Source organism: Chamaea fasciata, unplaced genomic scaffold (genome assembly GCF_029207755.1).
Source record: "Chamaea fasciata isolate MVZ Bird 193981 ecotype frontalis unplaced genomic scaffold, bChaFas1.0.hap1 SCAF_12, whole genome shotgun sequence".
Lineage (NCBI taxonomy): Eukaryota > Metazoa > Chordata > Aves > Passeriformes > Sylviidae > Chamaea > Chamaea fasciata.
In genome coordinates this window covers 12433028-12721385 of record NW_027094097.1, presented here as the reverse complement: position 1 = coordinate 12721385, position 288358 = coordinate 12433028, and the positions used below count along the sequence as shown (strand labels likewise).

Below are 288358 nucleotides of genomic sequence, written 5' to 3'. Positions count from 1 at the left end.
TGTCGGGATGTTTGGGTTTGTTCTGCACTGCTGGCTGAGCATCCACCTCCCACACCAGTGGACAGCCAGCCACTTCCTCACAGCCATCACAAGCAGTTTCCATCACAAAATTTCCATCACAAACCCAAGAAAATAAGGGCATCAAATCCTTGCCTTCAGCAGGACAGCAAAGTCAGCTCTTGGCTTTGGTGAGACTGTGTGGCCCTGTGTGACCCTGCTGGGCCTGCAAACACCTCTGGCTCACACAGTGGAGGTGGGGAGGGACCTCACTGCAGCACAGAAGCTGGAGATGTGAAATGCATTTGTCAACACCACGGCAGTAAGAAAAGGCTGCCACAAGGTCAAGGGAGAAGTGTCCAAAATAAGGATAAACAAGCTGGCAGGGAGCAGCAAAAGGAGGTCACAGTCATGCAGGATGCAGCCCCTGGCTCTCTGGGAATGGCACCACTTCAATGAGCTTTTTTATGTCCTTAAAAAGCTTGACTGAATGAGTTTCTCTTTCCGACCAACTGCCAGGTAATAACAATTTGTTTGCTATCAACCATCTGACACAGAGTCAGCCCTGTGTGAGAATACCAGGGCTTTTCCTTCTGTCAGACCCCGAGCTAAAAAAGAGCCAGTGTGCCTCTCTCCAATTTGGCGATGAAAATGCTGGTGAGGTATTCACAGAAGCCCTGGCCTGAGAGCAGTTTGGCTCTGAGGACCTTCAGCAGTGTTTCAGGCCACCTGATTTCCTGCAGCCAGGACAAGATGGCTGGCTGGCAGTCAAACAGGGGGAAAAGGAAGAGAGGATTGAAGCAACTTGTGGGTGGTGATAAGTCTCATCTGAGCAAGCAGGACAAGGTGACCTTCCTCTTAGTAGCCTGAATCATGTTCTGACAATGTTTGGGGGTTGATTTTTTTTTTTTAAAGGGATGATCCTTTACCATGTTGAAATACTTTTCCACTGAACTTTTAAAAACCATTCCTGGTGACCTGGCTCACAGCTCCATGAATCTTCAGATGTTCAATCAATCAATCAATCACGGACTTCTGTTTTTTTGTAAAATAGCTATTGATGTTGTACGTTATTAGTTTCTTGGCACCTTATACTAGAATTTCATCAAAGCAAAATGCTGATGCAATTAGCAAAGGATATCAATTTATGCAGCAATCCACATTATCCCTTAAAGCTTCATTAGCCTCAGAAGCTCAGGCACTGGAGGGAAAATTTGGGGAAGTGCTCTGTTACCTTCTGCAGCTCAGCCCATCTGCACTGCTGCAGTGCTCCCACATTAGGCTGCCCTGTGCAGCTGGGAAAAGGAGATCTGGCAGCACCCAGCTCCTCAGCACAGGGACTTCCACTGCCTCCATCTCCCCTGCTCAGCCTGAGCACCCACTCACCCTCTTGGCATGAGTCAAAGCCATTGTGTGGGGCTAAACGTGTTTCGACAGCCAGAATCAAAGCAGCCTGGGGGCATTATTTGCAAGGATAAAGAAAAACTACAGTTCAGCTTTCCTGTCCCAGAGACAGTCTGGAGCTCCTGCTGATGGGTGATGCTCTCCTTCTGTGCCAGTGTGCCTTGACCAACTCGTGCTTCTCCTCTTGTTCCCAACCAACACTCCTGAGGTCAACAAGGCATAATTGCCCCATTATTTCACAGAAAAGACACCCCCGTCAGCAGGAAGCAGTTGCTGATGGGATGGAGACCTCACTTAGCAGCCCTTTTGCTGGGAAGGTAATTTGATCTTTAAAACTCTGAACACAACCACTTCTTTATATCTGTTTCACTGCACTTACCAGTAAATATTTGATCTCTGGGGTTTTGGTGGAGTTTTTTCTCTCTTTCAGCTGAATAACTTTTTATTATGTTGATCCACGTTGTTGTCCGTGTCTCTGCAATTCTGAATACGAGCCTTGCCCTTGACTGCACAGCACAATGAAAGCCTCCAGGTCACAGCTTTCAAAACACTTGATATTGTTTTTTTCTTTCTTTCTGGAAAGAATAAATAATATTAACCTCTCTTTTAGTGTAGAGGAAAGCATAAAAAGGAAGAGGCTTTCAGAGGCATGTCAAAAAGACTGGTATTGGGCTGGAAGGATTTTAAACCCATTGACTTATTTGCACAGCTTGACACAAAAATTAACTCATCTCCCAATTTGCTGAATAATTGAAGTGCATCATCAGATTTCCAGTCACATCGAGGAGACAGATTTACTGGAGCAGCCAGGTGAAACAATATTTTCCTTTTGCCTGCACATCCCAGCTGGAGCTGGCTTGTACAAAAGACAGGTACTGCCACAGTGCTTTACCTGGAAGTGAAGGCTCACAGGGAGATAACACAGACTCAGGCTGGTCCTAGACAAGCAAAAAGTAAATGGTCTGCACGTTCCTACATACAGATATTTGATTTAACCCACTGTAAAACAGAAATTGTTCTGATACAAATTCTACCTCTTATTATTCTTAATTATTTTCTTTAATTCTTAATTATTTTCTTTAACATCCTAGTTTTCAACTTTCTCGCAAGCTTGCGAGACAAAAGAGGTTTAAAAATTAAAACACAATTAATTATGCTATTTTACTTGTCTACAGTGACATACATTATTGTCTTCTTAAACTTTTTTAGCAGCTTGGAAAACAGCAGGAATTAGCGGAGGATTTTCTAAGTGAACTGGCCCATTTAAATTGACTGCATTATCCAGCTTCCTTCTGGCTCCACGCTTGAAAATGGCAAATCTGACTGCTAAAAACCAGCATTACTGCTGTGCTGGAGGTGAGGACAGCCTGCTGCCAGGGGCACTACATGGGATTTGGGGAGAGACACCCAACTCCATCTTCCATGACAGGTGTGTTGAGTGAGCTCAGGGATGTCAGGTACAGACAAGGTTTTAGAGGCAGCCACAGGATTCAGGGGCATTTGCTGTGCTGAAGTGCTGAATTGCAGGCTCCCAAGTCACATTAATATCAAACTTCTGGATGTACAGACCTTTTAAATAATTGGATCTTAAATTTAATTAGAGGACCACTTCAGAAGATCAGGTGCAAAGAGCCCAGTGTGTCCCAAGGCAAACAGGGCACGTCAGGAAGCCTCAGTGTCTGTGGCAGCTCCTGGGAAGTCCCAGAAAGGAAACAAATCCCACACCTGATGCCCTGCAAAGGAAACACTGGAGCTGATATTCACTTTTCTGAATCTCACATCCAGGATAGAAGACATAGCTTGGCTCTGCCAGCACTTCTGGGAGCATTCCTGTGTCTGTTTTTCTAAGCAGGTGTTTCAGGAGTGTCTATTGACGCCCCAAATCTACACCCCTGATCCAGCTGAGGATCTCTGCATCAGACAAAGCAAAGATGACTTCGCTCTGAAACCCAAGACATTTCCTCACACCAGTGGCTAAGCCAGAATTACTCTGACAGGATTATCTCAGTTGCTCCCTTTAGTTTTCCCCTCACACCCAGCCCATCCCATCCATGGCAGGATCATGCACAGCTGGACACAGCGAGGCTGAGCCTCTCCTGCTGCCCTGGGCAGTAAGTCCAGCAGGAGCCCAGAGGATTCCTTAGCACACAGATGGCAAACACTCCTCTCTGACCACCCCATGGCCATTGTCACCCACATCCACCACTGCTGACCAACCACAGCCTGACCTCACTGAGGCCAAGGAGAATTTCTGCAGGACAGAGAGGACATCAAGTGCTGCAAGGGTGCAACCATGCTCCTGGTTCCACCCTTTCTGCTTATTCAGCTGCATCTTCATGACAGATGGCAGATTGTGACACAACTACAGCATCTCCTGTTCCTGCACAACAACTTTCCCTCTTGCCTTCATAAACTCCATCATTGCACAAGCCCGTGGTGGCAGCTGCTGTGAAAGCATGGAATGGTAAGAGGCTGTCATTCATATTTCTCTGAGCCTCTGCAGAATAGATAAAATTGTACTTCTGGATAAGATTTAAAGGGAAAAAAAACTCATCTAATTAAGAAGCATGGCCAGGCAGTCACATAGATTAAGAAGAAGAAAAAGAAGTTTCAAGGTGAAAAATTGAATCTGCCTAGATGGACCCAAGCGAGGAGTGTAAGGGCTCTGGAAGGAGAGGTGAACTTTAACTAATGCTGTCCCTGGGAACCTCTACCAGACACAGCCTGAGGGGCATCATGGGCACAAAGAAAGAAACAGAGCCCACTGAGAGGAAAGGATGGGTGAGAAGGAGAGAGTTCTCCCCAGTTTAGTTTTAGTGCAATAAGCTGAGACAGTTTTTCTCATGTTGTCGTGTTCTGTTTTGGTTTTGTTTAATTCCTACCTGTGTTACTTATTCAGACATTACAAAAAAAGACAGAAGTCCTGGTAAGGGGCTGACGGGCTTCGAAACTTTTGTGCTTTCCAATTCAACATAGATGACCACAAGAAAAGACTGCTGGTGTTGGGACTTGGCTTCCTCCCTTTAAAATGCTTTTTGCTGAGGATAAACAAGTTGGGAGCCCTGGCAAGACCCTGGACAGCCAACTGCATCTGCATCAACCTTCAGTGCTTCCCATGCCTGGGAAGATTTCACAATTTCTTCCTAATTATGCATGAAATATGATTTCATTTGTAAATTCAAGCCCTGTATACCTTTTTCCCCCTTGGCTTTTGCTGTTTACAAGGATCTAGATTTTAATGAGAACATCCTGTGAATCTCACTCTGCATATCCCTGGCAGAAACCATTTACTCAGGATGGGAATATCAGATTCCTCAGCTCAGTGCATTTACCTAAAGAAGGGGACACTGTGTGTCTGCAAGGAGGTTAAATGGTTGGCACTTCTCTTTCCTTAACCTGGGAAGAAAATTTGCAGTTAGTTGCTGTTCAAAGTAATTAAGGCTCTAGGCTGAGACGGTGTGTACTGTGCTCTTTATTGCAAACCACCTCCTTAGCGCATTCAGATTGGCTCCCACTGCATTTATCACTGGCTTTACGTTCATGGAGTGCACAAACATAATTTTTTAAGCAAGAAAATGCAGCCCAGACTTGTTCAATGCAAACATTGAGAATTACCTGCTGCAGGTCCATCACTCTAACAAGAGCAACTGGCCACGTGTTCAGTCCAAAAATATATGTGAAGGCAACGATGCTTTTATAAAAGCGGCAAAAACTTTCTACAAAATACATGATCTCAAAGCTGCCAGATCCAGAGTCCTTCCTCTGTTTTCTCGAGCTGTAAGGTTACTGCACCAGTAAGAACCAGTCTGGACTGGGTGCAGTGCAGTATTGCCAAGAGAAGCCTTTGGGTTGTGCTCAGCAGACCTGACACCTCGGGAAGGCAGCGTTCGCTTTGGTGGGAGATGTCCTGCAGCCAACTCCAAATTTCCTGTGCCTGGCACTCAGGATGCCTCATTACCTGCTCCTGATGGCACCTCACAACACACCATTGCCTCCTTCCTTATCACTTTCACCTCTGCCCTTCAGAGATGGGCGCTGTTCCACCTGTCCCTCCTGGCAGCACACATCCAAGTGACACATCCTCAAAACACCCGTCCCAGCAGATGCTGCTCAGCCATGGAAATCCCGGCTTTCCTTCAAATGCTCCAGGTGGCACCTCCACTCCACTCCAGCCTGATTTTCCTCTTCCTCTACCACAGAAAAGCAGCTAAATCATCTGCTTGTCTCCCTGTTAAATCTTACAACCGTTACATTACTGGAGTTAAGGAGACCACAGCTCAACAGCAGAGGCGGTGTGTTTGTTGGGTAAAACTGGCATGACTTTAAGGGAATCTTAAGATTATTTTTTCAGCATGTTGCATCATACCTCACAGCCCAGAGCATCTCCGTGAGTGAGAGGATTTTTTGCTCAAATTCAGGTGTAAATATGCTGTAAATATTTAGCAATGCATAGTAAATTGTCTCGTTAATATGCTGGCAGAGAGACACAGCCTCTGATTGCTGTCTGAGCAGTTTTTGGAGTGGTTGCAGCCGAGCAGGCAGCAGCATGTTCTGCTGTCTGGATTTTAGGGAAAGGGGAATTACCAATGAATGCCACCCCCAGGTTCCTGTGAGCACTGGCACAGAGGTGCCAACAACACTCCTTCAAATATTGCACACAAGAGATGGGCTGTGCCCCAGCAACGCCTACTTTTACTGCTGGTCCCAAGTCACACTGAAGCTGCTGAATAAATCAGACCAAGGGGAAGGAGGAGCTTCAGCTGGTTGAGGTTGGAAGTGAGTAGAAAGCTGCTCATGGGGAAGATGAGTGAGAAAAAAAATCAGTGAAATTGGATTGTCAAAGTCACCCTTGACAGAGGCAGAGAACAACCAGCTTAATGGCAAAGAGGGGTCAGAGAAACTCCTTCTTCCCAGAAGAGACCAGTGATATTTGGCACAGAGAAATTCTGTGATGCTGAAACAGCTTGTGAGACAACCCGTGGGGAATCCCAGCTCATTAGTGTAAAAATTAAGACATTTCAATGCTTCGGTACTGAAAAACTAATTCCTGCACCAGGAATTTGTTAGATGTAGAAGCCCAAGCCACAACAGGGCTTCAAAAGGTTAAGGAAACCAAGTCTGAAGAGTTTCCAGGTCTCTGTGGAAGCATTTGCTTTATGTCCAGGGCCTCCTGCAACAGTAATGTGCGTGGGATGCTGCCCTGGCCATCCTGGAGGCATTACTGGTGCTCTGGCAGCATTCCTGCCCAGCTGTATGTGTGCCAGGAACAAACTAATGGATGTAAAACAACTGCCCATTCCCCAAAGGAAAGCCAGCACTTGTCTCCACTCCCAGCAGTAAATACACTCAGATGGAGGCAGCTGTGATGTGCAAATGCTGTCGTGCTTGTGCAAACAACTCTGGAAAGAGAAGGGCCTGTGAAGGTGTTTCACACACCCAGGTAGGATCCTGCCAGGCCCCTCAGTGCTGCCCCGGGCAGGGATACAGCCAGGATCAACCTCACAGTGCCTGTCCCTCCATGTTCTCCAGAGCAATCCTTCCTCCATAAGATGTACAGCTGCAGGCTGAACAGCACAGGAACAAGGATTCTTCAAGACCAGCCCAAATCAAGACCAAGCAGCAGCTTTGGAAACCATTTTCTGTGGTGGCAAAAGTGATCTCAGTAACATGAGACCACCAGACCTTAAGAGATGGACAACCACAGGCAAACCCTTTCCTACCAGCCCTGATTCCCCCCTCCTCACCCAGGCATACAACTGCCAGAACTGAGTGTCCTCCAGGCTGAGCAAGCACCGTGGAGTAACAGGAGAAAACCAAAAGCAGGGCCTACACTCAGTGGATACCAGGAGGTTGTGCAAACTCCATGGGGAAGATTAACCCTCTCAGAGGAACTGGACTCTTCTAAGCCAATTCCCTCAAAAGGGTTGGGACGGACTATTTTCTGCAGGCACTGGATATTTTTGGAGTAAGGCATGCAAATGGTTTCAAGAGCTGCCTCTCAGGTCACACAGTCAGGAAACCCTAAGCTTTTCCTTATTTGTATCTTCAGTCATCAATCCCATAAAAGACAGACAGTGGGGTGCAAGCATCACATCCTCCAGTTCAAAGTCTCACACAGCATTAGGGTGAAAGCCCATAATTCCTTCCTTCTCTGTAATGCTTAAAAATGCTTTCAAGAGGCTTTAAGCCAACTAACAACACAAACAAAACCAAAAAAATCCGCTTCACTCAGCCCCTGCACCACAGCACCAGCAAGGACACAGCCTCTCCCAGGCCAGGAGTGCCTGTATCTCATTTGCACAAAACCACCTTGACAGATCTCAGCTTTAAGCTCTAACTGGTACATGGCACATCCATCACGTTGCCCTCATTCCAGCTGAGGCACCCTTTCCTCCCTGGTGCCCAAATTCAGCTGACTGCAGTGGAGCTGGGCTGTTGTGCAGCTCCCTTTGAACACCACCATCCATTACACTGCATGTGGATCTGTCACCACGTCCCATTTGCTTCTCCACACCATATGTTAAACCCAGAGGTGGAGCAGAATCATTTATCTTCTTGTTTTTAACATCAGTCCTCTTTTAATATTGCAGTTAGCCTTTTCCTACCCCTAAGGACACCTGCAAAATGCAGAGGGAGTGATGGCATGGCCCAAAGTCGTGGGTGTGGGTCACTGCTGGTGAGTGGATCCTGTTTTGGGGATGTTTTTTGGGGGGGTTTTAGTTGGTTAGTTGGGGTTTCTTAACCTTTGAGAGTAGTGCTTCCTGCTCTAAGGCAACACATTTGCAACCATAGTGGCAACTTTCGGGAAAAAAAGGGATATAAAACACACTGTAGTACTGCATGAACATGAAACAGCCAGCTCCCAACATGAACTCCTAACACATTTCTACATGATAAAACATTTTCAAAAATGCTAAGTTTTTAAGGCCTACCACTCCCTTAATTCATCTATGCCAAGCACACAACATGATTACACTGCTGTCTATACATTAGAACACTTAATTCAGACTGTTTGCTCTGCTTTCCCCAGTTCATCCTTTTAATTCAATTAGTCCTTTTGGATTTTGCTCTTCAGGCAGTGAATGGAGCAGGTTGTCCAGAGAAGTTGTGGAGGCTGTTCCTGGATGGGGCTCTGAGTAACCTGGTTAAGTGGAAGCTGTCCCTGCTCATGGCAGGGGGTGCAATGAATGAGCTTTAAAGGTCCTTTCTGACCCAAACCATTTTGTGACTCTATGAATGGAATTTTTTCTGAAAAAACTAAAGGCAAAAAGATCCTTCCTGAGATACACAGAAGTCATAACACTGATCCCTAACCCTTTGTCCAAAAAGATAGGATTTGCCCACACAGCAGGGGAATAAATCACCCTCAGGCCATTCTCTGACACATCATCTTCATCCTGAAGGTTTTGTTGGCTGTGTCATGCATGCACCAGAGTGGATTGGTGTTGGGCTGCTGACAGTGCAAGCCCACAGACAGACAGCAGTGCCTTCCCTCACAGATTCCTGGGATGTAAATTACTATGGCTAAAGGCCAAACATTTCTCTTTTTCCATTATGAAAGCAAGTGCACTGTGATATCCTTTATCCCTAAGAAAGAGAGCAAAGAAGTCAGCACTGCCAGGCTTGTGTGGGCTGAGTGTGGGAGTGCAGTGCTTCACCAACTTCTCCCCTTTCACAGGGAGGTGGAAATACAAGACTTGTGTCTCCCATTACCACACGAAGCAGGTTGAGCTTGGAGCATCCACCCCTGTCCTCACCACAACACCCCATGTCCTCTTTCTTCCTGGGATGGGATGCTACAAGACCAAGAAATGTCAGACTTCAAAGTAAGTAAATTTAACACAGGTCACGGCCTGTTAAATGACACTTTAAAAAGTCAGGTGTGGAAGGAGGTGGTGGAACACAGTGGGTAGGTCAGCCTGACCCAGAGTGTGACAATCTGCCCAAACCCATTTCCTGAGAATCATCCTTCTTGCTTCTTTCCTTCCCTTTATACCAGTCACTATCATTTTGTTTTCTTTATATCTTTCATCCTCACCCCTTGATCTCTGCTCCATATTCTGGCTCTTATTTTGAAATGTCCTTTGATACCACGAGGAAAAGGTCCCAAATCACGGAAACCTGGCCAGAATGTACAACTCATAGAGGAAAAACAGTCTAATAACAGGTCATTTCTGAAAGGCTCTGTGCAAAGAGCAACACACTGTGCACCTCCAGACCTGATTTAGCAGATTGGTAGCAGAGGCCATGCTGGCTCCACAAGGATCTGAGAGCCATCCTTTGACCCCTGAGCTGTCCCCCCTTTTCTCACTCATGGCAGATGCTGAGATCCAAATTCTTAGCTCCCAGGATTAGTTTCCAGCTTGCTCAGTGCTCTTTCCAGAGCTACAGGCAACAACATGAACAGGGATATAAACCTGGATCATTTAACCTACATATTCCAAGCATGAAACCTGTGGAGACTGTTTATTTCACTGTAATTACTTTCATACAGGTTGTTAAAGTCAGATTCATTAGCTTAGGTTACAATGACCTATACAACATGCTGAAAACCCATTTATCCTATTAAAGGGATTTAAAACTCGCCTCCTTTCATGAGATGTCAGTGATTCTTGATTTATGGTTTGGTCACGCTTTAAAAGTAAAAAAGCAATTACCTCTCTTGCTATGGTAAAAGCCCCACTGCCTCAAGGTTGCCAGAATTCATCTATAATTGAAGAGCAACAGCTCTGATGTTCAGCCTGACTGACAAAAGCACTGGCCATAGAAATCCTGCCTCAATGGTGGCTGCATTCAGGGAGCCCTGCACCAGCTGACAAATTCTGTCAGCAACGATTGCACCCCAGGACACATTTGTGCAGGGCAATGTATTGCAGTGGCAATACTTTCCGTTTATGTATCCTTGGACTTTTGGGAGGAAAAAATAAAAAAAAATTAAAATTCTCCACCCAATTTTCTCACAAGTGCCAAGATTTTTTTTTGTTTGAATCCTTTTCCTTTGAAGCCTGCATGAATTGGATTCTAAATTAATTTCTCTGAGCGTTCCTAGAAATGTGATGACTCTCTGATGCACAGTGCCCTCGGGGGTTGCATCATTTCAGGAATACAGTTGACTTTCAAAACACAGACATAAACAGGGTAAAACAGATAACACTGTGACCCAGAAAAGATTCCCAGAATCAGCCTCTTTAGGAGAAATGTCAAAATTCACACATTTGTCCCAAACATGCTGCAAATACGAGTGGTGCCCAGATGGGCGCTGATGGCTTCATGTGGACTCTCATGTGGACTCTTGGCTTCAAGCAAATTAAATGTAACCCATTTTGGTTCTGCCCTGCAACGCTTTGCCCAGGTGAGTAAATTTACAGCAAAACCAGAGTGTTTTGACATCACCGAGACCTGAAAGTTCCCTGGAAGCATCCTCTTGAAACAAAGAATACATGCAGAAATTCTAAAAACCTTTCATATACAACTATATAGAAAAAAAAACCTCTCACAACATGCTAGAGGAACATGGAAATAATTCCCTCTTTTCCAAAGACAGCAGGGACTCAAACTGGCAAAATCTGAAATACTTTAGTTTAGAAATAATTACATTACTGTCCATGCTCATTAAATTAGACAAAGTGACTATTACCTTTCTCCCCATTGCTGTTTTTGGCCCCTCCTAGTGAAAAATGGGTCTGACCAACCTCCTATAGAGCTCGAAAGCAGTTTTAGGATGAACCCTTGTCCCTGCATGAGTCCATAACACTCAGTGACCTGGAGCTCCCCATTCTCCTACATCACCTTTTCTATCCAACCCAAACCCCCCGGTCAGAGCTCTCATTTGAGAACACTTTATACCCTCACAGCCCTTTTCCTTACCTCCAGCCACATGGTCAGTCCCACGCATTAACCCTCCACAAAATGCAGGGTTGATCCTTTGGCAAGTGGCCACCAAAACTTCCCCACCAGAGCCAGTCAGTGACACGACCACAAAAATGCACAATATTTTCCCCATCTTCCCCAACATACAATGATGCGGGCAGGATTGTCATCAGGGGCCCCATAAAGAGGGGAAATGGAGCCAGAATAAAAAAAAAAAAAAGTAAAAAAACCAGATTGCTTTGTAACTCACCTTCTGTCTCCCCAAAGGTGCAAATCTTCAAATCAGTTCCTCACATGAAGGGAGAGCGTGTGGCAGCCAGAGAAATGAATGCAGAGCAAGAGAGTGGGACCCCCAGGACCCCAACCAGGGAATTCCTTTGTAAAAAGCATCCGACAGCATTTACTTCTTGGTCACAAACTTCATTCCAGAGGCTGGATCAGAGGGATGCGTATAAAACCTGCTCTTTAATCATGATTTCCAGAGTTTATAACCCCTTTTTACTCTATGCACATGTTTATGATACATACATACCTGATTACTGTGGGGCATTAAGTGATCTCCTAGACTATTATTCATCATCCTTTTTTAGGGCCACAGCCAATTTCTTCAGTTTCACAGATGCTTTTCTTCACACCATGTGCATTTTTTAAAAAAAATCTTATCTTTGAAAATAAGCCCAAATCACGATAATTAGTTTGGGGTTTCTAATATGAGAGTTTCCACTGCTAGAACTCAACATCCTCTCTCCCCACTCCCCAAGTATCAGATCAGCCTTTATGGCAAGTAAAGGACCACAATACCCAGACATTTGTCCTCGAGAGGATGAGCCAGTGTCAGCACTAACATCCTGTGGGCTTGTTGGCCACAAACACCTACAATTTATCCTGCAGTTCTGCCATTCTCACAGGTGGGATTATTTGCAATGCAAAGCCATTAACAAAACAAATTTCCTCCTAATACTACAGCCCATTAAGCGACACATAATTCAATAATTCTGTTACAACAGAATTATCTTTAAAACACAAAATAAGATCCCTGTAGGAACAAAACAATAACAATCTTTGATATCACAATTATTAGAGACCCGCTAAAATATCTTTGTAGTTAGGTGAAGAAACATAAAATGACTATTTGGAACAGAAATTTCCTGGGAAATAAAAGTTTAAAAAAATAAAATTAAGTCAAAACTTCCAAGTAAATGCCGAATTTAATATGTCTGCAATGTGCAAGATAATATACCTATTAGGAAAGTCAAACGGAGGAAAAAAATATTACACTTTATAACCACAGCCAAATAACAAAGCAACAATTAAAGATTGTTACGGAGATTGCTAGGCAAAGCAGCTGACTGACTGCAAAGACAAATTTCGGTTGGATATCGTGCCTGAGGGCAAAATTCCAGCCTACAGAATTTACACCCAAATTGGGCGTGAAGGGAAAAACAGCCACCTCCATCCACGATGGAGCTGGAGATAGGCTCCCTGACAGCAAGCTCCCTCACCCTGAGGGCAGCCAGAACTCACAGGCTGCCACCCAGCACACACCCCCAACTCCACACTCACTTTTCCTTCCAGCTCACCAGCTGCCTTTGAGCCAAATCAAAGGGATCACATCCTGCCCAAAACAGGGCATCAACAGCAACTCTTCCCTCTGCCCTGGAAAAGCTCCCCAGCCCCTTTCCCCTCAGTGCTCTCCTGCTGTGGGAACAAGGGAGGGGATGTAGCACTGATCCCCAAAAAGCACAAAGGGTGAGACAAGACAAAGAGTCACAGCCATCTGGTTACTAAATATCATCAGTTTTTATTACATATTTTTGCTGACACATAAAAAAATTTTGGGGATATAGATAAAGGAAGAAATTGGAAGAGATAGAGAGAGAGAGAGAAATAATCTCAGATTTCCTGAGTTCAAAACATTGAGTACACTTCCTCCAATGAAAGTAAAATTCTGCAAATAGGGCACTGAAATAAACCCACCAGGTGATAAACCTCAGTAGCAAAAGCAGCAATTGTGACAAAGTGTAAGGACAGGAGGGTTCCCCCACTATGGCCCAGATTCCAAAGGTGGCCTGAGCCCTCCGAGCACCCTCTGTGCATTTACAGCAGCCTTGCACTGATGTAACAAACACAGGGCAGTGATGGGATAAATACCATAGCTGCAAATTAAACAGGGATTTTGTCCAGTTGGGTGCAAGAGCGTATCACACAAGTAGGATTATGCCAGAAGAGTTAGAAGTTGCTCAGAAAGGAAAGGAAAAAAGTGTGTCTGCATTTAAAGCTCCGAATGTGATCACTTTTAGTTTTTCATCACTGGAGAAGAAATGCATCTTGTCAAAGACAGGACACATGGCCAAACCATGGGACTCAGGGGGGTGGGGATTTTGAAGTCTTTCAGAATATCACAGCCTTTCAAAACCCAAAGATGTTACAGACAATGGAAAAAGGGAATAAGGTAGGAAAAATACAGGTGAGTTGCCCAACTGCTTGCCATTGGCAAGGGGTTTATGGTATGGGGCACCAGGGAGGGCACCTGGTGCTCCTGGAATGAAATTAGGAAAGGGGAGTGACCCCAATCCATCATGAGTTGGACGCTGGACTCCAGCAAAGCCACATGAAGAGTGACTGATCTCAGACAAGTGAGCACAAACTCCCCCCAGAGCAGAGGGAGACACAAGGAGGTATCAGGAGAAGTGGGCAAAACCATGAATTCTTTCCAAACCCAGACCTGAGAAAGAAATTGTACAAAAAGCAGAAGTGGCATCAGAGTTTACTAACAATTGGATAAGCACAGGCGCATACAGGCAATGAACAGAATGACCCAGACAGATCAAATCAGCAGCTGATACACCCACTATGATTATTTTTATTACTGCAGGAAGGAAATTGTTTATCTCTTCATAAAGATCGTGATCTGTTTGCACTCATTCCTTCCCCCCCCCCCCCCCCCCCCCACTAATTTATGTTGCTTATTCTAGCAAAGAGAACACTTTACAAACTTCACGCCTATACATTACAAAACCTGGGGGGAAAGGACAGTAATTTCTCAGGTTCAAGAGCAACAGAATGAAAACACCCAGATATATTAGGCTGAAGCTGTAGAGAAAGACTTGCATTACACAGTTCTAAGTCTCTTTAACAATAGGAATATATTTAACTTCTTACAAGATTTAAGGTTGGTGGTCTCTAAGGGGTTTTGCTTTGCTTTAAAAAAACACGTTCTGCATCTCTCTGTGTGCTGGTGATGCCTCTAGAAGCAGACAGGAACTATACAATTTCATGAGGTACTTTACACAGAAAGCAGGATACAAAGACAACAGGGAAACACTGAAATTCCTCAAAAAAAAAAATGCCCCATCTGGGAATAGCCTTCTATTTATGTTTATCCATTGCTTTTCCCAAACACTACTCTTAACACAAAGATTTCCCTCTTTGCAAGGCAGTGCCAATGCAACTTAACAAAGCACAATAAAGCAGCAGTGTCTGTACAGAGTTCTTCCCAGCTGCCTCACCCAGTGAGAGGAACACCTCAGAGATTCTTGCCTTCATCTCCTGATGTTCTCAGCTCCCCTGGCACGGAGCCAGCCCTCAGCATCTTGCTGATGAAGAAGTCGTAGAACCAGAGGGGGAAGCAGCAGAAGATGCAGAGGGGGACGTAGGCCCCCTTGCCAGGGGTGTAAAGGCCCTGGGGTCTCCTGGCCAGCAGAGCATGCAGGACAGCTCCCAGCACAGGGGACAGGTCAGGGGCACAGTGGGAGGGCAGGTGGAGGAGGTAATTCCTCAGCCCCAGGAGATATTCCTCCCCATAGGCCTGCCTGGTGTCTGCAGGGAGGTTCTCCATCAGCTCCTTCTCCTGTTTGTCCCACTGCTCAGCCGTGCCTTCGATACCTGCAGTGGCAACATCACAGGACAGCAAGTGGGTTTGGGGTTGGATTTAAACAGAAATAAATCTGTAATTAATAGTCACAGTTGATCTAAAGTGGGTCAGCAAAGAACAAACACCACAGCTGGTCAGCAGCCAGTGCTTTTAGCTGGAAGAGGAGGGAAAGCACGAGTACTTTGTGCTACACAAAAAGCACAAAGTTCATGCCCCATTTGGCTCCCTTGCTCTACCTAAAAATGCTCTCTCACAGCCAAACCAGCATTTTTTCTTTCCCCCTGGTTCCCACTTTGCCATTCTGTCCCAATTCATTTTGTGGATGTTTCCAATCAGTATTTTTTACAAACAACTGAGGACAGATGAAAAAGCAGGATGATCAGGATTCACTTGGGTTGGCCAAGTGCTAAGCTGCCCTTTCACAAGAGACATTAGTGTTTCAATAACTAGTTTCCTGAAGGATTAGCCTTCTATTAAGACAGATTTAGCATCGTAATTTAATCCATTTGTCCACCTACCTGCATAATGTAGGAATGAAAGCAGGGGCATCTCCGATGGAATTATTGCCTAACTACCAAAAATTAAGCATTGCAAATAAAGAAAAATCTTTAAATAAATATTTAAATCTCAAATCCCAGGACTCAATTTTACCCATAAACCTGAGAACAGCTAAGCAGAGCCCTGAAGGTGATGCCTCAGGCAGTTTCCACTGACCATGCAAAGCTGTCAGAGCATCACAGGGCCCCTTCCCAAGAGGGGAAGCACTCAGGGAAGCAGCATTTTATGAAAAAGACCAATTTGATTTACATTGACATAGAAGAATGCCCTGGGCAGGCATGGGGTGCAGTGAGGGCATGTGCAGCAAGAGATGAGCCTGGAACCTGGACAGGCTCTGCAAAAAGTGCTCAGTTGAAGGAGGAGGAGAATTTGGAAGAGAAAGCAGCAGGAGCACACGGGGGAAGGAGTGGAGAGGAAAGATCAGAGAATATTGACAGCAAGCAAGCAGGGTGACAGTTATTGCTGCAGATACTGCCATGCAAGACAGAGCAGCTCAAAAAAGAGAGCTCTGATATTGAGGAAGGGAGGGGTGACAGGGGACCTGGAGCTCCCAGGCAGGACAAGTGAGCCACAACACTGACATTGGCCACACAGTGCTGCTCTGTCAGCCCCAGCAAAGCTGGAGCAAAGGGAAGGCACCAACTGCCTGAATGCTGCCCCCGTCTCAGAGCAAAGACAGCTCTGCCCAGGAGAGGCAGGCAGCGTGCAGAGCTGGAGGGAACACCTCTCACAAAAGACACTGAACTTCATTTCCATAACCCACATAAAGAATGGTGGGGGGAAAAGCCCAACCCGAGAGTCACTCAGGGCTCTCTTTGAGACTGCTGAACTACGGGGAAAGAGGAGAGGCACAAAGAACAAGCCGAAATGTCAAACACCAACCTGTTCTGAAGCCTGATGGATGAATTGCCATGACTTTAATGCCCCATTTGGAAAGCTCTTGCCTCATTACTCCAGAAAACATGGACAGAGCTGCTTTGGATGCCCCGTATGCAGCGTACCTCGGGAGTGGAATGCCTCCTGCAGGAGCAATAGAAACCTGATAAACCTCGACAGTGGCTCATCCCAGCCTTTATTTTCATGATTTAGAAGGGAGATTATAGCACAACCAAAATTATGCCTCTCTCACTGATGTTAAAGACAGGTCAATGAGGGAATAATTTCTTGCTAGAGGTTAAAAAAGAGTGAAAACTGTAAATTAGCAGTGGCTTACGGCAGTAACACCTGGTAAGACACCTTGTAGAGCAGAAAAAAATAAACTGGACTGCATTTAAGGGTAAAAATTGCTGAAAGTTATGACTGTTGATTTGAGAAACACAATGTTTTAGTTCATATAAATAGTGAAGCAGTAGTTTTATACTCCTGTTCTTGTCACTGTAACACAAATTTCAAGTCCCTACAATAAACCACAAGTTAGAACAGGGTAAGTAATCTCAATTCTAGCCTTATAAAGCCAACTTTCTTTCCCATTCTTTCCAGAAAGGCATACAAGAGTGGGGAAAACCTCTGGAGACAAACCAAAGCTGGAATCCCACCCCATGAGTGACTGGAGTCCCTGAGACCCAGCATGGAAGCAGACCTCTGCCTGCAGTTATATCCCATCTTTTTCAATCCCAGAAACATTTGTTCAGATGGGAAAGGTAAGAGAACACATTTACAAAAACAAGCTTCCAGAAAGCAGTATCCTCCAAATGCAGAGATTTCCTCTGTCCCAAAAACTGGCAGACTGTCACTTCTTCAGGGCTAGAAAAATACAAACATGCTTTGATTTGAGCATCTTCCTCTTCAGCCCTCCCACTCTCTCCACAAGGCTGGTGTTATGATCACACAGGTTTAAGATCCACCACAGGCAGTGCTGGGAGCAGGGAAGAGAATGGACAATCCTTTCCTTGAGGCGCATCCCTCCTTCTCCTGCCTGCATGGGCAGCTGGGCACATCCTGCCTGTTTCTACGTGCTACACATTCATCTCCACGTGCCTGAGTATTTTAAAGGAAAATACCTCAGGTATAAGGGGGTTTTCAGGTAAGCCACTGGTGCTACTGGGTGTTGTACTGGGATGACCAAGGTATCACAGGAGCTGTTTACACAGAGCCATTCCCTTGAAGAAGTCAGGCCAATTATATGTTAACTATTCTTCTGTATGCATCTGAATAAGCTGGACTGGTTTGAGCCTATTGAATCACACACTTTTCCCTCTGAGGTCAGGCTAACCTGAGCCCAGTAAAATAAGCCCTACACAGACATGAATAGATTGAGCACAATGAGACCTCACTAACTTCTCCACTAATGTTTTACCAAAGGACCCCCAGACCCTGCATCAAGAGGAAACTTCACCCAAACCAGCCTGTGTGCAACAACATCTCTGCAGACAGCTGGAGTTTAAGCAGGGTCATTATCGGCTCCTGTAAAGGCAAACTACTCAGCACAGGGATAAATGCATTTATCCCTTCAAGGCAGTTCAGGGATTCTCACCAGGAATTAAAACATCTGCCCCAAAACACCCACAGTGACAGCGTCACTTGGGCGCACAGAGGAAACAGGGGTCTGGCCTTAGAGCAGCAGCAGAAAGGTTCTGATAATTCAGCCCTGATTTCTCAGAGGGTCAGCAATAAACCATGAACACAGCCATGCAAACACAGAGCATATCTGGGATTATAAAGAGAAAACAGCGCCAGAGCCAGGCTGCAGCCACATCCTCAGCCTAAGGGGAACACCAGGTAACACCTTCACAAGTCACCCCAGCAATGCAGCAGGGTTCAGGGGACTCCAGCTGTGCAGAAGGGCAAAGAAAAATGTGGGGAGCACATGACCCAGCAAATTCCTAAGAGATCTTACTCCAAAATACTTTCCAGCAGCATGACCTCCTGCTTCTAGCAGGTCTCATTTTCAAAGGAGTATTCTTGCTCCTCAGCTGTTCGCTACCAGATACTGCATTACTGTGTTATATTAGTTCCTACATCTTAGCACCTCAGCTGTCCTCCTAGAATAGAAGGTCATGTTATAAAGACATGCATATATATGTATATTAATCAAAATTTATGGGGAAAGAAATGGAAATGAAATGTTAATTTTTAAAAAGGTTTTAGATTTTTTTTCATGGAAAAATACCACTTTGCTAAAAAGTTAGGCCTAAGTATTTCTAAGACATCCAAACTATTTTCAAAGAAATATAGACACACAGCTCCCAAGTTATCAGCAGATCTGACAAACTGAGGTGGTCACAGACTTCTGCTTGAACATGTTCTAGAAATACCTGTGATGTACCACCCACCTTTATGGAAGCTCTCAAGGTTATCATTCCTGGCATCTAGAACACCAAATCTGAATTCTACTGGGTTTTTTCTCACAGCATATTTTTAGCCACATTAAACTCTTCTTTAAAGGCTGTTTTGTGTGAGTAGTGTCCCAAACTAAAGGAAAACCTGGGTTTATTACCTTAACATTTATTCTCTGGGTGTACTGACAACCCAGACTAACCTACACCTTCCTTGGCCTTTGCTCCAGGACTTTATTTGGTGCTTTTTAGCTCAGCTCACCTGCCATGCTGGACATGTTCACCAGCCTCCCCTGAGATTTCCGCAGCAACGGCAAGAAGGTCTTGGACACCTCCACAGCCCCGAAGAAATTCACCTCCATGCAGTGCCTGTAGGTGCTCATGGGGAGCAGCTCCCCATCAGCAGGGAAGCCCAGGATTCCTGCGTTGTTCACAACACCCCAGAGCCCTGGGAAGAGGAAAAAGCACAAGGCTGGAACACACCAGGGAAACAACTCCGTAAGGATTACACACGAGCTGGATGGTGACTCCAGACCAAAACAGAGACGATGAGCTGCAGATGCACATTCCCCACTCCTTGACCAGTCACTACCATCTTCCCATACCCCAGGAAACAGGACATGGATGGAAATACCCTGACTGCCCAAGACTTTACTCTGGAAATGTCCTACACACCTAAGCCGTGCTGCAGCCAACAGTGAGGAGATGCACCAGCTAAGCTGCTACATCAGGACTTCCATGGTAAAGGGGGGGGGAGAAAAAAAGCTGTACCTGCATTTTGCACCTTCTCTGAGACCATCAGGTAGGCCTCCTGGACCTGAGTGGTGCTGGTGATATCCAGCTGCAGGACAGAGAGTCTCTGGGAGCACGAGCGCCGCAGCTCCTCAGCTCCAGGGCCATCCTTGTTCAAAACCCCAGCAAACACAACAAAACCCAGGCTGTCCAGGTACTTAGCCAGTGCATGTCCAATCCCAGTGTCGCTTCCTGAAAGCATCAGAAAAACATGGAAAGTAGGTCTGTCCTACAGCATCATTAAAAAAAATAAAATAAAAATATATTCACTGGAAAGCCACACAAATATAAGCAAGAATACAATGACAAAGTCCTTGAAATACACATCAGTTGAAAGAAAGGTTCAGATCTGAAGTTTGAGGAGCTGGACCTTTAAATGTTCCTCAAAGATTGACAGGGCCTGTTCTCCTGACTCAGAGCTAGTGGAATCAGCTCACCCTCTACCACTGACAGATGCTCTGACTTTCCACATAGGGAAGAAATAAAGCCCTACTTTGGTTTTATACAAATGTTCAGACTGGAACCTAACAACAAAAGTATCTAAGAGAAAAAAAAAGGAACAGCAAAATAAAACCACACGACTGTTTTAATTTGAAATCTCCAAAGGGCAGAGCAATTATAGGGCTTTCAAATTCAAATTTTTGGATTCTATTTCTTCATTCTAAGAAGTAACATTATTTAACTCACACATCCACCACACAGATCCCTCAGATAAGCACTTTTTATTACAGACTGTAACCAAGCCAAAACTAAGCAACGCTTGTTTTACCTGCAAAGCAGTCCAATGCTTTCAGAACCTAAGAAAGCTTCCAAATGACATTTTTGTGCTAAGTCAGCTACTGAATTCATGGAAATTTGCATCAGAATTTCTCTTATCCTCTCTATCCTCTTCCAAACTTGTTCCCAAACTTTGTCTATATAAAGCAATGACCTTGCAGCTGCAGGAAGCACTGTTAGAGCAAACAATGGTCTTTGGGAATCACAATTGTGTGGCCCTTCCCATCAGGTACCGATGAGGATATTTAACAAATTATTTGAATCACGAGTCTCTCCCTGTGACAGAGTATTTTGCTGCTACTACAGAATAAAAGACAGAATGGTTTGGGGTTGGAAAGGACCTGGAAGATCATCCCATTCCAACTCCCTGCCATGGGCAGGGACACCTTCCACTATCCCAGGTTGCTCCAACCCTGTTCAACCTGGCCTTGGACACTGCCAGGGATTCAGGGGCATCCACAGCTGCTCTGGGCACCTGTGCCAGGGTCTCCCCACCCTCACAGGGGAGAATTCCTTCCCAATATCTGATCCAAACCTGCTGGCTTTTAGTTTGAAGCCATTCCCCCTTGTCCTGTCACTACATGCCCTTGTCAGAAGTCCTTCTCCAGCTCTCTTGGAGCCCCTTTATGCACTGGAAGGGGCTCTAAGGTCTCTTCCCGGGGCCATCCCAGCTCTCTACACCTGTATGAACAGGAGAGGTGCTCCAAGTCCTCTGATCATTTCTGTTACCTTCTCTGGACTCACTCCAGCAGGTCCATGTCAGAATCCCCCCCTCCCCTGCTGCCCACACAGTTTTGGAAGGAGACCAGGACACAGCTGGACATCTGGTCACATCCAGCTTCTCATCAACCAACACCTCCAGGTACTACAAGTTAATTTTAAGTGTTTTCTCTCCATTTTCTAAATTCTGGTTTCCATTCTTCCCACCTACAGTGAAACTTGCTCCATAAGAAAAGAAACACCACCCACGTCCCCAAAGCCTCCCAGTGAAGCGACACAGGTAGTGACAGGGAAGTTTATAGGGGCTGTGCTTCAGGAGCTTTGCAGAGGACTAGATGAGGAGAAAAATTAGGAGTTTAATAAATTAATACAGGTTTTAAACTATAATCAGCCTGTTCCACAATACTGCACCAGATCCTCCACTGTAACTACAGCAGAGAAAGCTCCTGGATGCTGCTGTGCACTGGGATCCAGGATCTCCTGCAATAACAATTCACTACATCAACGTTCAGTTTCCAAATTCCAGAAATCTGAATGTGAGACAAAGGACTGGAGCTCCTGAGAGATATTTTACTATTTTCTTGTTTGTGAAAGAGCTGCAATAATCCCTGCTTAACCCTACTATAAACTTCTGAGGGTTAGTCTGTGACTTTGGCAATCCAAGAAAGGTATCACAGTTATTCACAGGTCGGCTCCTACATTTAAAATGTATAATCAATAGAATTTGACTGCCAAAGAGACTCATAATCATGTTAGATCCTCTTTTCTGGATTCTGTCTTTTAACTGGGTCTTTAGTCCTGAAAGGTGAAAAATATTAATTCCAGGTGGCTTGAAGAAAACATGTACTAAATGTCTGCATCAATCAGTGCATCTTGAAAAAGTAGAAAAGGATTATTTATGCTCTATTTAATTCCTAGGAAGAAAAAAAAAAAAAAACAGCTTTTTGGCATTTTTGAAGTCTGCAATTTGCTGAAGCTGCACCAGAGCACTACAAATATCACATTAAGCTTCTCCAGTCCTGACCTGACAGAACAAACCTGCATTCTTTGAATTCTCTAAAGAGACATGAAGAAGCCTGCAAATATCCCAGACACAACAGATTTCTAAGTTTGGGGGTGGGCTCACTTTTCCTTCTTTTTCTTTTAGTGAAAAGTCCTACTTTTAGATCAAATCCTTCCTCTTTCATCATTCCCAGCAAGTACACAGCCACAGCTACATACTACCTGTAAGTTTTAAAACGCAGCTTTAACTTGAAAATGGGCAGAATACAATGCAACCTGAGCTTGGGATGGGCACAGTAATTCCAAGAAAGCAATAAAAATTGTTTTTATCATTGCCCGATGCTGGGTTTGTCCCTGGCTTTTTTATTCCGAAACAAATATGATTTGAGTTTCAAACCTGTTATTGAAGTCCAGAGAACCTTTACTGTTCCAATTCCTAGAATTCAAAGAGTCTCCATAGAGGAAAAAAAAAAAAAAAAAAGATAATTCCCTCCCAATCACACACTTGTTTCTATGCCAAAAATAATTTGTGGGTTATGAGAAGACTTACTTTAAGGAAAGCAGTCACTACTGACTGTGACTGACCCATTACTGAGAATTTACAATTAACTCATGCAGGACATGCACCAAATCACTCCCCCAGGAATGGAAAGAACAAATGAACTGGAGAAATTCATCTCACTGCACACAGACTAACCAGGGACAGAATTTTACAATATCTGTTACTTTGGACCTTGGTAGTAATTTAGTTTTTAGGGAAGGTGGCTATTGCATTTACCACTAAAGTGTTTGCATGCCAGGAGCTTCTGTTTAAGGATATTGGAGCTCTTGCTCCCAGCAGGAGGATCCAACAGCAGAGTTCCAGCAATGGCTTTGAGCCTGCTCACATGCCCACAGTTATCCATGTGAAAAACCGTTTTGACCACTGGGCACAGCTTTTCCCTTTATCCTGGTACTATAGTGAACTGCTGGCTTAAATAAATAATGCAGAGCGGCTCTGGTATAAGGAACATCCAAAGAGGACCAGAAAAACATGTGACAGAACCCAGGGGCAGCAGCAGAGCTCACTCCAGCCTCTGGCCAAAGGCTCACAAGGAATCCGTGGCAGCTGCTCAGGACACAGCCACATTCCTCAGCCCTGCAGGGCTGAAAGGCAGAGGGAAAAAGAAAAAAAAATAATTAAAAGCACTACTTTCCATGAAGTGCCCACCTGAGGTCTTCTCTAAACTAGAGAAAACAACACCAAAATCTACTTAGAAGCACCTTGCACCTGCAAATGCACAGGGACACACATCCTGTAGTTGGTGTGGGGAAGAATACCACACCCAGAGCAATTTAACCAAAATACACGTTGAGTACAACTTCTGTTTCAGCTGATGGAGGGTTTGATGGATTAGCACAGGATTCCAATAAAGACAAAGAAGAGACTCCTCATATTTCTCAGCTGTCAGAGACGTCCAAACTTGCATTTCTTCAGGACAGCTGGAGCACAGGTACAAGGAAAGCACATTCCCTTACTGGGCCATACTCAAACGTTCCCAACTCCCTTATATTGTTCTAAATCAGACCCCAGAGCAGATAAGCTCCTACAGAGTGCTTTTTCCTGAAGATTTGCACTCTTTCAAAGAGCAAGGAGATGCCCAAGTGTAAGTACATCCCCTGAGTGTGCAGGGGTGGGAAAGGATTGCTCCAAATCCCCCCACCAATATCCATCTTCATCTGACACACCTGCAGGGAGAAACCCAGCTGGCAGATAAACTGCAAGGGGAGAACTTGCTGCTGTTCTTGTCCTCTCTCAACTTTTTACACTTAATCTCTGTTTTAAAGCTTGCTAGGCAGATCTAAATTATTTCCAGGTGTCCCTATAAAACAAAATGAAATTCTGCTAGAAATTGCTGTATAAACCAAAGCAACTTAATTCAGCATTCCAGAGGGAGAAAAAGCACTGAAAATAAACCCCAGCAAATTAAGAGTGCAAGAAGCAGTAGGCAGGCAGTCCAGTTTAAAGATTTGATTAACACAAATAAGCAACATCTATATAAACAACACCTAAAGTTTTCGAGGAAACAGGAGAAAAGCCATAAAACTACAAAAACGCCATCCCTGCAAAACAAAAGTGAGTTCTGAGTAGATCAGAGTGGTAACAGAGACTGAATTAATTAGCTCTGAACTTTCCCTGCTAGTGACGGGAAATACTCTCCCCTAAATGATTTCACAGAGGGTTTCAAAGAGATGGCACCAAACCAGTGTCTTGAAATATGTGCAGAATAGACACAGTGTGCACTGTGTACACACACACCCCCAAAAGACAACTGTACACCCATAACCAGCACAATTAGTTCAAGTAAACAGAAGTAATGTATGAAGGTAGTGTACTCAGGGCTCCCGGGAATTATTGTTTCTCCGAAAAAATTAGACCATCATAAGCATTCTTCTGCTCCTTGCACCAGTTAATTTCACAAGTATGTCTAAAAAGCTGCCTTGTAAAGATTAAATGAGACACTAAAAAATAATTGCACCTATTAAGATGCTTTTCTACTTAATTTCAGAGCACTTATTTACCTGGGAAAAAAAAAATTTTAAAAATCTCTGTTGAAGCAAATAAAACGAGCAGAAAAAGAAAAGATAAAAGGAACTCTCACAAGCATGACAAGAAGTTTTCCAGCCCACCCGTGAGCAGAGGCAGGCTTTGTCTGTCAGCCCCTTACCTGTGATGAGCACGGCTCTGTCCCCCACGGGCAGCAGGTCCCTGTCCCCCGGGCAGAGGGAGCAGAAAAGGCACACGGCCACAAAGACCCCCAGCCCCCCGCCAGCCCCCAGCGTGCCCACACACAGCCAGGCGGCCGGCAGGCTCCAGAGCAGCACCTCTGCCCTGCCCAGCGGGCTCCTCCGGGCCCTGCAGAGCACGGTGACCCCGAAAAGGGTGGTGACACCCGCGCAGAGCCAGCCAAGGGGACCGCCGGCCGCAGCATCCATCGGCAGCGGGGGGAAGCAGCCGGAGCTCACAGCCCAGCGCCGGCCGGGTGCAGGCAGGTATTGCTAAACGCAGTCAGGGTTATATAGGAGCAGGGGGTGGGGCAGCGAGAGGGGACTCTGTTGAAGGGTTTGACATAATCTCACTCACCCCTGGCATCAGCAAGGAGCAGGAGTCTTCCTTCCCTTTACCTTTCCTTCCTTCTGCCTGACAGCTCCACCTTCTGAACAGAGTGCTGGCTGGATAGTGATTGACAGCGCTGGGAATGGACATGATGCAGCAAGCACTGGCTCCAGGAAAAGATTCACTGCTGTATTTTTTTTTTTCTTTTTTTAATCTTTAAAGTACACTTTCCTAGACAGTGAGAAAAGAGTTTCCTTTGTGAGAAATAGTTGGGCTTTCCTGCTTAAAAAACTTAGTAGTACACTTAGTAGTGTAGTTTCAGTGGAAGTGGTTTTTGATGGGCAGTGACAAAAACGAGTCAGGCCAGGGTTGTTTAATCTCTGGAACACAAACTGTCCTGGGCTTTATCACATGTGGATAACCCTCCTCTTTCAACAAAAAGCCCCAAATTGCCTTCTCTGCTTTAGTGCCCACCTTTGCCTATTTACCTACTCCACCTTCAGCAAAGACCTACAGTAAATTGACATTCGGGGGGTGCTGGGAGGCTGGAACAGGTGGTTGCTGGTTTGCCATGAGGGGCACTTTGTCAGGTGAACACAGGTAGCACACCTGAGCTCCAGTCTCCAGCTAAACTCCAGTGATGACATTCACCCTGGTTTTGACAGGAATCACTGGCTTGATAGCCACAGCAAGTTGTGCGTGGGGGGCGGATGAAAGTAATCAATTAAATATATTACAGAGATTTAATACCTACTGTGCTGTGTTCTGGAAGTTATTTAAGCAATTAAAAGAAAATAATTAAAAGCCAGCCAGCTAAAGGGATTGAGATACAAATTAGCCATGCATATTTAACCCTGTTTAAAAATCCCTGATGACTGATTTGAGAGACAAGCCTACATTACCACAGACCCAGCTAACATGATGCAGCTGGTTTTCCAACCAGCTGATCTATCCGATTTCAGACACCAAAAATTGAAGCACGTGGGGCAAACCTGACATGAAACAGAGCACATTCCCATTCCGTTATGCCTTTGGGGTTTTAAGGGATTATAGATCTGTTGAATGTACACTTTTCCAGCCAGTGAAAATGTTTACATACCTCTGCAGGTAGTTTACACCAGAGATGAAGTCACTTTCTTAAAGGAACATCACCCTCAAGGTCTGCTCATCATTCATGACTCTTGTGAACACTCATCCACCCACCCTCCAACCAGTGAACAAAAAGAAAAATATTTTCATTTCTCTTTGCCACTTGCTAATTCTGCCTTTGTTAGCATGCTGCTCTTGAGGTCAGCTATACCTTCCTGTCCATTAAGGTGTCTTCTTAAATATTCTTCTGGGGAATTTTGCTCTCCCCATCACTGTTCTTTGTAATGCGATTCAGATGATGACAAATGTGCTGGCATTTAGAGCATGAGCTCCCACACTTGAGAGATGGAGTTTCCCCACAGTGGGATGAAGGGCAGAAGGGATCACCCCCAGCCTGGTGTTTGCCCTGGCTCCCCTCAGCTTGTGGGGATGAGGCAGAGGTGGGCCAGGGGCCACGCTGGGGTGGCCACCATGCCTGGTCTCAGGCTCCATTAGATTCCCCCTCTGCTCCAGTCTCCCCTACCACATCCCCCAGTGAAATGTAAGATGTGCACATGCACAGCCCCTCCCTCAGACACAGCTGGCAGGGTGGGGGATGTTTGGAAAGCTGGGGGTGCCACATGCATTCCTTGCACACCCACCCACTGTGGTGCACGGACACAACACCTGTCTGCACCCACGCCCCTGCAGAACAGCTGAGGGGACTGGCTCTGCCTGAATCAATGCTCAGTTTATCATTTCAGTATCAAATACAGCCACTGAAGGCTTCTTTTAATGGGAAGTTGGCCATGTGTTCAACCTGGTGGGTGAAAAAAATTCCATTGAAATGCGTAGATCATACACACCAGTAAGGAAGTTATGATCTAAAACTGGCTGGAAAATGCTAGCGTGGAGTACCCACTTCACAAAGCCTCTGCACCTTCTCTGACACCAGCAATGACAGATTGCTGCTTGAGGACTTTTCAGCACACTTTTGCCACAAAATAAGTTTTATCATCCTGTGCCAACCACTCATCTTGAAAAAAGCCTACTTTTTTCTTTACCCCTTTGAGATGTCTCCAGCTCTAAAAGCTGCACAGTAACCCAGGATTGCCATTGAGTTTGCATTATTTCCTATTTCTCTATGCCATGCTTACTCATGCTGTGAATATACACCCTTATCTCACCTCCTTAGAATTTCCTGGAAAAAAGAAGGCTCTTCCAAATTGTCAGGATTTTGCATCACCGTGACATCCGTGTTACAAGAATGGATTGAAGTTAATTGATTTGGGGCTAAGCTCACCCTACCCTGGCCAGGAGAGTTCCTTCTTCCAAGAGAAGAGGGATGGCTTTTCAGAGCCACCTCACAATAACTCAGTGCCCTGTCCCTTTATACCATGGCAAGCTCCAGAGCCTGTACTCAAATCTGGACCCTGATTCCAGAGTCAATCCATGCCAGTGGAAACAGCAGCAGAGGAATGATCCTGAGCATCCTCCTGACAGCTGTGCCATCGCTGGCCCTCACTGAGCACTTGGATCTCTGTGCCTGCTCCTGATGCTTCTTCTGGGGACTTTGCAGATCTCACATGTGCCCTGCCATCTAAATCTCTCCAGGATACGTGGTGACTCTGGAAAGTCAATTATTCAATGGCAAAAGAAGATGGCTTTCCTGGAAAACAATCACTCCATGGAAATCAGCAACATGAACAGTCAGTCTCTAAAAAATTCAGCCTGTCTTCCTTCAAATCCTATAGTCACAGCACCTTCCACCTGCTGTAATATCCCTGCAGAACACTGTCCCCAGCACAAGGCAAAAACACCCCTCCAGTGTGCAGGACCTTTGTCACAGACATCAAATTGTGGACTCCACACTCCCATTCTGGAGGCTAAATCAAAAATCATTCACTATTCACTTACTTCCTCCCCATTTCTTGAAGCTTTTGTCCTGTCATACTGTGCTGGCTCTATGTTTTTCAGCATGATGGATGCAGCCTGTGCCTTTCATTGCTATTCTTAACACCAAAAAAGGGGCAGAAGAAAGGTCCAGGTTCCCCTGTTCCTTTGAAATGTGGTGAAGCTGAGCCTGGTCACAACTTCTTTGAAATACACCACCAAGCTCCTCCTTGGCTCTGCCTTGGCAATGAGCTCTCTTCTGCTTTTGCTTTTCATGGCTCCCCATTGAGTTCAGTGATTTTTCTGATGTCAGTAATTCCTTTAAGCCTCTGTGACTTTCCATCATAGTAGAAGCTTCCAGTTCAACCACGAGGTTTTCAGGCATGTCTCTGTTACCTCATCCTGCATTGTTTTTTTCAATTCTTTGGCCGCTTTTCCCATGGGCTTTCTTTACACTTTCCAATAATTTACTAGCCAGTATTTTTTTCCTTTCAGCATTTTTCCTCCAGCCAGAAGTACCACGTGTCATATCCAATAGCTGCTGTCCCAACTGGATACAAGTGATACTCTTCTGTCCCAAGTGGAACATCAATTACACTGTCTAGAAGCATGAAGCACTTTTTCTACACATCCAATCTCTGTTTCAGCTTTCTCTGCTAGTCACAGATTTATTTTCATTTGAGGTTATAATTTCCCACAGAGCTCTTCAATTTACTATTTTGTTGTTTTGCCTGCTGATTCAGGCCCTTTCAGCTGTGGTTCCTGAGAGCTCCTGCTCCCTGTACTTCTTGTTCTTTTGTGGCTTGGGTCAGGGCTCTGCGTTTCAGGTTCTGTAGGGAGGTTCTGACACACATAATGTCTGAATACAGACATTCACTTACTTTTCCGGGAAAATAATTTCACCACAAAACAGGTTGGAATCTGTTTTAACAAATGAATCATTAAGCAAAACAGAAACAATATTCTAGTGGGTAAGTACATATAGGAGCAGGGAAAAAAAAGACATTACTTATTTTTTATTGCTGCAGTTTCTGAGAGAACATAAACACCTTCATACATTTGGATTTTGGTGGACTTACAGGAACACTTGTCAGGCTGTCAGTCCTGGATGCAGAAACTGTTGAATGTTCATAAACCAAATTCACTTGGGCAAACAGACCTTCCTCTTATAAATTCTGTAGAGCTCCTGTACAAAGGTTGAGATAATCCTCTTCTTTCAGCCTGTTCTCTCTTCATGCTCAACTTGAAGCACATGAATTGTCCCAGTAAAGACAACAAAACCATTACTCTGCCTAAAGCTAGAAATGCAGCCTTTGTGAATTAAGATCTCTGAACTCACAGGCATGAACTGAATTAAAGCAAGAAAGGATTATGTACAAGTGAAAATAAAGCTGTGCAACCTCTCTTTTGTCTTCAATCTGTTTATTTAATAGACCCTTAGGGAAAATAATTCCTGTCAAATAAAGTGTATGCCTATTAAAGAAAAGTAAGATATATCTTTTACCTCTAAGCTGCGGGAGATTTTGTTTTTAGAAATATAATAATGGTAAATATTGTAAATTCAATTGTAAATAGATCCTGAAGATCATCCCTTGGCAGTGAACAAAAAACTGTAGCCCATCATTCCTCAATATTTATTACTAACAAAAGACAATAATAATAACAACAGCAACAACAATTTCCTCAGCTAAATCTCCTGTTATTTTCTCAAATGTAAGAAAGAATCTCAGAGTGAAGAATGTCTGTACCGATGGCAAATTTGGACCTGTAAATGAAGCCAAGGGCTGTAAGTTCTGCCTCAGTATTTACAAGAACTCTGATCGCCCTTCGTAAATTTTCTGCAATAGACAAAACATCAGAGAAATCATGAAAATTATGAGCACTCCTTTGTACTTGCAAGGGAAGTTTCCTCCCCGAACTCTCCAGACATCCATGCATCTCTGGGCTTTCAGGAAGAGCTCAAAGGGGATTGCACTCCTTCCAAAATAAGTAATTTTTATCAACCCAATTGTGATTATTTTCCAAGAAGAGGACAGAATCAGAAAACCTAAAGGCAATTAGGCACTCTTTAGGAAGTTAGCCAAGAATCATCTCCAGTTTATCCTCATGAGAAATTACACTTGCTTGCCTTTTTTCTGTCATCCAGTAACATGAAACGGTTTTCAGAGAACCATCAGTGTGAGAGAAGAAAAGATACCACTTTATCTTAGTGCACTTCTCTGACAGCACAGACCGTTCCCTAAAATTTCCTCTGGTATACTAAGAGTAACATCCCAGCCCTGCCTAGGACAGAGCACAGCATAGTGCTGCCTCAATAAATGAGAAATAAAGACATAAACTCTACTCTCAATAGGAAGTTTAATTTGTTTTCCCAACTAGATTTTTATTATATCTCCCTATTCCCTCCCCTTCTCTGCAGCTTTGCCTCTCTGAAGTTAGTGGCAGCATCTCAGCATCTCTGTGCTTAGGACACAAAGGATTTCCACATTTTCACAGCCCACAGCCTGATCGTTTCTTTGCAGGTGCTTCCTGAAAAGCAAATGCAGCTTTGCCTGCCTTACTTCTGAGGCTCTGCCCTAACCACAAGTCATACCAACTATATCTACATCAGATAAAAACCACACTTTGCATCATCTTTCTGTAATTGTTCCTCCTGCATGTCTTCAAACATTGGCAGGTTGGAGACACATCTGGTTTACATCCAGCCTTTTCCATTACGTCTTAATATTAGACCACAAAATGTTTTCAAACATTTAGGTATTATCTATGCATAATTTTGGTGCAGTTAAATTCACTGCAATGTAAATATAGAGCTAAACCCAGAAAATTAGGGAAGCGTGGTAATCGAAAGTCTGATTAAAGCACGTGTGGACAAACAGAGAAACTGTCTCAAAGAGTCTCTTTGAAGTGGGGGGATTTACAACACCGTCAACACAACTGGTCATTCACTGTAGATAGTGACAAAATTCAAAATGAATCACACACAACTGAGGGCCGCAGAACACATCTGAGCTTGGAACATGGACTCTGCAAAAGGGATGAAGGAAAATGGGTGGCAGCATCTCCCCGTTGTCATTTGGGTTATTAACTATGCACATCTGCCACGTGCCTTCCCTCCACCTGCAAACCCTTAAAAACATCTCCGCCTCTCAGCCGAGGAATTTGTTTATTTTTAGGTTTTCCTTGGAGTTACATCAGCCAGCCTTTGAAATGAAAGCCAAAGCAAAAATGAGATGGAAAACGAGCCATGATTCAAAAGGCATTAAGCAATCAGCCATGACAAAGTGCCACCTGCCCTCAGCGCACTCTGTTTGCTGTCACTTGAAGGACAAAGCCCTTCGCTTCCAAAGGCTGAAGCCATGTATTTTTCCTGGTGAGGAATTGTGACCTCACTCTGTGTGTAATCAATGACTTACATTACTGCTGTGACTGAATGCCATGTACTGGATGTCCCTGATTTCCCCTTCGGTGCCAGGCTCTGAAGGACGTTCCCATTCCTGGCGCTTTTTGGCTGCAATTGCATTCTGACATTGTCAGGAATGACCAGGTGACAGAGGATCCTGCCATGGAGCAGGGGGACTCTGAAGGTCATGAGTTCAATCCTCACACGGGGCACCATTAAAATGTGAGGTTTTTATCTTCTTTTCTTCCTGTTAGAGCCGGGATTAATGCACGGGAGACGCAGATTTTCATGTTCGAATTCAGTGTTTATTAATTCTTATCTAAAGCAGTCTCACGAGTTGTGAGTTCTAGCTAACAAGCTAGAAAATGGTTGTGCCTCTAACTCTTTCCAAGGTCTTTTAAGCATAATTTGTCCAATAATGAGATGACACCTAGATCATTTTTACTTTTAGCCCAATAACTGACCACCCGTGGTCCACAATGCAGACCTTTTCACCCAATTAGAAAACACCACCCAAAACCATGAAGAAGAAAGTGAAAAATAACAACTTAGCCAACACTCCAAAACCTCCATCTTGCTCTATATGCATTACTATATACTAAAATCTTAAATCCTAAGTTTTGCACCCTGTGATATCACACACTTCTATTCAAACCACACACCCACAATCCCAGTGCTATCACTCAATTTTGGAAGCCTTTTCCATGGCCTCAGGTACAATTCAGTGCTTGCTTGAGGGTCAGCGCCTTTTAGCACAGAAAGCCTGAAATTCTCAGCTTTCGGGGTTCCAACAGGGGACAAACAACCCCTCAAGGTCACTTTCAGGATCTGGGGTGGGAGGGGGTTGATGGTTCTGTGGCAGGCAGCATTTTAGTTAAATGGTGATTTTTCTCTGGGCAATCCACTGACTATGGAAAATCTGTGTATTCAATGTAATTTTGTGTTGGTTTGCTTCCCTTTATTATATTGTCCATCTTAAACATTTTTTTATCATGCAGTATCCTTTACCCTGACTCAAAAACTGTTTGGATGTAAGCAAATTTAGTCCCGTTAAAATCACCATGACTATCCACTCATAAAACTATACAGATGATTTAATAAGTTGCTGAATGACAGTCCTGACACCCATTAGGCCTAAATGCTCCCCAAGAGCCCAAATTAACAAACACTTATCACATTCTTAAAAATAAACACAGATATTCACATGCAAGTAAAGAAAGAAATATTCACAGCCTTGTTTCTAAACATGCACACCTGCAGAATTAGAGCCTGCCTTAAAGACCTTCCCCACCTGGATTTGAGATATGATAATCGATTCATGCAAATGAACCTACATCATAAAACTATTTATTTCTACTTTCCAGGTGACACAACTAGCAAGTCCAACTTTAAAATTAACTTCTCCAAGTTTTAAAGTTGGTATTAAAATATCATCAGGCTCCAGGTGGAGGTCATTCCCAAACAGGCACAGATTCTACAGGGATAAGTCTGCACAAGAACTTCAAAATAAACATCCCTTGGAAGGGATTTCTTCCTGAGCTGTGCAGAGCTCGTAAGTTGTTTTATTAGTACCGTAAATTATCACTTCACTTTTATTTTTTAATTTCAAAACTGTTTTTAACAATATATGTGACAGCCCCAGGGCAAATGTCTCTCTTGGAGGCATGCAAACTTTGCTGGAATCACTAAGGGTTAGGCAGGCGTAGCTTCAAAGGCAGATTTGGGACCTATAACATTAATTCATCCACCAAATGGAGCTCCAAAATCCATTTAGGAAAAATAACTAGTAACCATCTGTCTTTATTCATCAGGCTGGAAGCAGTTAATCAAACCTACTGGACATTTTTACTTTCTTCTTTCTCTCTCAACAGCTTTGAACACAGATGCAGCCTTCCCATAATTAAGCTGAGCATTGTAGCTCCTAGACAGATTAATTCTGGAGAGCTTGTCAAAAAATGTCAGATGGCAGACAGGTTCTGTGTCTTGTCCCTGGGATTTCTGGGATTTTTATATTTATATCTACATATAGGGGCAGGTTCAGAACACAGTTATTAAAAATAATAACCCTTTATAATTCTTAACCCATTCTCTATAATGTGGTAGGGTTTTTCCTCTCTCTGTTAGGGATGCAAGTCAGGATAGGACCTCAGCAGTGAACAAATGTCTCCAGGATCTGAGCTGAAATATGGGATTCAAATGGGCACCAGAAGGGAGCTACTTTTGCTCACACTGAACCACACTTTTAACTGAGGGGCAAAAAGTCCTGTAAACACATTGACAGCATTCTGAAACAACATAGAGGTGTTCCAGCTTGCAGGAGTTCTATTCTAACAGCCTGGAATATCATTAAATACCTCGTGCCCAAGAGCTATTCCAGGCACGTGCTTTCAGGAAAGTTCTCAGACTGTTTCTATCAGCTTTAAAAGGATACACACAAGTATCCAAGGAGGCTTTTAGTTCTCAATTACGTTTAACAATGAGCTCATATGTGGGTTTGATTCCCTTTTTCTGAGTTCTAACGTTTTAAAGCAGAGAGCATATCCAATTCTTAAGGATTTTATGTTACCTGTTAAATATTACGTTTTTTCAATTTAAGCCTACAGTCAAATTTATGGACTGAAGCTAGGACTTGAAAGACCCTAGGAGTAATTTTCTCTTCCTTTGAACTGGGTTTTTATTTTTGAAGAAAGTAAAAGATCACATCAAACACACCTTCGTGCTGATAAAATAAGAATTTCAATGTCATTTAAAACTTCAAAGTTTAAAAGTTCTTACCATTATAACTGGTTAGAAAGAAGAGTCGGTTACCGTTAAATTTGATAAAATAATGCAGCTTGAAAATGAGATGGGCCAAATAAAGAGAGATGGTCCCAGAGAAAGCCACGCAATGACTGTGGCAGAGAGACAGGTGGGGGTTTTCCAAGCAGCCATTAAAACTGGACCACAGGAAGTACTGAGGCAAATCAGTAGATATTGATCAAACTTAGCTAGTAAAATTCAAACTAAATCAAATAACTTATATGGAATATGTTTGTATCCTTAGGAGTACAGTTTTCCCTTCATATGTTTAACTGCTGATAACTGATCCATCCTCAGTCTTCTGTCCCCACAGTTACACTGAAAATGGAAATGAGGCACCCAATTACATTTGGGAAAGTGGGAAAGAATTAAGTACCTCTAAATTAAATACCAGACTCTACAGCAGAAAACAGAGAAGAAAGAGGTATTTTGAAGAAAAACTCTGCTGGCACAATCTCTCTTTCAATGGCACTACTTTCCACCAGAATATTTAAGCACTTAGCTGTCATAAATGCTCCAAGATGTAAATACCATCCCCACAGAACACATCAATGAACTGAAGCAGAGAGATCATCTATTTAGTGAAAAATCCCAGCTGAGAACTCCTGGATGGTGGCTCTCAGTCCGGTGCTCAAATACACAAGAAGTGCTCTTGGAGCACACAGAGGCTACACCCCATCAAATAACACCTAACAGACATCACAGCAAAGCTCATCTGACAGTTGTGTTGTAGATGCTGATACAGAATTTCTCTGGAGAATGAGAAAAGGTAGGAAGATGCCCAGCTGAGAAAATCCAAAGTGGGCAGTGGAGACTGGAAGGGCTCATCAGAAAGGTGTCAGCATCTCTCTGAATCAGAAGCGTAAGAAATGTTTACATATGAAAATGGGCAGATACAGGTGGGGAAAAAATTGCTTTTACACAGAAAGACAGGGAAAGAAGATATTACTAATCCATGGGAATCATGCCAAAAGCAAGAATAAAAATGTCATTGTCTGAAGATTTTGCCCATGGCCAATTGTAACTATGATACACCTGGCCTCAGAGTTGTGATTCACAAAGTGTTTCCTACACACAAGATAATCCTCTTCTATCTACTTTATCTGATGTTATCATCCTCACTTGGTTCAGGTCTGTTATCAGAAACAAAACTTTAGCATCGATAAATCCAAGCACAATTACTGAAGATAAATAAACTGAATTTTAAAAATGACAAGAGTTTTAAAATTCTGAAGGTGAGGCTCTTCCTACTCTTTTGTTGAAGGCACAGATTGTTCAAACTTGAACCAACTTGCGATCAAAACAAGTCTCAAATCCAAGATCTTCAGTGAGGCACGAGCTGTACCTGCATTGCAGCAGAGGCACATTGAGCAGGAATTCACGGAGAAAGCAGCAGTGAGATGCTGATCCAGGCAAGGTTCTTACAGAGTTCTGCAGAACGGCTACAGGTTCAGTCCTGAGCACTGCCTCAGTTTCACAATTCTGGGAGGATTCTTTGCACCCCACTCTTACCTTTCACACACCTTTCTTAACTCCAAGTCCAGCTGGAAGGGGCTGAGGAGCTGCCACCCACTGTGTCCCCTCTGAGAACAGAAGTTCCATGCAAAACTCTGGATTTTAACCAACAGAGGTCAGAGAGGAGATACCTCACAGATGGAAAAAGTACAAACCTGAGTCTCAGATGAGTATTTTTAAGGGCTAAGAATCATAGAACCATTTAGGTTGGAAAAGACCCCCTAGGATCATCAGATTCATGACAGGAATTGGCAACACTGGAGTTCTTAAAATGGGAACTTTATACTCTGTGAAATTTTGTGAGCACATTAAACAGCTACTGCAACCTCACGAGGCTAGAGCACAATCCAGCCTTGTACACACCTGCACAAACAGGAATGCATTCAACAAATTATCCATGAATGTAAAAGTTCAAGTTTACAGTAATGCAAGGCAAAAAATAAAGAGGGAAATACAAAGGCTTCTAATGAAAAGGGGAGAAGTGGCAACAATTATTTTCACCCATTCTTCTGAATGCCATCACATAGTTGGGTTTGTGCTGCTATAAATACGTCCTTTTGTAATTTCTAAAATCTCTAAAATGCCAGAGAACACAGAAAGCTTTTATAAAATCAGTGTTTACAGTAAAGGATCTTGAAGACTCAGATGAATGGTGTTAAAGGTTTACATTTGGTACCTCACCTGCAAGAGAACAGTTCAACTACTAAAAGAGTCAAAATTGGACAGCTCCATCACCCAAAGACTTCAGAGACTGCAGGTGAAATACAACAGGCATCAGAGGAGAAACAATTACTCTGACAACCTTTCTTAGAGTGCTGCTGTGAAACCTTCAGCATGAGGCACAAAACAAGCTCCAGCTCCTCCATGTGAACAATACTCAGTAGTACTCACATACATATGTTTAATTTAGCCTTAATTTATACATTAAATATTTCTCTATTTATTCCATAAAGGAAGAAAGTAAATTAAAAGTTTGTAACATACAGCACCTTCACCCCAAGAGATCAGTGATGATAATCACTTCAGCCACTATGGCCAGAAGCACCAAGCAGTCAACTTGTTCAAGAAATTCAGGAACCCAAATAATCTAATAATTCTGATTTGAAGAAGTCTAAATTATGGAACTCATTAATGATGTAATATTGCACCAACACCACCCAGGAGAACTGAATTTGGTGGCAGTAGTTGTTAACTGAGACCCCTTTTTAAAATGCAATATACAGGAGATGGAGCCCTGCCTCCTTGTTCAGCCCTGCTTGGACTGCTTCTTTTTGTACCAGACATAATGAGGGAGTTTCCAAATAAAATGGGAGGAATGACTGTAGCCTGCTCTCGCAAGGGACATCCCAAATTTGAAATTCTCTTCAAGTTAATAAACTTCAGGACACCAGGGGAAGCCCATCATGAACAAAACCCTTCCTGACAAGGCAAAAGCAGAGTGACCCGTTTGCACACAAGACACAGGGAGTCTGGCTGTATAAAATATTCCTCTTGACACCTCCAAACTCTGAGTCATTTTGGTTTCTCAGTTACAACTATGGAGGGCATTTCCTTCATAAACAGATAAAACATGATGGGAGGGGGGATGGTTCTGCCTGATAAGCTAATAATGTGCATGCTGCTGAAGTGTGATTAACTGCCTGCTTGTGTTGATGCCTGTTCCTAGCACAGATTACCTTTATTTATGGCAGAAGGGAAAGGAGCCAGGAGCAAAACTTCACTAGAAATCCAAATGGTGAAATCTGCTGGCTTTGCCATTAACAAAATGGCACTGAAGGGATTCTCAGTGGCCACTCAAACTGCTTTCACAGCCTTTCCCAGAGCAATTTTTAAAAGGGCAAAGGAGCTCAGGCAATGTAAAGTCAAAGACTTGGGGAAAGAACTGCACTAGATAATGTTTTCTCTTTTGGAAAGTGTTAAAATGACAACTGCTAAATGAGGCCTTCTTTGGTACAATTTTTTTTTTTTAACTTGAAGATTACGTATTTGACTTGAGAAACCTTCATTATACAAGAAAGCCAATTACTAGAACATGTTGTTCCTCTAAGTCATCTAGAAGAACATTTCAGCTTATGCAGTTTGTCCATAATGTGTTTGATGTTTGATTCTTCCATGTTCCTATGATGAATGGAGAATTAAGCTGATGCATGACTGGAATTAATCCAGTGTTTTCCACTGGCACAAATTCTGTTTCTATGGGCTGGACACTCTCTGAAAGACATTGAAGCAGCACTTCAAATGCAAGGTTCCTTCAGAACTGTTTTACCATAAGAATCAAAGGAAAAAAATCAGATATCTCAATTCCCTCGTTATTCAGATCTTGCTTCTCCTTCAAAAGATGCAAAAATTCACAATCAGTTATACCCAGATGCTGCACCCACATCTTCAGCCACAAGGAGTGAAAATCAGGAGCAAGAATAACTTGCAGGAAATTACTGTAAGTTATAGTTGAATAGATCTCACTTTGAACACCTTCCTCATGTTACCATTCCAGGATAAAACATGTCCAAATAAGGCTTTTGGACAGGAGAAAGATGCATGTTATAACTGTCTCATCTTTGTAACGACAGTAATTTTGCCCCATTTTAGAGTTAATGGATTTATTTTGTTTTGACTAAGTGCTTTGAACCTTCAAAATTTTTGGTTCTGAACAAATCCCCTTTAAATGAAAACTCAGGCTTCTGTCAGAATCTCTTGCCTTGAAATAGCTCAGAACAGAATCACACATCAGGCCATGAGAAAATGCTTATGAATTCTGAATTCTGCAATCATTAGTTTCACAACAGAACAGAATAAATCAGTATCAAAGACGCACAAGAGTGTGGTGCTCTTGTAAACACCAAGATGCCAATAAGGAAGCCTTGTGGATGTTGTCTTACTCAAGCAGGGCTGAAGCAAGAGATTTTGTCTTTTTTTGAGTTTGTTTTCCCCTGCTTCAAACTCTTACCTAATCTTTCCTCTGCAAAATTATGTAATTTTTGGAATGTTTTCAAGGTCATTACAGAACTAAATGGTAGTAACACTTTTAAAACCAGTGTCCTGTTTTCTTGCAGTTCTAACTGCCTGAAAATGGGAGGCCACGGCCAAGACCTTGAACACAGACCCAGGAATATGAAAGCACCAGAGGTGTGAAGATGGAAAACATTTCCTCAGCAAATACACACATCCTTTCACCTCATCAAGTACATTTTCCACTGAGAAACCCACAGAAATGCTACAACAAATTCAGGCCCTGGTGTTCCTGCTGACACATCTCATCGTCACCACCAGTGGCTGCAGACATCTCACACACACAGAGAAAATTAGCACAGTACAAGACATGGATTAATGAACACATTTTGCCTTGAGTTTGTTCTACGTATGGTATCTACAGCACATGATTAGCTGCCTGTGAAGCTGAAAGATCCCTTAGATCCTTCCACAAGATCAAAGCAGTACCATCAGCTGGGTGTGCAATTATTAGTGTCAACCATTCATAACAGACGAACCTCACCTTGCTTTTGCTGGAGGGTAAGATTTCTGTAAACCCATGGATAGCTGGATTAAATAACAAATTACTGCGACAGGAATCCTTTCCTTGTTATTAGTGTGGTAAATAAGGGCATCTGGATGCACATCAATCACACTTGAAACTGAATAAGACAATTACTGAAATATAAGTGTATAATTACCTTCTGAAATAGCTTCCTATTGAGAAATTAGAAGACTTCCTTCAAGTAACAGAATCAAAGACATTCAGCACTGTATTCCAAAACCTGTCCTCTCCTACTCTGAGAGCAAAACCATCTGTGAGAGTATTTGCAATAGTGTTTTACTAGCCTTCCCATAAGACATTTCTTAACAGACTAAATTTTAAAGTATATAATCCTTTCAGGTACAAAGAGGCTCAACCCTTGAGCCCTTGCAGTCCTGTGTGCGATATTGAAATTATTAATGAGGTTACAGGATGAGCTAAAACTTGGCTTTTACTTCCAAGGTGCTGCAATTACATTGGATAGCATCACCTTGTACTGCTGAGAACTAATATCAGTGTAACATGTTATGCAAACAAATATCAACACCTCGGAACATCAGGTAACACATCAGGTCAAATTACCACTTAAAAAAACACATGAGGCTTAAGGGAGCTCAAGATCAGTATCACAGGAGCAAACACTGACTTCAGACACCTGGACTGGAACGCTCAGGAGTGGGTGAGTCCCTGCAGACTCCGTTCAGCTCCATGGAGGTTATGAAGATTAATATATACTCATTCTAAAAACTGGGTTATTGATGTGCCCTGCAGGGTACACAAAGAGACACAGAGACCACAAACAGCAACTTGGCATCAAAGTAAAAGGGGAGAACACAGCTCGTTCTCAGTTCTATGCTCAACCGTTCACTTATCCCAAAATATGCAAACTTTTTTCCCTTCCCTTTAGGATAAGTAACTGCTGCTTTTAGAAATGGGATAATCTACATTTTTTTGAAGCATTACAGGATGGAAGTTAATTTCTGGTGGTTCCAGAGAATGTATCCATCACTTCCTACTGCTGAATGGACACCTCAGAATCAAGCTTGTTCCTCAAGAATCTTCGCCAAGAGAATCCAAAGCATTTTCAGTGTCTTTTACAGTAATGATTTTTTCATAACTAATGCAGAGGATGACCGCACTGCAACCCATCCAGAAAATTCAAGTTAGCCAAGGCATGACTACTGAGCCTAAATTTGTTGTGCTGTGGGAAGGAAGACTGCCCTGTGCCAGCCTGTTGTTTACACCACACAGGGCACATATGTTGTGTGAAATAAGTAACTAAGCCCTGACATCAAATACAACAGTGATATTAATGATGTCAGTGCTACAGCAGCACTCTCTCTCAGGGTATTATCTGGGTTTGTAACTGCAGAAGGAACCATCCAGACACTTAAAGTACTTGGTCTGACCCGCAACTGCTTGGTATTTCCACCCAACCTGTTCTTTTGGGGTGAAACAGCTGAAGTTTGAGCAGTTTGTACCTTCTGAAAGCTCTGCGCCCTCCTACACCCACACTCCCAGCCTAGGTGCTCCTGGGGAAGGGAGGATGGAAGGTTCCCTCCTGCACAGCCTTGAGCAGAGCTGCCTCCAGCAAATGAGGAGAGACAGAACCCTGTGAGCAGGGACAGCACAACATCCCCCTTCCTCCATGGGTTCTTCACTGGATCTTGCTTCTGGACATGTATGAAAAGGAACTTGTTAGCTACAGGTTAACATTCAGCCCAAAATCCACATCTACACTCAAGATGATCCCAAAACTATAATAAAATGGAGATTTCTTTTTTGACAGAATAGAAAGAATTACATAATCAAGTCCTTCAGTGCAACACTAAAATCTTCCTCCATCCAAGGATCTCAAAATACTCTGCAAACTGTCTGATGCTTTCCAAGACAGTTGAGTAGAGGCTACTTCCCATTTTGTGAAGTCCTACTTTGATAAGGAATCCACTACTCCCTGCACCTCCTTCTAGTCAGGACTAAAATGTTTATAAAGACATATGTCCTAAAGTGAGAGAGCACAGAGAATTAAATTAGGAAAATTATATAAAGCAACAGCTCGAATGAACAATTCACTGAATGGTGTTCACTAAGCAGTAAATACAATTAATACTGAAATCCTTTCCCTTTCTCAGTATGGAAAAGATAGGCTAGGTTTTTCCATTACTGGAACTCACAGGGAAAAGCAACTAGAAGCATTTTGGATGGTCATCTCCACATCACCAGATGTCTGACACTTCCACAAGCAACACTGAACATCTGCCCTAAGAAGTCAGTGCTAACAATTTCAAAGGGTGTTAACTTGCACACTTCTCTGAGCTCTTTAATCTCCATAAATTTGATTTCCTGGTTTATTAACATATTTAGAGCACCTCCCACCTGAGCATCAGAAACAAAACTAAACCAGCACAAACATAACCTCAGGCAGGGAGAAAGTTCAACAACACCTTTGTCACAGAACACAAATCAATGCTCTGAAGGTCACTAAGGAAACCTCTGCCAGAGGCAAGATGAAAACTCAGACTAGCATTTTTATCTATAACACATTCCTCCTTGAAATATATTCCAGTGTCATCTAGACTGAATGATTCTAATTTTGAACATTACAATTCTAATTTCCCTCACAACATACATTCCATTTCCACCTCTTTAGTACTGTTTTAACCAATTGGTTTTATATGATTTAATGAGGCCATAAACATGGTTGGTCCTACCGAGTTTTAAATCTTGTTCTTTCCTCTCATTGCATTGTTCAATGAAAAAGAAATTTAAAAAAAACCACAATTAAATAATGCCTAAAAGAAATCAATCAAATAGTAAGAAAACAGTAAACTAAGCTTTATTTTCCCAGATGAAATATTTCCCTGCTTCCTGAAATAGTACTGCTGGCACGCTTTGTATTTTGATGACAAAAGTAATTTTACCAGCTAAGTATTTTCAATTGCTAAGGGAACCAGATGAACTAACATACTATCAAAGAATAATTAATTATTTCATTGCTTATTCTTTCTAACTTGCACTGTTTACGGCAGCTGCTTATTTAGCTGATTTCAGGATTCCTTTGCAGCCCACTTCAGGTTCATTGCAGATAACTCCCAGTTACACTGCAAATCCTTCTATCCTGACACATCATGCCCTAATGTGCAATTCAAGGTATCAGTGCAATCTCCTCAAGTTGCTGTAGCATAGTCTCATTCCCTGCATGCTGAGATACATCCAAGGCATGCTCCAAAAACCTGGATCTTTAAAAGGAAAAGTAGGGTTTACATGTTTTTTTTAAAGAAAGACATAGTCTCAGGCCTAACATTCTATCATGCACAAAATAAAACTGCAAGTCCATTCATATGATGGCAGAACAGAACTTAGGATACATTCAGAAAGTCCATAAAACCTTAGGAAAAGCAGTGTCTCATAGGAAATGAAAAAACAGTAATAAATGGGTTGTGCAAAACTGAGATCTGAGAGTGTCAAGTCTTAACACCGATCTGCCAATGTAAAATGAGGACGACATTAACCCACAGCTTTCACAGATGTCACCATTTTGAAAGTCTGAATGTTCCTCACTATTCTCTGAAGCGAAAAAGGAAACCTCACTATAATGAGAAATAAAACTGATAGTGGCTCAAGAGCAACATCTTTACAGTATCCAAACCACTGCCTTACTATAGTCACAATATCCACGACTATGAGATAACCTGACACAATTCACTCTCTGTAGGTGACATAGAGAGAGCAAGATAACGCAGAAAGTACAGAGAGGGGTCTCGGTCCTGCAAATTGTCCTGCGTGGACACATGGCAAAGTCCAGGGGACAAACGTCATCCTGAGGTCAACAGCTGCCTATTCAAACAGAGGGATTTACTCACACAACACAGAGCGTGAGGTCACTGCTCAGAGAGCACAAAGCTCTGGAAGCTATGAGCAGAAAGTGGCTGAACATGGAGTTTCCATCCTTGGAGGTATTCAGTGCCAACACAAACCCACGGAACCCCTCTGGCTGAACCTGCTTTGTGCAGGGGTCCAACAGGGCAGTACCCTTCCAGCCTCAGGTATTCTGTGATCCTTCAATATTCCGTTCAAACACAATTTCTTTGGGCTGCGGCACAAACATCGGGAAAGGCTCCGATTCCACCCCCGAGCCGCGAGCCCCCGTTCCAGAGCACCTCAGGCTGCGAGGGGAGGACACGGGCATCACCCTCCCGGCACATCAACCCACACAAGCCGGGCTGGCGTGGGCAGCACAGCCCGAGATGGCGGCGGGGACTCAGCGCAGGCCAGCCCCGCCCGGCTCCATTTCCCGGGATCGGCACCGCCCCGGGAAGCGGCAGGGAAGCGGCAGGGACGGGCAGGGAAGCGGGCAGGGAAGCGGCAGGGACGGGCAGGGAAGCGGGCAGGGACGGGCAGGGACGGCACTGCCGCAGGTACGGGGGACGCGGGGCGGGCACGGCTCCAGCGCGGCGCTCCCTGCTCCGGGATCGGCTTCCCTTTGGAGCCATCCCGGCGTGAATCGCCTCTGCCTCCCCGGCGGCTGGGGAAGCCAAGAGCTGCAACAAAAGCGTGGACGAGATCAGCGAATAACGACGGGAAAGGCGGGTTGGTTTTAATGTGTGTGTTCGCCGTGTGTTTTGTAGGTCAGTTCCAGCACGCAGTGCGAAAGGAAAGAGGATGGAGGAAGGAAACGCTGCCAAGGAAAGAGTCCTCATTACTGGAGGAGGAGGTTATTTTGGCTTCCGGTTAGTGCACGAAATAGTTATTACATGCAGGAATACATGGAAGAGGCTGCTCATCGGGAGACAGCAAAACCCGTGTGTGAAAGGGAGACCCGTGGGCCTGAGACACCTGATCCAGCTGATCCCATCTTCTGGTTCGTGCGGGGTCTCAGTGTTAAACAAACCCAGTTACTCTGTGTCAGAGGCTGTAAGCAACGCTGTTATCTCGTTTCCAAAAGTCGGGCATCGGCTGCCTGGCAGACATTTCCCTGTGTGCTCCCTCTGTAGAGGGGTGGGATCACCAGCCCGCTCGGAAGGACAGGCCTACACCTGTACACACATTTTTCTTTCGACCTGCAAATAGTTACACGTGTGCTTAGCTCTAAAGATTAGCAACTCCAGCTGAGCTCTCAAGAATTTAATATTTTCATGAACAGCGGTGGTTTTGGATTAGAGTTGTTAATAAGTTGAACTTTTCAGTGAAATCCCATTTTCCCTTGCTGTAGCTTTACGTGGCCTCTGCAGGCCATGCAAAGGAAAAATCCTATTTTGAGCCCTAGACTATAACTGCTCAAAGAGGGGAGAGAGATCACAACCAGGACCAGAAAACAAAGTAAATTTCAAGTCGGGAAGGGAAAAAAATCTCAGAAGATGCCTGTCTGACTTCTGCCTGGCTTTTCCCTCCACTCTCATGCCCTTAAAGCACAGTAGAAGTACAAAAATGGAAGAAAGGGGAAGAGAAACACCAGAGTTTTATTTTATGTCAATACCTGTGAGTTGGAGTAAAATGTAGACATGTGGCAAAGTATTCATAGCAGCTTAGAAGCCTCTCCTACCCCTCCATAAATTTCAAACACAACAGCGAAGACCAACCTGTTGTTTTGACAGGACTGGGATGGCACAAAAGCAGTAAGAAAAAGGAAGTAAAGCTGCTTTTTTGCCTTTTTTTTTTTAATATTTGGCAATAGTTGTACGCCTGGAAGTTGCTGTTGCTGATCTGAAAGGGACAGAACTTCAGTTATTTCTCTCAGGAATTTTCATTTACAGCAGTTTTGCCTCTTTTTTTTTTTTCCCCTTCAAGTATTGATGGGAGTGTGAGAAATCAGTTCAATACCTAAACTATCACAGCTGAATCTTCCCTATAGTAGGGGACTGAGTATTTAAAAGACTCCCATCAGAAAAATAACCAGCATGAAAACAGTTAATAGTCTTATCTCCCTTCCAGGTGAGATGTTTCATGCACCACAGTGCTGTATCCTAACATACGGTTTCTGTCATGTTTCAGTTTAGGTTGTGCCATATATCAAAAGGGAGTCGATGTGATCCTCTTTGATGTCGTGAAGCCACTTCAAACCCTGCCAGAGGGAATAAAGTTTGTGCAGGGAGATATCTGCTGCCTGTCTGAAGTGGAAGAAGCTCTCAGAGATGTGATCTGCGTATTCCATATCGCTTCCTATGGAATGTCTGGCAGGGAGCAGCTGAACCGAAAACTCATAGAAGATGTTAACGTGAGAGGAACAGAAAATGTCATCCAGGCCTGCAAGAGCAGGGGAGTGTCGAGCCTGGTTTACACAAGTACCTACAACGTGATATTTGGAGGCCAGATTATAGAAAATGGGGACGAGTCTCTGCCTTATCTCCCTCTGCACCTTCACCCTGATCACTACTCCCGAACGAAATCCTTGGCTGAAATGAAGGTGCTGGAAGCAAACGGTGCTGAGCTGGGAAATGGGAGAGGTGTGCTAAGGACCTGTGCCCTCCGCCCAGCAGGGATCTATGGGCCTGGGGAGCAGAGACACCTCCCAAGAATAGTCAGCTACATTGAAAGGGGCTTGTTTAAGTTTGTGTATGGAGACCCTCTGAGCCTGGTAGAGTTTGTGCACGTGGACAACCTGGTCCAGGCTCACGTCCTTGCCTCGGAGGCCCTCAGAGCCAGCAAGCAGCACATTGCTGCAGGCCAGGCCTATTTTATTTCTGATGGCAGGCCTGTAAATAACTTTGAATTTTTCCGTCCGCTCGTGGAAGGTTTGGGTTACGAGTTCCCAACCCTGCGCCTTCCCCTCTCCCTTGTCTATTTCTTTGCATTCCTTACTGAACTAGTCCATTCCCTTGTAGGGCGCGTTTATAACTTCCAGCCCCTCCTCATTCGCACGGAGGTTTACAAAACTGGTGTCACACATTATTTCAGCATGGAGAAGGCCAGGAAGGAGCTGGGCTATGAGCCCCAGCAGTACAGCCTGGATGAAGTGGTGGAGTGGTTTAGATCCCAGGGATGTGGACCAAAGCCAAGAAATTACACCTTGATGCGCCTGGTTAGGGATGCCGGACTGCTTGTGGTGCTGATTGCTGTGCTGGTCTCCTGGTTTCCATCTGCAGTGACATTTTCACTTTGAAAGATGAAATGCTGAGGACAGAATTTAGTTATGTTCTCTGCTTACTCTTGGTTTTGACAGACATGTAATAAAAGATTTAAAAAAAAATACATACTTTTGTGATTGAGGTAAATAACAGCTTTATCCCCAAGGAGCAGAACTGCTAAGTAAAAAGATGTAATTTTTTGTATATACTTTCTCTTCAAAGTAAAACTGGTCAGATCACTAACAAGATGAAGCTTAGTATTACTGCAAGCAGCATTTTATTCTCAGGTACAACAGCACAATACAGAGAATGGAGCAAATGTCCTTAGGCTGACTCTTCCTCCCTGATGGGATTATACTCCTGATCCCTGCCCTTTATTCCTGAAGCATTTGTGTTACATGATCCAGAGGAGAATAAACTTATTCTTTGATCATGTTCCAAACCCCAGTTCTGCTTCCCAGCTTGGATGTATATATGCCTAACCAAGATTAATTGATAAACTGCTAGACAATAAACAAATGGGGTTCTTACATTCTGGTATGCTTTCCTCAGTTAACTCTGGTATCTAATGACATTTCTGGAAAATGCACTGTGCTTAATCTAAATTACAGCAAAGTGCTTGAAGCACCACAGATTTGTAGATTTTTCTGACAGTAAAATATGCCTGTTTAAAATGAATGAGCCAGCTGAAGTGCATTCATAAATAAAGCCTATGGTTTTTCCCAGCCTTATCGAATGGTTAAACAAATAATTCATCAAAGACATTTGGTGAGTGATTGTATTCACGTTCCACTATTTATAAAACACTTTTAGCCTTTATTAATACTTCTTTAACACCTGACACCATCTGAATAGGATTTCAGCTTTGTGATAGGAAGATAAACACTTGCTACAAGGAAACTCATAATTTTGTGGAATTTTAAGATTAGAAGATCAGACTGTAAGTACAGGCCACTGCTGTCCCATGCAATTCCCTCTGTCAGTTTAATATAGAAATGGAGAAACTTCACCTCAAATGTTAAACACAAAGCTGTTTTCCCTTAACTCATCAGCATTGCAGCTTCTGTACCCCTTGATAAAAGCAGAATCCTTCAAGAATTTAAAACTTCTCTTTAACCTTTATTCTTTCCATTTTAATGGCTGAAGCTACACAGATCTTAAATTATTAGTAACTTCCAGATACTTCTGTTGAACTCTGCTACAACTGAAATGGGGAAGTAATGAATAAGAAGCAGAGCAGTTCCATTGCATTGTTAAAGGATTCTCAGAAAACAAGAGAGCCTAACTAGAGGAACCAAGGTAGAAATCCACGGCCACCCCTGCTTAGAAGATGCAGATTTTTGTAGCTCATGGTGACTGAAAACAGCATTATTTTTTGACTGTTGAGTTCTCTTCCTGGTAAATTCACCTTAAAAGAACCCAGCCCACACTGTTGGGAACTTTTTGTATTTTTATGCTTGAAATCTGACTTTTCTCCCTCATTCCCCTACCAGTAAGTACACCATGAAAGAAACTAAATTTAATACTTAGCTTGAGGGACAGCTCAAGAGAGAACTCACTTTTCCCCCCCTCTCTAATAGCAAACAAGCTGTTTGTGTAGCAGGAGCGTTGCACTTTCTTATAAAGAGCTTATGTGCCTCCAACTGAGCGCTGATGGCACAAGGGCCACTCTCCAGGAGTCATTAATATACAACATCATCTGCAGAAAGAAGAAATCTTTTTAATAAAACAGAAAAAAGACATTCATGACCTCATGAAAGCACTAGGCCGATGCTCTCTTTCCAACAGTTCTGTTTTTTCAAGTGGAAACCACTTTGTTCTTTTCCCCTTTAAGTTCTCTGGCTTTGACACAATGTTATCAGAAGTAGATTAAAAAATTCAAATGCCAGCAGACGACAAAAACCAAAATGTAGAAGAAATTGCACAAGCCTGTTGCACAGGAACAGCATTGGTATTTCATGCCAAGTCTTGTAAAAAAAATTGGTTTTAATATAGGGAACTGAACTCCTGTGCCCCAGAGGAATTTTCTCTGCTGTTTGTAATCTTTTAGCAAAACTCAGCTACTGCTATTTGTAATTATCTCAGCGGTGGGGCTAGTGAAAAACATCCATGGAAGGGTCCTTAAGCCATGAATCCTAAATCCACACTGTCAGTACCAGCTGAGCTTCAGGCCTTGGACAGCTTTTGAGGTACAGCAGCTCCTGACAAGACAAAAATAGCCCAACAAAACCCCAAATACCAGAAGTCCTGCAGAAGCTGAGCTCAACATGTGAAGCTTTTCATCTGCCTGGAGTCAAGGACAGAACTCTCAGATAACAGAGCACGAGGAACTGTTTTGTCCTAATGGCCCAAGAGTGTGCTCCAGCACACGGGATTAATGTGGGGACACACCCCAGAGCCGTCACCGGTGCACAAGGGATTCATTAATTCCATGTCTATTAGCTCCATCTATTAAAAAACCAAAGTCCTGACCACAGCAGAGGTGAAGGATACACTTACTCTTTCCAAAAGGAAAACAGGCAGTCTGTGGCTTAAGGAGATACTCTAAAATTGCTTGAAAATTCCATCCCTGTAAAGACAGTCACAGCTGCTCTATTTGAAGTATTTTTAAATGAGACTTCTCTCTCCTTTTTCCTGTTTTTGTCATTACTCCTCGTGTATGAATAGCTGGGTAAATTAGGGTAATTAATTCAAGTGTGTTAGTTTATTGCCTGTTTTCCTGAATTCCTGAAATTGATTTACCAGAAATGCACCTAAAAATTGAAAGAGCAAAATGAAAATGTAGCTCAGATTCAATTTTTCCTAGTTTTCCTAATTTTTCGATTAGTCCTCAAAATCACTGAACAACTGATAGGTGCCTCACTATAAAGAATGATGCTGATGTTTAAAGTGAATAGTTTACTTGGCCAGCTACTTAACCTCAGACACAGCATCTCAAGGTACAAGTTTGCCTGATATACATGAAAATTTATACTTATGTGTATTTAAATATATTTCTCTGAGATGCTTAATCAAACCAGATTTTTATAGGCCCTTCTCCTAAGGGACCCAACCAAAATGTCCGTTTGTTACTATTCATTACTGATTCCCACATACCTTCCAAAGTATTTTAATAATTCACTATGTGCTCGTCAGAGAAAAGGGTCCTGAACACTGATAATTTACACATATTTTAAAGAATCTGGGGATTAAACTGCAATTCAGAAGTACACAAGTTCTAGTTGGGAGAACTACTGCTTTACTTTAGTCAAGCTCACAATTCCCTGTTTTGCTGGAATAACAGCTAAAAATGTAGACCAGCAACAAATTAAACTGCTTTTAATTTAATTTAAATTCTTTTAAAACTAACAGCTGAGCATGTTTATAAATGCTGTTATGGATCAGAAGATAAATTCATCTGTAAACTGATTCTGAAGGTTAATTTTCCTTATATTTAACTTCTGTTTGTCATGATATAAAGGGAATTTCAGTCTGGAACAAAGCCAACTAGCTGGACTGCAGTTAAAAATGCTGACACATGACTGTAGCAGAACTCAACTGCACTTCAGCTTCCACACCACATTTAGATTTTTTTCCCACTGGTTTGGAGGATTTAAAGCTAGTGTCAGGTACACAGGTTACACCACCTCACCATCCCCAAGGTTAAAGAACTGCAAAACTAACAAAATGCTTTCAACAGAGAAGTACATAGATATGTTGGGGTGGAAAAAAGTGACAATACAAGCAATAAAACACCTAAATGTAGTAATTTTTTGGACTCCAGAACTCATGCATACCAATACTCACTAAGGTGATTTGGGTCATTTAATGACCTTCTAGAATTAGGCTGCAGACGCCTCATATGGATTCATGTTCAATAAGCATGTAATTTTGATCAAAAGATGAGAAAAAACTTGTTCCCAAGACTCCCAACAATTTAAAAAATCACCACATAAAGACAGAGTGCATTCACCCAGCAGCAGTTCTCCCTGTGTAACTTCACAGGCAGAAAATGTTCTGATAAAATTCTTTTGTAAACATCAATATTACTGTTCTTCCAAATTACCACAAATTTAATCTTTGCCTTGCTCAGATTTAATTGTTCAAGCTCATACAAATCTGATTCTCACTAGAGCTGGAGTTTGTATCTGCCTCTCACTGAAAAAGGCTGGTTTGGAGTCACAAGTTAAACTCAATCTTTGACCTTTTCCTTCTGCCTCGTGTGTTTGGAGCCAGAGGAAGTGCAATCGTGCAATAACCATGTCTACTGAAACAATCATTAAGTCAGTTCATCTTAAAGACACAGAAATGGCCTTCTCCCAACCTCTGGCAGAGCACACCATACCACACCAGCTGATCACTTTTCAATAAGAACTCACTGCTTCAAATGACTGGCAAAAGTCATGAAATTCAACGAGCAATGCTTAAACAAGCACCTGGCATCATCCACATCAATGTGAGATATCAAAAATTATTTATTAAAATAAGTTATTTCAATGATTTAAAACACTTGCTAGAAGAATATAACAAGTTAACAATTGTTAACTTCAAAAATTTATAAACGTTTTCCCTCCTGGATTAAAAAAATTACACATTCAAAGCACACACATTCAAACCTACTTTCATTCTCAAACAGTTGCAACTGTGATAAAATTGCTACAGAGTCTGCCCCAAGGAAGAACTGAGAGGTGAGGCCTGGGAGATAAAACACACAATGCAAGAACCAAGAGAAGAGTTAGAACACAGCCTTGCAAGTCAGCAGAAGAGTCACTGCAGGATTTTCATTCTGCACACCGTGTAACATCATAGTCTGGGGAAAAGACTTACTGTAAAACAAAATGCAGTTGCATAAATACTGATGGAGTGACTCTTACAACTCCTGAGTGGAGAATGTGCACAGGACTTTTCAAAGGAGTACAAAATGAGCTAATTCTTAAATATTTGCACAAGAGCAGCATGAGGGACTCACACCTGTGTCCATCACACAGTGGCTGTGCTGTGTCAGGAATACACTCACCACTGGAGGAAGCCAGGACAAATGGACAGTTCTGTTGGGTCTGCTCTGGAACTGAGCTTAAAAAAAATTCTGACAGGCAGAACAATCCAGACCTGGATAATGAAGATAAACTAGCTCTATACAGCAGTCTAGGTTACAGCTCCACCTCCCAAACCCACAGTTGGTATGATTTTTTTTTCTTTGCTTGAGCAGGGTTTACACCCATCTAAGCCTTGAACAGGTCAATCACAGCTGGGTACTGAAGAGATTTCAGGAAGGAGGATGAAAAGCAGAGAATTGCCTTTGACGTTTCTCTGCTTTTCAGTTGGGTGATTAGTAATTAATTTCTTTATAATAAAAAATTTACAAATGCCACCCCATTGTGGGATACACTATTATAACACTTTCATCTCTGAGACAAGACTGTCTTTACAGAATAGCTAAAACCTCAAGGGGGTTCCTCAAACCATCATCTGTGAATGCACAATGGCATCATTTAAGCGCCTCTTGAAACAACAGAAGTCGCAGCTTGGGGAGCAAGAGAAATTGCAAATTGCTGAGGCAGCTGCATCAGGCCATGAATCCCAAATCTCTGTGCAAGTCCTCTGTGATCAGAAGTACAACTCTGTGGAAGCAGCATTTTGTGCCTCAGGCAGTCACTCTGAAAACTAAACTCCTCTGCACACATTTGAACGTTAAAGTTGGGAATATGGACAGCAAAACCCATCCCAGGTAGAGGTAAGACAACCAGGAATTTGATGGTGACAATACCAGCACTAGCACAAAGGACCAACACATACACAAATTATGACAACTGCTGTTAAATATTCCATTGAAGGCCTTTAGTTCTGCTCTGGCAGGAAAATACACTTGCTAATCTAACAAGTATTTTCATCTGCAGCCTCATGTTCTTGATTTGATTAAAGGCACCAGACGGATGTACCTCTATATTTGTGCACACTATAATTCTTGGATTAGTTACATTTTGGGAAAACGATCTACATTTACAGCACACTATCATTTGACTATCGTCTACGTAGGATTGCAAGATTAAAAATTGACAGTTCATTTAAAAATTCATTTCTAAGCACATTAGCAGCTGAAAGGATTTGCAGAAATGATACTGTACAAAAGTAAGTGCTTCTCAGAATTTTAAATACCTTCCCTTTCTGCAAATAAACAGATATCTCCTACTGCATATCTTTTCCTTCCAGTGCCTCGAGGCTGTGAACAGAAGTTCACAGGGGCTATGAATAGAAGTTCACACATTGCTCCTTTCTTAAACCTTTAAAGAGAGTTCAACAGGAAAAACACAACTACAGTCCCAGAGGGTATTTGCTTTCAACAAAATTAACATATCTTGTTCTCAAAAATGTAACAGAAAACTTTTAATAAGAGACAATAGCTGCCCAAAATATTTTGTACAGTATCAGCAGCACAATCTGCTGTCTCCAGTTCTGTAACATACATAACGTGACAATGCTGGTGTAGAAGTGCTTTTACAGCACTTAATAAATTAAAAGCTCACTACTAGTTAATCTTGAGGAGCCAGGTTGTTAAAAGTGGTGTGATGCCATGCATGCAAATTGTTGTGACTGTCTTATCTACAGCCTGTGTAACCACATACAGGAGATGATTTGTATTTCAGGTATTGATAATGAGAAGTGAGGTCCATCCAACTACACATCCTCAAGTTTTAAAAATCTTGAATGCACAGAAGTTCTGGCCTGCACAGAAGGTATGCTTTGTACAGAATATAAATTACTAGGTATTAAAACAGTTTTTCTTAGAAGAAGAAATTATAAAGGAAATCCATATTTCCTCTTCCTGCACTTCTTTCAGTCATTCCATCTGATGAGACCGTCACTGGGTAGGATGACCAGGATAAATTCATCTCTTCTTGAATTGCACCACAAAGCACACATCAAAGAATGATGGGCTCTAAGAGTAGAATTTGCTGTTACTGACTTTCTTCTCCTTTAATCTTAAGGAAAAAGAAAAGGAAAAAGTCAAGCCTAATAGGAATTTATCAGAGGAAAACAGTCTATCAAATTCAATGCACTTGGATACCATTGGCAAGTAACATATCAGCAATGAGCACTGCAGTTTTTTTCCCACAAGAAATGGGAGTAAACAAGTGATTCATGCAGCTGTTCAGCACACACAAAAAAAGGCAAGACTACATAAAGTCTTGAGATCTACTCAAACCTTTCTCTTGGTACATGAAGCCTCCCTCTACCTCCCCCACACCCAGCCCAAAGGTGGCAGCAAGGGAGAAGGAACCTTCCCCTGAGCTCTGGAGAATGCACTGACACTGAACTGACAATGCTGCGCTGTTACAACTCAATACTGGTTTTATCTTTTGTGGTCTGTGTATCTCTTTCCACATATCTCATATGTGCATGACATTTCCAGGGACATAACTCTGATAGTGTAGCAAGAGTGAAGAGGTTTATTTATTTGTCTGTATATACTTCCAGGCTTTCCTCCAGGAAAGCAGCAAAGAGGGATACAAAACCTGACAGGATTACAAGTGTCACTGTGATCACTGCAACTGAGATTTCATTGAGCACACATTCCTCAGCTTCTGCTGGCCTCTAGTGGCTTGAGACCCAGCCTGGCTTCTCCACAGCCCTTCCTCATTCCAGACGAGCTCATTCTACCCTCACCACTCTTTAGATGCCCCCTTTGATATGCCTGAGGTTTCCTCACCATAAATCCTCCCTACACAGAGCTGCCTTAGAAGGGAGAACAATCATCAACCCACCTGCGGTTGCAAGTCTCTTGATAAATCTGTAGTTTGTGCTCATTGACACTGAATTCTTTCAGAATGGCATCCCTGTTGGGATTTCTCAGGTTCATGTGGGTGTCATAGAGGAACAGCTGGGTGTTCAGCTCCTCCTGGCGCTTCCGAAGCTGCCGACACGAGGAATAAAGCTCTTCTTCACTCTCCTTCAAAGGAAGATTGGAGATCAAGGTCATTTTGTAAAACACTTTCCCAAAATTACACAGAATCGACAGAGTTTGGGGGATGAGTTTGTTTTCCTAACCATGTTTTAATAACTGCATAGAACGTTTTATAAAATTACTTTGATAGGATGTTTCTGGAATATTTCTGGAAACAAACTAACGTAGAAAGCACTAAAAAAACCCCCTCAGCCCCACAGTATGACCAGCCATACCCTCTGACAGGGACATCAGGGGCATTCTAGCACAGGTCACAAAACCTGTGTATCTAAACACTTCCATTGGAATATTTTTCCCTAATAGAGCATGCTAGGCTGTTGAGGAAAGAACAGAAAATAGTGTCTCATGATGGCTTATCAGATTATAATATTATTAAATACATTTTTAAAATGTTTAGGTTTTGGCTCTTCCATCATATTTGTGCATCATGTGACAAAGTGACAATCCTGGGGATTTTCTAGTGAAATGCAGAGTAAAGGTCACAATACTGACTGGTGAATAGGACCCTTCACAGCAGCAAATACTCAGGTGGTCAAAAAAGAAGGACAGATCTTCTATTTCTGTGTAACTATGGCAATTCAGTACCTGGCAAAGGAACTGGGTAGGTCAGAGTTTCTATTGTGGCCCACAGTAGAAGGTCTCAAAATATTCCACAACCATAAACAATCATCATGATTCCCTTTAGGACTTCAAATTATTTTAATACTTCAAAACTTTGGATGCCAAAGCTGCCTCTTTATAGAGTTACTAGTGGGGAATAGAACTGGCAGGACTGAAGTCTTAATTTTCACATCAGCAGCAAAACAAGATACTCCTTCTACAAGAAATGACATGCAATCAATAAATGTAATAAATCCAAACATTTTCAGAGGCAGCATACTAATAAGAATGCCTCTTTCTGCATTCAGTTCAGATCTAGGAAAACTGATAGCTTAGCAACATACCCAAGGGGTTTCAGTTACAGCAACAAGATCCTTTCCTAAACCTTTTTTCCTCCTGAAACACATTCCTATGCAGGCATGGGTTGGAGCAACTGAAACAGCCTCAGCACTATGCTACTGATTATGATTTAAAGAGTGATTTGTTTAATTTTTGTTTGTAAAGGGGTAGGAAACTTTGTATTCCCAAATCACAAAGAAAATGCAGATTGCTAATTATCAATTTGCAGGTGTAATCATCAAGATGCATATGTACCACTGTTAGTTCTTGTAAATGAACGTATCCACAAAGGTACAGCTTAAACTGCACTTTAAGATGTCCACTTCAATCTTTAAGTCAAGAACATATACACCAATTAGGCTGAGTGTAGTCAGAAAAAGCTGAAGAAATACATGCACTTTCTGAAGGAAGTAAATCAACTTTAAAGCAAATAAGACATGCTTTTAAATGCAACAACTACCTCAGTATAGCACAATTCCTACAATATCAAAAAACCTGTTTGAGTTCTACAGGAACTACATAAGGCCTCACATAATAATTCACAAATGTGCATGCCTATGTCTACAATATTTTTGCTTTACTATTCCTGATAAACTCCACAGCCATCTGTAATTCCTCATTATAATTTTGTCTTTCATCTCCCAGTGCATGCAGATGGGCTCTGTATATAAACAGGCCTGTTATTAAATGGTACTATTTTATGGAAGGTCATCGCTTTTTAAAAAGAAGCAGAGGAGCAGAGGCAACCTTGATCTTTTCTGATGCTTCTTGAATGATCTGGCACAAGTTCTAGAGTTAACAACTGTGGTGAGTCTGGATTTGTTGCAGGGAGTTTTTGGAACTTGTCCTGCCACTGCATTACCACTAGACATTATAAAAACACCGAGCTGAGCTGCATCTTCACTTGGCTTAACAAGCAGAAGGGGATTCTAGAGTGTGAAATGTGCTCCTGTCAAAGGAGTCAGTGCTGACAGATTGGGAGACAGACTGCTGCTATGAACAACACTTTGAGAGCTGCTCCTGCCCCAGGCAGATAATGATCTGGATTCCTGAAGAGAAACCACGGCAGGAGGGATTTGCAATGTATCCACAAGTGATGTCCATGCTCAGCATTAGGCAATGGTGACTTCGTCAGTTTTCTCAAAGGCAGCAAGTCCAAAACCAGCAGTTTACCAGGCCTCCCCTGCAAGACTTGAGTCCATGAAATACGAACAATTTAAATATTATCTAGAAAGGATAAAGGTCTCCTCTTCACACACACATCCCTGGTCTCAGCTTCTAATCTTCTCCTGCTCTCAGAACCCTTGGCTGGCCCACAGAAGGAATTTACAGGAACCTGCCACAGCTTTCAAACATTGTTATTGCACACACTGTCATTTTACATCAGGTGTTATAAGGTGACTTCGTAAAAACATCCACAGAGGATGTCTGAAAAAGGCTTCCACTTCTTTGGGAAGAACAATGTGACTGAATTCAGAAATTTTCAGTTCAGTGTATGCAACTGCTGGCACAAATCTCTCTGGAGACATGACAACTTAGAGTTCACAGAAGCTGATGTTTCAATCAGAAAAATAATGTAACTGGTGTGAAGTGCAGCGTGGGCCTGAAAGGGTTGACAGACTACAAATAAGAAGTTGAACTTTTTTTTTTCTCTGAATCATAAGGGTGCTGGAAAGCACCCTGAAACAGCCACTTCCCAGAAGCATCTTTAAACTTTCATCATATCGCTAGTGTATTTAAATTACATAATATATTATTGAGAAAGTGTCTGAGAAATATCCTACAAATCAACATATACAGCAGCACCCTTGGAACACCAAGAAACACTGTTCACAGATCAGCTGCTTTAATGCCTGGATTCATGAGCATCATTATTTTTCCCCCATGTGTTTTAAAATACTACTATTTCAAGTAGGTGTTTGGAGAGGCTTAAAAGGAGAAGATTAGCAGTTCTTTAAGAACCAGATATGTCTTCTGCTTGATGGGTTGTTTATTTTAATGAAATACTGGGAGAAATTACTATCTTCTATCGCTGAAGTGATTTCTTTTTATGTAGGGCCTTTAAAAAAAAAGATTAATCTGTGAAGCCAAAGCTGATTTTAGCTAGCTTTGCATGGCATCAGTCAGTTAACAAAGAAAGACAACGACCATGCTGTTACAGCAAAAACTATTGGAGGTAATGAGGCTTTGTTTGTGCATTATTTCTTTTAACAACCGTGTAATCTGTCCACCCAGAGGGAGAGTAACTCAATTTGTTCTATTTGTCTTCCTCAGTACCTGCAGAAGAAATGCCTGACAACACCACAACAGACACAGAACAGAAAACAATCCTCAGTTCCTGGTTTCCCCAAAGAACTGGTAGCAGACACACTAAGTGCACACAACAAACCCCAGTGCTTCTCACCAGAACTTGCTGCATCTCACAGTGCACCAGAAGTGAGGCCAGCTCTATATCTTCACTATAGCCATTCTTGAGAGGAACTGACCTAAAACCTGGGGCAGGGGGAAGGAAAACAAAGGGCAGTTATAGAGTCCGTCAAGGGGGAATTTGCTGTCACAGAAACGGTGCACACTTTGAACATTCTTCAGTGCTCAAGTGCTCCTCTGCTGAGAGCAGGCTCTACTATGGCAACTGCAGAAAACAGCAAGACTGGCAAAATTGAGAAACACCTGATTTCACATCAGGTGAAATGAAAAATTAAAACTTTAAAAAATTAAAGCCAGAGGAAAACTTGAAAACTAAAGCCAGAGGAAGGAGCTTAATCGAGGCAGGAGGGAGTCTGGCATCAGAGAGGAAGGCAGAGTACAATAATGCTCAACAGTACCTCATTATAACCACTGATCTCACCTGATTTGATTCCTTTGATGGGAAAAGTGGCATGTGCTAAGAAATTGGGATCACTGAACATATCCTCCTCATAAACAACAAAGCGCAGGAACGCCAGATTTGGGTCATAAATTTCAAATTTCACTTGCTCTGCATAAGGTGCCCAAATTGGATTAAGGCCATTGTCATCTGTAATGAAAAGAAAACATTTGCAGTATGAAGCAATAATTTCACTTCACTCACATACGAGTATGTATCCCAGGACATTTTCCCCTAGAAAAGAAGCCCAAAAATCCTATTTACCATCTGTCTCATGTTGTAACCTTGCTTCAGAAAGTTTGTATTTGTTTACTTGGTGGTGGGGGTGGGAGGAAACTTGGCAGGGATGAAAACCCATGAAGAAAAGCTATTATTTGTACTCAAACATATCAAACCCCTTGGACATGTATTTATAAAGAAAAGAAGAAGCTAATTAATTTCTCATATTCATATGCCTCATGCTCCATATCCAAGAGAAAGCAGGAAAAGCACTAGGAAAACTCATGTACCTTGGCCCAATTTTTGTAGTTATGTACAGAACACCAAGATTTGGTATATGTGACACAGCCAGGAAGTTTGCTCTCTGCTCTCTAAAGACTTGGTCACTTCCCACAGAAGTTTAAATCATAATCATCTTCTCTGAAGTACTGAGGAGCCACAATGCACATTCTGCTTCTGATGCTGTGTTTATTTTCCACTGGTATCGCTGGTTTGGATAATCAGAACCAAAGCCTGTTTTTTTACCAGAGGAACACTGTTGCATCCAGGAACACTAAATGATGAAATATGAAGTGGCTGAAATATTGCCCCATTTCAGCACACTTAAGTTCACATACACCAAACACATTCCTTACCCAGAATTTCCAAGGACTAAGTTTTGATCAAACTTCTGATGCATTTCAAGTTAAACTATTTTACAGCCCTATACACCCAGGCTGTCTCCAAGGGGGTGCCAGTCTTAGAACCTCAGTTTAAATAAACACAGTCTGGAGCTCACAGTAGTAACTCCCCATTTGGGCCAGACTTGGGAACTGACTAGCACTGTTGGAGGCACTCTCAAGACAGTAATTTTTTAAAATATGCAAATACACAAACTTATGCATGGGAAACAACATAACAGAATGGGACTTTTTTTTTTTTTTCCCCCAAACCACAACAGTACTGTTTTTTTCTAAATTTAATATACATTGAAGTTTCTCAAATTAACAGGCCCCAAGATAAGTAAGGGAACAAGCCTTTGTGACTCATCAGTCCAGACCTATAATAACTTACTCCCCCTATAATGTTCATCCTCTGCTCACTTTATTTAAGTACTCCGGAAGCAGAATCATATCCCTGCAACACAGCAACCCACAGATACTCACTCACAACCGTTGTCTTGAATTTGTTGTTATCATATTCAGCCCCACAAATTTCAACCTCTACAAAGGGACAGGCAATGCTTCTACCAAGTTTAGGGAGATGACGAGCACCTAAAACCTGCAAAAGCAACTGTAAATTATAACCACCTCCAAAGGAAACTTGGCATCATTGTTGCTGAACAGAAGGCAGTCTACAGAACTAGAGGGGGAAAAATCCAGAACATGGAAAAGCACACATTCTCTCTCTTGAATATGTTTGAATGTATTAGCTGTGCTACCAATTACAATACCTCCCATAGTCGAGGTAATTCAATGATTTTCATTGTAAGGAAAAAAGACACTGTAGCTGACATTGATTACACAGTGTGCAGCTCCAGGCCAGGCCTTTAGCACGAGTTTTGTTGTCTTTCTTCTGTGATTATTACATACCCATTTCAAGACATTTCTGCTTTGCATTCACAGGCCCTGTTTACCTCACCTTTAAACTGGAGTGAAGAGAAATTAATGTGTTTCTTCTTTCTCAGAAAACATTCTTTTTAAGAACCTGTCCTACTGCATAGCAACTGAGTACAGAAACAAGTTCAACCCTGTTTGGCACCCAGTCAAGATGGCAACATTTTCCAATGAAAAACTCATCTCTTGAAGAAAAATGAGAATGACATTCAGATTAAGTCATAGTGTATTAAATATGAAGTGGGGGATCAGCTTATTAGGTTTTCTGTTTAGTTTCTATATATCATTATAAATATCTCTCTTTCACACTCAAAATCCCTGAACTAGTTAGTCTGCTGCTAATCAATCTCCAATAGGACCCTTCTACTAAGAACTAATTTGATTGGAAATTCAGCTTAGTTCATTTGATGTATTTATTAGCAATTACACAAAATCATCCCAGGATTGTGTTTTCAGTCCTATAGCATGTTCTTCATTAGCATGATAAAGACCTGTATTTCTTTTCAGGAACAAGTGAAGTTAGTTTTATTCTCACACACACACTGACATTTAAAAACAGTATTTTGACAGTCTGTCACATCTTGCTCTGAAACATAATAGCTTTATTTTTAGTTTTTATGGATATTTATGACTTATAAAAAAACAATTTATAAAGGAGATTTACCCTCACTGTCATAATCATCTGCAATTTCCTCTTGGAGTCATTTGGCATTGGGTCATACTCCTCATTCCTCATGCTCTCTGGCTGCAGCACGTAGCCAGTGCGTCCATTCAGGGAAAACAAGGCATGGTTCAATTGCATGTATTTATCTGGGGATAGAGTTCAACAGTCACAACACAAGATCCCCTGGAGTAAAGCTAAGGAAATACCAGATTAATGGCTCCTCTCTGCCATTCTTTCTAGCCACCACTTCATCAGAAAGAGCTGCAAAGGTGGGAATCTGGGTTCCTTCAGTAACTGAATCTGACAGGGCATTTTTTTACCATTTCTAATCCCAAAAAACCCATCTCCATCCCCACCCAGCTTCCTAGAAGTGTATCACAAACTAGCTGGCCTCACCAGGAAGTGGAATGGTTGCTGCACAACCGTTCAGCCATCTGAAACTCACTGTAAATATCTCTGTTTGCTTACCACAAAGATATCAAGGTGAAATAAATGTTTTAGGGCTTGGCGGCAGTTAGGCTCAGAGACAGGGCTTTTAGAGACCTACTTCTGGGGCCCAGATCTGGATGGCAACCCACACATTAAAAAGCAAACACTGCTTCTTGGAGAGAAGTTCAAATAATTAGGATGGTGATTAGAAGGGCAGAAGGGCCATAAAGGGGCTCATTTACAGTGAAACAGAAGGTGGATTAGATTCTTTTTCCAAGGGAAAATTACCTGGAGTTTGGAAGTTCAGAGCCACCATCTGGGAGCCACAAAGCCAGAGGCGAAATGGGTCATAGTTGGATGAGTCAACCCTCTGCCCTTTGGGATAGACACGGGTCAGGCCCTTCAGGTTGTACTTCAACAACTCCAGTGGCTTTTGCTTAACTATGCTCTCTGCCTTGGTTTCCACAAAAGAACGGATTTCTCTGAAATCAGGATTGTCTACACAGAGGTAGGAGGAAGAAGAGTGGTTACCAAAGGAAGAAAGAAACAGACATTTATACTGCATTTTCACCAACACTTTGTTTTACTTTGTTTTGCTTTGTTCTTTAATGCAATAATTGGCACTGTTTTCAGACAGGCACAGCAAAGTGGTTGAAAATCAAGCCTGGAAATTAAAATTGCCTTCCTGCCACACGCTTTACAGGAGGGCAGATAAGAGCCTGCAGTCATGTTCTCATCTCATCATTGCTAATAATGTACTTCTGATCACTATAACACATATTTAAATGAGACATCTTTTCCTGGGTTTAAATGGGGAGAAGAAAGGGTGAGCCAGGGTTAGCCAATGTCTCAAAAAATTACTATAATTATAATGTCTTAAATGCAGTGACAGCTTATTAAAAACATTTGCAAAGAAACTTAAAGAAAAAGGGCACATTTGCTGGCTTCTCCAGCAGCAATGACAAAAAACTGGAATAAAAAGTACATATTTCAGTGTCAGAATGCACAGCTGCACTTACACAGGCCTAGTTAGATTATGAAGCCATACATCATTCCAATAGCTTACTCCTGGCAAACATGTTCTTACAGTAAAATTAAAAAATGCACAGTAAACCTATTTATGAAGGTTTTTTACAAACAAATCACAAGTGTTCAGCCAGAGTTTTTAATCTCAAAAAAGTCAATTGACACATAACTAGTGAGCTTCCCCATGGAATATTTATCTGAGAGGGTGTCTCTAGTTAACTAATTAAAATTTGTGACAGTTCTTTTGTGATAGATGAACAGCACCAAGTTCCCTGGTGTACAATTTCAAAGTGCTTTTGAAAACTGCCTGGGTGAAGTAGAATTTTGTTTTCCAATAGGACAGATTTTATCTTCAGACCTAAAATCCCAACTAACTTCTGTAATGATAGCAGAAAGGGTGAAAATTAAAGGCAATACCTAAATTGTCCTTGGTTTTGCTTGTTGGCTTGCAGTAGATTACGAGATCAGATAATTCAATTGCAATTAACTGGTTCTTTTCCCAGTATTTCCTCCTGTTCTCCTGGAAAACATAACAAAGTTTTAGATTATAGGAACAGTGAGTATTATGGCAAAGTAGCTCCAGGGTGCACTCTAATGACTGCCTTCTTTGGTGCCCAGATTCCTATCTGATACCTTATACACTTGCACAGATGTAATGCACTTTCAGACCCAGCTCAGAGAACAGGTAATAACCAAACGGTGAGGTTTAGTTGGGGATGTACTTTTAGGGGTTTTTCTTTGGTGGGGAGCAAGGTGTTGTTTTATAAGCAAGGGTTTCAGTTCTTCCCTGACCAGTCATGCTCAAAATCCTGGCAACATTTTTTTTCCTTTTAATGTGGCTCTACTCAACTCATTTTTAGTTACATTTTTAACCCTATACCTCATATAAATGCAAATGTATGCAGAAAAAATGCAAAGGGTAGTAAAGTGTTTCTGTATCTATTTATAATCCTTGGCAGAACTTAAGTCTTGTTAGCAGCTCCCAAACAGTGAAATTGAAACCCTCTGAGCATCATTCCTCTGTCGTTTTCTATTTGTGCACCAAACCCATCATGTTCTGTATGGAAAATCATGTGCAATCTCATTGAAATCCCCCCAGTACCAAACCCACTCTCTCAACTTCCACATTTGCAAGCACCTGCTCTGAGGAAGCTGAGCAGTGTTCCCTGCCAGCAGAGACTGGGAACTGCTAAAAGCAGCAAGACGTGTCCTGAGTGGAGACATTTGGGCTGGAGGCTTTTCAGGCATAAGAAGCAGCTACAGGATAAAACATGTTAGAAGAGTCCCACACTGAACAGTGATTAGCTTTGGCACAAAAGATCATGAAGCAGCAGCAATCAGGAAGCCTTCCAAAAGAATTCCCTCAACAAGATAAACATAAAAGGAATGAAAATCAGAACTAGGGAGCCATGGGTTTCCAGAATATCTCACTGAACCAGAGATTATACATTGAAGTCCAAGAAAAACAAAGAGGAATACAGTGTTTAGACTTGGAAATAACCTTGGGAAAAAGCTGTACAAACCTCATTGTACTTAGTGATCCACCACAGCTCCCAGACATTACTCTACAGTAACCAGAGCTCTGAGCAGCAAAAGATCACTTTTTGGTGGCATGGGCTCATTTCTAGCCAGAACCCTCTTGAGATAACCAAGCAGGAGAGCAAGGAACAGCCACCCCAGGGAGCATGACAAGTGTCAGTACTGAGCAGAGACTACAAGAGACATGAAGCTCAGTTTTATTTTTTGTGCGTAACAGGCATTGCCCAAAACCAAACTCCTTTAAAAATCCCCCTGTATCACACTGCAGCACAGTCTTAACTCACTGTGCTTTTTCCTTCCCCAAAATTCAGCCTGTTAACTGTACTGGCAACAAGGGCCTTTCCTCCTCTTCATCCCCTCCCCATGCAGCAGTCAGTCTATCATGTGAACTTTGTAGAGGCCACGCTGTGAGAAAAGCCTCCCAACTGACAGAAATGAGTTTTAAAGCATCTTTGAACACAGACTGTTTAATACTTCTCCAACTGAACGGAGAGAGAAAAAGCTGCCAGGCTCCTGAAGAGCCATTGTTGTAGCATAAAAACATTCAATTTGGAGACACTTCTTTTAGGTCATGTTTCTCTTTTTCTCATTTTTACTTCTAAATGAAAGCCTGGCACAAGAACTGTATCCCTCCTCCCCCAACAATAGGTCAACAGCTCCTGTTGCTTCTCCCCTTGCTGTATTTACAGTCCTCTGCTTGAGACATCATCTTGTCTGCTATAAATAGGATCAGGACGACCCTCAGAACACTTCCATTCCATATGACAGATAAACAGCATGAGCCAACATGGTACTGAAACACATTTTCCATTAACCGTATCATCCACTTAACAATAAAAGGTAAATAAAAGCAACAAAAAAAATAGTATCCTTAAGCACAGCCAAAGTAAGGACTTTTTGGTCAAGTCAGAGACTTCTTAAATACTAGAAAAGATTACAAGGAGGTAAATTAGTACATCAGAACAGGAAAAGCAAGTCTTGAAGAATGTCTTTAAGTGACGGTAGAGGGACATAAAGCTAAATTCAGGCAGAATCCTTGAATCTTTAGGCAAGTATTTGGAACTACTAGTATTGAAGAACTGGGAAACCCAGAATGTGGTTATTAGTTACAAATAAAGTATTAGCCAAACAATCCTATCAGTGCCACTGCATTCACTGGAAAACAGAGTTAGCAAAGAGGATAAGAAGAGTTTAGGCAGCTCAGATTTCACACATCCTCACTGGTGAATTCACAGCTCTGAAAAGAACAGCCTGATATCAGAGCTTCTGCTGCTTAACACTGGGATGAACCAGTGTGACCAGATGGAAAATTGTAGTGGTATCCACTCTGGGCTACCAAGCACACTTCACTGAGGGACAGGGTGCAACACAGACAGTACTCTGGTGGAAAACTCCTGTTAACATTGATTTACATAAAATGCTAATTCATTTACTATTCCCCAGAGAGGTTATGGAACAAGATGCACAGCAACAATAAAATGAACAAACAGCAATATGCAAGAGAGTGAAGGACCATGTGAGAGCAACATTTAGCAGTATAGGGCAGCTAAAGCCAAAAGCTATTGTAAATTTATAGCAGTACATCATTAAAACAACAACAGATAAATTTGCAGCGATACCTCTTCTGCTGTTTTCCAGGTGATCTCACGGATACTTTGGTACCATTCAAAGAGTTCTTCTACTTTATCAGTTGCAAACTCAACACTTGGATCCTCCGGATTCTTGGGCTCCAGAATGAAGACAAAAGGCTTTTTGTGTTTTCCTTGTGGCATTTTCACTGTTAGGTAATACCATAGCAAGAAATTTATACTGAAATCCAACAGCTCTTTTTCTAAGTTGTCATTGTTGATTTAGTGCAGCATTTAGTATTATGAAGTTTCAACATATTAATTCTGCTGGGTATATTATTACAAGTAGGTGTTTGAAGGGTTTGATTTGTTTTTTTTAAAATCCCTCCTGCTAAACATAAAGGAGTCTACTCAATAGAGAAAGGTCAGGAGTCCATACATAAGCATCAGAAAATACACACCAACGTTATACATATTGAGCACCAGGATGCCACGACACAGAGAGCCCAGTGGGTTGTCCTCAATGATCTGAAAAACATGAGTTAAATCTGACCCTAAATCTCTGGAGTGAACATGCACAGGACATTAACAAATAATAAATGTGCACCATTAAATCTAATCTTAGCTTTGCTGAAAGCATGCTCACAAGAATCTCTCCAGTGAGAGCAGTCAAAACAAGACTACTTCTGTCCTGACACAACTGTTCATTTCTCAAGTTTGCTTAAGGTTACAATAACCAGCGGGGAGGAAATGTAATACTTGTGGTTTTCTCCAAAGACTTCTGGAAAATCACTGGAAGTGCTTCAGAAGAACAAAAGAATTCAATGTTTTATTTTAGAAATTCAAAAATGTCAAAACTTATTACTCTTCAGTTCTGTTTTCTTTTGTTCAAGATCTCTTTGTCCAAGACATGGGACCAGATTTTTAGATTGTTTTTAACAAACAGGATTTGTTTATGCATAAAAACTTGATAATGGAGAGTAAAATGACTAGTTAGGTGTGTTTGGACATATAATTTTCTCATCTGCAAATATTAAGACAGTGATTATACAGGAAAACTAGTTAAGTTTCAGGCACATTATTGTTTAGCCATACTATGAAAAATCTAATCTCCTTATGATTTTTATTAGTAGGGAACAACCAGAATCTCCTAATACCTCACCAATTCAGCCATCATAAAATCATAGATATGTGGGGTTCCCCTCCAACACAAGATACTCTATCTCCTTAAATAGCTTTCAGCAAGGGATGTCCTGACAAAAATATTCAGGAGCAGAGAACAATGAAGAATGCATTCATCCCTCTATTCTGCTCTCTCAAATAAATCACATGGAATTGTGAGTGTACAAACCAGACTTCCACTTCCAGTAGGTTGCCAAGGAAATGTAGTGCACAACCTGTTACCCTCACCTGGTTTTCAAGCTCAGCAGAGTTATCAGATGACAGATCTTCAACATAATTAGATGGAAAATAATGTTGGACTTTTTCTCCATAATCCCCCTTCCACCTGAATTTAAACAGGAAAGTAGAGAGAATGAAAAAAAAAAAAAAAAACACCTAAAGAGCTTCACAAGGCCATTAATGAAGCAATAATCCCCAAGAAATTGTTCATTAATACCCCATACTAGATTGTCTAGCTGGCTATCACTGAAAATATAAATGATGAAGTAGCTAAGAGCTCTAACAAAGTGATCATTAACTGTAGTAACAGATGATTTCAGAGGGATTACAGTTACTGTAAACTGCAATTAATGACTTAAGAGGCTTTTTCCCCCTCCAGTACTAAAAATACTATTATGTGGTTGATTACCCTGTAGAAACTACAGGGAAACATTAGATTCCCAAGCTTTCCAAGCAATTTACAAGCCAGCTAAAAAAGAAAACCTGTTATGAAAGGAGACTGTACAGAGCACTAAAAAAGGTGGGTTTGATTCCTGAGAAACGCTTAGCAGAGCAAGGACAGAAGTAGAGCAATGATTGCAATGTCTTCCCAGAACATACAAATGTTCAGGAAGGATGGATGTAGTACAGGAAAAAAATATGAGATATACCAGGCTATGGAGGTTCTGCAGGCTGAGGTTATTGCTGTGGGATAGAAAAATGAAAAAGACATGAAAGAAGAATTGAAGATTAGGGGATTTTGTGTTTGCGGGGGTTTTTTAATACAGCGGCATAAAGATTTATAAGGGCACAGTTAATAAGCAGCAGTCTGACAACAGACAGTTTTTAAAAACTACTACTCATAGCTCATTTTTTCCTCCATCCAGTAAGTCACCAGAAGTTCTCCCAGGAGGAATCTTTGTCCTTACCAGCCTCCAGTTTCCTTTGTGACATTATGAATTAAAGCTCCTCGAGAGAAGCTCAATTCATCACTCCTTTTGGCTCTGTAGTCATACAAGGCTTTCACTGTTCTCTGAGGCTTTAAGAGAAACAGAGCAAAGGGGTCATCTGGGGGGACAGGTCATAAAATAATCAATAATGCAATCTTAAAACAAAAAAAAAAAATAGGGAGGATTGGATTTTTTGTTGTTCTTATGAAGCTTAGAAAACAAAATACTGAAGTTCCAGAGTGACATCTATTGGTGGAAGTAAGTGATACTACTTTGGTATTCTCCACTTACCAGCTTGGGGGGAAAAAAAAAAAAAAAAGAAAAAGAAAAAATAAAATCTTGGGGTGCTGCAACATAATTAAGGTAGAAAACATAAAACAAAAAATTTTTTAAAACCCAAAGTGCCATATAAATCCTTCACTTTTATAACACATTCATAGGCATTTGGAGTTTTCCGGCTTAGGTGCCTACAAAACCACATCAGCTATCCTGCAGGTCACACTTCCCTTAGGAAGATGTGCAGTTTTAGCAGGATGAACTAAACCTTTATCTTGAATTTACTACTACCCAAATGGTTCAGCAGCAATGCTGGCCAAAAACTTAAAAAGAATTACAGTCACAAAATTTACAGGCAGGTGATTTTCATGAGACTTTACAAGTAGGCAGGCACTAGCAAGAATTACAGATAAATAATGTTTGCTGGGACACTTGTTTTCAAAACAGTATATAAAGGAAAAAACTCTAACAACTCATTAATAGACCAAAGGCACCAAATTTTTATAGAAAGCACCTGAATGAACTCTGCACTTACTTGTGCATACAGAACATGTTTGCTAATGGAACAAGAGTGCACAGACACCCATAGACACAGAAATTTCCATGTTGTACTTTCTTTCCATGAAGATGTGGCCTTCTCAAATTGAACCCTCTCACAGGTATTTCATTTGGGGGCCCACCAAACCAAATCACCTCCACAGACCCAAGAGCAGAAAGTGCCCAAATTCCCAGTCTGAATAAATCACAAAAGGATCTGCACACAAGAAAATGTACAGGTACAAATTTTAAAGAGAGACTAGAAAAGGTCACCCCCTTTCAATTTCTGTTGTCCAGCCCACCCTAGACCAAGCAACCTGATGCTTTCAATTCTTCTTATTACTGCCAACAGGAAACCAACAAATCTAATTTTCAGAAGTCTGCAGTAAGTGTGCCTTTTTTTAAGCATACCACTGTGGGGGTGATTTCACTGGGCTCCACATACATCTTGACTTCATAGAGGGAATTAATATCTTTTTCCTAAAAACAAGAAAGAAAAAAATAATCAAGTTTCAGGAATCAAAAAATTACAAAGGTACTTCATGTTTATAGAACTTTTATATCTGAAACCACCTTTTTGACAGCACATAGGCCAACAGAAGAGAAGGGAAGCCAGACAGTTCTGTTTTGCTTACTTCTGTAGCTGAACATAACTGAAGATAAGTGCGTTATTTAATCTGTCTATGCCGCAGTTTAATGAACAGTAAAACCTAATGAAACAGCAGTACCTTATAAATGTCTCTTTTAATCAGTCAAAAGGTTTTTTGATTGTGAGTACTCTTCTGTGTGCAACCAGAAAAGAAATACCTGCACTTAAGATTTGTGTTACAGTACTTTAGTACCAGTATTGGTTTCACAGTTAGATAACTCTACAACACTACACAGAGTCATATTTTTCATTTTATCCTCTCCTTGTGATTCCATTTGAACCCAGTCCTAGGATACAGAACCTTTGCTATAGGCAACATTACAAAAAAACCTGAAGTCTAAAATCTTTTTAGTCCCTTTTAGTCTCCCCAGAAAAATCAAAATCCCCAGGTTTTGATTTCCTCAGACCTGCCAGATGTAGTTTCCTGTAGCTTCTAAAAGACATATATTGAAAAGTGAAGACAGCACCTCAGGCTTTCCAAAGCAAAGCTCCCTCAAAATAAAACACATCCATCCAGAAAGCAGCCCTTTATCCTCAGCTAATTATCTACACTCCTAGTTTAGTCAATGGTTAGAGACAAGTCTCCTGGGGAGATTCCCTCATGCTTATCTCAGAGTGAGCCTTCAGAGGTACCTTTTACCACAGAAGGTAGTAGGATACCATCCCTGAAATGTCCAGAGTGAGAGGCAGAGCAGAATATTTCAATTTTTTCTAAAGATCTTAGCGATTGCCACCTGCACAATCATTTTAAGACCACTGCCCACTTCAGCAATAGAAGACAGGGCCAACTTCAGGCAAGGCTATTATCAAATCTCATTTTAGTAGGGCAACAACACCCAGTACACAGCAAGGCTTCTCTACCTAAATCATGGGGAAGGCAAGAGTTGGCTTTTAATCAAAGATGAAGCTGTTCTTCACACCTTTGTGAGAGAAGTCAGTACAGCCATCTCAATTTCATAGAAAGTGACCTGCTTAACCTCTCCCAGAGATCCCATACCAGAGCCAGGGCCCATCCCAGTCCACCCCAGTCCATCCCAGTACCGTGCTGTAGCGCTCCAGCAGCTCTTCTGTCACAGGGTAGCGCAGCTTCATCTTCCTGTACAGGGGGTGCTTCTCATAGTAGGTCACCAGCTCCACCAAGCTCTCAAAGTAGGCCGAGGTCCCCAGCACAAAGTGCTGCCCCTCCTGCTGGATTCGGAAGTGCTTCACCTTCCCCTCCGCTCTGCGGAACAAGGGAACAGCTGGGAAAGGTCTCAGTGCTCACAGGGAGAGCAGAGCTCTGAACTGCACCACAGCTGCTCTGTGCACCTTGACTTCTCTAATGAAGCTTCTTTTATTCAATTATTATGATCATTATAATCATTCTGATAGCTACGGAAATCAGTTTTCAAAGAAATAAAAAGCTTTTGTGCTTGAACACAAGGTTGGTGTTTGCACTGATAAATGCAGTAAAACTATCCATTGACAACCATCCCATCCAAAAAGATTCCTGAACCCTTTTCAAGCTGCTGAAGTTTTGGTACTTCTTGTTTTCCCTGAATCATTGATGAACCTGCACCTGCACTGCAGTTTTGAAGGAAACTTCAAAATAATACTTTTTAACAAGGAGTGTCAGAGAATGAAAGGGGCCACTCATAGCTCTCTATGGGAAGCATGGGACAGCTGGTGCTCAAACAATCTTTATAAAAGCATAAATGTTCAGGCCAGTCACAAATTAACTCTTGCACACAATCTCATAACATGGACCTGCTGCACAAATCAACCACATTAATTATTCCAAGTTTGAAAGCAAGAATAGCATGAATCCAAAAAGATCATTATTTTTTTAAAAAGAAAAACCAGAATATTGTTGGGCTTCTAGGTAAGGTAGTCCTGTCTTTTCTTACCTGAAAGTCATGGCAAAAGAATCAGGTTCATCTCTCTTTCTAATGAGAAAGGCTCCATCCCGAGGGATTCTCATGAGCATGTCCTCTGCCTCACCCCGACTCAAGTTGTTATAGTACCAACTGCAACAGTGAAAAACCAGAATGGGCAAAGCATTACAAGGCTTGTCAAATGTCATTTATGGAGAGTAACAGACAGTGTTATTAACAACAGAGTTTCAAACATTCTAAAAAAAAATTATGCATTAGATTTTCCCCACCTTGGCACCTATGACAGCAGTTTATTACAAAACATTGTAAAACAGCAGTTTATTTTGGATGAAAGCATCAAGAATATATCAGAACATCTTGTCTGTCTGAAATCATAAAACATAAATCTGCATTTGTTCCTGAAACAAAGGCACTGCAGCCTGCTTTTAGTCTGCCATTCGGTTTTTAGTATTTATTCCGTTTTGACACAGTAGATTTAAGATGAAGCCTACACACAGACAAAAGAAAGACACCAGGGATTTTAATTTTTATTCAGAGCTTGATTTTATCTTTCACCATAGGGATGGACCTGTCTCAGATCCAATATGTCTTCAGTGAAGCTGTGGCCACTCATAGTGGCAGTGTATCTCCAGTTTATGCAGAAAGGAAGGAAAGTCCAACCCTTAAATTCTCCTTCCCCTCTCACTGGCTTCCAAAGTTATCTGTGGGTGGTCAGTGACTCCCAGACCCCAGTGGGGCAAAAAAAAAAAGAATTTTAAAGTCAGGGATTAGTATTTTACATGCAAAGATTTACTTTTGCCCACCACAAAGAAAACAGAACAAAGGGCAGCGATAACAGTGTTCTGACAGAAAACAAGAGCAAGCTCTGCCCAGGATCTATGGCAGACAAATACCAGCTGGAAATCAACACCGTGCTTAGTTCCTCTCACTACGGGGTGAAGTCAGCCTAACCAGCTCTGACAGGGTGAGGTGGAGGGCAGGATTAGGCAAATGTATCTCTTTGGACTCACTGCCCCAGTGACAGAGCCTCCAGATGGCACAGACCGTGACCACTTAGTTGCCAAAGCACAGCCAACTACTAAACAGCCAACCCGACCCACTGGGTGTTGTAAAACCCTGCACAGACAAAGGAAGAATTGGCACATTTCCACAGCATTACAGTTCTCACTGCTCTTCCACAGCTCACTGCTGCTAGGAAATTGTTTTCCCAGTAACCACTCTTTGTTGTACCAGGTTCTCACAAAGTCAGTGTTCTCCCTCAGCATCTTTCAGGAAGCCTACTCCTCAAACTTCCAGGGACAAGCAACACTGAGGCGTGCTCCTGAATCCAGGGAATCTTCTGTGCAAAAATCCCACCTAAAGCAAGGCAAGGACACTGCCATGAGAGCAGTGCTTGGCCTCTGTACGTACTCTTTGGTCTCATGGGGGCTGGGGTTGGGCACAGCTTCGGTGAGGCGCAGCTCAAACTCAGCACATCGCAGGTGAGCCTCCTTGTAGTGTTGGATGAGATCATAGATGCTGTCAAAGGTGAGGTTGTCTGTCAGGTAATATTTCACAGTGTCCCCATCACTGGTAGAACGGATCCGGCAGTGCTGGACTCTGCCTGACCTCCTGAAGGAATAGAGGGGGTATAAGGGAAATACAGGGTTTGTAACAGATTTTCTTCTTTCAAAGCATTTCCCCACCCATTCCTGGTCAACTACTTGGGGAGCTTGTGAAGAGGCAAGAAATCTGTGTCATCTCATAAAACAGCCAAAGTAACAAGCAACAAAGAGTCTGAAAAGGGAGGTTACAGGACCAAAATCAGTAATTTTCAACTGACGGTAGTTTAAAATCTGGCATATTCTGCAAAATTTGCTCTGACAGTTCTCTGGGTCAGAAATCCATCTGACACTACTGCTTATAATGTTCCAACCAGAAGAGCAAAGAAAACACCAAACCCAGACGAACAAATCCCCCATTATATTTGCATGACAATGACCATACCAGAAAGACAAGGTGTAATCATCAGGGAAAGCTCCACTTTCCCTCACCAGGAATGTCCCATCCTTGCCACCCATTTCAGCACAATATTCCTGGAGCAGTTTCTCAGCAGTTGTTCTCCCTCCTTTCATTTTCCCATGGAACCATTTCTCTTTCAAGTGCAGTTCAGTTCGTTTCACCTCCTACACCAGAAAATAAGAACTTTTTATAGCACATTTCTAATTTTATGACTTTGAATCTAAGTACTTGTTATTGGTGATATATAACAATCTACTCTTTCAGGATTTCAGCTCTTCCTAGGCCTGAGCTCTTCAGCCAATCACCTTTATAATTACCCTGCTGTATCATCCACAACAGCCAAGTAACACATTAGTAACACAATACACATTAGTTCATTCTGCTTAGTTTGAGAATAGCAGTAATACTTAAAAGACAATGCACACATCAGCACTAGCATAGAAGTACAAAAGTTATATTTCATTGTCCTTGTACTCCTCCCTGCAAGGCCTCCACTAATCAAGGGAAAAAGTTACTTTTTTAAAAATAAGGTTAACTAGAGTTGACCTTGGCAAAGACCCTTTTATAGATTTTTTTATCCCCACGCTTATCTGATGCAGAACGTCTACAATTTCATCAGCATAAAAAATACACATTTGTAGACATTAAAATAATCTGAAATAATAAAAAGAACATGTTCAAACAATAAAACAGAGCCATCACCTTTGATGAATCTTCATCAGCACTCTGTTCTATATCATCACTGAATGAAAGCTTTTCATCAGCAATAGCGCAGTAGTGCCGAGTCCATTTCTGAAAGTTGGGGGATATTAAAACCATTAACAGAGGGAAACTCACTAACCACTCTCAACCACAATATCAAAACAGGGTGCAACAGTAAAAAAAAAAATTTCTTCCCCTCATTCACACCAATTCAACTGACAACATTATTTGCAAAAATATTAAGAAAATTCATGTAAATTTAACAGGATTAACAATCTGTGGCAGATGTCATAGAAATAATACCTGTTCTATTGTGTCCCACATGTAAAGTTCTCCTTGCTGCTTCTTTTCTTCTTTCTTTTCTTCCAAGTTCACATCAATATCTCCCTTTGGCCCCAGTTTTTTGTGCTTAAAAACCAGAGAAAAAAAATTCAACATTCATACACTCAGAGAGAATCACAGATAAAACTGGTGACAATGTTTCAGCACACTCAGTGTTACTGGAAGTGTCTCCCTCGCTTGCACAGCCACCTTCTGTCATTATCATAACAGCAGCTGTTCCACAAGGAACAACAGTGCTGGAACTCCTTTCTTTAAAATTTAGATCCCATAATAAAAGGTTAAAAAAAACCTAGTAGAGGTATCATTGAAGCAGTGAAGAAACAAGTAGTTTGATAAGATTTCACCATTCTTTGCAGAACAGAAAACATGAAGTGACACATACAAAGAAATAAGGATAAACAGGAATCCTTCTGCAGGAAGTAGCACATAAGGAACAAAAATCAAAACAAAAGGAAAAGATAAGGAATTAAAATGAATGAGGAATTCACCCTTTTACGAGAAAAATGAGTACAAGGGAAAGCCTTTATGAAAAAAGGGTCAAGTTCTACTTTCTTCAGAGTGTTCACAAAAGTGTCTCAAGGGGCCACAGGCAATATTAATTACTTAACTTAACATGATGGGATTAATCATCTCATATCAGACCTCAACCACATTCAGCTCCGCACAGCCTACTCTTGGCTGATTTCAGTTTGAGAGGCCTATCTGAAAAATCTCACAGGCCAGTGAAGTAGGTGTTGCCTCTGACGGTTTACTGACAACACTTTCCAAACAAAAGCCAAACAACAAAACCAGCTCACAGGCACGTGCTGATTCATTTAAAGACTCGTCAATGTTCTTTTAGACAGCACAGAGTGATATGGATGTTCTCTTGTGCACACTCGTAGTAGTTTGTAATTCCTTTTAAATCAGATCTGTCATGTTATTAATCATGTGGCCATGCAAGTCCCCTCTCTGCTCTGCAAGGAAACAACAGACAGTGTGGAGAGAACAAAAAAAAAAAAAAAATCCCCAAAAACTTAACGACAGAAGTTTTCCACCTTATAGTGGGGTTCTGTTATTTCCAATCTTTCATTCAAGACCATATTCTTATTACCTATCTACCCTTATTTTCTCCATTCAGATGTCTAATACATAGGATGCAATACTGTTACAAGAGCAAGAAAACAGAAGCATGGACAAAAGTAATTATTATTTTACTACAGAGATCATGAGCAGCCCTGAGATTCTTCACCAAATTTTGCCATTTGAAAAGTTCTACCACAGTTTCAATCTGAGAAATCTTCTTTGGCTTGGGTTGTTGTTGCACAACAGAACTTGTAAGACACCTGCACTTCCCACAAGGTCTGACATTAACAGGGACTGCCTTCTCAGAGCAGTGCCTCTGTGTTTCTCAAGTGACTCACTAAACTGCGTATTTAAATCACACTGAGTTAGCAAAGACTCATCAATTTGTGAAATGCTCACAACTTCAGTGTGCAGCCACACAAGCTTTGAGTTTCACTCCAATGAAAGGCAGTCTTTGAAAAAGAAATAGTAATACTGATCTATCATCCTATTCAAGAACATACTTCTGTCATTTCTAAGCAGGCCACATGGTGTAAAACGTCTGTGATGAACATCTGCAGCAGTGAACCCTTGTTGAAATTTAGCAGTGACATTTCAGGAGCTGAAAGACCTTTAGAAAAGAGCTGACGTTTGATCTGGCACTTGAACTGCCAACACTCACTGCAAAGGAAACCAAGAGCACTTCAAGACAGAGGTTTACAGAACACTGTACATTACTGCCAAATGTAACCAATAAACACTTCAAGCAAGGAGGTTCTTGAAACTAATCTGTGAAGTCTGGAACAGTATTTCAGGCTCCTGCTCCTGTTCTCCTATTTTATCTCCCGGCACACAAAGCAAGCCTACCTTGATGATGATTTTTTCTTTCAGCTGGGTTGGTGAAGGGAGCTGATCTGCACTGGCTTCAACAGGCTTCATCAAAAGCTGATCCCCAAACACCTCCTTGAACACTTTGGCCATGTGTCGCTGCTGCTCCACACTGCAGTGCTCTTCAATTGACAGAATCACTGGGTATCTTTGGTGGACAAAACCAAGGTGAATGAAGACAATTTCTTTTTGCTGCAGCTGGCAAGGCAACAATACCCTCCCTCAACCGCCAGATGAGAGAAAATATTTAAAGGAAACAAGAAGACTAAAAGAAGATATAGACACGACAAATAATAACAGTTGTGCAATCACAGAGTTCCCAAAGTCAGAAGGGCCCTGTGAAGGGCCATCTATAATCCAAACCCCTTCTTTGGGAAGGCCCAATTCCTAGGTTAGAGGTTGTTCAGAACTTTATCCAGAAAAGATCTGAATATTTGCAAGGACAAAGATTCCCTCCAAGCTCTTAGGGCAGAGTTTCACTGCTAAAGCACCATTATGTGAAAATTTGTTTCTCCTCTCCTCAATATCATGTCTGTTTTCCTTCACATGTACTCTGAGAAGAGTCTGAAACCATAATGCATCCCATGTTATGGTTCTCACTAACAAAAAGTTCCTGTGTAGACACTGATCTACATGGGAAAATATTGCCTCTCTGTGTCCAAATTGTAACATGGGAAAACAGGACACTGACAGCTTGATTTCTTCCCCAATTATTGGTTAATATTTTTCATGTTAAGGACATCTCAGCACAAGTTAAAGAAGGGCAGAGATGCAGATCTAAACTGATGTTACCAGATCAGGAGACATGCTATGAGTTCTGTATCTTGTCAGCTAAGACCTTCCTTACAACACAAACACCACCTGACAGATGTATTATTTATCAATTGAACTATTTTGTTCATTTTTAAAAAGATTTAAGACATACTATTAAGCATTTGAAGTTTCAGTTTCAACTTAATAAAAGACTCAAAAAAGGAGCTGGAAACCATTTTAGGGTACTCACTATCTTCCTTACCAACAAATGGTAATGCACTGAGACCTTCCTCAAAACAGCATCTATTAAAGACCTACATATGGCAATAATGAAGGCTACTGGAATCCATTATTGTCTGATTACTTTTTGGTCTAGATTACAGAGAAATTGAGTTCAGAAGGGTCTAAGCATATGAAAACAGGCTGAGGGAAAATAAAGCTTACTCAGATGTAACAAAGGCATGGTCTTTGATTGCCTGCACTACGTCATCGAATTTGATCTTTGTTGTCCGTGTCCATCCATGGTAAATGATGGGTTTCCCATCAGGACCATCCCAGCAATCCACTAGGAAACACAAGCAGTGGAAAAAGTAAGGGACTAGATAGCTCCTTAAAGGACTCTGGTAAGAAGAATACATCCAAAACTTCAGTGTTCTATATACTGATTCATAGACCTTAATGTTCTAATAAAACATTCTATCAGATGATTTTGTATCTCTCACAGAGGAAACTGAGTTTGCTTAAGTAAGAGCAAGACAAATAAAATTCAGTACAAAATGTTCCCAAAGCATTATTGTGTGGGGATCTGGAAAAAAGAGCTTCAGACAACTATAGTGTCAGTCTACTTTTTTACAGTAATTTTCCAGGGATAAATACATTCCAACAAGTGACAAGCTGAGAGCTTCTGTCTTTTGTTGATTTCAACCCTGAAACTCTAATTTGAGATACATTTTGCATTAGTCAAATAAACAACATGAAATTAAAGTGAAAATTTTCAATAAGGAACACAAGCACAGAGCTGAAGACACATATACAATTGCTGGAGAACAAAGACATTAACTGATTTACAAGCAAGTTAAACAGGATGACAAAAGGCACCACATCACAAAAATCTCTGTGCCTTAGGCTTGTCTGTATTACAATGAAGGTAAATAAACTATCTATGCTACACAAGTACTTCAGCTTAAATGCTAAGCTTTCATATAGATTCAGGATTGGATTTTCAGTGTAAAGTGAGAGGAGGTTTAGGAGGACTCTCTTAAAACTGCCTGGGAACAAGAATCAGAGGAAGTGAATGAGGCATTGGTGAGACATAAGAAAAACAATTTAAGGAATCAGTGATTTTTATATGACTAACTTCAAATTCAGAAAACAAACAGTTCTTGATTTCAGTTCTTTTTTCTTTCTTGGTAAACAGGGGAAACTACTTTTACAGACAACATGTTACAAACCACTCCACAAGCTCTTTACTCACACTCAATACACCGACATCCCATCCTGAGGCACCTGATGTAAGCTTCTGTGGAGGATTCACTGCGAAGCTGGTCTCCTGTCAGGTATCTAAAGAGTGAAAGGAAATGTTAAGACAGGCAGTTAATTTCAACCAGCTCTCACTCACTCACTCACTGGGTGACATTTTGCCTCCTGTCATGGACAATGTATGTTGATTGTTTTTGTTGTCATTTTGTTGTTGGTCTGGTTTAGTTTTTTAATTCTGATGGAAGAACCAGACTTTGCTGAACCTGATGCTCTCAGGTTTTTGAATGGACCAAATTAGAGGAGGTTAAAGGCTCAATCTAAATAGCAAGCAACTCTGACATCCTTCTGTAGAGCTTCGAAACCCACCTAAACCTCATCATGCTCATGCATGAGGATGTGGGAGGGATGTGGAAGGTATTTAGAGTAATAACACACCTTATACTTTAAAATACACCTGCCATATCCATATGCACTTTATTGCATTCCCTGCATTATTTTATTTGCTCATCTCTCCTCCCTCTCTTTACATCTTTTTTTCTACTACAACACCAGATGAGCAAACCTCCTTCATTTGAAGACAGTTCAAACTCATCATCACATACTTTGTATAACAAATGAATTCTGACATGAGCTCAATGAGACTATTGGTGCTTGAAAAAAAAAAAAAAGCCCCTTCAGTGACGTAAATTTTTGAAAGGAGAGAGGCTTTCAGAACAGTTTCAACTCAATACTTTATATTTTTTAACAAGACTTGGGTTTTCTGGCAGCTGAGCTGAGTTATGTCTCAAAACCTGTAAGATCTTTATGAGAAAGGGGAAAAAGAGTCCCAGAAACTCTATTTGCCACATTTATACCACACTGTAGGAAGGTTTCACACATCCACACAGCACATTTCTGGCATAATTTACTGTCTCTCTCACATTGCTACATTTGTTCGAGCTGGGATAGACAAGGGGACTTTTGGTAACTTACGTGTTATGAGAGGAAGAAATCCAGTAGTGGGACAAAGGATTATTCATGTCCTGCACATCTATTGAATCATATTTCTCATCCCAAATACTGTTTTCCTTTGCAAATAGGTAAGCGAGGAACTACAATACAAAGAGAGACTGAATTTAAACATTTTTACCCTATGAGAATAGAAGAATCCCAGCAATGCAGCAAGAGGGGCTTAGAGGTCCTGCCACCCAGTAAAAATTCTGTGAAAGAAGTCTATGGGAACTACTACAAAGTACCATTATCTCACCTCATCAACAAAGAGGAAAGGTTCAGCAGTTTCTCTCATAGTGTCGTCAATAAACTTTGTCATTCGTTCTCGGACTTTACTGAGATCCTGTGCCCAAGATTCCTTCAGATAATTGCAATACAGTAAAAAAAACAATTTTAGAAGTGGTGTTATACAGTACAAAAATCAAACAAGGAACAGAGAGATCTACAGAGAGACACACTACCTAAGTACATATGTTCACTGACTGAAAGAAAAAAGCTGGCCTCCTTGGACATGCCTTAAGTATAATCTCTCTCATTTCTAAGTGCAATCTGAACACATCCTTTGAAAACAGTGAAATTGGGAGAAAAAGAAAGTAGCAAGCTTACACAGGAAATGTAGGTCTCACTTTTCAATCACATTTGCAAACCTGGAGCTCAGTGGTGCCTAGCAAATATTGCACCATTTTTTCACATGGAGTGTGTGCTAAATAACATTATAGAAATCCGTGAAGACACAGTTCCAATCCCTGCCTTCATCCTTATCTGCTTGCTGGCACAGAACACCTAACTGGCTCCGTTCAATAGGAAATTACCTTTGATTGGAATGCAGAGAGGCAGCAATATGAGAGCTGCAAAAATTGGGGCTATGGCCAAGGCATTACCCAGTGCTGCTCTGGTGACAGCAGTGACCAGGCCAGGCATTCATCTCTGACTGCACACAGCATTTGCTTCTAACCTTATCTGTTTATCTACATGACTAAGTGGAGGCTTGTTAAAACCTTATTTACTTTGTCCTTCCTCTTGTCCTCTGGTACACCTTCAGAGGCTTTATATAGATGAAATATAATAGTTCTTGTGGACTTCAGTGGCAACAAAGCAGAAATCTTTCCAAGGCCCAGTATTACAGTGGCATCAATCATATTCTATGAGTCTTCACAATTCTTTTTAATGAGCATAGAATTCTGTGATGCAACTCCAAGAAAAAGAGTTCAGTATTTCTGTAATCTTCCCACCTGCTGCTCGTGTAGCAGGAATCTCTGGAAGTCATGGAGGTGCACTGCTGAAGCATCTGGACGGTCAGTATTTCTTTAAAAAAAGAAAGGGAAAGTGAAGCTAAAGAAATGAGAGAGGTTAATCAGATGTTATAGCAGAAGATGACTTGGGTTGGTATCTTCGATTTACAGTATAAAGATGCTGCCACCAGCAAGAGACTTTTTATAATTTCAATGGGATTTAGAATAGGCTTGTAATACTGTGTTATCCAATTACTGCATTTCGGGCCTCCTGGATTCCTGATGTACTTTGGAGAGGGATTCACTGGGGAAAGCACCAAATCTGTAGTCCAATATTGCTTTGTAGAAAATGAGCTGCATTAACTTGACTGGGGTGTTGGTAAGTTTAGTTGAGGCACAAGGAAAAGCTTCTTTTAAATTATCACAGAGCCACACTTCACAAGTAATTCCTTCTTTGTAATATTTAGATGAACTACTGTGATAGACCAAAATCTTCTGAAAAAGGGGGCAAGATGCAGCTGCACCAAGGAAAAATGATAGCACTGATTTGCCTTCTGTAAGTCACAAACACAGCAGCATCTGGTACCAAGAAGGTGCTTATAAATCTGTGCTTTTAAGCAGCCTCAAAGTTTAATTCATTACATGACCCAGAGCTAAGGAAATACTCGGTACACTCAGAGCAAACTTTAAAGTTACTTCCTTAATCTCTTGGTGTCATATTCAAAACTAAGATACACCAGTTTAATCCACAATCAATGGGTTAGCAATGCCTGGGATTTTTTCATGCTGCACATATCTTACTTAAACTTTCAAGTCCATCAGGTGGAAGATGCAGAAACCATTACTATCAGCATTCAGCTCAGGTCTAGGCAAAGCCTGTGCACCACACCACTCTCCAGACTGAAGCAAAAATTTCTGCACCAAATTGTCCTTCTATACTCTGTTCAGCTCTTTATAAAATCAGAGGACAGGCAACTTCAAGCCCATGCCATTTTTGTAGCCAGAAAGTAAAAAACAATCACCAGGACTTACTTCCAATGTAAGTTCACCTTTCTGAATGCAAAAATATTCATGATTTCTTTTCACTTACTAAAACATCAGAACAAAAAAAATTTAAACAAACAAAAAAGTGAAGTAATTAAAAAATCCTGCAACACTACAACCATATGAAAATGCAGAAAAATAATACAAATGAAGAGTCTCACCCAAGAATGAAAACAGAGGAATCCTTTTTGAATTCATCAAGAATCTTAAACAAACAAAAAACAAACAAACAAAAGAACAAACATAGAAAAAGGGAAAAAAGATAAATAATTCAAGAATATCCAATTTTCTACCTAAGCCCATCTTAATAATGTCCATTGGTTTGGAAAGGGGAAATAAATGCCCCTCTGCTCTAGAGAAGTGTCATACAAGTTGGTAAGACATATTTTTAAATAAATGCATAAGAACTACCAAGGCTGGCAACTGCCACTTCAGGCCTTTCAATGTTAACACAATTCTCAGATAAAATACTTGCTTTGATAAAGCAACTTATCCAAACAGTCGAATTTCTGGGGAGATTTTACTGTTTGACATCCCAGGAAAACTGAAATTAAGTATCATCCACCACATGTATTCAAGTGAATATAAAATCTAAATTGTTTCTAGCTTGGTACAGCATCGTTAAGAGATTGCAGGAAACTTATCAAGTGACCCAAAGCATTTGTAAGCAAATTGAGAAATTTCTTTGCAATGATTCACACAGGGCAATAACAGGAGCTTAAGGAAGTCAGAGAGGCTCCTTACTGTGTGTTTTACTCTTCAGCTTTCTGCTCAAGCTAATTAACAGGACTTTCATGGCCAAAACTAAAACCCTGGCAGTTAATCTAGGTTTTTTATCACTTCACCATGATTTCAGCATCACTTTAAAACAGCACAAGCTCTATTGCCAGCAAATCAGCACTGACTTTGACTATAGAAGCTTCTAGTTTAGCATCTGCAAAATTAAAGTTGAATCCACAATAAGCACATAGTCAACAAAGACATTCATGGAAGTAATTTCAAATTATGTGTTTCCACACAGTTTTAAAGGGTTCCTAACTTTCAGAGTCACTAAAAGTGTGCAGTTTCCACCAGCTTCATGAATCTGCACAGCAAATACAAGGAAACAGTAGTCAAGCAGTTGCCCACTTGATTTAGCTAAAATCTAATTCCACTGCATTTCTGCCTCCCAAGGACTGTCTGATGCATGGCCTGTAATGGACTTGCTGCTGGAATTCTGGAATTGGTTCTACCAGTAAAAAATAAAAGACCAAACCTAATGAAAAGACATTCAGCATCCTGAGCAAACTCACAAAAAGGATTCCTCCTAAAAACCCGCTAATATCTGTGCCTATCTCTACTACCAACACACAAGAAGCAACATGAATGACTTGTTCATCTCCTTAGGCCAATTGCTGATAGTGACTGTTAGCTACACCTCAAGTACAGCACTGTGCCCTTTTTCTGGCACAAGAATGAGGAAATAAAGAAAATCAGTAACAAAAAGATAACCAGCTCTCACTACTCTGATGCAGCAGTTGAACAGTATGAAGATATTTATGGAAAGCTTACCGATTTCTGTTGTTCAAACATGATTTTCTTGTAGAACAAATGAAATTGTTCAAAAGTAAGCTCTTCCTTGTGAGCACCTATTTCCTACAACAGAAAGTAGCACGCAGTGAATTTAGAACTCCCTGAACTGTACTTGCACAGTGAACAAGTTACTCTTATTCCAGTTGGCATTCTCTCACACAGTCTGTTCCACTCCAACTTTATTTATTTTCACCCGCTTGGATTTTTACATTTATTTATGTTTTTAAGAATACAAACAAGAAAACAGCTGTTGGTTTATGACGTGGTGCTCCTAGCCCCCACCTTTGGCTTTGCATTTTGCACCCTCACTCCATTTCCATGACTGAGAGAGAAGCAGAGCCTCATTTAGTCATTGTTAGCTGAGGCAGCAGAAGCAAGAATGTCTGCTTTAAGGGTGGAGAGTTGGAAAGTAGGAAAGGGTGGGGACATTCCAGGTTCCTGCAGGAATGGAATGACCTTCAAAAGTTATTAATATTGGCATTAGTTGGAGAGAAGAGGTTATTATTTGATCATATTGAGAAAAAAAAATTAGGATGAAATTCATGTAGAAGAAAAAGAAAGATAAAATATTTCTCTATGTACTTGCTCAGTACTGGAGCTCAAAATGTTGGCTTTAGTCAACCACACAATGAAAAGAAGGAATATTTATGTCTGTATTTTCTTATACCTTCAGATATAGGCAAAGCCAAGGTGACAAATTAATCAGTATACTTTATTTAACAGTACATGATAGGAATCAAAAACCAGGAAATGCCCTAAAAAGAAACATCAACACCTATCAGATAATACCAAACATATTTAAGTAATCAGATAATTACCGCAAATTTATCCTTCAAGTACTTCATGCTGCTCACTTTGAAGTTTACTTGGGGAAGGACCGTTTTCAGCTCTCTAAGACTGATACTGGGGGGGAAAAAAGGAGAAAAAAAAAAAAGATAGCAAAATCACCACAGTTGTGTTGTGTCCAGTCAGCTGCTCATATATTTTCTATCAACACAAAAATGTGACCATTGAAACATTTTGGGTAGGGCTCATCTCACATACCTGTAAACTTATATAAACTTAACACCTACACAGAAGCAAGCTAGACATGGAGGAATAGCCATTTCAATTAATTTGGAATTAAAAGAGCCATGTTGTATAGATATGCATTTCTCTCAGCAATGAATCCGATCTAGATGATCAGCTCAAATGTAGATGTTTATACACAGTCAGATGAACTGCAGCCTTTCTTCCATTCAAAATGGATTACAGACACAGAAAACATGAGGCAAAGGCTGTACCGAACAGATAAGCACAAAGAGAAAATAAAAAGCCCCAGTTTTCAACACCATTTTAACCTTTTTCTCCAGATGTTATTCAGTCTGGTAATGCTGATTTTCAGCAGCGAGACTTTTCCCTTCTGCAACATCTGAACATGATCTCATTCTCATCTCCCAACCAAGTCTTCCCTTCCAGTTCCATTTACACAACCCTGCTGATCCTTTCTGCAGAGTTTCAGAATGCCCAGTGATATCCCGGCTTCAAAAAACTTCAAAAACCAAAGTTTTCTGGTTAACAGGAAGGCAACAAGTCAACAGAAAACAGGTACTAGACTTGTGTATCCTACTGCTGAAGCCCACAAAATATTGAAGCAATACCAAGAGCACTCTACAAAACAAGACTGAGGGACTCTGCCTTGACCTACAGGACAATTCAGAAGCCATTAAACCTCTGCAAACACAGGCTCAGAACAGAGTTGCCTGAAAGGAACAAAACCAATTAGCCTGCAGATGAAAGTAACACTTCCATTCTACAGTGGCCATGCAAGCAGCTACCCTGTGAGATATTCTCATCTCCATTGTGCAAGAGGGAAAGAGGCAAAGCAAGAAGGAACTAAGCCAAAGTCCATGCCCAAGCCAGATTAGAACTCAGGAAATTCCTGGCTTTCCGCCCTGTCGCCAGACCTCTGGAAAAAAACACTATTAGAAGCAAGAATGACCTCTCCATTTGTACACTGAACACCAAGAACAAGCAATTTCCTCTGGCCAGAGGAGTGCAAGAGAAAACAAAGAGCTGGGACTTCATTGCCACGGGAAAAAAGAATCAACCTGTGGAACAGGACTTGCCTGACCTTTACAATTAACCTGCCTAAAAACCCCAGCCCTGAACACAACACACCTCAGTCCAAACTCCTTTCCTGAATTTTCCTAAAAGCATGAATCATCTAGGAAGAAAAGGAAAAACTGCCCTCTCCACAGTGCAAGTCTCCTTGGTCCCAACCAAGCTGCCTTGTAGCAATAAAACAATCCTAAAGCAACAAATGAAACCTCTTCAGCAGACACCTACTGTCAGCCACAGCTGCTCCATCCTAACATTTGCTTTTGCTTTGTGAACCCCAACAACACATGCTCATTGCAGGGCTAGTTCTCAAAATGCATCAGTCAATATCCAGTAAAGGATGGGACTGTGGTCACTTGAGGAAACACAGCTCTGAAATGGGCTCTCAGCTCACCCTGCACAGTGCCACAGGCTGTCTGCACAAAGGTGTGATTTCCTGCAACACCACAGCCTCAGTCACACAGTGAAACAGCTCACTGCAGTTTGCTTTTGGAAAAAAGGTGTACACAAAAGGAAAAGTATGAGCTTTTCTACTTTAGAATCAAATTCATGTTCCAGACAAAGAGAAAAATCATGGTGAAATAGTAACACAGAAGGGAGGGAAAAGTAACATTCTTCTAAGTGTTGCATGATTTCTGGCAACTCTAAGGAGAGGTGTGCAGCTGAATTCATTTTTTAAAAAATTCTCCTTTGCGTGTAAAAGCTACAAAGCCACATCACACAGGACCTGAAAGGAACTACTGAAACTCAGACACATGAAGCCACACATCACACTGGGAGCTAGAACCTCTGGGACTTCTTTTACGTGAGAAGCACCAGGTCAGAGGTGATTCTTTGGCTTTGGTCTGTTCAAACACAAGGCAGAGACAAGCCCATGGCCAGGCCAGCTGAGCTCAATCTCCTACAATAACACATTGCTCATTCTGGCAAAGTAACTCTAGGCTAAAATTTAAATTACTTAGAAATCATTTGTTTCTTCATTATACCATGTACATAAACCTGAGGGAATGCTATGAACACTTTGTATTTAGCAAAAGGCAAAACTCAGGTTGCTAAAGCCAAGGCAAATGTCATTTTCAGGGATCTCATACTCCACATTTTGGACATTGAATTCTTTATTTCTTTTCATTCTATGTTAGAATCCACAACAAAAGTTCACTAAAAACATCTGAAAAAAGACAGAGCTTCTTACCTATTTTTTCTAGTTTGATCAACAGAATAGATCTGCTTTCTCAGCCAGCTTGTAGAAAAGAAAGAGAAAAAAAAAACCCTAAGAATTATAAAGAATATAGAGCAAATGAAATTTCAAAATCCATAGACAAAACACAATAGAAACACTTAAAAGTCTTAAGACCCATTTCTTTTTGCAAAGCAAAAACATTGCTACCAGTGCAGCATTCAAGGATCTAGCCAGTTTTTTAACCACATTTGTAAATATGTACTTTTCTGCTGCATTTTAAAATCACATAAACAACACAGGAAGGGGAAGGGTGGGCAGGACAGAAAAGAATGAGTAACCAGAAGCTGTAAAAAAGTAAGAGGATAAAGTGAGCCAAAACTTCAGCTAATCTAAACTGGACTAACTCCATAAAGTCAATGATTTCTGCCAGATTTATCTTCGAGCTGCTGGCTCAAATATCTGTTAGATGCATAAAAATTAAAAAGCAGAGGGAAGGGGGAGAGGTTTAGAGAAATTTAAAGAAAATCCTCATTACATTGCATGTCAGTTTTAGATGCACACTAAAATACTTTTAGTTGCACCAACAGTAAATAAATACATACACAATTTTGATCCAAAAGATGAATGCACTGGTAAACTGATCTTCAGCCTCAACAGGAATTATTCTTGTTTGACAACACCAGTGTCAAAGCCACAATTTGGTCAGGGAGCAAGCGAGGGCAGAGCATATCCTCACTAACAGCAGTGGCCACAAACAAAAATGCCAGCAGTGATGAAAAGCCATGGGGTATGGAGACATTACTAAACCTTGTCCACAGAACTGGCAATCTGAGCCTGAGCAGTTTCACACACAGCATCCTCTCAGGGATAAAGGTGCAGTTTCACCTTTGTATGGCTGACTTTTGAATTTTCCAAGAAGCCAACACACAAACACCAGCTGCTCTTGTGACCTCATGAAGAGATTTTGTTTTGGGTGCCCAGAACAAGGTGAATTGCAAGTTCACACTAGTGTATGAAGCAGAGTGTGACTCCAGAGCACCTACATGGCAAAACAGACACTGAGAATTTCCATATGAGGTTTCAGTGTCGTACATTAACTGAAAAGTCTTCTTAGTGCACCTTAAAAATTTCATTCAGATTTTCCTCTTTCAATTCCCAGTCTCACGAAGTGAAAATATGTCTACGTACCTCTCTGTGATTGCAGGTGTGGGAGCACTCATGACCTCTTGATACAAGATATTCAAACCACACAACCATTTATCAGTATCATCCTTAGAGTCGGCTGAAAAAAATCATATGCTGTGGTAAACATCAAAACAAAATCAACACAAAACCAAGACATAACTTGTTTAGATAAACTCTAGTATACAAAGCTGCCAACCTTCCTCTTTGATAAATCTCATTGCATAGCTTCATGTTGCTACTAATAAAAAACAGCATAAATTTGGGAGTAGGTAAGTTCTGACAAAAAATACCTGCTTTAGAAGATGGTTTATCAGAGTAGGAAAGTTTCAGTATTTCAGCAAAAACACTATAAAACTACTGCTGAGCTCCTGTGGTAACACAATCAAAACTCATTTTTTTATCTTCTGTCTCCAAAGTGGCAAAAGCCCAGGACCCAGATCAGAGCAACTTGAAGGGCACAGGCAAAAGAACTCAGTACTTCTATAGCATAAAGCTGGTTCATTAAATTCCCAGCAACCTACAACAAAATTGCAATATACTGGCTTTTGACATAATCACCTTCTCTTTATCTTAACCATGCCTCTCAACACAGATTTTTCCAGACTAAATTTCTGCAAGAAAAACAGAAAGGAAGCAATGCACAAAACTGGTGTAGAGTATATAAAAAAATTTTAATACAAGTAAAAAGAAGGTCTAAAATTTCTTATGTATCCTAACTAGAAGCCAGGTACATCTTCCTCTCAACCCTGCAAATTAGTACATCATTGCTTTGTTTTGCTTAAAATGTAGTTTGCCTTTCTATTTCCCAAACCAGAAGAATCCTTCCCATCATTTATCATGACTGCATTTGGTAATTCTTCAACCCAACAGAAGCAAGATGCTTGCTGGGCACAGCTTTCCCTAGGAAATACCAGCTAAGCTGAAAGAACCTTGTATGAGATGTGATCTTTACAGCCCTCAGCTGGGCAAAGTCCATTTGATTTAGCAGGCTGCCTCTGAAATTGCATGAAGGCATTCTTCAATTAATCCAGATCTGGAAAATTATTTTCACACAGGAGCTGAAAACTTTTATCAGCTTTCAAAGCGAACGGGTTTCTCAAAAGGTGAAGATTACATTTTATTTAAACATACTTTCAAACAATGCTTTATCCCCCAAGGATGGAGCTGCAACCCAGTCTCAGCTCCCCATGGAAATGTTTTTCAATGAGTTACAGTTTCGGAAAGAACACCCACTACCACTGCCAAACCAATTCTTCTCCCAAGACAATTCTGCCCTTTCTGATAGCTACCATTCCCTTCAAGGAACAATTCTTTTATATTGTTTTAAGAAACCACGACAAAGTCCTTTAACAAGGAAAAGGATTTCCCCCTTAACTGAAAGTTATATCATGTTTTTCTGCAGTTCAGCATTACAGCAACAGCTCATGGTACACTAAGTGTCTTCAAAGTATTGGCAGAGGGCTGTTTTGAGAACTGCCATGGGGGAGGGACTGGGGGGACTGTCTGAGGAAATCAAGCTGAAGTCCCTGGCACAGCTGCACGTAAGCACAGCCACTTAAAACTTTTCACAGACTTCAGTCAACAATGGTAAAACTTATTTAAAGTTAAAAACCTCTAAGAATGGATTAGTCACAAGCAGTCTTGTCTTGCAAAAAACTTGTCTTCTAATATTGCAATCTATAAGAAATTCATCCCATAAATAATAAAAAATAAAAGCTGTCAGTATTTAAACATTTACAAAGTACTCCCCTTTTCTCCCATTAAGATTTTGCAATTAGGTTAAAGATTTAAATGGGTAAGCATGTTCCTGCTCAGGACAGAGAGAACTATGATTCCAAATAAATTGTCTGTATGGTTCTAAACCAATGACTCATTACAAACTTTTTAGAAAAGAAATCTCTTTGTCAATTCCACTAGTTAGAAATTGTATTCAGCCTGTACTGTAAAAGTGTATATCTCTTTTCATTTCAAAATCTTTGGGTTTGTGACCCTGGATAATCTTGCCTGTAATAAAAAGTGCTCCAACCCTTTCTATAGATACAGGGTACAAATCCTCTTTGTTTCACACAGGTCTCTTTGTTTTAAAATTATCACTTTCCATATTTTATTTATGGTCTCCTAGTACTTATTTAGAAGAGGTTTAGTGTTATCAGGTGACATGCACACAAATAACCCAAACTAAAACTTCATTTTTCCAAATTAGTCTGCAATTCCTCATAGGCAATAGGAAAATTTCTGTGATACAGCTGCAGTGCAACTTTTTACGGCTATTATACCCAAAATCATTTTGGCCAGACTAAAAGTGTTAGGACAATATTCTGGCCACACTGAACAGCTGTCTTTAAAGAGACAGCTCTGCTCTTCAGTGTTGAAAACCTTACTGGAGTTACCAGAAAAAGTCTACCTTGCTAGAAAAAATAGAAACGACACTCGCACGACGCACCGCTTGAAAGTGAGACATTCCAAATGCAGCAGGTAACAGACAAGAAGGGCTGAGTAAAAGGCCTGGCTCCAGATTTTAAGCCTCTGGTGCACTCCTGAACTGCAGAAGTTAAAACCACAGTATTCTGTGCATTCCTGTTCCATCCATGTGTTTGACTTGTTCAATCGATAGCTTTAAAGAAGAAAGAAAGAAGATAAAAGTACCTGCTAAACTCAAGGTGTTGAGGACAAACTGGGTACCATAAAAAACAGTGAAGCAGTGTTCTTCTCTGTGCCTTGCTTTGCAACGTTCAAAGTCCTTTGAATTCTTTCCTGGGCGAATTTCTTTTATTTCCATCAGATCCACTGAAAGGAAACAACATTCAGTCAGTACAACTGCAGAGCCTGAAATGGGAAGATGGATAACTCAAAGTATGCACACACATACAAAACAGCTATATGTATATATGTATATATGTATATGTGTATATATATATATATATATATATATACATATGCAGATCTGTATTGGACAAGAAATGCAAATTGTGCCAGCTTGCAATCCATAAATTCACAAATAAATCGTAACAGACAATAGTGGAAATGGACCAGAAGAAGAAAAATAACCTGTCATATTTTTATTATTTCACTATCACTGATTTTCCATGGACAAGGTGAATACACATGGCCCTTTGGGTCACAGAAAATGTGATTTCACAAATGGCATTAACTCTAAGCAAAGTAATTTTCCAATTGCTATGATGACTGTTCAGAAACAAAAAAGAAAAGATACAATTCTGCCTTACCCACCCAAACCATCCACATACATCTTAGATAGCCAGCTAACCTTGTCAGCTAGTACAGTCACTGGTATTTTCAAGAAAAATATCTGAAGTAGGAATATAAAGAGAAAATTGAGCTTAATGATTAAAATGTTTGGGAGTTTCCTCATGGCCAGCTCCAGAGAGATGTGTGTTATTTAACATAACCTGTTGTGTCACTTTCACCTCGTGGCTCTCCAGAGAACACGGGTATGCATTGCAGTGCAGCAGAATGGGAACCTTGCACAAACACACACTTGTCCAAGTCAGCTCCCTTTTTTCAAACCCTTGCTACAGGGCCTGCAGAACAGGAGTGAGACAGCACTGAAATAGAAATATGTGTGCTCTCAAGATAAGATACTTATTAGAAAACTGAGGAAGTGGTTTTGCTCTGCCTGTGGACCAGAGAAATAAACAGCTCTTTCCACTTCTGGACAGTCTTGACTTATAAGCTACAGGATGAAGAGTGAAGAAAAACATTTCATGGCTGCTCTGGAAATGTGTTTATCAGACCTAGCAAGATCCAAGGAAAACAGCTGAGGGTTTCTGTCCACGCATTTAAGAATGCCACAATATAAATCTCCCGTTTTAAACGAGCACCTCATCAGTAAAGGAGATCATTAACAACATAATGAAACAGCAGCTCTGCTGCCAGACAAGGGTGAGCGGAACAATGGTAAAGCTTCCACCTGTCTAAAGCTGCATTTCTATGATGCCAACATGGACAGACAAGGAAGGAAGTTCATCAACAAAATCCTGATAATGAAACATTAAATCGTCTTGGAAGTTCTTATTCTATGCAAAATACCCCAGGCCAAACTCCTACCAGACCCTCCTTTCTCACAGTCATTAAACAGCTTACACTGTGAAAATGAGACCCCAAAGGTTAACCTGCACTAATCACAGGATACAAGCATCTTTCTTAAATGAATTTTTCCAAGCACCATTATTCTCAAGGTAGAGGTTTTAATGCCTCAGCCTCCTTCTCAAACCACAAAAACATCTCCTAAGATCTGGATATCTCATTGGTCAAGACGCCTAAATTTAGACACAAACTCCTAAAATAAATTCACATTGTGCCTATAAATGGCCAGGAACCCAAAGCTCCTAATAATGACTCTGAGCCCCTTACCACTCACAGTCTCACTAGGATCCCCAAAGATGTATCTAAATGTCACCATCTAAAAAAGTTTTTCTTAGGCCATGAACTTACATTAATATCAATAGAGAAGAAGCAGAGTGCAGACACAGCAAGTACCCAAATGGAGAGGGGAAGAGTTTGCATGGCTGCAGTAAATGGCACGGGACTGCACACTAGGCTGGCTCATTCTAACCATTGGCAACCCCAGTCACCCCTTCTGCTTTCCCTTCCCCCACAAATCCCCGACAAAAACCACAGTTTTAACTTCAAAGTGAATCACACCTTTCCTTTCAGACTCCTTTAAATCCACACACATGAACAACACAACAGAAGGCCCTCTCACAGTACAAACTAGAAGCAGTGACAAAAGAGATTTCACAACCCGCATTGCTGTTGTCATTTCCAGGGGCTCTTACCTCACATTGACCTCTGAAATAAGCACCCAGACTTACCCAATGTGTCCCCTCAGTTACACACACTCACTACAGTCCTTCTCCTTGCATTACAGCCTTTCAACTCCAGCATCCCCTTCTCCTGCATGAACCTATGTGTATATACAGAGTGGCACAAGGATTTTTGTATGCACAGACCTGTTATTGCTTCTCCAACTGGTTTTTCAGAAAGAGTTTCACTCTACCCTAATTGCCAAACATTCAGTAAACAGAGGAATGGTTCAGCAAGAGAAGAAAATTGGGTGAAAGAGAGGAGAAAGAAATATTTATATTAAAAAACTCAAATTCAAAATTTAACATCCCTATTATTTTCAGGCAATGTATCCTATACATTCTGCAAAATTTGGGCAAGACATCGTTACATTTCCTTAGAAAATAAATGAAACATGTACAAACGCAAGTTTTATTAAACATTCTTTAGATTTTTACAGAAATAAAGATATAATACACATTATAGTTCCAGAAATGGAACTATACTCAGATTGGTAAATCAACTGTACCAACGTAGTTGTTACGCAGTTACTGTGAACTTTTTACACCACAATCTGTCGCTGAACAATTAAAATGTAATTTCATACCTGTGCCAGAACTGCAGGCACATCACTTCAGACACACTATTTTTGTACTGCCTTGAAATACTGGAGCTTTCTACCTTCTCAATCCCACATGTAAATTGCAGAGCCATATCCTGCCCTGGCTTCATAAACACACATTCCTGGGGCCTGATACACCCAAAAAAAAACCCACAGACCTGGACAGATGCACCTTGCAGAGTCAAATCAAATCCAATACACTTGCAGGTGCAATTTCCACAAGAAAAGTGAAAGAAGATTAAAATACTTCCTAAGGAAACATGATGCCCTGTAGAGAAATTGACTCACATCCAGCAAGACAAGGAGAGCAGTCCCCCAGCACAACCAGTCCTCAGCCAAACAGTTTATACAAGTCTAGTGCCACTCTAAAACCCACAATTAGTTTACATTTCATCCATTCCTCTATGTGACCATTTCCCCAGGTTGAAAGGATCTCCTCAGCAGCCTCATCAGTCACGGATTATTCTGACAACTCCCTCAAGTGGCTCTTTAAGGAGACCAGACTCCAAGGCACCTTCAATTACCAACTGACTCAGGCTCCGATCTGGATGTGTATTCGAGGCACTTCAGAGCCTGAAGCTGCCGAACTTCAGCTCCTGCTACTGTGTGTTTGGCAAATCAGTGAATTCAGTGGATCATGACACTACTACATAGCTGCTTTCCTAATACTGCACAGATTAATTGCTTTCCAGGGCACCTGACAGAGATCTTTACTGCCATGAACTTGACAATAAACTTTTTATATCCTCAACATCTCCATTCAAATAACCCAGCAGCAGTGATCGTGTTCTGTCACACACTTGCAGGTACAAATTCCTGTTACATTTCCTTCAGTCACACTTGGAGGTAGATGCTAAAACAGAACCTGTATTTTACTACCGCAGGCGCTGTGCAAGCTGAGGGGACGACGTGATACAAGATAACCAAAGGTAGAAAACTATGTCAAGAGGAGAACTGTGAAAAAAACCATTACACTGTTATACACAACACTGTGCTCCTCATTCCAGGACAGAACCAGCACTGCTATTTACAGAGAGAAGTTCTGGCTCTGTCTGCCACAATGGGCACCCACCAGCCACCTCCGGGTGGGAACACAACCATCCAGCACCTGAACAGAAAAATCCCGCCAGTGCCGCCAGCAGAGCACCCGCTGTGAGCTGAAGTGTCCATCTAAGCTCACTGGAGGAAGGTGAGTTTGCAAGAACACCTTTGGTCAAGTCAGGTAATGCTAAGCTGGAACATCAGGCTCATTGTATATACATGCATGGGTAAAAAACCTTACAGGCTGTCAACCCTCTTGATAGAAAAGTCTACATTAACAGTGTAGAAGTTTACCTGAATCTGCCACTATGGTCTCCAGAGTTCTGTAAGATAACATTCCTGATTCAAAGCCCAGATTCCCCAGGAGTCTTTCAGTGTCTGTGGCCACAAATAGTGCTTGGATCAGAGCTCAGTCATGTACTTAATGAAAGAAAAAGCCTACAGAGAGATTCAGAGGAGGCTTACAGAGTCAGAAATCATGCTGTGAGCATTACTTCAGTAAGCCTCAAGAAGGATTAGGGGAAACTACTGCCAATATTTTGAAGAAGAAAATAAGGGGCTCTGATCACCCAAGCTGTGTGCACCAAGACATGGGGTGGTTATTCTCTCTATAAATATAATTGCATTTTCATGTGTATATATGTATAGTAACATTCTGCACTCAGAACCAGATTTTTTTTCTCCAAAATTTGCATTACAAAATATTCCAAAGTAGATTTCATTTTAGAAAGGCAGAAACTGCCCACTGCAACAGAAGCTGTGTGCAAATGAGTGCCCAGTGAATGACGGAAGCCTTTAGAATCCTTTTGCAAATATACCTCATGGTGAGGACAACAGCTCTGCTCTCACTTGTGCAGAATTAAATATTAACTACCCAAGGTGTGTTTTAACAGCCTCTTTTTCCAGAGCAGGAATGAAACACAAATCACGTGTGACTCTAGAGGGAACAAGGTGAAGTTTCTCTCAGAGGACAAAGTCACAAGAAAGCAGAAATGTCCTGCAGCATGGCAGTCCAGATGTGGCAGGGAAAGTAGTTCAGCTCTTAGAGATGTTTACTGAGACATTCAGCAGCACAAGGAAGTCATTACAGCCAAGCCACAAAACTTCTGAAAACACAGTTACAAGGATGAAACCTGAGAGACAGTGTGGTGCACCTTGAGAAAGCACCCCTGAGTACCTTTCCAGGGGTCCTCTGGGGATTTAGCTGAGTGACTGACACAAGGTTTAGAGAAGTGCACCTTTTAAACCCACAGGAGTTTGCGTAATCAGGTCACACAGAGCTGGCATGTACAGTAACAACAAATTGCTACTAAATTCAGAACTTCTCAGTGGATCACTCAGTACAGCACCATGTTACAGTGCTTCCCAGTTTGAGCTCTGAATTCAAGGGGCTGTACACCTGGCTACTGTTTTCATATTAAAAATTAAAGGGCACTTTCACCAAATGGTGTAAGTATAGGGTAAAATTTACATATGTGCTCATGAAAGTTCACATTCTGCTCCATGCAACAGAACAAAAATGTTGGCATATAAACCTGACTTTGGGAAAAGGATGAAGTACCTACATCTCACACTCCCTTTGATCAACCAGTTTAGGGGTGCTGAGGTCTGTGCAGTTCATTCCATCCCTGTTTTGCTGGCTGGCCATGACAGGAAGTCGGGTTGTTGTAAGTTAGCATCAGACATTGCAGAACTGAGCTGCTAAAGGGAAGACATTATTTGAAAAGAGCTAGAGGCTACACATGTTCATTTTTTCATTTGACCACAGAAACCAAGCTTCATGTACTCAGCTGAAGACTTACACAAAGATCCCCTGGCTAACAACTGAAATACAGCCATTTCAAAACACACCCAAAAACCCCTGAATTTTAATGTTCCTATGTGAAGGTACTCCAGAAAGAGCAAGAAGTGGATTCACTTTGCAATGACATATTGTTCTTTAACAGTATTCAGAATACAGAAAGCTAATGACAGAATAGAGACTCGGGGTTTTCAATCTGAATTAAGATTATTTATTACTTTAAATCAGAAACAGTAAATTCAGACAAAAATTCTGCTAGCAGTAAGGAAAACAAAGGTCCCTATTGGAAATCAGCAAGATCAAGTCCAGTATTCAAGTCAAATGAAGCACTCATTTCGCACTCCTCACAGAATATATAGATGCTCATCACTTCTCCCAGAGAGGTACAGATCTGTAAATGTTTAAACCATCTTCTCCAATGGGAAAAAAAAAAAGTTTCCCACCACAGAACAAATTTACATTGATATTAACCATTGTACAAAATTAATAACACAGCTGTTTAACACATAGAAAAAAATCAATGTTTAAGAATGTGAGCCACATGCACGAACACTCTCTTAGGTGTCAGTTTTTGAAGTTCCCAAAGTAAAAGCCAAAAGGATGTACAGCATCAAAATCTGCTCTCTTTGGCAGTCATCTTAGCAAAGATTTTAAAAGCAACATGATCAAAATTTAATTTCAAGACAGAGATGCTGCTGGATAAAATTCACAAAATAAAACAATGAAGATAAAATTGTAAGGTAGAACAGCACTGCCTGTGGCAACACACAGAAGGCTGCCATTAAATTAAACTGCAGATCCCTGCATTTCCCCTCACCCTGAATGTGGCCTGACCTGGTGCTGTTATCTACATGACCCTATTACAGATGCACTGCCTCTGTAATGAGCTTTGATCATTAAATATCCAGGTGCAACATTGGGCAGAAACTGGTGATTCCTGCTTGGCAGTAGAACAAAATCTGAGAGCACAGGGCAATCTTACAGATTGAGAAAAAAACAGCAGCTCCCACAGGTTCTAATTCTACTTTTAACATGAATTTACTCAGTGTGTTTTTAGTTTCCACATTTCCTTTACCTGTGAAACGTGAAAATTCAACTTCATTTTATGTTTGGATTTTTTAATCATGTTCTAGGTGACAAATTCTGTAAAATCTCCCCTTTTCAGCAGGGAAGAAAATCTCAAGTGAACTTAACACTTGATAACTCTTTTCTGTAGGTTAAATGAAAAATCAGTAATGCTAAATGACTTTGGGATGGCAAATTTATTTAAAAAGTAGCCATTTTTTTCTACAAACTCTGGGAAAATATTACACGCAAATCTAGAGCACCGAGACAATGTGAAAAGAGCAGTCCACATTAATTCTAAAATAACATGTTATGCATTGTCAAACATAAGTTTCTGTTATAAATGATAAAAAGATACAAGATAGTCCTATTGCATTAATAAAGTCTGGGCTGCAGAAAACAGAAATGGCTGTTGTACTGTGGTATGCCACAAGCATCAAAAGCTTCAATTTAAGTGTAGCCTTTATTCCCCTGCTTTGTAATTTTGCAATTACATTGACATGATGTCTCTACCTCTGCCACTCCCCAGTCCAGGTACGTCATCCTCTGAGAAAGTTTTCATATTAAATTGATACTAACATTTCTCTTTCAGCCTTACCTACAGCCTGACCTCTCATTCTGCATACAGAAAGAGCAGTTTCACAGCTGATATATTATATAACTTTTTCTAAATATGGCCCTCTGATACTTTAAACCTATTTCTTATGAGCTTGCACAACTAAATTGTCACTAGATATTTTTATTATGGAGTCTTTTGCAATAAATAAAAAACATAGAAAAAAAAAAGGTGATCTTTCTTTTCCAAAAATCAAGGGATTAAAATATGGTTGATATAATTTTACAAAAGCAGGTCACCTCTTCACATGAAAAAAAAAAATTCCTAAGTATTCCAAAACAGAGAAATCATCTTCTGTCCTCAAATAGAATCTTCCTTGAAATGAGCATGCTTGTATTACAGAGAATCACACACTTGCGCATTCGAGGATGGCACCACAGATTTCTGAGAGTCTAAATTCTCCTGGCTGTGAATCATCCCTTCACTCAAGGCATTCTTGGAAGAATATGCAGAAACTCACACATTTTCCAGTGACTAATCCAAGTCTTTGAGTGAGCTTTCCCTTAATAATTGTCCTGAATACACTTTGCAACTGAGAAAGAATGGAATATCCATAACAAGATTTACACCTCGCCACCTGCTTGCTCTACAAGCTTAAATATCACAACTTTGGGCCCTGATTTATTCCTGTGCATATAAATGCTATAGCACAGTTTGGGATCCTTTACTTGGGAGTTCTGGAGTGTCCTGTCAGACAGCAAACCCCAGGTGTCAGCCACACAACAGAGTGCTGGCAAATCCTGCCCTCCCTTGGCCACCTCTGGGTGACAGCCTGGGACAGTCTGAGGTGGGCAGAACAAACCCCGGGTGTGTGTGACCCAAGGGTGCCCATCCAGACCCCAACACAGCTGCAAAGGTTCAACACACAATAAAAATACACAGTAACACACTGCAACAGACCGTGCTGGCAACTCATAGCTTCACAGTCACCCACCCACTATGCAGGGACTTGTTTCTGTAAGAGAAGCGTCCATTTACAAATTAAACAAGGAAATCAAATTGCTCTGTACAAGGAAACCAAACTTGCCTTCTCTCAAGCAAAAATAAGTTCATTCTCTCAAATGCCTATCTGGGTACACAGGTGAGACTAACCTTGGAATTTAACTGTGAAAACATCACCCCAGACTTAATGTCATGCAGAGTCAGAAATACAGTGCCTCTTGATCTGCTGTTGAAATAGCATATCCTTCTCTAAAGGACACAACCAACCTGTGTTCTTTCCTTCACGGGAAAACACAGAGGTTTCTCCCCAGTGTCTTTCTGTTAGAAATCCCTTTTGTATATGGTTACTCAAGTCTCTCATTTCCTACCCTTTGTAAATCCTCACTTCTTACCACATCAAAGACCTGGGTCTAGGAAGAGTTTCCCGAAGTTTCTCATGCTGAGAAACACATCTGCACTGAGCAGGAAACAGCCTTAACTTGAGCAACTCTTTCACTCTATTCTATACAGATATGCTGGCAGGTTTTCAACAAAAGGGGCCTTTTCATGAGCAATGCAATTTAAAATACACAGCAGTGCCACTCTTGGGTTGTGTAAATATTTATATAAGTATAGCTAATCCTACATCTCTCCCTTGCCCTGATCAATTTATTCCAGAATAAGAGTAGCTGTCTTTTTGTTATTGTGAGGCTTAACTTAAATCACTTCCAAAATAATATTGACCAAACTTAAAAAAGGTCATTGTAATAATTCTAATCAACTCTGGCTTAGAGGAATTTGAGTGTTCTTCAAACATTTACAGTCCATCAGCAAGAAAATCAGCACTATGACATCCAAAATTCCCAACTCTACACAGGGCAGTTAGGGAGAGAGAGGAAAAAAAAAAAACAAACACATTTTTTTCTTCATCTCCAAAGGGAGAATATTAAAATAAAGTATAAAATTTGGACTCTGTCTTCACTATCTATTAGCAGCCTATTTTTGTGTCCCAGAGTTAAAGAACTCTCCTCACTATCGGATTTAGAAACACAAACCCAGAGCAGATGCAAACAGTGAGTTTTGTGCCTTCTGTAAAGAGCAGTTGCCAAACTTGAGTTAAAATAGCACACAGGGAACAGGAAACCATCTTAACTTTGCCACTTGTACTGAATATTAATTCTTTTGGGACTGACACACACACAAATAGCAACCATTAAGATCACCTCGTGAATGTTAGATTTTGTACAGCATAAGTGTATTGATATAATACTTGAGATGATAATGCTCTACCCTCAACGACTTTAAAAAAAAATCAAAGAACAAAAATGTGGGGTTTATTTGTCACAAAGCCAAGACAATTCATCAGCACATATTTGGGGTCATTCATATACATATCCATATTCAAGAGGCTGCTCTATTCAATTATCAAATAGGGAAGCTTCAAATCCATCATTTTTCCACTTTTCAAGCAAAAAGAGAGCCTGAGTCTCACTCAAAAGAAGTAACAGCAACATACAAATAGCTAACTAAATAAAATACTTCCTTCCTCTTCAGCAAAAACACTGTCAGCAAGTTAAAACTGCAGTGACTTTCATTTCTAGTAGACCAGATACGGTTCATGGTGAGTTGGAACAATGTTCATACCATATTCTGGAACACTACCTGCAATACACAGCTTGATGGGGCACATTCATTGCTTTTTTAAGACAATAAAGTAATATTTTGCATATCTGTGCTTTTGATTAGGACATATTTTTGTTCCCATCATTATACACATCACTGAAGTGTTGCTCAGTTAAAAAAACGGCTACAGCAGTTGCTACTACACTCTTCGTGGAGACGCAGATGGCTTTTGGGTAAGTCACAGGTCTGGAGCAATATTCCCTGTTCTAGCAATGACTACCTGTGGATCTGGAAGCCAAGTCATTACCCTGCTGGATCACCCAGGTTTAAGAATTAAATAACAATATTCACCTTCTTTTAAAAGCATCAAAATCCACGCATAGAGCTAACTAGTTTATTTATTACCAGAAACACACACCATCCCCAGAGAGCTTTGATAAAAGGTGATTACAAGACAGGACTGAAGAAGCTGACCCCAACATCTGGATTGGCAGTCTGTTCAGCTTTAAATTTGTCCCCTCTGGGCAAATGGCAACAACAAGACTTCAAAACACGGTCAGAGATTGGTTTGGCCAGAGGACTCCAAGGTCTCCTTCCCTCACTGAGTAGTCATTTTCTGCTATGTTTTAATATTATTGCTCTGTGTGTAAACCCCAGGTTTATTTGCTAAACAATATTCAAGCACTGCTCTCATAACTGAATTCTACATGCCCTCTCAGGACTTGTTTTCTGGCACAGCACCAGCAATACACTTGTACTTGCAGTCACACACATCATAATAGGAAAGGATAATTACCCTCATTTGTCATGTAACAAACTGGGGCAATGAAAGATTATGATCCAGAGTACCTGTTAATTGGGTGTCCAGACCTGTTTGCTTTTCCCCAGAATACTGAATATCACCATATTTTCACCACCAGTGATAAAAACATCCTCCCAGACAACCAGTCTTTATTTCCACTATATCACATTTCCAGTTGCAGGTCCAGCCTCCATAAGGAATGAGACAGGAATCAATGGAAACAGTAGCAGAGATTCAATATTTTTAAGTCAGGAGCATGAAGAGAAACTGCTCAGACAATCCCAAAATCATGCATATTCTCAGTGCCTGTCTTTGCAACCTTACAGATCAATGGGTTTTTAACTTACCATGTATTTACCAAAAAAAAAAAAAAAAAACCCAAAACCTTCTCAAAACCCACACCTCATCAGACCAATAAATGATTCTGGCATTTCAGACAAACTATTCAATTCCTCTATTGAGGACAAACACTACTTAGCAGCTGCAGAGTAAAATCATGCTCACAATAATTAAAAAAAGTTACCATATAATCATATGCAAGCACTATAATTACATTACAGCACCCTGAGCTGCCCAAATCACAGAATCACCAGGCTGACCTTTCTTGGCATCAGTTGTGCTCATAAGAACTGAGGATTAGTCTCACTTTATTCTTCTCTTCTAGTTTGTGCAGCCCTATCTAGCCTTACACTCCCCTTCTATTTCCTGACCTTGTTATAAATAGTGGGTTTAGTCAGTTCCAATATCAACTAAAGAGCCAAAACCAACTCAGGGCCTTGAAACCACCTCATATCTCACAGCTTCATCCTCCTAAGTCATTGGGACTTTCCAATAATGGTCCTAAATAATGACTTCCATCCTGAGACAGCAAATTGCCCAAGAATACCAAAATGTGAATTCAGTTTCCTTATATGTGAAGGTGTTTAGTTGGTTCTTTTACTTTTTTTTTTTTTAAGAGAGAAGTGGTAAAGAATAATTACTCACTTGAATTCATAAGACATTAGGATGGAAAACAGTCTGTCAATTCTGAGAACACAAACACCATCATATTCAAAGATGAAAACTTTGAGAACAAGGCTAAGGACAAAAGCATATTAATCATATTTAAGTAGTGTTATATATCTAAATAATGAGCTGCAGAAGATTCTTCATCTACATTACAACAATTCAAAATATTCTCAGCAAATTACCAAATTCTTTCAGCCAAAATCTTCATAATGTTAACAAAAGGCTTGTTAAATTAGTATTTGACAAGTACTTCAATTTATTAGTAACTCCAAATTCAGGTACACATTGCAAATACTCACAGAAACCTTCAATCTTGTCAGCTGTCTTGCTCCATGCTACCTGCCTGGTTTCCATTATGACTTGAATAGTCCTTCTTTCGGGGCTGCTCTTCTTAAGACTGAATATTGTCATAACAGTTCCCAATTCCAAGGTCCTTTTGATCTGGCTTTTCTCATACTCAGGCAGCACTCCATAGTCTATATTCTTTCTGGGCATTTTTTTTTCTTTTTAATCAAACTTTTATGGTCTTCAGTGTCTTGAAGAGAAAAAAAAAAAATATAAGGAAGAAAAGGGAGAAAATTCAATATTTAAAACAGCATTTTCATTTCTTTAAAGATCATATTTATGTAGTTAGATACCTAACAGAGACTCCTGCCTGTGCAAATGCAAGGCAGGTACATGGCCAACATTAAGCCTGCTGGTTTATCCTGAAAGGAGGTGCAAACAGCCTTCACAGAGGGCAGACCCAGCAACATCGGCTTGTGTAAACTCTTGCACTCTATTGGAATTTAAACCTGGATGAGACCTACATGAGAATGTAAAGCAGGTACCTGTCCTTTTGAGAACTGTAATGAAGGGAAAACATGAGTAATACAAACAATGAAGTGCTGGCAACATCTAAACATCAATTTTTGCACTTTTAAAACTTCATGGCTCTGTTCCTCCTACACAGTCTGCCTATTCTTACCCACGTGTTGGGTGGCAGATATTTGTGTTTATACACTCGGGACACATCTTGGCACACAACAGCCAAAGAGGGATGGACGTGCAGAGCAGATCTCACAAATTAGCAAGTTTCTGTGCTCTCCGGTCTCCCACATCGCTGCATTAAACAGCTAATTACGAGCCTGCTTACTCCTTGGTGAGATTATTTACAAACAGGATGGTCTGCAACCTGCTCTTTGACCCATGAATGAGTGTCACTGTCACACAAGTCGCAGGGGTTGCTGCCACACAGCTCCCAGCCCTCCCCGAGCAGGACAGGTTTAGAGGAGCTCTATGCATGCAGCCAGCAGCCACGGCGTCTCCTCTGCTTCTCTTCCTCTCTCCTCAGACCACTGCTCTCCATCACCAGCAGTTTCAGTTTCCGTGTTCATGGCTAATTCGACCGTGGCACTTCTCGCTTCCCCTTCCTGACTTCTGCCGGCCGTCGCCCCCTCAGCCCGTGTCAGTGTCTCCTGACCGCTCCGCGCTGTTCCCTCACCAACAGTGCGAAACTGCCTTTGGACATCGTGTCACCGGCTGCTTCAGGAGCAATCTCTCTGCCCTTGAAGCTGTCCAGGGCAATCTTTCCTATCCCTTTTTGAATTCTACCACTTCAATAAACACCTTTTTTTTTTTTTCCCAAAGTTAACAGAGAAGCCACAAGAGTCCCTTCTCACCTCTACACTGCCAACAGTGAGCTTGAAGAGCTCTACAGCAGGAACCACTCCATGGTTTGCAAAACATCATACACATTATTTAGGGTTTTATATTGGCTTGTTACAGCAATAAAAAAATGGAGTATTCTTTCCTTATACTACTGAAAAAATTTATGTACCCCAATCCTACAACTGGGAGGGAGTGAGCAACTTTGAAGTCTTGTAAGTGACAGCAGATTTATTATTTTCTTTTAGCCATAATGTAACTGATCCTTTTAGACTACCTGAAGATAATCAGATAATCATTTAAATTATGACAGGCCTGAACCTAAAAAGATAGCCATGGTCATCTTGCTACAATGATTTGTTAAGAAATGAAAGGAGGGAAAAATAATAAATTAAATTAAAACCTTTGAAAAGTGTCTGTTTTCTGACCAAAAAAGAATAGAAACCCTGTCTTCTCACTTTACTCTTTTCATTTAGAATCATAATGAAACAAATGTGCTATGATCTGGGACAAGGTTTAAGCATTTGTGCAAAATTATACTGAATAATTAAAAAATGAACTTTTAAATGAGTATAGTTTTACAAGAGATGATAAAAATAGACATCAGCTCTGCCTTTTACAGTACAAGGTATAGCTGTAAAATGAAATATGATTTAGAAAAACAAGAAAAGAAGTTTCTAAATGCAGCTATTTAATAAACGGCAATGCAGCAGGTCTTTTGAGAGATAACTCCCTTAGTACAAAGGAACTGCCTCTCAGAGGTGGCTTCTTAAACAGTTTCTGTTGAATATAATATACTGGACTTCCCCTTTCAAAGGAGCTCTTTCTCCCGAAACCAGAGAAAACAGTGGATTCAATCTAACCTCACTCCTAAACCATAAGCCAAGTTTTTGACTTAAGGTGGAAAGAATATTGCAATATTTGATCAACCTAACTGACCACTCCCAGAGTGTCCTGGCTACCTGCTCCAGTTTAAGAGTAACATCACAGAGAGATGCCTGATAGTAAAAAAAAAACAATCAGAAGCCCTTGGCATTAGACCTTCAACATCAGCAGTTGTCTTACACTCAGCCCCATGTGCCCCTCAGCCTTCTTTACACCCACCACTGCACAACGATCTGAATTAACAATCTTTCTACCCATTCATGCAGCAGAATCCAGTGATGATCTCCATCACCCCATTACCTGGCTGCCTCCAACCCAGCAGAGTGTGAACTACAAGATGCTGTGTGTAATGGAAGCATTGCTGCTCTTCTGCTGAAAAGTTACTTATGCCTAAGCTGGAAAGATCCAGCATCACTTACAGGACTCAGCAAGTGAGTTTAGTAATCACCAAAACATGCCACAAGCTCCAGCTTAGACACAGACATGACTCTTTCCCTTTGACTGTAGAAACTACAGGAGCTAAATTTTGAAAGTGTCCTGTACCATATGCAAAACTTGGATCACTTGTTACTGTTTGTGTAAGGCCTTTTCTGATAGATTTTTAATTGAAAAGCCTGACCGATTTGGACTAAAAAGTCTAAAAGACACACTGCAAGTAACCAAGTGAACATGGACATTTAAAAAAAAATCTAATCTATCCTGTCTACTAAGTTTTACTTCAGACTTTAACAAACAAACCCTTCTTAGGAGAAGATCAGTGTTCAGCTCGTAACTCTCTTCATGGTAACACAGAGAGGAAAAACTAGAAAAGGCAAGTTATAAATGTACCAGCTAGTAAAGAATATCTCAGATAACCCCTGATGAATCCATCTGTTATAATTTCACCCATATGACACAGCAGGTGCTTTCCAGACGCAGAAAGTTAACCAAGAATTGCAGTCCAAAGTTTGTCTCCAGCCGATTTCCAAATTTTCCCATGCGCTCTGGACATTGCAAAAGGTTTGTTGCATCCTATGCCCTGAGCTCCGCCTTTGGATTGAGGACATCACCTCGCCAGATGGACCCCCACCAGTGTCACCAGCGCAGTACCACAGCACTAATAACTAATAACAATGGACGCACGGCCCTTGCCATGCAGCTGCTGCCGGCAGAGCCCTGGCGGGGCGGCCAGGGGAGCGGAACCGCCGCAGGACGGTGCCCACCTGCCGCGGGCAGGCCGGGCCCTCGGCCGGGCAGGGCCGCGCACGGCCGGGCTGCTGTCAGGCATCGCCAAGGTTTCCTTCCTTCTTCTCCGTCAGGCTGGGCTGCGCCGGGGCCCGGCCAGACACAAGGTGCGGGGTGGCAGGGCCACCTCGGGCAGCCCCCAGACTCCCCTCCAGCCCAAGTGCCCGCCGCCCCCGGGCACGACCGTCTCTCGCCCTTCGCTGCGCCCCGGCCCCGGGCATCCCCCGCCCGCCCTCCGCAGAGCCTCCCTCACGCCGGACCCGCCGCCCCGCCCCGGCCCCGCGACACCTGCTGCTGCCGCTGCTGCCACCGCCGGGCCGCCCTCACCTGCGCGGCGGCGGCGGGGGCTCCGTGCGGCGGCGGGGCCGTGCCGGCGCTGCCGTCCCGCTGTCCCGCGGCGCCGCTCGGGGCTCGGCTTCTGCCGTCACCGGGAAGGGGCGGCGCCTCCTGACCCCGCGGCCACCCCGGGCGCCCGTGGCGCGGGCTCCCCTCAGCCCCGGGGCGCCGGCCCTGCCCTGCCGGGAGCGCCGAAGCGGGGCCGGGATGCTCGGGATTGATCCCTCGCCCCGTCCCTCTGTGTGTAGGCGAGCGCCCGGCTGCCACTGTCCCCGCAGGGCCCCACAGCCGCCCCCTGAGGCGCGGGGTCCCCTCGGCCAGGGCCGCTCCGAGATGATGCTCTGCTCCTCTGAGGTGGGTGGTTGAGCCTTAGGGAAAGGCTTCACTGTCGCTGGAGTTACCTTATCACGTTAAAACTGACTCCAAGTGATCCGCTACAATTGTATCGCGCGACAGTTTAGGAGTGGAAATGCAAAAAGTATTTCCCAGACCGGGATTGGGTAGAATAGTGCTAGGACGACATCCTGCTTGCAGGTCGGGCCCTGGTGCTTGAAGGTACAGCCATTCAATTTGATGTATTGGTCTTGTCCCAGACCCGTTTGGTAAATCTGGGGGAAATTCCTACACCCATAGGCAGGATGACAAGGTCATCAAAGGGTACAAGTCATGACAGTTCAGCAGACATCGAAACAAATGCTCAGAAACCAAAGCTAGGGATGCCACAGCATTTACAGGGAAGATCTTGGCCATTTCTGCGAGGGCTGTGCCATGTTGCAGTGGCAGGTCCTGTATTCCAAATGCTGATTCCCATGTGCTGACATTAAGTTTCATGGAGATAACTCATCTCCCCTTCCTCTAGTACTGGTGGCTGGCACAAGTGAATGAAAAGCACAGGTCTTTTAACCCTACTCTATTGAGAGGAAAAATAGTTTTCTATAATTTCAATCAGCATTATAAATGGTCGAACAGTAGTCAAACATTAATTGATACTTTCACTCTATACGTGCAGAAACTACTGAAACAAAATGACACCTGCAATGGGGTTCTGCAGCAAATACCACCAATAATACTCCCTAGCTACACAGAAGGACAAGAAAAGGTCAATTGTGTCCAGCTCTTCTGTAGGAGCAATTTGGGAAACTCTTCCTAAAGGCAAACTAACAAGCCTTTATCATGGTCAAAAGCACCAAAAGGTTTCAAATAAGTATGACCTATCAGAAAAGAACTGAGGAACACATTCAAAATATACCACCACAAAAGGAAGAAAAGCCTGAAACCCAATACCTGGGAAAGGTGTGGTTCATTTTAAATGCAAAACATAAAAATGATCATTGCAATCTTATCACTGTTTGCTATTTTGTGAAGACTTTTCACATTTTTCCAGACGTCCCAAACCTGGGAAAAGTTTCTCTCTTTATAATGTCTGACTCAGTTACAAAATCCCAGAACAACATCTAACAGGAGCCGTGGTAGTAAATGAATGAGAATAGCAGAATATTTATTAATCGCACCATGATGTCTCTGCCATACATTATTTTTAGCTCTTCATCTTTAAAGTCTTCAGTGTTTCATCTTGAAGCTACCTTCGAAATTATGTGAACATTGGCAAAAAGCAAGAGCCACGCAGCCAGTTTCCCCAACTGCAGAAGCTGATACCCAAACATACATTCACACCAGAGAGAGCTGAAGGGTGCAGGTGATCCTGGGCATTTCACAAGCAGGAGATGGCAGTGTTCACTTAATGTCAGCTGTCAGATCCAGGGGTCATCTGGGTCCGTGGTCAGTGAATCCAAGCTCCAGCAAATACCAGCCCCAGCAGCCCCTCCTGGTTCTGCTTCGCTCGGCCAGGTATCAACAGTCTCCTCAGCAGTCATATGGCACAGCTTCAGCACAGGAACCACCCTTGAACAACCCAGAAGCCACACAGGCAGAGAGCTGCTCATCTTTATGGTATTTAGAGCTGTGCTGCAGTAGTTAAAACACTGCTGCAAAGAAAAACTTTGGTCTGGACATACTTCTGGTTGTGCCTCATGGGTGTTTTGGAAGGACAAATAAAACCTACCCAGTCCTAACATTTCTTGCATGACCTTAGACTTATCTGATAAAACACTCTTAAAGCTGAAGAGTTATATAGCCAGAGAAAATATGTATGTTGGAGAGGGTCATGGCTGCAGTAGGGATCGTAACACTGAATCCTGTAAATTGCTGGATGTAACATAATCTCAGATGGACTAAGCAATCCTTAAAACCAAACCAATAAAAGAGTAACTCTTAGAAATGCCAGCTGTTACTCAGCACGTTCAATAGACCCAAAATAAGAGTACTCAGACTTCCTCACAATCCCAACAGATTTATTATCAGAATCAGCAGCTCTGCCGTCCAACAACCAAACCTCAAAAGTGAGAAGTTCCAGGCAGACAACATCATTTCCTGCAAGGATTATGGATCTCATAGTCACAGATAACTATCAGATGACATCTCCAGTCCTTTTTTTGTAGGAAAAAAAGCCTGTAGACACATACTGAGGAAAGGTGTGGGAAAATTAGTTCTCTAAGTTGAAGAATCTGCCCCAGCAAAACCTGTGCGTTTAAAAAGAAGGTTAACCACTAGAAAGAAATCTTCCTTCCTTTGTTCTTTTTTCTTTTCAGTTTAACTTCCTTCTTAAAATTTTTAAAGACCCCTTCAATTGTTAAAATACCACAATTCATACTATAAGATCTGAAAAGCAAGTTTTTTGGCTAGAAGTATAGTTTTACATTTTGGTCATAAATCCCTCAGAAAGGGAATTTATAGTGTTCACACTGACACTCTCTTAATTACAGCATTGAAAAGTTCAACCCTGTCTTATACTTGGTAATGAAGTGTTGATTGCTTCCCCTGAAGAAAAAAGCAAGGCATGAAAGAGAAGCACAGGACTGGCTAGGCAGCCTCGTGGATATAATAAATAAGGGTCACAAAACAGGTGCCACTTCTTCACAGGAGCTACAGTGGAAAAACAGCTTTTGTGTAGAAGACAAGAAGTTGAAAAATTTTACCCCATCAATTATAAGAAATGTTAAAGAGTGATTAAGCAGGAGGAGCAATTATTTTAGAGAGTGTCACAGACATTTGCTAGCCAAAGGATTTACTAACCACCACAGTATCTGCACTCCTTAGCAGGATGTATGTTAGCTCAGCTAGATTTTCTGGTTAGAGCTGCAAAACTTATAGCCAGATGTTTCAAAAAGAAAACTTAATTTTCAAGGCTGGCCTTTATGAACTTTTCATCTGCAGGACTCAAGCTGATTTTAAACCCGTCAAGAGAATTCACAGAGAGTTGAGGTACCAACAAGTGTTGCAGTCTGGAGGGCAGAGGTGAAGGATGTTCCTCCCAGTGACTGTCGTCACTGGCAGTGCAGTCCTGTGGTACCCCAGCTCCTCATGGCAATGGCTTCAGCTACTCTGGGAAGCCTTAATCAGGTGTTAGTGATCATCTTTAGCGGCTCAAAGGACCTTTGTAGCATGAAGCTGACCTTTGGGAGCAATGCCCAGCTGTAGCAGCACAATTCAAGTAATGAATTTTATAGGAGATCTACCTTCAACACCATCACAAGAGTGTGACAGGTCCAAAACTCCCAGCACATCTTCGCAGCATAACAGAGCTCAGGCTCCTTGAAGAGGATCTCTTGTAGAAACTGTTCTAGTGTGTACTTGGCTCCATTCTTATCAGAGTTGCATTTTAATCTTGGTGAATTATTGTCACTTAATCATAATATTTAAAGTAAATATTGACTTAAAGTAAACTACTAAGGTCACTAGCAGAAAAGCTGACATGAAGGAAGGGAGGTTGTACTTGCGTCTGGCCTGTTGCCTGTTGAAATGTTTGAATCCTCAAATGTTGAGCTACTCCTCAGTTCAGTCACCCTGTCTCTTGTTACTTGCAAGATCTGCATTTAAAAAAATCTTCTGAGGAGTTACTGCTCACTGGCCTCATACACAAAATACAGCACTGTCCCTTACAATTTCTGTAACAATTTGCATTTGTAGATGTCAAAACAATTTTTAAAAAATAATGGAAATCATTGTATCACATTTTCAAAGGCATCAGGCCCACAGGGTGAGGAGGTTTGCCAAAGATCTCCCAGCAGTTACACACTTTGGGCAGAACATTGCTTCCAGGTTTTATCCTAATGTTCTGACTTTGGAATGGCATTTCCTCATAGCAAAGCTCACTGTGCCAGAAGATTTTCATTATCAGAATTATATTTTGAAAAGTTTCAGTCAAGTGAAAACTCTGCTGTGTGGTTTGGGAAGTTCAATAAAAACCTTTTAAAAACTACAAGAAAAAATATTTTAAGTAAGTGTCAAAGTGCATTTTTTTAGACACACACTAACAAGACATTACTCAGCAACTTGAGCCAGTTTTGACCACAGAAAACACCAGTGTGTTTAAAGGGCCTGCAATACCACCTTCAGATGAAGAGTTAAATATTACAGACACTACACCCACAGTGATAAAATACCAGCAGCTCATTACCAGTACCATCAACAGTGAGTTGATACCAATGGTACAAGAAAAGGAAAACTGCAGAAAATTCTGCAGGGAACCAGAGAAAAATTTCTCCTGTGCTTTTTAAGCAAATTACATAAAAATCTTCCATTAAAATGTGATTTTGAGTGGGAAGGACAGGAAAAATACAGCATTTGACAATAGTTTTGAATGAAGTGAGTTGTAACTCAGCAAAAAACAGTCCAGCTCTCCCCTCTAGGTAACTTTCAGCCTTTCATTTTCTTTCTCACGACAGAGTAGCACCACGAGTGAGTTGCGGAGAGAAAAGGCTCTGTGACCACCTGCTTTAGCCTCCAGCTCTCACTCATTATCCCTGTAAGCCTGGAGAGGTTTAAGAAAAGGCCCTTCAGGCAGGCTGGGCACAATGAGTGGGGCTGAACATGTGTGAAAAGCCTCACAGTGTGAGAAAAACACCAAGCTTCTCTCCGTGGTCATTTCCCTCTTTCCTCCCCTTCTGCTGAACTCTTCCTGACGTTGATTTTGCTGCTGATGGTGGAAGCTTTTCTGGGATCATGAAACAGAGATAGCTCAGGTCTTTCTCTACTTTCTACATGGCTGATTGCAGGGATTTATTATTGTGCAAGGCCTTCCCTCAGGGCACACAGGAAGGGAGGAGAAGTTCCTTGCATCTGTGCTCACTCATGCATAGATCAGCTTTAATCTGACACATGCTACATCAGAAAAGTTTAGAAAAGCTCTCTAGTTAATCAAAGCACAAGAATTCTCTGGGGATGGGCACACTGGTCCTAATGCAGATAAGCATGTAGTCATGGAAAAAACATGTCAAAATCTCACTAAAATCAAAATATGATTGAAAAATTATTGGTATCCTTGAGTGATAATTTCTGAATAGGGATAGAATGAGAGATACTCTACAGGGATACGCCTTCCAGATGCCTGTGCCTTGGAAAAGCATCCATCTGGGTATATCTCCAGGATCAGCATATTTGTATAGAATGCAAATCACTCTTGGAACTGCTGTTATCTTTCTGCACTGTAGTCATAACTGAGTGAGTCATGTTAAAGGGTCAAAACCTTCTGTTCCACTTTTGTGATAAGCATCTTTTCAACATGCAGTGTTAGAGATGCTGCGTGCCAAAAGATGGAGGCAGGAGCTGGTATGGGCTGATCTACAACCATGATCTGTACTGAGAGACTTCTGAGTATCCTGGGGAGCAAATTTACCTTTGCAGTTTCAGAGGAGCCGCGGTTTAGAAGACCAAAGGACCATTTTTCAGAAATGCAGGCAGGTATCAACAACCCCATATGGCTGCTGATCTCAAATACATGTTTGTGTGTATATATAGAATATAGGTAGAATCCTATTATTTCACTTATAATATTTTTTAAAAATCCTTTCCCATCTCCAAATAGATTATATTTGTGCAAAATTCAGAAACTACACAACACGTTTGTAAACACTAGCTATAACGTCTCTCAATCACTAACATTTGAGTGAAAATCTGAACTTGGACATTTTATGAGATGCTTTAAAAATAAACACAAGATTTGAACTCTGCAGAGAAAAAAACAATAAAAAACAACCAACTTTCTTTCCATGGAGAATTTCTAACATGCTCCTCACTTAACAGGAGACAATGTCTGGAATAAAGAACCTAGCAACATGAATTTACAAGTGCTTATTTGGCCTGATCTCCAATTAAAAATATATTGGTTAACTTCAGCTGAGCATCCAGGACTTTTGTGTGCTTGTAATGCTTGTTATCCTAGTTAAAATGCCACACACACATACAAAAATTGTTTCCTCTTTTCTTCTTAGACCGGACTAGTAATTTTCAAGTACCACCCCCTCTTTCAAAAATACGTTTTTTAAATTTCCTTTATGATTAAGAAACTCCTTTTATCCTGCAGCTAAGCTGCAGAATATTTTACAGGAGAGAAGACAGAGGCTGGAACACTGAAAGCTCTGCCAGGTAATTTAAACCCAACTATGTTCTCTCCAGAACCTTTCTGTCACACACGGGGAATTATTTAACCCCGTTTTTTGCAAAGGATGACTGCCCTGCTGAGCCTCAAAGGCAGCAATACAGAGCTTACCTTTAATCCTGTGCAGAATAATGAGTGATACACTGCTGAGATTAGTAAGGCAGTGTCAAACGGAGGTTTCTTCCTTTTTGTACTCTGACTCCACCTGGGTAAAAGCACACTGTTAAGACCCCTTAAGCATACAAAATCTCTAATCAAGTTTTCAACGCCTGGACCTCTTAGCTAATTTAAAATTTAAACGAAAAAAAGTTGCCACCTTTGATGACACTCACTTCTTCGCAAGGAGAGATTTTGTTATGGCTGCTGCTAGCAAGGGGAAAAAGAAAAAGAAGAAGAAAAAAAAAAAAAAAAAAAAAAAAAAAAAAAAAAAAAAAAAAAGAAGTTCTAAGAAAAAAGTGGAACACTAATTCTGAAATATGTCGCTTCCAGCCAGCAGGACTCTCTCCTCTTGTAGCATCCTCATGGGCTGAGCCCTTTTCACACTCACTTGCATCATGCGTTAATAGCCTGGCATGTTAATGATGTGTTAATGATGCCCCCACCTGAGATCAGCGATTCTAACAATTTCTGGTTGTCTTAGGCAAATTTTAAATTCTTTGCCTTCTGGTTTCTAAACTTTTGGGATGCTCTTTCTTTCTGGTTTTTTTCTGCATCCAAGGGGTTTATAATTTACTTCTTTTGCAAACACTAAGAGGCTCAGGGACTCTGCTCATTGAGCTTTTAGGAAAATGTCAAATATCTTTAACACTTAGGAAGAAAAAAACTCAAGACTCTGAGAACTGAAAAAATTCATGTCTGTTTCAAGATATGCATTAATGATACATATGCAAACATTCAGCCTGTGTTCAGCCACGCGCTGTCAGGAGAAAATGGTTTAAGCGTGGAACTTGGGATTTAAAAGTTAGACCAGAAAAGAACTCTTGGTTTGTTACCCTGGAGGGAAATAGATTAAGAGAAGGTTCACTTTGTTAACAACTGGTAATTGGCACTCATTTTATTTTTTCATTTTAAAAATATGGAATACATTGAAGCTGAATAATACAAGTTTTCAATCGATTTGTATGCAAATAATAATCAGAATTTATAATTAGACCTGTAGAAAAATCTCTTTAGAAATTAATACAGTTTTAACAGATTAAAATGCAATACCAATATTTGTATCGAAACAGAGTTTGAATATGGCAAAACAGAGTTCATTTTTTTGAGATATTTTATGAAAGCAAAACAAAATGTGACACTATTCAACAAAAAAGAAAACATAGAAAACCAGAAACAAACAGCCATACAGAAATATAACTGGAGAAGAGGTTCCTTATAGGATCTCTAAGGAAAAGTAAGAAAATCCTGCTGCCAGTCAGCAGCTTTCCCCTGGTCTGGCGGCACAGATGGAGGGAACACATGGAGCTGCTGACCTGGTGACAGACATCTTCAGTGGGCTGAGAAGACCTTGGCCACCGCTGTGGCGGGAAAGCCTCACTTGCACAGCAAAGACAAGAGCTAAAGTTGCTTTTTGATGATTTTTGTACCGTGACAACAGCCAGGCTTTAGCACCAGGCAGTGCAATAGCAGCAGTGCTGCAGCAAGGAGATGTTTTGCAAAGAAAATTGCCAAAAAAGCAACAAAAAACATCCCCATTTTGTTATATTCTTTCTGTAGTATCAAGGATATTACAGAAACAAAATGTTTTCAGCCTCCTACTACAGTGGACAGCAGTGAGGTGCTTTGATGTCAAGGAGGAGACCAGTCAGCAGAATCAGAAAGGACAGGGCTGGAGAAGGCAATGCCTCCAACCCGGTGTCGGCCTCTGCCCTGCTCTGCTTTTAGCTCCCTTCTTGTGAAGAGCAGCTTGCTGCCCCCAAAAGATGAGAGATAAGGTCAATGGAAATGCAAGGTATTGCCAGACTGTGTCTATTATCTTTTTCTTTTTCTTTTTTTTTTTTTTTTCAAAGAGAGGAAATAATGTGTGCAGAGCAGCAGTGGTTCATATTGGGTCAGTCAGGAAGTGTGGGGCTGAGAATTTAAAAGACAGGTATTTTTGTTTTGTGGTACTCTCAGAGAGAAAGAGCATACAAGAAAACTTTTTTTTTTTTTGCTAAAAATGCAAACTTTGAGTTCACCTACCGCTAGCTGAGGCATCAACATCATGTTTCACTCTGAAGAATGTCACTTTAAGTGGAATACTTTGCCTCTGTGGATGCAGTTATTACAGAAATGCTAAATAGCTAAAACCAGTGCTCCTTTGGATTGCAGCACAGATAATAGCAGAAGGAGGACAGGAAGACAATGAGAGATTATTAACTCTATTCCCACAGGTGAAGAGCTGAGGCATAATTGGTTTGAAGCTGAAGTTTCACACACATCTTCATCCAGCATTTACTGTGGAAAAAAGCAGTCTCTGCTTCTGCTGTCCTTGTCTGCCTCTTGCCATCCCTGCCCCAGCTCGAGCCATATAGATAAGAAAGAAATCTAAAAACACAAATCCAAAACTAACACTGTGAATATTGCAGGCAATGGAAAAAAAGAGGATCAGCTGGATATATATCTCTTTAAGTTACAAAACTGCTTTTAATTTGGCCTTTCATGGTTGTTACTTATTAGCAATAAACAAGCTGATAATCTCTACTGCTGTAAATGGGCATGGAAAATTAATGCAACAGAACCACTCAGAAGCTCACAAGAGCAATCCTTGAACAGCATAGCTGGCTGAAATACCTGGAATTCAATCTGCATGTTACACAGTTACATCTACCTTCTGATGAGGAAGCTGAAAATAGAGGCTCTGTAATGAAGCAAAGCACTGTGTGTTTTGAAATTCGTTAATGAAAAATCCAACCAGCCAGCCAGCAAACAAATTTCTCTTTGTGTTGACAAAGAGAAAAGGAAAAATCTGTTGTGCCAAGACACCTACGAACAACTTAAAATACATTAAGATATATCTCAGTTGATGTGACAAAAAAGGAAAAAAAAAAAAGAGTAAGAAATTTGTCAATGATTCACTTAAAAAAAAAAAAAAAAAGCATTTTGCAAACAGGAAAAGAATCACCAAGCAGGAGTTTTTTGAAAACCTCCATGATGATTTTAAAAAATTCATACTAATAATTTCTGTTGAAATATTCAAGCAGAAAACTTGAGAGCAGAGCTGCCTTGGAAGTGCTGTTTCTTGCTGACATATGTTTTACAGATATTTTTTAGACCTTCAGACATCATGACGTTATTTATGTGTGTGCTGAGAACAAATTTGCTGCCTTCTCAGGCTTGTTCAAAAATGGTTTTTAATCACTCTATCAAAAATCAGGCACTGCAGAAAAATTTGGACCAGCTGAAGAGAAAAAAAGCTGCAGTTGTCCCTTAGTGTGTGTGGAGTTCTTGCATCACCCTGGTTCAACACTACCTCCTTTTCATTTGTACTGTTAAAAGATGAATGTTTGAGGGATAGGCTGATCCTACCAGCATAATAAAGATTTTTTTTTTATTAATTAGCCTTTCCTCTGATTGAAAGAAACCAGCAGTCAGATCTCGAGATGTTTTAATTGAGAAAAACAAGGAAGAAATGGCCAGGCTTCTTGTACTGAAGTGCTGGGTTACTGCACAGGAGAAGAGAGCCCAGGCAGAGTGACAATCCCAGCTGATTTTACAGGAAATGCCTTTTTAAAATGACAGACACATTTTTAGCAGCTGATTTACAACGATTTGTTCCAAAAAAAAAAATACCCTAAAATCCCAAACACAGAAAAAACAGATCCTCTCTACTTCTGTCACTTGGCCCTCGTTGCAGGCCCTTGAGAACAAAGAGCAGAATAATAAACCAAAGGACATCACTGAGGCTGTGCTGTGGTTTTGTAGCACCAGGTCACATCTCAAACCCCACCACCTGAGCTGCTGCTGCTGTGTGACCACGGCTGGGCCACTTGCACTCACACGACAGCGGTCGTGGCTCCTTTGCTTGTTCACATCACTGCGGACGGAAGCCAGAGTTGGGCTAAACAAAACTCTTGCAAAGTATCCAGGAGAAATCCCTGAACTCAATGGAAAGCAGCTGGCTGTTTGTTTTCCTTCCTTGTTTGCCCTCAGATTGTTTGGACTGCAAATATGGTGGAGGTTGATGTCGCAAAGGGGACAGGGACAACTTTCTGCAGAGAGCGCTGCCCAGGCATCCCGAGAGAGAAGCAGCACTCCAAAAGACTGAGCCTTTCTCAAGGGGTCGATCAGAACATCTCGTTGCAATGGGAGCTTCCCAACCCCTCACCAGAGTCCCTGCATGGAGCAGCTGGTCTGCGCAGCCCGGGATTTGCATGGCAGGACACACCTCCTGCAGGGGTGGCAGCTGCACGCTGCTCTCCCCAGCCCTGCAACTGCTCCTTGGGGACTTCGGGCAAATCACTCTGCCTCACCTTCCCCAGGTGCAAAACGGAGAGGAGGATACTTCACTTTGCTGAGATTTTGGATCAGGAATACAGGAGGAGTGCTTGTGATGCAGTATTTGTATTTGTTGTACACTATTTATCAACAAGGATCCACCACCAATGCAGCGTTATCACGACAACTAACGTTGCTATTGTTTTACTCCAGATGGAATCTGTGCTATCAGAAGTTATCTTGCTGTGCTTAAAAACTAAATCTGCATGCATGTAGCACTGAAAAAACCAATTTGTAATACTGAAGCCGATATGCCAACCATATTTATTTATACTTCTATTTTTTCAGCTACCATACGATACAATCATGTTGGCAAAAAAAAAAAAAAATTAAAGCGTCAGTTGTTGATGGCAACTTTAATACCTTCCAAACTCCTTTCCCAAAGGCAAAGGATTATGTCATAAAAAGAAAGTCAGTATTACAGCACTGAGGTTTGGAATTTGCATGATAAACTGAATTTCAAAATAATACTGGCGCTATCTTTTACTTACACATAACAGAACTGATGCTGATAGGTGCTGCCACTAAGAATATAACACAAAAGGAGACTGCCAGAGTAATATTGCTATTTATATATGTCACATTACATTTATACGTCCCTTCTGCTACACTTCCTCAAGCTGGAAGGCTGTGGTGTGCAGACTGTGAGTCTCGGTCGGGAAACTCGCTCCAGTTCCAATTCCACTCCCCTGCCTGAAGCCCTCAGCAAACCTTCCAGGAGCTCCTGCCTGCTGTGGTTTCAAATCAGTGACCCAGGAACACCAGCAAGCCTCTTTGCATGGTTCAGATTCCTGAAATTCTCCTTTCCCAGGACATTAAAATACCATCCATGCTACCCTGGCACTTGCTTTGTTACTCATAGCAGGATTTGTGTGCATTCTTCTGGGACCATTTATGCCATCCTCCCTTTTAATGACAAACTAGTGATGGTTCACTGAGTCCAAACGTACCAGGTGCTTCCTTCACTAAGATCAGTTGCTTGTGCAGTGCATTTCTACAAGCCATGCAGAAGGAACATCAGTCCACAGGGAGAGAGGAGAGATGCCTGCTTTCCTCATCCTTGGGAGCTGCAGGACAGAGATGAAGGAACAGCACAAGAATCCCTGGTCAATGCTACTAATTTCCATAAGCTGCAGTGTATAAAACTTATCATGTGTGGGCATGTGAATAGAGCACTAAACACAGGTAGGATCCCCATCCTGAGAATTACCCCTCTTCAGCCGCTTATCTGTCCCTCTGCTGTGTCTAATCCTCTTAGTTTGTTGCTCTGCTGCTTCTTCTGTGATACCACGATGCCACTCACTGCCTACATCCAGTATTAACAGACTTTCTGCTCAGGATTCATTTAGCAAAAGTGTTGCTCAGTGGAATTGTACAAGTTTCTGGCTTGGCTCCCAAGTGCCTCTTCAAGCTACACACCCACTGGGTCTTTTCAACTGGTGTCTTTCACAGGGGGCTCATAAGTGAGCAACTAAATCTAACTGAATCAATAAAGTCACCTCCAGACACGTCAACAGCCATATGCCCTGCACTGGACACAATTATACAATTCCAGTAGTTTTGATGTTTCCAAATTACTACTTTCCCAGTTTCCCAATGGGTTTTTCTCAGATTTTGTCATTTACCTAATCCACACAGACTACTTAGCACCTAGCGATCCCTTTCTAGATAGTTTACAGCAAAGATGGATTAAAGATCAGTTTAGCTATTAGCTCAGTTCCAGCCTGACTTTCTCCCAGAGACAGGCCAGTTTAGCAGCTTATCTTCTCAAATCTGCTCTTGCACATGTGACCCATATTTGCATATGGCCCACATCCCATGGGACAGGCACGTTTAGTCCTTTGCATGCTGTACGTTACTCTCCCTTGTACAACGAGCTTGCTCAGGGTTTGGTAACTGCCACAAGAGCAGGCACACAGGTGTGCATCTCACTGCAGATATCACCATGGGATTTACCCACAGGCAGTGAACAGTAAGAACAGTCTTGTATTAAAATTAATCTTAAATAAAATGAAAGCAACGGTCTATAGATATATAGCTAGAAATGGTAATGGGTATGAGAAACTCAGAGCACCAGAGGTTCTCATAGCTGAGAAGCAGAGTCAATTCACTCTTTCTTGACAGCTAGAGCTATAATCTGATACTTTTATAAAATACAATGCTAACTAACAGCGGTAAGAAGACCCTAATGCAAAAGACATTTTTATTCTTACCATCAGGTTGGAACAGCCTTCTTTAATACCCATTTAAGGCAGGGCTCAAGGCTGTGTTTGATCTTCAGGATGAGTAATATTTTGCTAGGTAATGATTTGCTCTTTGGAAGTCCAGCTGATTGGCTTCCTGATAACCTTGGATGGAGAGCATTAGTGAAGAACAAAATGACATTATAAAGAAAAAAAACCACTTGCCAAAGACCAGACAAGGACTCCCTGCCTGGACACATGCAGATTGATGGCTTGGCTTGTTAGGTCTGTGTTTCAAGACCATTCCTAGAAAAGCTCAGATTTATTATTGAACTCGGCTTTGAATGTGACAAAGTCCAGCGACCATCAATTTTCAGTGTTATTACCGCGGAAAGGGTCACAACCATCGGCACTTGCCAGACTGCCTGCGAGCCCGCAGTGGCGGTCATTGATGGCACATGTCCTGTTCGAGCCCGAATGTGCCCAAAGCCGGCTCCTTTCCATTCCCAGCCGTGCCGTGCGAGGGCAGCAGAGATTGCGGAACGGGAGCGGCGTGCGGGCTCTGCGGGGACACCGCGGGGAGGTGTCCCCCCCACCCCCCCGGCTGTCCCGGCCACCCTGGCCCCTGCCTCGCGACCACAGGGACTCCTGCAATCGGTGCTGAGCATCCCATGGGATGCGGGGCCTGAGAGGAACCTGTGTCCGGAGAATCAGACGATAGATAAGCCTCTCTTGAGGGCATAACACTTTAATTTTGCGATAGAGTCACCATGCCTGGAGGGCTGTACAAGACGTGTAGATGTGGCTCTTGGGGACGTGGTTCAGTGGTGGGCTTGGCAGTGCTGGGCTAGTGTTTGGACTCCAGGATCTTAGAGGGCTTTTCCAACGTGATTCCAGGGTACTCACCCACCTCCAACCGGGAAAGGATACGGAGCAGCCAAAGCCTGTGAGCGACTTTCACGCCTTAAGCAGAAAAAGCTCAACACCGAGGTCCCGGCTGCACCTGACTCTGATTTCCAGAGTCTCGGTTAAGTCTGTTTGATTTGGTGACACTCAGCGAAGGAAACGCTGCCATTCCCACCCTGCCAGGCCAAACCACAGCTCTGCTGTGCAGTCGCCAAGAGGTGGAGCCGTGCACCAAATCCCAGCCGCGAATAAACGGCGACCAAGGGCTTTTAGCTCTTTTTTCTTCCACTTCAGCCAGGTTGATCCTAGGGCTCCATCCAAAGTCAGCTGATGTTTACAAGCACCGATAAATCAAGCAGAAAGTGCTGACGGTAATGCTGCTCGTTATTGATCGGGTGCTGCAGGTGATGTTTAGGGGAGGGCTGGCCATTCCCACCGTCCCCTGAGCAAAAGGGTTGCTTCGGGATACAGACAGGCACCAAGGACGGAGCTGTGGAGACAATGCTTTGGGCTTCCGTGTGTGTGTTGGGCTGTCCTGATTACCCGTGCACAGGTCACTTGATTTGGAGGCTTAAAGAGGGCCTAGCAGTTTGAGTCAGAGGCAGGGCATGGAGAGGCTGATCCAGATGCTTTTCTCTAAGCTGCCTCTCGACCTTATAATCTTCTTTTCCCCTGTCAACCAAAATCTTCAGCTTTTCCTACAAGGGTACATTCTGCTTCCTTGCACCTCTTTGCCCAGGGACGTGGTGTTTGCTGGCTGCCAGGGTGGATGCCCTTCTTCAGCCACAAGAAGAGCCAAACTTTTTTGCAGGCACTGGAGGGACAAAGCATCTGAACATAAATCCCGTACTTCTGTCGGCAGCTCAGGCAAGGATGGGTGGTTGCTTGAAACTGCTCCAAGCCAAGCACTGTGACTTGGTGTCATCTGGACCATTCCCCATTGAAATAGCTCTTCCATTCCTGGTGTAATTTACATAAAGGAAAATTTGAAAATCTGAGTTTTTAATTTTGCAGGAACATTATTTCCCACTTAAAAACAAACATCGTGGGAAAATTCCCAAGAAGATCTGAATAATACATCTGTAACACTGACAGGCAAGCCCTGTGATCATGTGTCTTTCATTGCCTGGGGTCTATTTAAGCTCTGAATCCCATCTGTGATGCACGAGATGGCTGCTGAACATCCCAACAAGAGAGTTGTGACTTGTCTGGAAATATATCCTACAATAATCTTTTCCGGTATTTGGTGTAATAAAGGGAATATTGTCGTTGATTACTTCACTGATATGCAACTTTCTGCTAGCAAAACTTTCACAGTAAGGTTATAATAACATCACTCTTTGGCATCTCTGCCAGATACTCAACTCTTTATTTTCTGTTCTGTCATATAAGCTGAGTAATTTATATGCCTGTTCAATACAAAAGGTGGTTATTATATGTTTCAAGAAAGAGATTTGACAATACCTGCTTTGTAAGAAATACTGAGTCGTAGAGAGGCAAGGCAAAGGAAAATGCTGTAAATCAAGAGGTGACAAGGCAGTTTTCAGATGGAAGATTAGAACACTGTTCAGGGTTCCACAAACAAATATGTTGAATTATAGACAAAAAGCCACTTTCTAGCAGTTGCCCCCTGTTGCTGCAGCCCTTTTAAGGACATAAATCCCACTGAAGTCAAACCATGTCTATAAACTAAATTCCAAAATTAATCCATAAGTAGAGTCTGACATGGAAGTGCTTATTATTAGTTTGATTTGTACGAGATGTATAGATATGATTTCAAATAAAAGCAACATTATGGAAAAAATTACGTCAATTGCAGTTTCGTCTGAATAAGGACTGCACAGTATGAATGTGTCCCAAAATAACACATCTGCAGTGATCTAAGTGAAGCTTAGCTAGCATTCCCTGCACTGTATTTTTACACAGGTACTTCCATGTGACTGGTTAACCCCAGCTCTAAAACAACATTGATTTGGCAAATGGATGGGGGAGAGCCCCTTGCTCCACCCAGGGAGAAGGAGCAGTGGCTGCCTTCCAACCTGTACCACGATGCAAGTGGATGTGTTTTAACTGAGGGACGAAGAACCCTTTGCTGTTTGCAAGTGCCATCACAGGTCTGCCTCCAGCCATGCAGGCCAGCAGCCAGGCACAAAATGTGGAGACCTAAATACAGCAAGAGCACGAGGAGAGAAAAACATGTTTGGGTGTGGGACTGTGTGGCAATGCAGTGAGGGAGCTGCAGAAATGTTCTGCCTGCGTGTGCTTTCCTGCAGATGACCAGGGCAGGTAACCCCAGCCCAGCAGGCAGGATTCAGAACACAAAATATTAGGGACTGGGTGCCAAGAACTGATCATGCAAACTGCCTTAATCCCCCTGAGGAGAACGCCTGAGCACCGTGGGAAAGAGCAGTTCATCGTGGACAAACATTCAGTGCTGTCAATCCAATGCTGAACTCCTCTCTAGAGGCTCACAGGACAAGCCCACCCTGCTTCTGCCACTGTTCTGTCCTGCTTTCCAGTGCTGCTCCACCAGCAGCCAGCTCCTGTGCCACCTCCATGGGGACTACCCTGCTGTCCCTGGACACCACCGTGCAGCCCAGCAGCCCTTGGCAGCCACAGGGAGCAGGGCTTATCCTGATCCTGGGCAGCACCTGGCTTTTGCAACATCACAGAGGAACAGGAGACCAAGGCGTGGGAAGAGAAATTCATCCTCCTTCCAGCTTCCCCTTGAGCAGAGATATCATTTCCCAGTCTGAGACTGGAAATCCAGACCCCAATTCAGACAGCCAGGTGAGATTATTATTAACTCTCAATTAAAACAGGAAGATCATTGCCACTGAAGATGGAAGGGGACATTCCCCGTCTCAGAGCAGCCCACCTGGGAAAGGAAAAGCACCTTCACATTACACTGGGGAGAGGCATGCAGTCACTGCTCTTTTGAGGCAGCAGCTCGGGTAGGAGCCTGGTGACAACAGATGTGATCCTTCCTCTAGAGGAGCTGCTGAACTGTGAACATGTAGAAGCGGATTTCCAAGCCCAGCAATACCTGCTGCCTTGGGTGACCTACTTTTTTTGCACGCTATGTGAATAGGGTTAGGCAACAGCTAATTTGGTGCTGAAAACTGAAACAGTTGGGCAGCAACAATTACCACGTGTCTGGTGAAGGCCATGGCAAACCTCAGTGCCCCTGACAGGGGTTCCAGGGTAGTACCACATTTCAGTCCAATGCTTTGGAATCATATCCAGCAGGAACACAGTGCTTTGCTAAATTGAGTATAATCATTCCTATTCATTTATCAGATCCAACAGGAGTTTTGCTTATTACCATGAGTGGTAGTTTACCAAACGTTCTGTTTTTAAGGTTATCTCGGAAATCACAAAACATGAAAAGCATTTTCATGTTGAGCATCCAAGCAGTCCTTTGCATCTGGATGAGCAAGGCTGAGCAAGTGAGGCTGGTCAGCAGGATGAACACACCAGCACATCCAGCTTTCCCAATGGCCTTGCCACACAGCGCAAATAGCACCAGCAATAAAATCCCACCCTACATCACCATCACTCCTCACTGGGCCCTGTGCTGGCAGGTGTCTCTCATGATTCCTCCCTACCATCATTTCATTTCGTCTGGGTCAGCAAATGCTCACTTATATCTGTACTCATTTATATTCATCCCTAGTTGAGTCTTCACTGAGATTTTAAATATTTGTCGCCCATGCGGCGAGGAGAAATAAGTTAACAAGTGAATCACTCATTTGGACTTTGCATTAGTTTCTCATGCCTGTGCTAAACGACTAATAACTGTTTCCAAAGTTGGGATTCAATATGATATTTCAATATATATATTTCAGTATGATGTGGTACTTTGACTGCATACAAATTTTAATTTTTCAACAAAATCTGATTTCTTGACACATTGGCCAATTAAATTAAACAGGTCTCCTCAAAATGAACCCCAGTTACCAGCAAGAAACTTAACCCTAATAGTTGCAGCTCAAAAGCCTGGTGTGTTTTATCTCCCTTTTTTTTTTTTTCCAGAATGAGATCCTGGCACCCTAATTCACAGGCACCAGAGCTGATCTCCACAGAGAGTCGCAATCAAGTCAACTCTTTCTTTGCAGCACAAAGGAAATCACATTTCTTTGAAATGCCGAGGAAATCTGAATGTGTGTTCCTGTTTAGCATGATTAAGGTGTCACATAGCACTCCCACGCACCCCGACACAGAGAACTTCTTGCCGGCTGCTGATGTCAAAGCAAATCAGCTGAAAACACGGAGGGGTTCTGAGAAACACAACTAGGACGCGCCAGGCAGGCTGGCAGAGAGCTGCCCTGTGTCAGAGGGACTGGGCAACCTCAGGGACCACCCCCGAGGCAGGGCACAGGATGGGGGCAACACAGGAGTCTCCCCTGCCCCCCAGCAGGTTTCTAATGCAGGCATAGGGCACAGATCTTTCATCACGTAGAAATTTCTGCGTGTGAGCTGCTTGTTATAAAACCCTGATAATAACAGTGCATGTATCCATAGCAATTGGGAATCTCTCCAAGGGGTGTACTGCTTTGCTTTTGGATTTTCCCAAAACCTTCTCTGTGTGTGCTCCATCTTGGTCCCGGTTATTCAGGACATATCTCTGTCTATCCCTGTTCTGTCTCTCATCACCCTGATGATTCCAGCTGCCGTCCTCTTGCTTTTCTTCAGCTCTTTGTTCTGTATATTTTTGCTTGTGTCCTGTGGTTTGTCCACTATTAACATTAATAATTTAGGAAATTGTCTGCTTCTGCTGAAATCAATTCCTGTGCTACCGCTGCTAAGTGCTGGGCCTGGGCCCAAGAGCTGCTATGATGGGGACCAAACAAAGGAAACAAAATGAAATGAGAACAGAGAAAAAAACCAGGCGCCTCATCCTTCAGCACCCTGTGAATTTAGGTGGGGATGCTCAAAGCCTAAGAAACACTAGCACCAGATTTCAGTTGAAATCCTTTTTTTTTCCATAGGTCTCCCACATATGTGTTACCATGCTGGTGCTGGAAGAATTTGGCCTCAGTGCAGGAGCCCCACAAGGTCCATCCCCCAAGGCAAAGCTGCTCAGACACAGGCAAAGGGGTCTGACTTGGTGGAAAATCCATCACCCTGTGCCTCTGCAGCTGCTCACCGAATGAAAACTGCAAAGAACCAAAGTGCTTGTGCAAAGCTATTGATGGAAGTGGCTCTTTCTTAGAGCCATCAAACCTCCATCACTCTGCCAGGGTCCATCTCCCAGAGCTACACCAACCTCACGCAGCAGATGCCGTCCTGATGGTGACTCATTTCCCTGCCAGTGGCAGAGGAAGAAAAGCACCATGTGCCTCAAGGCTCAGGCTGGGGGGACCAAGTTCACCTTATTTCCTTCTCTGTCCTACACAGCTACGCTGCTGAGGGCTTCATGTGGGGATACTGTCAACAGCAGAGGGCACGGACTCTGTCTTGGAGACACATTTTATGTTTGCAGTTGCAGGACTTTTTTAGCTCTGTGAGGGAGAGAGATAAATAGCAAGATAATGAAAACAGTGATTTAGGATCCAGGTATGCAGACAGTTTGACCAAGGCTGAGAGGATAAATTCATCTGGTATAACATCACTGAAACTCAACTCTCACCCATGCTGTTGAGCCATGCAGCTGGGCTCCTCTGTCCTTCCTAGAGCAGCATTTTAGCAGAAGGGCTTTTTTAGTGTGTTTTTAAAGTAGCTGGACTAAGACACCACCCCCAGACATAAGCAGGCTGCAGCTGTCCCCTGAAGGCAGGAGAGATTGGCTGGCCAGAGGAGGGCTTGTGCCAGGGCTGGGGCTCAGTTCCCACCAGGAGCTGCCAGGGCCCCGCAGCTGGACCGAGCCCTGGCACACCCTGGGCCCAGCAGCAAGCCTGGGAGCACAGGGAGGACACCACCACACAGATCCCAGTGGCACTCCCGGGGAGTGGGCATGCCAGGAAGGGTGTGGACACCCAATGCCTCCACTTGCCTCCTCCTCAAGGGCTTGGCTGAAGTCCCCTGGGGACCACAGGCCCGGGTGCCGGGGACCCAGCGCTCCACTCCTCAGCTGGATCCGAGCCACGTCCTTACTGTGGTGCTGGCTGCCCACTCACAGAGCCGACAGGCAGAGGATGGCAGGACACACTTCCCGTACCCACCGGGGCTGGAGGTGCCTGCGGGCCGGGCAGGAATGCGCTGCCAGTCGTGATGGGTTACGGCCAGAAGCCAGCGCAGTCACGTAATTAAATAACGAGAGCAGATTAGGCAATCTCTGGGCTTCACGTTGACAAGGCTGGAGGAAAGAACAGAACATGTAATCAAATGAGGGGGGGGATTCTTTCTTTCTTTATTTACTTTGAAAGAAAGACAGTATTACAGCACTGTAAGAGGTGGCATAGCATGTGCTAATTGTGCTGCTGGGGATATTTCTCTCTTGCAGGTTTCAGGATAAGGCTGAGATTTTTATTAAAGCCTAAGGGAGAAAGAACTGGAGGAGCTGGCATTCACTGGGAATTAAGCCCCCAATTCACTTAATGCTTATTCAATAGCTTCTGCCCCTCCATTTGGCTAACCTGCCTAAGAACACATTCACTTCTTCACATCAGCAACCTGCAATCAGAAAAATCACCTGTAATCCCGCTCCCTCCAGGCACAGACCGATAGCTACATGGTCTCAGTGACAGATCAGGCAAAATAAAAACCACAAATCCACAATCTGATTTCGGGAGATGTCTAAGGCTTCCTTCTTTTCATGATTTCTGCCAAGATGTTCCTGCTGAGTCACTGGGTTTGCAGAGCCGTGTGCTGGAGGGAGCTGCCAGAGCTGACCCAAGGCAGGGGCTGCTGCTGCCCACAGAGGCTGAATGGGAGCTATGAGGAGCACCTGGGCACTTTCCTTGGGCTTTCCTGGCAAAGCTGCAAGCCAGGATTGGAGTGAAATTGTACTGAAGAAATCATCTGACTGGTACAGGAGGTGCTTTAGCCGGATTGCTTCACTGACTTAACAGGCAACTAGACATCCACTTACTCGTTTCCCCAACCCAAGGATATAATTTGGTGACTCACCATCATTCAGGTACCACTAATGACACTTGGAGTTTTTCCCCAAACAACTGATTTCAGATACATAATTCATTTAGATCGTGTTAAAAAAATCTGCTCCTGATTTTTGTCTCTATGGTGCTAAACATATCACGTAACGCCTTCTGCAGCAGTGACCTGGCTTACCCTGAATTTGGGAATCATCCAGACGAGTGAGGCTCTCTGCTTTTTTCAGTCACCCTTCTGAAGTTATCTGCAGAGAAATGATGATGTCTGAAAAGTGACAGCCTCAGATGGCTAATGAATGTCCCCAGGCTTTAGCTAACCTGCCAAAAACTCGCTGCACTTAGCGCAGCATCTTTGGTTTAGTAAAGACCTGCAACATGCAAGAGGGCAGGTACCCCAGGCTGCAAGGGGACTTGTGGTGTACATGCAAAGAGACATTTTGTCCTGTTTGGGAAATTGCTGGCTAAGCTATAGGTGACACCATTCCCAGGCAGTGTCATTCGCCCTGACACCTTTTCAGTGGGAAGGCGGCTCATCACGGCCAAGATGTGTGTGGAGTTGCCTTATTTACTCTCCTGGGGTGGCATGAATCAGAGTTGAAAAGTGCAGTATGTTGAAGTCAACCCATATTCCCATGATGTGCGAGTGTGAGTCACTCGGCAGGGAGATTCTGCCAGGGTCCCTCCTGGACGACCCGGCTGCGTTAAACATGCCGGAAAATCCACGGATAAAAAAATCCCCGGTGACGCACGGGAGCCGAGTAGGCTCCGTGCCTTTTTGGGGAAGCTTCTGAAACGCCGACGTTTCCTCTTGATCAATAATCTGGTTGGCAGAGCAGGGCTTTGAAGCAATCCAGAAAGCTCAGCTCCCTGCTCACACGGCCACTGCTGTTCCTCCCCGGGAGGATGACGCGCGGGGTAACCCCGGGCGCAGGCAGGGGAAGGATTTCTCTTCCACATCTATTTAAATCTCCTGGAAGAGCTGCTGCTTACAGGAAAGATAATGCAGGATGTGAAAGGGCTTTCTAGGGATGGGCAAAGAAAAATTTTTTTAAAAGAACAAATCCCATTCCAAGGCATCTCAGCTGATTTCTGATTTTCCCCGTCATCTCCTCTCTCCCTTCTGTCCTCGATAAATACCATTTGTGGGGTTATCATGGGCTGTTTCCTGCAGCAAGTCAGCTGGAACATTCAGACAGGGGCTTCTTGGCCTTAAACCCTATCACTCCTCTGATTATCCAGTTAACAGATCTGATCCTCCTGTCCCTGCAGCCAACACAGTGAGGACACCACTGTCTCAGTGATGTTTTCCATGCTGTTGTCCTGACTGAAAATACAAGGAAAAGCCACTGACAAGAATATTTCCAGATAAATATCTCATTAATTTCAACCACAGGCAGCTGTGAGTCATTTCCCTTTGACTACACTCTTCTCTTGAGACCAGGAATTGGGTAGTGGAGGTCTGGTACTGGGTAAAATTCATAATTATTTTGAAGGGATATCAATAAATTGATAATTATTCTCAAGAATTCAGGCCTAAAAAAATCCTTCATTTTCTCAAGAGATTTGCTGTTAGTTAATCTCCTTTGCTCCTACCACTGCTGTGGGATAAAATTAAGCCATTTTACTGCGAAACTGTTGGACTTCCTTTAAAGTCTCAAGCAGCAAGTCGGGCTTTCGCAGAACCATAGTTCTGCCTCCTGGTAACTTGTGTCTTTTTCCCCCAAAATAAAAGCAGCATGAGGTGATTGGCACTCCTGCTCACCTGCTCTACAACCTCCTCAGTGCTCAGGGTGGGAGCACCAGGCTGGCTCGCTGGTGCCATTGGGATTTGGCAGCTCTGCTGTGCCACTGCCGAGCTTTTCCCTTCCTTTTCCGTCCCAGCAACTGGCTCGGCTCAGCCACGGCGCGACTCGGAGCCTGATGGATCACAGACCCCGGGGCCTGAGCGCCAGCCGTGTCTCACATGCCAGATGTTTCTCTTTTAGACACATTGCTGGGGTTTTTTTCGACTTTTTTTTTTTTTCTGAAATAACAACAGCTCGACCAAGACCCAACCCCCCAGCCTCTAAAATCAAAGCTAGAGCTGTACCTCGGTGTGCAGACAGGAAGGGAGACAGTCCCTGGTGGGGTGACACAGGGCTGGCCACGGTCACACGTGGAGTGATGCGGTGGCATCATGTGACACAATCCATCACTGGAGCCTTCAGGCTTGCTCTCAGTACCCACTTAAAAACACAAAACCAAACAAAGATTCCCAGACTGCTGTTTAATCACTGGGGGCTGCCTTAAAATGACCTAGAGAAGAACATTTCCCATCAACTTTCGTGGGATTTGGATTACACTTTTTCACTGGAGATGAATTCATGGCAGGACAGAGCCCTTGGCCACCAGCCACCAGCCAGTCTGCCACCATGTGGAGAGGGCCGTGGGGTCCTTCTGGGCTGTCAGGACTGCTGTGGGAGCACTGGTCAAGGTGCCCACATTCGGCCAACTATGACATGACTTCAGCTGAGCACAGCACCAAAATCGGCTTTATTCAGACCCAAACCTCTTGCCAATTATTTTTCATCACTTCACTCACTGCTCATTCGCCCTGGGTTCACCCTGGTGACTAATGACTGCTCTTGTCTGAATTCAGTGCATTTCTAGAGAATAACCAAACTTCAGGAGAAGCTTCCCATTTGTACTAATGAAGAGGAGGGAAAACGTGATGGTGGGGGAGGATAAACACTGTTGTCATGTCATGAATTTCCCTAATTCTCCTTGGGGATGGTCTCTGACGCTGTGGGCACTCAGGATTTTAACCTGAATCATAGGAAAAAAAAATTCCCCAGACCCAACCCATGCTGTGCTGGGACAACCTCCCAGCAAAGGAGCGGCCACAGATGGGGTTGTTTCATGCTGCATTTTCAGACATGGAGGGATGGAAAATATCCCACCCACCTGCTCCTCCACAGTCACCCCTCCAGTCACTTGCTGCCTTGAGGCCACACCACACCATGTCCCAGGCAAGGAAGGGTTCCCACAACAGGCTGAGCTCCCTGAGCACGGTGTCAGCCTAAACCAGACCCCAAAACCCAAAGCAATTTCACTCATGAGCTGCAGGAAGCCAAGAGCTCTGTTTGGCCACCATGAGGACAATGGAGCCCATCAATGGACAGCAGGTGACTTGTGGTGTGGCAAAGGACAGTCACAGAGCCACCATGTCCCCATGTCCCTGCTGATGGCAGTTCTCCCTCATCATTCCCAGGATCAGCTGGCACGGCAGTGGGGGCAAAAAATGGACAATTTCACCAAATAACTTCCACAGGGGACAGGGAGCAGGGTGCAGCTCAGAGCCCCTGGGCAGCAGGGCAGGGACAGGAGGAGGAGGAGGAGGAGGAGGAGGAGGAGGAAGGCCCGGGACTGCAGTGGCTGGTGCTGGAGCTCGGGCGGGTTTCCTTGGCAGCCGCAAGCTCAGGGCACTCACCATACCTAAGTGAAGATTTTGTCGCCATGGAAACATTGATGTCATCGGCTCTGCAGCAGCCTCAACCTCAACTGCAACTTTTTTCCTTCCTCCCCCCGGTTTGGGGTTTTTATTTATTTATTTGAGAGTTCCTCACAGGAGATGACCCTGGCGCTGGGCCTGCCAAAACATCCAGGGATGTCCACCAGCCCAGACCCTCCTCATGTCATTGGGGGGCCCCTCACTGGTAGCCCCACTGGGATGGGGCTGCATTTTGGAAACACCCATCAGGACCATGCTCTGCCCTCTGTGCACTGACCCATTTTCCCTGTCCTCATAAATGGACTGCATTTCCAAGAAAGGTGGTTTGGAAGTTCCCGAGATATGAAGGAGGTGACCTGGGCAGAGGCTTGGCACTCTGGGGTCCTGCAGATCTCCCTGTGCAGGAACACAAGGTCACTGTCACAGGCACTATGGCAGAGCCACCACCACTCACTCTCCTGTCAGGAGGAGCCAGACAGACCCCAGAGAGGGAACTCCACGTCTCCATGAAGGACGTGATCCTGTGTGAGCATCCGATGGCCACGCACGGCTCTGGCTGCACAGTGGAGCTTTCCCTTCGGTGCTCAGGGGAGGTTCCCCCAAGCTCTAAACCAAAATTCCCTCTGACAACGACACCCAGCACATTTTCTGAAGAGTTGTGAAGGAGCAGGACCTGGCATCTTTACCAGGCTTGAGCAAGGAGACTCAGCCCTCTGCCAGCCTCAGTTCCAGGGATGAATTTCATCCTGTTAGCCACATCCACGATTACCCCAGAGCCTCCTTTAACTTATCAGTTAATAGTGGACTGTTGCAGAAGTCTGGGTCAGACTGTTCCAGCCAAAAATACTCTACCGAGTTCACTGCAATGTTAAAACAAGAATTTCACCTCAGTGAGGGCAGGAGCAATGCTGTGCCTGAGCTCAGCTGTCCCCGCTGCCCCTCACACAGCTCTTCCCCCGAGTCACAGGGAGATTTGTTTCAGCTGTAGCTGGGATTTTTATAAAGGTCTGGTTTGGTTTTTTTGTTGCTACAATGGACAAATCCTGCTCCTAAACCAGGCCATGGTGCAGAGCAGAATCTCTTTTCCTTATCGTGAAGGGGATCTTGATGGGCCCCATCCAGGCATGGGGGCACAGGGATGTTCCCCCAGCCCCAGCGCTGCTCATCCCATCTGCCAGGCCTGGAGAGAACCACATGGAAGGGAGACAGCTGGTAAAACAGAGTCAGGGAACATAAAATCCTAGTCAATAGACAGGTTTACAATACCTTTTCTCTTTTATAAACAACAATCAGCCACAGATTGTGTGTTTCCAACATTATGGCCCAAACTGACATTTGAAGTGTTCCTGATAAATGTGTTTTTGCAACCTTCAGGGATCACACTCTGCCCCTCTGCAGCAGTAAATAACCAAACCTAGCCCCAAGACCATAAAGCACCTGGCAAATGAGTCACTAACATTAACTATCCTTAATGTCATCTTATTAGGTAAAATATAGAAAGAAAAGTGTCCCTAAGCCAGGGTTTCAGTATTTCAATATAAGAAGGTACAGTGCATACCAAAGACAGCAGCAACACTTCTAATAAAGTGAGACAGTCAGTGGATCTCTGACCTCATATTCAAAGCAAACTTCTCTTTCAAAAAGAACTTTTTCATAATTTAATGCAAAGGCAGGGATTTCATAGCAAAGGCTTATTTAAAAATGGGAGATTCTGGGTGGGAGAGCCTGCTATGATTTAAAAGGATCTCAGTATCTACTGTGAACAACTCAACTTCAAATGTATGCTGCATAAGAATTAAAGGATTAATGTTTGATATCCTACCCCAGCTGGAAGAAAAATTAACAAGAAACTGGTTACTATATCAACTGCCAGATTTGTGAAGCAAACTGGTGAATTTAGGTGCTAAGACCAATTTAATGGTCTGAACACAAACTGAGAGCTCTGTTCTCCTACCTAGAGCTCTGTTTGGATCTTTGTAGAGGTTGGTAGGAGAAAGACATTTACATCAACAAGGTTCATCCATGGCCAGCAGATCTGTGAGGTTTGGGTATATATGTATTTAAAATCTGATAGGGCCTACTGGAAAATTGCAAAGGTATCACAGTACTTGTTCTAGCTGACTAGTGAAAAAGCATACAAGTGAGATTACCTGAAAACAAACCAAACCAAAACCGAGGTATCAGGCTAGCAGGAAAAATACCTGCATGTTTGATATAATGGAAAAGAAGACATCCCAAGATCTGTTATTAATAAAAATGACTAATCTCAAATACTTACTTAAGCTTTTCCCCTGTCAATAGAAAAGAAAATGGAAAAAAAATGTATTGTAACATCTACTTATAAGAAATATTTTGTTATGTGTACTCCATTTAGTTGGAAAAAATCATTACAAATTCAAGAGATAGCAATATTACTGAGTGATGTGTTCTAATGGGCACAGCTGGTCGGCGTTAGAGGGGCTGGGAGAGGTCAGCACTGCCCTTAGCAGCACTTACTGCCCTACTGCTTAGAGAGGTTTGTAGAGTTTCAGGATTAAAGATCCTTGTGCATATGAGACAGGAGGGTACTGCTGCTCCCAGCCATCAGGGCAGGAAATCCCAGAGAATGGAACAGGCCCAGCTGCTGCTGTTTTCCAGAGCCAGCAGTCTGGCTGGAGCTGGCATCCCTGCTTTGCTTTTACCTCATTACTATTTGATTCCTTTACTGCATTTAGGGATTGCTAGTCCAGAGCTCACTTTATTCCCAAGAGGACTTCACCTGAGCAGAGGCTTGATGCTCTGTGGGAAGCGAAAGGAGCATCAGAGACACTTCTTGTGCTCGGTGCTGGAGCCTCTCCAGGCCTTGGGGACCAGGCCAGGTCACAGCCCCAGGACAAGGCCTGCCCGCTCTGGGGACAGGAGGTGAGCCCCAGGGACACTGCAGATTCCCCACACCCACCCAGTGCCACCATCTCCCACAGCTCCCTGTGAGGCCCCTCAGTGAGCCAGCGTTGGGCGAGGAGCCTCAGGTCCCCAGCCATGGGATTTGCGGACAACCTGGCCAGCAGCCAGGATAACCTGGCCATCCCACCAGACAATGCTTCGGGCCAGCAGCTGTTTCAGCACTCCTCTACAAGCAAATCCATGCTGAATTCTCAGGATTTGAGGTACATATTTCACTCTCTGAGCAACACATAAGCTGAGCCCACACAGCTGGGGAACCGGAGGCAAAGGTACTTTGTGAGATTCATCTCTGTGTTTGGTCTTCTGAAACTCAAAAAGGTAGCTGTGAGCAGTGGAAGCAGCAGTAGGAAGGCAGGACAACCACAGGGTTTTAATGAGGACAGGAGAAAATTGCTCCTGAAACTCGGCAGTGCTGCAGCTTTGTGCTCTTTGGACTTGCATCAGAGCTAGTGCACGAGTTCGGGTTGAAAGCCGAGAGCTGCGGGTTGGACAAGCCCCTGGCATTCCAAATCCCCGGGAAGACAGGCTGCAGTCACCTCCCAAACGGAAGCAGGCGGCTTTTGAACAGCTCCATTATCAGCAAGCAGCAGCTGGGCACAGGCAGAAAGGCATCATTATCCAGGGGAAACCACCAGCCAGCAGCAAGGCCCAGCGCCCTGGTACAAAAAGCTCAGGAAAACCGGAGCGCAAGCTCAGACACAGCATCTCTATTAACAGCACGTCTAATCCCCACCTCGTGTCACCAACAGGAGATCCTCACTCAGACACAATCCTGAGACGCTGCTCTGTAATTGCCACAGGCCTGAGGCCAAAGGCAGCTGTCCTGGCACAGTGATGGCTCCAGCCATGTTAGACAGACCCTGGAGGACAATTTTACTTAACTCCACACTGACCACCTCCAATCTCACGGTGCTCAGCCTGCTGCCATGGCAAGGGGAAATTCTGCTGTTTCAGAAGCCTTGGAGCAGGGAGGGAGCACAAAGGAGGAGTTTCTTGGAGGCTGCTGCAGAAGGCAGGACCAGGGCAGGTGTTGAAGGGGGATCTCACACCACGCCCGCTCCCTGCTCACTCCAAGTCACCCATGCAGCATCTCAGCAAAGCTCTGTGGATGTCCAGGCTTCTCCCACTGCTGATAATCCAGATGAGGCTGCAGAACTCCAACGCTGTCACCAGTTGCCCCAAAGGCAGAGCCTGGGGAGCTCAGGGAAGGATCATTGTCCACAGCAGGAAGAGAAGCTGAATCCAACATTTGCCTCAATCTCACCAAGGCCTAAAGCTCTCCTTCCTTGGGCGATTTCTCAGTCCCTCATACAACATCCCAGGAATATTTCTGGCTCTTCTGGGTCCAGAAAGGTTTCGTGAAGTCCTTGCTGTTGCCAGGGCAGGACAGCCCATATGCAGTGGTGACTGATCAAGGGGAAGCACCCAAAAAGCCCAACAGACTCAGCTACAGCTGTCTGGGTTCAGTGAAGGAAAAACAAGTCAGGTTATTCTCTTCATCAAGGGCCATCCTGTGAGCACTTCTCAGCTTGGCTGGAAGCGCAGTGCAAACCCTCGTGTTTCTCCATGTCCTGAAGTCTGTTTTGTGGAACGGAACAAAAATACAGACAGAGGTGAGAGTACAGGAGCCAGGTAACACAGGTGATGAAGGCAGCGCTCAGAACACCTGCAGGAATTGGGATTCAAGTGGGGCCCATTGGTTTGGAAGCTGAAGAAGTTCAGTAGCTGTGCAGACAATGGAGGCAGAGTCGTGGAGCTCCAGCTGAGTCTCCTGCTGGCGTCCAGCCCACACCCTGCAGGGCTCCATCAAAACAGCTGGAGAACGCAAACACAGCACACCCCTGATTTTGGAGGCTGCCCTAAAATACACCTTAATGTAACAGAAAACCCTCTCGAGCCTGGAGATGCCCCAGTGCTTCCCCCACTGCCTACATCAGGCAACCAGTGCAAAAACCCCCTCACTAATGCAACTCTTGACGGCCACTGCAAGGACTCCTTCAGCATTTTGAGGATTGGGGACAGTGCAGAAAACAGGCTTGGGGAGGGATGCAAAAACAGGACACACAAAACTCAACTGTCCTCCTCTTTTTCCTCCTCCTTCTCCTTCTAGGTGGTTCCTCAAGCCTGAGAGTGGTGGAAACAGCCTGGCTGCCTGCTGGGCCCCCTGCTCTGGAGTCTGCACCACCCACAGCATCCCCACATCACCAGCCAGCCAAAGCCTCCTTCAAAGAAAACACAAAGCACGCAGCTAAAAGATATTCACTTACAGTTTATTTTTGCCTGAAATTATTTCACATCTCTTTGTACACAGCTACAGAACAGTAGTAGTAAACCATTGGTAAAAGCAACAGTGCTAAGGAAAATGTTGGCATATTTTTTCTTCTTTTTTTTTTTTCTTCTTCTTCTTCCTTCCCATACTGCATCTTCATACAGTCTGGGATTTGAAGGGGGAAAAAAAAAAAACCCTGACACACTACATGAGTTAAGACTCAATTTCTATTTCATTATTAAAAAAAAAAAAAAGAAAGAAAAAAGAGAAAAACAACATCATTTGGGATGGGGTTGTCTACATAGCAACAAACTTTAAAAAAGAAAACAACAAAAAAAAACTTGAACAAAAAAGCTTGGCTTTCCATTGAATAAGATTAAATATATATATATATTTATATAAAAAATTACATTGGCTGTATGTGAAACTTTGAGGTGCTGAAGAATAAAATAAAAGTGTTAAACAGAAGAAAAAACTTTTTTGTTTTGTTTTTGTTTTGTTTTTTTAAATAAGCAGCTCTGTACAATGAAGGCTCATTATGAAAAAAAAAAAAGTCAACAGCATAGTTATAAAAGAAACCAGGATTTTTAAAAAATCATTCTTCTAAGCAACTGTGGAATTTGAAAAATGTAGCAAGTCACATTTACAGACAGGTCAGAGCTATCGGATCAGCAACACCGCGATTTCCTCAGTCTCCCCAGAGGAACATGCAGAACAATGCGTGCACAGAATAGGGCAGGGGCGGGGGGGCACAGGACAGGGGAGGGAATGGGGGGAAAAAAGAAAAACCCAGAAAAAGCTGATGCACAAAGTGGAGGGAGAGCTTTTTTTTTTTTCTCTTTTTGAAATATCGGACGTAAACAGAAAACATCGGAGGCAACTGGTAAAATCTACAGTTTGCAAACACCCCGTTGGCAAAATAAACGTCTCTTCCCCGTCTCCCGTGTTGAAACCTGACATGGCTTAAAAGACTAAAGAAAAGTTTTCAGACTTTGGAAGGAATTGTGACTTTTATTAATCCCTGCACTCCCTCCCCCAACAACCACGTCCCCCTTGATAAAGATTTTCCTTCCTATTTGATAACATTTGAGGCATCTTGAAATCAAAAAGACAACACGATGAATGTTGACAAAGAGGGAGTATAATACAGTTTGCATTACTAAAAGGCAATTCTTTGAGGAGGACATTTCCTTAAAAAAAATAATAATAACAACAAGACAGCAAACTAGTTTATACAGTACTATACGCAAAAAAAGGGTAAAAGAATTACCAATTCATAAATAAAAGACAGGTCCCAGACCTGTTATTTGTGAACCATTTTCTTAAATAGGTGCATTATGTAAATCTTATGTACAACAAAATTATTTTGCATAACAACTGCAAGGACATGGGGGGAGGTGAAAATCATATTGGTTTTGGTTTTCTTCTCTTGAGATTTTTGAAGTTTGATTTTCTGGAGCAAAACTGGTGAAACAGGAGTTCTGGCTGGCTGGGTGCCAGCCAAGGAAACTCAGGTAAGTAAGGACAAAGAAATATTTTTTTTTTTCTCCACACGGCATAAAACACAAATGCAAATAAAATCCACAAAGGTGATTTTTTCCTCTTTATAATCCTCTTGCTGCTACAAAGTCCTTTTTTTGTTTGTTTGTTTCCTTCCTTTTCAATTTAAATTATGTTGATTCTGAAATCACAAAGCTGAAAGGATCCGATGGGGTCCAGGCTTGCCCCGTCCTCCCAACACACACAACTCCACTCTGCTACCCCACAACCACAACTCCTGCCACCAAGTCCCCAGACTCACTGCTCTACAGGAATTGGCCAAAAGTTATTTTCTGGTTTGTTTCGATCTGTCTGTTTTAAAAATCTTTTCCTTCTCGCAAGAAGCAAAAGAGAAGAGTGGGAGGCAGGGAGGGTTCACCAGGCTTCGGTGTAGCGGACGTCCACCTCCTTCAGGTTGGGGAGTTTAGCCTGTGAGGGGAGGAAAGGCCAGAATTAACAATGTGCTCAGGGCTCAGGTAAAAAGTCCCTATCCAATCTCTTGTGTGGGATCATTCCCTGCGCTTATCCAGCAGAGCAGTGGTATCCAAATCTGGAGGAGGAACAGAGAAGTGGGAGGTGAGAGAACTTCCTGGGAAAGGAGAACACCTTGCCCCGCTGTCGTTGGTGTTGATGATTGGCTGCCCAGGGTAGGTAAAGGCCAAAAAAACTTTGCGTCCTGTGACTTTTTGTGTGACAGCAAGCCTGAGACCTGTGCAGGTCTGAAGATCGTGCTTGTATTTTGAATGTGGGCTCCCAAAAGAGGATGAGAGCACCTCCCCTTGGCAAGGAAAGCACAGAGGCCCACGGGTGGTGAGGGTGACAGGCAGCCCAGGAGAGGCAAAGGGCAGACACAGCTTTCTGGCCCGGGAGCTCCTGTGTGGCAACAATCCCCGGACTTACTCAATTCAGAGGTGGTGTCCAGATCTGGAGGAGGGCTGCAGAAAGGGACAAAGCACCTCCCAGCAAACTGGGAGGATTGATCTGTCAACCACCAACTGCAGGAAGAGGTGTGACACCCTGGGCTCAGTGCCGAGTTCAGCAGCGAGCTGGGGCAGGCGGGTGGGGCCAAGTAACACCATGCTGAGCCCTTACAGACACACCAAGTCCCACCTGCTCTAAAACCCATGCACCAGGTCCAGATCAGACCCTGATCTTCATTTTTTATGCAAATGCTCAGCAAAACGTGTCTGTCCAACTTTGGCCATGAAGGCAGTGGACTCAAACTGCAGCAGAGAGAGACACGTTCCTCCTTCAGCCTCCACACTCCACGTACTAAAACAACTTGTGGAGCATCAGCAACTTTTGGTGTCTTTGTGGTCTCCCCTCCAACAGCTCTGCTGCTTTTGGCCATATCCTTCCTGAATCACCCCACATGAGGCAGATGGGGCCTGGCTCTTTGGGCTGTTCCTACTCGCCGATCTCCTTTCCACGCTCCCTGACCATAATTACACAGCTAATTCTCTCAAAACAAATAAACACGTTTAATTAGGCCAGGGCATAATTGAGGACTTGGAAGTTTCTAGGAGTCATTATTACCTCACTCCTTGATTTATGTGCACGCATATTTTGATAAGAGCTATTCATAATCCTACAGACACTGCCAGCAAATAATTTTTCAGTTAGGCAATAATGACTTCAGTAGTGGGTGTTTATTTATTGTCTGGTTCAGCCTGCCTGGTACATATGTGGGTGTCTGTGTGTGTGCAAGCGTGTTTAGTGGGGTGGGGGATGGAGCTGAGAGGAAATGTCATCACTGGCTTGTGCCCCAAATGCTCTTGCAGACCAAGGTGAGAAGAAGGGAAGATTTGTATCAAAAATATGTCCTTAGATGTCTGAGCTGCTCTTAACAAACCTACAACCACGCGCCCCAGGGAGAGAAGCTACTGCCTTTGAATACATACACAGCCCTAAAAAAATGGCCACCAAGATAAATCTCAGTGGAAGAGGTGAAAGGGGAAAAAGTGATGCCTGTCTGCTTTTGCAGCTTTTTGAATTCTCTGCAATCACCAGGCCTTTGCTCACAGGCTGTTTTGCTGTTTGCCCTGGCAAGTCACTTCCTTGTGTGGCTGCTAAGGCCTATTACTGCCACACCAGAGCAGAGGGAACTCGTTAGGAAAAGGTGAGTTTCAGCAAGAAGTGAGTGGCAAAGGGGCTCAGAAGCAGGGGTGGGACTGGAGGAGCCTTTCAATAGATGTGATTTCAGAGCCCTAGGCCAATTACAGCACTGACCTTGATTGTCTGTAAATGCCTGGGGCCTGATACAAGCTCCATTGTGTGAACCCATCTGCAAGCCAGCTGTTAATTCCAAGGAGTTCTTTGCATATACAATTGTGACACAAGTTTTTAAAAGCTGATCTTGAAAACTCCATGCAAGCAGCATTGCAGCTGAGTCCCCGGGGGAGCCCTGGCTCCAACAGCCAGAACCAAAGATAGACGCTTGCAGTGAATTTTGAAAGCAGAGCAGTTACAGGACTTGCTTCAAGTTCCAAACTCAACCCAAGGTTGTGACCTTTTAAGTAAACATGGCCCAATCTGTTTCAACATCCAAGACAACAAATGTCAAGTTTCATCTTGAGTCCTTGGATCTCTGCGGTAAGATTTTGGGAGATGCGACTCACACACCAACAGAACGAAGCCAAAGTCCACGTGAAGTCATGAAAGCCAACACATCTCAGGCAAGCTTTGAAACCACCTGGGGCTACATCCGGGTTCTTTACAACATTTTGCCTAAGCGGTTATAAACTCACAGTAAAACCAGACATTACATGTCAAATTTCAGAACTGGGCATCTGTGCAGATGCAGTTTCTGCTCAGAACCCAATTCCAGTCCTAGAGGTGTTGAGATAAATTTGCATCTTCCTCAATGCTTTCAGTTCTCCCTTTGCATTCCAAATCAAAGCTTCATGACACTGTTCACCCAAGTTACTTTTGGTCCTGTTAACAGTATAGGATATGGTGTGCACTAGATTGTACCTGTCCCTGTATCCTCGTCAGAAACAACCAATATGCTTCTATTTATGAAACTTTTACTGATACAGCCTTTACTGTTGATAGCACAGGCAAAAAGATTGAGCTGCTGATTCTATCTCATGCTTCTCCATTCAGTGTATTAAATGTTTCCTGGGTCCATCAAAGCCAGCAACCTCCCAATGCTGCTTTCAGTCATTACATCCACAAAATAATCCACTTCACCCTCTTCAGATAACTTTCATGCTACCCACTCCACAGGATCAGCTCTCCCTGCCCTAGGCATCACCACCATGCTGTTGCTACAGCTACTTCTCATCTTTAGAAGATGCAATTCACAAATACCTTGAGATCTTCGTAGGTATCTGCTGAAAGTTTGGTGCTGTTCATATTTAAACTACACAGGCTCTTCATGGCTGAAAGAGAAAACACAGATACTTATGATCATGCTGCATTTTCTTAAAATATCATGCTTACAGTAGGCCAAAGCATAAACAAGACATGACTATGTGCAGCACTCCCAGGAAAAAGCTGAATAGCATAAAATATAGAAATACAAATGGATAAACAGCTGTTTGGGCCCTCATCCAGGAAAAAGTCCCTATTTAGGAAGGGCTATTAAGCATATGCTTAAGACTGCTGACTTCAAAGGAGTTCAGTCAACTTCTCATAATCGGTTTCCTGCACATTATTCTGAATAGTGCCCGTTCTCAGTGCTCTGCGTGGTGCTCGCAGGGGCCATGCTGATCTGGCAGTCCTCCCTCTCCTCCCCCCATTCCCATTTTAGGCTCCAGTACTTACTAGAATAGTTTCCTAAGATGAGCCATAACTACTGAGCTGTCTGGCACGTCTGCATAGGATCAAGCCTATTAAAGTAGCCCTCCAAACCCAGCAGTGAGGTCTGTAATGCACTGCTGGGTGCAGGAGGCAGTTCCATTCCCGCACGTCCAGCAGCTCTCAGTGTTCAGGGAATCCTGGATGACTCCCTCTGCCTGCCTTGCCTTGTTTAAACTAAGAACAGGGAGAGTTTCACCTCCCCAAAAACAAAGGTATAAAAAATGCCAGGAGGAGCATGGAACCTGCTGCACAGTTGCTGAACTGACTGAGAAGCTGCCAGGTGGTTTTGCAATCTTCCCCTCCTGCACCACAATGGCAGGTCTCACCCAGAGACAATACCCATAGGAAGAAATCTGGGAAGTCTCTGGGCAACAGGTCACCACGTGAGGTAGGGACAGGTGCCATCAGTGATGCCAGAGGCAAGATCTAGAGTATGGCTCAGGAGGACAAAACCCACACAAGGCCACCTAGTGCCATCAGGCTCAGGTCACCATCCCACAGCTGGACAGGACTGGGCAGGGAGGAGGGAACATTAAACCTAAACACAGCCACAGCCTGTCCTAAATCCCTGCAGAAGCAGCGCTGTAGCACTGAGAGATCCATCTCCTGCCAGAACCCACAGGAATTCCTCAGAACCCACCAACAGTGTCCCACACAAGCCCCTCTTTGTCACTCACAGCTCAGTGCCAGCAGCCCGGCGTCCGTCACCGGCGTCTCGCACAGGTTGAGCACTTGCAGCATGGTGAGGTGCTCGGACAGGAGCCGCAGCCCCGCGTCGCCGAACTGTGGGGAGCAAGCACAGCTGGGTCACACCTGGCACCCACATGGGGCAAGAACCCCACTGCAGGCACCCACACCTGGTGCCAGAACCTCAGTGCAGGTACCCACACCTGGGGAAAGAACCTCAGTGCAGGCAGAGCCACAGAAATAGGGTTTAGAAACGGGGTTTGACCCAGCCCTCAAAGCCACGCTCCCATCCCTTGTCGCCATCGCCAATGACAGCAGAGAAAGCAAAGGGTTTTATCCCTGCCTCGCAGGCGGGGAACAGAGAAATTAAGCGACTTGTGTGCACTTAACCACAGGCCATTACTTAATGAGAGTGGTGCCTTTGAAGGCTGGACTTTGTACAAGCGGGCTCCCACCCAGGCTATACACGATGGTTATGGCAGCCTCAGCCAGTTCCCAACCACATCACACAAAAAAAGCACAGTGCAAGTGGTATTAATTAGCTATTTTAGTCTCAAGAACAATGCACTATTATTGGTAATTGTTCTATTGACCCACTTGGTTTCTGCTGTTTCTAAATTCTAGATTAATGGAAACCAGGATATCGCAAAATAAAATGGAATCCAAACCCTTTTTTCTCCCCTTTTTTAATAAAAAGAAACCCCACACAAAAAGTAGGCTCTTTGTTCAGTGAGATCAAACTCATTTTGAACAAGAAGCATCAAAGTTTTTCAAATGCAGAAGTTACACTGTTAAGACAAATCTGGAAGAGATACAAACAGCCTTAAAACAAGTGAGCAATCAGTTCCTACTTCATATTCCACATACAAAAAAAAAAGGGTATTTCTGGGATACAAAGTAGTTAGGAAAACAAAAAAAATATTTACATGACATTTTGGTTAAAAAAATGCTGCTTTTTGTGGTTGCACTGACAATCATCATACTTTCAGAGAGCACTACAAGTAGATGCTAACAGAAAATGGGGAAACTTTTTCACTGGAGGACCTCAGAGAGCAAAACGAGCAGAGAAACATAGAAGGAAAATCTAATTTTCAAAGTTCCTTCATTTAACAGCAGAATAATTTGTTCAGTTAACTTGGGTCTTTTTTTTTGCTTACAAATAATCACATTCTCATTATAATTTCCTTCTACTTATTCATTATCTGAGTTTCTTTTTGTTGCTGTTGGGGTGATCAGCTTTCAAGCAATTCACTGCCTAAACTGCACAGACTCTCTGCTTTGCTTGACCGTATGAGCTGCACAGCCTAATTTTTTCATCCTAACTGGGTGGAAAGCAGAAGTATTTCCCAGATGAACAGCAGCACAGGTTCATCTCAGTACACAGCAGCAACCATGCCCAACTGGAACATTCAACCCAAGATAGCAGCAACACTTTTATAATTAAAAATAAAACAAAAACTAAAAATTGGAGGGAAAAAAAAAAAGGAGCGAAGAGAAAAAAAATCAGCTGCCAAGATGAGCTAAACCACAGGAAGGCCCTGTAAAAATAGCAGGAAGACAAAGTCATCTAAGCAGGCCTCTTCACACACTCCTCTTGTGCTGACGTAGTGCGGAATTTCGGAATTAGTCAGCACTGGTTCCTGCTCTGAGTCTCAGGCTGCAGAGCACTCACCTGAGTTGACCACAGGTTCAGCTGCTTGAGTGAAGGCAGTTTGATGAGGTGCTCAGCACAAGCACTTGTCACATTGGTAAAGGCCAGGCTGAGGTTTTCCAGGTTCCCGAAAGATCCCGAGCTTAGCAGGCGGGCCAGGTCTGCATCCTGCAAACAGACAGGACATGGGTAAGAGAGATTGTGGATGCCCAGCCTGGAAGTGTGTGGTGTCACTGATACCGGTAACCAGAGTGAGTTGCACAACGGCTCCACTTGTTTACAGTAACAGAGAACCACACAGAGCAGTTTCTGTTTGTTTGGCAAGCAGCTGGGCTCTTGTGGCAGTGTTGCTTCACACACCCTGGGAAAAATTTGTCCAAACATTAGGGCAAAAATGTCCTTTGCGTGTGTATCCTCATGAGACACAAAGGTTCCAGTGTCACAGCAAGCGCTGAAGATGGGTCTTTAAACATGGTGAAGATTTAACCACAAAGTCCAGGTCCCAGCTGTGCTCAGCACCATTACCTGGCCTCAGTGAAGTTAGTCTGGGTTTGCACCAGGCTTAAGTGCTGGATCTCTTTGAGATGTCCATGACTAACATCCAGAACTGGACATTGTGAAGTTTGCCTTTGTAATGCAAAACCCTGTCCCCCAGAGCTGCCACTCCAGATCTGAGCAGCACTGTAAATGTGACAGCCTGCTGCTGGTGCTGGAAACCGCTGCACAGACCCAAGAGCAGAAATGTGCCCTCAGTTGTGTAAACTCCAGTTGTGTTGACAGAGCAAGTGGAATGGCTCCCCACTCAACTGCCCAAAACCACCATGCCACATGGCAAACATAAATCAAGCGTTTAAATATGGAAAGACAAAGCTTGCTTTTCTATTGACATGATTAACTTACTGTGGACTTGGATGGCAGTGTTAACCTTGTGGGGCCACCTTTTCTTTGCTGTAAAAGAAAAGATATTTTGGTCAAACAAGCTGCCATTCTGCATTTCAGACTCACTGAAGTACAGCAAGCTCCTCACTAGGGCAAACCCTACACCCATTTCAAAGCTTCCTGCCAGCCCTTCCACCTCAGCCCTGCCTTCCCTGCACTGAGTGTGCCTGCTGCTCCCCAAGGGACACCCACTAACCACAGCTAAGTGGGTCTTCGTGCCATTTGTCTGCTTCAGCCTGCCAGCATTTGGCTACTTCCACTTTAAAGGAAACAGCTTTAAAGTGCTGGGCAAAGTGAGCAAAGGGGTTAGGACTGCGCAGCTGATAAAATCACTTGCTTGACTTCAAAAAAAGCATCTACTTTTCAGGCTGGGAGCAGGGGTTAAAGACAAATATAAACGTGAAAGAGGGAAGAGGAAGTTTGTGGGTATGTTTGCATAGGTGAAAAAAGCGCTAATGCGAGCAGGTTCATTTTAAATCTGTACATAATAATAATAGTAGAGATAATCCTCTCTTTAAAATTAGGAAGAATTTTTTTCTGTAGGCTCTAGCTCTAAGAACTAGACCTAAAGGCCATCTCAGTGAAATGCTGGGAATGCCAGAGCATTCAGAAATACTGGCCAGCACCAGAACCATTTGCTACTCATATGTCAAAAGGTGGCAGAATTTGACAAGCTGACTTGTAAGATCTTGAGACAGCAGGGTTTCACCTTTATTCCTTCACACAGATTCTAAGCAGGTTATTGAATATCATTCATAAACATAGTATGGGATTAGTCACATCAGTAAATATCACACAGTATATATATGCACAGTGAAATCCTTTGAGGACTGCTCCCATCCTGTTGTAAATTGGGAATTTCACACCCCGCTTGTCTTTCTTTTGTACCTCCATTTGTGGAGAGCACAGGGCCCAATGTGCTATGGCAATGTGTGCAGGGTGACATACCAGCTCCTTTAACTCCCTCTGCCTCTCACACAGCTGTTCATACATTCTCTTTCCCACGTCTGTGCTTTCCAGGGTGGAGATGATCTGGAGCTGGGTGTCATTATTGTCAATGATGTTGTATTCCAGCATCAAACACAAAATCTAGCAGCAGAACAAAAGGAGAGTGGTCAGTGCAGGGCTTTCATTCCAGTTCTTTCAAATATCCTAATTACACTGGGCATGGTGGTTTAAATTCCGAGGTAAGTTTTTAGAGCATGCATTATGGAGGTTAGATTAGAGGGCATCATAGCAATATTTATGGCCCTTCCAACACACGAATTTAATTTTTTATTTGTAAAGAATGAAGTGTAATCTCCAAAAGCCAGTCTGTCTATCCTGTCCTTCCATTAGTGCTCATTCCTTCTGACTGAGAGGTGCAATTACTTGCATCAGGCCTGGGAGATGGCTCCACGCCACAGCCCTCTCCAGAACAGGTACAATTGATCCAGCATTTCCCAGGTCCATGGGCTGGGCATGGGCAGAGCTGGGACACTGCACACCAGCAGCAGCAGAGCCAAGCAGCTCCTTAAGGGCTGGATTTTCCATCTCGGAGTCCTGGGGTTTCTGTGCAAGCAGAACACGTGTGAGGTGTACCCAGCCCACGAGGCAGGATGGGTCAAGGGCAGAGAGGCTCCACGAGAAGACGCTGGGAGCTCACTGCTGTGGCCAGGACATCCCCCACCTCACTGGGAACACACCCAGCTCACCCTGGGGAAGGGACTGCCAGGAGCAGGGCAGATCCCAAGGGATGATTCCAGTGGGTCACACAGATTTAAGACACAGGCTGCCCCTCCACGCTGCCTTTCCTTTTCAGCTATGTATCATGCCATTGCAATTAAAATGCAAAGCTTTTATTCCCTCCACAATTTCAATTATTTTTAATGAAGAAAAAAAAATCCAGCAACATGATATTCAAATGCATGCAGCATGCTCCTTTATTTACTGGACTAAATTAGCATGCACAGATCTAAGTCAATGAAAAACTGTAACTCCGTCCATCTATTTATCTGCTCTCTTTCTGCTGACAATGACATTTATCAAAAAACTTCTCCTAAGAAACCCAGAAAAATAAGTATAAACTATTAGCACAACAAAAATAACAAATCATAAGCATAAAAAAATGTGTATTAATGTAAGTAAATAAGGCTTTATAAAGACCCTTCCTGTACACTGCTCATTTTGCAGGTAGCAAAACAAGAATCAGGCATTTCATAATGGAAAAGCCTTGTGGTTGTGAACTGTGATCTCTCACCACAGCCTACACCTCCATGGCCATTCATTTCCCATCCCAATCTCTCTAGCTGCATTACAGCAAACAATCTCTTTCTCCAAAAAGTCATGCACCCACCTTTCATTTAATTCACACTCATATCTACACAACAACAATATTCTTTTCCCCTTAACTCAGAGAAACACAACCACCCACTGCTGGTGTTCGATATAACACAAACCTGACCCCTGCTAGAGCCAGTTCTGGGAAAGCAGCGTGAACCTGAACACTGCTCCTAAACCTCTATGACCACATGATTTTAGGGCTTACCTCGACCATCGTCTGGTTACCCCTCAAAGCCAGCAGCATGCAAGGTCCCAATTTATTTTCAGCTAGTGAAAGCAGGAACTTCTTTGTTTTATAGCAGGATCCCATCAAAATATGCACCTATTTGAGAAACAGAGGTAAAATCAGGGGTGTAGGCCTAAGAAACACACAGACTGCTGGAAGGGATATTGTTAAGCAGTCAAAAAGTGTTAAGTATTTGCAGTAAACCTAAAGGAATGAAGGCTCTCTTTACAGTTAGGGTTACAGAGTCTCAACAGCTTTACTGCTGAATGGAAGCGACTTTTCTAAGAAGGCGATGCCCAGTGAGATCCGAGGGAGTGGGAAGGTTTTCTCCATAAAGGAGCCCAGCTGACAGCCTGATAGAGGCTCCCCAGGAAACATCAGAGCAGCTGTGCAATTGCCCCCATTCCCAGTAACCTGATGAACCCATCCCCGGGGGAACCACCGGGGATTTTGCTTTTGCATCTGTTTGCGCTTGGGTTTCTCTGGAAATGCCAGCTGGGGAGCAGGGGCTGTGTGGGCTGGGGGTGTAGGTAAAAGGCAGTTTGCTGCTGGCAATCTGCTGGCCTTGGTTAAGGGGTGGTGACAGACAAATCACCTGTTCAGGATGAACAGACAGGACCTGACTGGGGAAGGAAGGACTGCTTTAAGAAAATCTGGCACTCCTGAGCACTAAGTCAGAGATGACTTCACGGGTTTTCATGCTCTTGGGCCACTATCCTGCTCTCTCTTTTGCTCCGTTTTCCCTGAAAGGAAAGAACTGCTAAGAACATCCCCTGAGGGACGCTCCTTCGAATCCTTGAGCTGACAAAACTGTTCTGCAGACTCTGCAAGCTCCAGAAAGCAGCGTGTGATATCACATAGTAACACCTATGGCAGAAATGCAAAGCCACTTGTGCAAATCAAGCATGTCTCTTGTCAGAACAGAAGTTGGTCATATTATCTCCAATGTAAAAGCCTTAGAGATTAAATGCAGGGAAGTCTGGGTTCCTAGAAGGAAGTCTTATTTCATAGCCCAGATGGCTGATTGACCATGTGCTGCAGAACACCACATGAGAATTTGCATTTTCCAACAGCCTAGGCAGGAAGAGTTCCATTATGTGGACTCAACATCAGCACTACTCCACAATGACCTTGTAAATGCATTCTGTGCCCCCCCCGGCTCATGGCATTGCCTGCACAATGTTCAATACTGCTGAAAATACCACAACCATGCCATGATGAGGTCAATTCTATGTGAATCATGGCTTCATTACCAGCAAGCTCTTTAGAAAAACAGAAAATCTTATTTTCCTTAAGCATCTATCAGCTCAGGTGGCCTTCAAAAAATGTGAAACTCCAAGCCAAAAGGGATTTAATTTCATGCAGTTTTCATTAAGTTTTTTTAGAGGTTTTCTTGAGCAGTGGAAAATACTGACACTGACAGTAAAGTAACATTAGGTGCATCTCCGAACAGGGTGTTTTTCCAACTTTATGGTTAGTCGTTAGCAGCTCTTTAAGTATTTATCAACATCCTTGCAAAGGGCACAGAGTACTGCATATTAATGTGTGTTAGCATTGTGCTTTCTCATGCAAGCCATCTCCTGATGCTCATAAATATCTTGAACCACAACAGCTCTCAGGAGAAATGATACAGTTCTGAAGAAATTTTCTTTTCAAAGATAAAAGACAGATGAACAGTGAAGAGGGGTGAAACCTTTTGTAAACACTCTTCTTCCATTACCAGTTTCAGAGGTATCTGATCTGTCTGAATTTAAGGGTAGAGACAGACATCTATGTTCTCTATGTCCCAAAATGTTCAGCATGTGGGAGATGCACAAAGAGTAGAAAGTCACTTCCCTGTGTACCCAGAGCCAACTTCAACAAATGTTTTCCCCCTTACCAGGGAAATCCAGTATTATAATTTCCATCTTACTTGGTATAAGGAGAATTAATACAGAGAGAGATCTACGTGGCTTGACCCAGGTTGCACAGGAAGACAGTGCTTGAATCACATCACTGATTAAAACCTGTTATTTTCTGTCTAGCCCTTCTCAGAGTTACAAAAGAAATAACAACTGGAAATGGAATGCTGGTTTCTAATTACACCTCTTCACAACAATGTAACTGGGCAGAGACACTGATAACACCTTTTTATACCTATCCATCCATCCTTTAAGCCAATGCAACTGTTGGTTTTAAATTCCAAGGCAGCCTATAAATGTAAACCATAGGTGTGGATGTACAGAACAGTCTGTCTCCCAGTATTCCATGTTCCCTGAGAGGGTTTTTTATACAGACAGACAAAGACACATCTTTATAAATACAGAAATACATACATACACACAAGCATGGTTTGTATATTACTCTACCAGTGAGAAAACCAGATTCAAAAAGAGAACAGTAATGTGCTAACCAAACTGTGACTTGCAAGGGAGGTCGATGCATTTGGTGGCAGAAAGATCTGGATTTTTTGGTGAACACTCATGGTTAACAAAATCGTGATTTCGATAATTTATTTTTTGACAGAAACAAGTAAATCTTGTTACTGCCAACTAGGCATTAGCTACAAGGAAGAAGTTTCTGAACTCACATCACTGCAGACACGTACCATACTGGCAAAGAGCTCTCCATCATCATCACAGGCCACTCCCCCAGGGCTGTAGAGCTGGAACCAGCCGTCCTTGCCAGCCCTCACACTCAGCAAACACGAGTGGACCTGCCAAGAAGTGAACACATTGGGAAGGTTACAGCTCCTGCCAATAACCACCAGCATCTCCCACACCGGGCCAAAAGTAACTGCAAAGCCAGGGACTGCTGGAAATTTCATGGTTAATATTCCAATCTAAGGAGCTGCAGGCCAGTCTCCACTCCCAGAATCCATTTTTTCAGTCTAACCAAGAGGCAAGCTGCATCCTCCCTTATTGCATGGCCCTTTTCATTCCCTTTACACAAATCAAAGAAGAAATGGCTCTAGTCTAGAACAGCTCCTTTCACCTGGAAAAAAAAAAAACCCACCAAAAAAACCCCCACAAATGTCTCAGCTTCTGTCATTTTCCCCCTGCCCTCCCAGTATGTGTGTTTATACATCTGATGTGATCCGCATACCAAATGTGGTGGTGGCTTATGGCTTGCTCATACCAGTCATTAACAATTCTTATTACTCTTCCTCTAATAAAATTTGACCAGAGTCGGGGTGAAGGAAATCCACAGGGAAAACTCAACAGGGATACATAACACGGAAGCTGCACTGGAGAACTGGCACTAGTGAGCAACCATTAGTCTAAATTTGGCCCACTGTAGAGACTACTATATTTAGTCCCACAATTTAATAGAGAAGTCATAATTAAGCTTTATTTTTTCCTTTTCTTTTTTTTTTTTTTCTTCACTTGAAGAAACAGAAGTTCCATTTCAATTTTTGAGGTGCGTGTGTGGGAGGCAAATTCTTTCCTTTGGGCACAGAACACTAGTGACAGATGAAATCCTGGTGCCATTCCAGGACAAGGTCTTTTCTGACAAGGGTAACTACTGCTCACAAGAGCTAAACCCATAAAAATGAGGAGTTCTGGGCACTGATGATACAGCTTCACCCACAGTTTGAGGGAGCTTTCTTGCCTTTATGCCAAAAGCAAGAGTCACTGTGGATGAGAGGTTCCCTCTGACTCAGCCAAAGCTGATGATGCTGAGCAGGCTCTGAGTGCAGCTCCGAGGCAGCAGCCACCACGAGGCTGCAGCAACACTCCCAGCCCAGCAACACACCTCCCACCCCTTTCTGCTGCCAATTCATCACAATTACGGTCATTTGCACACAACGTGGCTGAAACACAGCTACAGCAGACCGGGTATTTTGTAAGCTGTGTGGATCCATGGATTTTGCTTCCATTTTTTTTGTATGGAAGATGAAAAGCTCTGAGTGATCCCACAGAGGGGGAAAACCTTGCTGGTTGCAGTTTACTGCAGGACAAGGACATCAACTATGCCAGACAAGGAGGTGACAACAAATAAACCTTACACATAAACCACCCTGAGTGGCCACGACTCCTTAAGAGACTTAGGCAGAGTGAAACCACACCGTGTTTTAGAACAAGCTACTTAAGGAGGGATCTGAACAAGTGCAGCTGCAATCCCTCCAACTAACACTCTGTGTAAACTGCCAGCAAACTCACTTCTTGCCTCGGGTCTTCTGCAAATCTTTGAATCACATATTTCAGCTCCCTGAAAAAATAAGAGTAAGAAGGACAAGAATAAGCAGTTGCTTGTTGCAGTATTTGCACAAGTGTCACATTTCTTTTGAATAACACCTAAAATTATATATATTAATGCACTTTAGAGAGAAACAAGTTAAACTCCTTCCACAGGAGGGAAATATGATGCCTAAAAATGATTACCAAGGACAGTGTCTGTTCACATAGCTTAGAAAATGTTTCAGAGATGTGCATTGACAAACTCCTTTGTAAATTCTATCAGCACCCAGTGGCTTTAGTCCTTGGGCTCCTGCTAGCACAATAAATTACAAAGAAAACTTTTTATTGCTAACAGAACATGCCTACAGCCCTTCACAGATAAAAGCCACTAGAGACACAATACTGAATAATGCATCATTGCTATTATTGACTATTACAAGTATTTATTCAATAAAACAAAGGAGCCCCAGAAACTTACTTTGTGAATTTCTCATGCGCGAGAGCCCTGAAATTTAAAACAGAAAACAGAAGAGTATGAGGATCGCAGAAAAAGGAGAGAGGGGAAAAAAAAAAAAAAGCCCAAAAAACCAAACAAGCACTTTTCAGTTCTTTCCAGATAATAAAAAGACTTGCTAAGCAACTGCAGGACATAAGACAAAAAAAAAGTTTCAAAAAATCAGATAAAGCCTCTTTCATTAACCTAGGGGAGAAAATTACTTGGAACAAATCTTGTAGCTTTTCTTGAGTCTGTCTTAGACAAGGCTCTGACTAATGTCAGTAGGAGCTTTGGGTCAGAAGAAAGTAAAAGACTAACAACACCATCATATAATTACAGAGTTTTGCCTACCTCCAAGAACCAGGTGTATTCTTTAATTGCAATGCAATTAGGGTATGGTCACAACTAATTAGCATCATACATCAGTAAAGCAATTAATGGTCATTTTGTGAAGTGCCTTGCATCATGGTATGGTTTACAGCTCCCCCAAGGCTCACATTTGACTTCGGTAATGATGTCTCTGTTACCTATCTCCAAGCTCTCACTGTAGCCCAGGTAACTTGGTATGGAGGATTAGACCTCTGTGATTCAAGACATCAGGTCATTAGGGGATGTGATAAGCCAGCAAATTGTACAATTACAGGTTGTAATTTTTGTCCGTGGAGGTCTGCACTTCATAAACACCACTGTTCATTAATAGGTTTCCGAGGGAGCTCGGCTGATCCGTGGGGCAGCTCCTTCATTTAATGCAAAATACAAATGACAGGAGTCTCTGTGACGCCAGTGAAGCATCCTCCTCCACTAAATCTCTCACTTTGCTCTCTCCTCCTCACCAGCTTTCCTTCCCTTCCTGTCTGCCTGTCTCTAGCTAACCATATTTCTTTTCAGGATCATCTGAGAGAAATGGGGAAGGAAGTTGAAGATGGGGAGGTCTTCACATCCCTCTGCATCAGCCAAAATCAACTTCAGTTTCTAAATCAATACTAGAGGCACAAAGCTCCTGTTACCATCACTCTTTACTTGACGTATATTTCACCATAGAAAAAACAGCAACAAGAACAAGCCAGTAAATACTAAGACAGTGCAAACTCACTCCTTGGGAAACGGGATAGGTTGAAGCAAGCTGGCGAGGGCTGGTCTCCAGTCATCGTAGTCTGACCTGCAAAATGAACATTTTGTTAACAGATTACCAGGTTTTAAGTATGGTTTGCCAACAGCTAGCTCAAGGAGTTAAAAACTTTTTTACTGTGGGCACCGATAACCTTTCTGGTTTACTGAAGCACTCTCAAAATCTACAGTGACATTTCCCTTTTCTGTTTCAGCACATTCTCCGTTGAGGCACAATAAATCTGGTATTTACAGTGACCTCCAGAGAGGCCTTCTTTATGTCAACTTAAAGACATTTGCTGTTTATGAAACCTGTTGACATTTAATCACTAAGTAATACTTTCATCTAAGTTGGTAGAGCAATTACCAGGCCACTGCTATTTACAGCTCTTCTCTACAATTAACTGGAATTTTTCTTTGCTGTAAGACATAAGCCCATTTGTAAAAACAAAGTTACCCCCAAATCCATTTCTGGCACAAAACCCACCAGCCAAAGCCCAGACCCTGGCTCTCAGTCCCAGTAGTAACAACGAGCACACAGAGAAGTGAATCTCATATGGGCTGGAACACCTGGATATGTCTGCAGAAACAACACAGAGGAGCCTGCCACCTCCTCTTAGTGCTGCTACCTTTTGGATTTCAGTGTTAAAAACCAGAGTATTGGCTGCAGCTTACTGGAAACTTGGCACAAAAGTGTGATGTGTCTTTGGGAGGGAACGAAGTGTAATGTTCTCAAATGGACAGTATCTACTGATAGCATTACAGACAGACAACATATGCACAGGAACTGTTCCAAAAGAAAGCAAAGGGAAAGTTCTAGCTCAGAGAAATTGAAGATGGATGCATTTCCAAAAGCCTCATCCACCTTTTGAGCCACATAAACCAGAAATGTCCATAAACTAATAACACACACGATGTTGGACAATCCACAAAGATACGTTGACAGAAAAAGAAAATTTAAATACATGAGCAGGGTACTCTTAAGAAGCAACATGCAGAGGAGTTTTACTTGAATGGAGAATCACGATGTAAAAATCAACCAGGCAAGTTATCACTTGCCCAAGAGCAGTATGAGTTCAGGTTACACAAATGTGTGATACGTCATGCAAGCAACCAGCCCATGAGGTTTAGTATATTAAAAACCAGAAGAACACATGTGAAGTTACAGTAATTCAAAAACCTCGTGCCCATGCCAGTTGTGCTAGAAGCCAGTGAACCTAATTTTCTCCTCCATGAAAAATTCTGTTCTCAGGTCTAAACCAGGGGCAACTCTGAGACAAGGGGTGTCTCACAACCTAAAGCCAGTGTGAGTCAGTGGCAGCAAGAGCACTCTGTGATCACCTATTCATAAGGTTCTTTCCAGAGACAAAAAGTCCCTCACCTGCTTAGCCACTGAACAAATAAGTTCAAATAAATGAACAAATAAGGAAGATGGTCAACTCTGTTTAATGCCTCAGAATAGCAAGACATGAAGCAGGACTTCATTACAGGGGTTGTTCTTCCATTTAGTGTAAAGTGACTATCATGACACACCTGAGGATGGGACTTGTCACATACACTGAAATACGGCAAGGAAACCTCTGACATAGCATCTCTTAAGACGAGCTTTCTGGGTTCTTTCAAGGTTTGATTAATTAAAGCTATCTACAAGATTATTGTTTCTGACCTACACTGAATGGGTCAGTGACACAGAACTCTGGGCTGTGTTCAGGTTCAGCTGAGAGTCTCTTGTTTAAACACCAGGTCTCTGTAGGAGAGAGCTGATGCAACCTATCTATAGCTACAGCCCTGAGAAGTGCCACAGGTCTCACCACACAGCCTGGGTCTCACTATGTTTGTCAGGTGTGAGAACATAGTCCAGATATTTTATTTAAATATGCATACTCTTTGGAAATTCCTAGCTGATTTTATTCTAAAAAGAACACATTTTTACTGGTAGATGCAAACAACTCTAAAAGCAGATTTTTGAGCATGGGAGACTCGGAAGTCAAAAGGCAGAGTTAGAAAATTCAGAGGTGTTAAAAGGTGCTTCATTTCACATGAGATACAGCACCCACAAATCTTTTTCTAACAGAAGGCCAAAAGCTGAGACCCACTTTGAGGCTTAGCTCCTGTGACATCTCAGGCTAAGTGTTACACCACTGAAGTTCCTTCTTGAGCAATCTGGAGAGTTGTGATTACTAATAATATGAACCAATCAATTTTTCATGGCTGAGCTTCAAAGGAAATTGCAAGAGTAAGAAAGAAGTTGTGAAATGAAACTGCAGACAGAACGGGACAGTATCACTCTGACTTTTCTCAAAGCTGGGGAGCAGGACAGGTCTGTGAGAGCGCAGTGAAAATAAATCAGTCTGCTTCCCCAGGAGGAGAAGGAAGAAAGAAAGAAAGGAAGGAAGGAAACTGTCGTCTATTGAAATACATAAAATTCGGTTGCGTGAGTGGGACCTGAACATAAAATCTGCACAGCCTGTAATCCCTTCAATCTGAGCTAGGAAACATGAAACAAACACAGCACAAGAATAAAACTAAACTACTTATTAAAAGCCTACGGTGTTTCTCCTCCTCCCACCCATTCCCTTTTCAAAAACATTTTCCTTCTGTCTGTGCTCATCTCATCTGCACTCTTCTTTCATTTCAGACAGTTGCTTTTTTCTTTTTTTTTTCCTCAGTCCATTCAAAGCTCCAACACAAGACAGAAGTGTTTGAAGCAGGGAAAGAAAGGGAGATGGATTAGTTCTGGTTGCAGTTAACAACCACTGCAATGAGCCAGACAAAGAGCTGGGCCAGGAGAAGGAGGGAGTGCAGAGCCACAGGGAGATCCTGGGACTGCGCCCGTGACAAACTCCCTTCCCAGCTCTCCAAAGAGCTGGGCTCAGCACCCATCACACAGCTCAAATCCCACAACTGGCCTTATAAAAGGGGGAGAATGACCACCCAGCTCTGATTTTTGCAGGATTTGCAATTCTAGGTGAGCTGCACAGCAGACAGGCTGCAGCCTGACCCTGTGGGTTCCTGGGGAGCATGGCGGGGTCGCGGAGCCAGGCGGTGACAGATCAGAGCCATCACCTGCCATGCACACAGCCTCCCTCACCCTGAAACCTGTCCTAGGGGCCTGGCCAGAGCACAGAACAACCATATTAATTAAATAATCCCTGACTGCAGTGACTTTGCCTCTGGGCCATCATCGCTCTTGGCCTGCCAACATAATACATTTTCCTTCCCTGGGATCACCTTTCACCAAAATGAAAACCTGCCCGCATGTCATGTGCGGCACAAACAATCCAAAACATACGAGCAGCCCAGGGCAACCCCGATAAACATGACACAGGATAATCCACTTGGGATATTCAGAGCATGCCACTGACCTATTGGGGAATGCAGAGTAGCCAGGGGAAGCTCCAGTGGGTGCTTGTGTTTGGAAAGCCGTGGCTGTCATCTCTGAGACACTGCAAGCCCCAGGTCCTCGGATTTTGGAGGATAATGAAGAGACACAAGAGCAACCACTTGGAAGCAGCTTGTTCTCCAGACTGAGCAGATCGACAAGGTAACCTCTGTTGTCAGACAATAACATGACCATACTCCCAGACATGTACCTGATCCCTTCTTTCCCTGGCTCTAGGTTCAGCTCCCTGAATTGTATGACATAAGGTTTAGCTCAGGGCACTCAGGGCAAGCGGAGAAAAAGCCTCAACAGACCCCTTGTCAATACAAGGCACAAACCTGCTATCTGCAAAACAGTGAAGTGCCTTTTCATGCTTAGCCTTCTTTTGAGATGGGCTTGTTTGGCATTTTCAAAAGATGAAAATTTTGCACCATTGAAAGACCCTAGAAAGGTTCTGCCCTGGCTGCTGAGAACAGAAATGGGCTCCACTGCTGACGGTTGGCATGGAAGCATCAGGAAACAGCAAGACAAGGTTGCCCAAAACAGGCTGTGACAATGGCCCCAGAGAGGGGTAGAAGTGTCTGGACATCTGGACTGACCCTTGCCACTACAGGCAGCCATGGAAACAAAAAATAACACAAAGGGTAACAGCTTATGATACAACACCAACAGAGCTTCCCCAGGAGGGGTCTGCTCTCACAAGCAGTTGACCTTGCTATTTGCTGACCCAGATTTCACTGCAGAGAGAGTTTAAGTGTCTCCCCACCCCCTGGAACCAGTGGAGTCCAGGTGAAAGAAAACTTCTCCAGCCCAAGGAGCAGACACATGGCCCCTTCCACCGCAACTCCTCTAACCATGGACGTCCTGCTCAAGCACAAGTTTGGCTGTACAAGACATTCCCAAATGCATGGAAACACTAACATGCAAGTAGAAGCTGGGCAATGCTGAGCTGTTCTCAGAGCCTCTAATTTAATATGATGTACAGAAATTTTTCAATTAATTTAGTGTATTTCCTATGCACAATTTAAGACTTGTAGCATTCAGGAGGCATTGGCTGGTGTCAGTAACAATATCAGAGTCCAGAATGAGTTACAGAATATTGACATAGAAGTTTGATCTACTTTTGAGTGTAGGACCAAAATACTATGTTACCCTAGAGACTGCATCTCCTTTAAAATCTGCCCAGACTTTGGGTCATCTGCCAACATCTTTAAAATCATGATTTTGTATTTTCCTTTAGTATGCAATAGTTGTGTTTTGTTACTCAACTGCATTAGAAAAAGGGTCAAAGATATTCTAGGTGCTGTAAGAGCCCCACAGACGAACTTTCTAAACTGCCCTTTTAGCTTTCTGTGCAAAAAGTGAAATATTAAAGTGATTGGTAAATAACATCTCCATCAGTATTAGAAGTGAGTGTTTCCTCCAAAAAGTAAGCACTGTGTAAGAGTTAGGTGAACAATAAAAAGTCCTCTGTTGAAGCTACTGTTGAGAATGCTTATTTGCTAGACTTCCAATAATTAAAATTTGCCTAAATAAATTACTCCCTGCTGCCCTAAGTTAATTATGTAAAAAAGATATCATCGCTGGTGACTCTCTTGTTTTGATGATGATACTGAGTCAGACACCTAAAAGAACAATCAAACTCAATGCTAAACAACTTATTTATGTTTGGCTTACCACTGTTATTAATAAGAACATTATTTTACTGAATGCCTGCTGAGAGCTCAGCTCCTGGATAGCAGTTGTTTTATAATTAATGTTTTCTTCCTACTGGCATGTTCTTCAACTCTCTTTCTTCATATTCTCAGATTTTCAAAGTACAGTAATAGTATTTTCATGCAACGGAAACCCTTTGTTCAAGAAGAGTTAGAGCATGAAAGTAATCAGCATCACAACAGCATTATCTTGGATTTTTGGTAATAACTACAAGCCCTTCTGGAATGCTTTTCCATCACTGGTTTCAGCATTTAAAAAACAACACTGAAAATCTTTACCTGTATTTTACAAATAAGGAAAATGAGGCATTTAAAAGTGACTTAACTAAAACCTCCCAGTGAGCCAGTGGCAGAATCAGGAGCAGATTCTGCATTACAGCTTTTAGGCACCCAAAAAATCAAGGGATGAACGGGAATGGAAGGGAAGTCAAATGAGTGGAGCTACAGCCACAGCTCTGCCTTAGCAGCTGCCCTATATTCTCACAGGCTGTGATTTCCCAAGCAGGGTGCAGGCTCTGGCAGGGCACTCTGGGGAGAGCTGCCCCAGTTTTGTGTTATCACTGGACCCTCACTGTGAGGTTTCACCTTTCTGAACTCCTGTTGTACAAGCAGAAAAAGGGCCCAAAGCTGCCCCACACCTACAACACCTCTAACACGCACACGTTTCCATTTTCATTGCTGCTGCTGAGCAACTTGATTTTTTAAAAAAAGGAAACACATTTAAAAAAAAAATAGATTGTTTTAAGGTATGGAGAGAAATGAGTTCTTTGTGTAGCAAATTAAAGGGAATTGGCACCTGGCATACCAAATGTTTAAAAGTGCAGAGACTGTGGGGAAGAACATGCCCGTTTGTGAATTTGTTTATAAGTGTGTGTCAGCTGCATGATGAAACCAAAACCGTCAATGCTTAGTGAGTCAGCATCCAAACCAGCATCAGGACTGGGAGAGTGCACAGTGTTTATGGAAAACAGGGAGAGTCAAGGGGACAGGAATAAATACACGACATGTTTAATGTAGCACCTGGGTGCGTGGAGACTTAGAAGCCCCCAGATGAAGCAAATTGTGATTTTTTTTGATGCAATAATTTTTAAAGGCAGAAGAACCTAGGCCACAGGGAAAAAAATATACAAAATTAGCTTTCACAGCAACTTCCTGCTCAAGAATCTAATGGGAACAGTATCTGGTATTCACTTTTCCTGTCTCCAGCTTTGAATGAGTGTTCAAGTAATTGCAAGTCAGCTGTGCAGTGAGTGGAAGAGTGATGCTGCAAATTTATACTATGTATTTTGAAAAAAAATGAAAACGTGGGACAAAACCTTCACAAAATCTTCCATCACAGCAGTTTGACTTCATTTTATTTCTTGAGAGTGGACCCCCAGATGTGCATTTGTCTGCAGTGTAGGCACATGCTACACGGTTTACAGCAGAGTCCAGATTTCACCCACCATGTCTTGGATTCTAGAAAGTTCAACTATCACTTCATTAAGCCTTACACCATTTAAAAATAATTAATGTAGAAGTTTAACAGTTTGCCACAAAACACACTGCAAATCAGTATCAGAGCTAGCTGTCAAAGTCAACAAAATTGATTTACTGCACTTCTATTACAAGCTCCCTGCAGTCCACCTTTTCTGTTATTCCTTTTATCCAGAGAAAACCAAGCTTTTCCTGAAGAATATTTTCCTTTATGTTCCTGTTTAAGACATTCAGATGTGCCTGGCAGGAATCACCTTGCCACCATTTTGCGGCAAAAACTATTTGAACACCTGGGGCCCAATACAGGTCTGCAGTACCAAAGCAACTGGACAGAGAGTCCACTCTAATAAAAGCAAATCTGAGTAAGTCATAAAACTTCCACAAGCACATGAAGGGAGAACATCTAAGTGAACAACAATCACCGTATCCAACTCCTGCTAAAGTCAGGGCAGTGGTGCTGCCTATCACTGCACTGAACCCAGCACAGAACCCAGCACTGAACCCAGCACAGACCTGCCTTTTCTAGCTCTCTCTCAGGCAATCCCAAGAGCCCTGGATGAGACAAATGGGGTTTTTTATTTTCTTCTTGGTGGGCAAGAACAAAAACAGAAACCACTGGCACCAACATCCCGTCTTCTGTAAAATGCCTGAGGCTCACTGTACAAATAAGCTTTCCATTTTCATCTTCCTAATGCTATTTTTAGAACATCTTGGCAGTGCCAGATGCCTCTTTCAAAGGCTGGACTCTCCAGAGCTGGAGTTAAGATTTATCACCATTTGCTGGCTAGCCACAGACGTTGAAGACAACAGGCCTGTGGGAAAAGCTCCCCCATTGCGGAGATGACATTGTTCTAAAAGCTGCTCAAAACAGCCACTCACAGCATCTTGAGTATCTCCACGTAGCAGCCCAGGATCCTGTCTGCCTGGGCACTCAGCTCGATGCTGATGGTGCTGCAGGTGGGGCTGACCATCAGGCAGTCGATGAGGTTGGGCTCGCTGTCGTTGCCGACGCCGGCCGTCATCTTCTGGTTGGTCGTGTTGTTGCGCTCCACCTCCACGTGGATCTCGTTGGAAGTGACAATGACTGGTTTGAGGCGGGATTCAGTCAAGGTGGCCTCCTGAGAGACCAGGTCAGGGCTCGTGTGGAGAAGGCGGAGGGGGAGGTTGGGCTTTCGGTCGCACTGCTGCTGGCAGCCGTTCCGAATTTCCTTCAGGCTTGGCGAATTGTCCCGGCTGAATTTCAAAAAGAAACAAATCATTTCAGTAGGCAGACATACCAGCAGAGAGCGGGACAGAGAGTGTAACACTGAGAAGACGGGATTTTTTGCAATTTCCCACTGCATTTCACCCCAACCCACTGGATGGCTTTCTTCTGTGCAGTCGGATTACTGAAATCGATTTAAAACATTAGAAGGCTCCAATAGGACTGTTCTGCAGCCCCTAATTGACAAAGATTTGAGCTTTTCATTACTCTAATTGACAGACCAGTTTAGTCTAAAGGTGAACTTTCCTGTCCAAGTTGTGCAAAGCTGTAACAGAATCCATGCCCAAGTATGTATCTGGCTATAGTACATGCCCAGACATTTGTCTGCAGCCCTCGTGTCTGGAATTTGTGTTAGACACTGAGCAGCCCCTGTCCGTGCTCTACCATGAGGAAAGTCAGATAGGCATAAACAAACAGGAAACATAGCAGAGGGGAACCCTCAGTGTCTACTGGAAACTGGCTCGTGTGTCAAGAACCACGGCGTCTATTCTGCGGCAAGTGAGGACTCAGATTTTCCACAATAACGGAGACAGCGCTGTGAAACCAGCTCGGGTTCAAAGCTGCAGATACACAGGGATTTACACACAACCCCTTCTTCAAGGTCTCACCCCTGCCTGTCCTCACTCCCTTGATGAATACCAGGGAATGAAGGTTCAGGGTCTCTCAGGTTTTCCAGCACACTCATCTCACGCTGATCTTGTTGAGCAGCGCTGTGGGTTTGGAAAGGAGTAACAGGTGGGAATTCGTACTGACCTGTTGATAAATTCCTCGTAACAGGAATAAATGGCAGCTAAGCAGACAGCTACAAGATTTGGCAGGACCCTGGGATGTGGACATTGTCCCGTTGGACCATGCATGCTGAAAAACAAAAAACAAGATGCTATCAATTGCAAGGAAGATTTCTGTGAGCAAAACCAGTCACACAGAAGGAGGTGACACCTGGATAGGCATCCTTGAGGGATCTTCAGAAGGACCATAACAGAGATATTTTAACCTTGTAAATCCAATGGCCCTATTAATGATTAAGGGTAAGCCAAATCATCAAATTAATTGATGTGGTATCCCTAAAGTCCTCCCAAAATCTCACACCTTGAGTGAGCATTATGAGCTTGAAAGTTAATTTGAATCATTCTGCAGGGGCTTTGGGCTAGATGTGTATGAAGAACATACACACAGCAAAGTCCATTTGCTTGCAGTGTGGAAGCAGGCAGAAAATCCCAGACTGATCTGAGAATCAGCATTTTTAAAAACAGACTTCAGCAACACTGCCTGATGGACTTGATTTATTTGCTGTTTGCCAGTAACCAAAAAGCACCAGCTACTGTTAACAGCCAGTAAAAAGCAGGGTTTGGAGAAGTAACACACCAAAGTATGGACACAGGATTGGAAATATGCCATAAATTAAATATAACTCACCTGTGAATAAACTTCTTCACCACCTCCATTCCAGCATTCAGCTCATTCAAAGACAGAATGTACTCCTGAGTAAAGAGCCGCAACCGAGGGCACTTCCCAAAATCCTGTCCAAGAAGGAGAGACTCAGTGAAGATGGGGAATGGTCATCAAAACTGGGTTTTCAAAAGAAACCAGCTCAAACACAACTGAATTCTCATTGCTGTTATGCTGACAAGCTTGAAGAGAAGAGCATCTCTGCGCACTGCAGTAATGTTCTCCCCACTAATAATGACAGCGTTTCCAATCCCTTCTTTCCTTTACACCCACTTTGAAAACAAAGTTCTGTAAAACGAAACAAACAACTAAAACCCAAAAAACCTCACCTACACTTACATTTGTTTTGCACTTTTCAATTAGTATTTTGATTTTGAAACACATCTTTTGTTTGGCGCTTTTGTTTTCACTCCAAACTGCAGATTTTTAGAAAAAACCCTCAAAAACTATATTATTTCCATGGGCTTGGCATGGGCATCTATTCTGGTTTTAGAGAAAATCATTCTGACATTCTATCAATAAGCAATCAAGTGCCAAACCAGAGATCAGATTTTTCTTGAGGGATTTTACTCCAGCTACTCTGTGAATTTGACAGGTGAGCTCAAGAGTCCCTTTCTTCAAATCCTGCAGTCAGAGAGCCACCTGCTAACTGAAATCCTGCATCTCCTCACATCACCTGCTATTTTTAGATGTGAAAGGAGTAAACTCTGCTGTCTGGTGAGTGCTATTCCACAGCACATTTCCTCACATTTACACAGGTGTAACCTTATTACACAGGTGTTGCAGAACTACAGAGCTGGATTTCCAAGTGGGGAACAAGGTCCACTGAGGACAAACAAGCACTCCCAGCTATTCCTCCAGCAGCTGCCTGTGGAAGTTGTCTTGATAAAAAATACATGGCAAATGAAATGTTAAAGAAATGCCACAAATGGTGATGAACTAATGCTGGTCTGCAAAAGGGATGATGAACTCCCAGAGCACTGAAACCTTCTGTTAACTCATTTTGCTTTCAGGCACTTCTAAAACACAACCTGTATTAATACTTGGTAAGTTTTACAGGCAGAGAAAATGACTAAAAACTTGAAAACAAGCTTGGACTGAGCAATGTCTCCTCCAAGCCCTAAGTATCATAATCTGTCCTTGCTCTTTTGAGATGCTAAAATCACAGATAAATGAGACACTCTTTCCCCATTTTATAGGCAGAAAACTGTGGGGTAAAACTTGTTGGGAATTTTCAAAGGCCACAGAACAAACTGGAGGCAAAGGCGGGAAGAGCCAGCTCAATCTCCTGCCCCAAGGACTGCACTGGGCCTCCTGAGGTGATGAAGTTTAGCGTCCCCCTAATGAGTAACTTTATTTATGTGCACACACACACACATTCTCTAAAGCACTATTCAGTACAGAAGTCCCCAGAGAGTGGTAAAGTGCCCAAATCCACTCCAATTAATACCTGACACCATAAATTCTCAGACTACACAGTGCGGTACAGACATGTTGATTTTCAATCTGCAAATGTTAAGTATGGTAAATATACCCAATTCTCTGAAGCTAACCAAATACAAGCATTACACTATGCATTTAGATTTTATTTGAGACCCCTCAAGAGCTCTGGATGCTTTTAAAAAAATCAGTCTGGAATCCAAGAATAACATTTACAGAATATTTCACTGAACACTACAGAATATTCAAAAATGTTTACATGTCTGCAGAGTGCTGGCACAGAGCCAGGAATATGACCTTTTTGCCATCCTGGGCTTTCTACCTAGTTCTCTAAACTAAGGGAGTTAAATAATAGGATTGGAAAAATAAGAAATATTAACTGTTTTCTACTGGGTTCATGCTAATCACAGTATGACAATGGATGGTCTCTAAAATTACATGTTAGCGAAAAGAAGCTGATTATGAAGTTACAGAGGTCCATCCTTGAGATCACAGCCAAATTAACTGCCTTAAATATTTTGTTATTGTTTGCCCCTGCATTGTGAAGTAAGACTTCTTCATGGAACTTAAAAACACTGGCAGGAAACTTAATATGCCACAAAAGCTGGAGAGCTGGTAAATACCCCAGACCTCTATTAGGAAAGGAATATGGATCATGTAAGGGTATTTTCAGAGTTTAGGGGAGGGGAATGTGGTCTACAGGGTGGAAAGCAAAGCAGGGCATTTATTTCAAACACTGACAAGGAATTGGTCTGCAATGAGAAGAGAGAAAGTCTGGGTAAGAACAGCCATACAACAACAGAGTACCTAAATCCTGTAATGAGAAGGAAGAATAGCAGTAGAAAAGCATAAGGATATTCAGGAAATCGAGGTAAGAACTCACTGGACATGAGCTTGAACAAAAATGGAAACCAAGAGGGCTGGTGGTAAAGTGTTGAGGGCCCCAGCTCAAAATGAACAAAGTCCCCATTCTGCTTTTGTTATTTATTTGATTTTAAACTGTTTTAACTGCAAGGATGGCATGCAGGGAGTAAATAAGGAGCCAAGGGCCAGGTGGGAGAGAGCTGGAGTTGCTGGCACTGCTGCCAAAAGAAACATCCCTCAAAACACGGCTTTGCTTAGATGTTTTTGAGGATCCCACTGAAAGCTTATTAGTTCTGCACTGATGAAGTAACACACAATTACATGCAGCATTCTCACTTTGAGGGGCAGATTTAGATACCACAGCGTGTGACAGGCAACAGAGCAGCTGCTGATCACAGAAGGTATGGCAGTAAAACTTGGCCAAACTGCTGGAGCCCCCGTGGCACGAGCACTCACCATGTTGTGTTTGAGAATCCTCTGGACCACTGGGGTGAACACCTCGATCACCACCATGGACCGCGGGCGCTCTCGGCAGTGCTGCAAGGAGCAACAGGTCATTGTGTGAGCTGCAGGAATTATGGACAGGGGGCTCCTCTGGCTTCACACCCCACACGTGCATTACCCCAAGATTAACAAGATCCAAGGGCTAAATTAATCTTTCCTGAGACTAAGGTACTCATAACACTGCTTCTTCCTATGGATTTGCTGGCATCTAGTAGAAGATTCCCATGGGAGCTCACAAACTGCAAATTCCCTTCCCTGTTGCCTATTCTTCCCAAAACTCGCTGCAATGTACCATTTTGGGGTCTCATTGCCAAGAGTTTTAAAAGGAAAGGGGCTGGGGACAGGAAGATATAATCACACAGGCAGTGTAATGCCACAAACCTCCCTTCTCTGGGATCCAGGCTAAAAACCTGTAATGGATCTTGGAAGGTACCGACAACCCACTCTCCAATCACAGGATGAAATATATAATCATAATGTATCAGTCAGAGTAATTTAGGTTGGGAAAGACCTCTGAAAGTCATCTGGTCCAACCCCCTGCTCAAGAGAGGGTCAATTTTGAAGATAAATTCTCCTTCTCATTACCTTCTCCACTTCTGTTCTGAGAAGTCCATAACCTGTTTCCCTTCCTGCAACTATACACCCCCCATCACACACATTTACAGACAATTAGATGCCCATCTCTGAGAGAGATCAAAGGCAAAAAATCCCAAATCAGGAATAAAAATGCATCAAGTCAGAGGCTACTGATGACCTAAGAGCGCTCATAAAAATGCAAGTCAGAGGAGTTTCTGTAACTTGACTCAATTTCTGTAGGAAGAAGTAGCTGATGAATAACTCTGGATGGGAATTACTAGCAGCATCCAGAATGTTTGACAAATGCATACCCAGTCATCAGTAAGCAAATTTAAGCAGACTTAAAACTGAAACACAAACAGGCCTCGAGGAAAGTAGTTGTTTTTTTTTTAAATCCACAAGGTCTGCAATCTAAAGTACTCCAAAGTTTATGGATGAAAGACACAAAATGCAGCACAAGCATGGATTTACCAGAAAAGAGGGTGAGTCCTTATGATCTTCCCACTGCCATTACCCAATGACAAAATACCATAAGGGCTGAGTGACACACATCTGAACACAGTGGCTCCAGTGATTTCTGCATTAGTTAAATACAGCATGCAGTAGGACACCTCTTGTACCCAGACCGAGGTGTGGGAGTCTCAAAATTTTAACTCTCACACAGTATCAGGACAAAACAGTCTGATATACTAAGCATATGATTGTATTTATCATAATGGTGCTGTTCACCATTCCAGTATCATTGCTGGATGACCAAAAACTGAACTCAATCTAGGCAGGAGGTAAGAAGTTAAAGAAAAAAAACAACCTCCCGCTCAAAGAACTACATTCATATGCAACTATGAGATTTCAGAGATCAAAGCTGTTCTGATACCTTGCAGAAGAATTCACAGAGGTCAGGAGGAGGATGGTTGTTTTCCAGCAAAGGTGCAATTGCCTTTAAAAAGAAAGGGAGAAAAAGGAGAAAAATTGAATTTCAAGGTGGCAACTGGAAAAAGCATAATGCAGGAAAGTATTTTTCTTGGGGGGATAAAAGCCCACTTTTAGAAAAGGACTAAATAGAGAAATTAGAGGTGGGCCACGTGTTTATTTTACAAGTAAGCTCAAGCACACCTCTGCTATGAATCCTCAGGAAAACTCTGCTTTTAACTACATCAGTGTAAATAGGTAAAACAGGCAAAGGAGTGCAATATTTATAATGCTATAAATGGAAACAGGAACAGACCAATTGCTCTAGGATGTAATAAAGAAAAAATGAATCTGGCTCACTGTTTCAGTTAGAACATCTCCCTAAAAGAAAAAAACTGAACACCACCACACATATCCTTTGTGAAGGAGTTCAAGCTCTTTTTTGTGAGAAAGAGCTCACTAAAAGCAACCTAGCACTGCTCTTACCTGGGAGTATCCTATTTACCAAAACAAGCATCTAACTTTGTAAAAGCTGAGATCAACCATTCCTTTGTTGCTACGCAAACCAATGTGCTTATGCTAGGTAAACACATTAGAGGTCATACCTGCCACTGAGGGGGTAATGAACTTATGCTCTTGTTACTTCCTTTGTAAATTAGAAAACGGTGCCAGAATAATATATTCTATGTGGCGGTGCCTTCGGGCTTTTCCACTCTTCAGTTACAGGGATTCCCAGTACCCATTTCAACGTAAGACACTAAGCACAGCAGACAGGACATTCTGTATTAAGCAACTGAACACCAGATATTTTATCTGGATGGCACCTGGGGTTTTACTAAGGCATCCTGCTTTGGTTTTTGCTCTCCGTCTCATCTCCTTACTCAGCCCTGTGAGTCTGCTTGCAGTGGCTGGGTTTCACAGTCATGCACAAACAGGTCAATATTAGTGTGAATTTTAACAAGGAAACCCAAGCACACCCGCAAAGCTCTGTTTGGTTACATGTAAGAACTATGATAATCATTATCATGTGCCATCCTTCTGCAACTCTTCACTCCTCCTCTGGTGGTGGCCCAGCCACAGGAGACTGAAGGAGAACACAACTCCATTCAGTGAGACCAGAACATCCTCGCTCCCCATCCAAAACCTGAGCTCAAGGTCTTTCCTGAACCCATCTTTGGGATTGTTTGCTTTAGGATAACAATAGCAGAGATGGTCATGGCTGTGTCTCTGTGGTCAGTGTGGCAGAGCTGACAGCCTGAAAGGATGTTTTCCTGTGTTTTCCTTACGAGTGCCATGGTCAAAAGCAGACACGTGCTGTGCCACGTTGCCCAGCCGTGGCAACACGTGCTTCCCCATCCTGAGCAGGAAGTGATTGGCTGGGGTATTGATCTGCCCCAGCACCATCCAGAGAAGGAAAGCTGGTCCCATCTGCATGGCCAAGCTCTGTGTACTTTCCACATGCTACATAAATACACAGTATTAGCAATTCTTTCCAGGAATAGCCCGGGTTATCTGGGTAATGGCAGTGAGCTCTGAATGGCCAGGAACTGCAGCTCCTTAGTGGCTTGGGCACAACCTGCACGAGGGCAGGACCTGAACTGAAGAAGCCATCACCCAGAACAGAGGAAAAACACAGCCTGAAAGGACCTTTGGAGGCCACCTGGTTCACCTTCCCTGCTCACAGCAGGGTAACCTCACATCTTTGATTAAAATATCTTTTCCCCAAAAACAACCGATTGTAACTGGGGGCCTGAACTACCCTTGGCACTAGAGTAAAATGGAAGTTAAAGCAAAGAAAAGTAAATGCTACTTCAGAAATTTACCTCAGCGGCTGATTCCAGGGTACCTTAAACAGCAGTTAAACACAATTAACACCTACTGGCAGCTACCTGCCACCTTGTTATTTTGCAGAAAGAGTCATAGAGGTGTGATACAATCAGGTGATGGTGAGGCTCTAGACCAGATTACTGGGAAAATCTGCTGGAAATTGCCAGAGAATGAAATTAAATCACAGTGATGGGGAACCAAGTCCCACCTCTCTGATAAACTGTTGAAATGTTATACTTTGTTTCACAAGCAACAGAGTTGCCATTTGATTCACTTTTTTCTATGTCTAAATACATGTAACCTACAAAAAAGAAAAAAAAAAGTTGAAGAGGGTATTTTTTCAAATAAGTTAGCGGGGGTTAAACTGAAATGGCACAAGAGCAATCCCTTGTTCACATACCCTCAGCAATGGAGACATTCTGTATACGGTAGCATTAGCCCCTCAGGAAACTACTCAGCCTAAGGGTTTTATAGGACACATCTGGAAATGATGGGGTTTGACTATTTAAAGTACATCTACAGATATGGATATTGCTGTGTAGCCTCCTAAGGAGGCCATTTGGAGAGAGTGTTAACACTCAACATGCTGTGCTCTCTCACACAGGCTGATGAGAAAGCTTTATTGTAATTCATCTACACAACAAGAAGAGAGAGATGACAAAGCCACACAAAAAAATAGACAAATGGTTTTCATTCCTGCCTAAGCTCAGCAGCATTGGTGGAAAAGCTTTCACATTTGCCCTACTTCACTGGGGCAGAGACAGGCACTAATAGAACTGTTATCAAACAATATAGATTTGTCCTCAGCTTATGACAGAGAGATACTCACCACAATAATGCTCTCATGGTCTTGAGTGGTTAAGTTGTTGTTCTGAAAGAATTGAATAGAAGAAAGATGAGTGAGTGAAGTGCACACTTGAGTTGGTACATCAGCACACACAGTCCTCAGCTAACACCAGACACAAGTAGAAAGACTCAATTGCTTATTTTCTGAATAAAAACCATGGCATTAAAAGCATTCTCCTAAAGCAGGTGGTACAGTGCCTGCTATGAGGAGTGGTGCAAACCTTCACTGCTCCTTCAGCTCAGCACACTAACACCAGGATGCCAGAGGTCTCAATCAGTTGAAAAAGTAAAGTCAGCAATACATTTCTTTAAAATGTTTTCTTAGGACAATTAAAAAATTACTAAAAGGATTGTTGTGGTGGGTTTTTTAGTGGTGAGTTTTCCCAAAATTCTTTCTTTAAACATGACACCAGAAAAAGCAAAAAAATTGTCTGGAAGTCACCTATGCTACCACCTATGCAGAAGAGTTTGCTCTGTGCTTTTTCAGCAGCATGATCAGTCCAGAGGTTACAATGGTGTGAGTTGCTAAGATTTTTGACTACTGCAAGAAAAAACAGTAGCAGATTTTTTTTGTTTATATCAAATCCTTCTGCTATCATATCAGAACTAAGACAAGAAAAGCCTGCTTGGCACTGCACTTCCTGCCCATGAAAAGTTAAATATTTGAAACAGATGTTATAGGAGGAGGATAGATAACTCTGAAGAAAAATGTTTTTCTTTACCAGAATTAGTAAAAATAAAATAGCTACACAATTAATTTATTGGTGTGTGCATATATATTGCTACAAAAATTATTGGTCAGGGAAGCAAAGCCAATGGAATAGAAGTCAAAGGCAGCTTCACCACTGACTTATGGCATGAGTTAAACTCATTATAAATTTACCACAGATAATTAAAAAAACCCCGAAGAAACAAAAAACCAACCAACCAAATAAACCAAACCAACAAACTCAAGATAAATGGGGCTTGTTTTGTTTCTAGAAATCTACGTAACATGTGTCAAATCTACATAACATGGGTCAAATTTTCCTTCTCCCCAGCAAGTGCAAACTCCACTCAAGTCAGCAGAAGTCACGAGCAGACTCGCAGGCAGGATTTTGATAGCCCAAGTTAAAATAAAATCCACCCCCAAACTTTTAACTGTTTGTGTCTCATGGGAGAGCGACAGGAGCCCTGCTGAGGCCGTACCTCTGAGAGCAGCTTGGAGACAATCTCCAGGGGGGCCTGGTGGATGGAGTCGTCCTGCAGCGGGGACGTCAGCGCCATGTCCACCAGCGTCCGGATCTCCTTCAGCACCACCTCCCAGCGGCTGGGGTTGCTCAGCACCTTCTTGTACTTGTAAATCTTCTTCTGCAAGACACGGGAAAGGGCCACGCTGACACCACCATAAACCCCTTGAACGGAGCTGTGCTTCCTGCTGCCCAAAGGGCCTGCTCCGTATTTCCCGTTTTGCCTTTTCTGCTGGCTGAAAAGCTGAACTCGAAACATTTAAACGGACAGGAAAACCTTTTATGTCTAAACCAGTTTCTTCTGTGGAAGCAATGAGAAACCATGATTCTTTTAATTTCAAAATTAGTTTAACTGCAGAGCATCTTTCTTTTCATCATCTTCTCTTGCAAACACCTTCTTCCTCAGGCTTACAACAGATACCTGCTATTGAACTGTTTCTAAAGCTTAAGTTCTTTTTAAGAGACTCATTAAGCAAGGGGCAGAGAGAGAGAGGCCATCAAAACACCATTCTTACTGACCCTTTATTCTGAATGTGAATTCACGTTCAGAATTTGTTTAAATCAATTTTACCAAAGCAAAAAAAAAATCTCATAGACCAAGAGGCTTTTTTTCTTGTCTTGAAGGAGCCTGAAAAGTCATGTCACCTTCCAGCTGTAAGAGAATCCAACTTGTAAAGTCTCCAGATCTTCCATACAGCAGTATTTCCACTCTCAAGAACAGCTTTCCTGATTGCCTAACCCCATCTGCCCCAGTTCCCTGCATGTCCCTGACCATGTCCAAGCTATTTCATCAACTGCCCCATACACAGGCCATCTGGATAAGCAGAGGACAGCTCTTACTCCTCAGCAGCCATGTGACCACAAACTACTGGATGAGAGGCTGCTTTACGGCACAAAAAGCAATCTTTAGAGAAAACCCACCCAACCCAAATTCCCAGAGGCGGCTTGATGGCACTTTGCAAGCTCAAGGAAATGATGGTGAGCGCTCAAACATCACTCCTGAAAATAACATCAAGGGCACATGATGAGCCAGGAGGGGCTCTGCAAGAGCATGGAGGCAGAGCCAGAGGCAGGAAAGGAGCTCTGCACTAAGGGACAGTAACTGCCAGGACCCCACTTGTGTTTGGCTCACGTGCCCTTCCACTCCCCTCCCGGCATGAGCCTCTGCAAAAAGGGCTGTAGAGAAGCCTGGACACACGCTCAGGTTTATTTAACAGCACCGACGGGGCACTCATGTTTACATGAAAGCATCATTGTTTTGCACAAAAAATGGAACTCATATTCCTCAGCAGCATTTCCATGAAAATCACAAGAACTGCCCACGTCGTGCAGCTTTGCACATAAGTGCAGCACAGGCAGAGGACTTTGCAAAGGGCCTGCATGTTTTGTTTTGTTTTGTTTTGGAGCTTTGCGGCTCCCGGCATTTCCCCCCGCGCCTGCCCAGGGCAGCCCCAGCAGGAACCATCTGACCAGGCTGGCTCTCTGCTTATCAGCCACTTCCTTCCCACCCTGGAGCAGATCTACTGCTCACCAGCAAACTGCCACTTCTGCACTCCCACCTGAAATACAAGAGGAGAGAACAATGCAGAAAAATACAGATTTCAAATGCATTGGGTTTGTCAGCATTGTTAGAGGAGGGGAGAGGAGAGTGGCACTAGGCTGACACGTAAAGGCTGATAAAGCAATCCAATTATCTTTTTAATTAAATTCATGCCAAGTACAAAAGCACACTGGCAGTGTAGTTCACACTTTCAGTGCATTTTAAGCCACTGAAAAGCTAAATGAACACAAAAACATGCTGCAGACATTATCAAATGTGGCTGGGATTTCAGAACTGCACAAAAATCTTTGTACTTCTGAGCTCCTTAGGACAGAGCAAATTCAATGGTGATTTTAGGCTACCAGCACTACTCTACATCACAGATTTCTTGGACTCTTTAGGAAACTTCAATAATAGAATTTAATTTCTCTTATTCATGTAGCGCCTTTATTTAGGGTCTTTTTGTTAGACCCACTCCAGCACTAAATCCAAGACAACCAGACAGTTTTTCAACTGGAAACAACTCCTTTCTGATTAATTGAGGACACTAAACCAAGCTGGCTCAAGAGATACAATTTCCAACATTGAAACTTATTCCTTGGCCCTGTACTGTGAAGAAGTCAAACTCAAAGCCGAATTGAAGCTGATAAAATGTGGGGACAGAGGGGTATGAGAGTTAGACGACTGGGTTACTGCATCCCTGCCTCTCTGGGCTGCCCCATTTTGGGTGAGTTACAACTCATTTCAGAGCAGCTCCTTCAGCCTAAGGGGAAGCTGCTGAAGGAAACTCTTGCCCAACAGGACGCTGCTCAGACAACTCCACCACAAATATCCTTCTTTCGCTGTCAAATCCACTCTTGCTCGGGGTGAGGGAGGAGCAAGGGAGTTTTTCTTTCCCTTTTAGAGATGTCCATTAAAAGTCTGAGTTCTGATGATGCTGACGTACATTAGAGGGAAGACAGCAGGAGCTGTACCCGCTGCCACCAAGGGAAGACCAACCAAAGCTGCTGCTCAGGGCAGGCGGGCAGGGACTCAAAGAGAGCACCAGGGAAGAGCCACCTTCAAAGACACACTGAGCCTACTGCAAGCACAGAATCCAAACTCATCAGTGTGGGCTTCACGTTTCCAGCACAAAGGATTGAGTGGCACTGACAGACTGAGCTGCAGGCTGCGAACAACATTACAGGAGTCTTGAATGATGGTGGGAAAGCAGCAGAAAATAAATAAATAAAGAGAGAAGCCATCCCCAAGAGGGTTGAACTCTGCTGTCCTGAACCTTTGGCCATGGTTACAGCGCTGTTTTTCTCAGCAGAATGCTTTTCACTGTTGAGCGCCTTGCTGAAAGCCTCAATTAAAGCCTGAAACCTATCAGTGGGTTACAGAAGCAATTTGCTGTGTCTCAGCAAGCACTTAGGCAACACCGAGCCATCTGCTCCATTCTACCTGTGCTGGCTCCGGAGCAGGGAGCAACAATCATTCATGAGCTGAGAAACAAAGCTGCCTGGTAAAGACCCACATGGAGAACAGGAATATCAATCCAGGGGGTTCACTCCCCCTAGATGTAAAAGATGCCTTCAGTTGCTGCAAAAATTCACACAACACTCATCATCATTAGCCTGAACAAAAATAATACCAGTGCTGGAATCCAGTTTCTAGGGGGATTGCACTAAAAGCAGCAGCTCCTGTGAAAATTTATGAGTGAAAATAAGATATGCCAGCTTGGAATTTGACCATCCTAGTTACCGACCAGCCAGAGCCACACAGCCAGTGTCACTCCAAAATCTTGCCATGCTGACTTTAAATGCAAAACCACTGAATTTAATAAGTACCCAGAAGAAGCAGAATGAGGAGAATAAGTGACACTGACAGGGCATCCTTCATTCTCAAATCACTCTAATTAATTAAGCCTTGCAGAAACTCAAAGACCTAAGTCTCAATCCTCTTTTACAGGACAAAAGAACTGAAGTCTACATATGAAAAATTACTTTTCTAGAGTTATTAAGACAGGAAATGTGACAAAAATCTATAAGCAGTCGGTTTAGCCATCGGTGCTCAAAACCCTTTGAACACTGCTGTGAACAGAAAGTTCAAGAGAGCCTAGGAAACTTTCAGGTTTTTTTAGTAAGATCTTCATATGTTTTTCTATCCTATAATGGCTTCATCTTGTAGCCCTTGCTCATACACCACTTACATGGAGAAGAATGATAATACTGATGTAGTCAACAGCTAAGGAAAATGGCTCTAATGCACAAAATCAGCCAGCATGGAACATTTGCCTTGTTCAGCCCGAGCAAGACCTTTCATGTTAGGAACATCTTAAAGCAGCCAGCACACCTGATCCAAAAAGGGAAAAATGAAGTTAGCCTTTTTGATGACAAAATTCCTTCCCTGCTTTGCCACTGCCAGCCAGGGAACGTTCTGTACTCTCAGAAACCTGTCTTCCCATCAGCAAATACTATCTTCATTACAGAAAGAAAATTAATGGCCATCCCTAATGCCCAAGAGCCTGCTAAATTCAAGCTCTCTAGCTTGCAAAGGATTGCTCGAGTCTTTAGCAGGGAGGTTCCTGCAGGAACGGGACAGGCTGCAGCTCCTGCAGGAACGGGACAGGCTGCAGCTCCTGCAGGAACGGGACAGGCTGCAGCTCCTGCAGGAACGGGTGCTGCCCTGGAGGGCTGTGGGTGCCAGCAATTGTTTATTTCTTGCTGAGCAACGGGAGCAGCTCCAGCAAGAGGGAAAAGGTCAGGCTCCCGCACCAAGGTCCCCCCAGCTCATTGCGGGGATGGATGACACGGGCTAGTGTTACACTTCCATGTTGACAGTGCTTATGTAAAATGGAGGTGGCCTCTTGCTACATGCAAATCTGCAGAGATAAAAACAACATGGAGAGCAGACTCGGGAAAGGTTTTCTCCAGTGCAGCAGAACATTTTGTTCAAAAGCTGCGTAACAAGGAACAGGAAGAGTTGCTGGCAATGTCCAACACACATGTTGGCCTGTCATACAAAGCCCAGGTGCACCATGTATTCTGCAGCATCACCTGCTGCATTTTGACCTTTAACTCACTATCTTCATGAAAACAAAGAGGGCATGGCATCCCAAAACTCAGCCATACCCATATTCTGCTTTTAATACAAGCAGGTGTCACTTACTTCATGGTATTCTGAAAAAATATCTAAGGTTAACTTACTGCTAATACAATTTTCCCTGCTAATCAGAGATGGACTTAAATCACCAGCTGAATCCACTGAAACCTTTTGGAAGTATGTTCTTACCTACAACATTTACCAATATGAAAAAGAAAAAGAAACTTGCCTGAAAGGACTACGTCTGCAGAAAGTCCCAATCCAGGCAAAGGGCTGGGGCCAGATTATGGAAACTTTTCTAAATCAGGGACTTCAAACTGCTCATGCTGCAGTAATCAAACTCTTCCTGACCTTCTGAAAGTTCTGTACAGAAAGACTAATGTGCTGCTCACTAAAATAGATGCAAAACAGCAGCAGCAAACTTTTGCTCTCCACCATGTTTTCAGGTCATGGCATTTTTTGCATATTTCATTCTACCCAGTGCAAAATGCTGAAGTGCATCAACTTCTCTGCTTCAGTTGCTTCTCTGAATGCAATTGCCTTGGTCGAGGCTCACTTTCTCACAGATTCCTTGCCACGGGCCAGAGAAATGGAGGGAAATACTGTAGGATAAGCTCTTCTGAGTTCTCACTCAGTTAAGGCCTAAACAAAACTTCATTTTCGGCCAACTCATATAAAAAAGATCCTGGTAAAATCACCATTATTTATTACACTGAGACTGGCACCTGTGAATCTATGGCCTGAATAAATACATCCAGTGACATTCTCTGCCCGGAGCAGCTCACAGTCTAGATGATTAAAAGCAAGAAGGAGAGAAAGAGCAAGAAAACTAAGGTGATTTCCTTGAGGTCATATGGCAAGCCAGGAACAGGGTAGAACTGAGGTGTTCTGACCCTCAGGCCTGCAAGGCAATTGCTGGATCCTGGCACCCCAAGAAGCAACACTGGCAGGCACTGTGCCCACAGCAACTCGAATGTTGATACCCTGTTGCTGTTATTCCCCTTTGCACCATCTCTGGCCACCACCATTTCCAGTCTACCATGATTCACCTGTTTTTTTCCACCAGTGTCTGCCACCTTGCTCCAGATCTCACTAAGCCAGGCAAGAACCCCCCAAGGCTCAGGTCAGCACTGACAGAGTTCCAGAGCTGACAGAGTTCAGTGGGTTCAACAAGCGGTGACGTGGGTTCAGCTGTTACTGATGCACGAGCTGGAACAACCACACAGACACTTCCCACGGGCACGGGGTTTGTCCTTTGCTCAGGTACCACTGGGACAGTACCACTGCAAAGGGAAAGAATGCTGAAATAAACAACTTTACAAGCATGAAACAGAGACAAAACGCATTTCTGATTGAACCAAGAGAAGTGCAAAGTGAACACGGGACAAAGGGAGGGTCACAGGGCAGGCTCCTCAGTCACCTCTCAGCATGACACTGGGCAGCTGCAACACTAATGCTCTGAAGAACTTGCTCCTGAAGCATATTATATATCTTATCTACATATATATATATATGTATCTCCACCTCCTTTGCACACAGCTGTCAACTGACTGCCCATCCTTCTGGGCTTCTGCTCTCTGATGCGCTCAACACTACTGCAAAGATATCCTTCCGTAACAACAGGGGATGAGAGGATGGAATGGGAAGGATATTCTACCCAAGGGAAAGGAAGAAAACTAAAACCATGAAATTCATGAGCTCCACTGAAGACAAAACTGCACGCAAATGCAGTGTGTGTGTCTCCAAAACCTGTAAGCAACTCAAGAATTGTGGCTTTCTTCTAAGCCTCCCTAAACAGGGAGGGAAGAGGTCGTCCTTGGCAGACCTCCCCACTACCAAGCAAAGAACCTGGGCTTTGTTTCTGCTGGTGCCTTGTCTTCCTCTCAAATCCCTGCCCAGCCCTTTGGTCTCTGTAAGATGCAGGAACACAAGTGGTCGAGCCAAACCCAGCTCTACCTCATTCCTGCATTTGAGATGCCGTAAACCCAGCTAGAAAACGCAAAAGGCCAACTGTGGCTCCAGCTGCACTTTGCCTGGGCTAATGCGGTTACTCCTGTAATCAGACCTGTCCACAGGGGAGACATTTTTTGGCCTGGCCAACGCTGATGCATTCCCCGAAACCCTCCATCCCTGCTTCCATTTCCTTTTGGCAAACACTCCCATTCTTCAGGCCCCAGTTCCAGCACGAGCTTTACACTTCAGGTTGGCAAAACATCAGCTTTCATCCTGCACACAGCAACTGCTGTTCCGTATTTTTCGTACCAGAGCCAAGTTGGGGTTTGTTTTTAATGTTGCTTTGGCTATGCGGAATTTCACTATGACTGCAGACACTCCAGCAGAAGCACAAGCCACTCCCTGCTTGCAAAAAGCATTGGTAGAGACAAAGCTGGTATCTTGGGTTGAAAATTCCACGTGACACCTCCCCAGATGAAGAAATATTCTAAAATGTGTTGCCCATGAGCATTTGGGTGTTTTGGTTTGGTTTTTTTAACTGTGCTAAAGTCACATATTTTTTTCTCCTGATCTTGGGCAGGAGAAAAAAAAAACTTCTAAACAGTTGGTCAACACAATTGCCCCAGACATAGAGGAAAGGTTTGCCCTAAGTGCAGGCTGGTGAGGAGGAAGTTTACAAACCCTCCTGAGTAACTTAAATATCTTCTGCAGAATGAGTGAGAAAAACCTTCCCAGAGAGGCTGCTGGCCTCACACAACAGGGAAGGAGACAGACACCTTGCTCAAGCTACAGGACTTGAACAGCCTCTGACTCACTAGCAGAGGGAAGGTTTCAAACGTGTTTAGACACAACTGCCTCCTCCTCTTGCAGGACCTCACTGCTCCCTGCTGCAGCATATTTGGCCCTTTTCTCCAGAGCAGCAAATGCCTCACATTCTGGCAGAACCCACAGTTTCCAGAGAGGTGTGAGTCTGTCCTGCTCCTGTATTTGCAGCATGACCCAGAGTCAGAAAAATCATGCCCAATTCGAAAAAATAAAAAAGAGCATACCAGAAAAAAGCAGCAATATGTGTACCATACACACTCCATGCTTTCTGAAGCCTTCAGTGGACTAACTGCATTGAGTGCAGAGGGGCAAAAAAGTAGGATTAAGTAACTAAAGCACAGCAGACACTGTGTGAGTGTGGATTTCAACACGCAGCAAGCAGAGCACAGATGACACAAGGCACTGTGACATTAAGTGCCATCTAGGTGTGGTCCTTGCTGTGTGCTTGTTTGTGCAGAGACCTACAGTTACTGACTACATTATAAAATTCCTCTGACACTCAGCTGAACTGATCCAGGTTCTTAACTCCTTTTCCCTTCATACCCTTTATGTTCTGCACATGACAGCTGTGTCTCTGGAGCCTTGGCATCCACCAGCTCACAGCCCATGGCAGGAATAAATGACTTTGCCAGTGCAGAGAAAAGATCCTGTGTAGGAAAACAAAAAAAAAAAAAAAAAAAGGAGCACGGGCAATCTTATCATCACTGCACTTTGACCAGGTCTGGCAAAGCAGAAAGCTGCGCACAAGGCCACCATGGAGCACAGCCAGGCATACCTGCTGTGCAGAGCCTCCCCCCGCTCTGGCACTGCACCCTTCAGATCCCACTCAGGCACAGGAGAGCTGGTCATCACCGGGAAAACAGGACGTGGCCTCATCTGCAGGGCTGCACAAGAGATGCCAGTAATTTCAGGTGTGTGAGAACCCTGATGGGAAGAGCTCACCACCTGAGAAACCACCTCAGACGGGGAGTAAGCCGCTACTATTGCTACACACTGTAGTAACTGCTACCAAAAGATAACCTCAGAAAGATAATCTATTCCCCTTCTATTTTCTGGGAAATTCCAGTAAGCTGAGGTAACACCAAGTAGCACACAAAGCAATTATTTCTTCCCAGATATGCAAAATGGATTAAAAAGCCACGTCATCCCTTTTCCTTACTATACTCTCTACTGCTGGCAGCGGACACCTTCAGCTTTTTCTGCTCTCCTCCCCATTCACCAGTCAGCAAAACCTCCCAAATGGACGTTTACCCACCTGTTCCACTTTCTCCTCCCTGGCAAATGTATTATTTTGCTGATTTTCTAGCTCCTCAACACCATAAATGGCTTTGAATTTGGCTTCTCTCTTGTGCACCTGCATCATCAATGTCGTCAGCAAGAGAGATGTGCACGGCTCGAGGAACATGTTTGTGTCAGAAAGCTGCTGCAGAGCCTTAGGGAGAGCAGGGACTGGATGCTGATGTGATGCTTGTAATCATCTTAAAAGGGACTTCAGAAAAGCAGGGTATTTCTATCTTCTGATCACTGGACTTTGGAGCACTGAATTTTCTGGTTTCTCACAGGGAGATGCCCAATTTCAGAGCAGCATTTGCATCTGAAACATTCCCATCACTTTGTTCCATGTTTTTGGATTGCAGCTTATTGTGCTACATCAGCACAAACCCCCGAACCTCCTGCAACTCTTCAGCCTACAAAATGCCACTAGATCTCTGCAATTTCCTTCTTTTCCTTCTCTTTTGCACAAGTGCAAGACTGAACGAAGATTCTCAGCTTTCAGCTTTCTGATCCCAAGGCTCACATCCTTGCTGAAAACCAGAGATCACTGGGGTGATCACTGCCCACCTCATGTTCAGAACCACTCACACTATCCCTGCTGCCCTTGATGGATCTCCCCTCTGGTCACACAGCCTAATCCAGTATTCCTATCTTAAATAAAACAGTAAAGAGCACCAGAGACCAGGGAATGGGGAATAGCTGCAATGCAATGGCTCCTGATTGAAGAGATGGGAATGAAGGACACACTTGCTTTTGGATACTTTTTTCTAATTTTAAAACGATCAGTGTTCTGGGAAAAAAAGACAAGGAGCTGTGACAGACAAGATAAACAAGAGGCTTACAGCAAGAGCTAGGGCAGACGATACAAGCTGTGACACTTGCAATATACTGTTTTACAGTTTTCTTTGGGTATTAGCAGCAGTTTTATAATCCCCTAATGCATTATGTATACTGTAATGTAAGGACAAAACTGTGCAAGAAATGAAAGAGAAATTTAGTACAACATCTAGATCCCCTTTTGCTCCTTCAGGGTCATGGAGGTCTTCTGACACCAAGAGTTCTCATCCAGAATGCAGAACTGGGCCCCATGGCAGCAGCTTAACAAGGCACTTAGTATGTGTCATCTCCCAGAGTTAGGTTTTCACACCCAATGCATCAGGCAAAGAGGATAATTACACTCCTGGGAAAGCCTACCAGTCTTGTCCTGTCTCCACAAGAGATCTCCTTAAAAACAGATTTTTCTGCAGCCAGAAACCTAAACAAGAGAATGATTTTGGTCCATCTCTATATTATGACAGTTATAGAAGAGAAGTTGTGATTTGGTGAAATTCTTGGTCACCATGACCTTAAAATCCTGAATTGCAAAGAATTAGTCATAAGGTCAGCCCTGGAATAATGCAGAGGAGCAATTCACCGGCACAAAAGCCGAGGATCCCTCTTGGCCAGCAGCTCAGCATTCCTGAGAAACAACATATTCCAGCAATTGTATCTGCTCCTCTTCAGAGCTCAGACCTAAGCACACAATAACAAGCTGACCTGTTTATTCAGCTGTTTTTGACACCCCTCTATCTTCAGACCTAATATTAGTTTGAATAGGATAGCATCCAAGTCTAGAGGGGAAAATTTAGAGCTGGTCCTGACTTAGCTAAAGCAAGATAGAAAATAACTATCTAGTTTCTACTCAAATTTCACCACTAGGCCATTAATTGAGTATTGACTCCTTAAAAAAGGCAGTTTTGGCAATGCAGGAGGCAGCTATGGGTGCACAAAGCACGTGTGCCTATGGCTGGGTGAGGGCAGGGCAGCTCAGAGCAGCAGCTCAGATCCAGGCTGGCATGCCAGCGTGTTGCAGAGAGCCTCCTTGGGCTGGACAAAGTGCTGCGCTGACATGGATACGAGGCTCCCAGATTTGAAGTGATTCATGTGAAGCCAACACTCAGCTGCCACTGCTGCAGATGTACCTACTGGGAGGAACCTGCTCCAGTGGCCCCCCAGACAGACTGAGGTATTTTCCCAGTGCAAAGGTAGTGAAAGCTGAAAAAAAAAAAAATCTAGCCACTCCACCTGTTCCAGTTCTTCAAACACTACCAGCATTTCATAAAATGAATAGAAGAAAAAACTTTCTGTCAACATCTTGTCTGTTTTTCATCTATGCATTTCCACCTCCCAAGTGAGATCTGTGCCTTTCTGCTGTGGCAGCACAGCTACCTCTTGCAAAATGAGATCCCAGAAACAGAAAACAAGGCCAAGAATTTTCAAGTGACTTCTGATAACAGATGGCCTGAGACTGTCAAACTTCTGCTGGAAAATGAGAGAGGCAACAGACTTCATGTGCTCATGAAGATATCTGAAGCCAAAAAGAAAGTTAAAAAAAAAAAAGACAAAAAAGACATGCCCCTCAACTTAACTACGAAAAACAAATGTTATGGAAATAAAAGGCTGTAAGTACAACAAGATTTCCATTATGTTGCTCCTGAATTTGCAATGAGGTTGTTCAGATACCAGACAGGGTGGTTTTATCAATCACCAGATGAACAGCAGGCACACACAGCTGCATTTCATGTTACCTTTCATATAGAAAAGAAGAAGAAAGCATGCCAGCAAACATCAACTTCACCATGAGAAGAGTCATCAAAAACCGAAAAATGGTCTCACTATGTTCAGCAGAAAGCTCAAACTGGTACTAGTCTCACTCCTTGGCAACACAGATCCATTTATACAGCCCTTGGATCCCACATCTGCTCCCTACAGAGTACAAAGACTGGCCTAGAACAGCATCATGATGCAGAGGAAAAGCAAGATATCTTAAAAACCTCTTCATGGTCCTCCCATAACTGGTACCCAAGCATTTCAGAGGAAGAATACAACCAGCAGCCAAAAACTTGTGTGCTGTCTTTCATCTGTCCAAGCAATAAACCTGCTTGTCCAAAACTAGTGTGTCATCAAAGCCCACAATGCTCCCAAAGCCCTGAGGCTTTGCAAGGCAAAACTTAATTCCACAGCTTTGGTTCCCATCATTATATTATTGACTTGCACAGAGACACAAAAGGAAAAAGGAAAAAAAAAAGCCACCATTGGCCTAATTGTATCATAATTATTTATTGTTTTACCTCAAAGTAAAAGAAAATGAAAACTACTCTGTTCTGTGAAAATATCTCAGTGTTTCAGCTAAAGAAAATAAAGAAACAGCCAAGAGAGTTACAGTTTTGTGTGCCGGGTAACCACCAAGGAGAGGTGTGAAGTCCAGAACTACCACTCCAAAGAACTGCTGAGCTCTTCAAACAGTATTTTCACTATGCAGTAGAGCACAGGGCTATGGAATTGTCACAGGGTACCAAACCTTCCTCTCTCAGATCATAAATTACGTCACTAAACACACTGGCCCTTTTAACTACATCCAATGTGATTTTTTTTCCAGATCTCACAGTTTTAAGGCAAGATTTACTGAGATTTAAGGCTGTAAATTTCTTTAATGCCATCATTTAAATTCTATATAACCCCCACTCCTTTATCAGCACTATTTTTAATCATTACCATGGCGACAAAGCCGTAAAGGTGCTTTGCACAAGGAAGGCTTTACCACACTTTCAAGAACAGTTGCTCTTAACTTAATATTTTGCAGTTTTAAATTTCAAAGAAGAGTAATTCACCCTGAACATTCACCATTTGACACAAAAACTGATACTCACCCATGGCTATTGCATAAAAAATATCCAATACGAATGAACAAGAAATTCATCACCTGGTCACAATAAAGACCAGAGAGCATACCATCATTCAGGTCAAGTATGACTTTGACAGTCAATCCCTTTGCAATTAATAGGACTGCTTGTGCATGGAAGTATCTGTTTCCTGAAGACACAGATAGAACAATCCCTATGAGAACCAGAGAAGTATTAACCCAAAATTAAAGTTTTTGAACGAAGGCCAACATCACTTGTTTTAGTATTCAATGCAAAATGTTTGCAAATCCCAAATGACAACATTGTTCCAGTTTCCTGATTCATGGGATTCAAAACATGGAGTCTGGGTTGAACACGAATTTTAAAAGAAAAGGTGATGTGAGTGTTGACTGCGAGTCGGGGGCGTGTGTCCGTATGAGCTGCAGGAGCACAGGCAGCAGGATGGGGAGGGGGCTGCTCCCCTCAGCTCAGCACTGTTGACATCATGCGCCTGCTTTGGGGCCACACAGGCTCTCAGCAACCTCCTACCACCTCAAAGGAAACCCTGCACTGCGAGAGGACAAGTGTAGGGAGGGTGGAGAGAGGACCAGATGATGTTCAAAGGTCCCTTCCAACCTAAACAATCCCACAATTAACACATTTGCACTGTCCCCGCTGAGAGATGTGTAAACTCCCTAACCAAGCAGCAGTTCTCATTAGCGGACACACAGGCACTGGTTAAAAGCATCAGTGGGAAAGACAAGGTACAGGCAAGCCTTTCTAGAAGATCCAGGTCAGAGGCACACAAAGCTCAGTTTGAGTCATGCTTCATGCTTTCCTGCAGACCTGGCTCTGTGCTTTCTGTATTGTGTCAACTCAGGACATTCCCCCAAAGGCTGTCAACTGACATGTTTGACTGCTGCATCACCCAGCTGACCAGAAAACACGAGCAACTCACCCCACAATGAGGGCAGTGTTCAGGGCTTACTATCAAGCACAATAAAAAATGCAACGTGCCCTGCATGAACTTAGGTGAATTCCCACTAAAAAATGAAAATCTATACCTGTACTCTGCACCACAAAAAAAGACCTAAGGATTCCTGGGGAAAAAAACCTCACTGATGTCTTTCTAACCGAAATGCAACGTGGTGCTAAATTAGTCAAGTGTACCTTTTAATGATTAACACTTTTAACATGCAGTTTAATGGGGCTACACATTTTCTACAGAAGATGCCACCATTCTGTGCTCAGCACTACAAATGCACACAAAGTCTTTAGCCCAAACACATACACAAGCAACAAAGTAGATGGATGCTGGCTGGGAAAATACCAAGAGTATGTATTTGCCTATTTGCATGTGTCCCAAAATCACTAGCCCCAGTATCCCTCAAAGTTTAGCTGTATCCATCCCCGACAGAAGTGGTTGGTTACCACTGTATGTGCCCTGGATCCAGAGAGGGCAATGAACTGCATGTGTTATTCTCTTTTGTATATCTACAGAAAGTGTTGTTATCTTTATTGATACACTGTTATGACTTATCAGTTTCCACATACCAAAGATTATGTATCATGGTTTCAATCCAACCTCCTTGGTTGAGAGGAACTTTCCTTACACAATGGATTAATGATTTATGTTTGAGGAGCTGGAGAGTTGTTAACATGTTCTGTTTATTCTCTGGACAAAGTTTGGCTCTGCTACAACCCGAAGGAAATCGGGATTTCTAAAATTAGGCTGAGGTGCCCAATAATTCTTTAGGAGTTGTGATACTCACTGATATCCAGATAAAATGAGGAATTATGAGCAACCCTTAGTGGGAGGGTTTGAAATGGAAAACCCTAAGAGAAGATGACTACATAAGGAACATTCACGCTGTCCCTACATCCCTGCTGACTTCACAAATGAGCACAGTACTCAAGGAAAAAGACACAACTAAAAAGCTGTTTAACCACCTTGACAGCTAGTTAGCTGGATGACACATAAAACTTCTTGGAGCTGGATCTAAAACATGGATAATTACATGCTTGGTTCTCTTTTATTTCTGTTAATCTGTACCATCTCTTTTATTATTCTCTGGGTCTCAGGAAGAAATTATTCTTGATTTTTATTTCCGTGTTTGTCTCTAGAACAAAAATAATTTCCAGGGTGTTGGTTGGCAAATTGAATTCCCACAGCATGTTAAACCTTAAAACTGCACCATATCAAAGCTCTCTCACAGACCTCAGCACCTTCCTACAAAACCAAAACATGTGCCTGAACCTAAAGAGCTTCCCCAAATATTTGAGACACAGCTATTCACTGTTCCTACCCATTTCCCATGTAGCTCAGGGTGCATGCAGCATCTGACTCCCAAGGCTTCAAGCACAGGAAAAAAAGTCAAAAGGACACTGACAGAATATGACTCTGCTCCCATAATTGTAATTTAAGAGGGGGCAATCCCCACTGCTGGAAATTCTCAGAATATCAGTTTGCTGCCTGTACAGTGGATTCCTCCAGCCTTGTTTGGGCAGGGCAGGAGGAAATTAAACTTAAATCTAGTGCCAAGTACATTGGGGCTCTGAGTTCAGCTGGGCTCCCTAAATGCTCCCACCACACACGTACAAACAATAGCAAAATCATCTCTGTTGAATGTTTTCCCCTGAACAACTGTTACAGTTATCTGCACCGGTCTGCATCTGTGTTCCACATCCCACAGAAATGTTTTGACCTATTATTTGTAAGACCACTGGACAAATATATCATTCATCAGCACAACCACCCAATTATAATACAGCTGCGGCGATCTCCCTGCCAGCTGGTGCTTTGTGTAAATGCCCCATTCCAGAAGAATAGGTTTCCTGTTTTTTGTGGGTTCCCTCACTACCTGCTTAATCACCAAACCATATAAATTATGGAGTGAGATGAACCTTGGCACCTGGCTCTTAAAGTCATAGGCTACAGTGCCAGTAAAGTGATAAACTTCACGAAGGTAGACACAACTGCACTCCCTTCACTTCCCTTCTACACTGACAGCTTGTCCTTCTTCTTCAGCCCCTTGGGATCTCACTTAATCTGCCAAAGAGCAGAAAGTTACCAGGTGCTCTTCCTCTGAACGGTTAAGCAACAAAAACCAAAAACTAAATTACCTCCATTTTAGCAAAGAGGAATTTCTTCTTAATGCCAAGTACCTGGGCAGTGACTAGACCCTGTCACTGCTCTTATGGGAAAACACAATTTGCTATTCTTGGTAAGGGGAAGGGCTTTCAAATCAAGATAGTGTTTCACTTGTTTTTCAGAAACAAATTTAATGGGGGTGGGGAGGGAAGCAAGGAAGCAAAAATAAATTCTACTTTGCACTAAGTTAAATTACTCAGAGTTTCCCAAAATGAGAGGCTTGGGTCAGAAGCACTGGAAAGTTTAAGAAATACTCCTTTAAAAACAACTCCCACAGAGCAAAGCTCCTTCTCCATGACTGAAAGGCATGTAAGCAAGCCGGGTCACTCTGTCTAGTCTGGCTTGCTTGCTTTCTTTTTCTTGCTTTTCTTTTTTTTTAAGAATTTATTTGTTGGGTTGAATGGTAAGGCCATGTTGCATCTTTATCACATCTTACTTGATGTTTTCCAGAGTTGCACCTCCCAAGCCCAATTCTCCCCCCACTGCAGGAACAAAGTGGGCATGAGCCACCAGCACACTGGTACCACAACCATCCTGCCTGCCTGGGGGTGAGGTAGAAAAAGAAACTCCATCATCATTTCTATCCATGCTTTCTCTGATCATCCCTGCCTGCCAAAGCAGGAGAGAAAATAATGGCCACATGGATATACTGCCTCTGCATGCTTTAAGTGCTTTGTTATTCTCAGGAGTTGCAAAGAAATCAAGGCTGGCTGGGTATTGTGTTAATGATACTGTCAAGAGGCCAAAATAAAGTGCTACACCACAACCCAGCCTTCTGCTATCAGCACTACTGTCCCGCTCTCGTTTGGGCAATCAGGGTAACAGGCTGCAGAACATGCCAGTGGTCTGGGAAAGGAGATCTCAACACTTGGCTTCTGCTGATAAGAACCTGGAACGGCTCAGAACACGATTCTGCCAGACACCGAGGGCTACACAAAGCACACCAACACTGTAGATTTGCCACACAACTATTTTGCAACTATCAAATACACCTACAACAAAACCAGTTTAGTGGGAGGGACTTCCGTATATTTTTCCATGCGGTTGCTGTCAGCAGGCTGAAATCTTGATAAGCTGCACAGCCAACTTGGCTGACTTCACTGAAACCCTGCTGAAGACAAGTCCTGAGCTGAAAAGATACTGCTCGTGTTTCCCACTGCAAGGCAAGGGAGGACAACCACATTCAGCATCTGGCCAAAACTTGTTTCCAACTGCATCAAAGATCCATACAGATTCCATCCAAAGGTCAGCACCTACGGTTTTTGATGAGGAATGTGCTGCTTTTGAGAGACAGTGTTGTCACTGTGATGCACTTTCCCTACTCAGGGCAATCAGTCTATTGTTCCCACTGAAAATCAGAAGGGGCTTGAGGTCTCTGAAATGGAAACTGCCTTTAATTCCAAATCATCCTAAAATATAAACATAGAGTGATGCCTAACTGATTGATGTTACACATACAGTAAACAACTCTAAAAGACACTCTTTCTCTCTAGCTTCTCAGAAAAATAAAAACCAACCAAACAAAAAACCTCAAAATATCCCAAGAGTCCAGATGATGTGATGAGGTGTACTCACTGTAGCACATTACACTTCACAGTACAAAACTAAAACCATCCAGTCTCTGTCCTGTTTAAATGTGAGTTAACTGCCTATCTACTCTTTGAAGCCAGTCACGTGTTGATAAAGCTGGGCTGTGTAACAAGTTAATTTGTCCACTTCATTCATGACACAGACACGTTAAAAGCACAGACATGTACTGATTTAAGGTTTCTGCAAGAAAAGACTTTATCCATTCAGGGCTTTGACAATGAACAAACAGGGAATTCTAAAAAGTACTCTTGGAGGCAGAGAATGAAGAAGATGAAGTACAGAACTTACCTTCCACTGCAAAGAATGGAACCACTGATCCCTCAGGTAACTGTTTGCAGCCTGCAAAAAAGAAAAGTTACAGACTCATTAGTTTCTACCAGTCCTTCAGGTCACTCAGGTACTTTATATTATAACCAGTTTTATTATTTTCACAGAAAGCAGTGACACAAACACCTTGCTGCATTATAAAATATTGAACCAAAACTTTATGAACCTCCTATGAAATGCTGTCCAGCCCAAAGACTGTGAAAAATCCTCTGTGAATTCAATCAGGTGTGGGTCAAATCTTTAATACCTGTGGGGCATTTGCCTCTGCCATTAATCACTAAAAGCAGAGTAGGAAGATGGGCTGATATTTTAATAGGAGGGGTGGGGTTTTTTCCATACTCTGGTTTCTTTCCTTGCCCTGCTCCTCAGCTGGCCCCAAAGCAATTCAAATAATGTCTCAGCTCTTTCAGTGATATTAGAACAGTGAAAAGCACAGCACACACAGACGTGCAGATACATGCACAGACTGTTTGCAGCAATGGCATAAATGTTGCAATTACTCCCAGCCATCACCCAGTTTTGTCCGTGTTAAGCACAGCTGCCAGGAATTCCCAGTGTGAAGCCAGGTCGTAGCCAATGAAGGAACAGTTCAACACTCCCAAAGGTCAAAAGGCTTGGTATTAAAAAAATATAAAAGCATGTACAGTGACGTAAATACGCATGGCTTAACAAGGTGACATAAGTCTGAAATATTTGAGTGGGTAGAGATGCCCTTTGGCTTTTCCAGCTCCGCCTCAACGCTGCCAACAGGCAATTTTTACTCACGTTTCAAAATGTTTTAACAAAAACAGTGAAAATTACAGGTTTGCCTATAAATCCATGTTTAAAAAAAAAAAAAAAAGTGAGGTTCTTTGCCAGTCAAAAAGCACATACTTCTTGCAAATTAAAGATCACTTATCAAGTTTCACTCCCCAACATCTTTCCAGGTAAGTATTCAAAATCCACACTACAGAGTGTATTTAATCTCCCAACACTCATTCAGTCCACTGATAATGGCAGGAATACCAGAAGTAAAAATGCTATATGGTTACCAAAAATATGTTTAATCTCAAGGTCAGCTACTGATGGTTCAATGACATAAATTTGGACTGATTACTCTGAATTAAACGGAGTAATATCCTTTTATATATGTATTACATATTATTTATATCTTAATGAGAATCAATTGCTCCTCCAGTAGATGGTGAGGCAATAATCTTGGCTGACCACAGAATTTATCAAAAACTTTCCATTTCAAGAAGAATGCTGACATATCAGAGTATGCAATTGCGACAAATGTAAACAAACTTCCTTTTCTATTATCTTCTCTTTGCATGCAATGGAAAATTGTAAAAACATTTGGAGTGCAGATCTTCAGGGTATTTTGGTCAGCCAATATTTAATGATTTTCTGTTATTTACACAGTATTTTCTGTATGTGTGCGCATTATGACACAAGACAGACTTTTTACCTGTATGCTATGGAATTGAATTTCAATTCAATATACTTTATATTATGTTTGAATACAACGAAAAGGTCAAAAAACAAACAATTTGCCACCAAACGGCACAAGAATATTTTTAACATAATTAAAAAGACATGAAGGAAATACTCTTAGATATTTCTTATCTTTGCCCAGAGAGAATGCTCTAAAACCTCAACATACTTCTTTGAAAAACTTATTTTAAAATTGAACCCTTTTTTCTTTTTCTTGTTTTAAGGAGACAGCTGGTTATGCAGGAGAATAAAAAACCTCCTTTCCAAACTCTAGCATCAAAGCCCTCTAAAGAATGATTAGAACTGAAGGTTTTTGTAGGCTTCGTGTACACTAAGCAATTGTACCAATAATACTGCAAAGTACACATCCAATACTTCCTTTAAAAAAATTAGGAAGACTGAGTTTATAGGAACTATACAAACTAAGATACTGTTATTTCAATCAATGAAATCAAAACTATTCTAGGGGAACGAAATACTTCACTCAAAGGGCAAAATGTCAACCTGCTTCAGACCCTGGTCTGACAGTAAGGGCAAATGCTGAAGCCCTAAATTGAGATCTGTTCTTTATTCTCCTACTTTAATGATGTCAGTAGCACAGAACGTAAGACCACTGCAAATAATCAGAGAATATTATATGTAGATAGATTGTGGAAGTGACTGGAGCCTTAACTATTAGTGAGGCATCATGCAGAGGAGGAGGCACAAGTAGACTGCAAATACTGGGAGGGAAAAGAAATGATGAATGCTGCAGGACACAAAACCAAAACTGGCAAAGCAAAGGCTTGTACAACTCTATGGTAGCAATATACAAATAAAAAGCATTTTAAAAGTAAAATTAGCCAAGTGACTGGGTTTCAAGTGTAGGACCAAGCACTGTCTACATGCAGAGTTAGTTACTGTAGAGAAGTGATCAAGCAAACTGGCACCTGGGTCTAGGTTAGGAGTCTGAACCACTCTCAACACTCAGAGTTTGGGCTCTTATTCAAGACCACTTCCCAGGAAAATCAAGATAAAGAAGACAAAGTGAACAGAAAACAGAAAAACAAACCTTTAGAGAATCCCCACAGTTCTACTAGTGATCAGGACTCAGTGGCAAGAGAAGCCTGGATGGCCAATAGTCACCAGTGCTCTTTACACCACGTTCAGCACAGACTGAGTGCTGCACCCCAACCACCCTTACCCTGAGCGAGCTGTCTGACACCACATTCCCCATGTCTCCCAGGCTGCAGGGACTAATCCTCCCAGTGCACCCTTCCTGCCACCTGACTCCAGCAAAACCACAGCCCTGCGCAGGAAATGCTGGATCTTTCACAAAGGAAAACAAAGATCTCACTCTTGCACGACACCCCTTGGTCCTCCCTCCTCATTTTCTGGCTTGCACTGAGAAGGTGTTACAGGGAGCATTTCTTCCGTACCAAAGGAACAGCGAGTTCATAGCATGCCAGGATGAAAAAAAGAACCACCGAGTTCTTGTGGGTGCTCAGCTGCCCAGGCAGCTCTGCAGGCACTGACTTACTCGAGCACTCGGGTCACTGTGAGTAACATTTCTGAAGTTTAAGCAATGAGCACCAAAGTGTAAAGCAGTGGAGGTAACCACAATTCATCTATGGGGCGGCACACAAACATTTCCAGTTTTATCTGATGTGCACTGACAGAACCTAGGCTTTTTGCACTGAAGTCATCACTTCCTGGGAACTGACATCTACAGTTCTTTACCGCAGCTAAGGGCATAGTTTACTGTATTTGTTCAGCTCTAGGGTACAATAAAAAGGAGAAAATGAGACAGAAAAGACTTTAAACCAGGCTTTCCTTAGGCATTCTGACCACCCAGGGAGAAATTTTCTGACTTCCAGCCTTGCCCTTGCAGAGAGTCCAGTTCCGTTCCACTGTTTTGACAGCTACCTTTCCAACCTGAAAAAAATTCAGCTGGAAATGTTTTGCCTGCTGTTGTCACAAATAGTAAGTGAGACAGGACTGAAGTACAACGAAGATTTTGTAATTCTTCGTTGTACTTCAATACAGTTTTACATACAGAGGTATGTAAAATAATAGTTTAGGCCCCTTGTGTGTTGAGTATATTTAGGCCCCAATTCTGCAAATCAATTGTTCTCAAATGCAGTGGCTTTAACAGGGTAGCGGGTGACACATGGTCCAACTGAACTTCCTGCACAGTCAAGACCTCACATTGTTTTTGTACAACCACAACATAGTAGAAAAATACTTTAGAAAACAGGAAAATGTGGGTGCAAAACTCTTAAAAGGCTCAAGAAGATTAAACTACTTGTAGATTATTTATTATTACAATGAGGAAGAAGAATATCTACTTTAAGAACATCTACTGTTGGCAGTATTTTGTTGAGATTAACTGATCCTGGAACTGTGTTCTGAAGGATTTTCTATTCATATTTTTGGGGTGTAAAGGTTCAGTCAGAAAGGAAAAGCCACCTGGGATCAGTTGTAGTACAAACTTTACTCATAAGATTAAACTCTCCTGCTTTAAAAAGACAGCTCACAGGAGAAAAACTGTGCAAGAGATTAAATGCTTGCACATGCAAAGCTTTGGTCAACATGTGTAAATTTATACCTCTGCTGAAAAAGGAAGTATCTGCTCTGCACCCCAACTCCTTCATTTCTTAGTCAATGAGTAGGAATACAAGTTTATTATTAAAAAGCAGTGAATGCTTTAAAGGTAGGTTTTTATTTTGTTCACAAAAATAGGAAACTGAACACTTGCTTCATGCCAGTGTTACAGCCCCTGCTATAATTTGTACCCAGGCAATGAGGGAATTAAATAGGAACCTGCATATTACTGAGAAACACAACACCTGAAACAGCAAGAAACACAGCACTCTAAAAATTATGGTGAAGACCTCTGCCATTCCTTTTACAGTAAATTACCACCATGACATCCCTTCCTACTGGCATGTGTGTTATGCATAGGAACACAAGAACAGGCTTGTCCATGTAGCAAAGTGTTCCCAAGTTTCTCCTTGCAACAGCGTCCTTCACATACATGCTTCTAGGGGATTCTGCCATCTGAAAAGATGTGGCAATAAGTGGGATTTGATGATCCAGATTTTGGCTTTGATTCTTCATGAGTTTATTCTGTGATTCTCCCTCTCTTGCTTTCTGGTCAGCAGGATAGGGGTTTTGCTGTGCTTTTTTCCCAGCTGATATTCATTACTGGGACCCATAAAACAGCACAGGCTTCTCTGCTCCCATTTATTATCAGCCACGCAAACAGAGGAGTGTCCTAGGGCTGCAGGAAGCCAAACCCCATGGCAAGCACACAGCAGTGCAAAATCTTCACATTGCTGATGCAAATCCCAGCACTGCACCTCTGACTTGGGCAGAGCCGCAAGGGAAACCTGCAACCCTTCTGGCTTAACCCAGGGTACACACAGAGTTGCTGGGAATTTCCAGAAATGCTCTTTTCCTCCTTAAACCATTCCCTGCCTCTGCTGTGCTGTGGTCCTTGTATGACCTCTCCACACTGGCAGCACTGGCTGGACTGGCACTTCAAACAAAAGGCAGGTTCTCCAAGGAGACTAAAATAAAATATTGCTGAAAACCCAGTGGAAACATTTACCGTGGGGACTCCCTGGCACAAACAGCGTGGTCAAGCACCGAGCTGAACGTGTGACTGTTGTGCTTGTCAAGGCTTCCTGCTCTGTTTGTTTTTCCTTCTGACTACACTCCATTGCCAAGAAATGAATAAAACAACACGAGCAACAGGGATGGAAGTGGTGGCTTTGAGGCTAAAAGAAAGGACACCACAGGAAAGCAAGGCAGTACTGCCATGAGTGAAATACCGAAACCTTTTTCCTGGGACTTTTCCTACATCTGGTGCTCAGCAGCTCATGAAATGATACTTTTTTTCAACCTCTTTCAAAAGGTTCTTGCAGTTATTTCACTATCAAGGTTAGCATCCCCCCGTAATCATCCACACAACACCATAATCACACTTTGTACTTTACAAATTGAAAGCAGAAGAGCAGAAGCCTAGCCCAGCTCAAGGAGGCCCTGCAATTCCTGATACTAAAGAGCTCACACTTCACCAAAAGCTAAATTTAGCTCCCACTTCCTGGCCTCAAGAGCTTGTGGCCTGTGAGCCAGCTTCAGCAACACCTTCTTTCACACCTGCTATCCCAGCTGGATAGAAAGAATCGGATAGATAGAGGGAAGAAAAAAAATTCTGAGATTTTGACTGCTGCTTATGGAAAGGACCAGGGATCACAACATTTGGCAGGGGGAAAGAAAACACAAGCCCCCAGCATGTCTAGAAAACTGACAGTCCATGATCCCCAGAAACCTGACTGTCCACGACTCCCACGTGGGACAGTGGGAATCCCCAAATTCCAGGCAGTGACACGCACAGAGAGCTGTGCTTATTCAACAAACACGGAGTGGGAAGAACTCCACACACGAAAATTACTTTTAAATGTGAACCCAGCCCAGATTAAGCTTCTTCTGCCTGGGAACCAGGACTCCCTCTGAAACCCAGGTAGACACGTCCTGTTACATTGATCCCATTTCCTAAGAGGAGATGCATCACCTCCAGCACTGCCTGTCAGATTTCGTGTGTTAAAATAGGTTGGGATGGGTCAGTGCTGCCATGGGAGGGCTTCAGGATGATGTAAGGAAAGGTAATGGCACTCTTCCCTCTCTGACTCATAACTGTGCACTAATAAGCCAGAAATAGACCCTGGTGACAGCAGACAGAGGGGATGAAAACTTGAACATGGACAGGGGCTCTCCTGTGGCATCTCACACAGAATTGTTTAGGTTAGAAAATACCTCTAAGATCAAATCCAATGTCTAACCAAGCACTGCCAAGCTCATCACTAAGCCATGTCCCCAGGCCTACATCTACATCTTTTAAACACTTCCAGGGATGGTGACTCAATCATTTCCCTGGGCAGCCTATGCCCGGAGAACACTTTTGGTGAAGAATTTTTTCCCAATAGCCAATCTAAACCTCCACAGCCTTTCCCTCACCCACTAAGCAGGTCACCTTGTCACAGGAGGAGGTCAGGTTGGTCAAGCAGGACCAGCCTCTCATAAATCCACGCTGCCTTCAGTGAAGCAGAAATTGGAATCTTAAATTTTTCTCAAAATGAAAAATTGGGAAGACAATTTTCATTGTACATGATTCAAAGTATTAAACTGCTTCATTTTATGTGAAATCATGTCAATATTATCTCACAGTATTAAAGAATTTACAATGCAGCATGTGCAAAAACACAGACCAAAATATAAAATTTATATTAATCAGATGAAATAAATTTGGGGTAGTCAAAACAGTCTATTTTAGACATTTTTACATAAATACACACATACTTTATTTAAAGGCTTTGGAAAAAAATAAAAATACCGATTCCACCAAAATTGCACTTCAGAAGAAACAGTACTGGGAACATGTTTTGGACTAGTTTGAGTTGTTCCACTATCATACACTTCCTGACACTAGAGCTGGACATTACATCAGAGCATGCTGCTGCTCACATTAGCAGGGCAGAATGATTTCATAAAAAACTGGAAGTCACCATTTCCCAGAGATGTATTGAAGTCCCTCAGAAATCTGGAAATAACTGAACTATGCAAGGGCTACTCTCTCTCTGCTCCTCAGTAAAGTGTCTTTTGGATACCTCTACTTTTTGTTACACATACTAGAGAACTTCTGCTGAACTCAACCACGTCATAAATCCAGCTTTTTCAACTTGATTTCTTCAGCAGACTAAACATAACTTTGAGAACTGTTTTGAATTTGTGAATACACATTACAACTGTATAAGGGAAATCTAATTTTATACTCCCTCCAATCTGACCACATCTGATGAATCAAGATACTACCAAGGACCAAGTCATACTGAAAACATTTTTTAAAGTTTGTATTTTGACTTATGTTGAAATTCCCATAGTTATAATGTAATCTGATCCAGAGTGCTCAGCAAGGTAGCAATAAACAGAAGTCCACCTCACTCCACTTCTTTATGAGTTCCTATGAGGTTACATAATGACACCAATCTCTTTGAAGAAAATACCAAAGTATCCATGTTAAGATGTTACTGTTTCACAAACATAATTATTTATGCGTCTGCTTTGTTTTTCTCTTCTTCTTTTTCTTTTTTTTTATTTTTTTATTTTTAAAGAGACAAATGTAAAGCTGCTCCAGATTACAGCCTGCCTACACCCTAACAATTTCCTTTCCACTGAGCAGGAAGCTGTGGGTTCAAGCTTTATCTTGTATTCCATTAAGCAGACCCAAAAAGGCAGCTGCCATAAACTACGGAATAAAGACTTGGAAACAGAGTTTGGAAAGGCAGGTGTAACAACTCCATCTGTTGAAATAGATATAAACATAAATGCTAGCACCACTAGGGAAATTTATGGAAGAAGCAGAATCAAAATTATCACGAGAAAATCAACCAACTTGAGAAATTTAGACAACTTTCTGTCTAATTAATTCCATTAATGCATTAGGCAAGGAACATTTCAACAATAACGAGGACCCTAATCTAGCTGCTGGGAAATCATGGCTTACCTTCACAGTCCTACCTCGATGAAATACATTCACACCATAGTCATGGCTGTATAATCAAATGAAAAAGTAAAATCCCAAATGGTAACAAATAAACTATCTTCAGACATGAGAGAGAACCATGCAAGAGTTAAGCTGAAGCCAGTTTGGTATTTTTAAGTTATGACCTTTCAAAGTTCTTTGGGGGCCATGCAGCTTTTCCTGCTTACTCCAGAGCATTTCCAAAGCTCAGTGCTGTGGAGTGCTTTTCTGTCATTAAAACTTGCCGTGATCTAAGGGGGCCTATAAAGCCTTGCAAGTGGATGAAGAAATCTGGAATAATGTAAACACAGTGTCTCCTGTTGGAAAACAACACTTCAGAGAACCAGCATATATAGACATCCATACAAATACACTGAAATTTTTCAGTGACGATAGAGTATCTTTTAAAAATAGGTATCTGCCAGTTCCAGTGCAAGTTCTGGGTTTCCTATATGAATTCAAGGATGAAATTTTTAACTTCTTTCATGCAAGAATAGGACTATATGTAAAAATACAATTGTTCCCATTTCAGTGTGCCTTTACACAGAGCACCACTTTGCTGCACAAATTCAGCAAGATGATTTAATCACTGTGGTCCAAAATTTCCATTCTGACTGTTAAACACCACAAAGAGTTTCAGAGCTATCACCCTGAGCAAATTTTCTGGTGGTTAGCACCAAGCTCTCTGCCTTTTCTGAGTCCACCTAATTAAGATTTCATGCACAGGAAACAGCAAGAAGTTGAAGGAGATTCACAGGCAGAGAGAAAGAAAGTTGCACTTTTATATTTACTGTACCTGCAGTAGGACAGTACCCCCCGGGATTGTGAGCTGTAAACAGTACTTAGGGGCATTCTCCCAGGAGAGCAGTTGAACATCCTCAATAGCACTGTAGGAAATGGAGTTTTCCATGTACCCAGTGGGCTGCAAGAAAACAAAGGAGAAGGGGAAAAAAAATGTTTACTGAGCCATCATAAGTTTCACAATTTCAAAGTAAGAACAGCACTATGAAAATTACTCTTGGTGTTGAAAGTACCTGCAAAACCTAATTGAGAAGCAAAATTCCTACCCAGGTCATTCAAGAGAGACCCATCCAGCCACCTTCCTCCAACTCATTCAAGAGTTAAGATCACTCACATAAAAACAAAACCAGGCCAGTCCAAGGTGCCTGAAATACACAAATATCAAACTGTCTTGGACCCAAAACCCAATGGAATCTAATTCCAGGTTGACTTGAGCTATGAAGGGGTCTGCCCATGCACATGCTCTCAATGCATGAAGAAGCATCTCAATCACACAGACAGACCAGCACTGGCCTACAGCAAGACTGCTTTATTCAACACATCCTCTTTCTTTTCTCCGGCTGCAATTTTGATCAATCACATCATGAAGATCCAGACTCCTTCATTTGACAGTGGTTCTTGGGGCTCCAAAGATACAGCCCTCAAGTTTCACGCTCAAGCAAAAGCAAAGCAACCAACGTACTCATCTTGGCCTATAGGTAAGTACTGGTTTCCTGCAGAGAGTGCTAATGGTTTAAAATCAAAGTCACAATTAGAAGATAAATAAGTAACTGCATTTTGGATTTAAACATACAACACAAACTGATAATTGCAGGGAAACAAACTTAAACATGAAACTCCTTGTTAGTATCCCTGTAATTCTTAGGCATTACAGAAGTACAATTATCTCTGAGATAGGCTGAAATATAAATGTATCTATGCAAGCACACATGAAATTATATTTTAAACTAAGCAAACACACAGTGCTATAGCTGTGTATCTATTGAGTATACCTACATACACTGTACTTTATGCAAGTAATTTTTAAAGTAATTGAATATTTAACAGAGGTCCTCCAAAGACATCATTTACTTTGCTGTGCTACAGCATAAGTGAACTGATCAGTATTGCTGTGGCAGAGAAACTATTTTCATACAAAAATAATTAATCCCACCTCATGGATAAACCATAGACTTGACCATGTCTTTCAAAAGAATAGAGCTCATTACATTTATGAATTATTTTCTCACTATTACTGATTTACATATAACTTCAGCTTCTCAAACTCACTCCCACTGTGCCCAATACATAAGCTATTTTTAACTGACAGTCTTGTAATAATGAAGGCAAGGGAGAAACCACATCCATTTCAGGGTCAAACAGGGCCAACTCCTAAAATCACAACACAGGATTCCTGGGGGCGAGTGTGAAATAAGCAAATTGCATTTGGAACGTCTCTACTTCTAATTGGTACAACTTTCTCCCATAAGTAGGTGGTGCATCTGGAAACGGTACTTTGGAGTTATACACTTCATACATGTTTCTGAGCCTATAAACGTCATCCACCAAAAATGCAGTGACAGCCCTGTCACCCACCTTTGCTGCTACAAGAATTCAGCTGTCTTTTCAGCAAGAAAAACCCAGCGAGGCACAGAACTCAACCTCAATATCTTCTTCCCTAACGGCTGTTGCAGCAGCGCTCATTCTGCACCAGCCCTGGGTGAAAACAATTTTCACTGTCTCTTTAACGAAAACCTTGTTATGCAGGAAGTATGATAAAACTTCTGCTTATTCATTTACCCACAATATTGTTCTACACTAGTGACTGGAATCCCAGTGGCTTAATGCTGATACTGTACGTCATGCATTGCCTACTGGAGAGTAATTATCTCGTTCTCACAGGAAGCCAAAGGCCCAAGATCCTTTGGTAATCAGCATTACAACACTCAGGGAAAAATATCAAAACAGCCAACGTAAAATCTAGTATGCTCAGGGGGCAAAGTTATCAAAAACATGCTCTGAAAGACCGGAGAAGGGAGAAATCCAGAACCAGTTAATGCAAATATAAAATGAAATGAATCAAAGCAATTTAAATTTCTCTTTTAAGAAGGTGCTGACTGCCCTTAATACCCTCCATTAACTTCAAAGAGGATTTGAGGAATTCTCACAGAATCTGTACTCAAGCTTCTCCTATACCTTAAATCATCCATCTAAACAGCATTAAAGGCAACTGAGCCAGTTCAACCACAGCTCTTGTAGCCAGACACAAGTGATTTCATCCCAGGCACACATCTCTTGTCACAAGACAGTCCTTTTCCTTAAGGAGAATGGAGGAGCAGATTTCTGCGGTTTGCCAAGGATGGGAAGACTGCCTAAACCATAAAATGGAATGATGCAGATGGTCAATCACTCTAAATGAAAGTCACAGAGGTACTTTACGCAGCATTCATATAATTCCATGTCCCCACCTTCTATCTTGCCATACTACACACGTACATTTGTTTTCCGTCTTACTCAAAAAATGAGCAGCCCAAATATACTTCAATCCCTGTAAGCATCATCACACGCATTGCTTCTGCTTTCACTAAAAACACCGTGTTCTAAGAAGCGAAATACTTTCAGTTCTGAAAATGCCAGTTACAGGCAGCTTCACCTCTGTTTCACAACTGAGAAAGTTGAGAGCACAGTGATTTATCACTGTATAGCATTCCTTAAAATTGTGCTGTCCACCACTAAGGACCATGCTCCCACATCAGGGCTGGGCAGAAATGCCCTGAAGAAGCACCAAAACAGAGCTGCCATCAAACCTGAGTCTTCCCAGAGCTCACAGAGTTGTGGTGCTCCTCACAGAGACCACGGCACTCACAAGGGGAAGGTCAGCCCCCACAAAGGTGTCCTTTCCCTCACCTCTCCACACACACAGATGCAAGGACAGAGCCCTGTTCCTCAGCAGTGATTTCTCAAGACCAAGCACAGTTCAGCCATTTATCAGGAAATGGCCTGAGGTAAAACCACAGCCTGAGTCACTGGTTTCTCTTAAGACACAGGTTATTTTGGCAATCAGGTATGTGACAGTCAATCACAGTGAATCACTGGGGTTGATAGATAAGCAGTGCAAGTGCTGCACGTTCCCAATGTTGCAGCCGGTCTTGCTTGCACCCACGCCCCAGAAGCTGCATCCTCATCCCCCAGGTCTCTCCATGGCAAAGTCAAACTGGAACAACACACAAGGCCAGAAATGTGGATTCAGAGGTTTGAAAACACTTAAAATGAGATAGATCCTCAGTGGGTCACCACGAAGCATCTGGCATCAATACTAGTCTTAAGCAGCATTCCCACCTCCATCCACCCACTTTGTCCCTGCCCGTACAAATATTTGTCTGGCTGTGGCACCAGGCAGATCAGGGAACCCATCCAGCTTTTGCCAGATTATTTTTGAGTTCCTTCAGCCCCATTTCTAACATGAAACAGAAAACAGTATGTTTACATAACTTAGGGGCAACATATAGGGGAGCTGAGGACCTGAATACTTCAGTTTAATTATTGGTATCAGACAGTCTAAAGCATCTTGAGCAGCAATATGTCAAGTTCAGTTGAAAATGCCTTTATTTAGAAAATAGTAACTTATTTTTATAGCTGTCAGTTTTGAAAGGAGATTTGTATTTCCTGGCAAAGCCTGAAATCTATGAAACTAAGATAGATAATGGACTTTTCTACCTCACTCTACAAAATTAATCCCTGACTTAAGAAAGTTTGGCCAGAGAATCTACATATGTCAGCTTATAGATTCACAGCCACAGTTTGAACTTCAGGCTGCTTGCTGTTGAACATGTTCGGAAAAACTGTAAGAGATTCATAAACGAAAATGCAATTTATTACAACAAACAAAAACCCCACAAGGAAACATTTTTCTCTTCCCATTAGCCTTTAGCCCCCTAACAAAACATGCAACTTCTCCGCTGGGAAATCAGGTATGCTTTAACCTCAGTGAGAACTTGGTCTTTTTTCAGTTCCAGAAAGATTTATTAATCATACAGCTCTGAAACTTTGCACCAGAATAGGCACACACCAAAACCTACTACAAATCAAATCTTAGGGGAATCCAGTGCTCCCAAAACTGTAAGAACATGTAGGCTCCTGCGTAAGCCTGGTTTTCTCTTGTGTTTCTGGGAAAAGTCAGCAGCAGCAAACTACTCAATAATGCAAAAATCTGCCCACTTGCTTCCATGGGAAATTCTAAAAGGGAAAGAATAAACATGACGTCCATTGTTAATATGAGCCTTGTATGCACTTACTCTTATAATAATGCACTAAATCTTCAGCTGCATATTTTCCAAAGAAAGCATCTAGAAAAGATGAATTCTACAAATAGAGATGGTTATTTGCATTAAAACATATTTAGACTGACAACTCCCACCAACACAACAACAACGGAGAATTATTTTCCCAATTAAATACTCCAGATGGTGGGGGGGAAATGGGGCTATTCCAGACCCTTTCTCCTCTGCTGTCAGGGGTTGATTTCTCTCTTGGCTGCTCTTAAGAACGAGCCGTGCTCCTGCTGTAACCCAGGATTCTGAGCATGCTGTATCACATGTAAGTTTTTCCTACCCAAAGAAAATTCGGACCTGCTAAATAACACGTAGGGAGAGCAGATTGCTCTCAAAACTTTGATGGGAGTGGAGGCTATTCATTGATACTGAAGGGTAATGGACTCTGAAACTGCTGAAAACAATGGCTGATTTGAAATAAATCTCTGTTAGAAGACATCCATGGCTCCAGAGAACGTCCTTGCAAATACAGATATTTCAGATAAGGGCAATTAACATCTTTGCTCATTAACTACAGAACCTACCAGAAGACATTTATCAAATTCAGCAATTAGTAGTACTATGCCACAATATGCAGCACAGTACAATTTGTCTTTTTCTTGACATGGAAGAATTTACTGCCACGCTCACTTGTCATAATGACTTGAGAGAGTCAACGTTAATCTCGCAGAGATTAACCTGATAACAAAACAGACCAAAAGACTAACAGCAAGGAGACACCCAACACTGCCCCACAACTACACAAAGGTATTTCTGAGCTTTCTTGGAACAACATTCTCATCTAATCTATCAGACTTCCCAGCCTCCCAACCTGCCCATCATCACCAGTCCCTCCCCACTCCTCCAGGTAAGTAGGTGCTTTTATGTGTTGGACCACAAGGAAAGATTCCACCTGCTCTGTGTAGTGAAATGGGTGCTCAATCCAAGGACCCATGTGGTCTCCCCACTGGGGAAATCTAAATTATTTCTGCTTGGAGCTGCATTGTTCCTAAGTATCTCCAAGTTGGGTACTGATGCTTGGCGGGGTTTAGGTTGGTTGGATTTGAAAATTTTTGGTACACGGAAACAAATTTGGACACTGTGACTCAAATCTTCAGTGAGGTTCCATGTCAGTCAAAGTCGAGGGTGTATTAGTCCAGTAGTGATGATAGGTGAAAAGAGGGAGGGGGTTTTCCAGCACAATTCTCTGTGTGTGGGTGACTGTGTGTATAAACATCCACGCATGTCTGTGTGTGTCTAAATGTACACACACACCTGTCTTTCTCTATACAGAGAGATAAAAGATAGCAGAAATATATCCCACATTCTCCACACAAAAATACAGCAGCAACTGTCATATGCTCAGTGCAAAGTAGCTCAGGTTCAGTGACAAGATTTAACTGAGGAAGACCAGATCCTCCACAGAGCAGGTCATCCAAAATAAATCAGTGGAACTTCACTGATTTATACCAGCTGGAAATCTTAACTCAGAAATTCAAAAGAAGTTCAACCAAATCTAGCTCAGCAGCAAAAATGTGCATAAATCTATTTCTTTCCTCTAAATATTTAAGACAACCAAGACTGGAGGCTGTTGCATTAATTAACCTTACAAAACTGATAAAAATATAAGAGCTGCCAGTAAGAAACAGCTTACCCCACACTGTGCAGAAAAAAAAACCACAAACCTTCCAATCTGCAGCAGGGCTGAAATATCACTTCTGTGGAGCTTTAGCAAAGGGACAGGCCAAAACTGTCCATCAAAGAGATGACAAGAAAAAAATGGTCTCAAGATTAGGACATACGAGCTTAAAATATGTAAAACCTGTGTGGCAGACACCAGCAGTGGGAAGAACTTCAAATTAATTCAGATCTGAAGCAAGTTAAAAGCACAGAAGTTCATTATTAAGAAAGAGGGAAAATAAGGTCATGTAATGGAATATGTACCATGACAGAAGAGTCAAATAAGCAGGAAAAATGTATTATTTAGCTGAAATTCATATAGATTTTTTTTTTAAACAAGGACATTAATCTACTTTACTGTCAAACCCCGGTGAAGGAGCACTTCTGAAGGTTTGCTTATTTGAATTTCTGGGAGTAAAATAAGACATATCTTGAAGGCTTTCTGAAGAGGCCCATTATCAAGATGACCTTGTCTAAGCAGCCTGTAAGAAATCAACCCTTTCTCACTGGCCAGCTTAACGTGACAGAGGGAATTTCTCCTGAGACTTCCAGTAGCACTCAATGTTACATTGGTTGCCACGCTGGTGTACAAAAAGCTCTAAGGTCAAGCCCATCTAAGAAACCTTGTCTCCTGCTGTCAGACCTCTGCTAACAGGGATGAGGACATGCTGCCAGGTGCACCTGCCCCGCTGCAGAGCTGGAGGCTGACCACAGCTTGCCACTGAGACAGTGGCCAAATCTGCCAGATCATTGCCAAGGGGCAGGAATTGGTCCCAGGCCAGAAACCAGGAATGGAAAGGGAGGAGTTGTGTTTGACACAGTGTGCCAGACACAGTGAGGCTTTCACAGACACTGGCCTGACTGCCCTGCCAGGTGGAGCATCTCTGCTCGGAGCAGCAACTCCCCAAGCGTGCACTGAAGACTTCAACACCTCCCAAGAAATGTAAAGAACTCAAAGAGCAGGATTACTATCCCCCACTTTCCAATTGAGAAGAAAATCTCAGTTAAGGTTGCAGCTGCACCATGCCCTTGATCACACCTGATAGAACATGAGAAGCCTGAGAGATGTGGGAGAAGAACTCAGACTTCCTCACTCCAACAGTGCGAATCAGCTTCAAAAACATCCCCCTCCTCCTCCTCCTCTAAAACTGGGTCACCGATTCCTAAGAATGACCACTCCTTAGCACGCTTCATGTTCTTCATATTTTTGTATTTATCACTGCAGACCATGAAACTCACCTTTGGGAAGAAATACTCCCCAGCTTTGACAAGATGGGTATGTTATTTATCCAACTTCTTGAAATTACTTCAGCAAAAAAGGGACACCACCAGTCAAAATACAACAGGTACTCACAGGAGCAGCAGCAAGAGAACCAGGGACTTCTTGCAGAAAGAATATACACATACCTACTTCTGTAAGACAGTTGTTAGAGGAATATTGAAAAATCCCTAACTTTTGCCCAGAATATGATATACCTACTGAGTGCTAAACAGATCTTAGGTCACTATAGCAACGATGATATAACAGAAAACAAAACCACATCCTTGTTCAAGGCTGCTCTCTATTATCAATTCTCTTTCAACAAATCAGCTGTGTCACACTCCATGAAATGCATCAAGTGCTGCTAAATGAGAGAGGAGAGAGGGCTACGTGTAAGGATTTCAGACCAAGCAGACACAATGTATGCTAGATTAAAATGCCACCCTTTAATGAAAGGTCATCAGCTGGATTCAAATACAAAGGTGGCACCTGGATAATCAGTCTGTTGAATAACTGGAAGCAGCACTGTGAACAGGAGACCTCTGTGCAGCTGGGTTTTTCAGAACTGGTTTAGGTACTGCCAAGAGCATGTTCCTACTGCAGATCATCCTTGCACTTGTAGTGGTTTTTACTTCTGGTTTACAGATCCCCAAAGGCCTCCTGTTCACTATCTCTCTTAGGTCAACAAAAGGTGAAGAAGGAAACCGCATTTGTTATCAGTAGGGTCACATCCGCTGTGCAAGGATCTGCTCCTCCCATGGAAAATTTTAGGGTTTTCCAAACCAAAAAGGCTGAAGGCAGCTGTGAGGGAAGCAACACATTCACCTCTGTCACCTGGGAATATAAAGTCAAAGCTGAAAGGCCATCCAAGTGTAAATTACTGAATCTGAAAGAAGCTGAGCTCTCCAGGATCTCAGGTCCCATTAGAAATACAGAATCTGAATCACGGACTCTGCAATACTGACAGTTCTCACCACCTCCTCAATGCTCATACCAGCTCATTTCTTACTACAATTTATTTACAAGAAATTGAATTGTTGCAAAATTAAACATCACATAAATAAAATACACATTAAGTTCTGGTTTTCATTTCAAGAAGCATTCTCTGACATTACTTATGTCCATGCCTTTTACCTGCAGAATGCTGAATCCCTTAGACACTTGGACACTCAAACCATTTCCATTAACAATTTTTTCCTCTTGTTTTTAATGCACCCTTAACCCTGCAGTTCCCAGGAAACCACATCCAATCTCAATTTGATGAACAAGTACAGAACAGAGAGTGCAGTAACCCAACTAAGCTTCTGAATTCCCAATAGGGAATGCTCTGATCTCACTGGTTTTGGAGAAAATATGAGCAGGTCTTGAGTTCTCAGGAAAAACATCAACACAGCTCTGTGCTGTACATAGAGAAGAGAAAGGACATGCAGCAGAGCCTTCAAAAATCTATAGATATCCTGCTAATGACAGTCTCACTAAACTCACACTGTTATTAGGAAAAAAAACAACAGGCACCTCCTGGGGATGAGTCAGAGCCATTTGGAATCACCTTCTGCTACAGGAGGAGGTGGAAAAATGTGCTTAAAGTGACAGTGCTTTGTCTGACCTGTCTTACCTTCTACAATAACTTGGACAGGTCTACTTAATTTTAAGTGAGATTGATCTCTCATGTCTGCAGCAGTGATTTCCCCCTGATCCTGTGTTTCCCAGCACCACAGGATGACACGAATGGAAAGTGCCCTTTCCTTCCCTCCAGCAGGAACTCTCCTGCAGAGCCTGGAACCACCCAGTACCTCCTCCACTGTTGGTCTCCCTCATTGTTTAACATCTGACTGGCTGTTTGTACTGGGAGGGAGTGCTGCTATTTAAATAGAGCTGACTGAAGTCTGTGCAATACCTCTGGGGAAGGGAGACGGTGAGGGGGGAATGGAGAAGGAGAGGGCAACTGCAGTGAAATATCAGAGTAAATACTGGAGAAAAGCATCAGTTGAGTGGGAAATGCATAATGGAGAGGACACAGAACACCAGTTAGAACCTAAATTACCTCTGTAAGTTGTCTTACTATGCAAAAGGATACCATGCATAGGAAAGTGACGCTTCGGTTTAAGAAAAGTAATTAAATATTTAGCTAAAATCACAAAGGCATTGTGCTCATGGAGAATGAAGTGGTATGAAACTGGCATACCCAGCTAGCAAACTTTTTGTTTCAATCCAACATTTAATAGCCTAGCAAGTTACTTTTTCAAGAAAGGCGTCCTTATCATCATCTGCACAGACACACTTTGAAAAGCAGAAAAGAGAACAGCCCTACAATTAGGCACTGCGAAACTGGCAAACCCTTTCATCTGGGTGGCTCCCGAAAGGCTGGAGAAGAATTCCAAGGAATTGCAATAATTCCCCCAGGGATCCCAGTGCACACAGCTTTGAAGAGATGCCTTCCAGAGAAGCCCTGTTTATCAGGAGCTAATGCATCACGATCTTCTGTCTCACGGTGTGTTTTGGAAAACTAAGCCACCTTAGTCCTCCAGCAGCATTTTCTGTTCCAACAGGATGATTCAGCCCTCAACAAGACACACTCACTTGTTTCCTCTGCGTGCTCTGACACAGGGCTCACGCGTGGGCAAAGAAACAGATGTACCTGCCCTCCCTGCTACAGCCTGAGAGACGAGCCAGGGGCTCCCACAACACACCAGACCATCTAGATCCATCTCTGGGTGATGCAATTTTGGAAAAACCCAGTTACTGACACAGCCAGCAGCTAGTGATGCACATCTGAAGGTGAAAAGAAATACAAGTGCTTCCCAGGCTGCAGGAAAAATCAGTTTTCTGGGTTTCCTCTGCCTGTCTACTTGCCCTGACTTATATTCTCAAAACATAAACAAGCCACAGTGCTCTTGGGAAAAATTGCACACAATCAATCAACACAGACGTGGCTTACACACTTGAGAGTTACACATTCCGTGAAAAAAAACACCCTCTCAAAACAGCATCTAGATTAGGGTGACTTCCCCCCACCCCCCTTTTTCCAGTTTCATATTAAAAAATCAGTTTTGAAGTAACTCTAGCCTTTAAACAAGCTGAACTTTCAGGTTGTGTCAGCACAATGGCTGCAAGTTTCACTCCCACCTTTGGCAGTTATATTTTGGTTTCCAAGCTCAATTACATTGTCAGGTCTGTGCATAATTCTGCAGCAACATCCTTGTCTTCTATCAGGACTACTGTATTAATTTATTTACTATCTCTAAAGGAAATACTTCATTTCTACAAAACCTTAAATATTTTTAAGACTGAGTTTTCCAGTTAGGGAAGAAAGTGCATTTGTTCACAGCTTTGACTTCAATGCACAGTTGACTACCATTAGCCTAAAAAATTTCCACCAAGGAATCTGAATGTCATTAGTGAACTGCTTGCCTAAAGTTATACTGGGCACAGATTTTCCAACAGAAAGCTATCAGAAAGCCAATACTACTGAAGTACATTAGGATTTAACGATAAATCTGAATTCAATCCATCACTGTCTTACTAACAGCCACCAGTGAGTGTTATGATGTGGACTCTAAACACTGATGAAAACATGAGTCGCTTCCCCTTGGTGACATTTTGGTTTCAGTACAATACAAAAGCTTCCAAATTAGGTGCATGTTTCAACTCTACACCTGAACACACATCCTGTGTTTTGCCCACTACTGCTTGCATCAGCTTTACTCAAAGCAGGAATGGAAAAAAGGGGTAAGCATTCCTGCCCTCCTCTGTGTAATTAAAATCCACAAATGCCACCACGTCACCGTATGACACCTGCTGCACAGCTCACAATCTTAACAGTGACCTAGGAATTGCCTTGGCTACATACAGCACTAACCGACTCTCATGGCACTATTATCTTGAAAAATGTGGCTTTACCAGCAAATCAACCTGAGCAGAATGACTATGAAGGGCTGAAAATCAAGAATAATCAAGTGTCATTTTCCTACTTACATCTTTCCAGGTATCTTCTACAGAAGAATGCTTTTTGTAGAGAGATTTGTTTATTAATTTCCCCAGAAACAAAGAAACAGGTCAAATAAATATAAAGCCTCCTAAAATAAGGCACAGCAGCCATGTTTAACTTCTGAAAAAGGCCAAAGTGCTCAGCAAGCTTCAACTAGATGTTATCAAGTCATTTTAGGGAAGTATTATTATTGGAAAGGAAATACAAAGCTTGCAAGATAAAGTAACCTCTGTCATTTTCTCTATCCTGCATTCTGCTGAGAAACAGCTTTTTGCTTTCTGTTTCTGAAAAAAATATATAATTTTAAAATAGAGATCTTTGAATTTCAAATCAGATTCAGTTCTTATTTTCTTGCAATGCATTCCAGGTTACTGGAAATGAATAAAACAGAAACCAAAACCAAATTCAACACTGTAAACAGCATAGCAGATAGTTTCCAAATACACCAACATTTTCAAGATTTTGGATCCCTACATTCAACTCAGAAGTTCAGAGAACACTTCTCTGCTTCAGATTTAAGTTCAGAACCTCAACTTCAAATCTTGTTCTTTGGAAAGCAAAAAAAATAAAGTCAGACTCAGATCCAAAGTGCTGATAGAAAGTTCCAGTTTGACCCACATCCTAACACCTCCGCAGCCAATCCTAATAATTTTCTGCCAGTACCACTCTCGAAGCACAGATCAAAGGCTTTACTGTACATTTGGAGCCATTCCTGTGATGCAAGGATTAGGCACGAAGGAGGAGTGTCTTATTTTCAAAGGTGCAACTGCCTGTGAGCGTATCTAGTGCATATCAGAGCATTACAGGCTCAGCCACAAACAGCAGTGCCAGACAAACCACACCTCTGAAATTCTTGTCTTGTCTCCCATTTTCTTCATTATCTCATCTACGCTCACTGTCTCTACACGCCCGCTCACAAGGAAGATATACCCCGTCATCAGCCCCCCTATTCTTTTATTTTTAATAAAATTTTAATGATTTTTTTTCCCCATTTCTTTCCAGTTTCTTGTTCCTTTGTGAGGTTGTGACACAGAGCTGGAAACAATGTTCCAGCCTGATGCTGTGACCTCTGCAAGAGGCAGAGATGCAGCAGCAGTGCCTCGGTGGCAGCAGATGCACTGTAGATGCCACTGAATTCCAACAGCACTTCTTAGAACACGGCCCTCACGTCTAATCCTGGCAGTAATCTAGCACTAGATTAAGTATATTATTGTCTCTAGAAATATGACATCCGGCTCTAAATATACAGCTGCAGATGCACACAAGAGTCAACAACATTGCAGAGAGAAAACTGTCTTCAGAATGAATGCAAGTCCTTGTACTTTCAAGAACAAAGGCTTCATCATGAAGACTCAAATTGGTTAATTCAGTAGCTGCACTAGGTTTTAGTCATGTGAAGAAAGGGAAATATAACTGTATCCTTCAGTAACTAAGAGCATCTTGGACAAGTCATTAGCAAAACTGTTGGTCCACCTAATTTAGAAGCCCAGGTACTGCAGACATATTTTGAGACAAGCAACCAGTGGCTACAATAACCTTTATCACGAATAAAGAACTGAGATTCAACCCCTAAACTTGTCATTTACTCCCTCACACATTCATGAACAGAATGAAAAGCCTGTGAGCTGCAAATTACAAGTCAATGCCAAACTTGCTGGATGAGGTTTTGAAGACGTCAGACTAGGCAATCACAATGTTTCTTCTCAGGCGTTAGAAACTACGGTCCCTGACTAATGCTGCACCCGTTCAGTTTTCCTAGCAGGAAAAAATCATCCTAGAACAAAGAAGAATGGCAACTGTATTGTCCTTGCTGAGAAAGAAGTAGCGCAGGCTTGCAACACTGCCACGGCAAATAAACAGAGCCATTGACAAGGGACGTTATGAGAACTGTCCATCAACCTTAGAAAAGCATAAATAGCCATGGCAGACCATTAAAATGTTGGATGAGAAGAGCTGAAGATGACACTTCTGGTGCCAAGAAATGTTTAAGGCATATACACAGGTGCAAAAATTCAACCACTTCACTAGCTGCTGCAGGATGAATAAAACCCTTCATTCTATTGGTCCTCTTCACAGCATTCAAACCTGCTCTGAGCATCTGCAGCTCACAGGTGCTGAAGGTCTAGGAAAAAAAGTGACCAAGGCTTTATGGAATTTACTTTTCTCCCTAATAATCCACATCACACAATTGATCTCCACAGCATCTAATTAAAATGCCTTCAAAAGGACAGTTCTATGGGAATCTTGAATGCAAGTTATCAGACCATTCCCAGAAATTATTCCAGCCCTGTCAGACACAGATGATCACCATTATACTTGAAGTTTGGAGTCCTTGAAATCTCAGTCATCTCATGAACCATTTTAATCAATTAATGGCATTAATTAGTATGGACTGACATTATCTGGAGACAGAAATCAGCAGCTGAACCATCAGCACATCATTAAGAAGGCTGAGACTCAACCAGGCCGAGGATGGAGATGATTCAGGTGATGCTCTGCGACACTTCTGTAGTGACCTGTAGCCAAGTCTAATGCTCTCCACAAAGGAAAGCATCAAAGGTGTGAATTCAGACTACAGACAGAATTCAAGAGGCTAAAAGATGTCCCTCTGAGTTATGTAAATACTAAAGTAAATGTAGTACAGCCATATGTAACTGCATTATGGAAAATAAGAAGTACACACTCCTGCATCTCTTCCTTTTTCTTCTGAACGGCTCCAAAATGCTCTAGGGATATCATTAAAACACACACATGAAATCAAAGAATTTCATAAATCTGAGTCGTTGCTTCTCCAATTCCAATGAGCAATCAAATCAAATCAAGCCCAGGAAAATTCATGTCTCAGTAAATCAAATGCTAAGACTCAAATCAGATGCCTTGGTTTCTGTACTGTGTTCCAGTCCTGGCATTTCAGCATGAGACCCGAGCCAAACCCAGACAGTTCACTGCCCAGAAAACAGACATTCATATGGCAAAAACTGCACTTCTGATCTAACTAACTCATCTGGCCAGGCTCATGCACATCAGTGTCGCCCAGCCACGGGTTCCTCTATGCTCGTGTTTTGATTCTAACAGAAAAAGCTTTGAGAATGCAGGATCTCAAAGTGTTGACATCAAGTGGGCTTTAGCAGAATTTAAAATGGGGATCACAGAACTGGCACACAGCAGCAGCAGAAGTCATCTCTCCCAGCGTTAACAGGAGTCCTGCTCTCTCCCTAGTACCCAGATTCACTGGAGTGCCTGAGACAAAACTAACTCCATGCTAAAGTCTGTATTTATAAACTGTTAGAAATACCCTATGGAAATATTACCAGTTTTTCTTAGAATTTTTTTTTTCATTTTTTCCTGCCTTTTTTGTTTGCTTTTTAGTATTAATTAGTGCTTTATAATGCACCAGGGACCCAAAGCTAATGGCAATCACAGTTAAGGGGACACAGTCACTCTGCCGCTCTCACCAAAGCTCTACAGTTCTTAAAATACAAAACCTTATTAAGTGAACCTGTCAGTTTTTACAAGTCTCTTCATCCACTTCTGTATATCTAAAACAATATTTAGAGACGAGTTTACCACCACCCATCAGAAATGGTAAAAGTAGAGGCTGAAAAAAGCACAAACTCCCTCAGTCAAATAAAAAATTTGCCATGCTGCTCTTTTTCTTTCTAGCAAAATCTACAGCAAACAGAACAGTAAATTTGCAAACCCAGTGAGACTGATCAGAAATTACATCTTCTCAGATGCTGGCAAGAGCTCATCAACAACAAGCAACAATATCTCTACTACGGGAAGAAGGAAATCTAGGACAACTTTCTCCAGCCACTGTTCAAATATAGGCCTTAAATTTCTGAATAGGGCAAGAACATTGAAAAACTGAAAGCACTGATCTGCCAAACATAATGGCAGATCTTTTGTGCTCTCGTTCTACAACACTGCACTTCATAATTTGTGTGTAACTCATTCACAGAAACCTAAGAGTAAAGCCACCATATGGTAAGGAGCAAAAATGAAAATGGTTTCTTTCTGGGTGTTTTAATCCCCTTTTGTGAAAACGGTGTGTTTCTATAATGCTAAATAACAAATAATGTGCGTGCAGAATCAGGCTCCTTTTTCAATTATGAGCCAATTATTTCAATACTGGAAACAGAAAACTCAAGTCTTCCTGCTCTACTCAAATTCTCTGTAAATTATTCTCAAAGAGCAAATGAGATTTCTCATTCCAGTTGTATTCCAACATGATCAAGACTTACTCCTTCCAGCTCAGAACCTGTAACACTCTTTCATTTTAGTGACTATTAGAAATTAGAGGATGCCAATATTTTATTTGGCAGTCAAGAAAGCCTTTGAAGTTTGATGTCTACAATGTCAAAAGACAAGTAACGACAGAATTTAATTTGTGCAGATGAGAAACTATTTAAAAATCAGCATGGAAATTTCAGCAACACCCAGTCAGGATCTGGGCTCTCTGAATGTGTTCCAGCAAATGCTTCCGCTTCTGAGCAGAATGTGCCTGTACACAAGGGTGTGAGTTAGAGATAGTGACCTTAAATACACACAAGGGGAGCTTAACATCCACTTTCTGCATGCTTAAAAAGAACAAGGAGAAAAGCACAGCATCCTTTTCAGATTTTGCTGTGCATTTCTGGACACCCTTTCTGAACACTAGCCCCTCAAGCTCAGGTTTGCTGTGCTTGGCAGTCTCTTTTGTGTCTTTTGCAACACTGCACACACACAAATTGCCTGTGGTTTCATGCTTTGCTTCCCATTTAAAACTAACACTTAAACAGTAGTTTTATTTTTGTTAAATAAAAGCTTTTTTTTCCTGAATTCTGATATGTACTTCTCCTTTTCAGCCTGAGGGAAAAATTATTTTTTACAACCGACACAAATCATTCTTAGGAGTAGTATCTTGTCTTTACCACTTTGATTCACTAACTTTCATTCATGCTATTCCTCAGCTTTTTGTGCAGTCACAAAAGCAATGACAGCAGGCAGCATGATGTTAATTTTTGGACTGTAAGCTCTTATGACACATATATGTTGGAGACTCCAAACCACGAAGAAAAAACTTAGATAAGGAACACGTAACCAAAAAAAGACCATATAACATAACCAAATACATAACAATAAGTAATCAAGAAGAACCACTTTTCCCCAGTTCTCATGCTGAGGGGGATAAAAAAAAGAAGCCAAGTAATTTCTATTTATGGCTGCAGTCCATCTTCTCCTGAAGGCAACATGGGTTTTTTCATTAGCCACCGAATATCAGACAAAGCCTGGACAACAGATGATGCCTATATGGTTGACGCTCTGGTTGGGGACAAAAGACCCTCTGCATTTGGGGTGTTAACAGCAGCTGTCTGTGTTCATCCAGCTTTTGACTTTCTCAGCAAGCTCAGGTGCCAGGGAATCACTGCCCAGAGAGCATCCCAGAGAGGAGAGAGCATCCCAGAGAGGAGAGAGCCGTCACTGCACTGCCTCTCAACACTCAGGGACTCCGGCCACCGCTCAGCCCCAGAGGCAAGTCCCCCTCCAGGGAGAAATCCCACACTTTTCGCACACCCACCAACTCCCCACATTCCAGCACTATCAGCTCCTTGGCCAACAAAGCAGCCAGGAGTGGAGGGAGACCTGTGTTTACTGCCGTGTATCAGCGCCGTGATGCGCAGTTTTTGGAGCCGTTTGTCCGCAGTGACGCGCTCCGCCTTCCCACCCAAGATTATGAAACCACCTCAAGCCCAGCGCTTCCTCCCTCACACGGCCTTCCAGGCCCGGCCAGGGGAGAGCTGAACTCTGCCGCCAGCACTCCCTAATTGCTTCAGCAGAAGCTGAAAGACGTCAGCAACCGGACTTTCTGCTCCTTATTCCCTGAGAAAGCAGAGAAATCTGCAGAGAGCGAGCCTTCGGCGGCAGGTTTGGTGTGAAAAGCCTGGTTTTGGCCAGCCACGCAGGGAAGACGAGGCTGACCCTGCGTGCTCCAAGCTGTGCTCCCTGACCGGGGCCCAGCAAGGGCGACTCCAGCAAGAGTGAACGCTCAGAGTGCTTCTGTAACCTCACTGACATCTGCAGCTGAACTCGTCCCAGGGAGGGAGGCAGACCTTCCAAACAATCGAAACTGAAAAAGAAGAACTGGTTTAATTGCACAACGAGGGAGAGGAGCTCATCAGCACCTAAGTTCACCAGCGTGTTACTGCCCTTCCGGGAACTTTGCCCCAGCTTCCAGAAATCTATTCTGATGATTTTGACAGGCTGCTTTGACCTTTAAGGCTCTTGAAGCTTTCTAGGTTTCCTGCACCTTCCTTTAGGCTGTGCCTTCGGCCTGGTAACATACCACTGTCTACCTACAGAATTTCTTGTTTAGCTCATTTTGAAATATCTCAGAATCTGCCTTCTGACAAAGAGTTTCTTTTATTTTTGGCCAAAGGAAACCAAGTATATCAAATAAAAAAAAAAAAAAGAATGCCCCAAACCCATTTGCTGCCACAGAGAACTAGCTGCTTCATTTCATTTTCTACAGAGTAGCAAAAAAGGCACAGCCCCAAACTTGAAGAATCTGTCAAACTAAAATCATCTCACACATAACACGCCTTATCACAAAGTAGCACGCAACAGCTGAGCTTAGTTTATTTTCTCAAACTGCCTAAATTAACTTGGCAAAAGCAAGGACAGCACCACTCACAACGTGGTATGGTACAAGCTAACACTACGTGCCAGTTTTACAAAGCAACCATCCAGCTTGTGACTTCCCCATCCTTGCAGGCACAACCAAGCTAAAGTTTCTTGGCTAACATTGTCTCTTTACCAGCAAAGAGAACATTTCCTAAAAAAATCACAAAGGCTCCTGGGATGCTGTCACAGCACAGCCAGGGTAGTAAAGTGCAGATACCACCACTATCCTAAACATAGGGCAGTCAGCTCAAACACACACTCTGCACTCTTCTACTGCCAATATTCCTGTAGGCCGCTTATCCCAGCAAGCAGAACCCCTTGTTTTGACCAGTTTTAAATGCAAATTAGTTTAAACAATTTTCATAGTTCATTTAGCTTAATCAGTCCATAAATTGTAGTGGTGTCAGCTTTTGACAAAACACAGGCCAACACCCTGGGATCACAGAAGAGGCACATCCCAAGCACCAACATACCCATCAATACTGACTGTGGGTGCTTCACACAATGAGAGCATGAAGGATGTATCACTGTGAGTTACACCAAGTGGATCAATACAGGAGGAACATGTCCCCTAGACCAGGGGACAGCATTCACACTCCTGCTCTTGATCTGAAAGCACTTGTTATGAACACAGCACTGGGGTTTTGCAAAGTGACGGCTGGTTATCAATGAACAGAAGGAAAGCAACATCATTCAGCCTCAAAATCTTCTTGTCTATCCCATTTAATTTCTTCATTCTAAAATCCTGGAACATAGGAAATAGAAAGCTTTGCTTTTCTCCATTTCAGTCATGATCAGCATGGACTGACATGAGCAAAGTCAGAATGAAGGCCAAAGGAAAAACTGGGTCAGGAGTGTTGAAGCACCTCTGACCTCACAGGCTGTCCTCAGTGAGCAAGTGATGGGATGTGTAGTAGTGGGAGTCTGTATTGTTGATACTCCAGCTCTGTAGATAAACAGAAACATCTGATTCTGGAAGCAGATAAGCAAACATCTTTCATCAGGGCTAAAACAGACACACTTCAGAGCAATGTGCAACTGCCACTGATCCTTATCAGAAAGCTACCTTTTGATTTCAATTTCAGAAAAATGATCAGCTCACACGGTGCAAAACAGTAAAAGCCACCCTGCACGTAGAAAAGCGAATCCTTGGCTAACCATATGTGGGATTATTTACCTACGTCACAGATCTGTGTGTCAGCAAAGCCACTATTTCACCAATCAACTTCGGCAAAAAAAAAAGGCTAAAAATGAAATGCAACATGACTCCTCTCTGTTTCCCTACTATCCTACTGCCAGGTGTAGAGAAAATGGGAGGTGTCACAGGCATCAAAATATAACAAAAGTATAAATTACAACAAAATCTGATTGGCTTAGAAGGAAATTACATACAACATCCATTCAGTTAGGATAAGAAATGCAAGACAAATCTTCTAGAAAAAGATGGGTATGCAGTTACTCAGCGTGTAGAGCAAGGGTAGGCAAGTAGTCAGCAATGGTGGGCACTGCTACAGAAGGTAAGGACTACTTAGCCCACTGAGACTCAGAAACCCTTACTTTCCCCCTTGTGTTCAGTCACTGTCAGGCTGGATATTTGCTTTGTTTCTCTGTGTCTCTGGTTCTCCATCCCCTCACATGAAGGAATTTTCTTTGCAAGGCACTTGGAGATCCAAAGATGAAAGGCACAGTAGCAGAACTAGGTCAGACAATGCTAATGTATACAATCAACTCTGCAATTTACATGGCTGGAAAGTGTAATTAAAACTCTACATCACTTTTCTCAAAGGTTCAAAATAAGACAAGGTAGGTTTGATTCCAAAATATGAGACATACATTTGCACTTTGGTTTATATAGCTGCGTAACAGCTTTTTAAACTAAATGCATTTCAGAAGAAAGCAGAGGACAAATCCAGGGATTAGCTAGAAGCCACGTCATTTCCTATGATGTATCTATTACTTTACCAAAACCTTAAAAAAACCCACCACACACCAACATGAACTTCCTGTACTCTGACCACTGAATGAGCAAGCACAGTTACACTTCAAGAGATCCTCTGAGTAGCTGTACTATTGCACAAGCCACTGCACACAGCACCCAAAACCTGAATCCCAAGCTGCTTGTTTCTTCTAGCACTACCTCGCTGTAAATCTAAAAATACGGTTGCACGTACCAGTTAGACTGGGCCAAATGCTTTTTCTTGAAAGATACAACCTATTAGCTTTAAAGTGGCGTGTAGTGTAATGCAACATAACACATTTCTTCTTTTCTCTCCTCATGGCACCAAATCCCACAGGTTTCCCTGATTTCAATTACTAGTGGACACAGCACGAAAACCACCATCACAGTTGGCAGCAGCTGGCACCTTTTCAAAGAGCATCTGTGGAGAAACCCAGAAATGACTGGCACGGGATCTCTTAGAGGTGGTCTCACCACAAGGGCAGAGCACTGCAGGGAAAGCTTTTTTTCCAGCCCTCTGCCCTCGCTGCACGCCGATGACCTCACTGGGCAAGGCTGCCTCTGCCAGCGGTAATTCCAGCCAGAGGAACATACCAGCCACTCATAACCAAAATTATCAGGCTCCATCTCCAACACAGCAGCCAACACCGCCTTTGAAGTGGAAACTGAAGCCCAGGGCTTTCTGACTGTGTGATGAGGGTGCGGATAAACAGAGGCAGCCTTGGTTTCCTGGAAGAGGGGAGAGGAATGAGGGAAGCCATGCGTGGCTGGGGAGGTCTGATGTTTGATTCAGCTCAGCTGAGGTCTCCCCTTCTTGCATACCTTTGCACACAGGGAGCTGGTGTGTTTACTGAGGGCTCCGGCTGTTCGTTGGAGGTACGACAGGGACTGGCAGCTCCTGTTCAGGAAGTGGCCAAGAAATGTGGCCACTCACAGAGGCAAATGTTCCTTCACCCACGCTTCTGCAGAAGAGATGGTCTCCCCATCTGTTCCTCCCTTCCAACTCCCCAGATTGCAGAAGGACAGGACACAACAAATGGAGCAGAAACTGATGTTACTATCTTTTTGTAAAGCTGGGCGTAGTACTTGAGGCATAGAACAAACTATGTTTCTAGACAACAATTTAGAACACAAAGAAGGTAAGTAAATCCCAGTGAATCCTCCCAGAAATTACTAATTCCAGTAGGCTGAATTTATTGGGTGAAATACGAACACCAGACTGTGAAGCAACACCCAGCCAGAGCTCTTTTATCATGTCCGTTACACAGAGAAAAACATAGGTAAGGGACATTTTACAGACTGGCAATGTGATGAAAACGTAGGAAAAGGACACAGGGTAATTGCATCATGTTTCCTTCTCCCCAAAGGGTTAATGCTAGTCTGGATGACCTCCAATTGCATCAAGATGATATACTCAAAATGAAAAGGCACTGTAAGACTCTCTGTTGGAGCCCTAAATGTTAAGGGTTTTTTTTCTCCTTTATCTCAAATATGTCAGCTGTTACTGGAATTTATTGGTTAAATGGCCACAGAGACTATTTAAGTAAGAAGCAGCAACATAACCACAAGGGAGTTTATTTTATGATTTGCAACGAGGTGCAAATCCTGCCAACCACTTTAAACAATCAAATCAAACCTAATTTCCCCTCCCTGGAAGGACAAAGAGTATATAAATCTAGAAGAAACTGAAAAGGCCTGTTTTGCTTCTGATCCACATAAATATTCCTGGAAGCAACTCTAAAGGGTTATGGTATCATCCCCACTCTTTTTTCAGGAAAACTAAGGCATGAAACAAATCATCTCTTCTTACAGAGCAAATCACTAAGAAGGTTAAAAAAATGGCTTGCCCACAGGTCCTCCAGATGGCCCAAGAGCTCTTCCCAAAATGTTTTGTCCCCAAGAGCCCAGATGTCCAGTGCCATTTGGGATACAACAGGATAAAGTGGCTTTTGCAGAAGGCTCAGGTTTGCTAGAGGTTGCTGCATCTGTCAGCCTGTGTACCCTAGATATCTCTAAGTATATAAATGGTCCCTCAGTCTCACTTACTGGCAAACTGAATCACATCCTTTGTAACAACTGTTCCACAAAAAGTTCTGCAACTGAGTAGGACTCACACCACTCTTTTTTGCTCCCTATTTCAACAGTATTAAACTCTAAAGAACATTAAACTAAAATGAAAGTGACAGAACAAGTTTTCCCCAAAGGCTGGCACTGGGGAAATGAAACACAACCTGTTTGAGAAGCAGTCATATACACCAGCTCCACATGCCATCGCTGAAATCCTCCTTTTGTGTGTTTGGCATCTCTCAGAGAATAAAACGGGGAAAGCAAAAAAGCTCGGTCTTCAAAGGACAGATCATTCTCCCGAGACCATTTATGGCCTGCCTCTTGTTAAAACGTTTATTTGAATTTATATATTTAGATGGGTTTTAAATGCAAAGGCTCCCTTCCTCATGCCAATCTTTCATGGAGACCGCTGGTTACATCTGCTAGTATTTATATGAGAAAGAACAACAGAAAACTTGCAGCTCTTGCAAACAAGGGTAACCCACACATTATCATGTGTGTGACTGTGGTGCACTTCCACATTCTTTGTGGAGGAGATGAAAGGGCACCAGGCTGCCGAAAGCACCATGCAAGACCAGCTACTCTGAGGAGCTCCAACATCAAGAAGTCTTTGCTGTCCCAGCAGCTTCCCTGAGTGCTGGAGCCTGTGGTGCAGCCCACTGTGGCTTGGTCTCAGGAGCCAGCAGGCAATAAAGGTGGTACTCTGCTTCACACACAGCCAAACCAGGGCTCTCTCTTGACTCAGGGCAGGGCAGGAGAGGGATACATTGATCTGCTGCCATTTACGCCAGCAACTGGGTGACCTGGATGGAGGCACAGCATCAGGAGGGTATCAGGGAAGGCTGCAGGAATCCTGTGATCACACCCTGATTCCTAACTTAAGAAAGATACCTGATGTCCTGAACATTGATTTTAATTCAAGAGGATATATCAGTAAAAGGCTTCTTGCATTCATGTAAATCCTCAAAGCATAGCCTACACCCAGGGCTCCTGTCTCTGCCAGACCTTTACTGCTGTCCCAAAAAGGCAAGTCTGGAAGGAAAAACTGGGAAGCACCAGCATGTGATCCGGTAGCTGCAGTGAGGAACCAGCTGACCATCCCCACACACATCTGATTAAGCAGGTTCAGTGGTGAACACAAAGATGGGCATTTCCCTTTTGTCCAACTCTGATCTACAAATATTAGTCACTGATCAGGTTATCCCAAAGGAACCCTTTTATCTCAGAAAGGAAGGAAAAAATGAGAGGGCAGACATTTTTTCTCCTCCAGCTGAGCCAGAAAGTAAAAGGTGAGCCATATACAGAACTGAAAAGCAGAACTCCTGCACCAAGGCTGGTTGCTGAGGAACAGTGGAATCACTCATAAAGTGGCTGTTCCAACAAAGGGGCTCCAAAGTGTGGTCACTGTATATTTACACAGTTGCTTTATCTGCTGTAGCTAACATGGCATGTTTGCTTCTGTTTTCAGAAGTACGAAGTACCTACAGAGAGGAGCACCAGAGCAAAGGTAAATTAAATAAATAAATAGAAACCTAAAGGGGAGACTCACCAAGAAGGAGTCTTTCACTTCACCTAGGAAAACCGTGCTTGGAGCAGAGATGGGCAGGTGGTCAAATCCCACTGATCCCCTAAGAAATGACCAATTCTCCCAGCAAAGATTCAGGCCTGAGACAGGGGTGATACACTTTTACATCCAGCTCCACATTTTCGGGATGCTTGTGTTATGAATCGTTATGTCTCAAAAGGTCAGCTCCAAGGTGAGAGAAACGATCTGAAGGTCAGCACTGTCAGGGAGCAAACAAAGGCACAGACCCAGCCCAGGAGGAAGAGACACATCTCAGCGTTCCCACCCATGCACAGTTGCTGCCTCTAACAAAAATCGATTGCTGTGTGATTGGAAATGGCCACGTGCCTGCTCTGAGGGCCGGGCAGTAAATGCACAGCATGGGTGTTGCTTCCTGTCCAACTTGTGGTAAAAGTTGTTGATTGGAGATTATTTGTGGTGTTGTCCTTGCTGTCAGCAAAATGTTTACTAACCTTTCTGTGCAAAAGATAAACGAGTTCAAATTCTATGTGTCAAAAATCCCAGTAGGAACAGCAAGACGAAGAACAATCAAAGGAGCAACAAGTGTGATAGATGAGGCATTTCAGGATATCAAATTTCGAAGGCCTGCAATTAACCAAAACCTCATCACAACTCCCGAAACAGCTTTGGTCAGAAAAACTACGTTTCAGCCTGTAAAAGAAGAAAAGGGGCATAAATGGGAAGTGGAGAAGAATAAGGAAGCTACCTCATGGTAACAGCTGGTTAAACTCTGTACCTTGTTCATCCAGTCTTGTAAAACAAAGACTAAAGAGTCAAAAAGAAAGCAAAAGACTCATTTGTACTTAATGCACAGAGCCATGTTCCACTCAGATCTACCAAATCCTTGAGATAGGACCTAGTTTCTTGCAGTCAAACATTTTTGGAATTTCCCACTACTTCTTGGCAACTAAACATTGATGCTCATTTCAGCCAACAGGACCCAGTCATCTAGGATCCAGACTCCTGAAACCCCTGTCACAGTGGCTCCTCTGAAAACAACTCATTAGTATCTTAACCCGGTGATCAAACACTGGAGTCACCCAACTAGCCCGTCGCCTTCAGTGCTTATCTTCCAGAGTATCAGTTTCCCCTCAATTAAACCAGGCCATTAAAACTTCACTGTAAAAGGAGCTATTCATTAAAGTTTTGACACATCCTTGGATGAAAATGCCCAAAACAGATGCGAAGAGTTACAAGATTTGCGTTCACAACCAAACCAAAAATGAACATAAACAATTATGGTACATTTGCACACAGCATGGGAGATCCCCCCTCCTGCCATCTCCCTTCATGCTCCAGTGCTCTCTCTTCAGAGGATGGCAGCTGTTAGAAAAACAGTGAGGGAACAGAGCATATAAGAATATTTACACCAAGAATATAAGATTAGACCTCAGCAAGCAATTTTCTCTCCTATTTACACAGGCCAAGTACTCAGGTATATATATACTCACGTATATATATGCACAAATACATGTACACAAAGGATTCTGAAATAAGAAAGGATCTTCTTCACGATTTGCATCCTTACAATCATAAAAGCACAGATTACTCTTAGTCAAATATTGTTAGAAGTTGCTGGATGTTCAAGTTCCACACCAAACAGTAAAATGATTATAGCCTCCACCCAACTTTTGCAGTGGTAAAGCCCATCATAATAAAGGCCACACACCCCAGGTGTGTGGAAAAGAGTGAATAATTCTTCCCCAAATTTATTTCTGCTATATTTCATGCAGAGTCAATGTTCCAAATTGGATAAAAGTTTATGGAAATGGTATAAATATGGACAGTCTTTTGAACCAGAAGGACACAAAGTATAATTAACAAAACTCACCACTGCAGAGTTATGTGAAAATAAAACTATTAAATAAATCTCATTTTGTAATGACATGTCACAACAATTTGTTGTACTTCAAAGGACTCAATTCAGTATGCCCCCAACTATCATGAAGTATTTTTTCTCCCATAGCGCATGTACTTTACCATTACATTCTCTGGAAAACATGCCTACTTCTAAAACACTAACACTTTCTTTTAATGACCAACAGAAGTTACAATCTCCAAATTTCCTGACAAAGTTGAGCAAATTATGTCTTTGGCAACTGTAGAGAACGCCATGCATTTCTGTTCATACCCTTCAATCTTCCCTACTCCTTGCTTGGTGCTTTGCAGATTATTCACACCAGCATTTGCTGGAGTCAAACATAATCCACACACCAAAACACAAGTACCAGTAACTTGTCTATGTATGATCTTTGTGGCAATCCAAAACCCTTCCCTAGACATGGGCACACAGTGCAATGGCCAAATTCATCTCCATCTGCCCTGAACTGGTTAATGGTGTGTGACATGGAGGGAGCAGAGCAGGAAGAGGGGACTGGACTGGGAGCAATGCAGTATTTTGAATGTAGCTGCCTGAGGAGTTGAACAGTCCCAGCACAGGAGTTTGCTGGGAGATCTATTACGCAGGTTGTGACCTTCATCAGCCTGGACTTTTATCGAAAACCATTGTATGAGAATGTCAGAATGCCACGCCACATTGCAGCATTCACATCCAGTCTGTTCTCTTGACTGCTCCCACTGTCTCAAAAACTGAAACTTCAGACAGAGCTGAAAAGACTATGTCTTTTCATCTATAGTCCAGCACACGCTGGAATACAGAAAACTTTTTTCTTCCTACTTCCAGGAAAAGGTTCCCAGAGTTCCCAGAAGACAGAATCACAGAATCATTTAGGTTGGCAAAGACCTCCAAGATCATTGATCATTGACCATTAACCCAGCACTGCCAGTGCCACCACTAAGCCATGTCCTCAGGTGCCACAACAACATATCATTTAAATCCCTCCAGGAATGATGGCTCCACCATCTCCCTGGGCAGTCTCTTCCAGCGCTTGACAACTCTTCAAGTCAAAAAAATTTTTCCTAATTTCAAACCCAAATCTCCCCTGGAACAATATGAGGCCATTTCTTCCTGTCCTATCGCTTGTTAATGGGGAGATTGACCACCACCTGTCCAGCTTACTGAGGGTGTACTTGATTCCCCCATCCAGATGATGGATAAAAATACTAAAGAGACCTTGCCCCTATACTGAATCCTGGAGAACACCACTAGTGACCAGCCCCAGCTGGATTTAGCTTCATTCACCTGTGAGTGCTGTGTGATGGCACTCGGGATGGGCTGCTCCATGAGCTTCCCCAGCACCAAGGTCAGCCTAACAGGCCTGTGGTTCCCCTCATCCTCTTTCTGACCATCCTTGTAGATGGGTGGCACAACCAGACATGCACACTACCGTGTCAAAAAAGCCCAAAAGGTTTTCCTGTGTACCTAGATCAGGTCAAAGACATAGTAAAGGACTGGCTGCCCAGGCACATTTTACTGGTGTGCCTAGGCCATGGGTGGCCCTTCAGGAGCCCATTTGTCTATCTGCAGTAATTAACAGCTCTTCTGTGCTCCTCTGGTTTTCCACTCATCAGAGAGAGCCCTATCCAGAGAGGCAGCAGCTCCTGGCAGCCAGTGCTGGCACTGAAAGCAAATAATACAGATGCCAATTTCTCAGCTCAGTGAAAGACGGTGAGAGAGCCAGATAAATTGAGCTGTCTTTCTCTGGATGTTCCCCTGCAAGGTCTCTTACCACCACAGGTCTTCTGCCACCAGGCAAACCATTTCACCTCAGCAAAGAGCTCCTAGAAAATAAATAAAAGCACTCTGCTGTGGAATAAACTTTATAATGTTGCCTCATCACAGACACTCCACCAGGGAGAGATCCACCACACATTCCACATGACTGCAGATATTTATATTGGCTGATGAAGATTATTTGGGGCCTAAAAGCTGTAAATACCTGTTGATTCTTCCCAAATGGCTCAGAACAGCCATTTGGGGGAAAAAAAAAAAAAAAAAAAAAAAACAAAAACACACCAAAAAAACCCCACCTCCCTTCTTTAACTGGCCAATCATTTACCTATTTATGGTAAAAACGCTTGTGTGGTACATGGCACCAGGCTTCGAAAGGCAATCCAGCATCCATGTTAGCAGGCCAGTGAGCTCAAGTATGGTGTTATTTGTGCCAGACTCATGTACTAGTGAAACTTTGCCTATCTCCATGTAGGTACTCCCACTGGAGTTTGCAACAATTAGCAATTAGTTTCCAGTGAATGGTGGGAAGCAGCTCCTCCTGAGGAAGTTAGTTCTGTAACAGTTATCACCACTCCAGAAACTGCAAGTCCATTTCTCTTTAGCAAAGCAGTAGAGCTGGTTAGCAGCATCTGGCAATAACCTTGTTAAGAAAAATTCAGATTTAAACCCCAAAATTTTACCTTTTCATCTAAAAGGCTAATACAACGTGGCAGGTGGTCCTGGGCACTGTGCAGGGTATTTTAGGGTGAGCCTACAACTGTCATCATGACTTGCAGCTACAGAGGCTGCCAGAACCTGATTTTTTCCACTCCAGCCCAGAGAAAAATCCTTAGCCTGACATGAGCTCAGGGAGATGTTCCCTGGGATACAAGGTCATGGACCCACCTTTACATTTCACTTTCAGAACTCAAGGCTTGACAGAACAGCAACCCTGAAAGCAGATCTGACATCAACAAGTTAATCTTCTCTAATTGTAGTGTTGCCTTCAAAATTTAATACATTACCTGATGAAGACAAAAAAAAAAAAAAGAAAAAAACCAACCAAGCCTTCTCACAGGCACACAGATTGCACCACACCTTTCCCAGAAGCTGGGAGGAGACGAGCATTTTAATGTACCTGGCATTTCAGCACACAATTGAAGAGTCCTGTCTTTCTGGAGCAGACTGGTAGGTGGCTTGGCAGTTCCACATCTTTCCTTGCTATTTGGGTACCAATGGAGAAGTGACAGAGCAAGCAGCAGAAACCCCGTTTCAGTTTCCAGTCATCCCTTGGTTTAACTTTTTTTTTTTTTTTTAAGTGGAGAATTCAAGCAAAGCTTTAGTTCTAAAAATTCCCAATAATAAACTGTAGTTATCAAAGAACTCTAGTTAATCTATAATCTTTACAGGAACAGCGTGGCAAGAACATGCACCTATAATGAAGTTCATACGGCTGAATTTGTCCTAATGCAGCCAGAACTGGATGAACATGAGGTAACCAAAGCCCCTATCCCTGCCAAAAAGCTTAGCACTGAGATTCACTGGGCTATCAAAGCAGCTTTATTTTTAAAGAGAATTTGCTGCTTGGACAATGAATGTGGTAAGGTCCCTTTCTACAGCTTATGTGAGCCAGCACAACGTAAAATAAACCACTGGCTGAGAAGCCAACCTTGAAGCTCTTTATTTAACCTCCAGTCAGTAAAAATGGACTGCTTCTCTCGGGCAAAGTTGTGATCTAACCCATTTCTGCTTTACCACTGCCCCCCCCTCAGCTGGGCTACTTCAACCAATTGCAGGCCTGGAAGGTAAAGGTGATCAGGGAACTGATCTAGGCCAAAAATAATCCCCCCTCCTCGTTTTTTCCATCACTGACCTCTCCTACCAGGCTGCCTGTAAACAGCTGGACCACCCAAGCAAAGGATGGCGTGGGGGCGGGAATGACAGGACAGGAGGCCTGAGGAGCTCCAGCCAGCTCCTACACAGAGAAAGCTTGCAGCTGACAGCCTTTGTCAGTGCAGCAATGGCCTTTTCTACCAGCACAGAAATACCTTCAAACACACATTTTCTTTCCTAAAACTTGATTCAGCACTGGCAGTGCGCTCCTTCGCACAGCTGTCAAGAGCTTTGCTTAGGTAGATGATGAAAAGCAAGCTAAAGCTGAAATCAAGAGTACAGAATCACAAAACCATTTAGGCTGGAAAAGATCACAGAGTCCAACCATAAACCTCCATACACAATGTGGAAAAGCAGCTGTTTTCCTCTATGGTCAGGCCTGGCTGGGAAACAATTTCAAGCAGCAATGAACAGTTTCAGTGTTTTTTTCCTTTCCCAACCCAACAACAGCTGAGAGCACAGGCAGGACCTGTGTTACTCAAGTGATAAAAGATGAGTAAACTCTCTTGTGGCATTAGTCAACCCAGCTCAAACCTGGAGCAGTGTGGATGCAAGAGCCGGCTTAAAACTGCTGCTGGAGCAGCTTATTGCAAAACTAAAAAATCCAGAGGAATCTAAGCCCACACCTGCCCACTTTTTAAGAGGCAGTTCTGGCTCCCACCAGTCAGGCAGCTGTGCACAAAGCAGACACATTACCTGGTATTTCATAAAGGCCATTTAGACACTATTTCACGTGTAGCCAAGGGAGCTGCTCTCCTCCTGTGGCTGATGCTTATCTCTGTCCAAACCAAAAACACAGTGTTAAATTTAACTGTTGTTCAAAAGCACACTTTAGCATCCAAACAGGAAACTGGAATAGTTTTGCAACACTTGTCTTACTTGTCCCTTTTGAGACTGAGAGCAGTTCTCAGCCCCTAGTAGCACAAGAAACATTTCCATAAGCTGCTCAGTGTTCCCACAGACACACATACATGCTGCTCTGTTCACAACCACCCAGCCAAATTTAAAGTGTGAAAGCAAAGCACATCCAGCAATTGTTTCCATTCAAAATGCCTTTTGTGATCCAAATGCGCGGGTGGTGCACATGGAGGAGATGAGGTTTCCAAATAAGGATGTCAAAGCAGAGGCCAGATTTGAGAATCAAGCATTCTGCAGTGTTCTTCATCAGCATCTCCCAAGGGCTCCACTCCACCAAAAAAATGGGTGTTTGTGGGAGAATAACTTCAGCTTTCGGCCAAAAAGATCACCAGCTTTGGCACACTAGAACCACAAGCAAGGACACTTTATCAGTTGTTCTGTCTTAGCACATTTGGTTTCAGAAGTCTTTACACTTGTGCATTTGTATAAAGTCTTTGCAATATTTAATAGAGAACCCTGAATGCACACATGCAACTATTGCCTGCCGACCTACAATGAACTTGTGGACATGTTGATTTTATCTGTTTAACAGATCAGGTTTGCACTGACAGATGGACAACGCTACTGTTAGATTAATTAAAAATTAATACCATTAATGTTAGATGAGCATGAAACAAATTACCTTTGAGGTAACATACTTCAATATAGGGGGAAATAGAAAGCAGTTAATGAAGTTTGAAGATAATAGCTCCTAGTGCCTTTAAATATATTTACTGGCAATTTTTTTCCTTTTTCTTCTGTTTTTCCCCTGGCAGTGCTTTTACTAGACCAGACTCTCATATTATCTATTTTATTTGTGTTAACGAACTGCTAGTATACTGACCCAAATTTATAGAACATAATGGCAAGCCAAATCATTTCAAATGTCCCTTTCATGGAATATAATGTACTGGTCAAGATTTACAGAACTATTAAAAATCCATCAAACTATTCCATTTTCTACCATCAGCTTTTTGTTAACAAGAAGTCAAATGAGTATTTCCTTCAGTTCTGCTAACTGGCATTCTTACAAAGCCCATAGATCACTTCTCCATCTCCTTCTTACATTTCTGAGGCAGAAGATTTAGGCTTTTGGGTAACATGCAGCTGGTAAATTTTTCTGACATCACTACGCACACAATTTTGTGAGGGTGCCCATTGAACCATTGTTTGAAAGCAAGTCTTCGAAATTACTAACCAGGGTAAAAATTCTGCAATGCCAAGAAGTCAAGCTGAGCTACTCATTTCTTAGTATCCACAATTCAATTAGCTGCAAATACCACAGCAGCAGCAAACCAGAGTTTCAATTTCTGCTGGCACATACCTCTATAAACTCAGTTCAGTGAACAGATTTAAAACAAGTAACCTCTCCACAGCATAAATCAGATACTGATACTTAGAAATACCTTCTCAAAGGAAAGATAAACAGGATGAGGGAGAGATTAGGAGTATTTTTAAGATCTGTTATTTTAAATCTGAACTATAAGATCAATTGCTACTGCAATTATCAGTTTTACATTTTTATATCCAACAATAAAAGACTAAATATGTGGTAATAGAAGAAAATTCTGTCTCCACAATACCCAAATAACAGAAATCTGATATGTAAATGTAAAGAAACTAAAGAATAAAACATTCTAGTGGCCATGCTGGGCAAATCAACGCAAAGCAATGAGGACCCGAGTTATTAAAAAGGATGTGCTTGACTTCAGTGGCAGCACTTACAGGCATAAACCTCAGTCACATATATAAAGAGCTGTCAGAGGGCATACATTTGCACACATTTTACTGTTTATGATGATCAAGATAAACTGGCAATGGATGCAGAGTTCTGTGTGTTTTAACCCCAGATGTAAAATTAACTCAAACAGAGTGTTTTGAGTTCAAGATGGTAAAAGACCTTGCAGCCCACAAGTAGAAGGGTAGGTAGGTTATTGCAAGGCAAAGAACAAGCTGAATGCAGGTAACTGCATGGAGTGGGGCAGTTTAAATATTCTCATAAAATTTTATGTGTCAGGATGTTCAATGAAATTTAAAGGAACTTTTGCAATCAATGTCAGTGGCAAGCACAAGTGACAGGCTGCCACAGTCTGGCATCACTTGAACACCTATAACACATCCAGTTTTTTATAGGTCCATGTATAATTCTAGTATTTTGGGGTTCTGGTCAAAATGGCTCAATTTCAGCACATTTCTCAGCACAGCACTAAACTAAATACATTTTAAATTAGTGACAGGTTTTTTAAACTGCATTTTCAGGTAACTCTTTTGCCCCATGGTTGTATAAACTCTTCCATGTTTCTTCTCTCAGGGCAAGAAAGGGGGAGGAAAGGGAAGAGCTATCAACTGTGGTTTTGGAATTTTTTTTTCCCTAACTACTGCTTTTCTTTTGCTTTCTCTGGCTTGCACTGCTACATCCCCACCTTTGAGACAGAGTACCACAGCATTAGCAGCTCCCGGCCCAAATGTTCACCCACGCAGTCCAAAGCAAGATCTTGATACCCTCTCCATGGGACAAGCTCTGCTGGTACCACTGGGCGTGGAGGGCATCTGAAACACTTGTCACACTTGTCACATGGCTACTTGCTCTGGTCTCCTCAGCTGCTGAACTACTTATTAACTTTGCTGCCTTCAACCTGTGCCACATTTTGACAAAGTAAAAGAGAAGCTGTTAAACAATCACTTCTGACATGAGAGAGCGCCTGGCGTCCCTGTGGAGCACAGACCAACAAAGCCTGTTTGCACTCTGGTTGTCACAACAGAATTTAGACTGGTGACTTGTTTCAAAGGTGAACTTGAACAGATATGAGCAGGAGAAAGGCGTCACAATGAGGTCACCACCCTATTTCACCACAGGGCAGCCCCTGCCTACAGAAAATCCAGCTGACGTCCTCAGCCCCAACTGGACTCAGTCTTGCATCCCAGAAGTGATATTTGAACCTCCATCACCAGTTTGTTCTTTGGCCTCTGCTCTAAGTCCTCCAAGAATATTGATAATTGCCGTGGAACCGTGATTATCTGACCTTCTGTTTGAATTTTTAGATGGCACAAATACTTGGGGACACATTCACAAAGGGACTGAGCTGACACAACTCTGAAGTATTTAACTTCCAGGCACACAGCTCCCCATAAAATACACCCAGCACCAGGCCAGGACTTTGCCACCTGGTCATAGCCCAGTCACCTCTCACCAAAAGGTGCTTGTGAGAAGAAAAGGCATTTCCAGACAGAAGAACCTGCATCAGATGCAACCAGAGCCACACAGATTTGAGAACATACTGGGCTTTTTCCTGTTAAATCAGTTAATTCACTTGATTTTTTCAACATCTTCCGGGTAGTTACAGGGCAGACTAAAAATAAGAAAAAGAAAAAAAAAATTCCGAAAGAAGTACAAAAATAAACCCCAATTTTACTGAGTTCTGAGACGCACCAGACACCAGACAGGCAGTATCAATGCCAGCAGAGATCAATACTCCCACAAAATAGTGTTATGCTATGCCTAGAAAGCAGAGGGAGCAGGAAGGGATATCTAACACAAAACCACTCAAGTCTCTTCAAGAATAGCTGTGAGAGCAGCAGCGATGACTGCAGCATACGTACAAGTAATTACTGTCAGGACTCCATCTGGATCAAAGTTTGGCCACTGTTTTACTAGCAGAAGAATCTCCAAGTTAAAACTGAATTTTGGGTTATGAGCCAGTACCTCCCTGTAGTTCTCCTTTCTCCTTCCTCTACAACCACAGCACTTAAACTAAGGATTTTTTGTTTGTTTGTTTCTTGTTCTTATCCTGCAGGAGGAATTTTGATTCAACCAAGAAATTTAACTCAGAGGCACACATAATATTATTTTCACCACAAACCACCCCACTTTTCATTTTTAAACTATTCTGTGGCAGCCTTTTAGTGTTCCAAATAAATATAAATAAAACAAGATAAAAAGGAAAGGAAAGCAAACAAACATGCAATGTAGGTTGCCCTCACCCAGACACGGATGAAAAGAACAAAAGCAAGCCCTGCACAGCTGTAAGGCCAGGTTTTTTAAGCTTAAACATGGAGTTTCTTGTCCAAGCTTTGCTCTGTCCCATTTCCTACCTTTGATAAAGCTCTTAACAGTGTACAAATGAGATCATACAGGAGGAACTAATTAACTGTGCTTTCCCTCTGCTGCTTACCTTGCAATAACTTAGCTATGTAGAAATGTCCTCATGCACAGACTCCACACCCAGCCTCCCTCAGTCCACGAGAACACCCTGACCATACTGAATAGTTTTTTCAGATGGCATTTTCCAAGCATCCTCTGCTAGAATTGCCCTCTGGCAGATGGGGGAAAAGAAGAAACCCCTGCTGGTGAGCTCAAACGTCCAGCACTGTCCATCAGTGCACCTCTAGCAAACATACTGATTTCCCCTGTAATAATTTTCCAGCCTCCAGCAATTCACAGCTCCTCTGGGGAAAAAGAAATACCATGTTCCACTAAAAAAATCCCAGACACTAAATTCAAATAAAAATAAAATTCAAAAAATAAGTAGGCAATAAAAACCAAGGCCCAAGAAGTAAGCTTTCAGCTTTGAAGAGACTTTTATCAGACTGCAGTTGTAAGTTCCTTACTCCTTCTGTTTCAAAATGATTTTCAAGGCCAGAACTACAGTAACCCTGTCCAGACACAATCTGGAAACTGTGCACCACAGATTCAAAGAAAAGGCTACAGCTTTCAAGGAGTTTAGACAGCTCCTGGAAAAGGACCATTTTGCTTTTATACTTCCACTCCCAGCATGGGGCTTGGTTTTTGATGTGGCAGATTTCAAATGATTATGTCAGTACTGACCTGGATTTATGGATTTAATACAAGGCATTATTAATTGGTGTTTTTTTCTTTTTTTTTTTCTTTTTTTTTTTTTTTTTAATTAGTTTTTCCTCCCTGAAATTCCAGCTGACTGCATGGTTACATCTTAGGTAAGGTGTCTTTTTGGACACAGGAAGAAGCCAGGTCCTGCGGAGTAAAAATGAATGTTACAGGTTCCACCTGTAAAGACTTTTCTTTATCGTATTTGTGAGCTCAAACAGTAACTCAGGTTTCATCCTCACCCTGTCACACCAGTAACTCATCAACCACTTCCTGCTGAACCAGCCTGTGCTCAGGCAGTTCCCTCACATGGCTCCTGATGTCTCAGAGCACAGTCACTCCTTTCTCCATCCGAGCTCTACGACACGTGTGTGCTCATTCAAGTGACTATTGCACTGAAGACAAGCCCAGTGCAACAACACTGGATGAGTAATACTGCCATAATCCATTGTGCAAAGAGTTAAAGATTAATACTGTTTTACAGGAGGTGAAATAAAGGTGGAAAGAGAAAATAAATACCATTCTGACAACTATGCACAGGGTCAGCTGCAGATCAGAAATTCCTGCCCTATCACTCAGCTACGCACAGTTATCACCAGAAGACATGCAAACATGACTTATGTCCTAAGAGATCAACTGCAAGGGACCAAAAGTAAACACCTACTCAAAGGTTTCATGGTCAAGAAGAATTAATAACTGATTAACCTAATATTGATTAATTAGAAAGGTGAACCAAGTTGCTGCCTAGTTCTGAGGAACCATGACTAATTCTTCTTACGTCTTGAGGACTTGGTATTTCCTCCTGCATCTCAAAACCTTCTTCTTCACCTCTGTGGCATTGTTTTGTATTGAAATCATACTCCAATTCTGGTTCAACTAAAATTAAATCAAACAGGAAATAATGAACACGTGTGTCTATAACAGACCCTTCACTGCCTGAGGAGCAGCAGCTGGAGTTAAAAGCAATCACCAAGGCTGGAGTTTTTTGGGATCCAATTCCACCCTGTATGAGCATCACTTGTACAAAAGACTAATTTAAGAGGAAACCACACTGTTCAGTGAGTGCCAGACCCATGAAGAAGTCAGGATTTGGGTGGTAGAGAGTCAAATCTGAGCCAGTACGTAGGGGTGGGGGCCCAGGCAACGTTGCTCATTTGTTTTTCAACCTCCTACCAAGTTTCCGTGCAGATCAATAGCAATGAATCATATTCTGAGATATCAGGTAAAACCTGGCCAGTTTAATCAATATAATACAGGAATACAGCATGCCTGAAAATGATTGAACAGGTTTGTGTTCAATTCTCATGCACAAAAAAAAAAAAACTACTGTATTTTCATTTCACAAGCTGGTTTACTAATTATAACTGTATCCTACAGAGATGCTAAGTTGGTGTGGCTTTTCCAGTAAAATAGGAATAATCTGGAATATCTTCTATTCTGATCAGAGAACTGCCCAAGAAGTTGAAACATTTATGTGGCACAAACAACCTTATCCGAGGACACATATTCTTCTAGAAGGAAACAACCAACGTCAAAACTCAAGTGGAAAAAATGCAATGTCAGCATCATATTGTTTTCTGACCTGTTCTAAATTAGGTAATGCGATATTTTCATCTGGGATACACCTAAACTGTGTAATTACCCCAACACCTCACCTAAATACAGGAAGACGCCCACCTAAGGCCTCTTGGTGTTCCAAGATGAAGGGAAGGAAAGGGCAACATATTCTTCCTCCAGCACCACTCTCCTTTGCAGTTTTCTCATGTCTTACCACAAATACAACACCTGAAACAAAGAATGTGCATTCAGACTAGGCCTGGAAGGGAGTGCGAGCAGCTGGAGAAAGCTGGGCTCAATGGTGTCAAAACGTGCAGTGAGAAGAAGAATCAGAATTAAAATAATAGTGGAATACTACGAGGCCATTGTATCAGACTGATCCATCAGAAGGGATGAAGGAAGAAACCTCACTGCAACCCTTGGCCTGAACTGACCACGGTATCACTTTCCTCACTGCCTGCAAAAATCCTGGCAGAGGGACCTTGGTGCTCTGCACCTTGAGTCAGCAGCCCCAGGACTGGGGCTCACGCTGTGATCCAGGGAATACAAATAGAAACTGTTGAAACATTCTCATTTACTGTACTGGGCTGAAGACGAGTGACCCTATCTCAGAAGTGTATGAAAATCTCAAAGGCTCCAGGGACAACTAAAGGAGTTATTTCCAGCACGCAGGTCTGCCTCACTTTAATCTACTGTTGAACGAGCTGGACAACAAAAGCACCACTGTCCTGCCAAACCTGAACACCACACATTAGAGAAAGCCAAAGTTTTAGCAAAATAATTTTGTGGGAGGCTGAGGGATTATGAAACCACTCCAGTTTTGAGATCTTCCCAAGAGTCAAAAAAAAAAAAACAAAACCAAAAACCCCATGTAATGAATGTTAGATTTTTCAATTGTCTGTAAAATACATTGCTCAATGTACAGAACAGACAAAAATGGATTATTTATGGAGACCATGTATGTAAACAAAAACATGTGTTGTCTATAAACAAACAAGAGCAGCTAAAAAGATAGTTTTATTTTTAAAAAGTCCTGTCTCCCTGTCATTTTGACTTGTGCTCAAAAATTCCCATTTGCATGGCTTCCATGGTAACTCTTCAGTTCTGCTCACTTTCATGAAGAATGATCCAAAAGCCACAAAAAGAGCATCCACTCAAGGCTCATGCTAAAGGCCAGTCTCAAAAGCCATGAAGGAAAAGAAAGGGAAAAAGGGGCAAAAGAAAACCAGCTAAGTCCAGGACCAGACAGCTTTATATTGTTTGGCATCACCAGTGAAAACTGTAAGAACAAACAAGCTTTTAGAGTTATCTTAACAGAACAACAAACAAGCTTTTCGAGTTAATAATCTCTCCTCACGGTCAATACACACAAAGAGAGCCTCCTGCTAAGGTCCTGGTCATCTCTCACACATCTGGGAACAGCAGCAGCAGGACACATCACCCAAGAGGCAGGACCGTATCCTTCTGCTGTTCGGATTCAAACCCTACAGAAATGAAGGCTGTAAACCGGCAGATAAAACCCTGCGGGTTTAGAATGGGCTTTCAAAGACTGGTGGTGGCTGGGAGAACACTGTGGGAGATTCCTCATTTACAGCACACAGAAAGGTGAAAAGGTCTTTGGCCACAGGTAAACTACAAGGAAAGTTACACTTCTGCTGCCTTTTATTTCTCCCCATTTAAACAACATAATTGTTTTAAACAGCCTCTCAGTTGCAAGCTGAGTTCAAACTTTGGTCACTATGCTCAGATAGTAAATCAAATGCCTCAACCATGTTATTCCCAGCATGTGTTTTCGCATAATTATTTCTTTGGTAAAGACAACACTACCACAAAGAGCCCTTCTAGCCATAATACAAACACCACTTGCCACTTTTTTCCAAAGAGGTGGTTCCTCTTTGACAGTTTTCAATGCAGGATCACCTCAAATCAGAAGGAAAGCTTTAAAGGCAAGGACACTGGCATGTACTGCAAGCATCCCTCATTTAACGGCCCTGTGCTATGGGAGCAGCACTAATTCACTTCACTAAATCACTTCCCAGCATTTTGACAAAGTTTAGGGTAGAACTGTATTTATAGTTCTACTGTTAACAAAAACATAGCCAAGACTCCCGGGACACTGCTCCAAAACATACCATGCAATAATTTATGCTCCCCCAACAGCCAGCCTGCCAGTGTTTGCTTATGAGAAATTCTATAGGATGTTTTAGATATTACTAATTTGAACTTACAAAACCAGCACTCAGAAAGGAGCCCAACCAGAAGCCATGGGGAGAAACACCTGCCAAACATCTCTCATCATCTCAAAGTGCCCCGATCAACATTTCTCAGATCTGCCCAGGAGAAAATTCATCAGACAAGTTATTGGTTTGCCGAGGAGGAAATCTTTATTTTTAGGCTAGTTTTACATGTATTCTAGGCTACGTCCTTGCATTTCTCCACAGCATCCACTAACAAGGCACTGAAGGTAGTAAATCTTGAGTTTCAAGACCTTGCTTTGTTGTCTTTTTAGTATCTGCACTTGTTAAAAAAAAGAGGAAAAAAACACAAAAACCAAAACAAAACCCCACAAGTAGAAGAGCTACTATCACAGAAGATAAAGAAAAGTGATTAACCACTGAAAAAACATCGTCCTTGTTGAGAAACATGCTTGAGGCAAAACAAGCGGTTTTTCAGAGGCTAGTTGGGCAATGGGTGGAAGTTTCCAAAGCCTGAACCAAGAGGGCTGCAATATTATTAAAATGTTTGATTTCTAGGGTGTCAGTGCTAGAGAAGACCATGCAGTGCAGAACAGGCACCGATTCAGCTGCAAGTTTCTGAACTCATGGTTAGCAGAGCTACTGCCGAACGTAAAACGAAGCCACATGAGCAGGACCTGCAGATTTGTACCACAGCCAGAAAGGGGAGAAAGGAGGGAGGGAAGCAGCGGGGATCACATTTCAGCCCTTAAGCATCTCATCTCTTTGACCCTCTGCGTCTGATTCCAAGCTCAAATACAGTTCTGACGTCCAAGTTGTCACCCTATCTCCAATTAATCAAAGGAGAGTTCTGTTTAAGTAGTCCCTTCTCAGGAATCCCATGGCCTGGTTTGGAATTTGATCTCTGTCATAGCTGTCAACAGATCCACTTCTTGCTTCTCCCTTGCTTTTGTTTTTATCTAAGACAGCTCAGTAAGCCTGAAAGGAAACATGCACGGACTGAGCAAGGGGATACTGGGGCTTTTTGAAGAATGAAGCATCATTTTTCCTGCAGCGAGCACGGACAGGCTCAGCAGTGCTGAAGATACATTAAACCCTCCAAAGTTACCATTTAAGACTGTGCGTTATTCTTAAAAATTGAGGGAACATGAAGCTTAATTAAACCTGACAGTCAAACAGCTACCAGGATCTGTTTCATGAAGCTTAGTGTTTTCTGATTTGGGGTTTTTTTTTAATTGTTTGCCAATCCATTAACAAACCTTCCCGCAGTGCCCCCATGAGCGTAAAGAATCTGATCTTTAAACAAACTGCCTGGAGAGACCAGTTTGATAAGCAGTGAAGAAATAATTATGCCATTCAGAAATCAATTTATTCTCAGGCAGAAATGTATTGCAGCAATTATCTTAAATACGGGGTGAAGTCCGTGCACAGTCACTGAGCCAGACTTGAACGTAACCTTTTTACAGTGAAGTATGAGAGAGATGACAGCATTATCATCTCTGCCTAAGACATTAAGAGGGAGACTGACATATCTTTTTCACTGACTTTTGATCAAAACATGTCTGACTGTGTAGAGGGAGGTCTCAGCTCCCTGATAGCTACAGCTTGGAAAAAAACATCTTTAGGAAATCAATGCCCAGCCTTTTCAACACACACCTAACCTTTGTCCTGTCATTCACTGCCTCGCATCTTAGATAAACACCATTTCTTTCCTCACAGGATACGCCCATCACAGGCCAACTGCTAAAACAAAACCTTCACAGCCTGAAGTTATGAGGATTACTTGATTTTTTTTTTTTTCTGCACCAGAAAAGCAGGAACTCCTCCAGTTTTCCCCAAATAATCTTCCGCCCAAAATATCTCAGGGTGATTCTAAATATATACACTGTGCTAAGCACCACAGCACTTTATGGTCTAATTCTGCAAAATGCTGAGGGCTTCCTGTAAGGGCTGAGTACCCTCAACTCCTACCCATTCACAAGGGAATATGAGAAGCATAAATTTTGCAATTTAAACTGAGAACCGAGAGCTAAAAATTAACCACACGGTAAATAAAATAATTTTATAAAAGATCTGCGGTTGATCACATGCTCAATCAAAATATGCACCTGCACAAATCAAGCAGGTATAGAAGAGCAATGGGACTTGGGTGGCAATTTTGGGGGGATATAACTGTTGTTCACAACACAGAGTAACAGGCTTAAAACAAACCATGAAATCCTCAGGTTCTCAGTCCTTGACAACATGTGAGAGAAACCCAGCCTCAGCTGCAAATGTTCAGCTCAGTAACTCCCCATTTGATGCTTCTGGTTATTTTTGTTTGCCTATTGAGTCAGAATCCTCACAACAGGATAAAACAAGATAGGAAAAGGATGAAAAAGAAGGCAGCACTGATCCTAGAAATAATGTATTCGGGCCTGGTTATGGTCAACTACTGAAATTAATGAGATAAGATTCACCCCTCTGTTCCAAGCTCATCTTAGTCCCAGTGTGAATCTGGAGAGGAGCCCTCCTAATTAAAGGCCTGAACAACATCAGAGCTCCAGTTGAGAGAAAAAGCAAAACACAATAGAGCTGCAGTTCATTCTAGCAAAGACTAAATAGGAGGTGTGGTTGATTTTTTTCTTCCTTTTTTGTTTTTAAGTCAGTGAAAAAAGAGACAGCTGTGAAAAAAGGTTACTGGTAATCTTTCAGTTTGAATCTTCGTCCTGAATCTTTTGACTAATAAACCTTCCACCTTGCGCTTCTCTCAGAAGAGTTCACAAAGCAGGAAGCCAAGACCCACAAAATGAGTTATATGGAAGGGACTAACCCCACTTCCCCTCTCCTGACATCTGCCACTTGCACACACTCATCCAAGCATACATTCATCTCCGTTTCTTAGCTGTCCACAGAGGAGAACAGAATCCCACACTTTCACGCTGATTTTAACTATGTTAGAATATTTCAGTTCTCTCTCCCAATGCTTGTTACTTGCAATATTTTCACTCCCCTATTTCATTTCCCCTATGGAAATACTTTCTGTTTTGTAAAAAGAAAAAAACAAAGGAAAGGATTGACAGAAGAATTTCTGACCAGTTTATACCTGAGAAAAAGTTCAATAGCTTCTGCAACTTTACTTCGCTCTATTTCTTTCCAGTGATGGTTTTGCTTTTGTTTTTCTGTAATTTGACAGTGATTAAGCATGGAGATAATCCTTTCACTTTACAGATGGCAAATCCAATATATTAAAAAAGTTATTTTATGTTAATTTTATAGCAAATAACCCTTTGGATCTTGCGGATTCTCCCTCTCCCATATTTTTCATTCACCTTGCAGAATGTTAATGCACGTGTAGTCTCACTCTTTTCATCTCAATGCATATTGCACAGGGAGGGAAGCCAAAAAACCCCCAACTTCTTCTACAGTATTTGCCATGGAGAAACTGTGAAGCCCCAGAACAGCTGCCTGAATATAACCAGAAAGCAGCCCCTCCCTGCTCCTGATCTCTCAAATCATATCTGCTACAGCAGCAACAACCCACTGGGAAATAGAGAGTTAAATTTTTGTTAAAACAAGGCATTCCCCTCCACAAAGCTGATTCATGTGCTGAAAACCCAAAGCCAAGACACTGAGAATGGGAAGTAGAAATACAGAACGTGCGTCAGTGATTCTGGGTTCCCCTTTTCTCTTGTTGCTGAATTACTGTAGCCTGCATATTCTCAGGACGCAAACTCGAGTAACAGCAAGAAAGCCATTCTCTAAATCCACTGAGCTGAAGAACTGCCATCATTTTTGGTGGAATTTCCCTAATCAGTTGGTTCAATGAAAAGAAAAGCTGTGGCCAGTGAGGAACAAGACACTCTGCAGCATTTTAATAAGTTAAGCCATTATGACTTGCTCAGCAGAAACGTCAAGAGGTTTTGTTTGCTTAAAAGGAAACAGTTAAAGGAGCTGTTAGAGTATTTGCAGTGACTCTTTCCCCAGACTCAGAGCTATTAATGACTGTAATTCTGACTGGAGTGCGATTTAGCAATAGTCACGTTGACCCTGTACAGCGTATCATGGGACCATGCAGCTCCAACACGCTCAGCAAATATTAACCTGGTTATTCCCGAGGACACAATTTTTATTTCTGTTTTTCAGGTGAGGAAACCAAGACTGCAAGAGCATCAAAAGACAGAAAGAGAGAACTAGCTGTGGGAAATAGCACTCTCGCTGATGAAGCATTTGGTCACTAAGAGAAATGTCATATTTTGATTGCAGGACAGCAATTTGCTTAAATCAGCCGTGGTATTTCAGTGGGGCTCTCATTGTGCATGGCTTGTGCAAACCAATACTAAAGGTCAGTGTACTTAACAGCTACATAAAGTTAACATTGTTTACTGAATGCTACTGGCCTAATACAGTAAAGAAACCAACACTAATAAAGACACAAGGATTTGCTCAGGATGACCACAAATACAGCAAAAGCCTGTTCAGGGTGAAAGAGAATTAATGCCCTCAATTCTTTAAATAATACAGTGCCAATGAATGTCTGCAATTCTGGTCAGAGCCAGTTCATCATGTGCAGTAAAACCCTTTGTGAGGAAAAAATGCCTTCATTTTCAGAAGGTTCCAGTCCCAGTGTTTTTACTCCCCTGTTGCTGTTTGTAAAAACCCAGAGAAACAGAACAAAAATCTGTCCCAGTGAAATGGAGAAAACATCACACCTGAGATCACATTCATCCTGAGAGTTAAAGGAACTTTTCCGATCAGGATTACTCTCTTTGTTTTCATTCTCAGCAGAGGTCCTTCCTAACCAGGTAATTTCAGGTATATCAGCAACACTTGCTTTCTTAGCCTTCCTTTGACATTGGGAAGGTGCACTAACAGTTTCTCCATATCTGTAACTAGGGGGTTTCCAAGCCATTCCTCAGAAATGGAGATCTACTCATACAACTCTTAAGGAAACTGCCAACAGCAATGCTAATGAAATGGAAGAGACACTTGTCTGGTACCATATGGAAATTAATAACAACATATTCGTCAGACAAGCTGAAAACCTTCTTTCTCTGACCTTCAAAGACAGAGAGACTACAAACAAGCAGCAACAAAAAAGTAGTAAAACATAGCATCTGACAAGTGAGGTGTTTTAGCAGCACTGGAGATAAAGATGCTCACTGATGCTGACCTATTTTCCTGGCCTTTATTATCCATTCATACATGTGACTGGCAAAACAGATTAATAATGACACGTAAGACACAGATAGAGGATCAGAAAACACCTTCACCCACGACTTAAGAAATATCCTTTCATTAGAAATTTCTTGGTGAATGAAACTGAAAAGAGAAAAGACTGAATGAGGCACTAGAGTTGAACATTAAACCTTATTTTCCAGTAGCACATAGTTAAATGCTTTATTCCATGTTTGTACAAGGATCTGAAGATATAAACCTGTCACCAAGTATTAGAAACATTATTTCTCAAAAAATCGTAATGATGTAGGGGGTGTAAAATTTCTTGAGCACCTCCAGGAGGGAATATGTCTTTAAGAACAGCTCATCAGTTACATTTCTATTTAAATCTTTGTATGACTTGAACACAATTTGACTTGAAAAACTTTAAATCGCCAAAAGTGTCTGTAACAACAACTGACTTGCTATTTTAAGAGAAGGTTGTATCAGGGTTAGAAATGTCTCTATTCAAAACAATCCTTTTATTTTTTTCAATATTCATTCAGTTCCTTTGTTTAACTTGAACTTTTGAAGCTCTTCTTCCTCTGACAGAGACTTTGGATTTGGTTTTGGATAACAGTACATGGCTCCACTTCCCCACCAAAGATACACAGATAATACTGACCAATTAAAAAGCGTATCACAAGAAACCACATCGTGATTTATCAGCTTCACTGGGATAACAGTCCACAAGAAGTAACTCAAGAATTGGCAGAACTGTACCAGGCAGTCTTAACGAGTGCTAGTAAACGCCCCTTTGTATGACCCCACACCAATAAACAATTTGCCATTTGACATGTAATATATACAAAACTTCCAAAATACTTCAGAAATATTCTTCCTTGTAAATTGCACTTCCCAGCAGAAAAACAAAGCACTCTCCAATAATAATAACTGTTAGAAATCATGCTCCTCAGTATATACATTGCTTACACATGAAGTACAAGTCTTCTTCAGAACTAAAGTCTTAAGATTTAATCCAAAGGCCACTGTAGCCAATCCAAACATCCCCGACTTTAATTAGGCTTTGCATCCAGCTCCTACACTGCAGTTGTGCGTGGCTGGAGCTCGGGACCAACTCATAAGGATCCTGTAAGCATTTACCATCACAGACAGCTCTGTCATGATGATATGAGTGTTTGCCAAATCACTTCCTAGTGCATGTCTACCTGCCCTGATTGCTTTTTGGCTCCCACCCTGCCCACTGCAGAGCATTCCATTCCCAGCAGGATTTCAGGCCATGCGGTATTTTGCAGTATCAAGATCTACAAGTCCTGGCTGTTGATTCCCCAGGATCTTAAATTCATTTTTAATGTGCTTGACACTTACAGTTTCATTTCTACTTGGGACAGCCAGAAAGCAAAGTCTGAAACGAGCAACATCCCCAGCATGCTGATTTTCTAAACACATACCCCAGATAAAAACAAACAAAATGCAAACATTAAAATTCAAATAACTAATAAAACTATTTTCTCATAATCTTAGGAGCACTTCATCTGCAGGATAAATTAATCACCTTAATATTTTCAGTTTATATTTTTATAATTCAAAACACGTTGCTTTTGTTTGGCAAGCTTTACACATCCAATTCAGTACACCATCAGCCACATCCAGGCCGGAGCTTCCTAGCGGGTGGCTGTTCTTACTTGCACTACTTAAGTTCCCTTCCACTGACCTGAACATCACACAAAATGATACCAAAAATCAATTTTACAAATGTGAAATTATACGGAGAACCATCCAAAAATCACAGGGTTCTTCTTTTTGTATCGACTCCAAGATGTCCAAGTGGTTGTAGCAGAGCTTTTTAAATACCCAAGCAAACATTTTACATGCAAACTGGCTGTATTAAGTACAGCTAAAATGGACCAATTTGAGAAAACGGCTGCTAGGACATAGTGGAGACTTTCTGTTTGCACATTAGCAGTCACTGCTAAAGCCTCAACGCAGCAAATTAGATTAACGTGCATTAGTTTGACAGTTCAGAACAAACATCTACAGTTTCTCAAAAAACAAATCAGACCAAAGAAAAATAAAAACTTCACTTCCAGTTTTTCTTTTGCACTGCAAACCTAAAGCAAGAGTTCCTGCTATGCTGCTGGTGACCCCCAGGCAGTGGCAGTGGCTGTGCAGGCAGGGGAGGCTAACACGGTATCGGTGTCACAGTTTACTATCGCCGAGATGACTACACGTGTAAGAAGCACATTCTTCCCATCACTGCACTTACTCCATAAGGAAATCAGAAAGGGCACCAGGCCAAAGTCTGGTAGTTAAGCAGACACACTATCAGGTTTCCCACATTCAAAAATCTTGCTGCCAGGGAAGCATGAAAACTGCTTCCTCCAGGCTGGGTGGCAGACAGAAAATTAAGCGAAACCTAGGCAAGACCAATACTCTGCTGATCTGCATAGGGCTTTTAAGATTTTTATCTAGCTGAAGTCCAGCTCTCAAAACACAGGAGTTTCCTCTTATCACCCAACAGCTCTTTCATTTTCAGCTCCAGTTCCTTTATCATAGTTCCCTGACAGAGCTTTATCTCAAATCTTCCCTTTGTGAAAGCCGTAAGATCTCCTGAGCAGTTTTTATCTATCTGCAAACACACACATGAAGGTTGTGCCCACTGCAGCTTTTCTCCCAGCATCTTGGCTAAACTGTTTCCAGAGACAAGCTCTGAGTAGCGCTGATAGAAAGAAAACCTCCCACAGCCTAACACATACCTCCTGCTCTGGCAAATTCACTCCCAGTTCCTCTAGAGCAGAGAACAACTTTAGGTCTTTCCTGGCATGACAAAGAAGGGAACCTAGTTTGTTATATCCAGGTGATTTCTGATTTATGGTGGAGATCTCGATGTTTAAGGGTGAGGGTGTTAAAACAATTCAGCAGCAGAAGACCAGAGTGAGTCAGAAATTGGTTTCCTGATCCCATGCCAGTGAGCTCAGCGGGTCAGCCCTGATGGAAAGGTCACTCTATAAAACAAACAGGTCCAGCCCTTGTGCAAGGAGCCAACAGAGCTTGGAGACTCTGCCATGGAGTTCAGACAAGGTCCACACTTGGGGGAAACATCCCTGCCCAGTACGCAAGCAAGGGAAGCTTAGGGTGACTGCTCAGTCCTTGCCTGATGTTCCTAACAGAGAGCAAAACAGCCCTGAGCATCCATGAGGGGAGCACCAAACAGCCTCTCACAGGAAGCATCAGCCATCTGTATACCAAAGCTCTGTTAAGAAATGAAAGAATTACAAGGCAAGGGCTGAAATCTTTATTTAATGGCATTTCTCTGCAAAAAAACCTCATTTACTTGATGCCCCAGGTATTCACTGCTGCATAACAACTTGGTAATCTCATGTCCCACTGCTACCAGAGCATATGAATGTGCTGGTAAACAACCAGCTCAAGTAAGAGAATTCAATATGAAAATTGAAGGTATTTTTATGCATATGGCTGTTTCGGCTACTTCTGAAAGGTAAATTTTGTGCTCTCTGGCCTCAAGGCAGGATCCATTAGTTATCCATTTCATGTTTATATAGAATCCAGACAGAAAGACACACACTGGCTCTAAGACCAGAGGGAAACAAAACTGATTAAGGAAAATAAAGCAATCCTACCAGTCTTGATAACAGGCAATATGCTACTCCCTAATTTTAAAAGGAGCTTTCTTTTACTCTACAGGAAAGTACTCCCTGAGTGGCCGAACACGTATATACAGTTGCAGTGTGGATCCCAAAAACCTGAACTGAGGCCAACACAGAGCACGCTGGAAACTCTCATTCTCCGCTGCAAGGCAGCACTGTCTGAAATGCCTCCAGACCCCTGCATGCTACCTGCTCTGATCACTGTACCAAGGACGACGAATGACACCAGAACACCCAGATCACATACATTTTGAGGGCCCAGTGCAAAGCCTGATAAGCCAAAGGAAAGCTTCATATCATTTTCAGTGGAAGCTGGGTCTTAAGAACGGTTGGACAACAAATACGTTTAATTAAACTTCTCTGAACTTGGCCAGTCAGAAAAGAATTCAACCAGCAGCCATCAAACCCTGCAAAGACTTTGTGTCACATACTGTTTAGTCTCCTTTGGTCCAGCAAATCAACTCTTGTTAAAAATAACCCCACCTTGATAATACTTTTTTCCCCACCTAAACTGTAGTGCCATCAGAATGTTAAATGACAAGAGGTGGGTTGCCCATTCAGCCACAGCCTGTTGGCATGGCAGTCCAGCTTCAGTGGATGCCTCAAGACAAAGGAGACCAGTGCTTGCATAAGGAAAGACAAGAGACAGTCCTTTAGCCCAATACTTAGCCCTGATGCTATTTTTAGGGCTACCAGGTTTGTCCTATAAATAGTTTCTCCAAGACATCTAGGCAGAAGAGCACCATGGAACATTTCCTTTGGTTGCTACCTAATTGTTGACACAATGTATGCCTCCAAATAAACCCTGCTCCAGTGTGGTCGTGCATCCTGACCTAACAAAAGGAACCCCAGTGAAGAATCACAGTGCTGGAGAACATCACTGGTGTTTTAACAGGCACCAGGTCCCAAGGAAAGCAGTTGCTTCAGCTGCACGGATGTCACACAAGCCTCTGTTTAAATACTGCAAAGTGGTAATCTCCTGCTTTTGCTACTTTGAAACTGAGGAGGCAAAGGAAAATATTTGAATGTGCAGTCCTGAGGTCAGAGCCGAAGTTTGATTTGGGTTGGTTTGGATTAAGGAGAAACGTCCAAGAACAACTCACTGATTTACTTTATTTCAGGACTTGGCACACAGCTTGGACCAAGTTCAAAACCCAATGACACTGTGCCAGAAAATGCTACGGAAAGAGCAGAGATAGGAGACATCTGGACTGTGTTAGAAACTTAGAGCCATAAAGTCCTTTAAAAATATTCACTGCTCATGTTGGGACTTCTCTTGTTTTTGTTTCAAACAATCCAAATGTTAAAACTGTGTTTCAAATTAAAAGTGGAAAAAAAAAACCCAACATCAACAAAAACCCAATGCTTCCCCTCCCCCAAGAAGAGCAACCTAAGCCAACTACAAAAGTAAAAACAAGATTATTTTAATGACCTCAGAAGAAAAATGAACACTCCTACAGTGAAAGCAGTAATTCCCAATAGCAGTGCATCAATGCTCCTACAGTGAAAGTGATAATTTTCAATATTATTGCCTCACTGCAAACTTCTCACGCAAGTAGGACAGCAAATGTGTCCTATTAAATCACAGCCTCTCTGATCATTTAATATTTCTGCTTTGACACTGTTTTAGCCTATCCAAGGCACAATGAAAACAGTGGCGTTACCCAAAAATCTTCTTGTGGTCTGAGTTCTAGGATGTAACTGGAAAAAAATATTTTTAAATGGTCATTTAATTGTTTCCATCTTAATTCCATGCATTTGGCAGCAGTCATGCTGATCCCTTCATAGTTCCTTAAATGCAGTGTAATCAGTTGCGCACTCCCTTTCCAGAAAGGCCCTTACAAAAATGAATGGAAGGAGACGAATTTGGGAAAAGAAACAGCTATGGTCAACGTTTGTGAGTAGGAGAAATACAGGACAAATTATTCACAGAGCTCTATCAGAAAGCCGAGTGGTTTTATAAATGAGTTTGTCCCAAAAATTCCAATTGATGCTGCCTAATTGATTGAACCTTGAAGTAAATCTTCTGATTTACTTCTGAGTGGGGAGCAGCCTGGCGAGCCGTGAGTCGGGGCAGAGCTGGAGGAGCACAGGAGCCCCCGGCCCTGCTGGGGGAAGAACACTGCAGCCTTGGCCTCAGGTAAATCTACCATTTTGCTTTTATTCCACACTCTCCTCACCTGCGGCTTTCCCAAGTGGAGCTGTCTGACAGCAGGTGCCAGAGACGTGCTGGAGTCCACAGCACAAGACTGCACCTCCACTCACTGCAGATTCCCTTTTTTCTCCCTCCCCTCTCTGAGGATGACTCGACACACCAAGGTCTTTAAAAGACCTTTTAAGATCCCAAAAAACACGGGTCAGGCTAGCAGAAAAGGAACTTCTCTGCACAGACACTGCATTTCCCAAAGCTTGTAGAATGTGAAGAATCCATTTTAGCTTAAAAAAATAATTTTCCGTAAAAGGCAAGGCAATTCTAGCCTAACCTGTCTTCCGATACAAGTTCAAGCAGGACAGTTACGAGCAAATAACACGCAAAACCAGAGTACCAAGCAAGAGAAGAGTGTGCACAGCTGAATTCAAGACTATGACCAAGCTGAGGCTCAAATATACTCAAGCAGGTTTGAGTGGCACGTCCTTAAATTATTCTCCAATAGTGAAAACCTCCGGTAAGGGTGGATTTCATCAGAAAACATACTACCTGCCACTTGTCAGGAATACACTTAAAGAAGTTTTTTTAAAAGTCAGCCAGTACTTCATTTATTCCATACTCTTGATATTTGTACCAATTAAGAGGACACAGTATCCCATTCTTCCAAGTACATGCTTTGGCACAGCGAGGACTATTCTGCATTCAGCAACGTGCATCATTTCCAGCAGCCCAGCTCCAGGAATAGAAAACCAAGGAAAGCAAGACAGGCAGATAAACAAATCACTGGGATACCTGAAAACCCTGGAGATACTGTGGCTATTGTCATTTTACACCTAAGCTCCTCTAAGGCGTCCTGAGAGTGCCAAATGTGGATGGAAGTCAAGAAATTAATGGGCTTCTTGGAAGCAAGAAGAATTCACAGAATCATGCTCAAAAGCAAAGCAAACAATCCAGAGACTAAATCCTGCAAAGGACATTTTTGTCCACACTGAACACTGCCCCATTCAATATACTCCATTTGTTGACTGAGCTACATTTGTTCAGTGCTCAATGACACACCTCACTGAAGATTATTAGTTGCATCACCTGGAAATTCTTTGATATTTCAGGGCTCTGATGTCACTTCTATCATTTCTAGTCATTTGCACCAACTTCTAAACCTCTACCAAACCTGTATCACAGCATTTCACTTGCAGTGCAGGAGACAGAATTTTCAGCTCTCATTCAAAATATTTTATTTCAAAAGACAAAGAGTACAGGAGTAAGGAAGCAACAGAAAAAAAATACCTGCTAAAGACTGTACTTTAGAGTAACATCTCTGCTACCAATTAACCTCAGCTGTGATGGTCATGCGAGACATCAAGGCAGCTAAGTCCTCCCAACCCAATGGAGTTGGGCCAAATACAAAATCATCTTCCCCCATCATCCAACAACAAACAAACCCTTTTTACTGCAGATAATATTCCTCTCCTTCTTCCCCATAATAACTCATAAAGCCAAATCAAGGAGGACAGATGCAGGCCTGAGCTATAAAATCCAGATTTCATTTCCTATCACTCCCCTCCCCCAGGAGCTCAGGGGTGTTTAGATTCTGGGCTGTGGTTTAAGTCCATCTGTGTTCTTCAAGTATAAACATCTTCATTGAAACCAGACTCATCCTGCACAGCCATTCATTTAGTGAGCTCATCTGTGAGAGACACGGGCTGGCACATTTCTATGACAACCAAAAAAAAAAAAAAATCCATCTTGGCACAAATTAAACAGCTTTTTAAATCCTATTGTTCCTGAGGCTGCTTGCTTTCTTTTCCTCTAGCATCTATAGTTATCTTGGATATACTGCCCAGAACATCAACCCTCCCTAAACTGGCCCTCTTTCCATAGGGAAACAGAAGTATTTTGTAAGATTTCCATGTGAGGAGGAATGCTCAAAGAATAAAAGAATCAAAGCAAAGGAAGTACTGTCCTATCAGTTCTCAACTGAACTAAACATACATATACACCCAAAAGACACAGTTCAGAGAGGGGCCTAAAAGCCTGAAAAAGTGTTTCCCCCAAAAAAATCTTCTCTTTAATGAGTCCAGGTAGCTTGTTTTGTTTAAATATCTTGTTGTGGGTTAACTCTTGATAATAAAAATTAGAAGTACCATTTTCTCTCCTGGAAGAACAAGTATCACCATTTGAAAATAAGCTCTTTTCCCTTGCTGGATCTCAATATGGCTTTTTGCTTTAACATTAAGCCATCCTAGACACAGGCTTCAGCTCAAGGAACTGATAAACTTTCTTAAAGAACTACTTTTTTAGAAGTCCACACACTAAACCAATTCAGTGTCAGAAAAATAAAGCAGCACTTTCTCTGACATATGCTGCCAGTCAGTGCAGAACTCATATTGTCCTTATGGTTGTTATTATTCCATCCCCTCAAATCACTCACTGGCAGCTTACACAATTCATTAATTGTAAGTAGTTAGGATTGTTTTTACTAGTATGGCACAGATGCCAAATCACTCTTAGTGATTCCCAACAAGAGAGAAAGATGCTATGAGTAAAAACAATGGAATGGACTCCCAGGATCTAGGCATGCCAAGTCACAAATACAATGCCAGAAAAATAATTTCTTTTTTTTCTCTCCTTCTCTCCACCTCACTTTTCTGAGATTCAGAAAAGTAAAGTTGATTCTGAACTTTGTTGAGATAGGCAACCTTTTGTGGCTTCCACTAAGACCCCATGTGTTTGCAACACCTCAAGCCATGTGATCACAGAAATAAAGAGATTGATTAAAGAGACTGATTTTTTTTGGTCACAGGAACCTCAAGTGCAGCTTTGTCTACTACGGTCAATCCTTTCTCCAGGCATCATTAAAAGTTTCCCAGTCACAGATAGACTGCACTCATCAGCTCGATGATTTTCATCACTACAGTGTTTTGACTTGATCTTTTACTCACAAGTCATCTTGTTTAATTTGCTTCAAACATTTTTCCACACACAATTCAGAGTAGTGATACACTGCCAGGCAAAGTACTGAAATGTTCCCAAAGGCATAGATGAAGGAAAACTCAGTTAAAGGTACTTCTTATTTCTTAACCAGCCTGCCACAGATGAGGAGCACAGCTATTGCATTATGGCTGTTTGTGGTAGGTGGGAGCTCCAGTCATGCACTGGGACCTCCTGGTGGAATTAGATGGTAGAAAGACAGAAAGTGTTCAGCCCTAAGGTCTCACTGATACCACCAAAACTCTAGACAGCAGTGACATATAAAGCCACAGGAAAGGGCATTTCCTTTCAATGACCAGCTCTGCTTGGCCAACGATCAAGTCAAAATATGTAAGATACAACCTTTACACTCAAAAATTCCATCAAGATGCAGGACTCTTGATTTTGGCTGATTTCTAGTAAAAAGAAATACATATCCCTTTTTTTTAACAAGTAGCTACGTAAGTGGTAAACTGTATTTTTCTGTGCAATGTCTGCCGTGCCATAAAACTAATAAAAACTCAGTCTGAAGCACTGCCTAAGAGGTCACATGATAAACTATGGCAAATGCCATGGGATCCACCCCGTACTAGCCCTCACCTAAGCCTGCAGAGGGCAAAAGAGTCAGAAAACCAGGCATTTGGGCAAAACCAGAATCAGGGTACATCTGATTCCGAAAACTGTGATATCACACACAGCAAGACTGATTTCCCTAAGTGTAGCACACTCCCTTCTCCAGTTTAAATCTGCAAATGGTGGGCTGCAGTGTTTAAGGTTCTGCTGCCTTCACATGGCATCAGATCTACCCACCAGGAACACTTGGTGTCTGCAGGAGACAAACACCCATCCATTCCAGAACAGGCCACACAGTATCATTCTATTTCCAGGTCTCTGCAGAGGTATCCTAAGCCACATCCTCTCTCTTGAATATCAAGATATGCCTCTACTGCTGTGGCCAATGCAATGGCTGCAGATGGTGATCAGTCACGAACAGGAACCACCCATCCTTCTGCTGCACTGCACTGAAGAACCCAGCAGCAAACAGCTCCCTCCTCGTCTTCACTGCTCGTATTTCTGGGCACCAAGAAATGCACATCTTTACACAGCTGACTATGTCCCCACAGCTGACAGGTAACAGGGCAAGTGAAAATTCAAGCTACGCAGCAACAAGTTTAATACAGGGCAGATATGATGGACAACACACACACCCTCTTTCTACAAAGGTCAAGATTCACTCGCAACCAGAGAGATCCTGGTTTTTTCCTACACAGATGAGACTTTCAGTTCCCTGATGAGGAAATGAAGTGATGTGACATTAAGCAGCTCATGAATCTCTTCAATTAATGCATTCTGCACAACAGAGACTTCCAGGGAATTATCTGCAACCACAGCAGTGCCTCATTCCCATTGCTGCGTCCCTGAGAATGAGTCACTTCAATTCCCATATTCCTGCTGCAGGCACAGAGCTAAGGACTATTCCCTGCCTTCGTCAGGCAAATGGCTGGAATCAAACACTGAAAACTACTTGCACAGAACTTTAATTAAGGTTACCTTCTTTTCTGAAACTATGGGAGTATATTTACCACCAGCTCCCCACTTTTCATGCTGATTAGGGCTTATGCTACGGGAGGTAACATTTCCATCCCACCACCCTCAGGGAGCAACTGAACAATGTGCCAAACAACCATGCACAGGAGGGTAAAGAGGAAAAACAGAGTTCTGAGATAGGTGGAATGCCTTACTGCTCTCCATGATGTGACGGGTCAGGAAGATCAGCTTCGCCTGCAACAGTGCTCTCCCCAAGCCACCAAACTCTTTATCACTATACCATGCCAATTTAAAAGAGATTTTACCAACGTTAAACTAGCTTGGAGAATACAGGGACACGACTGTGGCTGGTTTTACACATTTAGGAATATCACAACTCTAATTAAAAATAAAAAATCCCCAGAAGAGACACAAAATCTGTGTTACAAGTGTTTTCAAAATTGAGAAAGCCGTTGCTGAATATAGCTAGTAGTCTGTGTTTCATGTGCTTTGCAAACTAGAAACACTGGAATTTTAGGCCAGGAGGGTGTCATTGACTAATGGGGGTTCTCCCTTCCCTCTGGAGTGTAGGTTTATAGAAGAATAAGATCATGTTCTCCAGGCAAGTTTATATGAAATGATTTATCTCTAGCCAGCTGCAGTCAGACATCTGCTTGTTTTTATTCCACTACAGAGATTCACACTCCCCCCTTATCTCCAAAGGCAGCCAAGATTATATCCAATTGTAAAGAGAAACCTCCAGCAATTATCAAAACTAAAACTTAAGAAGTCGAGTAAATTACAGAGGCCACAGATACACCCAAGTCCCACCTAAGACTGAAGAAGTCCTATTTAATGAACAGTGTATTGACTTCAAGGCAGAGACATCACCTCTGTATCCCATGGTTTACACACAGATCTGCCCAAATACATGAAGGTATTTCTTTGTTTTGAGAATCCCTCACACATTCCACGTGGGATCACACAGACAGTCCTCATGTGGTCAAATAAAGTTTGTGAACCCGTGCCTTTATAGCTTTTCCATATTAATCTGCACTCTGGGCATATATCCAATTAAAGCCTCATGTATAGATCACTGGGTTACTAACTGGCTTGCATACTGGGGGGAAGGGAAGTAACAAGCTCATGACTGCACAATTTAACACTGCCTCTGCTTTCACTTTTACATGCACCAGTCTTTTTTAATCTAGTCTTACCATAAATAAAGAGTAATGACGCTTGCTGAAGAGCAGCTCGGGTCCCTGCATGCTGGAACACACAGTAGCTGATGCAGAATGCATTTACATTAAACACAACTCCAGTGCAAAGCAGACAAGGTCTTTTCACAAACACGTTACAAAAACAGGAAGCAAAGGGGGAAACTTCACAGTGTTTGGAAACAGCAGAGCATTGTTTGTACAAGTTTTTCTTACAATTCCAAAATAAAAAAACGGCTAACATGAAATCTGAGCACAGCAAGAGCCTTAGATCAGACACAAAGGTCTCAAGACAGCAGCACTCAGAAGATCTCCAGGTACAGACTGTACAGGCAAGAAGATGCAACGGGTAAGTTTGTTCTCTCACTTCTGCTAAGAAAATCTGACAAGTAGAGACACAACCTCCTGAACCCTTGACGTTAAACCCAGATAATGATACACAGCACTGCATCTTTATCTCAATTAAAGCGGCTTTGATAAATGAAGAGGCATTAGGAAACACAGAACCCACCAAACGTAAACATTCCCTTCATTTTTTAACCGTGTTCAGAAGGGAAGGCACAATGGCACAGGCCTCACACACTGAGGGCTATCACTGCCCCGTGTGAAGAAGCTGCACTGCGGACAACATCCCTTTGAGATGAGTCAAAACGTTCCAGTCACAAGCAGCCACCACTCAGAGACTTCCCTTTTCAGCTGGAGCACACAGATCCATCTTCTCCTCTAGCCTAAAGCTGCTTTAATTCTTTCTTCCCATCACCTCCTTTCTTCCCCTTCCCTCTTTCAAGCCCACTCAGGCTATGCTGTAGCACCATGAACACACAATACATTGATAATGCCGATGAAAACCCCAATCCACAGGCACAGAGCAAGAGAGGACCTGCTCCTGGTTTCGGGTAAGCACCACTGAGGGCTGAGCACTTTCCCATGCTGTCTATCTGTATGAGGGAGCAGCCCGATACACGCTCAGCTCCCCCAACAGATTCTATGATTTCACCATATTTAAACTACATTAGTCAACCCAAGTCAACAAGAACATTTGAAATGACTTACAATAAATCAGGAGATTCATTTCAAGGGAAGCAGTGACATGGAACCAAAAGAAGAGTACTTTAGTGTTAGGAAAGAAGCCACTAGAAATATTTCTTAGTGTCAACAAATTTTTCACCATAAACACCACAGAAAGAAGACGATGCAGTCTTCAAAGCAAATGCTGGGCTGCAAAGGGGAAGTGGTTACCTGGAAGGGGTATGTCAATATTTAACACCAAAGTGCACATCCGGTCCTGCACATTTCATTTCATTTCAAGCTTTTCCAGCCTTATTTCCTGTTTCGTTCACAGCAATCACAAAAGATGAATTATCCAACCTTAGGAAATGTGTTTTCAGACGGACAAGACACGTTGACCATGTCCCCACTTTCACCTTCAGTAACAAAGTTCTGTGCCAACACAAGTTTTGCACTTGCTTCAATGTCCACATTATTTGATTGCAAAGTAGATGGGATTTTCAATGCCAAGACTCCACTCGAACCATCTGCTCCTCTGGGAGAGGAAGAGCCTGTTCCATGGCTCTGGATGTCAGTCTACTTTTTAGTTAAAAATTAAAAATCTTTCCTCAAAAGTCACCATAACAGCATTGACAAAAAATACAAAAAAAAAAAAAAAAAAAAAAAAAAAAAAAAAACCCACACACAAAGAAAGGAAAAACCTGGAGGATCTGAAAGAACCATGAAGAGTTGAAAGAAAAACCGAAGTAATCTTGAATAATTTGTACTTGCATAATATCTTTCATCAGCACTCTTCACTTCCATATAGGGGCTGCATTTCATAACAAACATGATAGGGAATATTACTTCAAGCCCTTATAACACAGCTGGAGTGGATATTCCTTTAGTAAGGAATATCTGAAGAATTGCCAATGTTCCTGCACTGAAAGAATAAGCTGAAGCTCCTTTTCCAATTCAATAATTGTGCTACTATAATCTATTTACTAAAGGCAGAAGTTCACAGCAATTGCACAGATTTTCTTCTGGTTTAAACAACGACTGAACGACATCTGTGACATGACGCTGTTTTCTCTTCCTCCAGACACCCAAATAAACCTCTCTGCTCTACGTTCCTGTGGACAAGGAACACAACTGCTTCACTGGACATGATTAATTTTCCACAAGGAATCAACAGGTACTCAGACTACAGGCATTTCACTGCTGAGGAGGAAGACAAGGACACAGATGGATCTCATTCAACCCAGTCCAACGAAGGAGATGCTGCGAAAAGTAAACGAAGGAGATGCTGCGAAAAGTAAACACGCTGTTCTTCAAGAATCACTGGGCCTTTCACAGCTTCCTTCCCCTCCTTCCACCTCCTTTCTCAAAGCCAGGATACTGAGCAAACTGTTGAGATAACAGAACACCACAGCAATCACCAGAGCGTTGTGGAGCCAGAGCATTCGAGGCAGGCACATGCTCACAACTCTCCGTCACTGACATCCAGTGCCCTGCCTGGCATCAACAGCCAAGGCAAAGAAATCCCTCCTTGTGCAACCACCCCTCCAAGCTGCCAGGAACAACCCAACACTCAGATCCCCAGCAACTGCATGGTCACCAGAAAAAAGACCGCAGAACTGCAGCATCTTACACCACTGACTCACTGATCCTCTGTTTAAGAGTCCACATGAAGTTCTACTTTCAGTTTCCTACCTTGTTACAGCTTACACTGTACCAACGAGAAACGTGGCGCTTTGAGATGCCTTTGCAATCATATTCTCCTCAAAGGATTCCTAAATTTATGAGCTCAACAACAAGAAGTTCGCATAGTAGTAAATCCAAGGTTTGAGAAGGGAGAGAGAACTGCCAGTCTTTTCACAAAAAAAGAATCGCAGCGCCCTGCTTCTTTAACAATTTTGCAAGCTCATTCTCATCCTGAAAATCTCAGTGCAGTCAAGGTTTCCCTGACTTACTCTTTATTTCTGAATTCAGTCTTAACAGCCTCTGAAGCAAGAGCAAAGTGGTAGGTTGTCAGAAGTGACTATTAGGAGAATACACAAAGCACACACGCTGCAGAAAGCAAAGACTTGAACTGATTGGCACCTGGCTCCCCGGCAGATATTTTCTTTGCAGGAAGATTGAAGGGTAGTAAGAAGAGCATGACACTCTGGGCCACGTTCTGCTGTCAGTCACTCTCCCACGCTTCCACTGATTTTTAATGACATTTACAACCATTAAGAAAATGAATAGCCATCAAAAATCAGGAGGGAAGATGCAGCCTAGCAGACAAAGCAAAGGAAAATCATTTCTGCTCCAGCTCCCACCAGTGATTTATCAGGAGCATTAGGGTAAGGTGTCCAACCTTAGGCCCTCCAGAGTGAACCACAGATGCACACACGAACTAAGAAGGAACTGCAAACTAAGCATGAACCAACAATGGCAAACATGTTTGATCTACATTTAAGTGACTCTTTGTTTTCTCCAAATACAAAAATACTAACCATAAAGCACTTTGAGATGGCTGAAGCACAGTGAAGTTGAAACACAAGTATTACTAGAATGCAGATATTATACTGTCATCCAAAAAATCATTTTTCCCTGTTTTCAAGGCCAAAAATAATCCCTCTTCTTTTTTGTTCACAGGTCAAACACACATTCATGTTTATGGAAAAAAACCTACACACCCTCAGTATTTTGACTAAAAAGTTGGCAAGTTTCAAAATCTTTTTTTTAAAAGCAGTCCCTACTTTTACTATTAATAATGCCCATCCCTGGAAATGGGTAACAAAGCCATTCAGTTTTATTCTAGACAGCAAAAACAGCCTGCTCACAATACTCACACGTTTCAGTACAGTAGCAAACAAACTTTTGTGGTACAACAGAATCCCACCAGAGCCGGAACCAGCTATGGTAAGAGGACCCTGTCAACCCCAAACATTTATACTCAAATAGCCAAAACAGACAAAGACTGGGAAGAAGAAAAGAAAAAGCAATATCACAGTTTCACTACTGAGAAATACCTGCTCAGTATTGTCTGAAATGTACTGCAGGGAACTGCACCATGGGGTATCTTTCGGAGATTTAAGGGGGAAAAAAAAACGTTATTTTAAAAATGTTGCAACTGTCTCACTGCAAATGCAATTACTAAATGTTGCTCAGTTGACGTTAACTGTCCACACAAAAATAAAAAATGAGGCCACTTTTTTGTTTACAGAAGTCTTGCCTTACCTTTGGGTTTACATCATCAGAAATCTCATCCATAAAATACACATGGACATTCACACATTTCAAAATGCACAACTTATTTCTGAGAGACAAAAAAAAAAAAACCTATTTCTGATTCTCATCTGCCAATACAGCCTCTCTTTAGGTCTAAAAAAATATTATGCAAAATATTAATGTAAAAGAATTGTATTCAGGAATACAATTATCTATTCTCAACAAAACCCTCTGATTTAGCTTAATCGCAGCTTTCTTCAAGCAACACTTACAGTGCCACATCTTTGAAAACAAAATCTTACAAATCCATTTCTGTGTGCTAATAAGGTTTGAGTTTTAAATTTTTCAAAAGGAGAAAAATATTTCACTTTATTTAGCCTTTTTTAAAGCATCAGAAGTCCAAGAAAGAAAAGCTCTTTAGTGACAGTGCCAAGCATTCAACATTCCCATTCTTAATATCAAGAAATTAGTGATCTGGAGTTTAAGAACCATTAGATACCCATTTTTAGTCATCTTTTTTGAAGTCCTGGTAATTACTCTTTGAATCAATGAAAGCAATTATTCCTTTAAATTTTTTTTCATCCAGTGAGAAAATCATGCAGCACTTCATTCACAGGAACAAGAACTTTAGGGAAGCTGCAGCATACTTTGAACAGTGCAAGAGCTCTTACCTCTGGAACAAGCCGATATTCTGAGCAGATGTGGGAAAGCGGCGCTCCCAGGGCCCAGAAGAGCCTTGCTCCATTTTAAACCTCTCACCTTGCCACGGCCTCAGAAGTGAACACGGCCACAAGGTGCAAATATCAAGCAAGGTAACAGCAGAAGCAGCATCTTCCTACACCTTCTAGGAATTAGGAGCAGCTGCCCCTGTAGAGGACCCACCCTCCTGCAAACTTCAGCCACCACCAGATACCACAGCAGCACTTCAGCAAATTTTGAGACCAAATGGGGAAAAGAGAGCTACTTGTAGCAAGCAGCATTTTTTTCTTAATAAAACTCTATTGTCTGAGGAAGGGAGACAGGACAGAGCTGGCACATGCCCCACAGAGCAGCAGCGATGGCAGGAGGATCCTGAGTGAGGTTTTCCCCATAGATGAATGTCACAAACTCACTTCCCACCAGGACAGTGCTGTCCAAATGTTGTCATAAAACGGGTGAAAGTGCAACAGCTTCTACACCAGTTCTGCCTAACAGGGAATTTTCCAGCAACCCTCTCGCTCATGGAAGAGCCATTCCAGCCACCGCAGGTCACTCAGCCCCCTGAGATCCGCCAAGCAGAGGGAGAAAATGGGTTTTCTGAGAGCTGTACAAGGCTGAGAGTGGTGTCAGCCATGTCCCCCAGGCAGCAGCCAAGTGCGAGCTGCACGGTGATCCCTCGCTGAACCCTCCTGGCTCTCTGAACAGCACATCCTGCCATTCACGTTACAGGCAATGAATGGTAATCCCTCTCCTCAAATTACCCTCCTGATTTCAACAGAGCGAGACCAAGAATGTACGTGACTGAGTGTACTTCCAGTTCAGATTTAAGTCATTGCAACTTGACGGATTTCTTGAGCTCAGTTAGTAATGGCACACATCTAGCAGAGACACTCAAATCCAGAAAAAACACGCGGCTTTTTGTTAAGTTTCTCAAAAAAAAAAAAAAAAGGAAAAATACTTAATATTATTTAGAAGCTTGCTAAAAACTCAGATTAAGGTAGAAGAACATAGCCTTCACCAGACCCTCATTCCCTGGACACCACAGTCTGTGACCCAGCAGGTTACTGGCTTTTATTTCCCACTCTACTGGCCCTGTCCCATCAGTCACGGGACAGCCCAAAGGCCAAAGTCAACAAATCACTTTAAGTACTGGAAATGGCAGCACTGGTAACAACAAATGTCCACAAATCCTGGAACATGAGTCCCCTCTTCCAAAACCTAGAGAGTATTTTTAAATTCTCCTGATTTTTAAGCCTAGGAAGTAAAGGCCTTTTAACTTCGCATCTGGTTCTGACTTCTTCATGATTTCCTCCACAACCACAGGAGCTAAAGCTTCACTCACCACTGACGTGATCAGTTACAATGTATGCTTTACAATTGTCTTTTTCCTTTCCTGGTGTTGTCCCTGCATTCTTAAATATTGTGCAAAACAGGAAAATTTTACGCAATGATTTAATAATACATTTTTTCTGGCACCAATTCCAGCCTGCCATGTTTCCCGCTCTCTTCTTCCTCAACAGTCTGGCAGACTGTGCACTGAAACACACCAGCTCCCTGATCCAGTTAAAAGACAGACAACAAATCCGCAAAAGGTTCAGACTGAGGGAGTGTTCCCCAGCCAGCTCATAGAGATTTTTCTCAACTTGACCCTGCAAACTGTTAAGCGCTTACAAAACATGGATTGACAGGGTATGGCACAGATGCAGAAATGAATGGCACAGGCCAGGGCTGACTCAGCCAGCACTGCTGCCAATGACACTGCATCGGCAGATGGTGCAAAAAAAAGTTATTTTATTGAGTGCACATACATGCACAAGCTCTCTGAATGGATTATACGTGAAGTATCAATCACCTTCAAACACCTGGGTGTTTGTGGAATCTAGCACTCTGTTATCTGTGAGTACACAGAACAAAAGTGATGCACCTAGCACTGCTCAAAACACCAATAAACAAGCCACAATCCACCCATGCAACCCACAATCTAATAACTTCTAAAGACTCCAAAAGGCTTGAACTATTTGAGGTAGGTCTCTTCTCCCATAAATCCTATATGAGGAGATGAGCAAAACCCTATTAGGTCAGGCACGCTTATTAACATGGAAGGAAACTATCATGTTAAACTCATCTGTTACCGAGGAACCTCAAAAGTACCAGCAAATTATCCACAATAAATTGAACAGTTCCAAAAAATCACTCTTTTTATTGGAACACCAATGCAGATGGGATGCTCAGCATAGCCATTCACCTCTGGAAAACCAAATGTTGAGTTTCACAGAATCGTAAAGTGGTTTGGGTTGGAAGGGACCTTTAAGGATCCTCTTGTTTCACCCTGTGTCACGGAGGTGACACCTTCCACTGTCCCAGGTTGCTCCAAGCCCTGTCCAGCCTGGCCTTGGACATTGCCAGGGATTTGGCCATTCTTTCCTAGAAGGACTACACCCCACCTTGGATGATCTATCAGATTCTTCCCATCACTATTATAATCACAGTTACAATGTTCCACTACAAAAAACAACAACAACAAAAAAGAAGTATTATCTCAGAGCTCCACAAAGGCCCGGCCCTGTGAGGTGCTAGGGATGCTGAGCTCTTCCAAGCCCTGCTCTGATGCAGGATCAGGTCCCATTGAAGACTAGAGGCAATTTACAGTCTCTCCCATGGGGACTATTACCACCACATAGTTACTAGCACCACATCTTTACTCCCTAGCCAAAACGAAAAATGAGGCGCAAGTATTTCTGAGTATCCTTTTTATTTATGTTCCTGAACATGTAAAATTTACTGGCTGGGTGTTAACACTAATAGCCTTGAGAGCTTTCACTCTGTCAATGAATATGGCTTCTGTTTTCATATTTTATAGAAGCTCTGTGACATATAAACACATACCTTAACACTACTGACTTATAAATATGCTTTTTAACCACTGCAGGAACTATATATGCAAAGGTATGTTTGATAGCCACTAAACAACTTTAAAGAAATACCGTTTTAGGTTTTCTTATGTCAAACTACTAACTAATATAGCAATAAAATACGTTTGTCACAGCAGAGCAATGTTCCATTAAATCATCAGGTCTTCAGAAAAATTTGGGGGTTGTTAATGCAGGCACACGCCTGCCTTCACTTGTGAAAGAGAATCTCAATTTCATCAGTACAGATAACATGGAGCAGTTTGTTCTCAATTTGAAGAGAATTCTAAATTGTCGTGGCTTTTATGCGAATTATGACGTTCGGTGCTCTTTCTGATGCACCTGAACCAAATACCAGGGAGACAGCAACAAACCAGAGCAAGCAAATATACGAACACCCAGAACCTACAGCTACCACTTCTCGTCAAATAAAAGCCATCATCTGCAACAGTCAACCACGAGAAATATTAAAGCTAAATAGTAATTTATCCTTCCATTATTATAACAAATCAAAAATTATCTTAAATTGCTTTATTATTTATGTGTTCACACTTATTTATATATGTAATGATGGCAGACACTCCAATCTCATTTAAAGTCACATTCGTAGAGCCTCATCAACAGTGCAGGACTTAAAGACAGCACTTGGATAACTGAACAGACTATTTTTTATTATTATTATTAATTCTACTCGCAATCTGGATAATACTACAATATTCCTTTATCAGGAAGGCTTTAAAAATTCTTCTTGTAAGATTGTTTTGAAACTTTTGAGCTCTGCATAATACTTCCCACTTGAGCTAATTGTTTTTAAAGGGAAATTTAATTTTTAGAAGTGTGTTTTTCTAACTAATGGGAATCTGTGCTAAAGTAAACAATGAGTCCAGCTTGATAGGAATTTTTGCTCTATCTCTACCAAAACAAGGAAGGAAAGACATGTAATAGCCTGCTGAAACACACGCAGTAGCAGAATTGTTGAATTTTAAAAAACAATTAGAAGACAATTTTCTACTCCACTTCTCCTGTTTGAAACAGATCATCTGCCCTGCCTCATTTAATATTAATTAGGTATGTTCTTGTCTCTAGAAGAAAACACAAATGCAGTTCCCTAATCCACTTACATTCTCGTTTCAAATGCATTTACGATCAGCCAGCTTGTCAATAAACTATTGTCCTCACACATCATGTCTGGACAGAAAAATGTTTAAAAGAAACTCAAGTCTTTTCAGGATTGTCACCAGCTTTGAACAAAACATTTACATTACACCCAGCCCACCTGCCAAGGCAAAACCGAGAAAGGGGAAATGGGCACAAAAAGCCAGTTTCCACCTCCTTGAAGGGTATTAATGAGTAACTTCAAGGCCTCAATAAAGCCTTATCTTTCCAGATGGGAATTAGAGAGGTCATCCCTAGCCAGAGACAATGAATCACTTATTTATTCTTTCCTTGTCTGCTGAACATACATATGTATCACAAGTCTTCCCTGCAACCCAGGACTTGAAAACTCATTGTCCTCAACATCTAGTCCTCACTGGTGCAAGAGAAAGAATGAAAGAGAAAAGCAGGGCAGAGACACGAAAGAGACAATGCAGAAGGATATTAAAGACACAGAACAGTCATGACACCTATGTTTAGACTACCAAAAATAAAATTTTACATTTCTCTTGAAGAAAGGGTTACTCCTAACCCCACCCTGCCCCTCCCAAAAAAAACCCCAAAACAACAAACTATGTAAGAAATATTAAATTGGACCTTATTTCTGTATTTGTTTTTACTATCACTTCCCCTCAAGCTGTGCAAGGACAGATTTCACTGGTGAAAGAAAAACCAGTAAGGGTGCTACATTTGAGTTTGGTAGGTGTTTATAAAATAAACATTATTCCTCCCATGGGGGAGAAAGTCAAATTCATCCCCAGGCAAGCTGCTGTCTGACAAACAAAGTTTCTAAGTGTCAAAATTTCCTACTGGGACTTTAGCATTTACAGTAACAAAACAGAAAAAAAGCTACAGATCTGTATTCACTTTCTCCAAAAACCTCTTTTAACCAGAATGAAACCCTGGACGTGATGGGAGTGGAACTGTAATGGTGACACTGTGCTATATTTAAGCAATTCCTTGAGAAATAGGAACATGAGGCAAACAATGGAAACACACATAAATCAGATGAAGTCCTAACACCTACAGTTACGGGACTGTCCACAAATTAATACCTTTCCACTTTTATTAACTGGGTGCATATACCAATTCAGAATACACTTGTTTTATTATTATTATTTAATTAACACGGACTTATATTAATTGAAACAGTCACTTGTCATAATGTCAAAAAATGCACTTCACAGAAAACATTATTTTTCCTCCCTAAATTTTGCTAAAATTAAATTAACAGGTGCTCCATTGCATTCTTGCATTGCACTTCTGCTTCCAAAAAAACTATCTTGTCAGCATAAAAATTGTAGCTGCCCAAAATAAACAACAAAACTAGTTATCTCTCAAAAAAAATGTTGGTAGAGTCTCATTATTTGGACTATATATGTGGGCACATACCATGTCTATTCATGGAATAAACTGTAGATGAATAATCCATACACAAACTAATGCTAACTTCTCTAATGCAGCCCAGGGACTGACAAGTAAGAGCTTGCGGGGAGAAGAATTTAATTCAAATATATGTCTCAAGTGACAATAAAAAGGATATAAAGTGCTTAGAATCAACAAATAACTTATCCTCTGTACTCAGGGACATAATTTGCCAGATCTGGATTTAGCTGTCATTACAACTTTTGCTTTCAAATGCAAAACAAAGTGATGTTATTTTATTCATGTTATATAGAATGCAGTAAAACTCGTCATGCCAGAGGATTTGCAAAGGGATGATGTGAAGGTTAATTACTGGCTGCTCATAAAGCATCCTGCCTGTCGAAAGCCCCATGTGTAAAAATGACCTTGTTATCAAAGCTGTTGAGTGCTCCCAACGCTCACTTTCAATGGACAGAATGGATAATTTTCTACAGCTCTTGAAAACCAAATTAGCTGCATTCAAATGCCTACCTCCAGTTTGAGGAGGTTTTGGCATTGTGCCTGCACCCCATTTCTGTAGGGGGTGGGGGTTAAACTACCACGGATTTTGCTTAAATCACATCTTTCCAGCTCAAAATGAAAAAGACTAAAACGTAGGTGTCACAGGACCAATGTCTGAAAGATACCTGCTAAACCCAACCACACAGGCAACAAGTGAATGCAGATCTTATCCTTGTCCCCTAATTACCCCCCGGAAACCAAAGACACTGCTTGGAACAATAAAGCACAGATATTTCTGTGAGCAACAGTATTTGTAGGGTGAGTTAGCACTGGGAAAAAAATGGTAAGGCACAAGACCAAGCAGGAAGAGCAGTGCTCAACAAAATGGAGCCTGCAATGCTACGCACAATGCTTTAGTATCTTCTTGCTATTTATACACATAAAATAATTAGGAATGAGAACACCTCAACATTAATTAAAGCACAGCCCCATAGGACTTGAGAAATCTTTTCAGAGATGGTTTCTCTGGTGACAGCTTTGCCAGCGAGCAGAGTTTGACGTGTCCTGTAAAAATACAACTTCATGCCTGGTACTGCCACATTGCAGAGAACAACCTCTGAAGCGTGATCATGCCTCTCTCTACCCGTATCCTCCTCCTCGGCTTAGAAATAATCAGCTCTGGGTACTGCCAGGAAAATGCCTCATCCCCACTAATATTCAACTCCTCCTCTACAATGATGGTATCTCAACAAAATGAAGAACTGCAGAAACTCCTCGTGCTCGTGTCTTTCAGGAGCTTTCTCCAGCAGTGCTCGACCAAATCTTCCTTCTCCCTTTAGGCAGCAGTTCTATCAAAGAAAGAAAATATTCCCTTGGAAACATCCTCGAGAGCCCAGTGGAAACGGCAAGCAGAGATGTCATTGTGGCACAAAAAAGAGCCCTGTGAGAACAGGCAGCTGGCCTACCTGAAGGTTAAAGTAGCTCCCACTGAAAACCTGCTCTGAATATTTCATGATGCAGGAGAGACATTTACACACACTATGTCTGTGTACCAAGGTGTGAAAAAACCCAACCTCCGAGCACAGCACAGGCTGGATGAAATCCATTGAAATACACCATTAACAGAAATCTACACAAAAGCCAATCCACTCTCTCGTATCAGTGCCCTATAGGAAGGCCAGAATGAAGCCATTGAGAAAAATGAGACATTTACATATAAAGCAAAAAAAGACAGGATCCAAGTACCGACTGATTAAAGAGCACTGTAAAACATGTTTTGTTAATCGCTTATTAGATAAAATCCGTGTAATCACTCTACATACTCCACAAATATTCAAAGAATATTGGCCATAAAATTTTAAGTCGGATATGAAAATAGAAATCATATTTTTCAAGACTGTATCCGTCTATTGTACATCTTCTGTAACGCTGATATCACCACCTCGCATTTTTCTCTTGCATCATTTTCCAGCAGGAAGAAAAACCCTGAAGGAATCTCCATATTTTCCAATCACGTTGCCTGTATCTGGGCAGGTTATGTGACCGCCAAACCAGAGCCCCCAGAGCAGGCCTGAACCACAGCAAAGTCGGCGCACAACCCGAGCCTTCTCCCTCGAATTAAAAGCATCCTCCACCTCCCTCACCCCCAACTTGGCCAAGGTGCCAGCAGGTATCTGCCGACTTTGGTTTCGGACAGAAAGGGCTCGGAATGGTGACTGTGTGTCGGGTCATGTTGAGAGAGAAAGAATTTTTTTTTAAAGGAAAAAAAATTCAACAACAGTAATAGCAGCAATAGTAGTCTTGCTCAGAAAATAATGATAATGATAATGATAATAATAATAATAATAAAAGCAACACCGAAAAGCTGCAAAAATAAACATCCATAGGATTACGAACAAGGGGGGGAAAAAAAAAATCCTTTCAGGCTGTTCGCCGGCATTCCGGGACCCAGTGGAGCCGATCCCCCCCTCGCCCAGCGGCGGCCGCGGGGGTCCCCGGCAGGTCCGGCCGCCCGCGGGCAGCGGGCGCGGGCATCCCCCGGCCCCGCGCACCGCGGATGCCCCGCGGCCGCTCCGTGCCCGCCCCCGCGGCGGCGCCGCCGGACCCGGGCGGGCTCTTACCGTGGCCGATGCGACGCTGTTGTCCGCCAGGGTCAAGTGGTGCGGCTCCCACCGCCGCAGGAACTTGGAGGTGAGGATCTTGCTGAGAAACGTCCGGGGGTGCCGGATGACACACACCTGGATGTCCCCCTCCTGCAGCAGCTTGTACCTCATGCCGTTGCAGTGGAGCAGGGCTCTCCGGCACGGCGCGGCACCCATTTTATTCCCCTCGGGAGCGGACATCTCGCCCAGCAGCGGCTTGCTCTCCTCGGGCTGCCTGTGGTCGCTGCCCCCGCCGGAGCCGCCGGTGCGATCCATGGCAGCCCCGCGGGCCGGGTCGGGGGTGGCGCTCGGCCGCCCGCGGGGACCGGTCTCTACGCTGGGTAGAGACGGGTACAACCAAACAAAATAAAATTCAAAACAGAAACTATAACAAAAAAAAAAATCCAACCCCACGCGGCAGATTAAATTTAAAATAAAAAAAAAAAACCTGCACGCTGAAAAGGAAAAAAAAAATAAAAAACAACAAAACCTGTCGGGGAAGATGGGGGTAGGGACTGAGCCGCACCGAGGGGAGAAGGGGGAAAGGGAAGCGATAAAATCCTTATTCAAACTTCCCAATCCGCCCCCGGCGGGTCACAGCGCCGCGTCCATGCTGCCGGGCGGGCGCCGGCCGAGCGGAGGGTCGGCTCCCGCGGGGGCGGCGGACAAAAGCCGGCGGTGGTGGCGGCGGTGGCGGCGCGGGGGGCTCCTGACGGCGGCGGCGGCGGCGGCGGCGGGGGCTGCGGGGCGTCCGGCCGCGGCTCCTTCCTTCCCCCCGGGGCGTGTGCGCGGGAGCGTGCGGCGGCGCGCGTGCATGTATGTGGGTGCGGGTGCGCGCCCGTGGGAGCGGGCGGGAGCGCGTGTGTGAGTGTGCCTGCCGCTGCGTGTGCGTGTCTGTGTGTGCGGGTCCCCACGCGCGCCGCCGCCGCGGCAGCAGGAGGAGGAGGCGGCGGGAGCGGCGGGCGCTGCCGACACAGCCCCTCTGCCGGAGCGGCTCCGCCAGCCGCGATTGGCCCCGCCGCCGTCACGTGCCGCCCTGCCTGACGTCAATGGCCGCGGAGCGGCTCCGGGCAGCGGCGGCCGCGGGAGGTGCGCGGGAAGCGCCGCGCCCCTCACGGAGCCCCGGGATGGTTCGGGCTGGAAAAGACCTCTGAGATCACCGGGTCCGACCTGTGCCCGAGCGCCGCCTCGTCAGCCGGACCGCGGCGCCGAGCGCCGTGTCCCGTCTTTGCCTTGAACGCCTCCAGGGACGGTGATTCCAGCACCTCCCTGGGCAGCCCGTTCCGATGTCTAATCGCCCTTTTTGTGCAGAAATCCCTCCGAACGTCCAACGCTAGTGCGGCACATCGGGGCGTGAGGCTGGGCAGGGCTGGAGGTGTGCGGGCACCGCCAGGCCCTTCCAGCATGAGGGGAACCCCCAGGTGGAACCTGAGGGAAGGGGGAGGCTCGGTGCGGCCGGTGTCCCCGGTCAGTGTCCCCTTCTCCAGCCCCCGGGCAGGGCGCAGCGCTTGTGACCGCGTCTCCTTCTAAGTGACAAATCGTCGCAGGTTGAGTTTTGAGCATCCTCACTCCAGCGTTAAGCTCTTGTACAACACCTGCACAGAATGATCAAGGAAGCCTGTGCCAGGCTGCTGGCACTTCAGCAGGGATATTCCCTTTCTTCTGGCTTTATGGGGAAACTGGGAAGGGCTGCGCTCCCCAATGCACCAGCCCTTGGAAGCCTAGGGAGAGCAGCACCTACTCACACTGTGCTGAGCAGAGTGTCTAGTGTCTTCTGATAATCGGTGAAGCAGCACAATCGTTTATCCAAAAAAAAAAAAAAAAAAAAAAAAAAAAAAAAAAAGGCAATGAAAAAAACTAACTCCCTTCTAAGCCCTCTAAACCGCTTAACAGCTGACGGATGCTGTGTGCAATGTGGATGCCATGCCCGGAGAAATTATACCATCGATATTTGCTTTTTTCTCAGTGGTAGAACTCAGATCTTGTTTCCAATTTCCTCATTTGCACAACCAGGTTGGGACCAATTAAAGAAAATACATTTTATGTAATACATGCACATGCCATTGAACGGTGGGACCCCTCACAATGCTTATTACCAAGGTCCAGAATTTAAAAGGAACTTAGAGGGCTGCTTTAGATCGTGCTTGCAACATATTCAGAGAAAGTATAAACCTTTATACTTGAAATACTTAAAAGTGTAAGCTCGCCTCTGATTGAGGGAGGTTGGGAGAGGGTCTGCTCTGAGGTGAGCCGATTATTCCAGAGTGTGTGCCCTGGCTTGGTTTCTGGTGGCATTTCCCCGGGCAATAGTTCTCGGATAGGTCACCATGCCGAGAGAGGTGCCAGCAGTTGCAGGCAGCGTCACCAGCCCACCCCAGAGAAAGCTCTTTCATCTGATCTATTTGCATCACGAGTCACACACAGATTATCTGTTGGAGAGGCAAGCTGCTACTGGAAAGGTTTGGGAACCTTTGCCATAAAACCTTTTGTAGTGGCTGCTGTCAAAGACAATACATGACCGGCTGGACCACAATTACAGCGAGCACGTCCATCACGTGTGTTGTTACGGAGCTGTTCTGTTGAAATAGGCTTGCATTTGACAGGAGAATTGCTGTCTAAACACTTTCAGAAAAGAAGGGGTTTCTAACCTATCAATTACTAGCAAATTTGGGGGATACTTTTGTTGCATGTCAACATCAAAATTATTTATAAAAAGCAAGGAAATCTCCACAGTACTCCCAAGTACCAGTTGATGCAGAATTATGCAACTTGGCAAAGGTTAGAAGAAAGCTACTCGTTTAATGACATAAATAATACAACCAACAGGAAGACAAAAATGTCTTTTACAGAGGTTCCAAATGTCAGTATCTCATAGTCCTGGTAATCACTTACCTCCTGAACTTCAACAAAATGACTGGTCATTGTGTAGTAAACATTACAGGCAGCTCCCACCGAGTTTTTTACACCATATATTGCAAGGGGTGAGTGACACAGGCATTTACCCTGAAACAAACCCAGATCTACTCATACCTATAAATCTGGATGGAACTGCAATAAAAATAATAAGAAAAAATACTTGCAAATCAAAGTAGAAAAGGACAGCTTTGTTTAGATGCAAGTTTTCGCTGCAGGAACTGTCTGCTTCCAGGAGTTCATAGGGTGCCTGGTACAAGGGAGACCTGTTTGATTTGAGGCACTGTTCTGGTACAAATGATAATCATGTCGATAGTAGGACTATTCCCATACACTCACCTGCACCAACACTTCACTCAGAAATAAAACCAGTGGGACTATTCCAGCGAAAGTCTGTGCAAATGAGCCACCTGCTCAAACCACTGCTTTAAGTCTACCACAGTTGTCCTCACTGAGAGCTGCTCGACAACAAGAGGACGTTATGTAAGAGTCTGGTGTCCTTAAGTGAATTTCCTGGCAAATTAGAGCAGTTGTTTTCCACTTGTGTTCCATGGAAGGCAGCAAAAAATCAAGACTGGTCTATAGTGATCAACCCATGGATTACCTGAAAGGATGCAAGTCCAGAAATCCACCATTCCAAAGTGTTGAAATGCACTGAGACACTGCAAAAACCACTCCTAGCAGCACTTGCCAAGGATAGAGGTCCAAATCCTCAGACGTGCTGTGTATTTGCAGCTCCCCCTGAATCCTCACTCTCAGGCTGCAGGTGTTCTTCTCTCTGAAGTAAACTCAGCAGAGCACGATAAGATCAAGGCATGAAATCTCACATTGCCTGCCAGAACAGGGCAACCCAAAACCCTGTCTAGACAAGTGAAATTGAAACAGGCTGCTGGCTGCCCAGCTCGCCAAAATGCACATTAGCCATCCAACCTGCAATAAATAGCCAGTGTGTGACCCAGGGCTGAATACATTAAAATCAACACCCTTCCTCATATCTCCTATTAATTATAGCTAACAGAAGTGGATCAGTTGCAATCCTGGCTTTTTTGTTCTTCCAGTCTTCCTCTTCTGGCTCCATGCAGCACAACAGACATCTCAGGTATACATGCTTGGCAGTATTTCAAGGTGGTGTCTGGGGAATTGCTGCATGTTTTCTTTTTTCCCCCCAAATGAACAAATCCAACCAGAAATTTATCATGAGTATGAGACAATCATTCATTTAAATAATAAACACTGAGCAAATAATTCACAATAAAAAGCACATCAGTGAAAATATACCTCTAGCTACTCACAAGGTGCTTCTGGGCACGATACTAGTTTTGAATAATTCAAGAATTTGTGAGGTTTTTTATGAAATACTTTATTTCTGTGCTACAAGAGAAACACAACACCTGAAAGTGAAAATTGAATAGTTTATTCATTATTGTTGATACTACTACCAAGTAGAAGCTCCTTTAAGGCACGGCCTCTAGGTACAGGTCAAATTTGAAGAGGGAAGGAGATAGATTTTTTCTACTCTGCAGAAATATCAGTGCAACTGGACCAAAACTAAAAAGTGGGGCTGGCAGGGAAGTGAGCAGAGGTAAAGAGGTTTTCTCCAGAAGAGAGGACATTGACTGAAGGGCAATTCAGACCCACCTGCCAGTTCTGTACCCTACTCCTGGACTCTGCCCTTTCATTTGCACTTCTTTGTATCTTGCCCTCTTTTTATTATTCACTGCCATTTCATAATAGGCTTTGTAAACAGAAGCATCACTTCCTGAAAGACACTGTAGCCTGGAAACCTGGGATATACCTACCATGGATACACCCACTGGAGGTAAACCTACCAGTTTAAAGCAGATAAGGCTTCTGGGTCAGCAACAGATTTTTTTTCCCCCTTTTTCCAAAACCAATTCAGTTGTGACATATGTTATTCAGAATATTCATCTGCTCACTTGTATGTCTGTAAAACCAGAAAAGAGCATTAACACAACCACTTGCAAATACTTGGGATTCCAGTCTTAAGAAAAAACTGCCACTTTTTATACATTACCAGCATTTGGTCTCTTGGAGATCTGCAGTCAGTTCCATCAGGTGTTCTGCAGAGGTCATTTCTGGGTGCTAACACAGAAGCAGTCTCCTGACCTACCTTCTTAAGCTTGGTAACACCTACATACAACCATGTCTTAAAACAAAAGAATTGTGATATTCTGAAGGAAACAAAGCAGCAATTTGTGCCAAGTGCTCAGTGCTACCAGCACAGGTTTCATAGTGAGGAGGGGCTTGGAACACCTGTGAGAAAAGACTTGAGATGCCAAAACCTATGCAGGAAAAAAAATACTGACTAAAGTCACCTTGTCTGGGTGTAAACCCATATAGTGGATACCTGCCAAGCTATGAGGGAACTAAAAGAGGAGCTGTGGCAAGGGCCAGACACAGACAATTACATGCCTCAACAGGGGATGTGCTGACCGCTGTCCCCACAGCAGCTTTGCAGGATTTGTTGTATACTTTAAAGGAGAAAACAAGAAAAAGGAATAATAATCACTTACTACACTATTAATTACTCCTGGTTCATTTTACAGTGTTACAACACTAACACATGACTTGGCGAACTCTTTTCCCAGTCAATCAAAGAGGGGAGAAAAGATAAATCTCCTTTTACTGTCTCTCAGTGAAATTTTCTGTCAGAGGCTGTAAGGGCCCACCACAGCCATGCTTTCTGCAACAAAAACAACAACAACAAAAAAACCCAAAAACACGCACACACAAAACCCCCAAACAATCCCAAACAAACTAACAAACAAAAAAAACCCCCACTTCTTTTGTCTGCTTAGCACATCCCTGGGAGTTGCCTGTTCAGAGATGTGAGATTCATATGTTTTTTCCAAGCAGAGCTACAAGGACCAGGAATTCCCAAATTGTATTCAATATCAGTTTAGACTTATACAGCAGCTGCTCCTCTCATGTTTGGATCCTCGATGCATATTAGAGATAATGGAGCTTTCCTCCCTTATTCACAGAGGTGCTGCCTGGATTATGGAATTCATTAGTCAATGCTTGCAAATTGCCACTGTTGACTCAGAGCAAATTCCTGCTATCAGACTCACTAGTCAGCTCATTTTCATGACAATGCTGTATTGTTAAAAAATACTTTTAAACCACTCTACAGAGAAACTGGGGAATACAACACATTCAAGCAAACACCTAAAACATCAAAGAGATGCAGTCTCAGTAATGCTAGAAGTCCTGCATTTGAAGTGTGTTTAAATTAATCAGTGTGATGGTGTTAAGAGGATTCAGTAAGTCATAAAGCTTTGGGCAACTGAATTGCTTCCCAAAAGGGGTGAAGAACATTTAAACCTAAATAGATAAAGATTAAAGGCACCCACCCTGCAAGAAGTAGCTGCCCCTGAGGAAAGGAAGGCCTTGATTAGGGCACCATTGATCACAGGCACATAAAATAAAGACTGGATTTACAAGGAGCTCTTTCTTTTCCCCAAATTTCTCATTACCCACTCCTGAGACTAACAGTAATTCTGAAAGACACCTCACAGAGGAGTAGTAAGTGGGAAATCAGACTCTGTTGAGAGCTTGCAATTCTCTGACATCTCTGGCATTCAGATTTCCACTCTTCTGCAAATTACTCAGTCGCTGGGTTCTTGCTTTCCCAGCGGATGCACATCACAGCGCAGGGCTGACTGCGAGCTGTGCAGACCCTGGGGACAAATATATCTTTGATTCCTCACTGACATAATGCACACTCTTGAGTGCATGATGCAGAAATCCTTTTTTTTTTCTGCCTGTCATCATCAGATGCTCTGATGTAGGGGGATGTAGGATGAAGCTGGTGGTACCAATTGCTAGAAGGAGCCTGCCATCTGCTGATCTGAGCAGCACTCCAGTCTGACTTTTCCCAGATCTGATTTAGTGGGATGAAGCACTATACAAAGTAGGTTAAATGTATCTGAAATGAAGCAGAATTAACAGAGTTTCTGTGGTGAAGGGATTAATTTAAGTGGAAAGAGGAAGTCCCGACTCTTACAATACCAGGTCTAAATCTGAACTGGACAAATAGAAATAAAGAGGCAACTAAAATAAAGCAATTAGTAGGAAAGAGATAAGCAGAAGATACAGACAAGAAAGAGCCTGAATTTTTTTTTTTCTTGCTTTGCTTCTCCCAACCAGATGGTACAGCTAAGGTACCTCACCTTCACCCTTCCAATTTACAGCAGTTCTAAACTTCTTGGTTTTGGCCTTCTTCTTCCAGGGCCACCCACATGCCCAGGCATGGAAAAAGTCCTGGAAAAGGCAAGCTCTCATCAGGCTACCATCTCCATTTACTCTTATGCTTACTGCCATCAGGATGTATGTAAAAAAATTATCATTTGACAGGACTCAGTGAAAAGTCACTATTTCCATTACACTGTCTGCATTATTGTTCCCATCTCCAGCTAATATTTCCTATTTCATCAATAGATTACATCCTACCAGTCATTCCAAGCTGCAGGTGCTAATCAGTTCGAAATGCTCTATTAGTTCTTGACACATATAAAACATCACTGCAACACAACCAGGCATAAAAAGTCAAAAGGAAATATGGGGTATGATGCAGAGTTCAAGCTTGTTGCAGTATGGTGAAGTTTCCCCAAAACAGAGGAAGAACAGCTAACAAAGAAAAAAATAGCCCCCAGATTAGGGAAGTGTATCTTCTCTCACTGAACCAACAAATGGGGAAGTGAAATTAGAAGTGGATGAACTGCTGAAAGATTTGGATTAGTTTTTTAAAGACCAAGGGGAGGAAAAAAAGCAGAATAGGGAAAAAGCATCAAGTGTTAGCAGGATTAGTATCACAGGCTCTCTGGTGAAAAGGTGTCATAGAAAGAGAAGACAAAACATCCTTAATTACTGTTTTTATAGTGAAATTCCTGTGCTACAATCCCTTCAAAACAATGTTACACAAAAGGCAGCTGAAGCTCTCCCACTTCTCCACAGTCCTTTCCTTACCTTAATATCAGCTGGGCTATAAAGTAAAGTATAAACTCCCATCTGATGATAATGCATATCATCCAGTGCTGGAGGCTTTTGTGCTAAGAACATTCTAAACACATCTAATACAGACTCTGGCCTAAGAAGTCTAAGCAAACAAATGCAAAGGACAGAGAGGTGCATCAATTTAATGGGATTATCTTTCATGGTTATAGATTCACAGATACAGCTAAAGGAACACTTTGGTTATTACATACCTTGTCATTTTTACCTGCCCATCAGCAGAGCATAGATTTTTTCTTGAAAGTATAATATCCTTGAAGGCCTTACAATCCAAAAGGCAACAGAAAATAGAAAAATAATAGTCATTTTCTTAGGACAGGCCCTAGGTGAAATGCAACCAGAGCAAGAAGATGACAAATCCAGAGAATTCGTCTCTGAAAAGAACAGATGGTCAGTAATAGACAGACTGTACCATATACCTAGAAGAAATGCACCACACATCATAAGCAAATACCAAAAAAAAAAAAAAAATCATTAAACCCACCCCCCCCAATTTATGCCTGTAATTTTAATAGTGCCCAGGGCTGCAGCTGACCATCAAAATCAGAGTTCCTGAGGTACTACAACATTGCAAAACGGAGGTGTTTTCTATGATATATAAATTTCTTCCAGTATCTAAGGCTATTTTTTCAGAACATGAAAAAGATAAGCTGAAAAGAGTACATTTGGATTAAGCTCTTCACTAATGCTATAGAAAGCTTTAAGATAAAAATGCAGAATGAGACGTGGCAGGAAAACACCAGCTATCCAGCACCAGCTCTTGAGCCTCTAGTAAGACCTTGAGAGCATTAAGGATAGTACAGCTGTTGCTGCAAAACGTCTTGTGGATTGGTTAACTCCACCAGCAAATTGCACCAAGGCAGATATCAATTTACATCTGTTTACCACAGCCACACAGGTGATGGGAGCAAAGGGAGTGGATGCGACGTGGGCAGTGTGGAGCAGGGTTGGGTTATCATTATCAACAGCAGGAGAATAAAGGCATTCTGTGTGTTCCAGGCCTTGCTTGTGAGGGCAGGCAGCTGGGGTTTGGCCTCTTGTTTGTCCTGCAGTCAAGAGCAAAGATCGTTACAGTCCTAAACACTTATCTGAATTGAACAGCGAAACAAGAACCAAAGAAAATGTTGGGTGGAGTTAGCAGGAGTGGGGCAGTGGGTAGGAAGGTGTAAGCAGGGATGATGGGGCTGAGTTACCATGTTTAGAGGCCTGATGGTATGTAACTTCCACCTCACTTGTAACCATAATGAAGATACAGGTGAATCCCATGGTTCAAGGTCATCTAAGGAAATTACTGTTAGCTTAGCAGTAGTTTTTAATGAGAAGTCCTGCATGTGGGCCTGAAAAGACAGTTTATTTGTCCACTTTAATTCATACAGTTGTTTCAGTTAACCTACATCTATGGCTAAAATGCTTCCTTAATTTGGTGTGGGAGCTAATGCTCCATACTTGGAGGATGATGGGCATTCAAGCAACAGGGTATTTAATACGTTAAGAGCTGTGCAGCTGGTTTCTGGGAATAAGTCTTCCCGTGACTGTGCACAGGGATTCAGTTCGCTCTCATATCTTTGAGCAAGAGAAAAGGAAGACATGGCTATCCAGAGCAATCAAAAATGGAAATTTAGGGGTGCAAGTTCCAGGAACCACTCCTTGCCTGGGAACAGGGGATGATTTTGGGACTGACTGCTGTGCTGCTTTCACACTGATTTTTGATTATGAATGTGCATGGGTTTGCACTTGCTATGCAGCAGTAGTTGACCTTTCCTAGGACAAGCCAATTAGTCTGCAAGAGTGAATAAAGAGATATTATCACCTTTAATATCTGCTGCTGCCGCTGCTTTTCCAAAATACTCTCCTGTGGGCATTAAAGTGATGTTTTCATTTATCCACCAATAAAAACGCAGCCTTAACCCATCTGTCTGTCCCTCTGTGTATATATCTGGGTAATTTAATAAATGCTTCTGGGTGTTGATTTACGTCATTGTATCTGTATATAAGCCTGCCTCTGTGAGCATGCTGCTGGTTGTCTCTGAGCATTCATTGTCTGCCTTGTGTGTGTATGTCTGTGTGTCTGAATGTGGTTTTGTTTAAAATTTTTCCCTAGAAAAAACAAGAAGTCAGATGTTTCATGAGGTTGTTCGTTAAAACCAAGGGAAGGAAGGAGGAGACAGTAAGGGATAATTTAGAGAGAAATGGATAGATTTGGCTACAGTTAATCATCTGCCTCAGTCTTCTCTGGAGGAGATGGGGGAGTTCATTCCAGACATTAAAATGTCTCAGGGGAGGATCGTATAGATCATGCTGGAGGAGAAATGGAAAGAGTAAATTATCCAAAGGCTCAGAAAGCAATGGAGCCAGACGTCATCTGATCCCAAGCAAGGATAAAAACAGGGAGAGAGAACCTTCACAACATATGCCCAGGATTCCCTGAGAAAGTGGGGGTAGAGACAAGGAAAATGATTTCTAACTGCTATCACTGAGGTAGATTTCTAAGATACCAGATTAAGGTATCTGGTATCCTGGTACCCTGATTCCAGCCATGATTCCGGCTCACAGGGAAGGGTATTATTCTGAGTCAGAATGCAGAACAAAAGAACATTAAAATGGAGGTAAATGCAGAGTTTCCCAATGTGCTAGCATCCCCTGAAAAATAAGTCTGAATAATGGCCCAGGAACACTTTCATAACACGAGTCTCCTCAAAGCAGCAGCACAAGGGGTAGGATGGATTTTCCAGCTCCAGTGCCCAGATCACTTTGCACACACAGCTTGTTTTCCTGCACTTAATCATGGGCCTGACTCACCACCCCTTCTCTGCACTATTCACTATTCTCCCAGTTCAGCTGCAGCATAAACAACTGAACCAGCAGCACCTCACCAGGGGAAACATGGGGAAGCAGCTGTGGCCCTGTCCACGCACTGTGACATTCTCTGTTTCAAGCAAGAGGAAGGTAATTCCTGTTCTGGAAGCTGTTACACACCCCAAGACCACAGATACCATCATAATACCCCAGAATCAGAAGTCTTCAGCACTGGAAGGCAGGTATTCCGAGGACAGCAATGTGCCCATGCTACCTTGGAGTGGCCTTTGTCAGGAACACACATTGTTCTGTGTGAACACAACATTTTTATACATGGAAATTGTGGGTTTGTTACCTACGTCCTCCATGACATCTGGCTGCAATCCAGTACGGTTCCTGAGAAATACCTGGGAAGTTTTCTACATTTCCTTTGTTTGCAGAGGTACTCCTACGCAGCACAACTCTTCCCTATAGTGCTGTTAAACATGAGTAACATCAGCTCTGATTGTTGCATCCATTTCCTAGCAGAGGTAAAATAAACTGAGGAAATTAGAATTTATATTCCCATGTATGATCCTTCAAATGAAAACTACTGAATGAAAATATTTTCGGCAACAAAATAATATCTTTCTTACAGAGAAAAGCATGACTCAGACCTTGAGACACTTGGACACTTACAAACTAGCTTCCTTATAGGAATTCCTACTAAATTCATAAGCCTTTGACAATCTTGTTCACACTTCTTTTCAGGAAGTTTCCCCCATATTTCCAGACATCTTTCCTCTAATTAACATCTTCCTTAAAGGAATTTATTTCCACAGCACACTACAAAAGCCCCTACATTTTTCTCCAGCTCCCTAAGATTTTTTTTCCATCCTGTCTGGGGTGCAGGTGGTGACCCTTCTGCGGGGCCCACCAGTGCCCACATCCCCAGCCCATCAAACCCAGGGCCATTCCAGCACTTTGCTCCGTGCATTACGAGGGGATGTGTCAGCCAGGGCTATTGTTTGGAACAGGAAGCAAGTTTGGCCGCCTCTGTAATTTAGATTGTAGGCAATAAGCAGGGGTGTGGTGTGCAAAGCAAACAAGGCAGGATTAACAGCTCTTTTCACTTCTGGACAAGGAATCGGGCCGGCGGTGGCCCACAGGATCCTGCACAGTATTGGCTACTGCTTCTCCTTGTGACCACAGCCAGGAGCAAAAAACCAGAGTGTCCTCCAGGCTTTCAACTGCAGAGTGAAGATAAAAGTCCAGGCCCCCTGTTCTGACAGAACTTTATGAGCTAAACATCTTGAAATGAGATTAAGAGAGAAAATTAAGAACAGTCTTCTCCTTTCAATAGGTCTTTAAAAACAATAACCAGGCTTTACTGTAAATTCATTTATTTTCCTTATGTGCCATATTATGTGCCAATTCCCAAGCTGATATCTCCTCTGCGTACCAGGGATATATATAGATCTAAATGTGGCGAGAAGACAGAAAGATTTTATTTATTTTGCGTAAGGACAGCAATGTGGGGAGTTCTTTTTTTCCAGGAAAACCTCACATCAGAGAGTGAATTACACATCTTGTTAAAGAAATACTATGAGGTAAATAGAATCCAAATTATATTTAGCTCATAGGAGGTGACAAATACTAGTCAGGTTGACTATTGCCTTGCTGGAAGTCAGTCAAAAACCACTGTCAAATAAAGCACAAAAATAGAGAAAATAGAGGAGTCTGTATTCTTGCATTTGCTAAAGTGAGCAACATTTTGCTGTTTATTGCCCGCATTTTTTTAAAACTAGTTGTGAATACAAGGAAAGGTACTTAAAGTCAAATCCACGCCTGCATTCTGCTGAAATCACCTAAACTGCCTGGCCTGAGTCTCCAGAACAGTGAAAACCCCTCACTCTGTGGAGAGGATCGTCAGTGGCAAACTCAAAACCTGTGTCCATTGTCCTGCGAGGTCACTGCTGCTGTGGCACCAAACACATCCTTCTGTGCCTTACCAGGGACAAGTGTCCACATCCACATTCCCCACTGCAGCAGCTGTGGATAGGGCAGGTTGCATGAAGCAGGGGCAAACAGAGGAAACTCGGGGGTTTCCTTGCAAAAACCCAAAGCCTGTGGCAAAACAGGCCTAGACGTCACTATGACAGTATTAGCTCAGAGTAAACTCAAAGCAAGCAAGAAGCAGCCATAAGCATTCAGATCCCTGGATCCAGACATTCATTTAATCCATAAGACTTCTCAGGCAGAACTGAGCTTTGTGGGGATGTCCTAGATCCATCCAGTGATCAAACAGGCTCTAATTTGCTCCCAAGGCAGAAGTGCCTCCTCTCACTGAGCACTCCCTACCCTCTCCCAGCTCTCTTCTGGGTCAGCCCTCCCCACAGGCGAGTGGGTGCAGGAGGATCATCATTCTTTCCTGGCACAGCAGCTAATCCACCCAGCCTGACTGCAGAGAGATAGATAGCTGGCTGTTGGGAAGCAGTACTGTGTGGGGGAAGATTTTTTAACCTATTCTTGCCTTGTTCTGTGTAAGGAAGCCAGAAACTCTCTCACACAGAGGCAGCTGATAAAGTTGCCTCCTCTATCTAGAAAGGACACCTAACCAGAGCAACTGGAACGTCACTTCAAGAGTTAACAGAATTTTCAAGCAGTCATTTATGTGCACTTTATCAACTGAACATCTAATTATTGAAAAATTCCCCCACCTTTCCTTGGTTGTTGGGGTTATTAAATGAAAGCAAAGGCTTAAATTGCTTGCCTGAAACAAAAGGGCCTGCAGAAAGCTGCCTGCTTGTCCTTAGACTTTTCTATGCTAACAGTCACTGTCTGGAGTCAGAGTTCCTTCCCTAGGCACTCGAGCATTGGGAAGCCTTGAGAGGACACCGCCTTTGCCTAGAGATAGATTCTGGGTGAGATTTTGGAAGAATGGTTTGCATTCAAGTAGCAGTGTGATTACCACTGGAATGCTGGTAGACACACACAGAGATTTTGTGACACTGTGTTATTTTACAAAAGACAAATGACCTGCAAAACCCCAGGTTTGGTATCTCAAAGTGGTGGGGCAATACAACCTACAGAACAATAATGACTCACTGGGAAACAGAAGGATCAAGCTCCAGGGATCTCCTCCTCAGCACAGACCTGCAAATATACTGGAATAATTTGCATTGCACAGCTTGCCTTGCAGAATCCACAGATAAAAATCAGGCTTGGCATGGCTAGGATATCTGAGCAATATTTAGCAGCAGAACAATGAGCCAGCTGGGAAAGCATATACTTATCCAAATTCAAGTGGGCAAGTAATTTTGGGCAACGTGGTTACTCATGGATTGCCTGCACAGGGAAGTTGGGACAAAGGAAACTAAAGTTTGAATGCATGGCATGTAAACCCATTCCAGAAAATGGTGGTGTAAACAGTCCAGTTGTTCTCAGGGTGGTGCATGAGAAATGCCTATAATTTTTTTAGTGGCACCAGAGCAGAGGTCCTCAAATACCTGGAGAGCTGACAAAGCTGCTTCTTTCTTCTGCCTGTGGCCTGACAGCCTGGCTTTGCACAGTGACTGAAGAATTGCCTGTTCCTTCACTCATTGCAGAAGTTACTGCCTTGGTAATACGAACTGGAAAAGCCAATCTTCACCAGCTCTTCAAACCCTCCAGCCCCTCTTTGCTGGAGTAATTACATGCAGTGATGTGAAAGCTATGCCAAAGTTGGGATGAAAAAGCAAGACAAAAGTAGCCTGCACAGATCTCTCAGTGTAAGCCACCAGGCATAAATGAAACATGGATTCAGGTTCTATTATTTAGGCTATAAATCACAACCAACTGCTCTTAATTCCCAAAAGTCCTGTGTCTGGTAGACACTCCAGTCTCCTCTTCTAGCATGGCAACAGTAACAGTGGTGATCCTGGGGAAAGCAAAGACAGAGGTAGTCCCAGGGGTGCTTAATGTTTGTAGGTACAAGTCCCTTTGAAGTGGGGAAAAAAAAGGAAGAAAGGAAGAAAGACAAGAATAGGGCCCAGGAGGAGCTACAGAAAGGGAGCAGACCTCACCAGATGTACACAGAGCCCTCATCAGACTTCCCTGTCCCTGACCAATCAGACACATGACTTGACTTGCTAATACTGAAAGAGCACCAGAGGAACTGGGATTTGCACTGTGTGCAAGCAGTGGGGAGCAGGATATGCTCAGTGCACAGTACATGACCAAGTCCATGTGTGTTTTCAGCACCTTGGCACCCCTGAGAAGCTGTTGCCCTGGCTGTGTTAGCTCTGGGTGCAGGCTGGGCTTGGCCAGCACCACCTGCCAGCACCAGAGGGAAGGGGCATGTGGGATTCTCCTGCATTGACACCCAGGCAGCTCACCATCCCATTTTGGAAGCCAGGCCATTTCTACCTGTAACAGCAGCCACATACAGGGGTTTTGGCACTGAGTGGCTTCTGTGGGCTCGTTTCCCTGTGAGTACAGGCAGCTCCTTTCTGGACAGAGTCATGATGATGCTGATATGGCAAAACAGCTCCACTGCCACTTGGGAGGGCTGGATGCTGCAGCAGGAAGACTTGGAGAGTGTAAGCTGGAAGCCAGGAAGTTTCATGAGTCACCATTGCTCCTAAATTCCCTACCCCTTGGGGATGCTCCAGGTTTGGTGCACGCCTTAGGGGACCCCTGCTAGGACACTAGGCATTGGTGAGCCCCAGGACAGCCAGGAACAAAATGGCATTCAAGCATGACATATCTCATGGTTATCACTCATGGTAAGTTTACATACAATTTGCATAAAACTTTGGGTGGGGAGCCTCAGAGAAGGTTATGGTGCTACTTATCACTAAGTAGCCTCATGAAAGCAAATTGAAACATGAATCTACCAAAGAGGCTTTTTTAGAAAGGGAAGGAACTCATTCCTCTTGCCATCAGAAGCTCAGGGGCATTCACAGGAGGTTCATTTCCCTGGAGAATAGAGTTTCTGCCAAGCAGAAAAGCAATGAGAGTGAGCAGGGAGGCCTAAAGGTGCTCGAGCAGTTTCATCCTGTTCATACTTCCTCCTTCCAGCAGCACTGCTGTGCACTGAGGCATTAAAGGTGAGATCTCTTTCCATCATACTGGGCCCTGTGGCAAAAGAGGTGCCCCTGCAGCTACAGGGGAGTTTCAGAGCAGGAGTAGTGCAAGAAATTACACTTATCTCACAGCCAGCTGACAGCAGAAGCTTCAAGCAGAGTCCTTCCAGTCATGATGGTATCAGCCAACTCCCTGAGCAGCCTTTTCTCTCTCCCCCATGTCTACACACCATTGAGATGGCTCTGCTCCCCAAACAGCCTCCAGAGCTACTGCAGGAGCTCTAACAGCCTCATTCAGGAGGGGCGAGAGCCTCAAGTCATCAGGGGTCAGCACTGAGGGCCAGTCAGTTCTGTGCTCCCCTGACAGGAACAGCTCCTCCAAGGTATGACCTGACTTTGAAGCTCAGAGGATCATCCTGAACAACTTTCTGGCATATTCAAGGGTCTGCCTCTCTCTCACCTGCCAGTCACACAGGTGTGCAAAGGGCAAGGACCAGAACTGAGGCCACCACCAGGGACCAATTCTCCATCCTCTTGCTGGACCATTTGTCTTCATCTCTGCTGAGTTTCTCACAATAGCTCTGCAGCATTCTCACCTGCAGCTCACTCACTGACACACAGCAGGTATGTTACCCCAGCTGGCCAAAGCAAGGACAATTAACTGAGGGAAACATAAAATTTTAGGCACTTTTCTGATACCAAACAACACTTTTTCAGCATGAAGAAAATTTAAACTACCATGATTTCAAGTTACTAGGGCCTCTTTTTTAAAAAAAGAAAGAAACTAATAGTTAAGGTTTGAGGCCTCCAATATAAATAGAAACAGATCACATTTATGAGATTAGGATTTCGTATTTTTAGGTGATATTGTGAATTTGGTAACATTTATGATTTACTAGGACTGCAGTGCAGAAACACTAAATCTGCTTTGTGCTTTGGACAAATCACTTAATCACTCTGATTCATGGCATCCAGCACTGATGAGAAGAGTTTCTTAGACTAAACTTATCACACATGCAAGCTTTGTTTTGCCAGTCAGGACTGTGCCAGGAAAGTGCAAATACCCAAAGATTATAGGCAATGGTAACGGGTGTAGCAGTAAGGATGATCTTGATAATTATGTACCTTCAAAAGAGAGGAGAAACTTGTTCTGACTTGCAAATGGAATAAACCTGTCATAGCTCTGATAGGAGTCACCCAGGCTGGCAAGAGCTAGGGATTTTTTTTTTTCAGGTCTCTTTAATAAACTGGTACCGTGGGGGAGTGGTGGAAGATTCTGTGAGAAACTCTGCTGAGAACACACTCCCTTGGTCCTCTGAATTTTCAGATTTCCCAATCTGTTCTGCTTCCAACCACACGCCATTCTAGGTCCAAGCAACACCTCCCTGTCTAGCAGTCTGCTACATTCACAGGTGCCTTGCAATGTCAGAGCAGACTTTGCAAATAAAAGCCTAAGGAGAGCTCTAAATATTTGCTGGACTGGGGCCTTACTTTGAGATCTTAGTGCTTATAACCCAGGGTCAGCCCCAAGAGCGACACTGACATCGCATGTTGGAAACACGGTGTTGATTCAGCCCAAGAAATTTTGGGGAATATTTCTTCCTCCCCAATTTCTCTGAAACCAGCAAAGGGATAGAGATGTTATGTGGCTGGTAGGATGGCTGTTTCCTCTAGTAAATATCATCATTCTAGTGTTCTCCAACTCAGTAACTGCCTTTTCCCAAATGTTAAATGCAGTCATAAAGAAAGAGAGGACATCTCTCCATTTAACCACAAATTCAAAGCACATCCAGGGAACTGAATGTACCAGGGAAATCCTGTAGGAAGATGTTCTCTCACTACACCACCAATGAGACTGAAAACGTGGAAACAGAGAAGACATCTTGTTCAAATTCCCTTCTACTGAAATTAAAAAATTTGGAATAATATTATACCTTTTCAAACTCAAGGATAAAGTAGGCAACAGCTACGCTACCCCTAAGTTATTCCAAGCATCTATTTAGGCAAGGAAAAGTTAATCTTTAGGACCTTTATAGCAATGGGTTTGTACAAAGAAAAGCAAATCCCAGGAGCATCTGTCATGTCAGAGCAGGGTTTGAGGGTGATACCATTTTAATTACATCAACTCCAAGGAACGAGTTGGATTAAGGGGGGAAAAAAAAAAAAAAAAAAAAAAAAAAAAAAAAAAAAGCCCAGAAAGCTGGAGCAGTTGACAGCAGGTAAATTGTTAGATTTTGGGTTATACCAACCACCCAACTAACATCTCAAGGATATAAAATGCCACTCAGCATGAATAAAAAAAAGTTGGGAAAAGATGTAAACATTCAACTGAGTTATGATGCGCTTGATCCTGATGCTACATCTCCAAATGAAGACAGATGGAGCATGTCTGTGTTTAAAGCCACTTTTCCAACACAGGAGAATGCTCCAATGGCATAATGTTACACCTGTACCAAGGAGTGAGTCCAGCACAGCTCCCTGAGCAGAGACTGTTTAACCTTCACCACTGCCTTACACCTGAAGGGTTTGTCTCTGAATGTTCTTCCGCAGCCTTTCCTCTCTCATTTCTTAACATGGGGGTTACACAACCATTCAACTGCAAACCAGTTTTGTTTTCGTTTTAGCTTTCACAACCTTCCTGCTGTCTTTAAATGAGTACAAGATAGTGAGGGGGTTTCTTGGTTACCTTTCATTGAAATATTCATATTAAGATGGAAAATTCCAGGGAGCAGTTAAGAACGGAGAAGGCAGGATTACCATACATCCAAGGGAAGCAGCATTTGCTAACTCCTTCGTTTTACATGTATGTGATTCACACACTGCTTCATGAAAATGGAAAAGTGATCAAGGAATCGCTCAGGTCCGGACAAAAAAAAATAAACTAATAGCAACAACCTAATTTCCATGAAAATGGGCCGGTCTCCAAAGCATCTGCCAAGACCAGACACTGTGGTGCTTGCAGCTTTCCTTTGTTGACTCTTCAAAGCAGGTAGAGCCAGGAACATTCCCGTGCCTCATGCCAAGCTGTAAGATGTGGTACATGACTTTCAGATGAGGGAATTTCACATTTCTCCCTGAATATTTCACACTACAACAGCAAGGAGAAAAGCACAGATGCAGCTGAAATGAGGAGGAGATGAATTGAAAGGCTAAAAACGGATTCTTCAGCATTACTCTCTAGTACGGGGAACTGAGAAGGCAATTAAAACCAACATGAAAGGAAATTTAACTGCAAATCAGCAAAACCTGCTGAAGCACAGATAGCAAGAGGCAAAGAATCACCCGACCTGAAGGCCAAGGCCTTCGCAGAGGAGGGCAGTGCCCTCAGCTCCGCGGGCAGCCGATGGAGGGATGAAGGCCCTTCCCAAGGCTCCGAGGGCGCAGCGCCCGGGGAGCGCCTCCCTCTGCCCGGGCTGCCGTGATTCCCCCTCACACACGGCCACGGCCAGGGAAGAGATGCGGGACAAACCCTTGGCGGGGAGCAGCAGCCCAGCCCAGCCTCCCCTCCCCAGCCCAGCGCTGAAGGAAGAACTGAGGCGAAGCGCAAGGAGGGCCCGGTGGGCCTGGAGGAGCCGCTGCCCTGCTCCTCGCCTCCAGCACCGCGCCGTTCTTCCCGGGCGTGGGCTTGTAAATGGGAGCTCCGCGGACTCCGACACCTGCCCCAGGACGGGCAGCGGGGAGCCGGGAAGGGGGAGAGGGAGGCCCGGCAGCTGATGAGGACACAGCGGGAGCACAGGCGAGACTGGTTTGGAAGGGGTGGGCAGCGCACGTGGGAATGGAGCGGGGCAGGGTGGGAACAGCCTCAGCCCGTCTCTTTGGTCAGGCAGCTTTTAGCATTTCAAAGCGTTCCTTTCCTTTGTGACTCCAACCGCTGACTAAAACTGGCAAGCAGGTATTTACAGGATCAGCCGAGTCCCTCCTGCCTAGGTGGCCTGAAAGGCATCCTTGCTGTGTCCTGCAAGCAAATCGCCGTGTCTCGTTCAAAGGCTTTCCTGGTGCTGGCGCAGGATTATGGAAAGGGAGAGCAGCGCCGGCTGTGGAAAATAGAAAATGGAAAATGTCAGGGCCCTGCTGCTGCTGGTAAGGTGAACCCTGGACTCGCTTCGGGAGGCGAGGGCAGGCGTCCCTGTGTGCTCTCCTGGGGTGGCAGAGTCCAAACAGGCACGGTGACAAACACGGGGACAGGCGTCCCTGGATGCTCTCCTGGGTGGCAGAGTCCGGGCAGGCATGGTGACAAACACGGGGACAGGCGTCCCTGGGTGGCAGAGTCCGGGCAGGCATGGTGACAAACACGGGGACAGGCGGTCCTGGGTGGCAGAGTCCGGGCAGGCATGGTGACAAACAAGGGGACGCTCCAGCCCCCTTCAGAGCAAACACCCCAGGCCAAAAAGCAGCCCGCGATCGCAGGCACCTGATGTGCTTCTTGTTCCAGAGGCACAGGGTGGGGTACAAGGAGAGGAATCTGCTTTCCTCTTCAACGCAGAAAACATCAAAGCTATCCTAAAAAATTAAAAGCTTCTGGACGGGCTCTTGGTGTATTTTAAAACGCAAAACAGACTCATTTCAAAGCACTCTTTCCAAAGGTCTTTCCTGAACGTACATCTCATGCAGTGGAAAAACACTGCATGCCTGGCATTTAATATTTTTCACCTGTGACCCAGGATTGATGTCTGTGTAACTCCCTGATTTAATCCAACGACATGTCTCAGCAAGGAAAAAAAAACCCTTTCAGAGTTTGAAAAGGAGTTGGAAAAAAATAAAGTCACGCTCAACACTTCCCCTTCCCTAGAGAGATAGGAGTGCTGCTTGCCCTTTCCTGACGATAAGCATATCCTGGTGGTTAAAAATACATTTTGCTCTTACCGTAAATTCTCCATTAGCCAACTCCTTCAGCCCAGCCCACAGTGTTGGGGTTCATGATTCCTTAGAGGCCGCACGTGACAGAGCTTGGCCTGTGCGCACCCAAACGCACTGGGGAAAAAGCAAAAGTAACCGCTCTGATCCTGCTGCCATTGGCTTCACCTGGAGCAAAGAAATCTGTGGAGTGGCAAAAACATTCAGCTCAAATGACTTGTACCAAGACCCCATGGACTCCACATTAATTTTCTGCCCTTACAGCTGCTCCCAGAAAAAATGTTCCGGGTTGTATTGAATTCGGAACAGCAATTAGTTCTTCTGTTAATTTTCCAGTGATCATTGTGCAAAGGGACAACTCAGTAAAATGGAGCTTAGTGAATAGCAGGGTCTCACTGCTTGATTTGAGATTCTGAAGGCCAGAAGCGTGTTCTCCACCTGGAAAACTCAGCCTGTTGAAAGATGGCTCCAAAACTTGGGCTGTGCAAAGGACACAGGGACACAGCTGCCACCTCTTACCAAGGAGGCAGCGGCCCTGGGAAGAGCCTGGCTCAGCAAAGCTGGGGCTGATCACACACCCAGATGCCTCCACAGCAGCTCAAACCTGCAGGGATCCTTTGCCAACTGCATGCCTCTCCTTGCATATTCCTGCCAGGAGAAAGCTGATGGGACACTCTCACAGTTGGTGAACAACTGTGACTCCCTGTGACACAGAAATCACCAGAGTCACAAGCCCGGTTGCGTAAACTCAATACTTTGCCTTCTTGGCAAGTACCTTGCAGTTAAGGAGGCACAGAGAGGTCTTGCTCCCAGGCATCAAGAGCTTCAGCTGAAAATCCTGTTTGAGGAACTAGTTATGGATTTTTCCTGTGAGACTTAAGGAAAAAAAATGTGAGGGGTTAAAGGAGGCAGAAATGGGAACTTCAAAAGTTATATCTCCTCTGTGCATAAGAGGTAAAGGAAACCAGGCAGCAGCCCTCTTCCTTTTCTGTTAGGATTCCAGGCTGTGGAATAATGATAAATCCAAGTTCACCCTCCTGTCTTTGTTTCCAAGACTCAGTAAGACAGGGGAGATATGGCAGAGCCCATCTGTGCAGCCATAACCATGGGAACACCAGCAACAAGGGTAAATCAACACGAGGTTCCCTATCATCAGTCTGTGTTTACACTGGAGGCCTCAGGCTCCCTGCACCAACCTGGCTGGCAGTCCTGGACCTTGGTATGGCTGTGGAGCTAAGTAAGAAAGGGGATTTATGGAACAAATATTCATTTTTCTGTCCTAGTTCCCACCATCTGTTTTAGAACACATATTTACAGCACCTGGTTTCTGCACTCTGCTTTGAAGCCATGCTGCTGCCTTCCCCCTTCACTCCCCTTGCACAAGCTGCCCAAAACCTCAGCTTTTCCTTGACTCCTACCTCACTTTTGGCCTTGCCTCAGTCCTTTTGTTTAGGAAGAAGTAGAAAGAGCTCTGGATATTTTCCTGAAGATCAAACCCAGGGGAGGCAGCCCCAGCAGAGGCAAGCCCGGTACCCCAGTGCAGGGATCAGCACAGCACGGAGGTAGAATATTGCTCAACTGGAGTTGCAGCTGCTTGGCATCTTAAAAATGTGCAGGTCTCTGAACTTGCAGGGATTGTGTCTGCACGCTGTGACACAGCCAAGGGTCGGAATATCAGGCAGCCCTGGAAGGAGCTGTTTGTACCTGCCCTTGGGAGCAGTTATGCTTCACATATTTTTCTCCTCCGCTTTGAAAGGTCACATGGAAGAGCAGTACTTGTGAAGGGGATGAATGAAGGTGACTGCTGCGGAGAATGGACACCTGGGAACAACCATGACAGCTTTTCCAGGTGAGCAGAAGCTCCTTCCCACTCCCATTTTTTTCTGAGGTGGCCATTGACAACATCCACAGCCCAGCAATCACAAGCATTTACTGCCTGGGCAGAGCCAGGGAGGGACTGATCCCGCCTCCCCTCATTTCCTCATTGCCTTTCCTCCTCCATTTATTTCCTTTGGGTTTTCCCCTTTGATTAAACTTTTGGCATGTTGGAATGTTTAATAATAAAACAGATAACTCATGGGAGATGATATTTATAAAATCTACTTTTTTTTTTTCCACTTTTTGTGAGACCTTGAGAGAAAATCTTGAACTACGTTCTTCCCTTTAAAAATAAAAAAAGAAAAAGCAGAACAAGTTAACAAGTTTTCAAACAATCAATGTTTTATTTGGTTAATTTATTAAACACCTTTAAGACAATTAATTTTGGTCTGTACCCTTCTATAAAATGATTCAAGTTCTGAACAAACCTCCGATACATAAAGCAAAGTTACTTTTACCATACGCAAATTTCAGATCAAAATACAACACTCTGTTTTCATACATTTATAAAACCCGGTCAAATACAAACGACATTAAAAAAGATAAAACACTTTCACTGATCCTTGGTACAATATTACAGCACAATTTGCACAGTGGCGACTAAGTCCTCAAAGCACAAGTCAAATACTTTAAAAAGGGAGCCTCCCTTTAGTCACCCAACGTTCTACTGAACACGTAAACAAAGCGAGTGCTACTGAATCCAGGAAAATTCCCGTGTCCCTTTTCATACCATGTGTGAGCCACGAAGCAATTCTGCAAGGGAAGCTACTGGTGAGTAACCAAAGAGCTTCCCTACTTTGCTGTTACCAGTTTTTGTGCAACTACTCCATAAAAATAAACAAATGGAGGTGGACCAGACTCTGCACTGGGCAATTTATGGCAACTAAAGTAAACCAAGAAATGAGTGTTTTTCTAAAAATAGACCAAAAAAGCTATTAGCAAAACAAAAATCCATACCAAATTATCCATGGGTACAACTGGAGTAACTGCCTTTTGCTTCACCTTCAAGACATCTAATGAAGACACAGAGTGTTTTCAATTGTTGAGTTTGTTCAATTGCAAAACCCAGTGTTTCAGCAATGGGTCAAAGTGCCATTAGAATTGCACATTTTTCTTCAGTTACAGAATGCATGGCTGCATGAAACGCTCATTTGGTGCTACACCTGAAAGCCTGCACTTTAACACTAACCTGTGAACATGTGGGATCTCCTACAAAACTGAAA

The 288358-nt window shown here is 42.8% G+C and overlaps 4 protein-coding genes and 1 long non-coding RNA gene across 9 annotated transcripts; 1 reads left to right on the top strand and 4 right to left on the bottom strand.

Moving 5' to 3' along the window:
• Positions 1-14211: 14211 nt before the first annotated feature.
• HSD17B2 (hydroxysteroid 17-beta dehydrogenase 2) lies at positions 14212-25286 on the bottom strand. The gene is made up of 5 exons (XM_066194679.1): positions 24978-25286; positions 19750-19962; positions 19241-19426; positions 16586-16723; positions 14212-15156 (listed from the first exon to the last, which is right to left on the bottom strand). The coding sequence occupies exons 1-5, from the start codon at positions 25243-25245 to the stop codon at positions 14798-14800; spliced, it is 1164 nt and encodes a 387-aa protein (XP_066050776.1). The 5' UTR covers positions 25246-25286; the 3' UTR covers positions 14212-14797.
• An 18672-nt stretch (positions 25287-43958) lies between these two features.
• Positions 43959-46746, top strand: SDR42E1 (short chain dehydrogenase/reductase family 42E, member 1). 2 transcript variants are annotated; one of them, XM_066194677.1, is made up of 3 exons: positions 43959-43976; positions 44187-44288; positions 45550-46746. In XM_066194677.1, the coding sequence occupies exons 2-3, from the start codon at positions 44221-44223 to the stop codon at positions 46655-46657; spliced, it is 1176 nt and encodes a 391-aa protein (XP_066050774.1). In that variant the 5' UTR covers positions 43959-43976; positions 44187-44220; the 3' UTR covers positions 46658-46746. The 2 variants fall into 2 exon arrangements, with proteins under 2 accessions (XP_066050774.1, XP_066050773.1); XM_066194676.1 differs by lacking the exon at positions 43959-43976 and having other exon boundaries at positions 44205-44419.
• A 4312-nt stretch (positions 46747-51058) lies between these two features.
• PLCG2 (phospholipase C gamma 2) lies at positions 51059-106065 on the bottom strand. Of its 3 annotated transcripts, none has more exons than XM_066194673.1 (33): positions 105976-106065; positions 102192-102427; positions 90234-90374; positions 87591-87684; positions 86415-86462; positions 83941-84025; positions 83102-83185; positions 81712-81755; positions 80507-80579; positions 79531-79632; positions 79257-79375; positions 78280-78365; positions 77250-77370; positions 76032-76200; positions 74082-74186; positions 73779-73868; positions 73062-73240; positions 72486-72686; positions 71088-71207; positions 70243-70423; positions 68964-69032; positions 67719-67828; positions 66820-66916; positions 65871-65937; positions 65461-65618; positions 62720-62822; positions 61565-61774; positions 60848-60993; positions 59734-59848; positions 58352-58519; positions 57908-57996; positions 54365-54549; positions 51059-53581 (listed from the first exon to the last, which is right to left on the bottom strand). In XM_066194673.1, exons 2-33 carry the CDS (start codon positions 102385-102387, stop codon positions 53539-53541), a joined length of 3798 nt encoding a protein of 1265 aa, XP_066050770.1. In that variant the 5' UTR covers positions 102388-102427; positions 105976-106065; the 3' UTR covers positions 51059-53538. The 3 variants fall into 3 exon arrangements, with proteins under 3 accessions (XP_066050770.1, XP_066050771.1, XP_066050772.1); XM_066194674.1 differs by having other exon boundaries at positions 105937-106022; XM_066194675.1 differs by lacking the exon at positions 105976-106065 and adding an exon at positions 105627-105646.
• A 1265-nt stretch (positions 106066-107330) lies between these two features.
• LOC136295858 (uncharacterized) lies at positions 107331-112955 on the bottom strand. Its single transcript, XR_010722815.1, has 3 exons — positions 112813-112955; positions 112592-112685; positions 107331-108563 (listed from the first exon to the last, which is right to left on the bottom strand). It is a non-coding gene; the product is annotated as an uncharacterized lncRNA (long non-coding RNA).
• Positions 112956-135782: 22827 nt separating this feature from the next.
• Positions 135783-265536, bottom strand: CMIP (c-Maf inducing protein). Of its 2 annotated transcripts, XM_066194671.1 has the most exons (22): positions 264595-265536; positions 196459-196584; positions 187583-187633; positions 170174-170335; positions 168969-169010; positions 166278-166340; positions 164780-164860; positions 161987-162090; positions 161324-161428; positions 160186-160539; positions 152720-152785; positions 151609-151635; positions 151113-151161; positions 149558-149665; positions 146950-147066; positions 145371-145511; positions 144384-144431; positions 143505-143651; positions 141823-141928; positions 140654-140724; positions 138242-138308; positions 135783-137770 (listed from the first exon to the last, which is right to left on the bottom strand). In XM_066194671.1, the coding sequence occupies exons 1-22, from the start codon at positions 264889-264891 to the stop codon at positions 137766-137768; spliced, it is 2337 nt and encodes a 778-aa protein (XP_066050768.1). In that variant the 5' UTR covers positions 264892-265536; the 3' UTR covers positions 135783-137765. The 2 variants fall into 2 exon arrangements, with proteins under 2 accessions (XP_066050768.1, XP_066050769.1); XM_066194672.1 differs by lacking the exon at positions 138242-138308.
• Between the last annotated feature and the right edge of the window lie 22822 nt (positions 265537-288358).

Excerpts from the sequence above, each read along its gene's own strand:
- HSD17B2 (XM_066194679.1), bottom strand. The coding sequence starts at position 25,245 with ATGGATGCTGCGGCCGGCGGTCCCCTTGGCTGGCTCTGCGCGGGTGTC. Across the intron at positions 16,724-19,240 it reads GAACATGTCCAGCATGGCAG|GAGGCATTCCACTCCCGAGG; the intron begins GTGAGCTGAGCT and ends TTGCTCCTGCAG. Across the intron at positions 15,157-16,585 it reads TCCATCAGGCTTCAGAACAG|GTATCGAAGGCACGGCTGAG; the intron begins GTTGGTGTTTGA and ends TTGCCACTGCAG.
- CMIP (XM_066194671.1), bottom strand. The coding sequence starts at position 264,891 with ATGGATCGCACCGGCGGCTCCGGCGGGGGCAGCGACCACAGGCAGCCC. Across the intron at positions 169,011-170,173 it reads TCTCCAAGCTGCTCTCAGAG|AACAACAACTTAACCACTCA; the intron begins GTACGGCCTCAG and ends CAATTCTTTCAG. Across the intron at positions 140,725-141,822 it reads CGGGCTGCTGGCACTGAGCT|CCATGAAGAGCCTGTGTAGT; the intron begins GTGAGTGACAAA and ends TTTCTCTTTCAG.
- SDR42E1 (XM_066194676.1), top strand. The coding sequence starts at position 44,313 with ATGCAGGAATACATGGAAGAGGCTGCTCATCGGGAGACAGCAAAACCC. Across the intron at positions 44,420-45,549 it reads CCAGCTGATCCCATCTTCTG|TTTAGGTTGTGCCATATATC; the intron begins GTTCGTGCGGGG and ends GTCATGTTTCAG.
- PLCG2 (XM_066194673.1), bottom strand. The coding sequence starts at position 102,387 with ATGCCCAGAAAGAATATAGACTATGGAGTGCTGCCTGAGTATGAGAAA. Across the intron at positions 76,201-77,249 it reads CATGCCTTTGTTACATCTGA|ATACCCAGTGATTCTGTCAA; the intron begins GTAAGCTTTATT and ends TGTCCACCAAAG. Across the intron at positions 72,687-73,061 it reads GATTACACCTTGTCTTTCTG|GAGGTCAGGCAGAGTCCAGC; the intron begins GTATGGTCATTG and ends CTATTCCTTCAG.